Source organism: Melospiza georgiana, chromosome 3 (assembly GCF_028018845.1).
Source record: "Melospiza georgiana isolate bMelGeo1 chromosome 3, bMelGeo1.pri, whole genome shotgun sequence".
In the NCBI taxonomy this organism is placed as follows: domain Eukaryota; kingdom Metazoa; phylum Chordata; class Aves; order Passeriformes; family Passerellidae; genus Melospiza; species Melospiza georgiana.
This window is the reverse complement of record NC_080432.1, coordinates 81,605,886-81,843,580: the sequence shown is the minus strand read 5'-3', so window position 1 is coordinate 81,843,580 and position 237,695 is coordinate 81,605,886. Positions and strand designations below refer to the sequence as shown.

General features: G+C 39.2%; 4 protein-coding genes across 10 annotated transcripts; 1 reads left to right on the top strand and 3 right to left on the bottom strand.

Annotated features, from left to right (window-relative positions):
* Nucleotides 1–73,064: 73,064 nt before the first annotated feature.
* CD164 (CD164 molecule) lies at nucleotides 73,065–81,305 on the bottom strand. The gene is made up of 4 exons (XM_058021406.1): nucleotides 81,100–81,305; nucleotides 78,405–78,596; nucleotides 77,217–77,297; nucleotides 73,065–76,176 (listed from the first exon to the last, which is right to left on the bottom strand). Exons 1-4 carry the CDS (start codon nucleotides 81,194–81,196, stop codon nucleotides 76,007–76,009), a joined length of 540 nt encoding a protein of 179 aa, XP_057877389.1. The 5' UTR covers nucleotides 81,197–81,305; the 3' UTR covers nucleotides 73,065–76,006.
* Nucleotides 81,306–97,816: 16,511 nt separating this feature from the next.
* ZBTB24 (zinc finger and BTB domain containing 24) lies at nucleotides 97,817–111,888 on the bottom strand. Of its 2 annotated transcripts, XM_058021398.1 has the most exons (7): nucleotides 111,840–111,888; nucleotides 108,024–109,020; nucleotides 107,448–107,615; nucleotides 106,170–106,253; nucleotides 105,356–105,439; nucleotides 103,017–103,098; nucleotides 97,817–102,134 (listed from the first exon to the last, which is right to left on the bottom strand). In XM_058021398.1, the coding sequence occupies exons 2-7, from the start codon at nucleotides 108,991–108,993 to the stop codon at nucleotides 101,321–101,323; spliced, it is 2,202 nt and encodes a 733-aa protein (XP_057877381.1). In that variant the 5' UTR covers nucleotides 108,994–109,020; nucleotides 111,840–111,888; the 3' UTR covers nucleotides 97,817–101,320. The 2 variants fall into 2 exon arrangements, with proteins under 2 accessions (XP_057877381.1, XP_057877382.1); XM_058021399.1 differs by lacking the exons at nucleotides 97,817–102,134; nucleotides 103,017–103,098 and having other exon boundaries at nucleotides 105,367–105,518.
* A 436-nt stretch (nucleotides 111,889–112,324) lies between these two features.
* Nucleotides 112,325–171,448, bottom strand: AK9 (adenylate kinase 9). 6 transcript variants are annotated; one of them, XM_058021387.1, is made up of 36 exons: nucleotides 171,396–171,445; nucleotides 169,966–170,089; nucleotides 167,504–167,567; nucleotides 165,109–165,161; nucleotides 164,928–165,024; nucleotides 162,142–162,254; nucleotides 160,259–160,477; nucleotides 159,449–159,574; nucleotides 157,273–157,347; nucleotides 155,389–155,490; nucleotides 153,322–153,461; nucleotides 153,061–153,241; nucleotides 152,504–152,645; nucleotides 150,402–150,532; nucleotides 149,525–149,681; nucleotides 146,909–147,017; nucleotides 146,433–146,497; nucleotides 136,275–136,481; nucleotides 135,164–135,315; nucleotides 133,981–134,193; nucleotides 133,138–133,398; nucleotides 129,664–129,782; nucleotides 128,220–128,439; nucleotides 126,976–127,038; nucleotides 125,977–126,180; nucleotides 124,864–125,085; nucleotides 121,970–122,183; nucleotides 120,975–121,176; nucleotides 119,660–119,806; nucleotides 118,169–118,389; nucleotides 116,808–117,004; nucleotides 116,126–116,295; nucleotides 115,303–115,401; nucleotides 115,115–115,221; nucleotides 114,449–114,559; nucleotides 112,325–112,749 (listed from the first exon to the last, which is right to left on the bottom strand). In XM_058021387.1, exons 2-36 carry the CDS (start codon nucleotides 170,080–170,082, stop codon nucleotides 112,547–112,549), a joined length of 5,223 nt encoding a protein of 1,740 aa, XP_057877370.1. In that variant the 5' UTR covers nucleotides 170,083–170,089; nucleotides 171,396–171,445; the 3' UTR covers nucleotides 112,325–112,546. The 6 variants fall into 6 exon arrangements, with proteins under 6 accessions (XP_057877370.1, XP_057877374.1, XP_057877373.1 ...); XM_058021391.1 differs by lacking the exon at nucleotides 171,396–171,445 and adding an exon at nucleotides 170,298–171,205 and having other exon boundaries at nucleotides 169,966–170,095; XM_058021390.1 differs by lacking the exon at nucleotides 119,660–119,806.
* A 188-nt stretch (nucleotides 171,449–171,636) lies between these two features.
* Nucleotides 171,637–222,317, top strand: FIG4 (FIG4 phosphoinositide 5-phosphatase). Its single transcript, XM_058021394.1, has 23 exons — nucleotides 171,637–171,802; nucleotides 181,950–182,048; nucleotides 182,261–182,384; nucleotides 185,414–185,570; nucleotides 186,829–186,879; nucleotides 188,008–188,156; nucleotides 190,063–190,191; nucleotides 191,693–191,793; nucleotides 192,291–192,453; nucleotides 193,007–193,104; nucleotides 194,012–194,145; nucleotides 194,598–194,714; nucleotides 195,106–195,151; nucleotides 195,988–196,136; nucleotides 198,653–198,819; nucleotides 201,599–201,737; nucleotides 204,439–204,497; nucleotides 205,057–205,204; nucleotides 206,015–206,098; nucleotides 208,834–209,029; nucleotides 211,529–211,611; nucleotides 214,611–214,700; nucleotides 220,288–222,317. The coding sequence occupies exons 1-23, from the start codon at nucleotides 171,734–171,736 to the stop codon at nucleotides 220,463–220,465; spliced, it is 2,730 nt and encodes a 909-aa protein (XP_057877377.1). The 5' UTR covers nucleotides 171,637–171,733; the 3' UTR covers nucleotides 220,466–222,317.
* The last annotated feature ends 15,378 nt before the right edge of the window (nucleotides 222,318–237,695 follow it).

Here is a 237,695-nt window from a genome sequence, read left to right as displayed (position 1 = left end):
ATGCTTGAATTCATAAAGATGCATTATAAGGTGCTATAGAGATATTTTCCCCCCTCTTTTCCAGTTCAGGAGTTTCAAAATGCAGCTCAAATACTTGCATAAATATTCAAAAACTCTGAAGTTCACCCAAGTCAAGTCAAAATCAGCCCTGGAATTTGTGTCAAAGGGATTGCTCAGAACAGCTCTTTTTGTTATGTGACCAAGGTTCAGACCTGTGCTCAAAAGACAAGGAGAGATGCTTTAATAATAAGGTAAAAATTGGTGGGGCACAATGTGTCCCAGGGAGTGGCTACTGAGTGTCTCTATTTTAGTTCTGGCTTCCCAGGTTCTCTTGACTATGTGATACAATGCCATTTTGGGACATTGGAGGATGTGCTACCTGCCACCCAGCCTCCTTGGAAAAATGGCAATGTGTCTTCAGAGATCAGGTGTCTTTTGCATCTGCAGGGAGCAGGAGGCACATCTAACACCTCTTATTCATTTGTCCTAATTGCATTTTATTCACTGTGTGTACCCTTCAATCTGACCTGCACCTGCCCAGCAAGAGCTGCTCATTCACCCTGCTGCAGATGCTTGAACGAGATGTGGGGTATGACAGCTGGTCAAGTGTGCTGGGGTTTTGCCACATTATCTCAGTGAAATTGGAGCAGGTCTGGTATCCTCATCTGTAAAACTGGTAAAACAGGCATGTTCTGCCTCCAAAACAAGAGGAAAACTAATGCAGTTAAGATGGTGAACTGCTACAATAGACCTGGATCTGTATCAATATCTCATCCAGTGACACTGATATGGTGTCAGAACATGAGGTTACTGCCTCTCATCCCCTGGGTGAGCCTGAAGCACTGTGAAAGCATGAGCACCTTGTAGCTCTTCTCCCAGTTCTACATAAAATAGATACCTTCTCTGAAGCTATGGAGTTGTGCCTCTATGTGCCCTTTTCTATCAATAATCACATTCCTGACAAATGGAAAGTCCTTGGTATGCTCTTTCTTCTTTTATCACTTGTGTGGTGATATGGTGATATTCTTCTTTTATCACTTCTGTCTCCAGCTCATGTGAGGCTGTTTCAACCCAGAAATGTTGCTGGGCTCCTAAGTTTTCTATTCCCAAAGAATAGAAAACTGCATTCTATCCAAATACTTCTGTGCTCAGGGTTGAAGATCCCTGCTGTCTAGAAAGGGGGTAGTGGGCTTGTCAAAGAGCAGCAGATGATGCTGTGGATGTGTTCGAGTTGTGGGCAAGCTTTCCTTTGGGACCCTTGTTGGCTGCTAACTGTTTGGTAGAGAAGCAGTAAAGGATCAGAAATTGTTGACTCCCAACCAGTAAGAAAGTGAATAAAGTAAATAGTTGGGAAAGTAATGGAAATGTAATTTCCATAGAGTTTGATATCTAATTTGCATTTTTATTAAAGGCTTCTAGGTCCTCTGCCCCCTCCTTTTTATTTTTTTTTCTCCTGTGTTAAGCAAGGTTCCATTTGTTCAAAACAGATGACAAAGAGTCTTATAAAACTCCTGTTCTTAATATCCCTGCAATTCCTATAATGCTTTGCTAGAAGTTGTATCAAGAAAATTTTATGGATACTATAACTGCTAAAACATGACTATGTTCTTCATATTATACTTCTGATAGAAGAGGCAATTAAAAAGACTCCTGCAAGGTGAGACGTGTGTTTTTAAAATTACATTTGTACTATCATTAATTTTATTTAACCTAGGGTTTGGCAGTACTCTGTATATGAATATTCTCACTGGTTCCTATTTAACATTCATTATTCCTTTTGTGGGTCTCACAAAGTATTTGAGACAGGACTTGTCTTAAATTGCAGAACTCAGAAACTGCATACGCAGGCTTTACAGCAGAATTTTAACTAATGTAACAGGATGATTTTGATTATACTCTTAGAAAGATTGTATGTTTATAGCCTTAAAAAAATAGGACAGAAATAAGTTTTCTTTTATGATCCCTCTTTTCAGACCTTTTCCCCATGCCAGACACTTCACAAAGAAACCATTCTTTCAAATCTCACTACAGCAGGTAGTTTTTCTGGAAAGCTTGGGTACAAGCCATCATCACTAACAGAAGTAAAACTGGCTTTGCTGCTCACTGAGACAGTGAAAAAAAATCTTTCTCCTTGTTTTGTCTGTAGTGATTTGCTCTCCAAATACGGTATGTTTGATTTTGATCATCACTCCTTAAGGATGAGGGGTAACAGGAAATGAGATAGGTAATCCCTCCCCTCTACAAATCTTAGGAATAAAACACTTTCACATTCCTTCCCATCTGGTGTACTTCCTCCATATGCTATAACAGGCAAATCCATTTTACATTTTCACCTTGGAGAGGGGGCAGCAGAGAACTTTCTCAAATAAAGGAGAAGCAGTCAGGAGCAGTGCTGCAGAGGCCAGATGCTCTAAATTGATCTTGACTCACTGCGGGATGGGGTCTGGTGTGCTGACTCACTGGCCTTGTGAATCTTTTGTCTGTATTTGGTGTGAGAGTGATGGAGGATCCCCAGCAACATGCAGCAGCAGTGTTTGAAACACATCCTGTGTGGTCAAATTCTACCACTTCTTTTAGCACCACTGAACAGCAGAGCTACGGTCATGTCTGGGAGAAAGCTCCACCAGATACTTAGAAGGGTAGAAATTACGGATAATGGACAATTAACACACCCAGCAGGCATTTGTCAGCTTTGAGAGAGGGCTTCTGTTACAGATTTCTGCTTGGACACCAGCTTTCCCCTTTTTCAAAATTCAGTCCCTGCTACTGCTGCTAATCAGGAGCTGCCCAGCTGCAGTGTATGGTGGTGTGCCAAGGTGTCCTCTGCTCCTTGTGCTCACCAGCTCCAGTGCAGCACAAGCAGTGTGAAACTGCACCTCTGTAAAAACAACATGGGCATGTGCCTGCAGCAGGGCTCAGGAGTGGATTTGGCCATGAGAAGTGTGCCCTGGTATTTACTGAAGGGTAATGGTCTTAGGGAATGGGTTAGATGTGTGTATGGGGGGAGGAAGGACTGCGGCATGACCTGGTTGCAAGGAGCCATCCAGCAGCTGAGCGAGCACCTGGGGACCTGAGAGCAAATGCCTGCTCTCTGCAGGGCAGGTGTGGTAGCAAGTTCCTCCTCTGAAGGAGGAAGTGGCATCTGTGGACATTGCCTCAGAGAGGCTCAGAAGCTGCAAGAAATCCCCACGTTTTGTAGAGGGGGAGAAAAAGCCCAAATGGCCTCACTGTGGGGGTGGTGAATGAAAAGTAGGACCTACTTCTCTGGTATCTGGGGAAGTTACAGTATCTGTGTGGCAAGTTCTATGACTAATCCTCTGAATGTGAAGCTATCCCTTTGATGCTTTTATTCCATGTTTCTTTACTGTTCTTTGGACTCAGAAGCCCTTCACAGCTGCTGCATTTTGCACAGAAGGGTTACATCTCAGAATTTTTTGTATCTACAGCCCAATCTTCAATTTTGGCTTACTCTACCCATGCCTGCACCAGTGGGCCCCGGTAGCAAGGTAGAAAAAACTGAAAAATCTCCTTACTTTGCTGATTTTTTTTGAAGAGGAAGGGTCTCAGCCACTGGAGCTGAGGCAGCCCTAATATTCACGAGAAGATCTTGAGCCCATGCGCTTGGCCAGCATCAAGCATGGCAGTCATACAGGAGTAAGGGAAAGGGAACAGAAAAAGAGAGAGAGCATTTAGTCTCATTCCTTTTTCCCTGCTGATTAATCTGTCCCAAGCTTGATACCAACTCTGGGTTAAAAAATACAACCACATTTTTTGTCAGGAAATTTCCCACCTGCAAAAAATACTGCAGGTCTTCCTACCTCAGGCTGACCTAGACCAGGAAATATTCAATTCCTAAATGAAAACTTCAGAAAAAAACTTCCAAACCTCAATTGAGTTGACTCAGCAAGCACCATGAAAATTAATGATGAAAAGAAAGGAAAAAAAAGGAAAGAAAACAGGCTTGTCCAGTGCATCTTTTGTCAAGTGCACTAAATCCACAATTGGGAAAGAGTAGCTGATTGAGGGCAATGCAAGGAACGTGACTGATTTAAATTTTAAAATAGTCTAGTCATCAAGATTACTGAAGAACTAGAATTATATCCTCCACAAAGAAAAAAAAAGTGCTGTCCAGGTTTCTCTCTTTTAAAATAAAACTTTAGCTGCTAGCCAAAAATGTGCCATCATTTTTTTCCACATGTCACTCACGTGTTTCTGACAGCACTGTCTGTTGTTTTGGATTGAAAATTTTAAATGGAAATGCTTCATCCCATGCTTAGTCCATATACTTACCCTGACACTTAACAGACATGCACAATTAATGCTATTGATTCAGGAAAACATATTTTAACACTATTTGACCTCATGCTGTTTTATGTAATAGAGATGGCAGGACCTAGAGTTTCTCAGATTTAAGAAATTAGACCTTTAGAGTCAATGAGAACAGGATGAGTGAGGATGATCATACTAAGACAGAGAAATTGGTTCACAGATAATCTGTAATTGCAAGGATTATGTAATGAATTAATTGCTTGACAATTTGTCATCCAGATTTGCTTGGCTTGAAGGAATTCTTGGAGACAATACACTCATGATTTCTACTTGCAAATTTACAGAACTGCCAACGTAGTCCTAAGTTTATCTGTGCCACTTGTATTAGAAGCTTTGTTAGAATGTGTCATGTTGAGCAGGATAAATTTGACAAGCACCCATTTGTAAAGATACATTAACAGGATTTTCTGGAATCAGAAAAAACCAAGGCCAAGATTAATGCTTAACCTTTAGCACACTGAAAAGAATTCCAATTTACTGCATTCAAATAATTTTGGCTAGAGAAGATATAAGAATTTTTCTTATATACTTGATTTTCTGAGACAATGAAACAGATAATGCCAAGTAAATCACTGTCCATAATGTCCCACAATTAATAAATACTGCATGGCTCACAGTGATCTTCTCACATACACTGGTACTAATGCCAGTTTAATTCCACTGATAGTGGTGGAGTAACTCCTCATGTTTGTGAGAAAGCCTTGGAATTGATACCAAGGCAGGTGTAGCTGTTTTCTTGCTTGCTGTTCTTCTGCTATTCTTCTACTATAGTGTTGGGTGTGTTCAAAAGCAGTGAGGAAAAAATCTCAAATCAAGTATTTAATTTCATTTTACAGAATGTTTGATAGAGCATTTAATATAAGCTTGTTTTGGGATTGTTGTGTGTATGTCACAGTAAAACTTTCCTACAGTGTAGTTCGATGTTATTTCTTTGTTCCACACTATGATTTTACCCCATGCTGCTCCTGTGATCTGCTGGAGCCCAGAAATTAGTTTTGCTTTTATGTCTGGAGGAATGAGGATGAACTAGGAGGTCAGACATGTCACTAGGCATAGCTGTGCTGAGGTTTTAGTGAAACAGATGTTCTGAATTTCTCTGGAAAATTCCCTTGTTCTGTCCCTTGCCACAGTCTTGTCTTTGAAACAGGGACAGTGCTTTCATATGGCCCAAGGACAAACCACAAAGGACTGAAAAGGAATAAAATATTGTAAAGTTATATGCTGTGATAATTTCACTGCCAGATAGATCATGAATTTTGTCCAGTATGGAACTTCCTTCCCTTTTCTTTTTATTATTATAAAATCTATGCAGAAAACTGGTTTTGTATATATAGTTAATAAAGCCCAAAAGAAGGAAAAGCAATTATATCAACATATTAATAGAAGCAGTAGTGCCATCCTTTTTCACTATTCCATACTGCAGATTTCCATGACTGTCAGTCCTGTAGGCAGCACCAGTCTTCTTTTAGACAACAGACACAGCCAAACTATTTGCTTTGCAGAGGTTCAGAAATCTTCTTGAATAGTAAAAAATGTAATTACATTTCTCCTGTCAGGAAAAAGGTATAGCTATAGAGGCAGCTTGGAGCTGCTTGGGCTAGAAGGTGACACAGCTCCTGCCCACAGGGAGCACGTGGTGAGGAGAAGAGCCTACTTGTCCCATCTTTTCTTATGTGCCCTGAGGAGTCTGTGAGCTAATGCTTAAAAAAATTGACATAAAATCTGCAGAGATCAGACTCATTTTTTTAAGAGGGCCATCCAACTGAAAATGCACCTGCTCACTTGTTCAATCAAGTGTGCCTGAGGATCCTTAAGTGTTTTAGGTCCGTGGAGACAAGCCTGACCATCAGTGCTGCTGGGCACTCCTTAAAGGCTGGTTGCCTGAATGCCAGCACAGAAGATGCTGCCAAAGGAGGCACTGGGGTTTTGGGTGACCTGAGTTCCTGGCCACATGTTCAGTACACACCAAGGTGAGTTACCACCCAAGTCTTCCAAAGCATGTTCTTCCCCAGCAGTACCCTATCCAGCGCTCTGGATCTCTCCATGCCAGCTGTGTTCTGATCAATTGCTGGATGATCTGAGGGATTCAGGGTAACCCATTCCTCAGAACCTATGTCTTGCCCTTACCAACAAAAACTTGTATTTACCAGTGGTCTGTAACAAACCTGAGAAACTTCAGGCATGTAGAAGAACAATGTCAATAATGACTGCCAGATAAACATTCACTTAGATAGGTGCTGCTGGCTGTGCTTAAACTACAACCTTTTTAAGTGTGGGACTATCATACTACATAGATATTCCCAAAAATCTGAGGCATTCTCCAATTTATGGAAACATTTGTTTAAGTAACTCCTAATGACTTCTAAAATCTATTATTAGATTTAGGTAGACCTTAGGACTTACTGGCTTTTAATCTTGAATGAGGGCATGTGGCCAAAGTGAGATAATTTGTACATTTACTTCACAGATTTGAAAAAATAACTCCAAACATAATTCCGAAGGCTTATCAAACAAGTTTCCAATTTTTTTTTGTGGGATACCCCAAACAATTGATATCTCATCCAGATATTAGGGGTTTGATGTGAGATATATAGTATTTTATCTTTTGAGCTGTAGATCTTGTGCCACTTAACACTCATCCCAAAGTTCTCATGTAGAAAGCCTGAAGAAGCATGATAGGATTCTAAAAGGAGTTTTTTCAGCATTTTGAACTCATATTTATTTCTTATTTACTGGAAACTTGTTTGTGTGTTTTTCTCCATAGAAACATAGAAGTAAAGACCAATGCAGAAGAACTGTGGCTATAACCAAAAAGGAAGTAGGCTTCCAGCCCCCACTTTTGGCTTGTGTAAGACTTCAAACATTCCATCCACCCCTCCCAGAAAATAACAAAACAAAACAACCCCCCAAACCCCCCCAAAAACAGCAAAAAATCCCAACAAAACAAACAAACCAAACAAACCAAGCAAACCCTCAAATAAACAACAACAACAAAAAAATCAAATAACCAAACACAAAAAACCCCACACCCTCATCCGGAAACATGAAAAATCCTAAACTTCTTTGAAAATAAACAAAGTGTGGGGGACAGACATGGAATTGGTGATATTTTATGTTTATTTTTATTTCTAATATGATCACATTTATCCTTTAAAAATATAATCAGTAAAATTCCTAAATGAAAGCTACTTGGCACTAGAAAAAGGCATTCTTCCACTAAAGAAATGTTGAACAGAGTGCTCCATCTTCAGATTTTCAAGTCAGAAAAAGTAATTTGAAAACTTTTTCTTTCCAATGGGAGGTGTCAGCTTTCCAGGGAGCAGGCACTGCGACAAATCTCCTGAATTCTAGATAATATACATTTGTTTTCATTCCTCTTTTCTTCAGTGGCATAAGAAATGATGCAAAGATCAGTTCTGACCTTCCATGTAGGCAATCTCTGTACTGGAGATTAGATGTGAAATACTTCAGAGAGCCCTCGCAATGAGAGAGACATTATTGCACAGGGGCCTGTCTTTCCCCTGGACTAATACATGGATATGGATATATACTCTTGAACTTTAACTGAAGCCTAGATAAATATTTACTAAGCTGATTACAGTTTATTTGGCAGTGAATTTAGAAGCAGAGGCAGCAGTATTTCCTTAACAACAGTCTCTAATATGTTTTGTTTGTTTTGGGTGTTTTTAATATACTGCACAGACTGTCCTTCAAGAACTAGAACAACAAGAAAGTCAATTTACTGGCAACCTACTTGAGACCTACCTAACATGTAGGTAGCATTTGCCATAAACACAAAATGTATGGCATGGTTTCTTAACTATATTATCATTTAATCAATGCTCATAATTGGAGTACCTGTGTTACGAATCCCTCCACCCTGTAAGCTGTGAGCCAGTGTGACAATTCAGGACATATTCTATCTGAAACTGAGACTGAGTCAGCATTGCACCCTCCCTAGAATGCTGGGATGATCAGAGGTGTGGGATACACTGACAGAAGGCCCTGCAAACCAGTGAATTACATTAAAACCATTTTTTATTCCACTCTCAGATTCAGCTTGTAAGAAAGTAGATAAGACATACGTTGGTGTGTAAGTGTTGCTTTATAACCCAAAAAGAATTTATTAGGGCCCAGTAAGCCTGAGCAGAATGAGAGGAGAAAATCCAAAACCTGCAGCAAAAAACCATCACACAAATATCCAGTTACTTGCTTTGCTGCTAAGATACATAACTGGGCATTAACATTTTGTATAGGCATAAATAGTACTTAAAGGGCTTGGGTAGTTTATTTAAAATATGACTCTCAAAACAAGAACAACAGAGAGAAGATTTCATTTCTTCTTCTGTTTTGTTTTGGGTTTTTAGTAAAATGTCTCTAGTTTTGTTTTGTTTTGGGTTTTTAGTAAAATGTCTCTAGTTTTGTAGTCACGTACCCCTTTTCCAAAGTGCAGTAGTCTTGACTGAGATGTTTAGGACTAAGAGCAGGAATTGCCAGAAAAAAAGAGTCAAGATCTTGAAAATGGAGATATTTCAATGAATGTTCTCCATAAGGTGGTTTAAAAACACAATCAAAAACCTCTTCTATCTGCTATAGTAAAGTCAGCCCAGAATTTGCTCAGTTATTTACCTCAATCAAGTGCATTTAATTCTTCTATTAAGGGCTTTGATGTAACCTTTAGCAAACTCTGCGCACCATCATTGAGAGCAGTGAAACAGATAGTGTGTTCAGAAGAACAAGGGAAGAACAGAGTGCCGAGAATTGTCTGAGAAAAAGGAAGGGAATCTGACCAGGCTGATCCAACATGATGTTCAAATAAGGTGAATATTTTTCATAAACTTTATAGTAAATAATGAATTCAGCATAGGCCTGTGAAGCTGGCAAGCTGTTCTTCCCAGCACGTTTAAATTTGACTAAGATTTCAATGACTAAGGCAAATAACTTTTCCTTTTCTCCATCCTTTCTTTGAATGGAATTGGAGACACCTGGGAAGCAGTGGAGATCCTGTCAAGGCAGATGTTAGGAGAGACAGTGGAAAGAGGCAGTCTGCATTGCACAACAGGAAATAGCAAAACCAGGACCTTGCATTTGCTTGCTAGATTCTTACATGGAGAACCATTAAAAAAATTTCCATGGTGATACACTTATACCAAGTGCTTGTTTATACTGGAAGATTAACTTCAGGAATTATACACCAGTGATGTATGTGTGTAATTCTCTTTGTGGCATTCCTGGTAAAGAAACATAATCTTTTGAAAATGAACACCACTTCTGCTGACTGCAGTACTGGATTCTTGCCTGGGGTGTTACCAGCCTAACTAATGACTCACTGCCAAGGTAGACAATTCTCTCTTGAACATGCTGATGCGTTTTTTTTTAAAAAATGTCATTGTTAAACTAATCTACTGAACAAGTTCTGATGTCACAGCAATTTGGGACACCAGTCAAGGAGTGTTCCTTTTAATTAGGGCTAAAGTTCTTTTGTTGTATGAGCTTATCTTCAAATCTTGCAAGAGGAACTTAGCCAGGTTGACTTAAAAAATATGTTGACATTGAATATCAGAATTTAAGACTTTTTCCAAACTTTAGCTAAATTAGATAAAAGAAGAAAAGTTCTACCTTAGTTCAAGAGCTAATATTTCGCTTTTTAATGCCTTCTCAGTGCTTTTTGTGAATTTATATGACCGAAGGAAAAACTAGGCACAATAAAAAATTTTTATAGTATGTCTTACTCTGTGACAATATAAATGAAGCCACAGTGTAAAGAAGTAGTATTTTGGTGGTATTTTATTTAGTTGTTTTCTGCTAGTGACAAAACACCATGTTCTGAGGCCAGATCCACTCTTAGTTTGAATATACAGGATTGAAATCTGTGCAGAGCTGGCTGCTGTTTCCTGGGTGTCTCTTTTTCACAGCAGAGGTCCACAGCACTCAGTTCATGGAGTTTGCAGAGGTGGAAAACCATGACAACTCTCACACTAGTGAGGATGGATATATTCACACACAGGACCAGTGAGGGTTTTACATAATATATGATGTGAATATAGAGGACTGAAAGGAGATTGGGAACAGCTGCTGCTTGTGACCAGCCAGTATATCAAAAAAGATAAACATAAGGTACCCACAGGTCCAAAAGACCTATGTTAGGTTTGCTCTTCTCAAGGTAGGCCAAGTTCAGGACTTGAATTGTTGCTGTACTTCTGCAAGACTATGTGCTGACTCTATTTCTGGGACCTTTCTTTATCCTTCTAGTTAGTTAGGTGATGAATGTTCCACAAAGACCTGACTGAACATGAGGAATTGGTTGTCACATATTGTTAATGTCACAGTTTTGTACTTTTTCAGGGTCAGAGACAACAAAGTCACCCTGGAAGGAATAATAACAGAGAAGGGGCACTTACTGATGTAGTTCAGTAATATAATGAGCAAGCACATCTTTTAGCACAGAGAGTTGTAAAAGAAAAATGTTAATTTTTTTTCTGAATATCTTTAATTAATGTACTGAATTTCTTTTTCCACAGAACTATATTTAACTTCCTACCATTTTAAATTTTTCTCAGTTGTAAATTAAAATCCACAAATTATTTCATGTTCCAGACTTTGTTTTTTTTAAACAGTAAGATCTGAGTAAAGTCAGACTATTACAGATTTCTAAATAAGGCCAGCTCTACTTCTAGAAGGGTGAGGAGGAAGAAGCTTGGAAACCCCATGGCTGATTTTTAACTCTGCAGCTCTAAACTTTTCAGACTCACTCTACTTGATTTATAATTTATTGTCCAAAATAGCTCTAATTTAGATAGCAATACAACCAAGAAAACAAAAGCATCTGTTCTTTAAGGATTTCTCATGGACTGATAGCATTGAAACATTTGCAGTGTTGCTTTTTCCTCCTTTCACAGTAATTTTTAAATTATGAAGACTGACTATTTTGATACTAAACTACCTGAAAAGAAAGTCTACCCCCTTGATCCATTCTCTCTCCCTATACTTCTTATTAAAATTTATTTTTGAGCAGTCTGTGCTGCTTTTCATTGATCTGAGTGAGAAGTGAAAGGATGAAGATGATACCAACAGGATTTGGTATGTAAACAAGCTTTTCTTCATTTTCCACTCCTAGTTTTCTTGTGTTTTCACTAGCTTTATGTTTCTTGATGTGTGTCTTTTGAAGCTGAACCTCACAAAGAATATTTGTTAAATGATGATGGAAGAGATATGTTTACACCAAATGGCTGCTGAGCTTGCTCCATTTCTTGTAGAATACTCTGGGGTGCACCAAAGCTTATGGAACTTGAAATAATTTCCTGGCCTGGGGTTCCCTGCAAACAAAAACCACAACCCTGTGCTATAAATAAACCAAATTACCACAAGCCCTGGGACCGTAGGCATGTGGAAATCCCTGTGATACTGACATCTGCTTGTTTTCTCCATTTTTGGTTTGTCTTAGGCAACGTAACTTGTGAGCAATTCAGTGGCAGTAAGCCAATCCTTGGCTGGGTACACGCCTCTGTGTATCAATGTGCTATGCTGCATGACCTCTGGAACTGTGAAACTGCTCTCTTGGAAAAAAAAATCAGGTACAGATGATTTTTGGTCTGAAAACAGTGATTTGCAATCAGTTTGCTTTGGGTTGCATAAGACTCCCTTTCAACGTTTCCTGTTGTGCATACACATGTATGCTAGAGCCATCAGCTACATATATTCTATAAATATCACTCTATATTTACTATATATTTATTTTCTTCATTGGTATTTAATCTGAGAAAACATGCCACACTTTATTAAATAGTTATGAAAAACAATGAACAAACCAACACTAAAACGTGTATTAAGCAATGTGCAGCCCTGTTATTCACTAGGGCTGCTGCATATCCTGGGGGCTCTCCCCTTCCTCTCTAGAAATCCAGAGATGGGGCTGTATTTTACCATGGCCCAGGGAAGCATAAAGGGTTTCTGCCCAGAGACTTCAGTGTTGAAAGGTGAAGACTGGAGAAATTGATTGGAATGGACCCAGGGCAGCTTGGAAGGGGATTTCTGCCCAGGGGACTCAGCAGTCTCAAGGACAATGATGTGAGTGTCAGGACGTGGAAAGGGGCAGATAAACCACTTCAGAAGCAGGGAGAAATGGCACTAATTGAGGTCATCTTCACACACTTGAATTGTTTTGTTCTCAGTCCTGGAACAACACAGGGCAGCTCTCAAAATAGGAATAGCAGAGGGTGTTATGGAATCTCCTGGGTACCCTTGAGGAGGCTCTAAATAGAAAACCTTTTAAAACTAAAAGTATGTAGTTTAGGAAATCTCCTAAGGCCACTCTCCTGTTTACATGGGTGTCACAGAGCTATGTAAAAGACTGTCTAATTGCCTAGTTCACTAAGCTTCCGCCTTCATCTCAACAGACTTCACTTTCCAGGGCTGTATAATCATCCTACCTCTGTGAATCTACCTTTCATTTTAATCATGGCTCTTCTATACAAGGAAACTTGATTTATTTTAAAAAGAAAAAACTCCAGCTAGAGAAAAATGAAATCTCAACAGCAACAATACAGTAATTCTCTTCCAAAACCATTAAAGGGTATATTCTGGAATTGCTCCCACAACCCAGCTATCTAGGCAGGATTAAATGTACAGATGTGCTGTAGCTGGAGGTCTCACTTTTAGCTGAAATTTTAGCTAGCTTTCTTTCCATCTGGGACAGAGTTCATGCAGAAGAATTAGGAAACAAAAGCACTTTGTCCAGCAGCTTAGCTTAGCCAATACAAAACTTGCCATCGGTATATTGCTCAAGCACTCTCCTAGCTTCCTCAAAACAGTTCAGGTCAGGCAGGTCTAAGCCAGAGAAACTGAGTGCTGAAATCTGCATTCTCAGCAACCAGGTCACCCTAAGCCTTTCTGCATCTTCCTTTTCCAGAATCCTTTGGTTTCAGTATGGAAAGTAACACGAATGCTTTTCTGCATAAGTGTAATGCAAAAGAGTCAGATCTAGATCATTGCATAGAGGCATTACTGGTATGTCCAGAAGGAAGAGCACTAGTTCATCTTTTCAATCTCCTAATTAACATTTGACCAAAAAGTATTACAATACTTTAAAAAAAACTCTTAAGAGTTCACACATGCCATTGTTTTTGGAACATTTATTTTTCTGACTTAGGCTGTGGGCATTTGTAATTAAAATTTTTATTTAAAAAGAACTTAACAGCTATGCTTGATAGAGGAACCTAAAAATGACTTGAGTCTTTGTGCATCTTTAATTACACCTTCATTTAAATTGGAGTTTCTCCAAAACTATAAAGCAACAGTGACAGTCTTTGTCAAATGTGGTAATGGGAAGTCTTGGAAGAGTCAACAAGTTTCAGGCTAAGGGAAATGGAGCTCTTCAGATATATGAAAATAGATTAGTTGTCAAAAGAAGCAGGTGTTTTTAAACCAGTTGTCAAAAGAAGCAGGTGTTTTTAAAGCAGTACACCGCCTGTAACTTTTTAAAAAGAAAAATGTGTATCATAAAAATCTTCCTGTTTCAGTAGAAAAAAACCAAAAGTTAACTTTGCAAGATTTGGAAGAAATTTCTCCCATGATGGATTTATTCTATGTTCTGTTCTTGAGCCTTCTGATGAAACATTCAATAATATCCTGTACCATAAATGTGATGCTACACCAGGTTACTGGTGGTTTGATACAAGCAGCAACCTCCATGTTCAGAAATCTCTCCCCCCCCAAAAAAGAATATTTGGGCAAATAAACATTTCAAAATGTGCTTCTGACTATCTCTTCAGCTTTTTAAAGTTTACTTTGAGGTTTATCAGAATGCTTTGGACCCAGAGGAAAGATTCACTTTGGCCTGAGCAATGATTGACATCATGCATGAACATCCAGGGCTTGACCTTGAGCTTCAGTGTATGTGAATGCCTACAAAGATGAACATATGTGTTTGCAACTTCATCCCACTGCTGAGGGAAATAGCAAACCAACAGGTAGGTTGAATTTACAAAGTAGCCATCTTGGGCAAGTAGATGAAATCCATAATGGGAAATTTTGATTAAAGCCTGCATGGATTTACAGTGTTAAGATGAGTCAGTACTAATCTAAAAATGAAGTCATGGATGTTTTGCAAATAAAAGGCCTGAAGCTCAAGAGCGGTGAGATATCATTTCCTTATCATAAAAAAAACCATTGGAAAGATTGCTGAGCTTCTTATGTCATGTAAAACCCCCATCTGCTACTGTTTGAGACAACCAGAAATAGTATTTGAGAGGCGTGGAAGGTAAATAAAATTAGAATCTAATATTTTCCTGTAATGCAGTGGATAAGGAACTAGTCATATTTAGAGTAAGAGAGAAGAGATTTTAAAGAGAATATAAACAAAGCTTGTACTTTGTAATGCACTTTGAAAAATTTCAGATAGCTGGGAATTCCTATACTAATAATTAAAGCACAGCATTTCAAATCCTTACATTTTTCTTTAGGTTTAAAAATCTGCTTCAGCTTTCTGCTGTATCCTGTCACAGGGTATTTCCTTTCTCTGGGCTTTGATTTCTGCAGGTTGGGAAGCTTGATTAGCTAACTTTTGTAACATGGCTTTTAGTCCACAGACAGAAGTTGGGAGTTTGGTACAAGAGGCACCTGTTGTGCTGCTGTTGCCACCAGCGCTTCCACATTACTAGCAATAAAAATGAAATGTTGCCAGCATGAATGGAATGGATCTCAAATTTTGTTCTGAAACAATATGAAAGACTCAAAATAATTTTAGTATGAATGATTCATCTAGAGTGGGTACATAGATAACTGACATGAAAACTTGTATATACATATATATATATATATATATATAATTTTATAACTTCCATTAAATAAAGAATAGTTGATTTTTTCCTTGATTTCTAGATATATGTGAATTTTGTTGGCCAACATCACTGTGTTTATTAGTAAGTTTTATGTAGAGGCCCAGAGGGAATATATCCACATGACTTTTTTGCTTCTAGAAGCTTCCTCCACATCTGACAGAGTCAATGTCAAGCAGCTCCAAGATGGACCCACTGCTGGTCAGTGCTGAGTCCCTCAGTTACAGTAGTAGTGCATCTGGAATAACAGATTTAGGGAGGCAGGGAAAAACCTGTGCAACAGCAATTACAGCCAGAGTGAGAAGCAAGAAAGAACAGCCCTGCAGACACCAAGGTCAGTGCAGAAGGAGGAGCTGCTCCAGGTGCCAGAGCAGAGATTCCCCCAGAGCCCCTGGTGCAGACCATGGGGAGGCAGCTGTGCCCCTGCAGCCCATGGAGGTCCATGGTGGAGCACAGATCCACCTGCAGCCCCTGGAGGAACCCACACCAGAGCAGGCTGATGCCTGAAAGAGGCTGGAAGCCTGTGCTGGAGCAGGCTCCTGGCAGGACCTATGGCCTCATGGAGAGAGGGGCCCCCACTGACATGGGTTTGCTGGCAGGACTTGTGATCCTGTGGGGGGACCCATGCTGGAGCAATTTGAGAAGAACTGCAGCCTGGGGAAAGGACTTGGCTTGGAGAAGTTTGTGGAGGACTGTCTCCTGTGGGAGGGACCCCATGCAGGGGAAGAGCATGAGGAGTGCTGCCACTGAAGAGGAAGGCGCGCCAAAGATCTGTGATGAACTCATTGCAGCTCCCAGTCCCTGTTCCCTTGCTGCTTGTAGGGGGAGTTAGAGATAATCAGGAGTGGAGTAGAGCCTAGGAAGAAGGAAGGGGTGGGAGGAAGCAGTTTTAAGATTTGGTGGTTTTTTCATTACCCTACTCTGATTTTTAATGTCAATGCATTAATGTTCCCCAAGTCAGGTCTGTTTTGCCCATGACAGTAACTGGTGAGATCTTTCCTGGTTCCTATCTCTCCCTATGAGAATGTTATTATATCATCTCTCTCCTGCCCTGCTGAGGAATGGAGTGATAGAGCAGCTTCATGGGCACCACATTGACTGTAAAAAATTTAGGACCCAACACCCAAAAGTAAGACTGTTTGAAAAAATTGCAGTGAATTGAAATGGTGAATCAAGCAATAGATAAAAAGTCTCATGCTGTTTAGATGACCAGAAAAAAAAAGGAGAAAAAGTGACTCCTCCCCTGCCAGCTTTACACTGTCCTTTCATGACAATGGATTTGGTAATTGCATCTTGCAGTGCACTGGGGCATTACTACTCCTATGGGTACAGAATATTAAACAGTAATGATGGAATTACTGAGGTTAGCCTGGCCTCAGGGTCACTGCATCGGCATTTTGACCGGGTGGTACAACTTTCCCTGCCCTTTGGCCCCAGCCCCTTACCCCTCTGAGTTCAGCTGCCCAACTGGATGTGTGTGCACTGTGATTTCACATCTGGAACCCACCCATCAGCTGCAGGACAGGCCTGCACCTCGCTCCCCATCCCGCAGCTGTGCAACGCTGTGGGCCATACAGAGCAGCCCCAGAGCAGCTGATACACAGCCAGAAGCCAAGAGCTCCTCGCCTCAGGTCCCTTCTGGATTCCTGCCCCTCTCTTGAGCCCCATGCCATATTCCTCTGCCCACAGACCCTGTGATTTTGTGTTGGTTATCTGAGGGTTTATTTCCCAGTGCAGTCAGTTTTAATGGGCAGGCATAATCACAGTATATGTGACAATGTGGCTAATAAACCACGTCAGCTAACAAAAAAGAATTTTAAACATTTTCTGTTTTTATTAGCAAATGAGACTGCTTAGATGTCTTCCAATATAATTATGTTTATTATGGCTTCAGTTCTATTTTCATATTTGATGTTTGATATCTGATGTGCACTAAAGCATTGCAGTTTATTCTTGCAAATGAACCCATTGTAAGGTTTCTTATGTAGAAAATTAATAAAATTTTGAACCTATTTGTTCTTTCTTTGCTTTTGTTGGTTTTAAGTTCTACTTTGAGGAACATTTCTTTAGCTGGAGTTTCATCCTTCTCTTAGTTTGCACTAAACTGCACTCAATCCCCAAAATTCTTGAGTGTGTCTACCAGGAATTTCACAGCATCTACAGACCAAAAACAGACAACAAATTAGGTAATCTAGAAAAATAAGTACTGCAGCAAATAGTTGATAAGTGGCTAACTATGGAAAACCCAGAAACTTTCTAGAGTTCTTGGACTCCAAAGGACATAAGTTCCATTTTGCTTATGTTAGTATTAACTCTTTCAAGTCAAATGCCCCAGTGTGATATTGCTAGTTCAATTACAATTCCTGGTTAAATTCTAGCTATGTGATCCTTAATTTATTTATCTGTTGCTTAAGATTGGTGAACATACATTCTATCCACCCTTAAAACAAGATTTTTTTCCTGCAAATGACCACAGAGAGGTAGAACTTTTGACCTCATAGTGGCAGGAAGTAGAAAAAATCAGCTTAATGAGAAGGGAAAAACACATGTTTAATACTGATGTGAGGTCATGATAAGACTCCACATGTTTTGCTTGTGTGTGTGGGTACAGTCTGCAAAGAAAAAAAAAAGACTTGATATTAAAGCAAATATTGTTATAGTTGAAGCAAATTATTACTATAATATCTACCATTTCCTGGTGTAGGACTCCAAATGTGGTTGGGTATAATTTTGATAAATGCTAATTATTGTGAATGAAATTACTGACGTTGGATGTCTCTAGCAGGTCGGGGGTTTTTTAATTAGTCAGCTTAGTTGTTTCTTGCTACTTCTGTCCTCACTGGAAACAGGAAAGATGCTGTTCTCCTTGTAGCAGCTCTGTGAAGAAGGGTGTAAAGATGAGCTTCCTGTCCCACCCATCCAGAGTCACAGAGCTACAAAAGCACATTGTAGAGGGGACAGAATAAAGATGAACAGCTTCTGACACCGAACTTTGGGCTGCTGTCTTTCCAAACTCTTTTTTTTCAGTATAGCCGTGAAGGTCTGGGGAATGGCTGGTGTTGAAATCAAAACATTTATTACGAATAACTGCATGGCCATGTTCACATTTTCCTATGATCTGTGACTCATTGGTCACAAGTGGCAAAGTGTGAAGCCACTCAGCCATATCAGTGGCCACATCTGCTGTGATCCAGGTGGCCCAGTTGTACAGGCTGGGATGGGCAGAGAGAAGGAGCATCTTTCTGTGCACAGAGGCAGGATTCCTGGCACCACTTCCACAGCACAACACATCATGGACTGTTGTCTTTTCGGCTTCCACATGACCAATCTGCAGATTTTGAAATTTTTTTGTTTTCTGGGGTTTCTGTTCTTTTGGAGGCTTCCATCATCAGTAAAAAAGGGCTCCAGCTCTGCAGACCATAGGTGTTTGCTGTCCCCATTTTGGGAGCACCATAGGTACACTGGTGCATGTGCTGGGATCTGCACGGTCTTTGGAGGAGGAATGGCCTCAACTGGTAATAAGGGAACCAGGTTACAGAGGTATTTATACTTTAGACAGGTATATAGAGAGGAAAGCCTACTGAATTTTGATTCAAAAGGTAAATATCTTGCATTAGATATAAAAAATAGATAAAATAACATTTGTTATGGATAAAATAAGCTTTGAGCAAAGCCAGGTTTATAGATTCAATGTCTTTTACCTTCAAAGCAAAAGACAAAATGTCAACATATTTTTAGGGGCCAGAATAGGTCAGAGTGGGCACAATTCTGGCCTTGCATGACTGGCAAGTCAGAAACAAATCCAGTCACAATTTAGGATTTATTTTTGAATGATTCTCTAAAGTATTTAAAGGCCTTTGTTATCTGTACATAAATTATTTCTCTGTTTCCTTTTTTATTATCCCTTTGTTAGCACTGATTTGGTGGGTATTGAGAGAAGACCTGTGTTGGTGCAAGAAGTTGCTTTGTCACTACTAGAGATGGAAGCAGAGGAAGAGAAAAAGTCAGGCAAAGGAAAACACTTCTTTATCCTGGATTCCTTCTCCACTCTCCTGGACCTTGTCTGACTCTGCCATTGGCTGATGAAGGTGGTAACAGAGAAGGCATGGTTAGCTAGGTTAGTGCTGGTTTAGCTGAGGTGATTTCAGAGAGGTGCAGTTTGTAAGGGAAAAAAAAATGACTTCTTTTAAATAGGCCACCTACTATAGTCGGAAAAAAATGCAGAGAGAAGGAGAGTGCCTGCATTTTTGTTGTGGGAGCTGTTTGCCTGCATGTGGAGATGGGGAAATAGGTTTAGTTCCAAAAGTTAAGGCCATGATGCTCCTCAAAAAGGAGCTCCTTGGCAGTAGAAACTTTCTCCCAGTGAAAATACCAAAATTCTGTCAAAAGGAGCAGGCAGAATTCACTAATCAAAAAACCACAAAGATGCACCTTTCTGCTGGGTTTTACGCACTTAAATATTTTAACAGCCTTTTAATGAGAGGTAGTGCAATATAAGAAGAGGGACACAGAAAGTGCAAGTTTTGTTCACCACCAGAGGTAGGAAAATATCAAAATTGCTATAGCTCAGCTGATCTTCACAGTGATAATGAAATAAGATAGGCAAGGGAAGTCAGTGTCATTTATGGAGTTATCAGCTGGAGGAGATGACAATTTGTACAGGAAGACAAAGAAGATAAGGACTGAAGTAATGGGGAGACTACAAAGGGAAATGTTGAACTGCTGTCTTGGAGGCAGGTTATTGGTGAAAATTCTTCTTGCTCAGCTCCATGCTGCTTGACACTTTTATTAATGATGTCAGTAGAAAACATAAGGAAGTGTTATTAAATCCAGGACATTGCAGTGCTGGCAGATAAAACTGATATGGAAAATAAATGGAATAACTTGCAGGAAGAACTCACAGTTCTAAGGATTAGAGCAGTAGAGAGGAGATAAGCATCAATAACACAAATCTTAAAGTTATGAATAATAATAGAAAATTCTTCTGTGGGCTTTGAGCTTATTACTTGGAAAAAACAGAGGAGAAGAAAGAACTGGGTGTAGAGCTAACCATGTAAACTGCTGACATATCACAACTGTGATGGGCAGGAAAGCCATTATTCCTTACTGTGAGTCAGGCAATGAGTTTATAGATAGAGGGAAATTGATGCCTGTATGTGGTTCTGGTAAGGTCTTACCTGCATTACTATGTATAATTTGGAGATTTGTGTTCAGGTAAGATCAATTCAGCCTGGAATGGGGGCAAAGATGATATACGGGCATGCTGGGGGCAAAATACAGGACACATTTTACAAAAGCAAATTAAATTGATTGGCTTGTTTATCCTAGCAAAAATGAAGGCTGAGAGAAGATAAGATTTTTCTCCATAAATACACCAGAAAGATAAGCACTGAGAATGGAAGGAAGCTATTAAACTAAAGGCCAATTTTGGCAGCAGAACAAATGGATCTAATCACTGTGAATAAATTTAATCTTGAAATTAATAGGGGATTTCTAAGAAACAGACAACTAAATTCTGGAAGGGAAAGAGCAAACAGTAGAAAACTAACAGTTTTAAAGTGGGGTTTGATTCATTTATGGAAAGGATTTGTGGGATGTGATTGCTTGCAATAGCAAAGTTGGGTGTGTAGGATAGATATTATTTCAGTCACAATTTTTTTTTCTTAACATTTTCTCTAACTTTCCTCTTAAAAATTCAAAGTCTGTATCAAAAAGTCAGCAGCATTTATTTTCAGCAGTTGAAAACCTAGACATCTTTAAGATTTGTGAGCCATGACCACTCAACTTTGTTTGATGGAAAATCTAATTTTCTGTCACAACTCTTTTTCACTGAAAGAAGAACTTCTTGAACTATAATCTGACATATGGAATTTTCTTGACCAAACTAACAAACAGGTTAATATACTTCAGCAAAAAAATTCCATGAAGCAAGGAGGTCTCTTTTCTTGGGTGTTTTTGTTTCTTGTTTGGATACTCAGCTTTCTAATAAAACAGAAATTCTAGTTAAGCTGCTGCTGATTGAGCTTTTCCTTCAATTATACACATGCATATGTACAAACACAAATATTTTCTGGTAATTAATAGGGAGTAAGCTTGCATTGAAACTTTTCACTTGCCTTTTTTTCATGAAACTTATAGGAACTTAGTATCATGAAAATTTTGTCTCTGTATATCAGATTTCATTAATACTCACCATTTTCTATAAAAGTCATCTGGAGCAGACAGATGGGCAGTCCAGATCACTGCCTGGCTGCATTTCTTTTGGAAGAGGACTAAGAGGACATATCTGAGGGGCTTACTTACAAATCCCTGAGAAATAGCAGTAAATTGTCATTTTCCAGTATGAGAATGGAGTGGAAAGTTATGACAGAAAGTAAGATCTCAGATGCATATGTAAGACCAGTAAGCATAGCATTATCTTCATTTCAGAGAAGATAGTTAAGCCTGTCTAAATATTAATATAAACCTATACAGCTTATTTAATGTGGTACTTGGAGGTGATGTTTTTACATCTTCTTTTGATGTTATGAAATTCACAGTTCATTACAGTATGAACTGGTAGAGGCTAGATTCAGACTGAAACATCAGAAAGGTTAGTGATCTCTTTTCCTGTTATGCAGTGTTAAATGTAGCTAATTTATGAATTCCTCTACCTCATAAAATAGCTTTTGTCAGACCTGTCAGAATTACTGCCATTACTTGATTGTCTCTCCACTCCTGGAAGGGAAGGTCATTTCCAGTTAAACGTATACATGTATATTTTATGTATTGTTCCTTCCAGCCCCCATAGCTCCTATTTGTTCCTCAGTGTTTCCCCAGTTCTCAGTTTCTCAGTATTTCTTTTCTACTATTTGATGACAAGGGACATCCTTTGGCAGAATAATAGAGCTAGACAGTGCAGCTTTAGTCGAATTTTGCTTCTTTTTGGTTTTGCTTGACACAGTCACCTTTTAAATATATTTTATTATTTTCTATTTTTCCCCTTTACATGATAACAACAAGCTGACGTGTGTGCTGATGGCTGTCCTGTACAGGTTCTTTATATGTCTATACTGGTTAATTGTGAGCAATATTTATAATAATAACACTGAGCTCTTTGTTTTAAGATCCTAGACTTCATTTTGGCTGTGCCCCATATGATTCTTTATTCACGCACATGGTGCCTTTCATGTATTATTTTGTCTCCTCTCCTTTTCTTTCCTTTACTTCGTAGGCAGGGAATGACACCTGATTTTAAAAGATTAAGAGCTATGTTTTCTAGGTCCTGTTTGTGTTTTTATCACATTCTCACAACATAGATTCTCTGTGACCAGATTGTTTGACTGATAAAACACCCTATGTGATGTTAGGAGGAAGCAAGGGAGTATTTTACTCCTTTGCACTCTGTACCGAAAAGTCAAAGCCTTTTCTTCTGACATCTTCTTACACTATATGAGATGAAGCATCACAGACCAGATCAATATTTCTGTGGTCTTGCATCTGAAGGAGTGCAGTGATGGATCTCTAGGGAGGGAATACTAAAAGCAGAACAGTGCCCAGCTCCTGGCGCTTGGTGCTTTAGAAGTTTCCTGAGCTAGTGGTTGCATCCAGACCATGTGTTTACCATCTGCTGATGCACTGCCCTCATAATTCATTAGATGGGGGAGGTTGTGTTAGGGTTATGTCATACTGCAACTATCTAGAATAAATGTTTCTTAAGTTGTGAAATCTCTATTTTAATGGTAATAATGTGTATGAGCTCTACTTGTCTGTTTAGGTTTCCTCTCTGGCAATCAGTCCTCTGCCCAGTTTTTAGTCTAAAATAATGTTATTAATCTCTGCCAAAGGCTATCCCTTCTAAATAAAACAGTTAGCCTATTTCCCTTTGTTTTCCCTTACAGGCTTTCAAGTAGCTGCCCTTTGGGAGTGCTGTCTGTGTCAACTGAATGGGCAATCCTGAGCCACCATCAGCTATCTGGGTACAACACGTGTTTGCTTTGTATCCATCACACCATTTCAGATGCCCAGAAATATTTTAAGCTCAATGCAGGGGTCTCACTGAAGTGAATGTGATGGAGGCAGATTTCTAGACGTGGATTGTTTACAGCTGAAGGAAAGTTAATTTTTCAAATGCATCCATGTGGTTTTGGTTTTAGCTTATATAAGGCACTTGCAGTGGAAGAAGGTTTGGGGGAGTTCCATTTGTCCATTAATGAATCATTCTAAAGTCAGCCATGAAACATCATGAGAACATATTCTTTTTCTTACAAAACTCCTTTGAAAACAAAAGCACCATCCTAATATCACTAAATTAAGGACTAGAGTGATCAATTCCATTATTGTTGTTAATCTAAAGGGGGAAAGAAATAAAAAGTGTTTCTGAATTTGTTACAATTTTCCTTTTATTCTCAGTTTGGCTTCTTTCTGTCATACTCCATGTTGATAAATATTTTTGCTTTTATTGCAGATATTTTCCATACAGCTTACCAATAAGCATTCAAGAAAATGACAGTCATATTGGAAAGTTTTGTGTCTGTACAAATGATCATAAGGCAGGAGAATTATTTATTTTGCAGAATAAGCAAAAATATGTGTATTAAATTATGAAAGGAGATTACTTTAGTCTTCAATGTTGGGGTATTTTTGCATACTTAATCCTTTCCTCTTTGCACAGGTGTATATAAAACAGTATCACAGACTGCCAGGCCATGGACATTTCTTCTTTAAAGCTTTCCACAAGGCCTCTTTCTTGCCATCAATTCAGTCATGACTTGTACTTAGCAGCATGGTGGCATGCAATTAAAAATTTACCAAGGAAAAGGAAATAGGTTTAATTTGGTATCTATTCCTTTCCCAGCCTGTTTGCACTTGGCTGCAGTCTCTAGCGCTCTGCTCTACCGAGTAGAACTGAGCATACAACTCACTAAACACAAATGAATTAAATGTTTCCTTGGTCTCTACAGTTAGTCATGTTTCAATGATAACAATGCATACAAATATAACAGAATGCCCTCCCTTATTCCTCCTTTCTTTAGTTAAACTGCTGAAGTACTACAAAACAGAGAGCAGTTTATGTAAAGTGAGCAGCAGAGGAAATGCCCAACACATTGTTTTCCCTTTCCTTAGCTCTTGTGTCTATCTGGAATAAAGAAGATGTAATTTATCCTGGCCTGTCAGGTCATTCAGAAAAATGCTTTTTGGCAGACATTCAGCAAGCCTCCTTGTGTAACTGAATCCAGCCTCCCCATATCCTGGACAGAAAGGATGGCAGCATTTTCTTCCTCACGCTGCCCTAGGAATAATGGGGTTTGTCAGACTTGGCCCACAGAGTGCATCTGTTAATTTTGTTTATAATCAGTTGGGTGGCAGTACTGCACAATACTTGGAACAGCATCACTGATGACTGCAGAACAGCATCACTGATGACTGGGTGTGTATTAGCAGATGACATAAAAATAAATGGTGTCACATCAGTGATTTATTCAAAGTCTATGAGTTAGGTTAGCAATGAAGCATAGCTAAAAATACACAAGAGAGGACTGATGGAGGTTGGAGATGATTTGTGTTCAAAAGGCACCATGAAATCTTAAAGCCTGTGGTATGCAAAAGGCTAGCAATCACAATCTGACCTTGAAATATGCATTCTTCCGGCATGGTGAAACCATGAATTCCCACTACTTTCATTTGTCCTGTCTTCCAAAAAGAAAAGTATGATCAATGCTATTTGCAATGGGAAATCTCCATGTCAGTTTGATTCCATAATGTTGGTTCAAAAGCGACCTTCTAGGGTTATAGGGTTACCAACATTACTCTTCCGCATATATGGTTTTCCTTTGTTTTTTTTTTAACATCCCGTATTTAATGCATGGTGTCCAGGAGCTGCCCTTGCTTTATACATGCCAAGTTTTTGTAGGGCTCTATGCAGCATTATCTTGCACAGCTGCTGTGTCTCTTCCAGAGACAGCTGCCTTACAGTGGTGAGCTAAGTGATCTCATGTGCAATATAGAATTCATAAGCAAAGAGCGATTCTCTGGGGCTTGCTGTGCCTCCTCTGTGCTTATACTGACATCCCTTTCTATGATCCTTTGTACACTTCTTCTATCTCCCCTCAGCTCCCTCTTGCATCCCTGATGCACTCTGTGCTCAATCCCTCACCACCAGGGAGTATCCTCAGCCCATTCCTGAGTGTAGGAAGTGCCCATGGTTTGCTCTCTAGTCAGGCAAGAAACACACTGTGTTTTGCAGCAGGTCTGTAGCTGTGCATGTGCTGACTGCCTGGCTGCGTTGCTGGGAACCCAGCTGGCTGCTGCCTCCTGAGAGCTGAGCAAGCCAAACAAAACAGCCAGGGATCAAACCCTCCTTGCCTTTTCCATGAGCAGGGAGTTCTCCTCACTAGCTGAATGCTGATTTTGCAAAACTGGAAGGAACGTTTTACCCCTGAGACCTCTGTTCTTATGTCAAATGTATTTAAAATTAGTCAGCGGGTTCAAAAGTTGTTGGAGACGAACCAGCTAAGGGAATGAGGCTAAACCATTTCCTCTGTGACACACCACTAGTATTTTTCTGAGTTTAAAAATGAAAAATAGATGTTATCATGACACTCCATTGTCTCATTTTGGGTCACTCAAAGCTGTAATGTAAAGAGAGGAGGGAAAGATGCCACATGCCCTGCAGCTGTGACTGGAAAGCTTCAGAGCATGAATTGCTGTTTCTAGAGCAGTGTCCTACACGCTGTCTTTCCTTAAATTAGAGATGATTGTAAAGGAAATTCTAGGGTCATTACTGCCCCCAGACACTGTCAACTGCAACAGAACAGACTTGTTCCACTACTACATGGCTTGCATCCTGTCCCAGGACAGTGATTCTGCACTATATGGATGAGTTCCACTGGCCCATAGAAACTGATACCCTGACAATTCCCCAGAAAAAAAGCCTGGTGCTGTGTAGTCAGAGCTGCCTGCTCACTGCTGAGCAGGAACCTTCGCAGCACTGAAATGCAACTTTTGGCAGCACATAGCCCATGTCCCTGGAGGATGCTGCACTCTGCAGCTACTCGGTGGGCACCCAGGCATTGAGACCAGCTGTGCAGCCTCCTTGGGCCAGCCAGGGTCTGCTTCATCCAACAGACTGCTTTCCATTCCCTCTTACAGACATGTCTCCATTTCTACTCAGATCCTGCAGCACTGAAGTCTTCAAGGGGAACTGAGCAACTGGTTGAAAAGAACTGATCTTCCAAACATTTGGAACTTGCTACCGTCTAAATGTGGAATAGTTTATTTGCCACAGAATGGCAGCAACTGTCTTTTTCATTCTCAGATGTCTCCTCACCTCTGTAAATTATTTAGTGGCTGCTGCATCCATTCTAAATCAGTTTTTGCTGATTTACTGTCAGTGGACATTAGCTAACTTATCAAACTCACATACAGGAGAGAATCAATACAACCAACAGAGGCAGTGATAAGGTGGTCATGCATCTGTTATTCGAGTAATATGTAAAACTGGAACAAATCTCATTAAACCTCCTTACACAGGAAAAGGAGATGGATACAGGATGTCACATGCTGTGTCTGCACTGAGGCACCTGCTGGTGCCATGAGTGGTGTGGTTGCCCACCCAAAATAGGGCAAGGTTTGTGGTGATTCCCTGCAGCCTGTGTGAAGGAAAGCTGTTTGTGTGATGCCAAGGGAGCTGTGTGCTCTGCAGCACTTGCCAGGGCCTGGCTGGTTGATAGCCAAGACACGTGGGCTGTGCCATGAAGGGCACAGGCTTAACCAGGCCAGACTCAGTAAGTCCAGTGCAATGAGTCCTCATGCAGACCTGTTTGTTTGATGGTGGCCTAGGAGCTTCAGAATGATGAAATTCCCTATATTTGAAACCTCAGTGCTTTACTATATAGCTTTAGCTATAGTAGTTACAGCTTTACTATATTGCCTTTGTTCGTAGGCTGAACTATTTCTCAGGAAGACACTGCTCATGTCTGCCCATTTACTCCTCAGGCAATTGCTGACTCTTGATTTTTAATACGTTTTATATTCCTTATGCTCAGAAGAATTGTTCTCTGGGCAATAAATCAATTTTCCTCAACAGAGCCAAAGGTAGACCTATCTGCAAGCTGCCACTAACCCAAGTCAAGTTAGTACTTAAGAGAAGGAAGTCAATCCTCAAAAACATGGCTTTTTTTCCTTCTTTGATCTTTCCCTTTCCTGCTATACATGCAAAAATAGTTCTCCTTGATCCACAGTGGAATTAGTGTGCCTTTTTAGCATTCCTGGACTTCAGAGTGCCTGTGACACTTTTGAAATATGACTTACACTGTTTGGAAAACTACCATTTGTTCCTATTTGAAAATTAGGACTATTTTTATATAAATATGCAAAACTTTCTGAAGCTCCTTCATACCAAGATCCAATGGGACTTACATAGGAGTTGTGAGGGGATGAGTGTAGTTTTTTGCATTTGTGGGCAGGCAAACTGATATTCCAGACAAGTAATCTAGAAAAACAATTATTTGTACATATTTGAAAAATGTGACTACCTGTAAATATTCACATTTTATTTGTGGCTGATTGAATGTTGAGAATGTAGTTTGATTTATAAATAGGGTGCTGCCTCTAAGTTGGCTGCTGCTACAGTTTCATTATGCCTGTCCTCAATGAGAAATGTTTTTCTTTGGTGACTTTCAGTAATCCCAGTGAATTATTATAGCATAAAACCAGAGTAAACAAAAACACACAGAATTTCAAATCTGCAATAGTTTAGTAGGAAGAGCTACCAGTCTTTATGACAGCAAGCACACAATTGATGTTCATGATATTTTAGGAATGACATGTTAAGCTTAACAAGTCAGAGCAGTTCAGCAGATGAAAGAAATTTAAAAATTCTGGGAGTGAAATAGAGGATTGGCTGCTTTTATGGCATTCAAGACCAGGTTTATGGGCTTTGGGCAACCTTGTTTAGTGGACAATGTTCCTGCCCATGGCAGGGCTGTGTAATCTCTAAGGGCCCTTCCAACCAAAGCCATTCTATGGTTCTATATGACTCTGGTTTCACATTAAAACCCACGGAGAAAACCTTTTGTTAACTAAAGGAGAAAATCCAGATACCTTTCAGGAGCTTCTAAGCATCACCAAGTTTACAATTGAAAACACTGTAAAATTTTGACAAATAATAAGTGAGCCAGAATAAGGCCACTAAATATGATTTTTCTCCTCCTGTAGAACAGAGCTTGGTCTCAATAGTTTTATGCCTACTTACTACCTCCTGGCTTTTACATGGGGTACTGTGTACTAACAAGGTACTGGCAAGACAAAGATATATTTTTTAATATTATTCAGTGCTGATTAGCTGGAAACTGATCACAGAACTCTGTGTGCTAATTGAACCACCTGGTTTGAAGATACAAATAAAAGGGCATTCAATGTGTCTAGTTTGGCCCAGGCAGACTCGTGGTTCCTATTACTACCTTAATGTCAGTATGAAGAGGTTTTTTGGGGTTTTTTGGTTTGTCGTTATTTCTTTCACCACATATTATGCTTGCACTGAAATTAAAAACACATAAACTATGTGACTTTCTCCAGAACTCATCTAATCTCTGACAGCTGATCCACAAGGCCCTGTGTATTTATACCTGTGCTATATAAAGAATCAGTAAAATGGATGATGTTGGAGAAGTTACCTAAAGAAGTTGAGTGGTTCAGTAGTAGATTATCAGCTCACCTTTCAAAAGGTGACTTCTCAGCTCCCATGCTTTTCTTCCCTCTTTAGCCTTCCAGAGGCTTTCATTTACCTTCAGACCCCAAGACAGGATGCTGAATGCTTTCACTGGAAAGAGAGGAGCACTGGGCAGCAGGCTGCAAAGCCCTCTGAGTACATCAGTACACCCCCAAGTGATTTTGAGAGGGACTTTTGGGTTTTGGCACATGGGTGAAGTGGCAGCTTTGAGTTAGCATTTGTGCTTTCTCAGTGGTTACTTTAAGGGGAAGGGTAAGCCAGTGGCAGGTGTGGAAATTCCAGCAGAGAGGAGGCGGCTGGGATGTGGCCAGGTGACTAGACAGTGGCCTGGCTCCTTCCTCTGCTGCACAGTCTCCCCGTGGTCCCCCATGGGAATTCCTGCAAGGCTCATGATGGATGGAGAGGGGCATGGAAAACAGCAGCAGTCCACAGGCACAGGGCTGATAAAGGCTGTGAATGCCAATGAACCTTGCTCTTAAATTATTTCCAGCCTGGGTGTGGACATCAATTCTGGCTGTAGCTCTGCTGATGGGGGCATAACTGCTCTGGGCTTTTGCATACGAAGTGTCCAACAGTGGTTCTAGCTAGAGAGGGACACTTTGTGACAAAGACTCCTCTAATAAATATTTCTATAAATATTTTAATTTTAGAAGAAGATGTGATAGTTATTAAAAAAATAACAAATGTAAATATACATTTGTTATGGCTATAGATTATGTCTTTTGCAAATTCTTATTTATCCAGTGTCTAAAGGTGAGAACATAAAACCTCTATTAAACTGCTTGTGATTCTGAATCTCGTCCTGTGTTACAGGTTAGGCACAACCTTTAAGAATTTACCAGGTAGTGGAATCAAACTTCTTTTACACAACTCCCTAATGCTTATTCTGTTTTGAAAATAAATTATTAAGCATAAATTATTAAGCTTAATGTACTCCTAAAGTTCTTGCCATCTCAGTAAGCTTTGTGAGTGCACAAGGAAATATCTGCAAGCCACAGGCTCTTTTGGGGAAATACTACAGAATTTGTGAACAAAACTGTATGAACTAGACTTCAGTAAAAAAATTTTAGCTGTCTACAGGGCCTGGCATACTGGTTGAAATGGTTTTTAATGTTTAACCTCCTTAAGGTTTTGGAGTTTCATAGTTTGTAATACTGTACATAATCTAGAGGGGTTTTTTAAATTATATTAATAGAAAATGTTGCAAGTGTTTTGGTTTTGCTAGATTCAGAATGCATGTAAGTCCTACATGTTGGTAAGAAGAAAATATTGTCTCTTTATAGGGTAAAGTTCTGAAACTCAAAAGAAGAATTATTGTTGAATATTAAGTATATTCATAAGTAAGTATATCTGATATAGATGTTTGCTGTACGTCTAATAAATGTTTAATATAGGCCTAGTACAGCCATTTCCATACAAATGTATCACAATTTAAACCTAACTCTTGTTCTGAGGTCACATTTTCATGTGCACAGTATGAACTTACAGACTCTTTATTCAGAATATTATGAATACACCTGTAAGCTATTTTGCAAGGTGAGGAAAAGAACATTTTCAGTGGTTTAGTGGGATAACATACAGGTAGTACAAGCCATGCTGAAGAGTAGGAAATATGCCCCTTGGTTTCTTTATGAGAAGAAAGGATTGATGGTGGGATGCTAAGCAACAACACCAACACTTTTTTGGTACTTCAGCGAAATACCAGATAAACATCATTGATATGAGTGATAAATTGTAGTGGAAATAATGTGCAGTAGACCAGAGAATGAATGAGTGGGATGTGCTATCCCATGAATTCAATATAGCTTGTAAAACAATTTGTGAGAAAACATAAGTTCAAACAGAGTTGGACTTGATTTTATTTTTTTAATTCTGTGTTCATTTGTAAATGTTCAGTATTTATTGGTTTTATTCCCAGATAATTTTATGTTTCTGAGACCTTTCTCTTGCACACAGTATCTTGATATTGAGCACAAATGGCAATAAAGAAGAAATTAAAACCAGAAATGGGCTTTTTCTAGTCTATTTTCACTGAGAAACAGACAACACTTGGCATAACCCCACAGCCTAGTTTATGTATGCCCTTTCTACTGGGTGTGCAGCCTGTGGTGAAGCCACCCAGAAGTCCAAGTTCCACTCTGTCTAAAGGCAGGGCAAGAACACGGCATGTGGGCAGCATCCAGGTGCCATTTCACATGCCCAGGTATGGAAAGGTGCATCTGAAAGGTGTAGCCTTGGGAAACACCTCGGCAAGGAGAGTGCTGCTGCAGGAAGCTGTTTTGCAAACAGTGTGGGTCTGTGTCACGCTGCAGGTACAGACTGCCTGCATCCCAGGTAACAGTGGGGGGGTAAGGTCACACTGAGGGGACCCCAGGAAGTTTGCAGCCTGGGGTTGGAGTAGAGTTTCAGCTGATGATGCAGTGAAATCTGACTCAGGGTCACACTGCCGAATCCCCAGTTCTGCAATTAACTCATCATCTCACTCAGCTCCTTCCTGCTTCTGCTGCTTTATTGTAACTTGAGTATCAGCAGCTACCACTAAGTGGCTACTGTGTTAATCTGTGGATTTTTTTAAAGCACTGTAAAGACACATGTAAGATGAAAAGCATTAAATCTAAAATTAAATCTAAATCTTAGTTCTTAAATGCCACCTTCACAATTTTTATCATGCTGGTCATCACAATACAGAGGAAGCATAGCTTGTAAATTTGGCTGTAGAAGATGCCAAGAATGTCCATACAGAAAGAAGTTAAAAAAAGGTAGAGTTTATCTGGGCTTATCTGGCGCTCTGCACAAAATTACATATACATACTTTTCTTAGGCTGTGTCATTGTATGTCCCAGCATGCCCTGAGAGGTCAGATCGTTGGGCACCACTATAGCCTAAGAAGCCTCTTAGATGACGTCCCTGTCATCAGAGAAAAATCCTGCAGCTAATGCCAGGTTTGCATTACGTTTGCAAAAGTGTTCCTGGCGGGGGCAGAGTCCTCAGCCAGTGCATGTTGCTAAGTAAAGGTAAACACATGTCTGTAAAGGGAGTGATAGTCTGAAAGTGCCTTGAGCTGTGTGTTCTGCCAGTCTTCAGGTAATTTTTGGTGGATGGAGAATGTGCACAGTCTCCTGCAAAAGCCAGCACATAGAGAAAGAAAATGTTCAAAATATTCTTGCTTCTAATCCCAGCACAATGTGTATGGGAAAAGCAAACAGATAATCTCATTTTCAGGATGTAAATCCACTTCTTTAATGATTAAGCTTAGGTAGTTAGGGTGTTTACTCTTTAAATTTTATTTATTTAAGATTTAAATGAAACCTGTTAAGAAGCTGCAGATATGTGACTTGTTGGAAGTTAAGAAAGGAGAGAAAGAGCACACAGCAGCTTAGGAGATGACCCTGTATCAACAGCTCCTTTGAGAAAGCACAATTTTTTGTGACTTTGACCATGTCACAAGGATCTCCTTCCTCAAAACTTGTGTCCAGCAAGGCGTGCCCTCCTGCTGACTCCTGTGTGACTGTTAGCACCAGCAGACAGATGGGTTTAGAAACAGCCCCACAGCACACTGGTTTTGCTTTTGGTCATCTTGTTCCCCAGCAATAGAGAGGCTCAGCAGGAAACACAGGAAAGCACGTGTTAAGGTTCAGGCAGAAGTTTGTGTTGAGACTGGAAGCTGTAGTTACAAGCCCAGCAAACTATGAAAGTTGAGAAGGTGCTTGTCAGCCCTCCCCTGCTGTTTAACTGCACACCAGCTGCAGACATGTGAAGCTACACCAGTTTGGGGTAGCTATTATCTGGCTGGTAGTGCTGGAAAGTAGCCCCATTACAGGCTTATTGTACAAGGCTTTGTTTTCCTTCCTTTATCTGCCTAGTTTTGTTGGGTGCTGTCTAAGCAGCTGTATTTTTGTCTCAGACTGTCCTGATAAGCTTTTAAGATTCATAGTATTTTATCTATTATCATAAAAAGTTGCATGCAGGCCATTCATAGCACATTTACTCTTAGATTTAGAAAGAGTTTTCTCTGGAAATAAGAGAAAAGATAATAGCAATAGGAGAAGAGATAATAGTAATCCTAGAGCAGATTATTTTAGTATACTTAAGTTTCAAGGTCCTGCTGCCTTCACCTCAGATTGTTTCAGTCTGTGGCTTCGGGAGTCTCAGTGTCTTCCTACCCTGAACTCATTTGGGAGTTAGGACCAAGAGTGTGGTGGCTTGCCAAAGTAACTCTTGATAGTCATCCTAGTTTATCAGCAAGGACTGAATCAAACATGCTTTACTTATACCAAGGAGCTGAGTTCAGCTGCAGAACCTATCCACCTGCAGCTCATGACATGCACTTCCTGATACTCTTGGACTCACAAGGATGTTGAGTAAAGAATAAAGCCATGGTGCATTTCAGGAGCATTCATCTTGTGGCAGAGAAGGCATTCCAGACCACTGACTCTGCTAGGATGATCAAGGTAGAGATCTGCAAGTCCTAATGCTGTGCACCCTTATCAGATACTGGTTTGTGCCTCTTGAACCTGTAACTTGGCAGCAAGAAAATATTTCAGTACCCTATAATATTTTGTAGATTTCTACTATTACACTTCTTCAAGGAAGTTAATGTTTAACTTATAGATGTTACACATTGTCCTTTTACACTTTAAAATGAAACATCCAAGAAACAGACACATCCTAGAAAAAGTGTGTATACATATGAATGCCCTTTTATTTCTTTAATAGCACTGATTTTTTTAAAGTTGCTATTCTTCTCCTGTGCATTGACACTTGCTTGTGTCTCTCCATCAGCTTGTGGCCCAGCCACACTCACTTTCCTATCACTTGATATGCTGCTTTTCTGTGCTTCAGATGCAAAGGATGCTGAGATCAAAACCTCACTTACTGAAGGGAGGCAGATGCAAGGGTGTCCAGAGAGCAGTGAACGTGGGGACAGCTGCAGCATGGCAGCTGGGGATGGCTTCAGTATGGGTTTCAGGGACCTCTGCAGCCTGGGGACCACAGCAGCACACCTTTTGCACCTGTGTCAACCTGCCCTGCACAGGCTGCCACAGAAACTGGCACTGGCGCCAGAAAGGCAGCTGCAATTTTCTGGAGAAAAGGTTTTAATTAAGAACTGCTCCTGCCCTTTCCACTCCTCTGGTCTTTTTTTCACCCCTGCTTTATCAGTTATTACCAGTTAATGTTTCATTATCTGTTTTTTTTAACCAAAGCCAAGAAGCACCTTGTAGACAACAACTGCCAATTAGTTATAATGAAAGCAGAAATTTAACTTCCAGCTTGCCTGCATTTGGAGGGCTATAACAGGAGTTAATTCAATTGCTTTCTTATCTTCTGAACTCTTCTTGCTACATGCATTTCTGATTGCCAGGTGCTTCTGGGGTGAGCAAGCCCTGTCTTTCCTGTCTCTCTCTCCCTTCTTCCCTCTGATAAGGAGCTGCAGCTAGGTGGATGGATGGATGGATGGATGGATGGATGGATGGATGGATGGATGGATGGATGGATGGATGGATGGATGGATGGAACAAATGAGTGAATGAATGAACAAATGAGCTACCAACTACTGACTCTAGGGGAGAAGCAGAAGACAGTTATAATGTAGATCTTTCTGGGAATATAAATATGCATTTCCATAAGACTAAAATTAATTCATGTTAATAGGAACTGTTTGAGAATAGCCCATCTCACTCTAGTCACCTGTACCTGAGAAGATTGCCCTGATCATCAAGAGGTGCTTCAAAGGGACTTGTTTTGTGTCCTGGAAGACCCTCTTTTTCTCCCCAGGGATTCAGGGGAGATGCTGACATTGCCAAAATCTGCGTTTGGTCAAGTGAATCCTCTTACTTTCCTGATTTTGCCGTCTTCACGTTATGTAGAGTTGAGCTGCAGCAGGACGAAGGAAAGACTGTGGATAGTAGTCTGCACTCACCCTTACTGGCTTACCTAGGCCCTGAGTGTCTCTGAGTGAAAGGCAGAAGCACTGGGTGCAGCAGAAATGTTACCTTACAGAAGACAGGAAAGGAGTCCCACAGCAACTGCTCTCTTAAAAGTAGATGTTGGAAGCAGGATGAAAGAGGACAATGTAGAACTGTGGATTTAGTGCAGTGGTGTTCTTGACTTTTTTTTTGTTCCAAGATTTGGCATATGAAACTATGCCAAAGCTCTTTTGCTGTACATGTTTTAGAAGTACTAGTCACTCTGTGAGCATGACAAAGCATGTTGGAGGAGGGGCTAGGGTCTGGGGTTTTTTCTTCATATAATATGGAAAATCCATTTTATTTGGGATTAAACTGTGTTTAGCTGTTTCTTGGGAAATGGTACTGCAAGTCTTTCTCCTGTTTCTGGGCTGATTTAGATGCAGTGAGATGTTCTTTTCTCTCTGAGGAAGTCAGGTGCCACATCATAGGAAAGTGACAAGGTGTTGGGAATCCTCTGCAAACATGGCTACGGCAAAGCCACCCTTACTGTCCTGCAGTGAGGTGAAGAAGAACAGCATTTGTGACAGGCAGCTCACAGTCCCTGACCACCAAAATCAGTGAAGCTGACACACATCTGGACACTGTATGTGCCTCTGCCCTGGGAGGAAACCCTGCTTGCCCTGCCTGCTCTCACTCTGCTGGTATCATTTACGGGTTGTGATGTAAAGCAGAGGAAATGGGGAGTGTGAATACCAACCTCACCCCGAAAAGGATCTGGTTTCCTCAGGTACGGTTTGAGCTTATCATGCTTATCATTCTTGTGCAAAAGTTCGTAGGTCACAGCTGGTTAAACAAACCCTGCCTAATCATAATTTCTGTGCTTACAACACAGAGTACTTAACCTTTCATTACTCCTTTCCACCCAAATCAAAGGTCTAATTTTATGCATTCAGATTTACTTTGTTCTTTTTTCAGCGTATAAAGGAAAAAGGAAGACATTAAAACCCTGGGAAACTCACTTCAAAAAAACCTGAACTTAATCTCTAAGGTTAACTGCTGTCTCCTATTTCATTTAGTACGTTATTAGAATGTACTAACTGCATATTGTACGTCACCTACATGTATATGAAGATGAGAAATGGCATATTGTATATAAAAACAGGATAATGCATTTTTCATGTAATAAATTATTCTCTTCACATCTTCTAGCAAAAAAGTGGGCTGCCTACTTGCACATCACATTTTAAAATAATGATGCAGATTTCTAATTGCATTGTGTTTCAATTGCATTGTCCTGCCTGTGTTCTGTCCCAGCCAGCAAAAGCACATTCCTGGAGGAAGAGATCCTGAATGCCCTCAGTGCAGCAGCTCACATACTTGCTTTATAAATTAGATGCTTTAAGAAAGTTTCTTCCAAATGTCATTCAAGTTCAGCAGTTTTGAAGATCTAACCCTTACCTTGTACTCTACACATCATAGCTAAATCATGTTATATCTAAAATACACTTGCTTCAAATCTGAGAGACAAATCTTATGTTCAAGTAAAAGTTTAACTAAAATAGAACCAAAAAACAAGATTTCTGGGAAGTGACAGGCACAAAGAAGCCTCAAAACACTATATACATCTAACTCCATGCAGTAACTGCTTCTAATCTCAAACATGCTCCACTAAGTATGGGCACACATTCCTGAACTTGTGGATAATGACTCACACTAACAAAGTGCTGGTCATGTACAAAACACTTCAAGAGAAGGTCAGTATGAATGCTAGCAGAGAATTTGTTTTAGACACTAAGTCATCCACGGCTTTTCACAGGCATTACAATATGGCTTGCAACTGGACACGGGGGAAACAATTACAGTGACAATGTGAATGCAGTCAGTGTGAGCCACAGACGAAGGGTTTTGATGCAGCTACGAAAGGCATGCCAAAGGAAGCACAGCACTGCTCTAACACAGCTCCCTCCACACCTTTCTCCTTAGCACCAGCCAGGTCATGGCCACCTCAACCTGAAACAAAGGCTGCATTTACTGCTCTGCTTAGGGTTAGGGTTAAGAAACCCACAAAGCCTAGAGCTCCAGGGACACTGGAACTTCAAAATGCATGCCAAGTGCAGCACGGCACTGCCCCAACATTCCTCCGTCCACACCTTTCTCCTTGGCATCAGCCATGGGCTGGCCACCTCAGCGTCAGCTCATGCTCCTTTTACTTCTCCACTTAGGGTTAGTGTTATGCTTAGGTTTGGTCTTAGGGATTGATTTATGCTTTAAGAAAACAACAAAGACTAGAGCTCCAGGAAATACTGAAATTTTAAAAGCAGTAGTCTCTACAGATTTTCATCATGCTCAAAGGCGAGTGCAAGGTAAGGCAGGGTCATGGAGCTCACTTCTCCTTTCAGGAGGCAATAACCGCTATACTGAATCTCAGGAATCACCACAAGAAATCTCTTGTGTGTAGGACTGGGACATACTGAGGCCAGGGCTCTCCCAAAACTGTCCAGTTCCAGGATGAACAGCACAAGCTGTTGTTCATTCCATACAGAGAAACTGCATCCCTGACATCCAGCCCTCCTGCAACCCAGCCCTGCTCTGTCCTGGAGATGTTCCCTCAAAAGAGTTCATAAATTAGTTAGAAGCAAAGACCATGGGCTCCCAGGATTGTATTGAGTGTCCTCCACTCTGGTAGTAATGCATGGGAGACAGCACTGGGATACAGCTACCTGGAGACCAGAATGGAGCAAATCTGATACGAGCTCTTTACGCAAACACACAAATTTTCTGTGATGGATTCAGACTTGGCAATATAAAATGCCTTGTCCCGATAGGGACATATCCACTGACCATTGTTTCTTCCCTGACCCATTGCATGACAACAGTGTTTTTCAGTGCCTACGTGCACAGATTTCACCCTCACTGTGTCATCTTGCACTTTCATTTCCTTTCTCATGGTTTCTGGGGACAAGGCTTTTTAAAAGGCAATGTTTCATTTTCTGCTTTCAGAAGAACCTCTCTGATGGCAATCTTTCAAATTTCTATTCTTGACTGCTCAAAGTTGAGCCAAGTGGGAGGGTTAAGAAGAATTCTGCTACAATTCATCTAATGGGCTTCCCAATTTTCTATTTATTAAAGTACTGTATTTAACATTGTTTATAGAACCTGAATTACAGGGGTGGTTCACATGACTGAGAAGAATGTACGTAGAATACAGCATCAGCAAACAGGCTGAACTGATATTGAAAGGAGGGAAAAACAACTGTATTGAAGCAGAAGGTAACCCTTGAGCCTTTAGAGAAAAGCAAAACTACTTAGCTAATAATAAGCAAAAATAAAGAAAGGCAGAAATTTTAAAAAAAAAAGGAAAGTAAAATAAAGAAAGGCAGAAATTAAAAAAAAAAGGAAAGTAAAAGAGGAGGACAGGAGGAAAATGCATGGACAAGGCAGAGACTTTTCTTATTTTTCATCTTTTCAGTCACTCTGGAATATTCTTGCATCCTCATGGCTCACAAAATTCTTTGTAGAGAAGAATTGTATTGATATTCTCAGTCCTCAGCTTCAGTGGGCCCCATTCTGCCTTTAATGTTGCTTCCACAGTGTCAGAAAAGGTGTCAGCAATTTAAGTGATACAACCAGATCATGAACCCTCAGCAAATGTCTGCATGCCTTTTAGCCATCCTGCAACCAGCTAGTACTTGAGTCAAGCATTTCTGCCACATTCTACTGGAAATCACAAGGAAATGAGTTCTTTGCTTGAAATCATCTCATGAGATGTGCAATGAGACAAGACATGCGACAGGTTATTGTGCAATTGCAGCCTTACACCAGGATTTTTCAGAGCATGGCACAGGGAAAAAGGGCCTATTTTTTGACTGCAGTGGGAACTCAAAACACAGCAGAGATAGGGATAAAATAAAGAAGCTAAATCCTTTGTTTTATTGCTGCTTTCCTTGAGGGGATTCCATCAACACCATCTCTGCTTGGTCGCTGTGAAAAGTGCCGTTACAGAAATCTGCCACTCATTTTACTTTAAAGATTGATCTTAGCATTTGTTTTCCATCACAAACAGTTTGAATCTCTCCCCATTCCTTGAACCAAATCTTTATGTAGTTTCTGGTTGACTTAGGTGCCCCTAGGAGCCATTCCTCACAAACACATCCAGAATAGAAGGATTTGGTGAAGCACAGCCTGGAAGGACCTTTCCTCTCCTTCACTTGGTTTTAGACAGTGACCAGCCTGTTCTTCTTCCCTTAGTGCTGAGTAGCTCTTGACAAGAAAGAGCTGGTCTTTTGGTGGAGCATGGGGTCTCTGCTTTCTCCACAAGTCTGCAGACACCAGCAGCTTTTCAAAGGGCATCTGCCACTAGGGCTTCTCTTGAGACTACTCAGGGTTTATGAGACAACAATGATCCCTTTGCTTCTTAGCAGCTGGCCAGGAGTAGGTGAGGGCACAATTCAGATCTAGATCACTTATGTTCACAGAGATTTGGTTGCAAATATTAAGAGGAGTCCTACACAGAATTTGTACAGACCCAAATAAACTGAGCTGTCAGAGACACCAGCTTGCTCTGAGCTAACAAGGCCTGACAGACAGCGTGCCCCTTCACAGCATGGCCATGGCTGCAGGACACCCTCCAGGACAAAGTACATCACCACCAGCTCTGCATGAGCAACTCTTCAGGCTGCACGGGCACAGCTGGGGAGGAAGGCAAGGTCTCTGAAGGTCTGCTGTCAGAGCGTCACCAGCAATAGCAAATCTCATACTGTCAGCTCAGGGGTCTTTGTGTTACAAACTCAAATGGGTTTCAAGTTCTTAGCACCATGGTTCTAAAACACATATGCCCATACATAAAAATTGTCTAGCTCCAGCACACTAGAATAATGCTAGGTGTAAGTTACCTATCAATAAAAATGCTCTTTTCTTCCTGAAGAAATATCAGATGTGATGCAAATGGTAAAAAGGGCTTTGGACAGAAAGGGGGGAGATTTTTTCACTTCTGTCCTTTAAACAAAGACAGGAAAAAAGATAGTCCTAGTTTACTTTCCTCCTGTGTCATAGAATCATCTTGTCTTTTTGTCTTTGGACATAAGTACAAGGCTACTGTCTCACTGTACTTGTATGTTGTAATTTAAATTAATTGCACTGTTGATAGTGACTGGAAAAAGCCTCCATCCACTAGGAATATCCTCCAGAGAAATGTATGTGTGCCTAAAAAAATAAAGATTACTTTTGTAAATAAGAACAACATTCAATTAGTTATGGGAGTCCCATCTAATATGATGAGGAAAAGGCAACTCAGAGGCCACACTGATATTTGATACGTGGTACACTGTGCTCTGACTCTGAAGGTAGGCCAGGTACAAGAAAAGAAAGAAGCATCTGTTATCAATCCTTGTGAAAAAAACCCAATAAAATTAATTCCAGAATATGTGTCCTACCAAGATGCTGGACTACTCCTTCCATGGAATAGCTCTCATGTCTTCACCGAGCCACTGTCAATCATTTATTGCTGGTCCAACCTCAGAGGCATCAGGACATCTTATTCATCAAAGCTGTCCAGATTTTGTATGCCAGTATAAATTCTGTTTCTCAATTATGCTAAAGTAGGTACTACTTAGCATAATTGGACCTAAATCAAGGCAGAAAATTGTATTCCTATAAATCATTGTTTGGGAAAGGTATAATTAGAGGTGAAATCATAGTATCTGAATGGCACTAAAATGAAGAAAGATGAAGTGAGAATGGTTACTTAAAGCTGCCTATTAGCTTGGAACATATTAGTATTGCCAGCAAGACTCATCTTTACTTTCCCTAACAAGACACCAGGCTTTTTTGCCAGTGTCATTCAAGGTGCCCTTGAGCACATAGGTGTGTATTTTGGCATTATGTAACTCCATTTGATGCTATATCTGAGAAAACCACTCCACCTAAATATGTGGTACACCACCATGACAGACATGTTGATCAATCAAAACTGCTGCCAGGCAGGAGAGCTCAGAAGGGTAATTAACCAAAACTGAAAGTTAGTAGAAACACCAACATCTGTCATGCAGGTAATAATAATTCCATTTTGGTGACATCAGTATGATTACATTCTGTCTCAGATTCTTATTATTCTCTATATAACCTTTTGTAGAGAATGCTTTCTAGATCTCCTGATGGAGAATCAAGTTAATAAGCTGTGATCATGGGAAATTTTTGAACTAGCTGTTAATGGTTAGGTTCTTTGGCCCACCTTAGGGAAGGAGTAAGCAGTGCAGAGGGCCTTGTTCTCCAAGGAGCTCCAGGCAAATGGAGGAAGGAAGAGTGCCTCTGAGGATAGGCTTTACTCACCCTTCAGCTTTGAGCATCCAGGAGCTGTGGGAGTCATAGCTGTGAAGCAAATGTTCTCTGAATCACAGTTACTCAAGAGAGGCAGTTCATGGTGCACCCTGTCTGGTAGGCTGAAACATACCCTGGGGACTAAAATGTCTCTCGGAAAAGAAATCAAAATGTTTGTAATAAAAAAGGAAGTAAGGTGACTTCAAAATTCTCCAAATGCTCTGTAACAAAATTACTTGCACTTCATTTTGACCCAACATGGTGGCAACTAAGAGGGATAGTGGCAGACTTGATAAAAACAAGTAGACACAAATATTAGTGACCTAGATGCATATTTGGAAGTGACTCTGACTGGGGACACTTACAGCAAAACATATGTCTGAGAGGAACGTGCACAGAGAGGAATGTTACTGTAGCAATTGACTAGATAATAATTCAGGAGCTCTACTGCCTCCTATTTCTGGTATTAAGATTATTTCCTATACAGAACAGGAGAGCTACTAAAGCTATCCAAAGTTTTAACAAGTGCCTGTGAAACCTTGGAAACTAAATGACAGGACTCTTGGAGTTGGAAGTCCAGAGCCAGGTTTAGCAGGAGCACTCTGCACTGATTTTCATGAGACCTGGACTCACACAGAAATGGAGGGGGCATCAGCTAAATCATTTAAGTCCTCTTCCAATACAGTTGTACAAGCACTTCCAAGACCCAGCTGACTCATGCTTGGGTTGCACTGTGCTGTGCAATGCCACACATAAAGCTTTTATTGAACTCCATATGCATCTTGAAAATACACTACTCAACCACGCTTAGACATGATTTTGTCATTTCATTGCAGCCTCTTTGTCACTCTCAATTCTTCTGTACTTCATTCTCATGCTTTTTTAAAAAAGAGTCTGTTTGACCAGTTTTTGCAATATAAAAAGCAATCTATGCTGCAACTTTTTCTGTAGCTGCACATCCTACTTTGAAAGGCAATTCTGAGGCAAGGATCTTGTTCTTCGTTTTTGTCAAAGACACACAAGTGCTTTTTAAAGTGACCTGGAGGTTATATCAGTTGCAGTACTAGCAAGAAAATTACAGGGGCAAATAACAGCTTCTGGGATTGAACTTGGCAGAGAAGTCCAAATGGGGTTAAATGTGATTTAGTGTCACACTAAGCCCTGGTGTGAAGAAAATGGAAACTGCACCAGCAACAAGGAACAAGAAAGATGAGTTATCTGATATTTGCATTTTTTCTTACTTCCTATTAACACACAACTCCTTATTTGAGGTAAACATTTCCCTCACGAATTGCCTTTGTAGTAGTTTCAGCAGAGAAAAATAGAAATAAAAGCACGATGTAGTTTTATCTCCATGCAAATCTGCAGAAAAGTCCTCACTCTACAATTACACGCAACTCTACTGGATAGCACAAGCATGATCATACTGGGTCAGAGCAAAGGTCCATCAGCTCAGAGTCCTGCCTCCCACAGTGATCAAAAGCAGACTCGTGAGAAGATTACAAAAATCTCCAGAACAAGCATATGATGGTATTTCCCACTGATGTTCTCACGGCCTCCTCAGGCATTTCCTCAGCCAGACATGACTGCTGAATGTTTAATCTTGGTAATTTTTTTTCCATGAGCCTGTGCAGGCTCCCTCTGAGTCCTATAAACTTTTACCACCTGCTGCACAATGCAGGAAGAAATCCCACAGCCTAATTACAGGCTATGTGCAAGAAACACCTTGTTGTTGTTGTTGTTGAGAGCTGGATACCTGCTGCTCACCTTCGCACCTTAGACTGGAAAAGACTGTGAGCAAACACTCCTTGTTTATCCCCTCACCTTGACTGACAATTTTACAAGGCTCCCAGTTGTACCTCTTGTTCCACCCAGCAACCTTTCACCATCCATGTGGTTCCTTTGGGAACCTTCCAGAGTTCTCTCTCCTTCCTCAGGTGGGGACCAGAACTGTGTGGGCTTGTCAGCACAGATTTATCCAGTGGTGGTGTTCTTATGATTTTGTTTTTACTGAAAGGGAATAAATTTTATTTTCTTTTTATCGCCACGGAGATGAAATTTTGACAGAATTATCTGTTGTAATTTTGAGATTTTGGTATTGCATGATGAATGCACTGACGTGTAATGATCAAGTCAGAGGCTGTAATTTTATATATTGAGATTGGTTTCTTTCCCCCAGGGGCATCATTTTACCAACACACTGAGCTCTCCCTTTGAAAGGAAGTTCAACTTTTTGAAGTATGCCTTCTTGTTTTAATAAACTGTTAATCCTGCTGTTAAGCAATGCCAGCATCCTCTCAACCCTTCTTAGGGCTTTCTTCACATGTGGTATGCATTTCTTGAATGCTTCCAATATGTCCCCAAAAGGTCCCCATGCCATCTGCCAGGACTGAATTCCCCCAGCTAAACCTTCTGATTTTTTTTTGAGCAAGTATTCTCCTTTTTATGTAGCCTCTTATTTTGAAGTTGCCATAAGTGGGTAAGTTCTTTACCTTAATAAGTACTCTTATTAGCATACTTCAATAAAAGAGATTATAAGATTAGACATAGATCCTACAAAAAAATAAAAATATTACTCATAAGTCAACCTCTGTGACAGCCACCAACCTACCTGATGTAATGAAGTATGAATCAGAACATAAAGGTGATATAATGCTCAGGTAATAGGACAGCTGTACCAACATGATGTGTAGATTTCCCTCAGTGAGGCATGTAAGGATCTTCAGCACTTTTAGTTAAATAAAATTAATGCTTTTAAGTGAAAGCACATTAGAAGGCACACTTATAAGGCACATATCATGATCTTGGAACAGACACCGTGGACAAAATTTAAATTCATCTTTCCTACATTTTTTTTCTTTGTGAACAACTAAAAAAAGCATCTATTTATCAAAAAGGTGCCAGTCCCATCCCCAACAAGTTGTAATTCCTACCATAATTGATGCCTGATTGCTGCATCAAACTGCAGAAACACCACTCCTCTGTAAATGGCTAACAGCTGGGATACTCTGCTGAGATCCAGTAAACTCTGGAAGCTGTAAGAGTTTCCTGTGTGTCTTGAAGTTCAGTCCCTGCAATCCCAAGAAGAGTAAATTTATCAGGTAAGGTGTCATAAACTGCACATAAAAATATGTCAGTTTTGTAAACTCATTTTCCCTCCAGAGGTTTTGTATTCAGGACTACCTCAATTTTTCATCCTCCCCTGTGATGCAGAAGAATCTGTTTAGAACCCCCTCAGCATTACAAAACCAAGCTTTAAGAATAGAGATTGTGGCAGGTGGAGAATTATGTGGATGCAGTAAAGTCAGGGAGGAAAAGGCATAGTAATAGAAAGTTGCAGGCAACTCAAAAGAATGGTTCTTTCACTGGCCTTTCCCATTAAAAAGTTAACTTATAAAATCCAAGCAAGGATGGTGGTAAATTCTCCTAACTATCATGTTAAGATTAGGTTTGTCAGACACAATTAGAATCATGTTCAGAGATGGCATTTTGCTTACTCCAAAGACCTAAAGTAGATACTACTTGATTAGGGATGAGAAGGACAACATTTCCAACAGTTTCTTAATGAAATACTTTTTCAGCTCAATCATGCAAGCTGCAGAATATTTTCCTTCTGAGGCTCCAAAGTTTTTTATTCCCTCTAAGCGTAGGGAAAACTTCTCAAAGCAATGGTTCTGTGCAAGTCATTATCCTTGCAAGAGCACCTGCTCTTTCTTGGTGCTTGCAGGAAGTGTGCACACAGGGCTTGACGGGCTCCCAAGACAGCCCTGGCAGAAGTGATTTAACTCAGAACTACCTGTTATAGAAACCCAATGTTCTCTCTGTCAGACTGGAGGGCCTGCCATCATTCAGGGAAGTTAAATGATCTGATTTGGAGGAGAGGGAAATTATTCCTCAGCAGCAGCCACCAGAAAGATCTCTTGGTTATGAGCAATGGAGTAAAACTCTGCGCAAAATTGTTACAAAAAGTGTTACAGAGAAGCAGAGCATTGCCCATATTTTCTGTTTTAAAAGTGTAGTAGCTAGGCACATGTTAGATCTATTCCTCCTACATCTGGTTATGTGGTTTCTCGCTGATCATTGAGCTCAGCCTTTTTGATTGTTTCAAAGCTCATTATGCATGCTAATTTACGTGAGCTTTCTCAGTCATATACAAATGAAGTTACTGATATGCACTTGATTGCACAATGAGTGTACACCACAGAACAGGAAGGGCTTTTTGTCAGAGAAAATAAACCCACTTCAAACATCAAACATTCATAAGCACAGTAGTAAAATAAAAGCTGTAACAAGTATTTATGATTCACTGACTCCTTTCTTCCTTCCAAAATGAAAATTCAGGAAGATAAATTCCGAACTGATAAAAAAAATCTTACTCACATAAGAAGAAAAATACATAAAGGATAAAATCTGGAGATATTAAAAGACCAAGCTGGTCTTTTATATATTTTAAGTAATTATTGAAGAATTTATTGTTTTTATTAAACTGTTGTGATAAATTTTTCATTTTGTTACAGATGCCAGGATAAAAGGAAAGCTGTGCAGAGAAACTTTTTACTCCTGTGAGCAGCACCAAATGTACAGATAATGCAAAGAGGGGCATTTCCTAGTGACAGGAAAACAGCCCAGACACAGCACTCACACCCACAGAGAAGATGGTACACATAAAATGCCATGGTTTGAAATTCCAGCTCCTTATACTTTGAGAATACTCCAGGGGCTGAAAAGCAGAATGCCAAAAGAGTACTTCAGTACTTGGGATGGGATTATCTGACTGACCTTGGCTGCCTAATTATCATACATCAAGTTTAATTGGGCTCCTGCAATCTCAGGCACCTCCAAAGGGACTTTCATCTCACTCACAATGAACACATTTTGGCTGAAGGTGTCTTACTTTGTTAGAGTGTCCTGCAGAGATGTCCAGTGACAGCAGAGGTACCAAACCTGTGGTGAGATGTCACACACCCCCTTGCTGTTACCTGCTAAAGGAAAGGCAGGCAAATCCCAGGCCTGCAGTCGTTTGACTTGAATAACAAGCCAAAGCTCTTAGGGAAACCAGGCCTATCTGTCTCCTTGAAGGATGACACACACCTCAGCTGTTTCACCCTTTGGAAAGGAGAGGAAATGACACATTCACTATAGCAACCTCAGCCTGCCATTTCAAATCTTCTGGTGAAGAGAAACTCATCATAGGCTGATCAGATGGTTTAACAGGTGCTTGCTAAAGGTGGAAGAACAATTTTTGGACCATGTTTTCTATTCCCTGCAGGAGCAGACCTCCCAGGCCTGGTGGGTGCATTGCTTTTCTGTGAGATCATGATAGATCTGTGATGCTGTGGAAACACAACAGCCTTCCTCAAGTAAAATGCAAAAGGAAAAAGAAAATAAAAAGGATAAAATTTCATCTTGACTTTATTCTTCACTTGACATCAATTTCCTCCTTTTTCCCCCCTTTCTCACTATCAGCATTTTACACTCTTTAGCACCTGGAACCATCTGCTTAAGCACTCAGTATGGGTCACTTTTGAATCCTTTTGGTCACTTTCCAGTCTGGGGTCAGGATTTAAGACACAAAAGCAATTTGGGGAATTTTCTAACTGAGCAAAGGCCAGGATATATGAAACCACACGGTAAAACGCATCCACCATTTCTATGCTTAGGTGAGGAACTCTGAGAGCAGCCTGCAGACAAGACAAAGGCACAAATAAAATCTTTCAGATGACTGTCCCCAAGTAAACCCACCAAAGTAGCAAATATTTTTGCTTCTTGGGTCACAGCTGCTCCTAGAGACCAAATAAGACCTTGCTGGGATGGCATTGGGGATCCCAGAGCAAGTTCAGCCACTGGGTTTTGTTGAGGTTCTGGGTATCACTCCCAGCTGTCACCATTCCATCTAATGAAACAGCTTCTGATTAAGAAACTGCTTCCCCAGCGTCTCTTACAACTGCTTTCCTCAGTGTTCACATTTACTCAAACAGACACAGCCAGCCTTCCCTCACAGTCCTTTCTCCCAGCTCCCACATGCCAGGGCCCACCAGGTGCCACATCCCTCCTGTTCCCTGCCTTACATATTTCTGCAGAAATAAGTCAAGAGGTCAAAAAGGGCCTAGCCGAAAATTTCAGTGTGCACAGGGGCAGGGAAAATACTACACAAACTGGTGGGCTGGAAAAAAATTAGAAACTTGGAAAATTTGGCTTGGTTTTGGTTAACTTACATGTGACATTTAACCTAAAGGACCCTTCATTTCCATTTACTTTCATTTCTACCTAAAAATCAAGAGGACCAAGGAGGACTCCCTTTGTTCCCTCTGCCTGGCAGCCCGACCCCAGCATTGCCTTTTCCCCAATCTGTAAATGAAACTCAAAATGCTTTTAGAAAGGAGGCAATGTAAGAGCAGATCTTTATGTCTTTAGGGGCAGTTATGGAGAGATGCCCACAAAAGCCCATCCCGCAGGGATGAGTATATTTTTACAGGTTGTAGGAAATTAACATAATAGATCAAAAGCATCAATTAGGAGGACAAGTGCTGATGCAATTTCCCCCCATGTCAAGCCCCTTCTCTGGAGTCCCCCCTTTGGCATAGCTGTACTTTACCCATGAAGTGTGTCTTGAAGAGTTGTTCTCAGCCTTGGCTCCCAGGAAGAACCAAGACAGCACTGGGGCCTTGTACCCCATGAGGCTTGGAGCTCTGGGATGTGTTTTGTCTTTCTGCCTAGGGAAAGGCCATGGACAATTACTAGGAAAACAAGTCGCTAATACAGTAGACTACAGAGCTACAAATGCATGTGCAAAGAATACAGAGGAAATACAAAAGGAAAAAAAGCAAAAAACCCAAGCAGCATCACCAGGACCAACCATTGTTGTCATCATACTGCAGAAGTCCCATACCTTCTCGGTGATTTCTCATGGACAGCTCCTTGCAGCACTGACTCTTTCTTCCTCACAGCACAAGCAACAAACTCCAACTCTCTCCTCACCCAGCTGACCCACCCTTTTGTGGGACTCGGCTTCTTACTGGACACAGCTGTGGCCTATTAAGGGCAGGCCTGTTCCTAATCTTTGGTGATTAGTACAGCTGCAACTCCTCAGGCGTGAGACTACCTTCTGCACTATTTTCTTACATTCTATCCATCCACAAACCATCATGGTGAGCTGTGAAAAGTAGCAATCCCTTGCCCAGCACTGCTGTTCTCTGACATTGCTTTGGGGTTTTTGCTACACTTTAGCCTGATGCCCTGTGTCTGCTAGGGCCCCCAGCTACTTCTGCTTCTGCCACTGATTTGGGGTCAGGGCTACAATTCAATTCACAGCCCCAGGGGTCTGCTCAGCTCTGCTGTTCCAGCTGCCACTCTGAGCTTCCTGCTGCAGTCTCTTTAACCACTGGGAGTGGCACTGAAGCCAGCTGCACCCCATGAGTTTGCAAAGGGAGCCACGCTCTCTTTCTCCCTCATGACTGAGCCGTCATTACTGCCTGGTGTGAGGCGGCCGCGCTCGGCCCGCAGCGCCCCCTGCCGGCACAGGGGAGTCACCACAGCCGCCGTGCCCGGCCAGGAGCCAGCAGCGCCCCCGCTGGCCGGGACCGGAACTGCACCGAAGGGGGAGCGTCTGCCGCAGGCGGAGCGCTGGGACCGGGTTTGTGGCTCTGTTTGTGCCGCTGCTGTAGTTGCTGGTTTTTTGCCTTGTTATACACTATAAACTAGTAAAAAGCAGTTATTCCTTTTCCTATATGTTTAGCTGAAAGCCCCATAAATTCGTAATTGTAATAATTTGGAGGAAAGGGGGTCATATGGTCCGTTTCAGGATGGTTCCCACTTTCCTTGGCAGACACCTGTCTTTTAAACCAAGACAGGAGAGAGAAATGTTGGGGTAGCGCTACCCTTGGTGTGCCTTTTATAGTTCCAGTCTCCCTGAAGGTCTAGGATTTATAGGTTTTTAAACCCTAACCCTACGTGGAGCCCTTTGCTAAGGCTGAGGTGCTCAGCAGCTGGGTGGTTCCACAGAGCAAGGTATGAAGAGAGCAACACTGGGGCAGTGCCGTGCTGACCTTGGCATGCTTTCTGTAGTTCCAGCGTTCCTGGAGCTCTGGGCTTTGTGTTTCTTTCAACTCTTACCCTAAGTGTAACCCTAACCCTAAGTGAAGCAGTAAAAGCAGCCTTTTGCTGAAGCTGAGGTGGTCATTACATGGCTGGTGCCAAGGAGTAGCAGCACAAGGTGTGGAGGCAACAATGTTGGGGCAGTGCTATGCTCTTTCACAGCAGGCAATCTGCTAAATGTACTGGATCCAAAAATCCTGCTGTTTCCCTCCTCCAGATCCCCATCCATCTCCTTTCACAGATAAGAGCTCTCTAATTCCCTCTCTGTGCTCTGTGCTGACCTTTGTGTCATGCCACCAAGTGTTTAAAATGCTGCTTGATTAAAGCCATAAACTGCAGCGAGGGATGTGGCTTGCTAATGCCTCCCGTTTCCAAGAGCACAACGATTGTCTGCCTTGGCTCTCAGGAGCACTTAGCAAAGCCATCATCAGATACCAGGGAGAGCAGAGATAGGAGCTGGACAGAGCTTCTTGGTGTATTTGATAGACATGTTCTTACCAGTGACCAAATTTCCCTGTTTTATGTGCTTGACTCCCCTTTGTTTTTTCCCCTCACTTTTAGTTTTGTGTTATTATTAACTTGGAGAGACTGAACCTAAGGCAGGACCAGCAAAGAAGAGACAGACAATCCTGACCCACTTGTAGGTCGGGTGGGGCTGAGGCAGTGAGCTGAGACTTAACCACATTCTGCATGGACTGGGGACAGGGGCAGGGGAAGACACAGGAAAGTCAAGGTCCAAGGTCAGGAAATGCAAACACAGTAATTTTGAGAGAGAATGTGTGAAATATCCACATCTCAGTGATTCTAGTGCAGGTGTACTGTGCCCAGCCATGAAAGCCACAGCCAGACAGGCATGAAAAGGAAGTTTTGATAAGTGAAGTTCAGCAGGGGCCCTGGGCTCTCTCAGGAGGGGAGCTCTGGCAGATATGAGTGACCCTGGAGGCTCTGCAATGTCACCTCTGCCATGTGGCACCAGGTGTGGGTCCTGCGAGAGCCCAAAGCAGCAGTAAAACCTGGCCCTGTCCAGAGTGTTTGTGGCACAGCCCTAGGCATACAGTCACCCACAAATCATATTAACCTTGTTATTCTATAGGAAAATTCTGTATTCTGAAATTCTGTAGCAAGAAAATTACTTTGGTTTAGTCTGCTACTTTTTGCTAGCAAGTTGCTGTATTAACTGCATAAAGTAAAAGCTAAGTATTAAACTTGATTCTAGCTTCAAAAAGCTTCTGGAAAGCCCCAAAACCCACATGATCCATGATGTGCAGAAGAAAATAAATCAGAAGATGACTCTAGTGACATCTGAAAGAGTCAGGCAAGAGTAGCTCTCCTCTCTTGTCAGGAAAATTAAGATTCCCTCTGGAATATGGGAGCTTAATAAATTTCCTTGGGAAAAGGAGCCTTGCTGCATAAAGGCAGCAAAGCCTTGTCCTTTGTGTCAATGCATTTGCTCTCAGCTCCCCACTGGAGTTTGCAGGCAGGCTGAATTGGACTGATAGGAAATGACTTCTCTACTCCTTTGTGTTGGAGTGCTAATATATTAGGCCTAGCAGAGCAATTTAAAGGTCAGAATTTTTAGCATTTTAGGTATGTCATGTTAGTAAAACTACTGCACAGATATGGGCAGTTTGAGTATTCACGGACACAGATAGTAAAACAAAGAAAAAGAGGAAATAAAAGGTATGAAAAATGTGACCTGCTGTGACTCCTTGTGGTTGTAATTAGTGAACATAAATGCTCAGTTCCAAAGAAAAGCCATATTTTTTTCTCAATATTTACAGAGAACTCCAATATACAACTGTGGGCCAGGTCATTATTGACAGAACTGGTCTGTAATGAAATTGCATTTTGGCTTTGATACCAGAATGAATTTGATATTGCTGCTCAACAGAGGCTTTGCAATCTGTTTGCAATGACATTTACTTTTTGCTGTAAACATTTTAGGAAAGCTGAGAAGCACTAAGCTATAAAGCATACCCAGTGTCAAATCCCAGGGATTACTGAAGGATTGATATTTTGTGACAGTGATACCCTCTGATGTGTGGTTTTATTCTGGATTTTTTGTTTGTTTGTTTGTTTGTTTTGTTTTCTCCCTCTGTCCCTGCAGAGCTCTGGAAACACAGGGCAAAGCAAGAAAATGTCTCAGTTGTACACCCCCAGATAGTTGAAACAGTTGTTCAAAGGTTGATGGATAACCACCAAGAATCAGATACAGAGGTAAATACTCTGCATTTCTAGCTAAGCAACAGCTAAATCATGTTTACAGCTTTATTTCTTAAAGCTCTTGTCAATCAGTGACCTAAAAGAGAAACACATTTCTTAAGATTATGAGCTTAGATGCAGATTATGTTGGTTTGTAATAGCAGCATTGGCAGCAAACTTATGCAGTGCCCAGCTGCCTTCTGACAGGTTTATTTCAGCTTTCAGGACTGTAATAATGTGAAGATGAGTTAGGGCTGGAGGCTTATATGCAACTGCAATGCAGGACTGCAGGACTTTATTCAGAGAGTCAGTAGTGGGAACTCTTCTTCCTGAGTCATTGCTAAATCAGGGGTCAGTCATGATGTTAGGAAGCAGAATCAGTCTCTTTCAGGGAAATCTGAAAAAGAAAATATGACCACTTCTGGTAAAAAACACAAACCACATTTTTCAGTGAGGGAAGGGATGTTGGAGCCCTGCTACAATCCAGTCAGTTTCTATGCTGGGGATTTAATTTCTTTACTGAAAACTCTCTTTTAGCTTTAATTGGAAAAAACAACATTATACAGTTGCAGCTAGAAGCAGTCAAAAAATGACAAATCTGTTTTCCATTAGTTCGTTGAAATTGTAGGTTGGGCACAAACTTTTACATTGAATTATTTGATTTTGCTTCATTTTGGTATTGCAGAAGCACTTTATTTACAATAAAGTGACCATATTTCATTTTGATGCATGTTGTACATATCAACTCTTGTGACTCAGGCCACCCACAGGGTTTCTTATTTTGTTTGCCTGGGTTATTTTTAAAAAAGTCATTTACAGCAGTGTTTCACTGTACTGGGCTGTGGCATCACAGCCAGAGAGTGCAGCAACTTAGAGCCCCATTCCATGATTTGTGAAATCATTTAGCATCATTTACTTTACCAAAACTAAGAAGTATGTTGAGAGCCTTGATTTGAGAGCATGAGAAGGTGGTTTCTCTGGGGGGGAGGCAGTTGCTAAGTAAAAATTGGAGCCAAGCTGTCTGGCTGGGAAGTTGTTGAAGGGGAGCTGGGCTGCACAAGCACAGTCACTGTGCATGTCCGTGCTTTGCACACAGTGGAAGGAGGTGGCAGCCCAGGTGACACAGCTCTGACACAAATTGGTGATGGCGTTCCATTGAGTTGCAGCACTCAGTAGTCCCAGCTGGGACAGAGTCCCACTGCACGGACACATGCAGTGTCCTTTTGTAGTTCCAGTTTTCCTCCTTTCCTTTGAGAAGGAAGGCACAGAGGCTCTGGGGCTGTTGCTTAGTCATGCCAGAAGGACAGGCTGAAACTATCACCAGCTGTCTTTGGTGAAACAAAGATAACCTGAAGGCAGAGACAGTGGCCTGCTGCTCCATAGTTATGTGCACAATGGATTTCACACTGGTAACCTTCTAACTTGAACTTCTACTCCTGGGTCTCCTCTTTTCACAAGGCATTGTACCAGAGCAGTTCAGTCCTGTGCACTGACTGAGACAGAAAACAGAAAAACAGAAATGGGTCAGGCACTGCAGGGTCAGTACGAGATATTCTGCAGGTATGGTTGCAGAACCAGCTACTCTGGAGCTCTAAGCCGTGCAGCTTCAGTTGTGTGTTTTAGGATAGCTACTATGTGTGGGTGGAATTTTGAAAAGAAGTAAACCCAGCCAATAAATCAGAAATGCTGTCTTGTGGAATCGTGACATCCATGTCATCTGCTAGCTGACTTGGAGGCAGGGCTCCATTAACAGAAACTCCACTGCTGCAGGCATGTCAGCTTCTACAGAAACCTGCAGTAGGGACAAGACTGCTTGGGTTTCAAGGATGTTTGCACAGCAGAGTTAGAACATCTGCACTTTTAATTTCGTTCCTGGGTTCCTACTCTAATCTGGCCTCATTACTGACTACATGATTTCAGTTCTTCTCTCAGATTCTTATCAGGGTTTTTTTGCTGCATTTTCTCACGCTTTTCCTTTTTTTTTTTCTCCTACATCCTTTTCTGTAGACTGTCTGTTTGGCAACATTCCTTCTTGCCTTACTTACTGTCCTGTTCCATATGTTTGAAAAGGCTCAAGTTAGAGAGAAATGAGAAATGCATGTGAGGTTTCAGCTGGATGGAAAGATACAGGAGGAGTCCAGTTTGGACCTCCTTGTAGCCTATGGGCAGTGGAGTTTCCTCCGACTCCTTCCACTTTGCCAGCCCACCACCACCAAATCCCTGTGTCACCTGTGTTGTACTCAAAGGAAGTGGCCCATGGTCACCAGCTGCCTAATGTCACTGCACTCTGCTTCAACCTCAGAAGAGACATCCCCCTCCCAGTTCCACTTCTCACTATCCTAAAGCAATCAACAGAGGCCACTGCAGGTCTGAAGAACAAACTCAGATGCTCCAAGAAGCTTTCAGAAGCCACAAGAAATGTTCAGGCATGATCAGCTAAAATGGGATGGCAGAAAGTTGAAAAACAAAGTATCTAAAGAACATGTATGAACCCCATGGGTTGTTCTGTTATCTCCAGTAGAATCTTAGGATTCAACAAGCTTTTTGCTGATTTTGAAAAAAAGACCCAAATCAGAGGAAAGCTAGTGCTGCTCTGAATAAAGATCTCCAGAATTTTTAAGCAGGGCTAAATCTCTTAGTAATGTTCATTATAATACAAAACAACAACGAGCAACCAAACAAAAACTAACAAAAAACCCAAAGAAAATCAAACAAAAAAACCTCCAACCAACCAAACAAAAAAATCTGCAGAAAATTTCAGCAAGAACCCAGCGTAGTTATTAGCATTTACTGCTTAGGTCTGGCATGCTGAGGTGCCAGGCAACCTTGAAAGCAGACTGTGCTGTTGGCTGAGCCCACAGTCTGCAGTTGTGCCTCTTTCTTATCTGAGGTGCATAATATGCTAGGAATGACTTCTAGCTTCCCTGCATCGTGTTTATCTCCTTGAGAGTGCTGTTCAGTGGTATGAGAATGGCCAAACATTTATACCTAGCAATGACCTACCTATGTGAACTTTTAATACTGCCATTTAAATCTGTTTAAGTTCTATCACACACCTTCCTACTTGTGCTAATCTGTGTGCCCTTTCTGAGGGCAGCTTGATTTCAAAATATCAACAAATGGAACACACAATTGTTTTTATCATATATTAAATGGTCTGTATGTACAAGCTTATCAGAAAGAGCATATTTGTTCTGGTAAATGCATTACCTCACAGCTTGCTGAAGGAAGCTTGGTCACAGTTGTTCCAACTTTGTCTCTGGAGGCAGGGGAGGTCACTGATGCAGCAGAACCAGGTACAGGATCTTCTCCAAAAATTGGATTCCCTAATCCAGCTCCCCAGTCCTTCTGTCCTTCTACTCCTCTGTTTTCAGGACACACTTCATTCTGTCAACTCTCAAACCTACCAGTGAGGAGATCTTTCCTTCCTGATGACTAGAAACAGACATTTTAAGATAATGTATGAAATTTACACATTTCACAGAATCACAGAATTACAGAATGGGTAAGGCTGGAAAGAACCACAGTGGGTCATCTGGTCCAACCTCCCAGCTCAAGCAAAAGTCACCTTCAAATATTGGTCATGAATTTCCTGCTGCTTCCAGGGTGTCAATGTTTCTATTCAACAAACAGAGAAAAAGAAAATGGATTATTTCATATCATCAAAGGATTATTTTAACCAAGCCACTCATTTGGGAAAATATTCTTGCTCTAATTAAATAGGTATCACAGAGCATATTCTGATCTCTGGGCTGTTTACTCCTAAGCTGTGGTATTTGCTCATCTCTAGCTTTGCTCATTCACTTTCCCTGCTGTGATAGATTGTGGGGCTGTGCCATGGGATGATTATGGAAATAACTGCTCTCAGAGCCCAGCTCAATGACTGAGAGGAAGAAAATCTTGATCTCAAAAAACAGTACTTTACCTTAGTAAAGTAAGGGATGAATATGAATCTCTAGTGCAGAACCTTTTTGTGACTTGTGTCCATCTAAAAGTACAAAATAAGAGGGGGCACTCAATCAGTGTTTCTGTTCTGCTGTATAACTCACCACAAATGTAGCACTCAAAGGAATAAATTGCTGCAGCGTACCAGGTGGATGAATGTGTGAATCATTTGTCTCCTGCTGCTAGAAGCATCTTGTAAAAATGTCTGGTGGAAAAATAATGTACCTTCTCCGAGAGAGATGTATTCTCGATGGAACAGGTACCACATTACAGAGAGTGATGGAAGCTCTTTTTAGTTATAGCAGCAGGGAATACTTTGGATAGACCTCAGCTTGTAATATTCTGCATTATTTTTCTTGGAAACTTTATGTCTGCTGCATAATTGTATTGCTCACTCATAACAATGCCCTTGTTTTCAAGTAGTGCACTGATTTCTTTGTGGCTGCATATGTTATTACTTTGCAAAAATAAGACACCCCAATGTAGTCTATAAAAGCTGGCCTGACTGGGACCACAGAGCAACTGCCTGCATCAGATCCTCAAAGTTTTGATTTGATGGTACATGAGCCCATTAATGTCAATAGTGACTCTAGGAATATTGTGATTACTTTTGCACTTCTAAGAGGGAATCCAGTTTTCACCAGGGCCTGATTTTTAACCATGCTGCTGATACTTCCATTAAATACATACATCCCAGGACTGCCAACAGATTGCCTGCAAATGACACAATTAAAATTCCACTTTTTTAGTGCCTGGAGGCAAGAAGAATATTGCTCTGTCTTCCTGATACATTGATTCTAGGAAAATTGTAAAGAAGAAAGACCATCTGGTTGTAGTTGAGAGACTTTTGAAATCTTCTGAGCGTCGCTTTCCCATATGTGCACACTCCATCTCTTACAGGTTTGTAATTGCAGGGAAAGTTGGATGTCTATTGGCTTAGCACTGAGCAACCAGTGCTTGAAATCAGCAGTGAAGTGAGAAGGGACGAGTCAACAGCATGATTGACCTGAAGGCAAAGGTTGGCTCCACTGAAAATAATGGTGACCATTACCAGACTCTGTTCATTCATTACTTCCTGTCATGAATCTTTGCGTGTTTATGCTCCAAGTGCAAAAATGTTGGGCCCTTAGAACCTGAATAACTACATGTATTTGAATTGGATTGGGTCCTCACTTGAAAACTCTGCTTTCAAACTGTTCTGAATGAAACCACCACCATGCTTTCTACACAGGTGAACATCAGAGGGGTTGAACTTGGATCTGAGGAAGTATAAATGTAAACACACACTCAGTCATAATGTCAATGTTTTCATGTACTGCCATTGTCCCTTTTCTGGGCAGGGGAAAGAGACTGTGGTGTTTCAGTGACACTGATAAATGTGTTGATAGGAGTTTTATCTTCTTCTTGTGCAGGCTGGTCACATAAAAGAATGGGGACAGAATCCTTTTTCACACTAGTGGTTATTTAGAATAAAAAATATATTCAGCTTTTTGTTTTGAAAAAGAGCCCCCCAAACTGATCTTCTGGGAATTATCAACTAAAGCCTGGAAAGTTATTTCCAAGCTGCAACTTCCAGATCAATTTCTTTTATAGTCAAACATATTCCTCCTCAGCAAAGTTCAATTTGTGCTGAAATTATGGTAGTAAGCCAGTGAATACAAATGAGATCGAATGGATAATGGCCATATACTTCTGTCTAAAGCAAATATGTCTGCAGCTCAAGCAGAGAAGCTTGCAAAGCAGGGTATAACTGCAGTGCCATCAGGGTGAGAAGGGCTTTCAGCAGCCCAAATGTACCTGGGAGGTGAGCATAGCCAGAAGTAAAGAAGGAATCAGTGGAAATGGAAGAGAAGGGTGCAGGAGACCGTGGTGTCCCCACTGGGAAGGGACAGTGTGCAGATGCAGTGGACACAAAGAGTGGAGAGCTCCCGTGCAGCACAGGCTGTGTTTGAGCAGAGCCATGGGAACTCGGTGAGCTGCTGCCCACCACGGCCAGGGCTGCTTGCAGGGTGCTTAGGAAGGATCAGCAGGGAAGAAGAGGAGTGGGGATTGTGTTGTGTGTAAGGGGCTCATTCCCTGCACAAATCTCGTGAGGGAGTGTGCAGAGGCACTGCTGACAGCCTAGGAGTCAAGGTCAGAGGAGGGAGGAACGTCAGAGAAGATTAATGACTGTGGCGGGCAACCTGTGACAGTCTCCCTGGTCAAGAGGAGTAAATTAGATGGATTTGTCTACAGAGGGACAGGGAAAAGTGGTTTTGATTTGATGTCTTGGAGTTCATCTGGAAATGTACTGGAAAGGGAAAACAGCACTGTGAAAGCTGAGGCAGTTCCTGGGTAGCACTAGTGATAATACCTTAAGAGCAAATGTTAGAGGAGCCAGCTCTGGTAAATCCCTACTTCTGCTGCTCACAAACAAGGAAAACCATGTGAGGCTGCATTGACTGTGAAATTACTTCAGGATCAGGAGAAAGGTTGCAAAATTATGCTGCAGACTTAGGACTTGGGACTTCAGGAGAGTGGACTGTGACTTATTTAGGGAATTGATTGGCAGAATCCCTGAAAGACTGCCAAGAGAGGAAAAGTGCAGAGGAAAACTGGTTGATTCTTAAATAAAACTGAGATTTCATAACCAGCTACCCTGTTATGCAAGAAGACCAGGGAGTTTAGCAGAAATTTGGCCTTGCTTGCCTTAGCAAGGAGGTTCTTGAGGAACTGAAATATGAAAAGGGAGATTGCAAAGAGTAGAAATGTGGGAAGGCCACAGAGCTGGAGTATTGAAGTTCAGACCCAAAGTGATGAAATGAGGAAGGCCAAAGCCCAGCTGCAGATTAAATTAATATGGGGCACAAAGGCTAAGAAGGTAAGTGGGCACTGAATGGTAGACCTTCTCTGCAGAGACACCTCTGCCAGGAGGGCCAGAACCTCCAGCAGTCCTCCAGAATTTCTGTAAGAGTTTTCAGCAGGAAGACACAGAATCATAGAATGTGAAGGGGTTGGAAGGGACCGTAAACACCATTCAGTCCCAATCCCCCTGCCATGGGCAGGGACACCTCCCCTTAGATCAGGTTGCTCAAGGCCTTATCCAACCTGGCCTTGGGCACTGCCAGGGTTGGGGCACCCACAGCTTCCCTGGGCAAGTCTGTTTGGAACAAAGAAGAGGAAAACCTGGTGACTATCCCTTTCACGAATCCACTAATTTTGTTTTCAGTGAGGACACTGTAATTAGGGTCAACCAAGTATATGAATATAGTGTGAACCTGAATCCCCATTTGGCATAATAGTATTCATTACCATTAAGAGGGCTTCATTTTGGAGGGGTTCACTGCTTGCATTCTGGGATTAAATTTCTTCAATTTTTTCCCATTCACATTTCCTGTTTCCCCAGAGATGCAGCAATAGAAATTTATTGCCAAAGGCTGCACTGGTTCATACTGCAAATTTTGAGCATTTGAAAGTTAAAAAGTGATCTAAAGAGTTGCATGCTTTTGCAATTGTGTTTACTTCCAAACCATGTTACTTCCTGGGGAAATAATCCTTTTAGGTCTACTCTTAACAATGTTTTCTTTAGCAGGAACAGCTGCAGTTCATGCAGGATGAAAATACCAGGCTTAGCAAGCTGGTGTGTAAGCTAAAGGCTCTGAACTGCTGAAAGCAAAACCCTCAGAATGCACAGCTCTCTGCTAAGCTCAGAGATGCTGCAAAGATACTTCCTTACCATTTCATTTTTTACCACGTCTAATTTTTTGCAAAACTTATGTTCAGGCTGGAGGGACCCATGGAATAATGGTGAACCTGTAGAAGATCTTGGTAACTGCAGATTTTAGGTAGAAATTCTAATTTTTTTCCCCCACTGTCTTACGGGTATAATGGTAGTCAGTCTTCAAATGGAAAAAAATGTGGACCAAATATCTGACACTTGCTTGAAGCAAGAGTTTAGGAAGTATGTGTAAGCTATAGTATTCCTAATTCTATCATTGACTCATAAGATGAATTATGACACTGCATCAAAATTTACTATTTCATAACTGACCAGAATGTATGGAAGGGAAGACAGGCAGACATGAAGTGAAAAAGAACTAGATTGTTGTTTGGGAAGTGGTAGCATTTGTTTTCTTGTTTTAATTGGTATCTGCTTAAATGAAGCAGAACACAGCATGAGGTTTATAAATTTAATTAAAGAAATACAAGATTAAGGACAAAAATTACTAAATTAAACTGAAGATGGATGGAAAGAAAAGCACATCACTGCTGTAAATGAAGATTATTAGGATTGGACAAACAGGCTATTGATTGTTATTGTGGCTAATTAGCTGCACATGTCAAACTAAGGAAAGCAGAATGCATCATATTCGTTAACTTTAAAAGGGTGAAAAAAATGGGCTTTGTGTTCTTGTAATTTTAAACCCTAATAAAATGGATAGACTTAGTTCAGCTGTACCAGGGAGATGCTAAATCATCAGAATATTTTACTAAATAGCTCAGTCAAACATTGATTGAATTATTGCAAATTGGTGGATTTAAATAAGAAATGAGAGCCATATTCACAGGATTTAAAAGGGAAGTCTGAAACTGAGAAAAAATTATTGGGAGAATTTGGCTTTTTTAAGATTAGAAGCAAGCTCACCTCACTGTGGCAGAGCTTTCTTGACTTTGGAATGGTCAAAAAGATCTAAGAATTTATATTTCACTGTCCCCCACTTCAAGTGCAGAGGATCCTGGACCCTGTTTTTCCCAGTTCAAATGGCTGGGAAAGGAGAGAGGGCTGCTGAATCTTGCCTGACATAGTAAGATGTATATATACCCACATTTATGTTTGTATTTAAAAGAAATAAAATACCTTGCCTGGAAGGAAAACAAGCTTCATCACACATATTTTTGCTTTAGAGACAGTGAAGGGATAAACAGATTAGTAGGTGGACAAGTCCTTCTAATGCATGGGAGATCAAGTTTTGCATTTCTCTGAGCTTATTTGCACACAAGAATTTGAATTGCTGAAGTGTAAATATAATTACAGATGTGCAGTTGTACCCATAGGAAACATCATCCTACACTTTCCCCTTTAGGGGACCCCTCTTGTCCATCCTCTTCCCATCCCTGCTTTATAAAAGGTCCAGCTTTTGTTAGAAGGTAGGAACAATTTAATCCCACTTTACTCAAAACTCTCTGAGAGATTTACCTTTCCAGAAACTCACTTCTCTACAAAAGACAGAAAATGAGTGCTCTCATATTGTTTCTGTTATGTGCTTTCTGTTTACAGGAAGCTCTTCAAAACAAAAGAGTGTCTGAATGCTGCTTTGTTTGAGAGGCAGCTCATGTCTGTGAGGAAAGCTCTTGCAAAATCTCAAGCAGACACAGTCAAGCTAAAGAAATGGCAATGTAAACTGGTATCTGAATTCTCCTCTCCATCTCACTTGCTTTAATGAGCAATTTGCCTGCTGTTATTCTGTGACAGAAATGGATTAAAGACTAACTACACAGTACAATTACTGGAGCTGGATGTGAATTTTATGGCATTGAAAAAATGTATTTTTCTGGGAGTTCTCACCATCCCAGGCAGAGAAAACAAAGGAAAAAACTGCAGCATCTTGGAAGAAGTTCGAGTTACTTACCAAAATGACACCTACATTTACGTCTGTCATCAACAGTGCTGGATGTATGTTTTAGTAGTGCAAAACACACTACTAAAATTTTATTCCATAGATTTAAAAAAAAAAAATTAAATTACAGATCTTGAGGTTTATTAGTCTTCTACCCAATCATTAAATTTCAAGGGAACATTCAGGATGTTCCCATTAAAACCAGAATAAATTAATTACCTGTTTTTTTGGTTGGGTTTTTTTCAATCTGAACACCTTCATGGATATATCACTATGCCAGCAAGCTGCCTTTCACTTCTACACACGGCTGCACATGCTGAAATGCCCCATTCCTCAAAGTCAGACTGAAAAGCACATCCTTCACTTGCAATATACTTAATGCCAGGCAACATTACTGTATGGAAAATAAGTCTTGTCAAACCAACCTCATTTCATTCCTCTGATAAAATTACCAGTTAGATAGATAAACATTATGCTAGAGATGTAATATATATTTGGAAGGGCTGTGTGGGTTAGCTGCACATAAATTTTGTATTTTAAATTTCAGTATTTCACCATATCAATAAAAATGCTAAATGGATTGAGAGCTAGATTTTTTGACATATAAAAATGCAGCATTTTCATTAAATTTAGTTGGTTTCCGATGGGTTTCTACAAGGGTTGGTAGCAGAGCTATCAGTATACATTTTTGTCAGCAGCTTGGAAGTCAATATAAAATTATAGATGATAAAAATAACCAATGACATATTTGGGGAGGAATGTTAGTGAATTTGATAAGGCACATACAGTGAATAATGATGGGCAGGTGGGCAGAGCAGGAGGACAGAATCACACAGGTAACTCAGTAACTTGGTTCTCCCTCTGAGAGATATTTCAGAGCCTGCTTAGATGAAGAATGAGAAGAAAGCAGGGCTAGTGCAGAGATGGATGACTGCATCCCTGGACAGGACAGGGAGTTTAACAGACAGATGAGTGGCTGTGTAGCGTGGTACTGGAAAAAAAGGATGCTGCAACCTCTTAGTTTATAAAAAGGAGAGAAGTGCAGATATAGTGAAAAAGAGTTTGTAGCTCTCTGTACAACACAAAAATACTGCTGTCAGCTCCAGAGTGTACCACGTAAAACAGATGAGAAAAAGAATGAGTTCCAAAAATTATTTGAGGGCTGCAGGAAATGCTTTCTAGCAGAGGGCTCAATCTGTTTAGCTTATCTGAAAGAAGAGTAACATGCCTACAATCTACAGATAATAATGTTGAGAGAGAAGATCAGACATTAAAAAGTACTTAGGGGAAGGTGAAGCTTCAAAGTTGAGGCCAGAAAAACTGAAAAAGGGGAAATTAGAAACATTATTTTCAAAATGTTTAGATTAAGCAATGGCAATATGGAGTATCATCAAAAACAAATGCCTTTTTGGGGAACATGGATTAGCCAAACCAACTTACTCATTCCAGTACAAGGGTAATGAAGGTAAAGGTGATGTTAAAAATTCACATCTGGCAGATTGATTGTGCCATTCTGAGCTTATCTATGAAACTCCAACCTTAGTAAGGCTGAGAGAGCTCCCCAGTGAAAAATGCTTGGGCTGTGACTGCTTTAAATTCTACATGCTCAGATTTCTCTAAGCAGCAGAGTGGAATTAATAAATTGGTTTTCTTCACTGACAAGCTGTCAATTTACTTCCAGAAGACCCACTTCATCCATGATCTTTCTAGCAGCAGTTTTTGTTGGTTTTGTTTTCTTTTGGTTTCTTAACATCAGCTTCTGGTTCTTTCCTTTCTTTCTAATTCCTTTCTTACCATTATGATGATGGAATTTTCCAACAGCAAGCTTCCAGCCTTGCCTGTATAGGAGGGTTTGTCCTGATATGGGTGGCTTGTGATACCATTGCATTTGCTTGAAGTGCAGATTCTAACATGTAGCCATACTGTCTGTCTACAAACTGTGTACAAACACCAACGTCTGAAAAAGCTGTGCTCATTTCCCCCTTTCCTTTTTTATACATTGTTTTAAAAACAAGTTTCTCATGCAGAGCTGAGGCTGGTTGCAAAAAGCAAATTACAACAGAATGAGGAAACTGGAAGCAAATGAACTTTTTATTTCCAATTGAATGAATTCTCCACGTGAATGTTGTTTTGAGGCTTCTCTCTCTAACAAGCGATGATATAAATACAGCATTCTGTTTCTAACTCGCCCTACCCTTCCCTGGTGCTCCCCATTTTCACAACCCAGATTTTATGTTGGGTTTAGGTCTGAGTGGGTTTTTTAGATATTAGGATAATTCAGATTTGTTTACCAATAATTCATTATCTTCAGTACCAATGAAGACAATGCCTTTCTTCAATCAGCTCAGCTGGGCATGACATCTGAGGATTGATCATTGGGGTTTAAAAAGAAATCAAAAAGATGGGTGTGGGAACTGGGATAAAGTAATTAACTCTGAAGTGTTTATAATTGCATGTTTTAGAAACAAAAGCTGTTGGAAGTAGTATAGAGGAAGTGAAAAACAGCCAAGAACTTCCAAGAGACAAGTAATGTGTGCAGTGAAAGCTAAAAACATATAGAAGCTGTTTGAAGAGAAGAAAGAAAAAGAGCAGAGAGTGAAATGCCTCTTTGAGACAAGCTGAAAAAACTCCTAAAACATACTATATTCAACAAAAAAGGGGACAAGAAAGAAATGCAGCAGATACACTCTTAATGCTAGTTGAAAAAGGAAATACTAGCATTTATGAAGAGATGTCTCAAGTTTTAACACTGACCTCATATCTGAGCGTGTCCCTTCAAGTGTCTGAACTTCAGAGCCATCTAAGTGTGCTGGATATGTCTTGCAGAAAGAGCCTTGGGACTGGGCTAGCCCCTGCCTGCTGGGCCCTTTAGGGTCATGGTCCACTTCTGGTGGCATCTGGGGCATCAGGCTCAGCAGGGCCAGCCGAGCAAGGGAGGGGATTGTCCCGCTCTGCTCTGCACTGGGGCGGCCTCACCTCCAGTGCTGGGGGCAGCTTTGGGTGCCACAATATAAGAAAGATGTTGAGCTGTTAGAGAGTGTCCAAAGGAAGCTACAAAGATGAAGGAGGAGCAGCTGAGGTCACTTGGTCTGTTCAGCCTGGAGAAGAAGAGACTGCAGGGAGACCTCATTGCAGTCTACAGCTTCCTCATGGGGGGCAGAGGAGCAGCAGGAACGGATCTCTTCTCTCTGGTGACCAGTGACAGGTCATGAAGGAATGGCCTGAAGTTGTGTCAGAGGAGGTTCAGGTTGGATATCAGGAAAAGGTTTTTCACCCAGAGGATGCCTGGGCACTGGCACAGGCTGCCCAGGGAAGTGGCCACAGCACTCAGCCTGACAGAGCTCAAGAAAAGCATTTGCAATGCTCTGGGTGTGACTCTCGGGGATGGTGCTGTGCAGAGACAGAAGTTGGGCTCAAGGAAATTGATGGGTCCCTTCCAACTCTGCTAATCAATATTTGAGGATTCTATTTAGTCTTTCTGCTACTTCTGAGGGCCATCCTGTTGACCCTGGGTCAGTATCCTTGCTCTAGAAAATGAGCAGTATTCTCCATATTTAAGAGGTAAACTGCCTAGGAATTTGTGTGAGATGCTGGTGCAGAGGGAATGGGTGTGCAGTGTCAGACAGAACATGCTGGCAGCCCTGGGGAGACTGAGGGTGGGGAAGCTGAAGCAGAGCTGGCTGGGTTTGGTGGATCTGGGGGATTTGGATGTGCCCCAGCCCTCTGCCATAATGGTCTCTGTCATCACCAGGCTAAACAAGGAACTTTGGAGCCTCACTTGGACACTGCCTCCCTGCTGGGGCCATGTTCCTGGGTCTGCAGTGCCTGTGACATTTTCCAGGCAGGGCTTTGACACCAGTGCTGCAGAGCTGACAAACTGCTGTCCTTTGGCTTTATCTACTCTGCACTGGACATGAACTCTCTGTCCTAACCTCGGTTTCACATTGTCTCACATTACACTGTTCCCCAAACTCTGGACTACCAAATGAAAGTACTGGGAAGGGAACTGCTTTAATCTAACCAGACCTCAAAAATGGCATTAGTTTTCATTAAACTGATGCCATTGTACTGAACTGATATATTGAGTCTAAATCTTAGTGCATATTTGCTAATAATTGATTTTGTGTAATTGAAATCAGATCCACTCTTAAGATTGTCTCCATGTGAAAGGTGCTGTAGAGCTTTGACTGCTTCAATCTAAAAACTGTTTTGGCCAAGTAAATACAATCTCTGTGTTTAGCACAGTTGGTAGAGTAGGCTCTTGGCAGTGAAATGTGGAGTGCTTCTTTTGTAGTACAGCCTGCAGAAAAAAACTACTGTTTGGAAACTACTTGATTACACTTTAACTAGATGAATCCATCTACGACAATTTTGTTGCCTCAAAAGCCTCCTTACCCTCGCTTTCTTGGTCTATTGAGAAAAAAGCTTTCTAAGTGTGTCTGAATGTCTCTCCCCTAAACCGAGCAAAATACATTCTGTCTTCAATCTTTTCCAGCATCAAGGTGAAAGCATGAATTGTTTGTTTTCCAGAGTCAGGATGACAAATGTCATTCTGCTGGAAATAATTTCTCAGGCTTCTGGCATGTTTTCTAAACAAAATCATACGAGAGACTTTTACACAGCCACAGCAGTTGGTGCAGACACGTGAGGCCACTGATTTTGTAGGCGTCTACCTTTGATGGGGCCCTGAACTGTTTTGCTTTGTTTAAATTATAACCCTTCAAGAGATCAGAGATGTCAACAGCTACAGCTCCTCAAAGGAGGAGAGCAGAATAGAAAAGGGTAACTGCAGTGTTCGTGCTTTTATCATCACACAAGAGTCCTAGCATCTATGTGGTCATTAACACTAACAAACCTCAAATATAAATTTAGTTAGCAAATTACAGGCTGTGTGAGAGGTGAGGGAAGAGGTGCTGTTTTTTTCCACACACCTTTGCCCTGCAAATGGATGTAGGGCCTTGTCTAATTAAGGTTATCTGCAGAGTACAGTGAGAAAAAGGCCTCTTTATTGTTTTTATCTTCCTCCAGCAATGCCTGAAACCCAGATGTCCTCTTAAACAATGAGAATGTCAATTTGCACTATTCATGCTGTACCTTGCATTCAGAGGGATTATAGGTATGTTTAGCAAAGCTGTAATTATGGATTATTTCAACCAGAGAAAACTCATTCACTTGAGTGCACAAGGCAACATCTTTCCCTTTCAGTCTAGGCCCCTGCTTTGAGGCAGAGCTAGCAGATTATGAACTTTTGTTGCTGCCATTAATCCTTTTACCACCTTTAAGATACAAAGTCAGTTAACCCAAGAGTGCAGTTTAAAACAGGAGATAGGCTGATGATCTGCAATGCCAAGTTGATGATCTGGAAGCTGCAGTTTCCCAGAGGAATGTGACTGCAGGTAAAGACAGGTTGTGAGTTATGTGTCCATGTCTCTGAATGCCTCTTTAACCTTTGAAGGAATAGGAACTTAAGCCAAACATAAAAGTGGAGACAACCTGCTCTGTAATGAAAGCATTTAGGTAGAGGAGAAAGACCAAAACCAACCTTCAGGAAAAGTCAGATAACTCAAAGGCCATATCTATGCTTTCTGACACCACAGCTGCTGGAGCAGCACAGCACACCCAGTTAATAATTTTAAACCATAATTTGTGTTGTCTTTTGCTTTGCAGGGATATAATGGGAAATAAAAGGAGAACTGCATTTAGTGGGGGAGGCAACTGGGAGACAAAGGATCCCAAGTGGTAGGAAATCAGGCTTCAGTAGTAGTGCTGGTCTTGGAAGAGCTTACTTAGGAACCATGTGGGGTAGTCAAACAAGACTGCATCCTTGTAATTCAGTTAGAAATATGCCTGTGACTGCAGAAGTTTTTTAGAGGCTTTCAAGACAGCAGTGAGAGCATTCTAGCTTTTAATTGAATTAACCTGGAATTTATACCTTTTAACAAAAATCTTTCTTCTGTTTATCTCAGCTGTACATTGTGTATCTTTTAAATGTAATGCTTATGTAATTCATGTAGTTTTTAAAGCTTGTTTAAGGATTTCTACCCCTGCCTGTCTGAAGTTTCTGCTTTTTTTCTGTGTTATTAAAATCCTACTGTCAGTCTGACAAATGCAGGCAGAAAAATTGATGGGCAATACCAAAATCCTAGTAAGTTAAGTACACAGAAAAAAAACTCCAATGATCTTTCAAGGTCCATTTCTATGCTATAGAGTATAAAGTACAACAAATTTAATTACAGCTTCCTCCTGCAGGAAAATGTTAGCTGTTCCTGCTGCAGGAATCTGAGAAATGCTCATTAGCACACTGCTGAAGACAAGACACAAAGCAAATCTGGGAAATCAAGAAATGGGAGATATCTTTACTTAATGCACAAATATACTTCACTTCTCTGGCTTTAAGCCAGTCAAGCTCAGGGGAAAAGTTGGTGCAAAACTTGTAAGTCACATTGATGTCACTGAGCACAAGAAGAGCAGCTGTGATAGATTTTTTTCTCCTGCAGTAAATTACTATTGTTAAAGATGCAGAGCTGAAAAATTGTCTGAGGATCTTGGAGCTCTGTGCTCAACACAAGGCTGCCATCAAACTCTAGACACAGAGCCTAAAATGCATTAAAACCCTGCAACGTATTGTAGCTATCTTTTCACCTGTGATATTTTTATTCCTATGTCTCACATTTAACTGATACTGTGAAGTTCTGATTTATTTCCATTTCAAAAAGGTAGAGGGAAGCTTGCCTAGCTGTTGTCCCACAGTAAAAACAGTGTAAGAAGTAATTTTCCAGATAATGAGTCAATATTGAATGGCTAATTTTTTTAAGCATTAATACTTCTGATAAGGCTTGCATCATGCAAAGGTTTGTCTTTACTGTTAAATTGATTGCACTGTGCTACTGACCTGACTTCAGAGCTATAGTACTTGGCCAGATCTGTGTATTTAGGGGTGGCAACTCTTATGTGCAATAGTTGTGTTGTGACTGTAAAGGCAAAGGTGTTTTTGAAACAGATCATGTCAACTTCAGGAATTGCCCAGGTGGACTACGACTTCAGCCAGTTTGTAAGAATAATCTACAGATTAGATTCTGACCTGTGTCCTCTAGGTATTTTCTCCAGTCCTCTTCCTTTCCCTTTCACATCTTCCTCTTGTTGTCTTCTTGTGTTGCTGCTCTTCTTCCTGGTTCATGTGATGTTTGTGTAGGCAGCCCTCTCAAGCCCCTGCTACAGAATGTGAGGACACCTGATGCATCTGGCCAGCCTGGGTCATTGTGCACTCTGCCCAGCTGCCCTCCTGCTGCTTCAGCAGAAGGACAGAGTCCCTTGGGTCTGCACCCTGAAATAATGCCAGAAACAGCTAACCACAGCTAACATAGATCAGATCTGAGAAGTGTCTCAATAAGCATATTAAGTGCAGGATTACAGATACACTGCAAAAACACCCCCATCTTTTTAGCTAAAGTTAGTGGGAGATGCTAACACAGGGTGAGGAGCAGTACAATCACATCACATTGCACACAGGTATTAATCAGGGCTAAATCACATCCAAGCTGACAGTAAGCAAAGCCTTTGAGTCAGTGGGGATTTTTCTTGGTAGCTGAAGGGTTGGTACTGAGGGGCTGCATCTCTGTTTTTCAGAAACTAAATTAGAAGACTGGAATTCACTAGGGAATTTGGTGACACTGAGAACAGATCTCCACCTTTTAACTCGTCTCCATACATTTTAGTCTTGGCTTTCAACAAGACCAGAAAACACACAGTTGTAGGGGAAATAGTCTCAGATAATAAAGTAGATTTGTGACAGCAGGAATCTTCTGCTCCATGGAGATGTCTCTTGCTGCAGCAATGAATGCTGATACATTCATTACTATGAATTGAAAGGGCATGTGGTGAGCTGTAAAAATTGCAGAAAATTTCAGGTTTTGTGAGTAGTTGCAACTATTTGCAATTTTTTTTTACCTTCTGTCAAGATCATCCATAAATTGTTTTTTGCAGACTAAGCAATATGTTATTCAAATACACTATGCTGAATGTTCACAGCTTTGGGTTTGTTCTTTGGTTTTTTCCCCTCTACCCTAACACTTTTCTTAGAGGTCAGAAACAACAGCTTTTGCATTTACTTGAGCTCTGCTTTAACTCTGTATCAGTAACTCTTCAGGTTTTGCAGCTCAGGAACAAGATGTCAGCATTACCAGCAACATCCTTTTAATTTTGACCCAAGGAGCAGCAATAACAAAAGAGGAAACACTGAGACCAAAGACAGAAAGTAATGATGGCATTGATAATCAGTTGATATGGTTGCAGAATGAGCAGATTTTTTGCTAGTCTGCAAGCTGTGATTTGTATACAGACTCAGGCAGGTTTCATGTGGACAATAAGTCAAAGGCCTTTGAAGATTTATCTTCAAGAGCAAGGTGACAATATGAATCATTAGTAAATGGGGAAAAGAAGTTCCAAAACCTGACTAAGGAAAGGGAGCAGGAAGGAGGTATTTAGTTAGCAATGGTCTAAAAGGTAATTTTTTTTGAGTACTGTACCATGATTAATGGAAGCTTTTATATGTTACTTATGCTTCCAGGTGCCTACCAGATGGAAGGAGAGAACAGCCCATAGGATATTACTACACCTAAATGAAAAGTTTCTTCCTACTATCATCACGTAGCTACAGCAACAAAGGCTGGTCCAGAAGTAAACCTAAATGAGTCTTATAATCATTCCAGGTCATTTTAGAAAACACCACTGAACTGACAACATTGAATTAAGAGAAGAAAAACTCACACACAAATCAAAGAGAGGCAGTAACACTCCAGTGCTGTGCACGTCCTTCAATGCATCTGGATGCAGCGTTCAATGCCAGCTCCAGTCATTCAATCTGCTAATCCATTTAGGTACTGGGGGATACAGAACTCCCTCCTGAGCAGGAGCAGCACTTCATGTCCTCCCTTCACAGACAGTGCAGCACAGTACAGAAAGGCAAGGGCATCAGTTACAGCTAAAAGGCTTCCTTTGATTGTGGCAACCTTGGAACATAGTGGTACAAAACACAGCTAGGTGCTTACAGAAAAACATTGATGTCTGTTTTTTTTTTTTTTTGTAATTGCTATCCTATTGCAACCCTTGCCTACCACATCCTGCCCAATGCAGTGCTCTCACCCCCAGAGGCTGCTGCCTGCACACTAAACCTTTCATGTCTGTTTAAAGATGACTCATCAAAAGTGCTGTCTTGACCTGCCCCAGCACCTTCTCTGCTCTCCACCTAGAAAGGGGAAGAAGTGCAGCTCCTTCCACAATGCTACACTACCTAAAAGAAAACAGAAAATGTTCATATCTGCAATTACCTTGCATTGAAAAAAGCTTGGTTTTATAGCCTAGCCAATTAAGGTCTCAGAGTTATCTTCAGAGATGCATCAAATTGTATTGCAGCTTTTGATCAGTGACAATACTAATCTATGTGTCTTTTGGCATCATCCACATGCCTGGATGCTTGTGAACACAATCAATCAAACACTTAAGCACTATTTTTATAAGTAACTAAGATCTAAAATTAAATTCAGGCAAAATTTAACAGCGTTGCATTGGTTAAACACTGATTAAAAGAGCTCAAAGTTGCATTAGAAGTGCTGCAGTATGTAGAGACACAGGATTCCTAGAATAGGGCTGACATCCTTCACCATTACTGAAGCAAGTTTTAATTCATGCAGGCTTGCTGCTACATTGAAACAAGTAACTTTATTCCCAGAATGCTGTGGAATCAGGTATCAAATAACATCAGTTCTTTTTAAGGTATGCAATAAATGAAGGACAAGGTGAGTGATAACTATCCAAGGTCAGTTGTCACTAGAGAAGTCATCAAATGTGATTTTAGCACACTCCAGAAACCAAATGCCAGTTTGGAAGTAGAGCAATAGCATCAGTATGAAGCACCTAGGTGCCACTGCAGTAGCAAAAAGGGAAGGGCTGTCTCCAGTAATCACAGCTTCTTGTTAAAACACCTGAAGTATTACTCAATATAGCAAAATTCAAAAACTATTTTAGGAAGAATATTATACCTACAGGAGATAGTCTTCAAAGAGCAGCAGCAACACAGACTGGTACTACAGGGATAAACCACTGTACACAGACTTTCAGTGGTGCATTGTAACAAAAACTGAATTCAGTCCTTAACTGCATGCAGCAGATGGATGATTTTCTGGAAGGCATAGAAATTTTAATAACATCAGGAAGCTCTAGGTTTCCTTCATTGCCATACAGCCTTTCCAGAACTACAGCTATATTTTTTGCAATTTCTCATCATATACAACTGAGTCATGTCAATACACATTCCTACCTGATACACTACCCACATAAGCATCAAGGTCATGATGTGAAACTGAGGTTTCTTCCCCCAGAGCTGGTTATCATTTCAGTCAGTCAGCAACCACAGAACTGCACACCCTCTGTTTTCTTGCTCAAGCATACTGATAAATTCCCTGGCATGTGGGGACTGAGGGAACTGGCAGATGAAGCTGATGTCCATCATGTTTGAGAAGTCATGGTAGTCAGGTTTAGCTCCCACTGACTGGAAAAGGGCAAATGTAACCCCATTTTTAATAACAAAAAGAAAAAAAATGAAGGCCCAAGGAACTACAGGCTGGTCAGTGCCACCTTGGTGCCTGGCAAGAAGATGGAGCAAACCTTCCTGGAATCTGTGCTAAGGCACATGGAAAATAAAGAGGCAATTTGTGACAGCCAACACAGCCTCATAAAGGGCAAATCATGCCAGACCAATCAGGTGGCTTTCCACAATGAGCTTTACAGCATTGGTGGGTGAAGGAAAAGTAGCAGACATCACTTACCTTGACCTGTGCAAAGTATTTGACATTGTCCCCCATGATATCCTTGTCTCTGAACAGGACAGACATGGATTTGACAGACAGACCACTGGGTGGACAAGGAATTGGCTGGATGGCCACACTCAGAGCTGCAGTCAATGGCTCCATGTCCAAGGGGAGAGCAGTGACAAGAGGTGTCCTCAGGGCTGGGTATTGGGACCAGCACCTTGTTTAACATCCTTGTTGGTGACAGACATTGGGATCAACAATGGGATTGGGATCAAGGGCACCCTCAGCAGGTTTGCCAATGGCACCAGGCTGTGTGGTGCAGTGGACACACTGGAGGGAAGGGATGTCATCTGAGGGACCTTGGCAGGCTTGAGAGGTGGGACTGTGCAAACCTTGTCATGCTCAACAAGGCCAAGTACAAGGTCCTGTGTCTGGGTCAGTACAATCACAAAAATTCAGGCTGGGCAGTGAATGGACTGAGAGCAGCCCTGAGCAGAAGGACTTGGATGTTTTGGTCAACGAGAAGCCCAATCTGAGCTGGCAATGTGCACTCACATCCCTGAACAACAACTGTGTCCTGGGGTGCATCAAGGCAAGTGTGATCAGCAGGTCATGGAAGGTGATTCTTGCTCTCCACCCTGCTCCTGTGAGAACCCACCTCAAGTACTGCATCCATCAGACCTGCAGAGGTGACTCTAGAGGTTGTCCAGAGCAGCTGTAGATACCCCATCCCTGGAAATGTTAAAGCTTTATCCAACCTGGCCTTGGAGCAACCTGATCTAACAGAAGGCGCTTCTGCCCAGGGCAGGGGAATTGAAATGAGATGATCCCCAAATTCCCTGCCAATAGCAACCACTCCATAGTTCTGTGAAATCAGAAAAGAAATAAGGCTCAGAGCAGTAGCTTTTTCATGAAAGTTCTAACAGCCTCAGTGCAAACACGGCAGTCCCTCTTCCACCTGACATCCATTATCACAAACTTTGCTTAGAAAGAGGAGTATAAGGCCTCACAGGCTGTTAAAAGTGTAACACTTAATGCATACATTGCTCCTCTTAGGCTTTAAGCAGAAAACAAGAATTAAGCTAACATGGAAAAACATGACCTGAATGAAAATTCTTTTTGAGATAATTCCAAATCTGAATCAGTACAGTTAAATACAATGTTAATACTGTTTTTAGGGGAACTAACTCTTCAAACCTTGCATTCTTCCTCTTTCCCTTAGTATTTCTCAATTCCCATGGCAAACAGCTCATCTCCCAGTCACCAAGCAGACATTCCTCTTGGGGATTGCTCACATTAAAGAAAGTTCACAGGTAAAATTCCATTCAACAGATTTTATTTATCAATTTGGTTTTGTGATTACAACTGCTTCAGTTTTCTTCCACTGAAGACAAGATACAAACTTTTACAGCAACACTTGCAGAGAACATTCTTAAGGTAACAGCTTGGTATTTGCACAAGTTGGCTTCAAGAAAAAGCCAGATAACTTGAAGAGTCACTACAATTCAGTGCCTAAAACTGATTTAGGGGCAAGTACAACTACAGATCTATGAGCTACCTTCCACTTCAAAACACAAGGCCAAGAAAAACTGCAAGTTGTTACTTCAGGTTTTTTGCTAGTACACAGCACACATCAGCTGATACTGCATTTCACAGAGGAGTCATTACTTTCAACAGTGAGGCAGCCAAGCACATGGTGAAGATGTATAACCCAGCCTCCCCTCCCCCCAAACAACTAAAAGGGAAACAATTCAAGCCACAACTCTGAACTGTGGAATTACACCTTGCAGGCAAGGCTAATGAGCAAGAGGTGTGTAGTGCAGGTCTTCCAGAATGTGACTAAATTGATAGAGCAAAACTTGAGTTTTTCAGATAAGCATTTGTACATGCCAGAGATCCTGGGTTTCCTAAAGTCTTGGAAAATAGCAATTGTTGGCACCACAACAAATTCAGTAACTAAGGCAAGGTATCCCTTCTACCCTTTAAAACAAAATTTGAGGCAAACAAGTAAGCAATTTTAAGGCACTTTAAACATTATTTTTAGTTTGCTTTACCAGCATACTTTATCAGCAACCTAAATCAGGATTAGCAAAGCTCATGAATAAGCATTTCAGCAACATTTCACAGAGCAACCTCTTTGTGGTCATGTTTTCCATGCTCTGAAGTGTTCAGTAGGACTTTTCTGCAAGTTTCCCAAAAGAGCCCTTTGAGGCCAAAAGTTGTATACTAGGTGTAATTTGCTTTGCTGAGCTGAAGGCAAACTGCCATATTTCAAAAGAGTATTTTGTTCACTTCAAAGCATGGAATACAAGCTCATGGATTTTTTTTTTTAACAAATAAATGTAGTAAAATAGCTCTTATAATAGGGAAAGGACAGATCTAAGTGATTTCACAATAAGGCCAAGGATATACCATCTAGCTCACATACATACTGTTGCTGAAAACTGGCTGCTCACTGCTGTTTTCATAAACCTGAGCTGATTGTCTTATTTTTGTTTAGAAAACCAAAAGCTAATGAACTCAAAGATACAGTACTGGTGAGTAACCTCTGCACTTTGTAGCAATTTGAGTTTTCTATGCAGCACAATAGAAACAATGCCATTCAAACTAGAAGAACACAAGAAAGCAACGCTGTACACCTTAAGTTTCCAACTGAAATGCACTTAATTTGCTTCATAATTCAAGTCCCACTGCCATGACTATTATCTGCTATCAAAGCTATTTTTGTATTGGGTGCCAAATTCCAGTCAAGTCAGAGCTAGTAAAACAGTACTACAGATTATCCCAGAACTGAGGATCAGGGGATATAATCAGAAGCTACACATTAAGTGCTACCCCCACTACTCGATTTTATCTCTACTTCCATTTTTCCTGTGGGTTTATTTTCACAGGTGCTCAAGTCAGTCTGCATTGGAGATGACGTACCTTTGATACTCAGATCACATGGCTGACCCAGCCAAGAGAGGAAAAAAACCCCAAAAACCTGAACTGTTTGGCTGAATAGATTTCCTTAACCAGTTCACTGCAAGGTGACATGAACCTGAAGCCAGGAAGGGGAGAAGGGACAGAGAAAAGCTGTAGCCTGTGGTCCCAGGATTACAGCAATCCTGATTAGGATCAAATCAGCAGATCCTCTGAAGGACCCTTAACTGCTCCTTCAGCAAGCAGACATACAGGAGGGTAATAAAGGAAAACAACAACAACCCAAGCTCCTGAAATTAATTGCAACGAGTTTTAAGAACTGTTTGAATAACAAAAACATCAGGATTTCCCAAATATCAGTATTTCAAGTATAAATGTGAGCTGCTGCCTTTTTCTACAGGGAGTGAACTGAATTATATCACTGGTTTTATGGTTGGTCTTTGCAGGCCAGAACAAAAGCCAAAGCTTCGGTCTGTGGCTGAACATTGCTGTACCGTACTCCTCACTCTAAAACAAAATCACTAAGGGACAGTTTTTCTAGGGAAAGCTTTTTTTAAACTGGAATGATCAAGTCACATGTATTCTATATTCCTATGTAAAGTAAATACTTAGAAGTTTTATTTATCTGTCATATAGCTGGGACATGCTTACAGTCTACTGAAATTTAGTCTTTTAAGGCACTAATATTTATTTCCCCATTAGAGGGATTATTCCTACATCCACCCTCAACATTAATTGGAAATGGCATAGGAATTCTGTTTGGAATGAAGTATTTTATGAGGCAACTTATATTCTTGTGTAAAAAAAAAAAAAAGGGGGGTTATGCTATTCTGTTAAGACATTATTTAATTCTACATTTTTGTCCATCTTTCTAGCAACACACTGTAAGAGCCATAAGCTACTACAAATGCTATTTCACTCCCTGAAATCAGTCACCAACAATTCACATCTTGATAAAACTGAAGGGATACTGTATCAGATGTTGTTTATACTAGCCTTCAGAATAAGTAATTTTAAGATTGTCTACTGGACAGTGTTGCCACTGAATAAGAATCTCTGAACATTCTACATTTGGCGTATCAAGAAAAGTCCCACATCAGCAGCCACTAAAGGAAAATAAAACAGCCATTAGAACCCATGCAGCATATTGCAAGTAATCCTGTTGAAGAGATTCATATCACTTCTTGCCAAGTATAATGTTGCAAAAATATTCATTTGAAGTCTTCTTTTAGAGATTTAAAGGATACTATGAACTGCTGTCTTCCACGAGCAACAGAAAATATTTTGGTTCAGTGAACTACAGGTGTTGGGCTACTAGTCCATTACCAAGGGGCAGGTCCTAAAGCGTGTGGTAATTTCGGTCTTTAGATCTGCAGAATTTGTACAGAAAGAAAATAACAGCCTGCAGACCCAGAACAAGGACAATCCCACCTATGAAACTCGCAGCATCAAACGTAGATTTGCGTGCAACGGGAACAGGAGCCACAGTAGTAACAGTAGTATTCGAACCTGTTAAACACCAAATTAGAAACTGTAAGTGCACAATGCTCACAACTGTTCTACAGATTTTAGTGCTGGATACCTTGTATTAGATTAGGATTACTCAAAATATCCAAACACCAATAAGAAAACAAAAAATAATCAAAAATGAAGCCATGCCAGCATCTGAATTTAGATTACTGGTACTGAAATTCTGATTAAATGCTGTTTGTAGAGGGCTAGAGCTATTTATAGACAAACTGCTCTGGATCTCAAAACTGAGCAATACCCAGCTGGACTTTATTTGTACTTCAAAAAGCCAAAGCCTTCCTCCTCTGCATAGAATATATTATTGATATGCCCACATTCAAGACAGTTTCCAGTCTGGAAAACTGAAGCTCCTTTTCTTTGGTTTTTTTTGTGTTTTTTTTTCTTTTTTTTTTTTTTTTTTGTTTGTTTGTTTTTGTTTGTTTGTGTTTTTTTGCTTAAATTTAACATAAATTGTTATCTTCCAGCTACTGTAGTTTACCCCAAGAATTAGGCTTAAAAACCAGCCGAAGTCACAAAAACAGAGCTGGAAATAACAGCCATCTGCTGATGGGTAGTTTCAAAGAGCTTTGCTTTGTGAGACTTCTTCATGAAATGGCATACTTAGGACTGACTTGGAAATAAAATACTTCAGCTTATTCCCATCACTGTAGCAAAATTTCATTTAACAAAAACAAAAAAACCCCAACCATCCCATTATTATGCTGCAAAAACAAAGACAGGGGAGTTAACAAGGGACTTTCAACCACAATATTAAAATCATCCAGCTGATCTCCTTTGACACACGTGTTTCTGACTTTTTATATCGCACCAATTAGCTCTATTTCTCAGGCTTTGTAACCTTGCTACTTGCATAAATCACCTTAACAAAATTAGACTTGCCCTTAAGTTAGAAGTGACAACACCAGACACACCAGTGCTACTTTAATGGTGTCACTTGGTGAGTCTTTCAAGATAACACTCTGAAAGCGCCACTGATTTCTGAGCAATTAACACTTTAATTATGGCAGCTGTAGCATTACCTGCAGCAGTGCTTGTCGTGGTGGCTGAAGTCACGGTAGTTTTAGGAGGAGGAGCATGAGTAGTTGCATTGGTGACGTTGGCTGTTTGAGAGAAGACAGTACATACACACCATGAACTCCAAAGCAAAGTTTGCAAGCACTGACATTCCTATACAAATGATTTTTCCTGTTCTGCTTTAACAAGGATAACCTTTGCCCTCAGTCTGTATCCCACACGATTTAGGTGGTGAACTGCACGGCATTAAGCCAAGGTTCTGCAACAAGGATTATTTTCAAACTTGCATACTACTGTTACTCAAATACTTCAAGGTTCTCCACAGATCAGTGATTCTTTGTTCAGACAAAATGACTTTTTTTTCAAGCACTCATAAATGCTGGTATTTCAACAATAATCAAGAGAACTGCTTCAAGACAACTGAGAATCTGTAACAAGGCAAATGACTTTCATTAAACTTTCATTAGAATCAGTTAGCATTAATTGTACTAAAAAAGTACCTAATCTAATACCTCTAGACAGGAGATACACACTCTTTCTTCTCCTGTCCTCAAAACACCAAGTGTGAATTCCATCACGGAATAAAACCACTCACCTAAAAGGAAATTGTCTCCTAAAAACTTCATGATCAAGCCAGGTAAGCTGGGTCTCTGACCTCTCCCCCTCCCCTAAAGATCAGTATTACTAAAAATTAATCACTATTCCACTAGGTGTCTGGGACAAGTGTCAACATCTGTGGGTTTGCTCAAAGCTAATCACCCTACTATACATTAGGCTGTTTGTTCTGAGCCTAATCAAGTACCAACTTGTTACCTCCCAGCTCCCTTGATCAGCAAGTTTTTAAAGATTAGGTGACTTTTTAAAAAAGAATTCCACTGTAGAGATGGCAGAGAAATTTCTGGGGAAAAAAAAGAAACAAAAAAAACCCAAACTCCTAAGAATTCATAATTAGTGGCAATTACTAATTCAACTGCCACTGAGCCAATTTTTAACACAGAAGATGCTTCCTGCCAACATAACTAAGATTTTTCTAAAATCCACTTCTTCCAAACCTTGTAACCTTTTATGCATTCTGCACATCAGATTTTTAGTAGCCAAGCTACTACAATGACCTTTGGAAGAAGCCCCTGTCTTTCCTGTTATCCACCAGTTGCTAGTTTCCTGCCATTCTGAGTTCAGTGCTCCTGTATTACCTATAGGAGTATGAGGTGTGGTGGCAGAACTGGTTGTGGTAGCATTGGAAGACGCCGTGGTCACGTTGGAAGATGCTGTGGTGGCATTGGAAGACGCCGTGGTGGCATTGGTGGGTGTTACAGTGACATTGGCAGTAGGTGCTACAGTGGCATTGGCCGTGGTGACATTGGTAGGAGGAGAAACTGTGGGATCTACGAAAAAATAAAGTTACATTAGAGACGGTATTGAACTGAAAAACAAGCCAACAAAAACGTCAGCAGGCATAGCTTTAGGAATTTCATCCAGCACTGAGTTCTGCTGCAGTTTGAGTTTGAAATGACAAAGCTTTTGAGTCCACCATACTAACATCAAAATTTGCATGAAAAATCTTGTCATAGGCAGCCCAATCAAGCCAGCGTTCAACTGGCAACTCAAGAGTCCTCAAAGCCAACCAGAGTGAGAAGAACCCTGCTGTCCAAGCAGAAACTGTGCAGGCTTTACACAGGGAGCACCAGGAACAGAGCACTGCTTCCCAGCCTCACTGAGACTGAACCTGAGCTTTAGGTAAAGCAGCCAGCTATAAACGCAGTAGAAAGCAATCAAAGTATGGGAAATAAAGACAAGAACCTGGAGAAATGCATGTACACATGCAAAAAAAGAGAGCAGAAAAAAAGTCAATCTATTTGTATTTTGATCGCAGCAGAAGCCAGCAATCTAACCAGTCCAGCTGCTTTTTTACGTCAATCTCAGGTCAAACATTGTTACCTTCAAAACACAACACCACATCCACTAACTGGATCAAGTAAGATCTTCTCATAATCTACAGCTTTACCACATTAGTTTTAATTGAGACTTACTCATACAGCCATCATACTCAGCAAACCCACATACAACCCACAACTCCTTCTGTTGCACGCTCTCCAGCACATTTCACATCATATCCACCCACTCCAGGCACCTAGGGGTGACCTTTCACTTTTCTCCGTGAAAGGAACGCTGCTATCCACAGATCTTTGGCAGGCAGAACGCTCATTTACCTCTCAAATAACAGCTACAAGTACATTAACTAACTTCAGTATTCTGACAACCTGAAGTAAGGCCGTGTGGATTCAGGCTTTCTCTTGGTTATGGCTCTACTATCAGGGCAGAAAGGCTGGCACATTTCCTTTCACACAAGAAGATATAAAAAGACCTTTGTGGGTTTGCATCAGTGAGGTGTGCAAGAGCTGCCCCATTCCCTTCAGGAAGGCAGCACTCAAAGCACTTCAAGAGCTTTATGGCTGTTTCTCGATAATAGATTTCAGGGAGAAAAAAAAAAAATATCAGTCAATTATGATGGATGTGCATCTGAGGAATGATCACAGCACACACAACGGCCTCTGACAAGGGAATAACCTTCACTTTTGTAAATTCCTACTAGTATGGGGAATATTTAGCACAGCACATCTGTTAAGACAGGAAGACAGTTGGTAGAGCCAACTTACACCAGGTACACCAGGACTTCTAATTTAGTTTCAAGAACAGCCCTCGCAGACTAACACCGCGAAGGATCAGATTTGCAAGAATAAAGGATGAGACGCTTCTATCAATGAGCTGTTAACTTCAGAATCTGTGGCAAGGTCTCAGACATTGCCTCAATGACACCTCCTGCTGTGAAAGGCTCTGTGGGGTCTTTTACATGGGATAACAGCAAGTTCCCCAACTCTGCCCATCAGCAGACACCTGCTTTTCACCGAAGGAAAAAAACAAAAAAAACAAAAAAAAGCCTCTGATACCACGAACTCAACTTTTCAGCCTAGCCAAGATGACGTTTGCTCCCAAGATAAACCCGCCGTACTGGCTCTCGCACAGGGCAAATTCGGATCCTCCCCTTACACTGGAGGAGGAAAGCAGGAGCCCCGGGAGGGGTCTGTCCTGCCGGCCCAACAGTGCCCTCTCCCGTCGCAGCGGAGCGATTTTGTTACAGCAACGTTGTGCTACCCCGGCGAAGCAGTCCCGAGCAGCCGATCCCGCAGCGTGTCCCGCATCCCGCCGGCGGAGCAGGGCTGCGGGAGATCCATCCGGGCTGCGGGAGCGGTGACCGGGCACCCTGGGCTGCAGCCACGGAACGGGGCCAGGGAACACTGAAGCGCCTCCAGACAACTTTTTGTTTTGTCTTTTTTGTTGCCGTCCCCGCGTTTTGGGGCTCGCGTCACATTTCGCGGCTCTCGGCCCCGCAGACACTTCGGCAAGCAGCCCACAGGGCCCGAGCTGCGGGCACACCCGCGGGACGAGTAACGGGCTCGCACCGGGATGAGGAACACGCGGCAGCGGGGCCAGAACCACACGGCTGCACCAAGGCACCCCCGCTCCCTGACCCGTTCCGAGGGTGCGCGAAAAAGCCGCGCACGGCTCCCCGGCACCGGCTCCCTCCTCCAAGGGGGGATAACGCAGGATAACGGGTCCCAGACCGGCTCAAAAGCTCGGCGGGCTGCGGCCGCGGCGCCCAGGAAGCGGCGGCGGCGGCCGAGCGAGCGCCGGGCGGCTCCCGGCGCGTCCCGGAGCTCCGCGGCACTCCCGCCTTCAGAAGGTCCGGCAGCAGGCGCGGACCGGCGGACAGCCCCGCCGGGCTCGGTGCGCGGAGCCCGCCTCGCTGCCCACAGCGCCGGGCGCGGGGCGGGGCTGCCCCGTCAGCAGCTCCCGAGCAAAGGAGGGGGGAGGGCGCGGATCACTCACCCTCGGTCGCCGCTGCGATCGCGGCCAGCCCGCAGAGGCAGTACGCCACGGAAAGGACGGCGAGCGGGAACGCAAATGTCCGAAGTGTCCGGCCCATGGTGGCGATGCGGTGAAACGAGGGGGCTGCGGCTCCGGCTCCTGCTCGCACTTCCCTTCCCTTCTCTTCCCCGCTCCGCTCCCGCTGCCGCCGCGCGCCGCCGCCCCGCGCCGCCTCACGTCACGGGAGCGCCCCGAGCTGGCCCCGCCCCCCGCGGCTCTGTGGTTCTGCCCGGCTTCCTCCTGCCCCCCCCCATCCGGCGGATAATGGAACGGTCCGCGACGCGGCAGCGCGGCGCTGCTCCCCCACGTGACCCCGCCGCGCCCCCGGGAGGGAGCTTTTCCCGCGCGTCACGTGCCTTTACGTCACCACGGAGATCCCGCCCCCTTCCCGCTGGGCCCGCTCATTGGCTGGGGGCGAGGCGGGGGCGGGGCAGAGGCGCGCGGGTTGGCGTTTCCCGCGCGCGGGCGGCGGGGCCGTGCCGCTCCCGGGGAGCCGCGCCGGGCCCGCGGTGTCGCTTGTGGGGGTCGCGGTGGGGAGAGAGATGATCCCACGGGCCCCCACGGGCCCCCGCCGGCTGCCGCCCCCTTCCCACGCCGCTCCCCATTTCTACCGTGACAAAACAGCGAATTGTACTTAAATGGCAGTAAAAATGAATCGTACGCGAACCGTAGCAGTGTGCGTGCAGCACGTGCAAAGTGTTGTCCAGCTGCGCTCCCAGCTGCACTGGTGCCATCTCACTTGGAAGCTGCAAAGTGGGAGTTTGTGTAGGTCCACGATGAAATGGCTGCAATATTAGAAGGGAAGTGTGGCACAAATTGTAACCCATAGCTTTACAGCTGCGCTGTAGAGAGCACCCGGAGAAGGCTCCTTGGTCATCCCACCACTTCTTTTTGTGAACTTGGCAGTGCCAGGTCTGCAGGTGGACTTGAAGGATGTATCCAACCTAAGTGATTTTAAGAATCAGTGATTCCCCCCAAAACACAGGGTAGAGTTCCCTCTATCACATTTTCTCCTCCCTTTTGTTTCTTCCTAAGGCAGCTTGAGTCGACATAAATCATCATCAGTGGACCCTCTGCAAATAAAAGTTTATTTGTGTAAATCTGCCTCAGCATTTTGTGCAGTGCCAACACAGGTGAATGTTGGGAAACCAAGGCAAACATTCATGTGTGCTTCTATTCAAGGAGAGCTAAGCTAGAGCTATAAAGCAAATTTTATTATGGTCTAGGTCAAAGGACAAACGGAATAGTTATAATCAGGACAATTTTCCTTGGTTCTCTTAAGTGTGAGCTGGACTTTGGCAGTAAAGAGGAAATTGCCAAATAAATTCCTAGCTTAATCTTCCCATTTTACTTTTCTGAAGGTGTTATATTGCCAAGAGACTGATACAAATGGAGAAGTTTTAAGCCAAGCTACCTATCATGGTTACTGTGTTAGCTATGGAGAGGCCTGTAGGGCTGCTGGTAATACATCATTTGGGTACAGAGCTTTCTGACAAGGTTCTGTGCTGTCATCCATTGTGGTGCTTTCTGCTAGCAGGCAGGATGGCTAATGCTTTGCCTTCCTGCAAAGAAGCCTCAGGGAGAAAACATAAAAAAAAAAAGTCTGCAAAGAAATAAAAGAGAATCAGTTTTGTGATACGAACTGGAACCTTGTAACAGCCGCATTAAAATGACCAAACATGTTCTGTTGTATGTAAATGTCAGTAACATCAGAATTTAGTTCTGAAAAGTGATAAGGAAACAGAAGTCACATGCTGACTTTAGTTATCTCTCATTCTCCATTTTTACTGGAGTGGTATTGTACAAATAATTTAGTTATTTCTACAGTATGATGAAAGTTTCTGGCCTTTTAATAAAAAATACTTTTCACACAGATTATCAAAATATGATATTTCTGTTCTACTTTGAATAAACAGCATAAGATGAGGAGCAGCATAAGTAAAAATTGCAATGTAACCAAAATTGCAGGGAGCATGGACTAAGGGAGTTTTGTATGGATTCCACTCATCCTGGCCATACCTGCAGAGATTCTTATGTCCTTCTGGGACAAGGGTCTTCTGCTCGGATCAGGGCTTGATTCAGAGGGTCTACTGAGATTTCACTAGACACGTGGTATTATTTGAACTGAGGTTTTCTTTTTTGCATGTCTTGTGGGTTATAATGTTAAATATATCTGCAGTAGTTATCAGTGTTTTATGAGGGATTGCAGTGGCAGTTCTGTTGATGTGCTGGACACGTGAAGTGTAATGGTTGCTGCAATCTACATTTCATCAGGAGTGCATACTAAAAATCTCTTCTTTTGTGAAAGTAATAGGACAATTAAGTTAAATAAGATAAAAAACAAGACTCTAATCAGTGTTTATGTGTATGGAAAAAGTGGGAGAAAATGAAGTACATTAAAAAATAGAACTAAGACTACTAGCAAGGGCAAGAATATCTCCACAAACAAGTGAAAACATGTTTATCATTCTGAGGGCTAGTGGGAATCCAGGGAAAAGATAAATGTGGTTTGTCTGTTTTTTTCTTATAGTCAGCATCTTGGGACTTTGTTGCAGCATATAGTCAGCAGGATCATGGCAGTCTGGGTTGTTGTTGTTGGATTTAAAACACCACATTCATCACTGGATTCAGTTCTCATGGCACTGTTATATACTTAGTGGTTAGTAAGGCATTTACCTCTGTTTTGAATCTATAAGGAATTCCAAGCACTGCATTACTGGAAAATTATGTAAAATCCTTGACAAAATGGGCAAAACCTAAGAGTCTGCAGATGCCCATTTTAGGGAAGCACATTTGAAACATAGCAAATGCCCAGGATTTGGAGCAGATTGTGTTGTATCAATTGGTGCTTGGCAAGATGTGATAATGGATTGAAGAGATTCCACAGGAGTATACAGCAGTTTGGGATGACAGCAGTAAATGAAAACCAAAATTTAGTAGATAAACTGAAGGGAATATATATTTCCTTCATTTTGTAAACATTGGTTCTCATTTCCATACTGTCATTTCAAGTGCATGGAAAGAGAAGTGCATGTGAAATGTAAATACATGGTGGGTGTTTTAGCAGGGGAAACAGCATCCAAGGAGGTTTTGAGGTCTTTGTTACCATTACATAATGATGCATGATTGTGTCCTGGTGACGTTCACCAGAATGGTGAATTGTTCAGAAATAATGCATTGATTCCTGTGCCCAGAGCTTTGTAACCTTTGTTTGTCCTTGCATCCCGAGGCAGGTATGGCAGTAAATCCCGCTTAGGGCGTGTCCAGCCATGGCTGGATACAGCCCCAGGCACATCTAGGGTGGTGCATGCCATGCTGCATGACATCAGGGGTGTATTTAAGATGTCTGAGTGTCTGTCCCCAGCAGGAACTCTGGGTGAGGACAGTGGCACCTGCACTGTACCAGCTGCTTGCCTGAGGCAGGCAAGGTGGAGCTGTGTTTGGTACACAAGAATTCTCTGTTACAGGCGCTCACTCAGTCCCACCAGGTGGGGTGGAAAGGCTGTTTTCAACATAAGGAACAAATAAAATAATAGAGTGGTTAGTGGTAACAAAATAATGTTAAAAACATTTTCTTAACTCTTTTAGAGATAGAGATACAGGCTGATGTTTTTGGCCTAAGGCAAACCAGAGACATATCATGAGAAGAAGAATATAAGACAACAGGTAGGGGTAAGATGGAGTGGAAAGAATAAACCTTTCACCTGTGCAGCTGCAGCCAACCAGAGAATGAGGACAGGCTGATTTAGGTGACCAAAAGAAAATAATGCTAATGTTTAGATGGAGTTCTTGCAACAGTACATCCATTTTTACTGAATTTTTAATGTGCATTTTTTAGTTGGTGATAGTGTAATACAGTGGTGGGCTTTGGCCTGTGTCAGGGCAGGAGCATATTCCCTAGGAGTTTAGCTGTGTCCTCAAGGCTGGCTGATAAAAATTCCTTGGTCAACCTGGGAGTTTTTCAAGTGAAAAAACTTCAGGGGAGTCTCCACAACTTTTTCTCGGTAGATGTTTTTGTTCTGAGGCTCTTGCATCTGGCCCCTGCCTGAGATGTAACACCTGTGGGCTGCCTGTGCTCTTGCTGTGCCCTGATGGCCTGGACCAGTGCTTCTTCCCACACAGCAACTGAGGTACAGGCACAATTGAGCTCTGTTGGTCTGGCCACCCATTACTGCCTCTTAACATCCTAAATCTTTTCAGAATTACAGTATCAAGATGTTTTCTATGAAGATTGTAAAGTCGTTCCACTTACGCATTTTCTTTGTGCAATAGCTGTACCACATCATTCTGATCCATTTGATGTGCTGCATAGTTGATATTATCAGTAAAGTTTTTTCAAAACCAGTCCCTCTGAGCACCTTTTTTTTCCTCCCTGGAACTGGTAGTCAGAAAAATCCCCAGAATTTTTTGTCTGACTTATACATGGGGATCACTGATCCACTTCACAGTGAATTAGTGAGGGGTATCCCAAGCAAAAAAGTATATGAAGGGCAGTAGCAGAGAGCTGTAGCTGTGATAGTCTAAAGAGGAAGGTGAGGCTGGTCTGTAGGAAGGTGAAATATGTTGTCAGAGGTCTGTCTGATAGCATGAAAATGAACATATACTTCACAGATCTCAGGGCTTCCCCAGATCCGTGTGGAGTACCCCCACAGCTGAGGAGCCACACTAACAATTTCTGCTGGCTTTAGCAGCCCTCCTGGATCAGATTCAGAAACCCTCTGGCTTCAGATTAAGTAAACTACCTTGTAGATAATGACTTTGGCCTCCAACTTTTGTCTCATCAGTGCTTGAATAAGCAGGGGGAATGATTGGAGCCGACTGTCTGTGCTGTATTAACACAATGTCCTTGTGCTTTTAACACATACACCTGTGTAAAGAAAACTGGTGTGTAGTCTGAGGGCTTCTTTCATCACTTTTCATTTAAAGCAGTGTCTAAGAGAGTGTTTTGCAGGAGTAAGAAGCTCATAAACTTAAAACCCAGTAAAGCACAACTTGAAAGATACCAGTTTTTCTTACAGCGGTGACACATTACATAAATGAAACACTGTGTAATCTGGTAAGATAATAGTTTCCTCAGAATGTGTGTTGCTGCCAGCTGTTCGTTGTAGAAGGGAGTTTTTTAATATGGTTGCTGGGAAGAGAACTTCTCCAAACCCAGCAGCTGACAATGAAAGTCTTTACCTCCCCATTTGCCAACTGCCTCTGAATTTCCTGACTTTGTGGAGGCCCTATGGCTTGCCTCTGGCCTTGCATGTCCTCTGGATGCTTGTGTGTGCTATTCCTCTGAGATGCAGCACTGTATTCCTAGTGACTTGACCAGAGATGTAAGTTGTAGCAGAAAATATGTCATGAAACATCATTTTGGATTAAGATGAATATTTCATTTCTGCTTCATTGTTCATAGCCTTGGACTCCAACTTGCTGCACTGGGGAACCAGGCTTGAAAGACACACTTGTTTCTTTAGATGACCTCTTAATACTGGATGAAAGATTTTACCATGTTTTTTCTGGCAGAGTGTCCTGCCACGACCAATGCAAATACATTGTAATTATGGCTTGCCTGAAGAATTGTTATGCCTGAAACTCAAGATATTTCCTGGTTGTACCCTTCTCTTCTCGTTATAACTTTTTTTCATGTGGTGTAACTTCAGCCAGTTGTCCCCTGCCCAGTTCCCATGCATTGTTGTCCTAGATCCTGTCTGTATGGCATCCAGCTGGACATCCAGCCATCATCCTTGTCACCAGGTCTGTGACTTTTGGCATAGCATCAGCTTTCTGGTACTTGATGTGATGAGGCATTTGCCTGCCCTCAGAGTCCTTGAACGTTGCCCACTGTCAGAGAATGAGTTTCTGGGCTCTGACATCTGCTCAGATGAGGTCATTTGGACACAAATCACATGCTGTGTTCTGCTTTGATCTCTTGTGGAACACTGAGACATTGGGGTGGCAGCCACAGAGCAGACCTGCCATGGGTGACCAAACCAACAGCAAATAAAAAATCAATTAACTGGCCTCCTAACATTGAACTTGATAGTCTTCAGAACTAAAATTGCTTTCCTGACTTTAAACATCTGAGTATAATTTAAAATCCTTGCAAGAAATAAGAGCCACTAACCTCTTTCTCAATACTGAGTATGCAAAACCTTTTTATATATTTTCATAGCCACAGTCTCTGTTACTTACAAAAAGTAACTTGTCAGGAAATGTGAGTTTTATGAAGAAAATATCACAGTCTATTTTAATATTTAACCCAGAACTATGAAGTGAAAAAAATTACTCTCAAGGCAGATTGGTTTGAAATGTTCCTACAGAAGATTTAATTCCTATATAATAGTCTGTGTATAGATTGCAGAATGCTTTAGAAAATGGAAGGATAAAATGTGTTACAGGCTTCTTAGTTAGCTGCAGATATACAAAAGTATTTTAGTTTAAATAATCTTCTTGTTTTGCATCATCGCTAAAGAAAAACATTAATTCCCTTGCTAAAATTAACACAATCTTCATCCTCAGAGCCTCTAGAGATCACTCTGGGTCTGTGCCCTCTTCAGGCATTCAGTTAAACATTTGCTGATTTTATAAATTTGTTCCCTTTTATCAAGTAAACTTAAACTTAAACTTTTCATGAAATCTGTGGACTTAAGCTTGGACAAAATCAGGTCTCTCCAAATGCTTCCCTAATTCAGCCTTCCTCATCTTACCCTGGTGCTGTTCTGTGAGATTTAGCAGCTCATGCAGTGAGCCCATGAGCAAAGGTCACTCACTCAGCACAGCCCTCCTGGCAGAGCAGGGAGTGGGGTGGGAGAGCTGCACTCTGATGGTTGCCCTGGCACAGCAGGGCTGGTTTAGCCTTGTGCTTGCATCCCAGCTCTTTCCTTTGAACCTCCAGTGCACTCGCTTAGGGCCTCTCCTTCCAGCCTGCATTCTGATCTTTGACACACCTTCTCCCCTGGAGCCATCCATGCACCAGCTCTGCCCTGTGTGTCAGAGCGATCTTGCATACAAGAAATCACTGACACTGGCAGTCATTTTGGATTCTGTATTTACATCCAAACATAACCTTAACAGTATTGCAATAACTTTATAAACAATATTTTCCTCTGTTTCAGTAACAGTCACTTTCTTTTTAATTGAGAGCATCTGCTATAAAAAATTACTTAAGTCTTCTGCCTGCTTTAGCATTTCCTGGTTTTAGCCTCATGCAGCCAACCTGATTTCAAGAACTTTACTTTTAGTTTATAGTAATCACAGCAGGATCAAATGTTTGGCCTTCACTGAGGCCACAGTCCTACAAATGTATTTTTCTTCTTTTTTTTTGTCTGAGATGTCATTATATCGTATCAGTGCTTGTAACTATATAATGATCATAACATTATTTCCCATAAATTGTAGGTGCACTATGTTCATAGGTCCTTTTCTCTTCTCCTGTAAAAATACTTAACACCTTGTGAACATTTATTTTTAAGCCAAAAAAAAAATGTTTCCAAGCCATTCACATGAGCAAGATGACATGGTTTTATTTTTGCTGTAAATGAAAGTCATCATGATCTGTGAAAAGCTGAGTAGGAAAATAATGCTCTGCCTTACTGCAGTCAAGAAAACCATCTGGGAATCATGAATTGAAGGTCTCACAGTTAATTATCTTGCAGGCTACTGTAGGCCTTTTGTTATATGTAGGTACAGCCTCCAGTGTTTGGAAGATCTCCATGTCCTTGATCACTTGCCTACAGGATGGAGAGAGTGCCCATGGGATCCATCTCCATCCAAAGCCAAGCTCTGCAGCCTCTGTTTTGTGTGGGGCCATTGAAACCCAGGCACCTGTTTCCTATGGACAGGCTACACTCACTACAGTCTTTAGAAAGTTCTTCTTCACAATGAGTGCTGTCAATTTTTGATTAAGTAGCCTCCAGTTGTCATTTTAGGAGAGGTGAAAATACTATAGCTTTATACAGCTACATTTATTTAAAGAAGCAAGTGCTGTTCCATGTGCCTCAACTACAAATGGCCAGTACTTTTGAGATATAGTCAGGAGACACAGTGAGAAGTGACAGTATTAGAAATGATTCTCTGTGAAATATCCTTCATTTCCTTCCTTCACAGCACTAATCTGAATCCTGAAAGCAGTTCAGCATTTTGCCATCTCTGTGATTTTCAGGCTGTCCTTCTCTCACGCTGTGGGAGGACAAGCTGTGCCTCCTGCAGGTGCTGTCACGGCGATGGATGCCAGCAGAGCTCCAGAAAGCATTGTACTGTATCCCATCCTACCCCACCCCATCCAGAAGAGTGGTACCAAGCAAGGAGGATGCTGCAGGCATCCCTTGTCCAAGTGGGGACATCAGAAAATCTGAACAGAGCAGAGCCTGGAAAGTCCCTGGCTGTCCTTGTTGTACCTTGTCTGTGTCCTTGTTGTACACTGTGGGTTCTTTTTGCTTCCTCAGGATTAAATTCCCCCTCAGATTTAGGAGGGCCTGGCTATAAAATCATGGATCCTACACCTTTCAGATTGCACAGAGCTGGTGGCAAGGCAGCAACTTGAAGTAAATGTTGCTGGTTATGAATATATCCAGCTTTTGGTTGTTCTCTGTAGGTTTGAAAGTTAAGCTATTTTGCTACTGTTAAAAATGCTGTCTTTTTGCATGGTGTGGTAACATGGAAACTACACTCTGAATTGTTCTCTCTGTGGTAATACTTAAATATTTTGTTCTCTTCCATCAAGCAAACTGCTCAAAGCAATATTCTTTGTTATTACATTCCTGAAAATCTAAAAATTTTAACAGGCTAGTCCTTTTATGTTAACCTACTGAGAACAAACTTCTAGTATGCATTTGCTAAAACAATGTTTTTCAGCTTGTGAGGGCAGAGCAGAGCCTGGAGGTTTTGTGAAACACCTTCCTGTCTGTCAGGGCCTACCTTGAGCTGACACTGAGCTCTGCAGCCACAAGTTTGTAACCTTTGGTCCTGGAGATGTCCTGGCAGCTTCCTTGGTTTTGCCAAGGAAGGGTTTTCTAGCTTGAGTAAGATATTTCTTGTCCAGGTGGAGCGCTGGCTGGAAGGTGATGTGGAACTGTGAGCTGTTCCTGTGGTGACTCTTGTTGGCCATCCTGGGGATTCCTCTTCCTTTGTGATGAATGGAGAAACTTTCATCCAGGGAAAGAGTTGGGGGATGAAGGGCTGCAGTTGTGGTGCTCCCTTTGCTGCTATTCACTGTACAAGTCCCTTTTACCAGCTCCCTCAAGCTCCCTTTCCTTCCTTCGCTCTCATCTTTTTCCTTTCCCTCAGAGGTTTCACTGAGTCTTATGCCAGCAAAGTCTGGTTTAAATCCATCTTTTAGCCAGTAAAGAAGCTAATGAAAATGTCCCCATAAAAAAGCACTCTGGATCCCTGTTGTTGGTCTGTAATGACTCTCACCAGAGTAGCTCAAGATACTGATCATGGCAATTCCCTATGGCTGCTGGTGATTATTGCCACTGTACAGGTGGGAAGGTAGGAGGCAGAGGGGGTGCTCCAAGCACAGGCTCAGCTCTGCCTCCCCTCATGCCACTGCCAGAGGAACAAGGCTCCTGAGAGCACAGTCAGGACCCCCACGGCTGGCTGGGCTAGGATACACAGCTGCTCCCAGCCCTTGGCAACTTGCACAGGAGGGCTAGCAGGATACTTCCTTATCTAAATATGATGACAGAACTGAATAAATGGAGAGCAGGTACTTAGTTAAGGAGGCCAGGGTGCTCCTAGAGTAGATTTTTTCCAGGGTGAGGAGAGGAGGTAGGCAATGGGAGTGAGAGCTGTGAGGAGGTGAAGATGATCCTCCACTCTGGCTGGGAAAGGATTTGTGAGAGAGAAAAAATGACTTTAAAGAGTGATGACTGGGGAGAAGCAAGCATTAGGTTGCTTGGGTTTGGGGGATTATGGCAAGGACTTGATTTCCTTTTCTGTGGAGAGGAGCCAGCTTTGAGGTGGGGAACAGAGGGTCCAGTGATCTTGTCATCCTCCATTACCACGATCTTGTCATCCTCCATTACCATCTGACCTGATCACACTGAGCAGTCAAGAGCCCCATTGAGCTCTCAACAAGCTTTAAGGAAAGTGAAGAAATATTTAGATTTTATTTTTCTCTGATTTTTTTTTATTCTTGTTACTTTGTTTGAGATCCTTTCTCAGAAACTGATTAATAAAAATGGCAGTTAAATTTTAACTGAACAGTTACTCTGCCTTATGGCTTGCAAAATTACTTCAGCAGACTAATTTTGGAGTGGGATGTTTTGTCCTTTGACACAGTGCTCCCGTATGAGCGATTCTGTGTAATTGCCTCAGTCCTCTCATCCCATTACAGTAAAAGGAGGTTGTGTCCCATTAATTCCAGCAGGGGCTGGTTGCAGTGCCCAGACACGTGCCAAGCACGGAGTCTCCCAGAACATTACCAGCTCACAGAGGCATCGCTCACCCTTTCCAGATATCAAAGTTATTTGTCCTCTGCCCTCAGGGTAAAGTAGGTTTGCGGGAAGTATGGGGACAGCAATCTAAAAAAATAGAAAGGCATCCCCAAGGGAACACCTTTCTTAAGGGTGGAAAGCAATTTTTAATTAAAGAGGGGGAGAACAAGAAGTAGCAATCTCCTCCTTTAAGGCATCAACACATGTGTGCAACATGGGTAACAAAACTCTTGCAGGGACATATTCAAGGCTGACCAATTCCAAATGGAATCCACCTTAAACTTACTGAAGCAGTTTTCGGTGTATTGTCCCTTCCCACATGACATGGCAGCTTCTTTCCTGAGTAGCACAGGGAAAACACAAGCTCTGCCTGGGGGAGGATGATGGAGCTGGAGTCAAACATGAGAGCTGCCACAGCTTCCCTGTGTGCAGAGGTGCCTGGGTACATGCAAAATTGTTTCTACCTGATGTGTAAATCAGGAAAATCTACGGGTCATAAAAAAATGACAAGTTCTACCCAAACAGAAAGTGCAAAAGGTGCAAGATGGGCTCTAGCACAAATAGATTGGATAACACTGCTGGAAAAGAGGATTTGTAAAATTTTAAGTCCTTGGTGCCATCCACCTTGGAAACAATTCAACAGCCAGTCCTTTTTTTTTTTCCAATACCAGCTTATGTTATGTTCTCAGAGATAGGTATGCCCTGGGAGCCTGGGCTTGCTCCTGTTCCAGGAGCTCCAGCATCAAATTGACTTTTGCCTTTTTCTTTCCACTCCAGGAAGCTCATAGCATTTAGTGCTTTAAATCCCACACACCAGCAGCTTTCCACCTCCAGCAGCTTTCCTGCTTGCCAGTGCTACTACATTTTGCTCCATCCAACCTGGGACCTTGAGGTGAGAGCAGATTCTCCTCACAGGCAGACTCTTCAGCATCTTGGGAAAGAAACTTTTCAGCTGCACTTAGCATTTCTGATCTCAGTGTTGGCTGCTGCCCAACCTGCTCAAATGGTTTGCACCATTGCCAGTGGGAAAGCTTTTATATAAGGGAACATAAATAATTTTCAAAAGTGCTTTAACTGTCATAAAGTGTCTTAATGGGTAGCATTTAATCTAAACAGAAAATCCCAGTGTCAATGATATGAGTTGTTTTTCTTAAATATCAGAAGTTAAAAGTTAGAATGTTCTTTTTTTTTCTTACATTTTATTACCTTATGCCAGTATGAGGGAACATTTTCTGTTAAATTTAGGTCATGTTTGTAATTTCTCAACTTTCAGGGTTTTATATGAGATTCAGAATTCCCCTTCTACAGAGTTGAGGCTGCTGGCAGCAATGCCTAATGCTTGCCCAAGCCTCAGAAGCTGCCTGAGGTCCAGGAAATTGCTAGAGGTAAGCTCAGTTCCTTTAAAGGCATTTAAACAGGTGGTAGGTGTGCCTGGAGATCTGTAGTTAATCTACCTCTGCATTTCTAGGGTCCTGTCCACAAAGGTATTTGAAGTTTGAAGTAGGCAGTGGGTGACCATCAGCTGTCATTTAGGCAAGGACAAGGTACTGAGCCTCAGGCAGGGAACATAAGAGGACATAAGGTTATAGACCAAAGTGTTTTCACTAAAGCAGTTTTGCTAGTACAAGCAGATTATAATTCTGACTGAAAACCAAACCGTTTTGCTGGGAGATGAAAAGCAATTCCCTGGTTGTTATGTGAATAAGATCAGATCAACAACTTGATTTTTGTGGAAATTCATAATTTGCACTGTCAGATAGCTGGGGAGACATACCTTCAAAACTAGGACCATAAACTGACTCTCCTTCACTTCCCTTTCCAGGTATCTGCAGGGTAGAAAAAAGTAATCATCAGAGACCATGGTTATCACAGGCATTTGTCACAGGGTTGTCAGTGAGCAGCTCAGTTGATGTCAGAGACATGGGTTGCCCATCAGCCTGGGGAAACAACCTCTTCCATCTCTGTTTCACTACTGAAATTTTGACAGACCTTTGGGCAGAGCCCTGCTTCCATTCGAGAAGACAGTTTCTCTATGAATTATTTCCTGCAGTATGTTTAATTGCTGCTGCTCTGAGAAGGTCCAGTGTCTCCTGGTGGGAGAGCTATGGCACTGGCAGCGCTGAGCCATGGAAGCAGTGCCCCAAAGGATATCTGTCAGAGGGAGTAAGGTTAGAAGAAAGAAGGATGAAAATGCACCTGTGATTTTATGGTAAGTTAAGGCCTCTAACTTGTCTAAGAAAGGAGAATTGATAAGAGTGAAATTCCTGTTCAGCTGAATGAGACACTAAGGACAACTGATCTTTTTTTTTGATTTTTAAATAAGTCTGGTTTTGCTACATTGTTTAGACATTGCCCAGTTATCATTAGTCGTCTACAGTAGCAAATGTAATAATATATTGCTTTTATGGACTACATGGATATTATTGATTTGCTTCAAGCCCACACACTCCCTGCGGCTTCCAAACTTGTGCTGGGGCTGAAGCCCAAGGGGTCACCTCTGCCATAAACTTGGTCACATGGAAAACCAGGTGCTGGAGCAGCCCCACCACCCTCACTGCCACAGGCATCCATCATGGGCCCGTGGCAGTCCGGCCACCATGAGTCTGAGTCTGTCAACAGGGCCCAGTTCCACAGCAACACCAGACACCAGCCCACACCCCACCCTGCACTTCTAAGCACTTCCAAAGCCTAATGTAAGCAGATTTCAGCTCTGTGGGAGGTTAGAAAATGCGCAAATTTCTGTTTTCCCCTGAAGGAAGGAAAACCAAGTTACACAGAAAGCATGTGGCAGAGCAGAGGACTGAAGTCAGCTCTTTCCACAGCTCTTGATGGATACTGTCAGTAATATTTAAAGGATGAAGAGACTCTTGATAATAGCAATTGCCCAGCAAAAAGGGTTAAGTAAAAGCAAACATGAGAGAACTGCTTCCCCACTCCACTCCCAGCCTCCAGTGAGCCTCTGCTCAAAGATTTCCTGGTATCTCTGTGCTTAATTCCCCCTGGCAGCTCTTTTCCACTTAAATTTCCTTGCTTTTCAGGGAAATGTGAAAGTCTGGCATCCACAAATTCCTGTGGCAATGAGATTTACAGCTTAATTACACCCTGTGTAAAGTGTGTGCCTCCTTTTGGCGCAGAAATTCCTACCCAGAGCTGCGTGTGCTGGGCACTGCTGAGCCATCATTCCCGCCGGCAGCGCGCACGGAGCCGTTCCAGAGGGGTCGCGCAGCAAAGCTTTGTGCCAGCGCGGCAGCTTTGCTCTCTCCTGCCTCATGCAGCATGTGCAAAAGCTGCTTTGTGGGACAGCTGCAGGTTCAGCTCGGGCTTCTGGCAGCACAGCGGGGTCAGGTCACTTCTCATCTCTGAGCACCGTGAACTTTCACATGTCAGAGTCCTGTTGCAGAGGAGACAGTTGTGATTTTCATGCAGACAAACCTATGTAAAATTGAAAAAACCCGAACCAACTGATTTCTCATTTTAATAACAAGGTGCACTTTTCCCCCAACTGTATATCCCACTGGCTTTAGAAAGTGATACATTTTTACATAACCACAGAGTGAGAACCAAAAAGCCTCTGAACTAAATGTTGCTAAATTACAGTGTCTATAAAAAACCCAGACTGAGAAAGAAATCACAGGTTGCAGATGGGCCTCCTCCAGGTAGCCCTGAAGTCTCTCTGGTCTGGCTCAGTTTCCTACAGTGATTCATTAGGGCAATGCTTTTTTAGGAGTTTTGTTGGGATTTGTAGCAGTGCTGAATTTGAAGAGCTCTATCCTCACAATATCAGAGACTGTGAAGAAGATCAGATTCTCAGTGTTTAGCTACCACAGCTGTTCCCTTGCTTGAAAGATCCATGCAAAAAGTATTATAATTTCATGTGATGATGTTCTCCTGCTGAAAAAGTGCAGAAAAAGGAGGCAGGCAAAACAGTTTGGACAAGGAGACATGTTAAAATGGAAACACAAGACAGTTTTAGTTCACAGCCAGGTCCTGGGTGTCAGCACATGAGCTGAGGTGTGACAGTAGGTAACTGCAACCAGCTCATGCAAATACAGGGATGTTTTGTGGGCTGTGACTGAGTGATGCAAAGGAAAGCCCTTTCCTTCCTCCTCTCAAAGGTCGGCAGCACAGCTGCTGGAGCCTCTGTAGGCTGTAAGCTAAGCAGAATCTAATTTTGGTAGCCAGACCATATGGCTTTTGCTATAGCCAAAAATGTCTACAGCAGCCTTATGTAAAGTCCAGAGCAGAAGCAGTGTACCCAGAGTCAAATATAAAATCAGCTTCAGAAAATACTGTCTTGGCTATCTATTTTTCCCTACATCCATATTTTTAGGTTGATACAGATTAATACAACTGAAGTTTATTGGGCTTTTTGAAACATCCCTTTTCTCCTTTTTGCACCATAACATTTAAGGATTAAACCCAGAGCAATCCACTACATATAATTTTTTTTAAAATCCTGAGATTGATGTCTTCATTTTGTCAATGTGCTTGAACTTACACATAAGAAGTTCTGTTATTGAAATTTAATTCTGCACATACATAGGACTGGCTCCCATTAATCCTTTTTCGTTGAAAAAAAACCTTTCTTTTTTTTTTTAACTGATAATTTCTATACATTCTCACTGTCATTGTGGGCAAGAAAGGGAATTAACTATAAACATAATAGTCACCTGACAGTCAAAGTCAAAAAGAAAAGCAATGATTAGCCTAAGAAGCGTTACAGGACTATTTTTCTGAAAATTTATGTTGGGTTTCTTTTATAAGAAAAGCATGCCAAGAACCACCACTTGTCTCAATCTACTCTGCTTATTATTTCTCCACTTCTTTTCTCATCACTTGGTGATTCAGGTGCATTAAATTCTATTCAACAGGTTGCCAATTATGAAAATGACATATATTAAAATCCTGAACAGGGTGACTAATATTAATTTTAGACTCTATTACCTCTTTATGACAACATGATATTGTTCTGCAGGCCTGTTTGTAGTACTCAGGTGAGGATAAATGTTCTGTGGGTGGCAATAGTTAGATGTGAATTAGCTGGTGCTGTTCTGCTTGCCAGCTGTGGCATATGTGCTGTGCTGCATACAGTTCAGAGAGGAAAGCAATTACCACAAAGAAAAACATGGAAAGCACATGAGACTGTGCAGTACCTTTAAACAATGATCCTGAAAGCCTTTCAAAGGATGTGCAGCAGTGCTCTTGGAAACCTGAAGTCCTTTGAAGAATGCACACATACCCTGACACAAGACCCAAGAGTTTTGCTTCCGTGTGATTCTTAGAGGGTTTTCTTGGTCCAAACTTCTCCACCTGGTGCAGCTGCAGCTGTTTCAGTTCCTTCCAGTCCAAAATAGCATCTGAAAAAAACTAAGAAACAGAAGAGAAAGCAGACAAAATTAATTAAAAAAAAGTTATACATATGCACACAACACATGTATTTGAGAGAGACCCCTACATGATGATACTAAAGCAGAGCTGCTAGGGGTCACTGAGAGACATCTTGGTGAAGGGCAAGTAAAATCACCAAATCACAGAATGGGTCAGGGTTGGAAGGGGCCACAGTGGTCATCTGGTCCAACCTCCCTGCTCAAGCAGGGTCAACCCAGAGCACAGGGGCACAGGATTGTGTCCAGGCAGTTCTCCCTCCAGTGAGGGAGACTCCACAATTTCTCTGGGCAATGTGTTGCAGTACATACAGTTAGTCACACAGGGAAATTCTTCCTCATGTCAGAAAAATTTGCAGGACAGGGTAGGAAGGTTGCTAAGTAAAGCAAAGTCTGCTTCCTGCTATTCCAAAGATACTTTCAATTAGGTAGGATTAAAATATTAGCCAGAAATGACCAGTAAGCGTCCTACACTGAGATGCTGAGAATATGCCTGGATGGGTTTTTCCATTTGGAAGAATTGCTTGGGACAGATATGATCAGTAGTCCCTCTGTTGTGGAAAACCATTTATTGTTCACCGTGTTTTATAGATGATCTGAAAAGGGCTACAACACAGAGAACTGCTTTAGCTCATGGGACTGCGACTCCGCAAGAAGCAGACTCTTTAATTAGTCTCTAATGACTAAGTAAAAGCGGTCCTGACATCATAGCTCTGCAGAGTAGGCATTACTTCTTCCTTCTCTGCTCTTAGCAAGAACCTGCAGTGCAGGAGGACTGGGAAAAAGGCCTGCTCAGATGGACTTCTGCCCATGTGAAGATAAGCATGGCCAGGAAGGAGCCTTGGCTGCTCCCGCACGCTGGGGCACGCCTGCTGTGCAAACTGGCCCCCTCCCAGGCACTCCCAGCTCAGACTCAGCTTCTCTGGGATAACCATACTCACACAGGATACTGGCAGGGACACAGTCTGCTGCAGGCTTGGAAAACATGGAGAGACAGGAAACATACCCAGCTGCTGTGCTCACACAGGCACAGGGTTGGTGATTAGGAATGAATCCCATACTAGCTTCCACAGTTAAGGTGAAGTGGGAAAAGACTGAAAAACCCCACATCCAAGCACACCAGGACAGGCATTAGCAAACACCAACCATGACCTTCACCACGATGACTAACCAGCTACAACACTGAAATGAGTCTTTCACAAACAAAGAAATGCAAGCAAAACTCTTTCCTCGACAACTGGCAAGATCAATGCCAGGCTCAATATCCTTAATTTTAACCTGTGAATAGGCATTGAGTTGGAAGAATTTGTGATGAGGTAGACTCCTCTCCTTTTCCTCTTAGATGCTAAGAAAAAATTGCTGTACAATCCCTAGTAGCACTTTCTTTTCCTATTGGCAGGGTAATTTACTTTTACAGCCTATATGAAATAAATACTCTGATATTAATTTATCAAAACCCAAGATGCTGGACTGGAAAGCCAAGCAGGGGAATTACACACACAACAGACAAATGCAGGCTTCAGAGTGTGTTTGCTTTCCCTCTCGGGGATTTGTTTCAACTTGCACCTGGAGAACCAACCAAAATCTTCAGAAAAAGCCAAAATCTAACAAACTTGCATTTGGAAAAAAAAAAAAAGCGAGATCCTATCAGAGTTCAACCACACTGGGTAACTTACAAATTGAGCAGAGATAACACACAAGGGTGTTAAATGCTTACAAACCCAGATCTTTCTGTAGTCCTCTTACTGCCCTGCATTTACGTCTAAAACCTTAATCTCATTTTAACGTAGAAAGCAGCGAGACGGATTTGTTAGGATTAGTCTATGTGAGAAAAAGCGAAGTTAAGGTGTTTACTGGCTAAGGAGTAAAGATATTTAGAGAGCTGTTCTGAAACATAGTTTCTAAGGGATGCTTTTTTTTCCTAAATCATTATTAGTGGCAGCTGGACTGAAAAACAAGGCTGAAGTGGTTTCCTTTCTAATTCAAAGCAATCCTAGACTTCAGCTGAAGCCTTTTAAAAATGCACACACAGAAAAAGGATTAATTTTCATCTTTTAAGAGAAAGGCATTCACTAGAAAGAAAGCAAATGGTGTTCAAAAAGCAACATTTGTTGATATGAGAAGTCACGCCAGCTTCTTGAGTGCAAGCTACAATATGTGCTGACAGTTTAAGCAATGCAGGGTGCAAGATTAGTCATTGCCCTGCTATTCACAGCAGCTTGTTTCTTCACTGGTTATCTGCAGAAAAGCAAAACAGAATTCCAAAGACCAAACTTCAGGTTTTTTAGTGGCAGGGAAAGCACTGAGAAATCAGTATATGGAAGTGTCCCGTGTTTTCAAACAGCAGCATGGAACTGAACCCTGCAAGGATAACTGCATAACGAACATAACAAAGTTCAAAGAAGAAAAGTATTGAACAGTTCCTTGATTGGTAGCCTCAGAATTTAGCTTGTAACCTGGTTTTAAGCATTTCAGGACTCGTAAATATATGGCTGACAATGAATTCTGTGCAGGTTCCTGAAAACTTATGACCACACAGTAGTCTGGCTGCACTGTACAATGTTTTAGATAAAAGCAGAAGTTTAGGATTAAACTGCCAGAATATTTACTGTAAGCTTATACAATTAATCAGCAGCATTGTCATAAGTGTTGTAACAGGCTTTACTGTATTTATTTATCTGCTCTTACAACATCTGGACTTCAGGCTTCTCAGGCAGAACTGCAGAATATGCTGGTTCACTTTGGTGGCAGAATGGATGCCAATTTTATTTCTCCATTCTGAGAGGAAAGGTGAAAAGCCTAAACACCTTTGCATTGATTTATTCCCACTGTCTACCCTTATCATGATCCATTCATATAAAAGTGATCCAGTACTTTGACCACATGGAGATACTTAGCCAAACTTCTGCAGCATGCAGTCAGGAGCAGGCCAAGTAGTCTGGACTTGGAACAAAAAAAAATATAAAATTGTGGGTAATTTTGCTTTTAAATTCACCATGTTTTTTAGAATTTTTTGTTTGTTGTAACATAAACATTCATATAAATCACAAATATGACATTTTAAAGCTGAAGTGACAATTGAGTATGTTCTTTTAAGTAACAGTGGCATTTTATCTGGATTTTAACACTCCAGTGCAAAGGTGTTACCAGTAGTCAAACCTGAAAACAGAAAGCATGTATTTTGGCAAGGCATTTTATTACCATGTTAAATCTTTTTTGTTAGCAGTCAGTCATTGAAAACAATCTGTACACATCTAATTTAGTCAACAAAAATAGCTGCACAACTTTAAGTGATGTGCCCCATTTATGTAACTTGTTAAGATCTGAAGTGATGCTCTTCATTGTTTGAATCCTCACATAAACAATTACCAGTCTTAACATATATTAAAGTAAGATTATGTTCTTCTTTCAAAAGTACAAAAAATAACACTTTAAATATACAGTGGTTCCTAAGCTTAGACAGAATCCTGTCAGGAAGAGGGTTTTGCACTTCAAGAGACAGTGCTTTCAACATCAAGAGCTCTTCAAAGTGCTTGGCAGAGTGTGTGAACACTATCCCCCACTTACTAGATGATGAAATAAGGCACAGAGGTCAACTCCCTTGCCCACAGTCACACAGAGAGTGAGTGGCAGAACTAACAGAGCAGAATCTGTGGGGTTTCAGTTCTCCAGTGTAACCATTGCATCTCATTGCCACTATTCAAGTGCAATGGCTTAAATGTTTCTGAGGAGAAAGATGTGTACAGCACATGGTAAATAGGAGGGAAGATTCAGGGCTAGTTAAAGGCTGCAAACAGTTTCAACTCAAACCAAATGAATCTGGTAGTCAGTAACTCATAATGCACTTCAGGGAATGATTACATAGAGAATTATACATTAACCTGCAGAGAGAAAGCTCATTAAACAGAAGAAATATGGTGTTTGCTTTGCAAAAAGTACTGGTTGTCTTAAGCTTGACAATAGCTCAGGTATAACGTTAAGTTTGACAGGGAAGTGGTACTTTGTGATCCACAGATGTCCTAAACATTGTTCTCCTACCAGCCAGGTGAACTTCTCTGAAGAGTCACTCAGAAATGCAAATAAGGGCTAAATATCTCCTCAGGAGGCAGAGATGTGAATGAGGCACAAAACCCCACATTAATTGCTTGTGAGATACTTGTGAGGACTAAGTATGGTAAAGAAATACCAATCCAGAAAAACAAAGCAGTCTAAAATAAATATGGTTAAGGAAATTGAGTCACTCATCCAAAATCACCAAGAAATGCTTATGCTTGGATAGCTTATGTTGCAAAAAAACACACGTGACACACGTAATCCCTGCTGGGATGAGAAGCATTCTCTAGCCCAGCCGTCTGCTGACAAACAAGCATTTCAGAAAGCCTGTCCCTGGATAGGATGCTCAGGAGATGACTCATTCACTGACAGAGGCTGCTGATGGGATTCAGAAACAAGTACACTTTGATTCTGTTCCTCACTGACTTGATGGGAAGGAACCGTGTCGTGGTTAGAGGGGGACTGCTGACTTGATTCCTGAGCCAGCTGCACGTGCTGAGCTGGATGTGAAGATCCCGGCAAGTGGATTTGTTCATTTTGTCCTTGATGAGCATGGAGATGTTCCAGTGCTTCCTTGGAAAGAGTGATGACATGCATTTGTTCAGGCTGGGCAGCCTCTATTTGGTTTGCAATCATATTGATACTTTGAATTTGTTCTGCTTGCTCCTGCTGAGCTGAAAGCAACAAGTTTTGCAGCTGCTGCGGCGGCTGCGCAAGGAGCGCGAGGTTGGCAGCCTGCTCTGTGGTCATGCTGGGGGCACTTTCCGTGGTCACAATGCTGATGCCTTGATTGTGGCTGGGCATGAAGTTGATGTTGTGTACTGCATCCGTAACCAGCAGCTGAATTTCCTGCCCTCCCGAGGTGGCAAGTTGGTACTGCTGCAGCTGGAGAATGTTTCGCACTTCTTCCGGATGAGCGTTGGCGCTCAGGGCAGCGCTGCCTTCCTGAAACTGCTTTTCCTTGCTGTGAATTTTCAAATGAGACTTCAGGTTGTCCAGACGAGCAAACTGCAAACTACATTCTGGGCAGGCAAAAGGCTTTTTGCCTGTGTGTAAGATACAATGTCTTCTCTTAGCACTGGAATCAGAGAAGGATTTTCCACATATATCACAAGAATATGGCTTTTCTCCTCTGCAAAAGGAAAGAACTTGATCTCATTAAAATATTCACTTTGACAATGCTGCTTTCTGAAACTTATTCTGTAATAAAATACTTAAATGATTACATTGTTTTTCTAAATTGTAAGTACTTAAAGGGTAGTGTTAAAAACATCCTCTATTTGATCTCCTGATTATCTCTATTTGACATCACAAACTGTTATACACTCCAGAGCTACAGCGATAACTGCCTTACTCTGATAAAAACAGAGGTACAAGTTCTATGCTGCTAGACCTTGACAAGAATGCAACAACATTGTGCAATTCTAAGCACTGACCATTTTAAGAACATTCATTAACAGTGTGGACTTCAAACCAAAAAGAAGTTTCCAAATCCTAACTTGCTGCCTGTGTCAAAAGGACAAGAAATTTTACTGGAAATGTTTTCTTAGACAACAGTTCTCCAGTGATTTAAAATCTAACATGTCTTTATGCAATGCACTGCACTGACAGGGGTAAAAGACAACTAATGCTGTTAAAGAGACAGGATAGCTCACGGGACAACAGGACAATGCTCCAACAACCTTGATACACCACAGCTACTGTTCTGCTCTTAAACAAAATGTACAGTAAAATTTTCACAAAAATAGTATAGCAGTAAGTACACTGTCAGTGAACAGACACAAAACACCAAAGAAGACTCTAACAATATCTTGGTGCATGAGCATTTAGGACTTCAGTACTTTCCACTACCAATTTTTTCCTTACATAGATTAAGCAAAAATGTTAAATTTTTAACAATCATTCAAAATGCAAACAAGTCCTGACCGTTCTACAGTTAAATAAGCACTACTTCTAGTTATAAGACTACAAGTTGCATTTTAAAAGAATGTAATGAAAATAAGACATACTTTACCTGTGAATTCTAATGTGAGTCTGAAGTGAACTTTTAGCTGTAAATGATTTGCCACAAATCTCACAAGTGAAGGGCTTCTCACCTATCAAAAAGAAATGCGACTTTCCTTTTGAAATAGCACTTTTCATCAATTCATTAAAAACATTTTGTGTTTTACCATATACAGTATCAAGCGTGCACTGATGGCTCCTCACACTTCTGCCATGGTTCGGCAGATATCCAAAACTGAATGAACTCACTAGTCAAAATGAGGGTATAACACTTTAAATGTACAGCTCTAGCATTTCTCCCCTTTGAAGAAGAATTAGGTGATCCAAGCCCCCAAAGCAACAAAAAGCTGTACCTATGGCACAGATGTGTGTGTTCTACATGGAACAGAAACACTCTGAAAAAGGCTGTCCCTGAACCCTGGCATTAATGCCACGTTCACGTGCAGCACCATCCACATGAGTAAGCCCAAACTTCCAAAGCTGGAAAATTAGGCCACTATCTTAACAACTTGCCCGGCTTTCTATAAGGCTCCATCACACTAGGCCTATGATAGTCTGGAAACACCAGTTAGAAAAAAATTAAATTATCATGAGTTAAATAAAATGTGAGTTTGTTTGGGGATTTTTTGTTTATTTGTTGGGGTTTTTTTCAGTGCATTTGGAATTTTGATGATAATTGAGTAGAAGCAGAGAGGCCAAATTAAATTATAAGAAAGTTCATAAGAAACAGATACTACCCAACCAAAGCAAATCCTAATTCACACCATAACAAATCCATGTAGCAGTGAGGCTCTTTAAGACACCAGACACGAGAATCCAGATCACCACTGTGGTAATTCACACCATCAAAGCACACCAAACCCAGGGATTGGGCAGCAGCCAGTTTCCAAGGAAGCTTCCCATTTAGCATAGAACTGCAATGCTTACCAGCTTTCATGTGGCTTTGGAGGGCATGGATAAAGGATGAGAGAACAAGAAACATTGGTCAGAAGGGACCTTGGTCACCCAGTCCCAGCTTGCTACTGAAAACAGGAGTAACTTCCCAAGTAGACAGTATTGTTACAACAGTGTTACCAAACTCCTGCCAGAGTAGAACAGTTCTATCTATGTGAACCCCTGTCCCCCAAATGCCTTGGAATTGTACTTTGCTTTTGGGATGGGACAGGTGAATTATTATTTCTATATAGTTAATACTGGCTGTATCTTGCCTGTCTTTTCTAGTAGCAAAATATATTGCAAGCCAGTTTATGCTAAAAATCAGCTTAGCTCATATATTTTTGCAACTTTCCTTGCTAGTAAGCTTCCTCTTCTCATTTCCCACCCCAAACTCATTTCCCACTACATTTAGAGAGCTGTATCAGCTTCAGATACAAAACTCTTGCGTGTGTCAACACTGAGTTCTCCATACAAAATTATGTAAGTATCATATGCTAGCACTATTCTGGATAACCAAAAGCTCCCAGAAGGACAAGTTTTGGCCTTAGCATATCCCAGAAAATTTAAATCTTTTTCACTTAGAAAAGAGAAGGAAATGAATGAGATAAAGTATGCTTGAGAATGAGTTATGTATTACAACTGCAAGCAACACACTTAAGAATAATTTGATTTTGTGAGGAAACAATTGCCACTGTTTCTAGTTACTTTAAAAGACAAAATTATTCACATGTCACCTTATGAACTTATTCTTCAAAGAGAAGTATTTTATGAAGTTTATGCCTTGCTATTATGAGAGGATAGATCAACATTTTTATCTCTGTTATCCAGTGATTCATTACCAGCCTGCCCTCTAAATCTCTTAAAACACCCTCTGACGCACTTGCATTAAATCATCCCTCCCAGCCCATCTCCTCTCAACATCTGGTTTATTACGGCACAGTAAAAGCTAAATGGAAATAATTATTTTCCTGGTCACAGCACGTTTCATAAGCACCCATCCCTCACAGACAGAGGTGTCCAACTCATTAAGGACACACACCTTCTGTTGCTTGTCAGCTCACTGCAAGCCTGATACATGCTGGATACTACTCTCCCAACAAACTGAATTCTCAGTCCAGGATTCTATCATGTGAAAGCTAACTGGCATTTTCTGCAGCAGGTTTTATAAAACTGGGGAAAAAAGCCCTCTTCCTGTAATAGGCACTGCTTCTGTGCTGCTGTAACACAAGCTTTTTTGTGCTCCTGCATTCTTGATGTCAAATCTCTTCATTAGCAACACAGGCATCATTATGCACAAGTAGAGCAGAAGTTCATGCCACAGAGACAAATGTAATTTGCTTAACATATTTTTGTCCCTGTAACTTCAAGAAAAAAACAATCACAAACCCCACAAAACTCAAGGTACAACATTACCTGTGTGTGTTCTTAGATGTTTCTTTAGCTGAGCTGCATCCATGAATTTGCGACGACACTGGTTGCATTCCGGCAGTGAACGGCCTTGTCGCAATAACAAAAAAAGTGTCAGTGCATAAGTGATCCCCTGTATCTCTTCAGTGATCTTTGTTAAAGCACTTTCCTGTAAAATAACCACTTTGCTATAATATAGGGATAAAACAGAAGGTGATTCACTGCCTCCTCCCTATCTTAACTGTCACACTCCTATTTCTCAATTTAGTATTACCACAGGAAAAGAGGGGACTGACACCTGCTCCTACCCAAAAACACCTTCACTTGAAGCTTTTTAAATTCTGAAGCTTTGTAAATTCTGATTTTCTCCACCACTTCCTCTTTTTGTAGCTCCATCCCATTCCAGAAGTGAGAAGAACACTTCCTAAAGCCTGTATGTCTTTACTAGTCCAAATAGTGGGCAACTACAATGCAATTTGCATACCAGGCAGCAGACATAATTGTTTATACAATTCACAGCTTCTATACAGCATGGACAGCAGGGCTAAAATAATCAAGTTGTATGTCAAATACAGTGTAACTAATTTTTAATCATCATAAGAGCCCTTCTCAACTAAACACTTTCCTACACGTTGCATTTACTACACGCCATCATGTCTTTTTCACCCTATTCACTGTTTTATACCTGTCCAACACAGGACACACCAAGGTAGCAGAGACTGAATACATCACCGAGAAAGAACTTTCAGCCTAAGTCAATCTTTAGGAGGACAAATCAGCATGGACTGTAAGCCAGGTCCTCAACCCAAACTTGTTATACCTGAGTGTAGTCGATAGTGGCTCTTGAGCTGTCTCTTTTGGCTGAAGTATTTCCCACACTGATCGCAGGTAAAAGCCTTCTGCCCTGTAGAGAAAATCACTTATTAAAAGGTAAGCCACATCCAAAGTAAGTGTAAGGAAATAAATAAAATACAAAAGTCAGCTGTGAGGAGCCAATTCAGTTTTGATTTGCCTCAACAATGGCTGTCAGAGGCACATGGGAGAGGGGTTGCACATGAGCCACGCCCAGGAGGCACCTGGGGAAAGATGGAGGAAAGCCTTGTCTCTGGGGAGACCTTTCCTGGCAACCAGTTCATGTCTGGCATGGGACAGGCAGTCAGGAGGGGAACACTGAAGACACTGTACCCCATAGACACTCTCCAGTCAGATGGCAAAAGGTCTCTGCCAATGGACTGCACTGGGACATTGGACTGGGCCAATGGTCTCCTGTCAGCAGGTGGACTTTCGGAGGAGCCGGAGCATGAAATGTAACTGTGTCACAAGTCCCAGGGCTTTTCAAACTTGCTTTTTGAGTTGGGCTTTTGTTTTGGGGCTTTTGTCAGACTGTGCTTTTGCTTCTGAGGCTTGGTGATTCGAGGGGCTTTTTGCAACTTGGTTTTGATTTGGCGCTTTTAGAGTCTTATGCTTTTTGCCCTGGCCCCAGTGTGCCTTTTGGCTCTCTTGCCCTCGCTGGCTCTTGCTCACCCTTGTGTCTGTCCTGCCTCCCTGTGTCCCTGACCACTCCCTGTCTGCTTTGTCCCAATGTCCCTGCGTCCAACCCCGCCCACCTCCCAGCCAGCCCACTGCTGTGATCCTTGCCACAGCTGTGTCCAGGGCTCTGGACCTCCTGCCTGAGCAGCCCTCACCTTGTGTCCAGCTGCCCGTCACTGCAGGAGCCGTGCCCAGGCTGGCAGCATCCACATCCCCCACCTTGACGGCACTCCCCGACCTCTGGTGGTAAAGCCTTCTTTCCTCTATGTCTCCCCTCTCTCCTCCCATTCCTCTCCCATATTTCTTCCTCTTGTTCTATCTTCTCTAACTCTCTTTAGCAGGATAACTTATTTTCATTTTGTTTTTTTCATTACCAATAAAAGATTCTCAGATACAAAGTTTGTCTCGTTTGACATTATTTTGTTCCTGACTATCCATTTTTAAAAGAACTCCTCACAGTTTCCCTTAGTGGAATGTGACACCAGTATACACAAGATGAATCAGAAGTACCTTGTTTTCAGAAAGGCAAATTCTTGCAGCAGAGATACATTTGCCTTGAAGTATTTACCTGAATGTAGGCTCATGTGCTCCAGAAGAGAATGCTTTGTGGTCAGAGCCTTACTGCAAATGGTGCACGTGTACGGCCGTTCCCCGGTATGCATCCGCTCATGCACTTGAAGAGAATGCTTCTGGGAAAAGCCTTTGCCACACTCACTGCATTTAAAAGGGCATTCCCCTGAAAGCAAAAGACAACATTTTTAGGCATAGATGCATCATTTCTCACTAGAAAGTCTAAGCTGATAGTGAGATGCATTGCAATGTTGTAGCTACTGAAAAAATTAGTCTCGATTAGTGGTAAAGAGGCAAGCTTCACACAGGAATAAAATAATTCTTTAGCTATTGCCATATAATTCAGTGCTTAAACAATGAAATTATTAATTACTCTGAAATCTAGGTGAGACATAAAGGTTCTGAGATCTGCTGACAAGAATAAAACAGCAGACACAGAACAAACCGTAATTTGGACCAGCATGCTATTTTGGATATTCTTGCTGTAGTCAACAACCAACACCTCAAGAGTCACTTGCCTTTGGCAGCATTCCTTAATCTAACCCAAAAGCAGTAGCAGTCTGTCAAGGCCTACCTGTATGGCTTCGCTGGTGAATAGCCAAGAAATGACTGTACTTAAATACTTTGCCACAGTCTTTACAGCGAGCTTCAGAACCCATACGCTTTCTTTTTCCATCAGCTCTCTTTGCCAGTCCTTTCTCATCCTCATCCCCAAGAAGTTTGTAATCTTTTAGTTTGATTGATCTCCTTATTCTACGTTTGCTGTAACGGCTCTGAGTGCTCTGTATTCCTTCAGATTTGGGATCGTAGTTTTCATCCTTCTCAGCTGATAGATCAACAGCAGCCTCTGAGCTACAAGCAGGTTCACTTTCTTCTCCATCTTTCCCCACTGAAGCCTGTTCATTGGCAACTGTTTCTTCTACTTCAGTGTCTTTTTTCATATAATTTTGCTCATTTTGCACAGAGTTGTTCTCTCTCAGCTGCCCATCTTTGGCAGAATTTGCTCCTGATTCTTCTTCTTCTTCCTCTTGGACAATCTTGATTTTCCTTGGCCGCCCCCGTTTTCGCTTTGGTGGATCATCATTTTTCCTGTCACTTGCAACAACAGAGGCTACACTTTCAGCTGGAGCTGGCAATGCACTGCCTGGGCTGCGGCTTTCCAGGTAGTCTGTACAGGCCCAGACCAAGTCAGTTACTTTCAGCAGCTGTGCAGTAGCCAGGATTTGTTCTGTGCTTTTCTCACTGGCACAGAGGCAACCAGTGTAAATAAATTCTAGCAGAACTCCAAAGGTGTCTGCCACCATTCCCTCCAACATATAAACTGACTGCCCTATTTCATCCTCATTTACAAACATCATTGAGAAGTATTCACTGCTGGCAGCCAGCAAAGCTTTATGGGCTCTAAATTGCACATTCTCCACTATCAGAGTAATGTCACAAAGAAAATCCTTTTTTCTTTGTTCCTCAAAATTAGCTAGAATGGTATCTTTGTGAGCTTTGGAGTGGATGATCAGTTTCTCAGAAGGATCAATTGTTTTTGCCATTTTAATTATGAATATTACAGGAGGTGCCTAGAAAAACAGAATAGCTTTAGTAAAAAATTATTTTAACAGTCGGCATTATAAGACCCAAGTATCATTTGTTATACCAGTAACAAAGTTCAAGAGTTTCTGAAGCAATTCTGAATCCTCTGAGCTTTTGAAAAATCAACACTACTGCTGATATGGAATTTCTTCAAAAAGTATTTTAAAATCCTATGAAAAGGCTACAGATAGTTTTTTAGAATTACTGCCTATTTTTTTAATCTCTGATGTACTGTGAACCCTGTATTATCTAAAAGAATTTGCTACCCTAGCTTCTGAAACTAAAACAATCAGACAGAAACAATTCCTTGGTCATAGCTCCTTAGTACAGCACTGGCTTTGCACGGCAAGGCTTTGATAGTGGGGCAGTTACAGGGGTGGCTTCTGTGAGAAGCTATCAGAAGCTTCCCCAATGTCTTACAGAGCTAACACCAGCTGGCTCCAAGATGGACCCACTGCTGGCCAAGGCTAAGCCCATCAGTGGATGGTAGTATCACCTCTGGGACAACAGATTTAATAGGGGGGAAAGAAATGTGCACAACTGCAGCTGGAGAGAGGAGCGAGAATCAGTGGGAACAGCAGCCCTGCAGACACCAAGGTCAGCGCAGATGGAGGAGCTGCTCCAGGTGCCAGAGCAGAGATTCCCAGATTCCCCCACAGGCCCTGGTGCAGACCATGGGGAGGCAGCTGTGCCCCTGCAGCCCATGGAGGTCCATGGTGGAGCACAGATCCACCTGCAGCCCCTGGAGGAACCCACACCAGAGCAGGCTGATGCCTGAAAGAGGCTGGAAGCCTGTGCTGGAGCAGGCTCCTGGCAGGACCTATGGCCTCATGGAGAGAGGGGCCCCCACTGACATGGGTTTGCTGGCAGGACTTGTGAGCCCATGGAGAACCCAGGCTGGAGCAGGCTGTTCCTGAAGGAATGTACCTATGGAAGGGATCCAAGCTGGAGCATTTTGTGAAGAACTGCAGCCCATGGGAAGGACTCAGGCTAAAGTAGTTCATGGAAGGACTGTCTCCTGTGGGAGACCCCACGCTGGAGCAGGTGAGGAGTGTGAGGAGTCAAAGGAGAAACAAAGGCAGTGTGCAATTAACTGACTGCAGCCCCCATTCTCCATCCCCCTGCACTGCTGGTGGGAGGAGGTAGAGAAAACTGGGACTAAAGCTGAGCCTGGAAAGAAGGGAAAGGTGGGGTGAGCGGTTTGAAGATTTGGGTTTATTTCTCATTACCTGACAGTGATCTCACTGACAATAAAGTAATTTCCTCAAGTCAAGTCTGTTTTGCCTGTGCTGGAAACTGGTGAGTGATCTCTCTCTGCTCTTATCTCAACCCATGAGCTTCTATTATATCCTTTGTTCCCAGTTCCCCTGAGGAGGGGAGTGATGGAGCAGCTCTGATGGGCACTGGTGACCAGCCAGCACCAATCCACCACACTGGAAACAAAAAGGTCAACTGCAGTTTGATCAGTGCAGTTTACTCAGGAACAAGCTAGGAAATCCTGTAATAAATGACGCCATGGTTTATTTGAGGTGTTAGGACATGGGTTGGACTAGATGATCTTAAAGGTCTCCTCCAACCTAGTGATTCTGTGATAAAACTTCACTGGTATCAATGTGGCAGGACTTCATAACCTCTTTTACCTCCCATCTATCGTTCTGAAAATGTCTCTTTTTTAACACTTTCACTTTTTTAACACTTCCAACACTTTTAACTTTACTAAGATTCAGCCTAAGAAGGTAGGTAATACAAACACAGAAACAGCAGTGTTTTGAAGGGTTCTGTCTAATACAGGGCTCATTAAGGTTATCTGTTAACGATCAATTTGTCTTGCTAGGCTTCTTCAACAGTAAATTTGCAAAAATTATTAATAAACAAAAAAATCCATCAATTTCAAAAGAATCCACCAAATATTATGGGAGAGATATGCCCGAAATGTCCTACTTATAAAACTCAGCTAACTAAACTAAAGATAATACAAGTGTCACATTAAACACACATAAATGTACATATTTGTATTCAGTTAGTGCAACAGTTTCAATGACCTGAACAAATGCTCCACCAAACAGCAGACACTACCTACAGATGATACCTAAATGCTACTGAGATGGTGGAAAAGGGATTCTTTAGCCCTAATCAGCTACCAAATAGTTCACGGCAGAGTCAAATTGCGTTATCTGGGAGCTTTCATTTCCAAAGCATGTGAGCCCGATGTTTGTTGCTGGAGCACCTTAAAGCACAGCTGCAGGTGTGACCCAACCTGCCTTATCGTGCAATATAAGAATTCCTGGACGGCTGCAGCCAACTCTGCCTGCAGGCATCCCCTAACCTCCACACGCGTTCCAGACAAGGTAGTGGGTGTTTTGTGAGTTCTGATCGCATGAAGGACGTCGATGTTTATCCAGGAGGTGACAGCATTAGTATTTTGACTGCAAAATCCAAATCATGCAACTTCCCTAAAACCCCCCCACCATCACAGAGTGAGGCTGTACTCCGCAGAAGGCCGCACGCTGCCGGCAGTGCGTGCGGATTCACGCTCCGCTCCAGCCATGGAAGGACTCAGGAGCTCCCGGGAGGCGACCCCGGGGGGCAGCGCACGGCCCGGGGCTGGGCCTCGCCACGGCTACGGCCAAGGGCACCGTGCGGGTCGCCGTCCCCGCGCACCGTGTGAGCCCTTCGGGCCGCTCCCCAAGGGAAGGCCGCGCATCTCTCGTGGGACGGGAGCAGGGAGCGGGCGCTGCCCCGCGAGAGCCGCGGGCCCGGAGCACCCGCCCGGTGCCGCCCGCCCGGCCCGGCACTCGGCACTCACCGCTCGCCGCCGCCGCCGCTGCACTTCCGGGCCGGGGCTGGCACCGCGCCTGCGCTGCCGCAGGGAGCGCAGCACGGGCGGGACTAGAGCACGGAATCACAGAGCAGCCCGAGTGGGAAGGGGCCCAAACGGATCATCCGGTTCCAGCCCCCGGCCCTGCCCAGGGCAGTCCCCAAAAACACACCGTGTACCAGAGAGCGCTGCCAAATGCTTTCCTTGAACTCTGTCAGGCTTGGTGTTGTGACTACTTCCACGGGGAGCCTGTTCACTGCTCAACCACCCTCTGGGTGAAAAACCTTTTCCTAATATTTAAACTAACCCTCCCCTGGCACAACTTCAGGCCATTCCCTCGCGTCCTGTCACTGGGCACCACAGGGAAGAGCTCAGTGTCTACCCCTCCTCTCCCACTCCCAAGGGCATTGTGGACTGCAATGAGGTGTGCCCTCAGTCTCCTCCAGGCTGAACAGAACAAGTGACCTCAGCTGCTCATCATATGGCTTCCCTCAAGGGCCTTCACTATGGTCATAGCTTTCCTTTGGACGCTCTCTAGTAGCCTGATATCTCTCAATTTCAAACAAAAGATTTTATTTCTAAGATTTCATGGTTAAAAAACTGGCCTGAGAACGTGTGACATTCGCAGGCCATGTTGCAGCCATGCTGGTACCTCATGGCAACACTCCATGTGTTAATCAGTGGAAATACAGGGTTCACACAAAAGTAGGGCGAGTGCCTTTCAGGGAAAAAAACGTCTGCAGTCTGTCATCAAAGCCACGGGGCCGATCTCTTGGCTCCTGGTACGGGCCCCTCATGACAGTCCCCAGGTAGGGGAGGAGTTGGCAGTGCTCCACAAACTGCAGCAGCTTCTTCCTGTACATCTGCCGCACCGGCTCTGAGCTCCGGGGGTTGTGTGCTGCAAGAATTTAAGCAGCATGTTAGTGTCTCCTATAAACTTTATGGAATTACATTAGAGAAATTTTCAAAGGGACCAAGTCTACTTCTGTTGGCATCACCTGTGGTACAGATAAACACCTTGAGTATTGGTGCCAAGCCAAAAAGATCAAGCCTGGTATTTCAGAAAGTTCCTGATTCCAAATAGCTATGACAATCAAAAGGATCAGGCTTTTCTTAAAGAAGACACAACAAACATGCCCAGTTGCTGTCAACTTCTCATTTCTCAGACTGTTAGATACTGGTGAAACTCCAGGCAGTGACAAATTAGGGTAGTGTGGCACACAACCCAAAGTGGCACATCCTGGGGATAGCCCAGGTCTGGTATGGCTGAAGGAGCTTTAGTTCCTTAGCAGGAACTAAACTCCTGCTTCTTGTCCCCTATTTAAATGTGAGATTAGGGAATGATGTTAATTGAAGATGAGAAGGTCTAACTTCACATAGAAATAAGATGAAATTTCCAGGGGACCACAATTTAAGGTGCTTTGATCAATTTTTTAAATCAAGAATGGCATGACTACTCTGAAGAGATGCACAATAATAAATAATTCTGTATTTGCAACTAATCACCAAATCACAGGATGGGTCAGGCTGGAAAGGGACCACATTGGGTCATTTGGGACAACCTCCCTGCTCAAGCAGGGTCATCCCAGAGCACATGGCACAGGATTGTGTTCAGATGACTCTTGAATATTTCCAATGATAAAGACTCCACAACTTTCCTGGGAAATCTGTTCCAGTGTTTGGTCCCTGGCACATGAAAGAAGTTCTTCCTCACTTTCGAGTGATTTGTCAGTGTACAGGAATGCTGTGTCTTAAAGCTGGAAGCAGTCCTACCCAGTGCTAGAAGAAGATAACTCGTTTTCCTGGATTCCTATGGTCAAACTGTTTGGCACTGCATGAAAAAAAGAGATTTCTGCACTTGCATAACCCTTCTGGTTTATCATCCATTACTAATAATGATTTAATGTTGCAATTTTTGAGCAAAACATTCCTAGCATGGGCATCCTTATGTTAGCAAAGCCATGCTAACAATAGAATGAAAACAGCCTTTTTAAATGAAGCAAACTACAGTATAAAAGCAGTTTGGTGGCTTAGGAATTGTACATTTATGCAGGGGCTTAATCATGTGCCTGTCCTGTTCAATGGTCTTCCTTCAAAAAGCTGTGCTAGCAAAAAAAAAAATCTATGACAGTTCAAGAAAATTCTGGAGGGCTCTGGAAACTACATGAGGAAACACAGGATGTGAAGAGCTTTGAAAAAATAATTAAGATTGGTATTATCTAAAAGAATAAGTAAAAATGTCAAATACGAAAGGCCAGGCAAAGTTCACCCAGTGAACAGGTTGGCTTATAAATGACAAAAGTGGTGGGTTGAAAGAAATGTCAGTCTGGTCCAGAAATATCCAGCAGTACTAGAAACCAGCCCAAAGCTATGGCAGAGCTGCAGACAAGGACACTGAAATTGAGAAAGCTGGCAATAGTTAAGCTGACTGCAAACTATTAAAGATTATTACGTGCAACTGATATCTCTGGCTGAAAAAAACCCAAACAGAAATTCTAAAGCAAATATGAACACTAATTGGCTATCTATATTGTATCAGAGGACATATGTCATTTATACAATTAGTTATTTTTATAGCATGCTATTTTATACACTACCTTTTAGATGGAAGGAGACAAAAAGCAGAGCAGTTTCTTTCACACTTAGGAATGGAAACTTTGGCTTAAGGCTGCCAACTTCATGCAGAGCTTTTATTAGAGAAGTTGCAACTCCCTAAAGAAAGAAAATAGGTTTAACAAACCATTACAGAAATCTTGAGCAATGCCTTATCCTGTTGTAATGCAGATCTAACCATACAGGATGATATCCTAAGTTGGTGAATAGTAGAAGATAACAAATTAGCATAAAATAGGGAGGGCTGTGACCATGAATCATTTTTCTTTATTTATTCATGTGTCAAAGTGTATCAAACTACTCTTAAATTTTTCCAAGTAAGTTTGTGTCAATGTTGGTGTTAAAAGTCAAACCAAAATGTGTTCCTACAAGATATGATAAACAACTAAGTCAGAAAATCTATCATATAATACTACAGCTTATTATCCCTCTCTGACGGCCTTGTATTTTTTCCATTAAAGCTACAAACATCTGTCATTTTAAAGCTTTAAAAAATTACTCTCAATTATAACTAAAACATTTTCAATTTAATATAATCTCATTAATAAATATGACTCAAATGCATTAAAAATACAAATTTAAAAAAACAACAACTGAGTGGGATATGCTATATATCACAAAATCGTGTTTTAAAATAGAAAAACAAAAACTGGCCTGTTCAAGGTATCCAGGCAAAGGAAGTGTAGTTAATAGCATTGGCTCTTTTTTTGGAGGGAGTTTATGGGGAAGCTTCAGATTCCCGTACTTCTCTGGTAACCTAACCAGATATAAAGTAAGCACTTTTAAGATGTATGAACAGTGACATGATTGAAGATTAAAATGCAGTTAGTGTATTTACCTCATAAACGTCTGAAGTTTTTCATCACTTTCAAAAATATATACCTTGTCTTGGTATTTTGCTGCATACTCGATGCTGCCAGGCACCAAAGCTTCATACCTGAAGAGATGGAACAAGAATAATTCATTCACAGAAAACATAATCTGTGTAGAGTAAACTCATAAGCTACTGGTAGCCTTCTGGTAATTCAGCAAGTGTAGCAACTACAAAAAATACCAGCAATTGGATCATCCAAGTTTCCACTACATGATGGACAGTTACAAGGTTAAAAATCTCATGGAGTCTCTGCCTCAAAATCTGCTTATTAAGGAACTTTTATAGTGCTTCTTTAGAGCTCCTTCATTTAAAATGTCAATCATATTTGTTCAGGAGATTAAAAAGGGATAACATAGAATTGGCTATTATGGTTCTCCTCTGATGATAAATTCTTGCACATTGAGGAAATCTGTGTCACTTTATAGTAGAGCTTTATGGATCTCTACAAAAATCATAATAGGTAGTTTTGCATCTACTAGGGATTTATGAGATTTCTTTTAACCTTTGAAGGCTTATGATAGAGAGAATTCAAACTATATCTGTCCATCTTCATAATGAAAGACACCAAGCCAACGCAGATTCTTGTAGAACCTGTAGCCATGTAACTTTTAAAAGGTGATTTTATCTTGATTTCCAAAGCCACAGGTGCAATGTAGAGAATTGTAATTGCTTTTCCTGTCCAAACCCTGAACAACATTAAAAAGTACTTTGAAAAGATTTCCTCATTAATGCATTAATATAGGACACATATTCTGTAATTCAGATTATGAAAATTCTAGTGACAGACCTCTGTTTTCCATCTAGGTAAGTGACTGGACAGTATCCCTGCATTTCAGGCTTTACAGGGAATAAGGCCTTCACTTCTGCTTCAGTCAATTTCTTTGGTAGCATTTGCGGGGGTGGCAGAGGGTGAGATGCCAGTGATGATACATAAGCCTCAGGTCTGCACAAGAATTTCTGTAGGAAAAAAAAAAGGTTTTATAATAATGAAAGACGCACTGTAGGACTGTTAAACTCCAGAGGACTGGCTCACACTTTAGATACCTATTTTTTCTACAATGCAACAGTGTGTTGGCATTGCTGTTGCTCTTAGGTAATTTCTTTTCCAACCTCCTCTCAGCTGAAGTAGTCACTATTCACCCACCATCCATGACTATCTACTGCTGTCATAAGCCACTTTCTAACTCAGTCTCTCCACAACAGATAAAGAAAGGAGAAAGTTATTGTTTTCAAATGAATGTTTGATCTGTGACAATTTGTAAGATGAGCTTTAGTTTAATGGTGTTTGTGCTGTATTTTGTCGGCCTAAACATGTGATAGCAGAAGTATGCAGAACAAAAGCTTGAATGCTAACAGTGGTCTAATTCAAGTTGCATATTACCTATTTCTGTATGGAATCAAAGAATCTAAGCAACAATGTTCCCTCTTCCCATAATCCCGTCATTTTGAGCTGCTTTTTTGATACGCACTTTCAGTTCTTCCTGTGAAGCCATTCTGTAGTAGCGCCCCTGAAATTCTGCAGCAAACTCCAGTGAGGGGCTTACAGAGCAGTCAACCAGTTCACCTTTGTCTGCAAGGCTGACAGGACAGTACTGTCCACACTCCCCCAGCTGCCCCTGCAGTTCCTGGGGAGTGATACATAAACCAGCAATGCTGGCTGCTTTTCCTGTAATGAAAGCAATTAATGATAATGTTTAATTTATGAGAGACATAGAAACATCAAACAATTTTACACTACAGTGTAGAAAGCAATAATTTGAAATTTATATGAGATAATGAGAACTAAAACATCAATTTGATAATAAAATGAAGTTGTAACTCATTTTACCAATTAATTTTAATAACATTTTTTAGCATGTAAGAAATATAATAATTATTAATGGTGCGGGATACTCTGCATGCTCAGCTTATTAGTCTGTTCTTCTTTTTTATGATTTATTGTTTCACTCCTTTGTGTTACTAAGGGACATTTCAACCATTATTTTATGTCTTTATATTGATGAAAATGAGTACAAGGTGTGATGAAAGCCTCCCCTTTATTCATCCATATCTTGCAAATGCTACAGTCTATCAGGAGGAAATACATTCAAAATCTTTAATAAAATGTCATCTCAAAACCAAATTACTTAAAAATCATGCTTTTTCAAGCTTTATGTGTAAAAGTTAAGTGTCTTTTAATATTTTTTTATTATGATTCCAGTTTTTAAGATGGGTGCAGCCACAGAGCTGTAAAAATTAAACCCAAAAGGTGGATAAAGATAAGGAAGTATATTTGCCCTTCAGAGGAATTCTAGTTAAATAGTACAGACATGTTTAAAAGGCATATTTAATCCTAACCAGTGCTGACAGACAAAAAGTCAAGTGGGAACTGTGCCATTTTAGAATAAAGTGATCTTCTTCCCAAAGCACAGAAATTAACTCAGATTGAAGCTTATTTCTAGATTTTAAATTAACATCTTCTCTATCCCTTCCTCTTCCTTCATTAATAGTAAAGGGAAGGTGTGAGTTCCCCTTGTACCTTTGGGGTACTCTTTGTGATTTACCACCCAGTGATGCCAGATCTACCATGGACCAAGGACTCTGACTTCCTTTAGCAGACTTGTGTTACCCTGTTCTTGGGAAGATGGCCTCAGACTGCCCTGTAGTTGGCTTTGCCTTCACTCTTCAAGAGATCTCTTCAAGATCTCTGCAGATGAGATTGAAGAATTTAAGGGTATGTATGTGGCCAAGAATTAGCCTCATCCACAGAAAGGTGAAGTTTTCAATGTACAAAGTAAATTGCAGATTTTAAAAGAAATAAATATTCTGGGAAACTTTGTTTTTCTTTTACCTTCTTTTCTTCTTTCCAGGTATATCTGGATTTGTTTAACAACTGACTGAACTTTCTGCAGAACGGTCTTCCAGACCCTCCATTTGCTATGACTGGCATCAATCACACACCAGTTCTGATGTTCCTTCATATAGTAAGTTCTAATATCATCAATGTGCTGTTTATAGCAGGAATTTTTAATAGCTAGAATCTGTGGGCTGTCATGTTCAGGATAAGGAGGTCTAAAGACAATGAAAAATAACAGTGATTTAAATCTGAGGCTTAGATATTTTCATTGAATTTCAGGTGTAAATTCTAGAATTCACTATAAGTTCGTTTTACCAAATTTTGCTTATTTGACATTGTAGAACATATTTGAGAAATACAAATTTCTTTTTAAGAATACCACCAGCTACATTGAAAAGCAGTGTACTTTGATCAGACAGTCCTGTTCAAAAACCAAAGAACAAAACTTCTCCTATTTATGCCCCAAATACAACTCAAGAATTATTTTGCAAAGGATTTGGAATGTATCAACACATATTACCTGACATACACTACAAATACACCATTAAATGGTACCCTGAAATTGCACACTTGATTTGTACTTAAGCCAATGAAATATAATTAGTTTGGTATTTAAGATTAAGTTTAAAGTAAATACTTTCAAAAACACATCTTTGATTTAATTTTTTTGCAATGCAAATTGTCTTTAGTCTTTTAGTAAACAATTTAACATTGTACTGATTACTTGATAAACAGAAAGAGACAAAAAGAAAAGGACAAAATGAAAGAGGCATGCAATAATGCTCCAAGCTATCTGGAACTTCTTAGAAACACTTCCTCTAATGAGAAACAGGTTCTTACACAATTTAATTTTAAGGTGAATGTTCTGTTCTTTTTCATTCTCTGTCTGTTTATAAACTACTTACTGTTCTTCCTCAAAAACAACCAATGACTCTTTAAACAGATTATTTATCTTCTCAGAAGAACAAATAAGGGAATGAACTGAATTGAAAGGCTTAGAAGTCCTGAATTCTACACACTACTAAATATGCATACGTTTCATATTTTTAAAAGAACTCTGATTAAGTTTTTAAAAGAGAGCTTATTAGATGAAGTATCAATATATTTTATAATAATAATTGATGAAAAATAAATTTCAGCACCAGAGAGAAGTGGTAACATTTTTGATGTACAGTTGCATTAAACCACTTAAACTAAGCAGTGGGTGCACAGCATTGCACATTTGTAATCTCAGTCCTGCAATTGAAGGGTCTGGCCAGAGCATGCCCCAAACACCTTACATCCTTACTATTTCTGCTCTATGGAAATCAAAGCATTAGAAAGGAGAGGGACTGGTTCCCATGTTTTTCATATGTGGAGTTCAGAGACAGCTGAGTTATGCTCCAGGTTAGACAGAACCTCTGGGTATAGCACTGAGGCACATAAATAGAGATATTACAATATTGTGTAGAAAATAAAAAAAATTCTATCAGGGAGTATCACTACCGGTTTGATCTTTCCTTATCCAGCAGTGCTCTTCTGAACACTTCCTTTGTATCCATATCTAATTCAAAGATTTTCACTGGAATTATCCTAGTTGATTCCAAGAGATTTACGTGTGCTCTTGTTAGAGGATATCCATCCAGTACAACTCTGCACGCAAACAGAAACAGAAAAATAGTTTTGAAGAAACTCACTAAGAAGTGAGTTTCCAATCAACCAGTGAGTCTATGTATATTTCTAGTACATTTTCCATGGAGACAAAAGTCTACACCCATGCCATGAAGTTATCACTGCTCTCACTTGACAGGCACATTCTTCACTCCTAAGAATTTACAACCAAATTTAAAAAATCAACTAGGCAGAAGAAGAAATAGTAATGAGAAAAGGAAATGTACAAAGGGCAAAAGGCAAGTGGATGGCTGGGAGTTTTAAAAATGGTGTACTTTAATATTCTGACACATTAATCATTCTGAAACATAATTTGAACTATGAGAAGTCTCCATATGGATTGGGAGGAGCAGTTTTTAAAGTGGTAAGTACAATTATTTACTACAGTGTTTGAAGAGTTTTTATAATCATACTGAAGAAGAATAGTTTTTACATATTAGGAAATACTGGAACAAAATATACTGAAACAATATTCCAGGATTTAACATCAAAGAGAAGCTGAAAGAATTCTGATCTCAAGCACAAATAATTTTCAGAGATTATTGCAGAATTGCCTTTCTCTGTAACAGTTCTCTTTTTTGAGGAGAGAAGTTGGATTTCATGAAATACTGATGATAAAGCTTTTTAAGTCTGCCCAGTTTCAAAGATGTTTCAGTGGGGGAGAAAAAGCCTAGGATTACCTATGAATGAAGTGATAAGACTCACTGGTTTCAGTTCCTCCTTAATAACTTGAGTTGTTAAGAAAACAAAAAAAACCCCTGAGTACTGAAACAGCCTGCTTGATCAAAGAGAATCAGGTGTGTCCAAGTTGGTTCTGGAGCTGGTATAAGAGAGACCAAATGGTAGTTCTCAAAGGATAGTAGAAGATTCTGGCCTATTGGCTGAAAAAAAAGTAACTGTCATAAAGTATATTACGTCGATGTACTGAAATAAAGTTACTTGGAAATTGCAGAAAATTCTGCTTCAGTCTCATTTCCCAGGGATATTGTAAAATAAAAAAAAAATCTCCTTTTGAACAGATTTTTTTTTAATGCAGAAACCACTGATGTGTTTTAGTGAAATTGTTCTACAGCAGTAACATGGGAATCCATGCCTATGAAGAGACTGACATGTCTTGGAGAAACCCCCAAAACCCCAAAAAAACTCTTACCCAGTGGGATTATCCATGTGATTTAGCAGAGCCACATGCAGAGCCTGGATGGCCAGTTCATCAGGCACGGTGAGTCCCTGGAGAAGGTGGGACTGTATCTTTAGTGCCAGCTCGCTCTCTGGCCGGCTGTTGAGCACAAAGCGGATGGCATCTCCTAGGGACAGGCGCAGGAACCCATAAACACTCGCGAGTCTCTGGGCAACTGCAAAACATTCCCATTTCAAGTCACAACTTTGAAGGTAAGTAACATCACAATCTGGCTTATGCACAGAGCATGCTAACACTATTCAATTTAGAACAAATCTCAGCAGATATAGTCAATATTATTAGTGTGTGTTAGAAAATATGCCTCCATTGCTGTTCCTCTTACAGAACAGCCCATCAGCTACCTCATTTATCCAGGAAAGGGGAAATATGCTAAAATTTCATCCTAAATATGAGATAATTTGAACCTGTCTCTTTTCTTCCCAACATTCTATTCTAATCAATAACTATAGTTTAATGTGCTCCTCCAGTAAAAAGCAGAAATGTGTGGATTGACAGAGTCATGGAGGAGGAAAGGGAGGGGAGAGGGATGGAAATCTTGGGTGCTTTTTAATCTACAAATTTCAAAACAGACTGAGGAATGGGGAGTTTGGGGTCTTCATCCTTGATCCTAGAACTATTTCTTCATTTTACATTAGCTTATATTGACTCAAAAAAGTAAGAAACAATTATAAAATAATACAACAAAGGGTATAAATAGCATAAGTCCAGTTAAGTACAAGTCCAGGTCACTAACATCTTAAGGATCTGGGATAAAATTCAGATGAACAATGCATAACTATCAGACTGTCAAATGAGACACCACAGAATGTTACTAACAGAATCTGTGCCCAGCAAGAAAAGCAGGAAGACCAACCATATTAATGGTTTATGTTTTTTTAATAGCAGTAAGGACAGATACAGCTTCAGTCATTAAAAAATGATTTTTTAAAATAGATAACTGCTCATACCTGTAGTTTTTCCAGACTTTGGAAGTCCCACAATTGCAATCTTTACTGGCACAGATTGCTTAGGTTTTGGCTGACAAATATATTTGATGGGATTTGTCATAAATGTTTCTTTATTTTCTTTACTTGAAAAGAAATAAATATATTGTCGATGGATTACTGGAAAGACTGTGCTTTCATCCCTTTGCTGTGGCTTGATCACATCTCCTTGGCTTAACTGTGTAATATACAAAATGAGAATCAGTTAATTAGATTTGACAAAGCCTTTTCTTCCTCCATCCCAGAGAAGTGGCTTTATAGGCTGATAGAGGAGTACCAACCATATGACACAGACCATCAAAGCATTCTAAAATTCATATATATGGACATAATATTTTGCTCAAATCTGAGAAACTTCTGTACCTACACTTCTTGTTCAAAAAGATGAAAGAAACATTGAAGACAGAAAGAATACTTGCTATTTCCAGTAGGTGGTACCGTAACACTTTATGTCTGTCAAGTTAGTGTAGTCAAAGATTAACATAATAGTTTTTTTTAATTTTCAGAGAACAAAGAGAATAATTTTATTCCTCAGTGAATTAAACTCACCTGCCTGCCAATAGAAAATATATTGAGAATATTGTATTCACCAGAAGTCATATACAAATGAAGAAAATGTAAAAAGATATCAATAATTACATTACAATTACATTACATTACAAAAGATATCAATAATTACATATGGTCAAGCGAGAAACCACAAGATAAGTTGAAAAAGTTATGGGAAAAATACATGCACTGCTGATGAAATCTTTTCAAACACATCAGACAGCCACTAAAAAGTCTGCAGTGCTGATGGATCATTGACATGTAAGAGATGAAACTGGCAGAAATAGTCATTGAAGTAATATCAAATTAATTCCTTGCACTACTCTTCTCTATGGAAAAACTTACTCATGTCCCTGTTGCAGCCCTTCTTAGAAGAACTGTCTTAAAGTGTCAATAAAAGATGCTTTAAAACAAAATATAGAAAAGCAGTATGTAGAAAAATTGCCCAGACAGCATTCACCTTACTCTTCTAAGGGGACTCAGAAATGTAATTCTGAGTAATGTGTAACATTGACCTTTCTTCAACAAAAGAAGGAAGATGGGAAAAATTAGTATTTAAAAAAAAAGTGTTTTCCTCCAGCATACAACCTGACAAAAATCGTCCAGTAAATCTGACTCTGTATTGAGCAAACCGAAATACACTAAAGAAAAAAACCACAGAAGTTACATGCATACACATCAAATAATGGGGAAGAGCCAACTCTGCTTCTTGTCAAGGAAAATCATACATCACAAATCCATTACTATTCTTTGAAGGAGTCAGTAAGGTTGGTCTGGTTATTACTGCTAGAGCTGGGGCTGTTCTACTGTGTAGCATTGTCCTGCCAGACTCTTCTCATACCCTTAGGTTCCTATTCCTGGATCGTCATTTCAGGGTGCTTGCTCTCAATTTAGGGGTTTTCATGAGTCTGTTCTACTGCATATCTGCTTCCATTCCTCACTCAGCTCATAATGTTTATTCTCTGCTTATCTAATCAGTTGCATAACTACTTCCCCTCCCCCCCAAATTTAATCTCAAAGTAACTGCAATATACTCAATCTGCCTTTCTATTCAAAAACTTCCAGTCTGTAATCAATTTTAAAATTTCTATTATTATCCCAAAATGCCCTCAAAGTGATCCTATTTCCCTTTCATTTTTATCAGTTTGTACAATTTCACTGTCAGCACACCACTCATATTTTACCCAATAACTTCCTATGACCTCTTCCTTCTAACTGAATTGTACTTTTTGGTTGGTAAAAACACTGTATAGAACAAAGGAATGAAGTGAAGGAATGGAATACAAAAATCTGGTGAAACCTGGCAGAACGAAGTGCAAGGAATAGGCTGTAGAGATTGATTACAATTAAACACATAAACTGTGGTTCAGTAGTGGGAGATGATGTAAATGTAGACATATCTACTTCTATTAGTATGTACCTAGATTATTAGATGCAGCCATGAAAAAGAATGAAGATTCTAAGGTTAAAGAGAGACAAATGTGATCTGGAACAGGTGAAAACTCAATATGACACTATACAAAAGGGAATAAAATGGTTTGATTAATTGGCATAGTAAAATGAAGGCCAAAGTATGTTTCCTTCAGGGGCTTTGTGCTTTCTGTATGTTGTTCACTGGACTTTTTTTCAACTAATCTTCCTTTTAAATTTTTATTTACTCACAATCCAATCAGGTTTTATTTCTACCATTAAACCAAAAGAATTACCTGAGAACATTTCATTTCCTACCTTGGGGATAGTGATAAGTACTTTCTGACCTCAATTTTCCAGATCTCTAGTAAAATACCATGGAAATAGATTTGTTGCTCTTCAAAAATTTTAAATTTTGACAAGAAAGAATTATTGCTAATGAATTAAGTACATCTAACATTTTTTGCCACTACTAGGTTTGGTGGTCAGTTGTGTGTGTGGCTTCTTACAAATTCTAAATCCTTTCTGTTTGTTCTCACTACTATTTTAAGGTTTTAAGACCTTCTATGTTGGCTTGTGTTTTGTGTATCGTTAAGTTAGGCATTTCTTTCTGATTCAATGCCACCTTTAATCATGTCACCAATGACAGTGTAACAAATTTTACTAAATGCTTTTCAGCCTTAAATTAGCTGCAACACTGAAAAGACCAACACATTTTGTTATTACTGCTTGCTGTATTTTCTGTATATTCAGTCATGTAATTTTGATTCAGTAATGTAATTTTCATTAAATATTTCTGGTATTAGTTGCTACTGTCTGATAACATCTTGTTTATGTGAAATGTATTTTTAAAGAGTGACAACTCTTGAAAACATTCTTCAGGCATTTAAGAACATTACCTTGACTGGATCCCATTGACCAAAAGAACTTCGGAATTTATATGAGTAAACTAGCATCTTCTGAGCAAGTGGCAAACTTATTGGGTAACATTTCTCAAAAATGCTCCTGCGGTTTTCCACCAGGGGTTTCAGCTTTTTGAATATTTGGTAGCACACAACACGAGGCTTCCGTCTTCCATTGACCTCAACTGGCAGCATTTGTAACTTTTCAACCAGCTCTTCCTGGTTAAGAAAACAAAATGAAATATTAGAATCATAAATGCAATCATTTATGATTCTAATACTAATAAAGACTGATGGCAAGATTTTCTGTGAACTACAAGGATTTCCTAAGCACGTTCTCAGTCAACATAAATCAGCAAAGTTTGGTGGGAATTGGTCTTCCTGCCCATTTCTATATTAGGTGTCACACTGCTACGATATTGTATTATTGTCTGGTTTTGAAAACCTTCTCTCTGGTCAGTGAATAGAGCTTCTTTTAAATCGTGATTAGTTTATTTCTGAAGTGAAGTACTTTGTAGATAATAAACAAATGTTACTGATCTACCTACTGCCTTAGATGTGGCATTAGCGTTGCAGATATCTGGTGTTAGATCAGGTTGCCTTGCCATAGGCAATTGCACTGATTTCAAGAAAATTATGTCACTAGGTGTGGGAATGGTGCCAAACACCTGGTATCTTAACTGAGATTAGATTTGGATTTTTTCTTTACATTTGGTTTCATCACCAACAACTAGGATCTGCATTAAAAAACAGAAGTGTCTAATAAGAGTTTTGCCTCAAAACTTATTTTGAAATACTGCTCATACATTCACAACTCTCTAGGTTGGTTGCCTGTGTCAACTGACCTATCAAAAATGCAATGACACCAAGACTGAATAGGCCTACCCAAAAGCTTCCTTTTTTTTTTCTCTACTATATCAGTAGTATAAATTATATACTCTTTCAAGTTTATACCTTCTCAGTACAGTCTTCATCTTGTTCACATACTCAGATCATGAGTACAGCAGCACAGTTATTTAGGCACTATAATTTTTAAATGTGAAAAATAAATATGGAAATTCTTCTTCATGTGATCATATATTTTAACAAAATAAGCAGTGGTATCAGTACCTGCACACTTTGTAATCCGTCTAAATCTGATTCAAACCTCTCTAAAATCTCATTTTGCATGCGTTCAACAGCCTCTTCTTCATTTTCTTCTTCTTCTGGTTCTTCGTCTTCTTCTTCTTCTAAAAACTCTTCTGCAAGTATAGCTTCAATATCTTCATCCTCCTCCTCTGTAGTAGCTTCATCATTATCCTTATCTGCTAAAGCCTATAAAGATAAAATATTTTGTTGTTTCATGTCTATGATACAGATATTTTGAAGGAACATATGATATTCTTGTCTCTTTTTAAATTAAAAAAAGCCATTGATTAAACTAAACCTCATTTTGGAATATCCTTTACCATATGCAAAAAATCTAGTAAATTCTAGAATCTTAGTTCAGAAGAAAATACAGCAGTATTGCATTGTGCATACCGTGAAGCATCATACCAGTTCCAAGAGTACTTTAAAAACCTGAAGAGCTACACTGCAGTTTTGATGAGTGTTTTTTCATACATGGCATTGTAGTTTGACAGGACTTTGTTACAAACAAGCATATTTGATGAAAGTGTAGCTGACAGAATATCATGAGCATCCAAGTAGTACATTAATGCATTTATAAATATATTATGTAATTGACTTTGGGCAGAAATCCTGGTACAGTCCTATTCTGGATTAACCATGGATTTGAGAGTGTACTAAAAGGCACATGCCTAATTTCAATTAGTGGTGCTACTCTTACGCTTATAAATGAGATACTCTAAACACATTCATAAGTATTTTCCTGAATTGAAGCATATATGGAGAAATCTTTTAAAATAGTGTTTAGTCTTGACGAATCCTTAGTTTCTAAAGCAATTCAAACATAATATAAAATTATTTTTGAAAGTTGAAGTTTCTGGCAGTCTATCGTAATTTTACTTTTCTATATTGTCCTGAACTCTGTGACTAAAAGCTCTAGAAAATTCTACGGTATGAATGCACATGCTTCTATTTAAAAACTGTCTTACTAGGTTTACTTACCTCCTGCTTCTTTTTCTGTTGCTCTGCTAAAAGTTCTTCCCTTCTTCTGGCAATCTTCTCATTCTGTTAGTGAAAAAAAGATGTAAAAAGACTGATGATACTTCCTAATAAAACTTCCCTCTGAAAATTGGTAATGTAACCTATAATTAACACTTTTCTTTTCACCTGAAATGCTGTTCCAGTTGGTTCTAATGTTAAAAAGTACTACCTAGAGTTTGAAATGTTGCAGACCAGATATAACTCTCTACTAGGCGAACATATAAGCATATTTTTTAAAAAACTAACATGGCAATTTCTGAGATTGATATTAGAGAAATAAAAAAGACTGTGATTCTTATCCCACTGAAAATATAGTAATAGGTTTATTGGTAAACTACAGAGTTTCTACATTTATTGGTGGTTTCCATAGGTGGTTTTCACCCATTTGGCAAATGGGTGACTGAGTATGGTGGTAAATGCGTGGTGTTCCCCTTTGACTGTCTAGAGATATTAATGGTATTGTATAAGTCTTGTCCCAAATTCTGTTGTCCTAACTTACTGTGTGTCAGCTGCTCTGCAGTAATTATGCTCTGACTTTCTCTGATATTATATGTGAAGTATTTCTCACTTTTACACAAAGGGAGGAACCTTGAAAATATTACATGTGCTAGTTGTAAACGTCTGCATAGAGGCTTCAGGTTACCTCAACCAATCTGTAACCTGTTCAACAGTAGGCACAGCTTCATTAGAATGGGACACAGAGCAGCTGCAACAGCACTGAGAATGTGGCTTAGGGTTACTGCATTCCTGTGCAGAGCATCAGAGTTGGGAACACAGACACACTCCCCTCATGGTAGTGAAGTCAGCCTGTGGGAGATGCTGAGGGATCTCAGCATCAGGGAGATGGGATGCAGCAATACCACAGTGCATGAACTGTCTGATTTTTTTATTGCCAAATTCACTCCCTCCATCGACTTGCCTTTTTTCATGGACATTCCAGGACTGCCATGTTTCTGGCACAACAGCTACGTTTTTGGGCTTCGAGATGCCCAAACTCTGCATGCATTAATTGCATAGAAGAAGAAAGGAGCCCTAAATTATTTTTGGTTCCTACAGTAAGCCTAGGAATGCTGTGAATGTGTAGCACTTTTTCTCCTGGCTCCAATACCTGTGTGCTCTTCACAGCTTTGGGAGATTCATAATCTGTGTTCAGACCTCTCCTGTAGAAACAACAACAAAAAAATAACATAGGGCTGAAAACTTACCCTTATTTTTGCTTTTAGTTCCTTCAGCTTCTTGTTATATTCCTTTTTTCTAAGCTGTTTTTCTTTCCATTTTTTCAGACGTGGGGGAAAAAGACGCTTAAGAATGTCACCTTCTTCTACTTGAATATAAATTGCAATATCAGGACAGAGTCCTCGTTCGGACATATAGCTGGCTTCATCTAAAGTACGGGGGAAGCCATCCAGTATAAAGCCTGTGGACCTAATTGGAAAATAAGATATTTATTATTACACACTGTAGTTCAAAGTGCAACACAATGAACATGTAATTATTTTGGAAAAACCCACAAACCCTCCCATATTAAATGCATTATATTAGGAGCAAAATTTTAAAAATACTTTCAGCTAGTTTATTTTGACAATGTAAAATTGATATTTTGTTGTGTATTTTAATTAGTGTACTTACAAATTAATTTCTTCTGAGGTTTTAATGTGCAACACTTCAATATTTTTAAAGAACTTAAAAACCCAAAACTAATTGTGTCCTCAGACTTGCTTGTGTGACTCCAAAAACAATACATCTTAGGCACTGGTCTCAAAAAAGAAAAGGTGCCCCAAACACTTTTCTGGTAACAACTCTCAAGGAAAGCTTGTACCTGAAAATTTATGTTTCTTCTGTAGTATAAGATGAGAAACTGGCCATTGAGCATTATTTATATTTATCTTCCTGTATATGTTAAATACAAGTCAGTTATGCCTGGAAAGCTCTATTGGAGCTGGCTTATTGGAGCTCTTACAATTTTGAATTAGACAAGTAGTTAGGTAAGGATGAATGTTGTATTGAAAAGAAGCTAATATTCACATCTTTTACTTTAGGCTTTAACAGGATACATTGTAAAATCACTAGAAGAAGTGGAAGTGGAGGAAAGAAAAGATAGCCCTGGATGCTGTGGGGAATAAGAATACAACACAGTATAGTTTAGTGGTGTAATATATTGTGATGTGATAAAATACACTATAATTTAATACAATATAATAATACAACATTATGCATAGTGCTGGGTAATTTTTTGTCTAGATGCATTCCTTTTTTCCTAGAACTGATCTCCCTGTTTTTACACTGTGTAGAGAACCATTGTCCCCTATATGTAGTCAGGACAAAAATTACAGAAAAATATAAACGGTTTGTTTTTGTATCTATCCTGTAAGACCATGAAAACTACCCAGCTATTTAGGAGATTTAATCCAATTCAGGTGTGCCCAATACCTTCATCCAATCTTGTGTGCAGCATATGAAACATGATATTGCTGTCAAAATATCAGTTAAAATAATACAACAAAATCAAGACTGACAGGTAGGCCATTACTCATAAAAAGTACAAAAGCATTGAAATAATCTCTGTGATAGCTATTTACAATTGTGGACACAATGGATGATATACTTCCTAAAATTAATTAAAGAAAGAGAGAATTTAATTACAGTTACCGGAATGGCTCTTTCTTCCACCAGTCAGGAACAATCTTGTCAAGGACTTCTGGAGGCAGCTCTGTATTACCCTTTAGATTTGCTTTGATTGCCCGTTCCTCATCAGTTAATTCCACTTCCTTTATGTAAAGAAAATCCACCAAAAATGGATGAAATGAATAAAAAACCAAAAACCAAAATCAACCAACCAACCAAAACCAGAAAAAGTACCTACTGGACACATTGTTTTTTGCTAAGTAGGGTACTGTCTTCATTTGACTTAAACTAGCAGAAACAAACTCATTGAATCATACTACATTATACATTTTAGGTAATCCCCTAAAATTAGGGCAATTGCTGCTGTATGAATTTTAATGAAACCTAAAATCAAACACAACTGTTAAGTACTTAATTATACACATGCTCATTTCAGAGGAATAGAAACTGAAATAAGCATAGTTTCTCCTAATTGCCTACAAGCAGTTTTCCACTTGGCTATGCATGTTCCCATGCTGGAAGACTACCTGCACTACTTCAGAGTGTTTTTTCACTTTTTGAAAGAAACTATTATATTTGGATGGATTAAAGAAAAATATGTTGAAGAAGGATATATAAGGTTATTGAGTATAGGCAGAAGAACAGATAGCAGACAGACAGCATTGTTCTATACAACAGTAGTAGTATTAATGACTAGTCAAATGCAGAGTATTCAAATGCCAAATCAAACTACTAAATTATTGTGGAAAATCATTAGGCTTTTTTCCCAGAATATATAACTCTGTGAGATTAATATGGTTGAGGATGCATTTCTCATAGAATGGCTTCTTGACACAAGCTGTGGTAAAAAATACTGAAAAGATGGTATAGTTAGTTTTCATAATTAGTTTATACAATTAATATATCAAGAATCAAAATGTGTCTGATATCAAAAGGCCATAGCTGAATAAGAATTCCTATGCCTGACATCTGTTCTGATAATGTAGCCAAAAGAATTTGAGAATATGCTGGAAGTCACAGCTCTAATGTAGTGTGTATGAATAAGATCTTCTCTAGTGCCTGACAGAGTATATATATTTAAAGATGTTTGTATGACAGAAGATGCCTAAGTAGACAAAGTGGTAGCCAGATTTGCAACACAGAGGCATCTTGAAGGAAATGTGTGAAGTGGGAGGAAACAGTTAAACATATAAAAATGTATCACTGACATTACCACTGCTAGAGAGAGGTAGGAATGGCGTTTGTATGAGATAAAAGAGAAGAAGCACGAGATGTATATTGCAGGTAGAAAAAAGAGAACACCCCACAGATTTGAAGGACAAGGTTTCCCTCCAGACCTGTCAATGATGTGGCACTAAAACAAGGATGATATCTTTTTGCTGAACTTCCCAGACTGCATGGTGTATTTTTGTTTGCCTTTAGTGGTTTTGCTTTGAACATTGTAGCTGACCTTAAGCTTTGACAGATAAAATTGTACTGTCTTGTGCCAAGAGAATGATACAATGGAATTTAATGAAATTCTGCAGAATTGGAAAAATAAGATAGTCAGACAGTCCAGTGGCATTCATATTCAGATTAAGCACTTTAAAAGAAGTATGAGGAAAAAAAATACTAAGTTGAAGATTGCTTCCCAGCAGATATAAAGATGACAAGGAAAAAAATAATAACAGAAATGCCTTTGTGTAAGATATGTATTTATGCAAAAAAAATAAAATGGAGTGAGAGTCAGCTATAACCATCAGTGCCAGGAACACTTGCCATATTTTGGGCTGTGATGACCAAGTTGTAAAAGAAACTGACTTTTTGAAAGAACCCCCTCTTTGATTTTAATGAAAACCTGGATTTTTGTTCTGACAAACCATGATTTTGATCTGTACTCTATCTGTGCTGAAGCATTTGCTTCCAATATTACCTGCTCTTGTATTATTTCATCAGAACACTACCTTCCAAGTTATCAGGGACCTGTTCCACTTCTCAAGATAGTAGAGTGGCCTTTAATGTACCTTTGGCAGCTCTTTCAGCACCTGCATTGACCCACTGACCTGTATATGTCCAGTTTACATAAATGATCCCAAATTTGATCCTATTCTGGTTTTGAGCCATTTTTTACCCAGGCTTTCCTGTTAGACACAGAACCCTCTAGGCCACAGATTAAACTGTACTTGCAAAGACCACATTTCAGCGTCAGACTCATATTTTCTGGATTTTTTACTGCTGTAAAAGAGCACAAATAAAATTAAATTCAGAGCCCTGATTATTTTCCACTTCCACTGGGTGCTCATCTTCTTAATACCATGCCTGAGGGTTTCTGTGTGCCTCCTCCTCTGTAGCTGCCTCTCCTGCCTCCTTCCTTAAATCCTGTAGTAGGAAGTGTTTGAAGATCTTTCATGCCTAGTAACTTGAGGGAACTTTGCAGATATCAGGAGCACACACTAAAAAAAGGCTCTTAAAATGCAATGCAGAAACACATTTCTTCCTAAATCTTTGGGTGTTGGATAAATCCTTATTTCTGTTGGGTGAGAGCTAGATTACACTTTTGTGAAAGATTCATGTGCTGTGTACCTGTGGTGAGACTTCTCCACATAATAAATGGCTTTTATTATATCCATTGCTTTCTATAGAATTCATTTACATTAAAACCTTGTGGATTTTTTTTCTCCCAACAGATCACTGCCTAATAAAAGAAAATACTCCCCCCAATAAACAGTTATGTAAAAATTTCTCCTTCAGAGAAATTGTATCCTGTAAGAGACAGAGTTTAGAATTTGCATTGAGAAGGATCTTAAGCCAGTAGTCAATCTGATTAAGAAAAAGTACTAATTTTCTGAAAATTATAATTCATTAATTATTGTACCAGTATCATGAACATGTAGCTATTTGAAACAGTTTGTCAGCTAAGCTACAAAGCATATTTAATGCTACCCAAGAGTTGCTTTTTTTTTCTGGTTTGAAACTGCTGCCAAGAGGCAATGAAACACTAAAATCCCAGTTAAAAAACCTATTGCATTAAAAAAATATTAGCTTACCCTGTTACTAATGATGAATATTTCTGATTTTTTTATGAGGGATGATCAGACCAAAGGGTGGTAGAGTCATTATATTCTTTTGCTCCAAGAGAATGCAAAGAACACAAGTGGGGAACATTTTTCAAGTCCTGTGCAGTTGGAACACATGCACTTGAGTGAATCTGCATATTATAAACACTTAAAGGAAATCATGCCTTCCCGTTATCCTTCTGATCTTGACCTTTTTATTCCCCTCAGTTGGTCTTCCATTAGGGATTTAGCATCTATCTCTAATATTGAGAAAAAAACTGTATATAACTCTTGAAAATGTTTTGAGGAATGCTTGTGATATTTATAAAATGTCTTCATGAAATATTATTTCCAAATTTCATTGAGTATTTAATTTAACATAATTTTTAAATTTTATAGGAAATTCCTATTCTGACCAGAAAATGGTTATTTTGTGTATGGATGTATAAAATATTATTAATACCTGTTCGGTTTTTTCTTTTTCTGTTTCTTTTTCAGTTAGAGTCTGAGAGAAGTCTTCCAGTTCTTCTAGTATTTTATTGTCCTCTTCATGATCTTCATCAAAAAAGGGCCCAACTTTCCTTTTAGTTTTGGGTAAAATCAATTCCTGTAGATATTCTTCAAACTGAATATGGAAAATGCCTAATTTATCTGTTATCTCTCGTGCACAAGTAGTTTTACCAGCTCCATGAACCCCAAGTAAACACACCCGTAATGGAGGAGCCTATAGAAAAAAAAACCAGAATATTCATTAACATTTTGGAGTTTACACTGCACCCACCCCCTACTGTTTTTCACTTCAAAAATATCATAATTAAAGAATCCATCAAAAACAGTTACATACTTTTGTATTTTAATGTTCCCAGATTTTCTGTTGCTGTTCTAACTAAGCTACCTGCTCTCTGGAAACACCAAACAAATCTACTGCCCTACTATCAGCAGTTAGAAATGAAAGTTCATTAGACAAGTCTGGTAAATCTTCTTTCTTTTACCCTTTTTCAAGTTACAAAAAACCCACAAAATCACCAATATGTGTCATTTTTTAAACCCATTTTAAGATTATTGCAAGCCTTTAAGCCTTTTTAATCTTCTTTTCTGCTATATTTGCATCATTAATTCAATGTGTTAATTCAAATTTACATTAAAAATCACTAGGGAAGTCATGGGTCTTATTTGCTTCAAGGACTTGCCTAATATATTGTTGCTTAGAAAAAAAATCAGCCATAATAAACAAATCTAAAAGGGAATGTAAAGTAGTTATTTTAATCTGCTATTATCTGCTTTAAATAATTTTTAAGATTCTCACTTGTAGTGGTTCGTTGTGAGCCACATACTCCTCAGGGTTCTTCAAAAATTCATCCTTGTACTCGGAAGTTGAAAAGTAATAAATCTTTTCTTTGTATTTAGCTGCATATTCCTGGAGTCCAGGGTAGAGGACAAAGTTCTCTTTCAGACTGACTGGACAAAAGTGGTTTGTGTCTCCCATATGCCTTCTCTTTTGCCTAATTTTTTCTTCATCCTGAAAAGATGAAATTTTTAAAGAACTCTTAGAATTCAGGAGTTTACTTAGATTAAATAGATCAGATTAAATAATGCCAAATATATTAAGTGACTATTGAATTAGGATGGTATTCTCAAAACAGTTTGCATGCTGAAAATAAGTCTATGAAAATGCACACTTTTTTGATTCTGAGTCAGAAAACAAATTGTCTAAGAGAATTATTGAGAAAAGAATTAAATTAAAAATATAATGAATATCACAGTTAGCCATTGAGGACCAAAATTAGGGTAGAAGTATCTATGATAAAATCTTTTCCTACTGTGTTCTTGAAACTGATTTGTTTAAATGTAGACCTCTTCAGAAAATACAGTGAGAGCTGGTGTTATGATTTATGTCAGATTATTTATCCAGTAAAGTTAATTTCTAAAAAATATATCAATACTGCTCTCTCAGTCTGCAGATATCCTGTACTGTTAAATTTGGGGATGGGAATCTTCCAATACAGGATGAAAATAGAAAGGCAAAGCTAGACCTCTAATTTCATTAAAGTGGGTGTGTGAAAATTACCAATAGCTGAAATGGAACGGGACACTGTATCTTCTGATGTTTACATGATGGCTCATGGAATCATTGTTAGCTGACAGAAATCAAAGTTCATATTTGTTTCTTTAATAAAAACCCCTCCTTGCCCTCTGGCAAGACTAGGTACAGTCATTCTCTCTATTAGCATGGTGGTATTTGAGCTTCTTGCTGTAATAAAACTACTATTGGCCACAACACAGAAATGTAGGGAAAGTGTTCTTGAACCACATACTTTTTATCCAGTTGAAGCCTACTTACAGAATAAATATTTATTCTGTAAGAAGGCTACAACTGGATAAAAAAAAAATCAGGATCAAGCAAAGTCTGTCTTCTCGGAGCTTATTTTCAAACTCAAAATAAAGGAGTTATAATAAAAGCATAAATAGATAAAAACTGGCATGCTTACTACTTCCTCTTCTTCCCCTTGTTCCCCTTCTTCCTCTTCCTCTTCTCCACCTTCCTCTTCTACTTCCTCATTTTCCTCTTCAGCAGCTAGATCTTGTTCCTCCTCCCCTAAGTCTTCATCAGATAATTCCCAGCCATAATATTTAAAAGGTTCTGAAAAGATTAGGGTTTTTATTCTGTTTCAATTGTTATCCTTTGGCTATACCAGAATATATTCTCTTTGTCCTTGAAAGTAAGTGCATACATGGAAGAAAATATTGCCAACTGTATCTTGCACTTCTTCTACTCACAGAATAAAATGTTCTCCCCAGATGTGGAAATTAGTATATTGCCTCCTCCAAAAATGGAAATTCTAAAGGTTGTTTTTGGTTACAGTAAATGGTATTTTCAATGGTAACTTGTATTGCAAAATAATTATACAAACACATGCAGATAGTACCATTACTCTTTGCAACAGTTTTTTTTCCCTGTTACTTGTTGGGAAGAATCATCACTCAAATTTCAGTTTATTATAGAGCCATAGATGTTTTGGTTAATAAAACACTTGATTTGTAGTGATAATAGGAAAAATGTAGTATTATATATCCAGTGCTCAATATTCTGCAAGACCACACAAATGAAGAAATGTAATTTGACAAAGAAATATTGAATTTAAAATAATTAATGTAAAATTCAGTTTTGAAATATAGTCTACAGGTGGTTAGGTTAGATTATTACACACCCTGATAGTCTCACTAACCCAATGTATACTACACATTAGTGAACCTTCACTATCTGGCCATTTCTCAAACCAGTATCCTGGCATACACAGATAGAATACATAGATAGGTACATAGGTAACGGTGGAAATGTGCTTTCAGAATGTTTAGCAGCTATTATGCACCTATTTGCATAGCCATATTATAGTTATATTTCAAATATATACATTTCCCCCACTCAGATGTCTGAAAGGCTGCTATTATGCTTTTCAACTGATTCAGAGAACACACTATGGTACTCTTCATATTAGCAAGATCAAACTGAGTACAACCTACACCCTAATTTGCTTGAGCTATCCAAAAATCCTTCTTAACAGTTGAAGTGATAATAATCACATAAACAGTATTACTTACTTTCCATATCCTGCACAATTTGATTAAGCAGACTTTCTGGTGTTTGCTCAGCAATCTCTAAAACAACCACCTGAACTTGAGATGACATCCTGATTTCTGATTCCATATTTTCCCAATCATTCATGAAAAGGTCAATCTTCATTTTAACTGTTTTCATTTCTTCCGTATCTGGAAAACCATCCTCTGCAAACTCAGGTTGCATGATTTCTAAAAATCCAATCACATAAAATAGGTAATGCTTCTCTAAAATTTTTTACATTTAAAAACCATCATTCTTCTTTAGGACTGTTTTTATATTGCTCAAATATGGTGATATACTTTTAAATGCTTCTTCCTCCCCATAATTATGAATTATTATATTAGTAGTTTACAAAGACACTTTGTAAAGTCATAGTTTAGTTATGTTGATACTCTATACACTGAGGCTTCTCCAGGAAAATAAATGAGGTCAAATTACTGAACTATATTTGCATATGGTTATTTAAATCAGCACTCAAAATAAATATGGCTCTTTCTGCAAAGAAATACAATGCAGAATACATTAATCTAAAAATTATGATTCAATGATGAACAGCTTTTGACAGACTCTCCCATATAGTCATGCCTCATGGCAGCATGGGAAAAATTTGAATGAACAAATAAATGAAAATAAAGTAAAAAAATATTATCATGACTTCCCTCTGTTAATAATGGAACTGGGAAACTCACAGGAAATTCTGGCTTTAATGCACCCATGTTTGCATACAATCACTTGTTTAGTAATTAAGAGAGGGAGAGAGAATACTTTAATCTCTTAAGGAACACGCAGAAATTTGTAGTGTCTGTTGTTTAAGATCAGTCCAAGCATGTTTTCTAACACTGTCTCACAGAAAGTTGACAGAAGTTAAAGACTGAAAGGATGCATTAATATAAATAAGAAAGTTTTTGTTTTTTTTTTACTACACATTGTAAACACGACAAAACCACACCAAATGTGTTGTCATACTCCGTGAACAAATAAAGAAGAGGTTAATTCCTTCCTCCACAACTTCTTGATCAAGAAGACAGATGGGATTAAGAACTTGATATTGACAGCTGATATGGAATTTAAAACTTGATAATGACAACAGATATGGAATTAAAAACTTGATATTGACATATTAGAAAAGGTTCCAATTAGGAGCTAGATAGGGCTGCAATTACTATCTATTCATACACTGTTAGACACTGAAAGTCCTGAGATAAAGTCCTATCTCAGCTAGATGATACCCAAGTGCCTATCTGACACCATAAAGAATTTGTCACTGGCAGCAGCAATGTAGTATTGTTGCTGCTGTTCCCATTCTCTGCACTCATATAATTTTCAACTCTGATTGTCTTTTTTTCTTGTAATTTTTCTTTGTGTTCTGTTAATAAGTGATGTCAGCTAACAGACAGAAAAGCAGTTGAGAGCAGTGAGTTAAATTATCTGATATTACTCTAAGTTTGCTGGGACTTACAGCATATGCTGTGTTTTTGTCTGGCCAGAAATGAAGATACAAGAAAAAATTTTATCAGTGAATGGAATGATTTTCTATTTTGCCAAAATTTTCCCCCTTCTCTTGTTGTTCCTGTCTTGTTTTTAGTTTGAAAGGGCATTAACAGATTTGACACAAGTAACAACATTATCAGCCTATTCCAATGAATTTCAACTCATTTTTTACATTAAAAGGACCATTACTACTGTTCTTCCTTATGTAACTTCCTACATGAACAAAGCAGAGGTATTACTAAAATGAAAGTCTTTTGTAACGCCTTGTATGTAAAAAGCTTTGACTACTTTCTCAAAAATACAAAACCTCAAAACATTAAAACCCCAATGCTTTATGGTCATTCTCAGGCATTAAGCAGGCCACTGCTCACTCTGTCAAATTGCAGCACTGTAACATTCATTTTGAATTTGTCCCAGTCTGAAAAATCCAATCAATTTTTGTGGCTTATGAAGGGTTAGACTGCCCTGTTACAATTTTTTCATTAAGAAAATATATTTCCTCCCAGAACCAAGTATCTCTCATTTCCTCTTGTCGACTGTTGAAGAAATTTGCAAATGACACATTTATTTTCCAAATAAGAGCCAAAAGGCAAAAAGTGTATAATGTAGCTGGGCTTCAGTGTTTAGGTACCAGCAAGATTTGGCAGGAAACAGATTGAAACGTAATGGTCAGAGTAAAGATGCTGCCTAATTTCTGTGTAATATTCTACCAACTAAAGCATCACCTCAGAGTGCCAATAGCAGCTGGGATATGCAAGTGCCTTCAGAACAAGGACCATATCTCAAACCCCTTATTTTGAAATTCCTTCATGGCCCACTAAGTTTGGTCCCTTGCTAGTTTGCTACCTGTGCTTATTTCTTTTGTCCCTACCTGAAATCAGGCATTTTAGAGTTAGTGTGGGAGTTTTGGGCACTGCAATGTCTACATCTTATTAAAGAACTGTGTCACAATGTGTAGCTCTAGAAATACATTAAATTTCTAAATACTGGAATGCTTTTTATAATTAGAATCTTCTACATTTGACATTGAAACTTTTATTCTCTCAATACCACCATTTACTTATGTGCTTTTAATAATTATATTCTTCTACTTTTGAGGTTGAAACTTTTATTCTCTCAATACCACCATTGACCTGAACTATATCCTTGATTAACTGAGGTTTGAAGCAAGTTGGGCTCTCTATAGCAATTCATGTGCTGGCTCAGGGACCTGAGGACACCCCCGGGCCTGGCTGTCCCTGCCCAGCCCTATCAGCCCTCAGGGCTGCCAGCCCCTGCTCCAGCAATACCATTGCACAGCCAAGGTAAACTGCAAAAATATTAACAAAGAAGCATTTTGACAAGTATTTTTATGATATTTTATAACAACCGTTATTTAATACATCTCCCCCCATTTTTTTTTAGTTTTGAACAACACAACTATTAGACTGACACCTTAGTAGCTAACCTTCTTCTTATTTGGTTATTAGTTTAAACATAAATCAAAGTGCAAAAACATTAATCAAAGTGCAAAAGGGCATATCAGCAAGGAGAAACACCTTGCAGATTTCAAATAGTTTGATTGAATTAGAAATAATATTTTCTCTTAAACAGGCTTGCAAACATTTGCATTTTACTAAACTAGATATTAATTTTATATATGTCATTATATATACCATGCAATGACATTTTTGCCTCTTACCATGATTCTAAATAGGAACTTAAACATACCTTTTTATGTACATTAAAAGATGTGCAAATGGTGCATTAATTATATTGCATTCTGCAGTGATATATTCCAAATGAGAAACAGATTCAGCTAGGTAAAACCTGCTCACATTTGGGCAGCTCTAATGCAGTATGTAATGATGACTCCCTTAGGAACACAGATTTCAGGAAAAGAAGGAAATGATACATTAATAACTGGGTTACACTAACTGTGGCTTGCACATGTTATCCCTGGCACAGTCACACTGCAGAAATCACATGTGCTGCCTTGTGAACCACAGCCCTATCCACAGCAGTAACACATGGAAGATGGGATGAGGGCTGGCTGGATCTGGCTTTCAAAAATCATCTTATAGTCCAGCCCTTTAAAAACACCTCAGTTCTCAGCAGGTCATAACACTTTGGAAGTATACAAGCAGAACAAGAGATGGAAATGAACATTTGGCATCATCTGAGACAGAATATTGAACATGGCAATGAATTCACTTAATAGAGTAGTTCCCATGACCTTTATCTCAGATGCATTTATAATTCATGTTACCTCTCCTGACAGGCCATATATCAGCAAAGGATGGGCCAGCATGGGTTCCAGCTTTGTTTTGCTACTTTAGACACATAATTCCAACAGAATACCTGTATGCAGAAAGTTTTGTTGCTTAAAAAAACATAACCAGCAGCTATTATTGCATACTTTCAAACTCTTAAATAGATTATCCAGGTCTACGTGAACTGGAGAAACTTTCCCCTGGAAAGAGGGGAGAAGTAACAAAAGAAAAAAGGTTTACCTCCCCAGTGAAAACAGACAGACCAAAAATCAGACAACCCTCATTTGGTTTTGGTTCAGGTATTTGAACCTTATTATGACAAAAATAAGGTGTTATGACAAAAATTATGACAAAAATAATGTCTCCCTGACATTTAGTTTGTCTCACCAGCGACCAAGTAAGGCAGCTGTACCTTTGCCATTAGATATAAATATAATAATTCTGCTTGGCAAGGTTATTTATGGAGAGAAGATATTTTTTGAAAAATGAAAAACATAGTCGAGAAAAATATCTGAAAAGACAGAAGTGGTTTGAAAATAAATGATATAAAAATGCAAACAACTTTCTCTCTAAGGAGGTGGCCTTCTACCTAACAGTACTGTTCTTAATTTAATTTTCTTATCACAATGGTGATGGGAAACAATCTTCCCCAGCCTCAAATCTTGGGCTTTTGTAGGGAATGCCTATATGCCAATTTCTCATATTCTTTTGCTCTGCATGTTCTGTGCTTGTACTGAGCATCGTTACCATAGAGACAAACAATCCTTGAAGGGTTTCTGCCCCCACATTCTCTAAGTGAATTGTTGGGGAAAGAGAGCCTTTAATATCTTAGTATCTATGACTTTTTCTTCCCTTGGTCCATATGCAACATCAAAAAATATAAAAAAGTTCCTCTTTTCTCCTCATTGAAACACTGCCAAAGCTGACACAGACACATGAGAAGCCAGCATGTCTTCTTCATTAGGGCTTAACTAGCAAAATAAACAATAAGGCAAAATATACCATAACAGTGACACTTTTCATTTCTTGGAACTGATCTGTATTTCATTATGAATGTAGTTTCAGTTGTCTTTTTGAAACAGACTGTAGTTTGTTTATACAGACTTTTACCACAGTGAAATGTGCTCAATAGACAAACTTATATTGTATGTACTGATTTTTTTAATTGGAAAGACAACTGTGGTTTACAGATAAAGTTGATCCTTTCTAATGCATAAAAATATGTTTATTTAACAACTTTCTATTAAAATAAAATGGTTTCTATTTCTGGTTTGTTGTTTAAAATATTCTAAAAATTCTAGCAGATAAAAGCTAAAATGTATATTTTAAAAACTAAAGCTGACCATCTCCACTAAAGATGAGTTGCCTTCAAAGTGTTGAGAGAAAGCTGTTACAAGATTTCATTTATCTTTTCATTAGCTTATGGTTCTATTTAATTTACAAGACTGGTACGGGATAGGGTCAAGGAGGACAAATGGACAGACATTAAGTGAAGTAAATTAAGAGGATGTCTTTTCTCTTTTTATGTTCAGAAAGTGACAAGAGCTTCCAGAAAGACGGATAGCTCTAATCATAGGGTTTTGTTCTCTTTTTTTCTTCAAAACATTGCATAGCTGTTCTCCACCAATATTCCTTAGTCTTTATTTATCTGAATGAGAGACTAAAAAAATTTAAGAACTGAAGGTATTTGGGATTTAATTGAGGAAGTTGTTCTTAACCTTTCTGGTTTTCAAATTTTGAAATTTCTCTGCCTAAAATGCTGGGATTACAGGTATTAAAATGCAATTATCACATCTGATTTATAAATGACAGCAGAAAGTGGCTTTGAAGATCATGCAGCTTTGCTCAGACACTGAACAAACTGTGAAGGTAATATCACTAGAGCTTGCTTTGAAGTTTGCAGTATAAGTAATTTGCAATCTCTCATCTCCAGTTTAATAAACTGTCCTTGTCCAATCTCTCTCTCTGAAAAACCTCCAGGTAAAGGTAGGGGAAATCACAAATCAGGATGCAAGTTGTCAAGAAAAACAATATAAATATATTTAGAGGCTGTAGGACTGAGCACACATCATCTGCCTGGTGAATGTTATAATTACAATTGATTCCAAGAAGTATTTCTCTTCAAAGACTAAACAGAAAATGCACTAACATGAACAGGTTTAATTATTTTTTGCTCTTGTTGTTTCAAATATCTTACTGAATTTAACATGAAGATAAAAATAAAAAAAGCAAGAAAATAGAACAAAAGCCCAAGAGAAGGGTATTGATTCAACCCTCCACCATTTGTAATGAGAAAGGAGATCAATATTAAAGAGCTGGAACTCAATATTAAAGAGTATATAACTAAGAATGATCTTAAAAGCTGTGAAAGCACAAGCATGAGAGGTGACATCTGGAATTATGAGCCCAGCTGCCAATTTATTTTTGCCAAGAACTACTGCCCAAATAGCAAGAGCAGCAGAAGAGACATTAGTGAAAATGTGGTTGTACAAACACACCAGCCTGAGCTACTGAGGCATAAGCATGTGTGCTCCAGTTGAGTTTGCTATAGGAAGGAAGTAATCTCTGGCAGAAATGTGGCAGGAAAAGAATATGCCAAGTATTACTTCAGGAAGATTGGAGCGAACACACAGATCTGCCTGAAGTTGAGAACTCCTCCACAACAGGTGAAATATAATAGTCTCATGAATTGATATAGCTGTCTCGTAGTATAAATACAGTCATACTCATGCAAAGCTTCTGCAAAAATGCTTAAATAAAGAAATTTCTGAAAAAAACCTCTCAGAATAATTGTGTCAAAGGACGTGAAAAAAATATGAGGCTATAATGTTCAGTGAGACATTACAAGCAAGAGATACCACATAAATTGATTTCTATATCTTTAGCAGACATTTCAGCATTGAACTTAGCTTCTTAACTCACTTAAACACATTTGTTAGATTTGCATGAAGTCTCCTTCTCCAGTTACTTTTACTCTCATTAAGACATGTGGAAGGACCTTGTTCATCACTGGAATGATTTTATCCTTTTAAACACAGTCTTATAAACTTGAATATGTTCAGTGCTGAAACAATCCCAGATTCCACTGACATTACAAAAACAGTGGTTATTAAAATGTGCATCTCCTTGAATGGAAGGAAATGGAATGGAATGGAATGGAATGGAATGGAATAGAATAGAATAGAATAGAATAGAACAGAATAGAATAGAATAGAATAGAATAGAATAGAATAGAATAGAATAGAATAGAATAGAATAGAATAGAACAGAACAGAACAGAATAGAACTATTCCAGTTGGAAGGGACCTACAACAATCATCTACTGCTCATCAACTGAGCAATTCAGGGCTGACCAAAAGCTTAAATATGTTATTAGTGGCATTTCCTAAATGTTTCTTAAATGGTTTGGGGCATCAGTCACATCTCTAGGAATCCTGTTCTGGTGTTTGACTACCTTCTCAGTAAAGAAACACTTCCTGATGCCCAATCTAAGCCTCTCCTGGTGCAGCTTTGAGCCATACCCATAGGATGCCATATATGAGAGACTAAAAGAGTATGATTTGGGCTCTGAAGTATTTTTTCTGAGCTATCTTTTTTATATTCTAACTGCTATATATTATAAAAACCCAACAAACTGGGAACATGTGAACTGTGAACATTTGTCTATATTGCTGTAAAGATATGTCACATGGGAGAAAAGCTGCAGTCAATGTGCTGATGGCACTACATGTGAAATAAAACGATGTCAGGCTAGGAGCAGCATGACTGAATTGTTGCATGACATTGAATTGTCAATGACTGGTGAGTCACTGTTTGATTATTGAAATAAAATGTAGGTGTAGGAAAACATGATTTTCTCTGAACAAGGACTTATAACATGTCTTAAGACCACATGACATTATTATGTTGTTTTGAGGCACTCAGATCAACATTATTTAGACATTGCAAACTCCCATGAAGTTTGTTATTTGAGATGAGAATGACGAAGTATCTTTGTAGAAGCCTTTATGTTTAATACTATAGGATTTATTCACTTTGGAGAAAAGCTATGTGTTTTATTAGAAACTATAAAAGGTATAATGTGGATTTTTTAAAAAAGCTTACATTCAAAGAATTTAAAGAACCCTAGAAAGCTACAGTATTTTTTTTCACAGAGTAGGTGAAATGTTACCTCATTAAAATTTAAAAGCATGCTATCTTACTCAGTCTCTTTTATACTACCTTTACAACTTAGGCCTTGTAAATATGTATGATAAATGCATCCTAAAAAAATATGTAAAATAAATGCCAGACTAGGTCAGGAAAGAGAACATATGTGAGACATACTGGTAATACAGAACTTAAGCTTGGCCATAGTAATTTTGTATAGAAACCAGTATGTTGGGTTGGAAAGAAAAATGGCAATAGCAGTCTAGATTCTTGATGAGAAAAAATGAAAGTGGGAATTCCGCTCCAGGCCTTGGGTGATAATTCATATGAATGGGAAATCTTTAGACTGTATAGTAGAGAAAGAAAATACTCCAAAGTCCCCAGTCTAGTTCTTAATATAGAGACAGATATTTATGCACGGTAGTTCATTGTGACAGCTGATCCAAATCAGACAGAAACATTCTTCTAAGAAGCTAGGCAGTGATTAAAGAAGGCTAAGAGGAAAGTAAAACTGCAGCTTTTTGGACTATTGAGGTTCAAATCATTGAAACTGTGTAGGAATATGCCCTTTGTTGATGTAGTGACTAAATTATCTTTTGTCTCTTTAAAAAGAAAAAAAGCCTAAAAGTTCTCTTCTCAATTAGGTAAAAAGACACCTCATAGGAAATTGGGGACTTTACTTCAAACTTAAGGATAGCTAATTGGATAGAAGCTAGAAAGTCCTGCCTAAGTAATTTACTAGAAAAAGAAGAGAACAAAGGAATTGTTTTTGTTAGGTGTACCTCTAACTCAGGTTTTCTCTGTAAAGAGCTTTGTTATTTTGCCTTTTATTAAAACTTTTCTGTTTCCAACACTGCCACAGAAGCCATCCTGCTAATTTTATGCCATCAGAGGCAGCTGAGCCATCTCAAGTGTTATATAGGTTTCCAAGAGCTTATAAAACCTAACTCAAGGAGATCATAATATCACAACTAATTGGAACAAAGTCTCAATCCAACTGACACAATCTGAGGTGCAAAAATCCAGCCTATTTGTGACAACTGGTCTGATGCCAAAATCTCACTCCTTACAGATTATTCACTTCTGCCCAGGACAATTATATTTTCTCTGCTGCAAACTAAGTAAAACACCATTCTGATATAAAGTAGGATCTTTACAGGAAACAAACAAAAAAAGGTGGTTCTGTCAACATAGAAAGCAATAAAGTAAGAACATCTTTATCTAAAATGTTCTATTTATGTTGTAACCAGATGGGAAGCCTCATGTAATACACAGAATTCCATTAGTTTTTATGGTGTTATGTTGTTAAAGACTAATGTCCATAAGCACAAAGGAGGGGAGAAACAATGACAGATAAGTGAACCCTCAAAAGTTCATCACAGCAAATACAACCGTGACTTGACACCCCTCAGGGTCATTAGAAGGTGATGATGAAGGCATTGTCTGGGTGTGAAATCTACTGAGATGGGTCACCCCGAGAAGCTCTCTGGCTGAAGTGCATTACTGCCTACAGGGCATGAGATTCATTAGGGGATGCCTAGGGAAAAGCAGTTTGGGATTGTCGGAGATTTATAATATCAGGAAGCTTTTCTGAGAAGGCAAGGAGAAGGAAGGATCAAAGTGGATTGGATCCACTAGCATGGATAATAGAGTAAGAAGAGGATGACAGGGAAATGGGAATATGTGCTTAGACTCATTGCATGGTCCTGGGGACACAGAGCTGCTACAGCCTCACCTCTGCTTCTGGATTCAGCAATTCATAATGTGTGTTGCTATCAGATTGAGCAATTCCCAATGCATATTAAGAAAGACAGTGATGAACTGATATTCATTCCCTTTTAATTACTTCAGGTTGAGCTTACTGAAGGAAGACCAGAAAATCAGACAATGCTGTGATTTTCTCATTAACTATTGACTAAGTTCCAGCAATGCTTTGTAACTTTTAAAGAGCTACAGATGAGTAGTTTCAAGACAGTTAATAACCCACTTAGAAAAGTTACTGAAGAATCCCATCCTTTGGATTTATTGAAAACTACAACAGTGCTGGCTGATTTAATGGAAACCATCTCTATTCTGTAACATCCATGAGGAATGACACAAAGAAATATGTGAAGAGAGTACCAATGAAGAGAGTAACAAAAAGTTATTTTTCTAGAGGCTGAATGTAAAAAAGGAAATCAAAACTGGAAAATCAAACCACTAAGTGATTGAAACACTTAATTCGATCAGAAGTCAAATGATACACACCTTTCTCCTCAGTAGCAGCTGGAGACTGATCTTCCTCTGATGCCAGTGTTTCTTCCATTTCTTCACTGTAAATAAAAGTTTCTTTATCTTAAGACCATTACAAATATTACTAAAGCAAGTTGCAGATACATTAAATGTAAAGATGTGGAAATATAATTTTGCTTGTAAAAAATAAAAATCAGATGTATTTTATCATCTAAATTAATTTTCGTGTCTCATTGCATTAAAATGTTGGACTAATGAAAGGCTAATGGAAAAGCATTTAGAAAGAGATTTTACTGCCACCATATGTACTGATATAAATTAAATATTCCTCAAAGACAACAGATATTGGATTATTTCCTGTATATGATAACTAGTCTTAGTGTACTGCTTTACTTAATTTGTATGATAAATGCACTGATACCTTTAACACAGAGTGAGGCTAGAATTTTCTTGTGAGCATTTTATACATTCAGATATTTGGAATATTTTACCTTTCATCATCTTCTTTTGTTTCTAATGCTTCATGTGTTGGTGTTTCCAAACTCTTAGAATTATCTTCATTCCTACTGGCTAGGTATGCTCTGCGCAGCATACAGGCTCCTGCAGCATAATTGCATGACAGTAATGACTTTAATGCATCTGTATAAAACTAAAGTCATTGTGTTAGGAATATCAATTAATAAATTGTTGACAGATTTATTTTACAGTCAACAAAAAGTATATATACCACTGAAATGTTATGACGCTGTTGATTTATACAATTTTAGAGCTTTTTTCAATTTAAAGCACCCAAAAACTGAATCTGGAATATTGGAAGGTTATGAAGGCTATAAAAGGAGACAAAACTGAAATGATTTATCTTAAACTTTCATATATCATGTGTTACTCTGCCATTTATTATATTTGCAAGTGTACAAAGAATGCTGTGAAGAAACAAATGAAAAACATTCAAATAAAAATATAAATAATGTGCATACCTCTACTACTGCAGCTGTTTAGCAGAAATTAAGAGTATGCTGTTCCTACTAGGAACTCTACTGACTTACTTACTTTGAAAAACAGATTTATTTATGGCTGTGTGCTGAAACCTGTTTTCATCAGTGGACTTATGAGAGTTTAGACTAGGTCAGGGAACAGACTACAAAGTAATGACTCAAATCTGTGAAAATGTAAACTTCACAACTACATAATTATTTAAATGACAGAAACAAGTGGGAATCAAGTAAAGAGTCAACATAATTGTGCAAATAAAAAGAATAAAATGAAACAAAATAGCTAAATTCAAGGAAATGTATCCATAAGCAAAAAGCTACATTTTCAGCCAAATTTTTATACTACCAAGAGTATAAAACAGGTTATTCATATTATAGCAAGTAATTCAGAGGAGGTTTTGAGAATAAGTGGAAATGGCAGAGGTCTATACTGCAGGAAGGAAGCACATAATAGGCAAGCTCTAGAGAGGCCTTAATTTGAAAGCCTCTGCTATGAATTCCCAAATTCTTCCCTTCAGAAAACAAAAAATAAAAAAGAAAATATATTTTTTAAAAAAGGAGTAGTTACTGACCAGAAAAGAGCCAACCTTTTCTTCTATCCAACTAATTCACTAATTTGTTAAATTCTGAGAAGTGAAGAGAAATTTAATATAATTCTGAAAGCGTCTCTCCCACCGCACTGCTCTCCCTGCAGTTCAGGCTAGAGGCAGACTCCTGATGTTTATTATTTAGCACACAGTATTGACATTTCCTTACCATATGCCAACTACAGCAAGGAGATGCTTTTTGTGGTTGTAAGAAAGGACAATGCACTACGTTCCAGAAACAAGGTTCATGAACATCTCAATAAGCTTGGAATGGCTGGGAAGCAAAGATGAGGCATGGAAAACAATTTGCCTCTAGGTTCTTTCCAAAAGTGTCCGAGATGAAGTCTTGAATGATTGCTTCTGCAAAAACAGTTTTCTGACAAACACTGGACCTAGAAACTTCTCACAGAAATGTTCAGCCAGTATTTAGTCTCTGTATGAGCTCTGGCCACACTGAAACACTTTTGGTTACAAAATTTCACAAAGCTATGTGACTAAATTGTTTAGCTACTATTCCTGAGTTGTGAGGATGATTTGCTGATCAGTTGACATTCTTCTAAATTTGGGGTTTTTTAAATAAGAAATCTGTTCTGAGTAAACTGTGTAACCTTGCTTTTCTCAGGTTGATTTTTATATTCAGGGACAAGGGTTTGAAGATCTCTGGACCGATTCCAGCGCTGGGCATCTAATGAGTTGTCTTGAACTCTGTGTGAATAGACCCATCATGCCTTTCTTCAATGGAAGTTTCTGCCACTGAAAGATTTTTTGATAATGGACTGGGTTGAGCAGGTAATGATCAAACAATGCCAATGATCAATTAAACTTGTGGTGTGGTATGAATCAAGCAAATATGATCCATGAAGACACAATTTTACAAACTTTTAACAGTACATGAATATGTTCAGTTATTGATTCTTGGTGCCAATCTTCCTTTTGGCTGGAAAGAATAAAATAAAAATCCCTTACTCTGAATTCATAGATATGAAGACACTGTATCCATCTGGGTAGGAAGTTACTGGGGTTTATTTTTGATCCCAGAATGGAGAACAGGGTACCCCTGCATACAAGTATTTCCCCCCCTTGCCTCTTCTCTCAAGCTGAGAAATTTCATACCTCTAACCTAATTTTGCAAATGGGCAAACCAAGTCAGAGAAATTTGACCAAGAGCCACATTGCAAGGTGGTGGCCAGCCAGCCAAGAATAAAAAAATCTGATGCTACAAGAGTCTACTGGTATTTCCTGCTGGCTGTAAATAGGAGAAAAATGAAAACTGATTTAAAACGGGAGAAATCTTCTTTGCTGTTATAGCAAAGTATTCCTGGTTTAAATTCTGTGTAATTCCCTAACTCCAAATTGTAAGAAATTGTGGTTCTCTTGTTGATTCACTGGATGATTCATTCTCCAGACCCCAAAGCTTTATAAATGGGACATAACTACTAGTTTTTCTCAGAAGTATGTTTTATATACAGCTATCAACACAGAAAAAAAGAAAGAAAGTATAAAGTTGCATTAGGGTGCATTTACTAACCATCTTTTTCTGTATCCTTCAGACAGACAATAGTGTCAGGTAGAAGTCCTTTCTCTAATAAGGCTGACCAGTGGTCTTCTGACAGAGGGTAGTTATCCACTACCCACCCTCCTCTTTCTGGAGCATCAGGAAACCTGTCTTTGTTAGTCTTCATAAGCTGTTAGAAAATGTCACATTCAGGAATATAAAAAGACTTAAATGAGCTGTACAAAGAAGACAGCACAATACAAAATTACTTTCTAAATGCTATGATTTTTCCTTATTATTATTTCAGGTCAATAAAAAGTAAGACATTTATAACTTTGTATGTCTGAATGAAATGAGAAACATTTTAAACAAGAAGAGACTAATGTAATAGTGATTTTTTTAAGCTTGCCTATAAAGAATTTACATTCCAGTTTCAATAGTTACATACCATTGAACAAATTCAAAACATTTAAAGATTCTTGTATAGATCTTCATAAACAATTCTTTTCAAACTCTTACATCTGGTGTTCAGTTCTTTAACAGTGACTACAAATATAAGAATAGAGCAAGCAGACAATGATCTGTCAGATAATTCTCCAGCCGTTAACAATTTGTAGCTCAGGTAATTTAAAAGACAGAAATAACTTCTCTATAAGTGTGTGAATACATATACACATGCACACACATATTTTTATTATGTATAAAGGACAATAAAATAGTCCTCATTAGATTTGTCTTTCATTGTCTTCCTCAGTGTCTCCTCAATCCTATGTAAGCTTTTGGGCTATGTGATATAAATGAAACTGATGTCTCAAATGGGAAAACTAAGAACATATATGGATAATGCATAAACTGTTAGAAGCTCCTCTTAGGAAAAAAGTATTTTGCTACATACTACTTGTAGTCTCACCTCTGCAACTGCTTCCTCCAGTGCTTCAGCGTACATTTGAGATAACATTATATCTTCAGAGAATGACACACTTTTGGCTCCTTCTAGCATGGCTTGAACTTCTGGGTGGTCAGCAGTTATCTCTGGTATTTCTAACACCATAGATTTTTTAAATTAACTTCACAGAGAACTTTGAAATCAGGACTTAAATAAAGCATTATATCATAACTTCAGCACAGCATACATTTTAAACAATACACAATGTCTCTGAGAAAGAAACAAACACCAGTTCCAAATGCAGATGTAGAGTGTGTCTCATAAACTAAGATCTTGGTTTGCTCTCTCAGTATCAAAACCACAACATTTTTAACTGTACAGTATTTTCCACCTCTAAGCTAAATATTCTTTCAATATAAACAGAATGACATTTCTGTACCAGAATAATCAGGCATTTAGAGCATGCTAGAATTTCCATTTATTTGATTTCCCTTTGGTTCCTAAATCAAAAGGTTTACCAAACTAGTTTCTCAATCAATACAAATTTTAGATCAAAGCAGTGTATTTTAAACAATAAAGTAGCCTGTATTCCCTATGATGCACAAAACATTAATATTTTTCCACATTTTCTTATTAATTGCTGGCACAACAAGTATAATTATTTTAAAGCTTTATAAGAAATACTCACAGTTAACTCACAATTAACTTGAAAAATTCGGTGAAGAACTGTTTTAGCCAACTGCAGTACCTACCATGAGTGTAATTTGGAAAAAATGCCTTATTTAGTTTCTGTATTTATGTCAAGATTTTTCAATGATTGTATTGATACTTTTTACATGCACAAATGTACACATTTATCAGCTTATTTTTGCCAAGTTACAAGGTGCCTACAAAAGGAGCAGCATCTTAATAACTTCCTTTTGGTGCAATACAACAATTTCCCTTCTGCAAAAAAACTCAATGCAGCCCAAACCCAAACATCTCCTTATCTCTTAAAAAAATCTGAAACAATCTTATGCTACAAAAAGATATGTAAAGGAAAATACATCCTCTGTTTGTACTTCAGTTTTGCAATAAAATTTTTAATTAGGATTAATTTCTAATTAATTCTAATAGGATTAACATCCCTGTCCTCAAAAGTATTTACATAGTCAGGAATAACATTCCTGTCCTCAAAAGTATTTACATAGTCAGGAATCTAGAATGCAACACTGTTTAACTGTTTCAATTTTAGTGTCATAGCTCATCATTATTCTTACAGCAATGCCAATGATTTTTTATCACTGTCAGCACCAGTTTTGCAGCACTAGAGGAATATACTGCCATCTTGTTAGCTGTATCTACCAATGTAAAAGTCAAACACAATTCCTTGCTTAGATGAATAAGGCAAAATGGCCCCATTGTCCATTGGAACCCTAACTAGAGCTAACCATAAAAAGGCAATTCTAATTCAATGGAGTATTTTCATTTCAAAAGAAATAATTTTGAAAAGCATCCACTGAACTTCCTTGGAAAAAATACAAACTTTGCTTAAAAGATACTAAAATAACATATTATTTTCACCTTTGCAATATATTTATTGAATTTGTCAAACTGCAGAAAACTAGGCAGCTTAAGAAGCCTAAATGTGACCAGAGCTGGAGCAACTCATGAATGTGCCATCTGTGACAGCATAACTGGAAGGCTGCTCCAAAGTGAAAAATCTGTATATTGTGGATTCACATTAGTTCAGCTGATAAGCTGCTTTCTGGATGAGAATTTCATTTTTGCAGAGATTTAATTTGTCAGAAAGTCATTAAAATTGAATGTTTTCAAACAGTGTCAGTGAGACACAATTTCTTTCAGCTCAGAGTTCAGAAAACTCTTTTTGACATGGCCCTCAAATTCAAAAGATTTTTTTTTAATATGTATATTTATATATTTATATATATTTATATGTAAAAGCTATTCCCTAATAGCTATTACTAAGCTATTCCCTTCACTGCATGTTCTTTTAGTTCATATTTAATGCCCAGCAATCATAACAACTTCTGCAACTTTTTCAAGTCAAAGTGACAGCAACTGCTTCAGTTAAATGATGTAAAGCAAATAAGACAGCTTCAAAGACCACAGAACAGCTTATTCACCTGATTCTTCTGATTGTTCTTCTGATTCCAATCTATTTTTCACTGCTTCTATAGCCTTTTCTACTGCATCCTTTCGCAATTCCTCAGCTTGTTTCTCTCTTGATTCTTTATATTGTTGAAAGAGTATGTCCATATCAAGAACCTAGTGAAATTATTTGAATAAATACAAATATCACAGAAGACAAATATAGCATCTGGTCCAATATTTATAAAATAAAATGATTTTAGAAAAGCTCTGCAGATTTCAGAAAAATTTACATGTAATTCAAGTGCAGGGTTGGGGTTTTTTTGAAAAAGAAATTATTTTCCACTTGCATTTATATTTAATTATCTTAGATACAAAGTTATTTATAGTTTTCTAATACTAAGATAACTGCAATATAAGAGGATATATAAAAGTATTCTTGATCTGTAGCTACTTTTATAAAAAAAAAATTCACTAAAATACTATGTTTCCTCTGTAATTCCTATATTTGTAACTTGAATGTTAATAACATGACAAGAAAGTGCTTAACTGATTGCCAAGGCCCAGCTACCTAAGACATTTATGCACCTACCTTTCCATTATAATTGCGTGCAATTTCATTACAAATAGTTGTTCTTCCAGAGAAGGGAGGACCAAATACGAACACTTTACAAGGAGGAACTGGCATTGGAGGTAAGAGGTAAGGCCGTGGATTCAACACAAATTTGTTCAATGCCTCTTGGCAGGACAGCACGTACATTCTACCTAGAAAACTTAAAGCAGAAGAGAAGCTAGCAGATATAGACATCTCATAAAATAGATATGAAAATTAAGAGTGTCAAATTCCACTAACCTGACAGCAAACTCTGGGTTCCCCATTACAATGTCCCCTTCCTTTAGAGCCACGGGACACACTTGTCCCCACCTGCTCCTACGCCATCGGTATCTGGGTGCTATCAGCTTGTAAGATGACAGAGTCCGGAGAAGTTCATCCTGTTCATTAAAATAGTAATAATTGCAAGTGTCATTTTTGTCTGTAGCTACATATGCCTTTTTTATTAGACTTTTTTGAAACCTTTGGATGGAAAATAAGCTAACTTAAAAAGAAAAACACATAGTTTTTTGAACATTTAAATAAAAATTATTTCAGAATTGTAGAACTGTTTTAAAGAGAAATTACTTCATTTTTCAGGTCTGTTTAAAAGACCTGAAGGAAGGAATAGTAATTAAAGGAATAGTACTTAAAATAGTTCCTGTAGGCTTTATTTATTATTTTTAAAAGTTTGAAATGGTAAAGAGCCATTTATTGAAGACACAAGAAAATGCCTAAAATTTCTTCTAAAGGGTTTGAAAAAAGGACCATTATCTGTGTCAGGAAATAGCAATATTAAAGTATCTATTTTAGACATGCAAAAATATAATACGATAGGAATAAGTTTAATAGCCTTTTTTTAGAATGTGAATAGTGAGTGAATCCTAAAGTCATGGTGACTCTAAATTCAGAACAGTACAGACAAATGCTGGCTGTGAGGAGCTGCAGAAGAACTTTAAGAACCAATAAAGGCAGGCATTAAAACAGCACTTTTACACAGAAGCTATGAATTTTCACCGACTGTCACTACTCAGAAACAGATCCCTCTGTGAAAGCATTTTTTCAATGCCCAAGAGCAGTCAGAAAACCAACTTGAATGTTAGGAATGTTGAGCACAGAGAGAATAGATGATGAAGGTTTGTGTTTAAATTGTTTAAATATTGCCCTTGTCTTTACTGTAATGTGCCTCCTACTGCTCTAATCTCAGAAAGGACACAGCAAAATTGGATAACTTTCAGAAAAAGCTAAAAATAACTGATCAATCCCACAACAAGTTTGTTGTGCAAGGAGGAATAAAATTATACAGACTGGAATTCTTCAGTAAAGCCACATAAGATCAGGACAGAAATCTGAACTCATGAGTTATTAGAGGGCAGATGTAGAAAACTAAATTATTCAGTGACTTCTGCATACTGGAGGAAAGGCTGCAGGTTCAACACAAGGGGAAGCAATTCTGTGCATAATGCTCAGTCACAATGCAGAACTTTTTGCCCTGAATACTGTGGTTACTCAAAGCTTACACACAAGCTAAAACACACAAATTAACTAAATAATAACACACAAGCTAAAACACACAAATTAACTAAATAATAAATACAGATGACCTCTGACACAGAAAGTCTTTCACTTGTGAATTTGTTAAGAACTGAGAAAACAAAAGGGAAGGGAGGGGTATTTCTGAAAATGTGGGGTCTCCCCATTACACTTCCATTCATGTATTCAGAGTTTTGTTTCAGAAATAGGAAAGATGATCGGAACTAAATATAGGTGATGACATTCATGCAAAACTTCTGGCTTTCAGGTTTTTTGGAAGGGACATAAATTATAATTGCCACGATTCAGCAGAATTCAGCAGTAACTTGCCATGTTTCTAATTAATTACAGGAAAATAGAACAAATGTAATCTCAGTCAGGCAGAATGTTGCTATATTTGGATTAGCATGTTGATTCTTATTCAGGAAGAGTAGACTGAGCTAAGACACAGTTGCTGAGATTGTTATCCTTTGGCTAAAGTTTATTTCCTTGGAAGGAATTATTTTTTCCTCTATTACTAAAACAAACATTCTGTTCCAAGTTTTATTATAAATATTATGTAGTTTTTTTGGGAATCACAGGTTTTTTTTTATTTTCATACTTTTTAAGTGGACTTGAGTCCCAGAAAGACCTTATATTCTCATTTTTGAAAGGTCAATGCTTACAAAATGCTCTTCCTGTATGGTAAAACAACCTGTTTCACTATTGTGAAACAAAGATGCTATAATATAAGCTTACAGCAGAAAAGTAATTCTAGTTATTACAGTCAGTCACACTTCAGAAAAGAACACCTACGCCCTGCTTTCCATCCACTGTTTCTTCTTCTAGTTCACTTTGGAGTCTGATTACAGGAGCTGCATTTTGAACTTCCATAGACTCAAGTCGGCTTACCACTGTCTGGAAATAAAATAAGTCTTGATTTAGTACCAATCAGTGTGGGAATCAGAAAAACAGAAACTTCCACAGACACTGAAGGATTTGATCTGCAGCCTTAGAAGAAGCTAAGATTGATGTAAAAATACAATACACAGACATTAAGCAGAAAAATCGTAAACTTAAATTTCTATAGTTGTAGGTGAGAATATGCCTTAAGTAAGGGAGAAATTGTACTGAAAAGATGGTGAAGGGTTTATAATGTAAGGGTGTGGTTGTACAGAGTAAGCTAAGAGTTTAGAAGTTATAATAGAAGCACACATATATAATATGTGTGCCTGTGAGTTAGAAGTCCATTGGATACAAGTATCCACAGTGCAGTAGAAGTAAGTGAAGGTGATAGGTTAAAAAAGCAACATAAATCCTGTGGCAACTGTCTATTGGTTCAAAAATTATATATTGCCTTGTAACAAAGAAACTTGTGACTACTCTTGGGCTATGGCCGAATGCTTGCTCCTCTAAAATCGATGTTTATCTGAGCAATAAATTGTTCTTAGCTTGAAAATAGTCCCATCCCTTCATTTCTAGCAGCAACAATGATAAATCAGAACTGCTTTTGTCTTCAGAAGGGCCCAAAAAATCTATTTAAAATTGTAACTTATTATTTATATAACGGCTATGTAAAAACCAAGGCCCGGTTATTAACTCAGACTCATGCTAGTTATTGAGCTGAATTTTAAGAAGCTATTTGGTAGATACAGGCAGTGCAAAAGGCCAAATCACAGCTTTTCTGTCTCCTCATTACACTGTGAATCCCAAGCCTACTAAAGGACAAGACTGTGAAGGTTCCCCCAAGGCAGGGCAAGCACTCAGAGCAGCTCCAATTGGAAAAAGAGGCAAATCTCTTTGGGAAATCAGACTAGGCACATTCAGAAGCAATACAACTCTGGGTAGTTTATTTTGAAATGTATGTATACCACTGTCTACCAATGAGACTGAGATGATATTTATTTGAATAGTTTCCTGAATGTAATATTGATTGAATGCAAATATTCCTGAAATGAAAAAGCAAATTCTGTCATGTTTGGGCTAGTTTTATTATAGGCCTTTGCCTTACTTGTAGGTAAAATGGTTGGAATCATAACATAACTTGACTGCATTTAATATAAGTTTTGTGTTGCAACATTCACAAACAGATCATAAATGAGGAAATTGTATGTTCCAATGTTGCAAAATGACTGCTTATTTTTCCCATAAGGCCATTCATGTTAGAGTTAAACATACACTGAAATAATTAACTTAGAGAATTATAATAATACAATTTATTTCAAACTGGAGAAAATGCAGGAGAAGTTGACTTCCTACCTTGTCAAAAATAATCTCCTACTTAATTTTCAACCCCATACTCTCGGTTCTGATTTGAAGCAACTTTTAGTTATGAGGCAGAGGATAAGATTATTTATCTTCAAAATTTATCATTGCAGGTTTTTTAATAGGAAGAACGAGTAATCTGTATTAATTTACATTAATACAGATCAGAAAAAGCACTGAAATCAGATGGACATAATAGAAAAGTTTGTAGCCTGCCTGAAAATATTCTCATGTAACATGTATGTAAGTCTGGGAGCAGAGCAGTGAATCTTACAATAGAGGAAGGAAAGCAAGTATTTCAAAAGTCATGTTTTCTAAGAGTAAATGAATAGGTTTTAAACACAACTTAAAATTTTGCCCTCAGGAAAACAATCCACAGAATTGAGAAATTATTTTCTAGTGAAGGTTAACTTAGCTGGTGCATAGTTTACTTACCTCCAAGACAAGATCTAGTTCCTGACTTCCATCCACTTCAATAAGATATCGACAATCCTGGTAAGCCAACAATCCCTGATAAAGAACATGCCAATCAGTTGAGTATAGTTAACTAGATAATGACACTGAGGCTCATTCTCTTCCTGTTACAGATCAAAGGTTGGACTCCTGGGCACTTCAGCAAAATCAGGATTCATAGTATTAATGGTTTATAAAATCTTCTGGAGATTAACTTTTATGTGATGACAGATAAATACAGAGCTAATTCCAAAACTGGAGTTACAATGGCTTCAAAAGATAGCTTAGAAATTTTAGCTCAAATGCAAGAGAGCTAAAGAATATCAAGATACAGTAATATTTTGTGTATGAATTCAACTTTTGATTGTCTCACTACCTTAATTCTTTGCTGGAAAATGAAGACAATATCAATTAAAACATTTCTCAGAAATGCCAGCCAACAGTCCAATGTTTTAACTCCCAATTCCTTTAAAATTTGGACCATATATTTTACTTTTCCTGCTTGAAATTTTCACACTATTAATAATGTCTTAGACTAAAAAACTAGCCCATGTTGGCTGTTAATGCCTCTCTCTGAGGACTGAGAACACTCACTCCATTCCTGAAAAATGATGGTCTAACCTCAAGCCTAAGAGGTCCTATTGAAGGTGACTTTACACCTTTGCAGGTAATCTGTTCCAGTTCTTCACTATATTTATGGTCAGAGCTCATTTCCTGGCTCATTTCATCTAGTCTGTCTTCTATACTGTAAATTAAATCATCTGCTCTATCTTTGGTCCAAATAGATAATAACTAATTAATTCTTTCTAATACTCCTCTAAAGGGAGGATAATAGTTTGTATTTCTCTTATACACAATGGTCTTACAGTCTTACTAGTACATTCATATTATTTGAGTTTAAACAATAGCATTTCATTTATTGACTTTGTTTTGACTAACTAAACCCCCAAAGATGGCAGATTGTCTGAAGTACTGAGGTCTAGCCAATTATTTCACATGTTGTAGTTGTTCATTAGGTTTCTCCTCACTGCAGTATTCACATTTATTTCAGGTAATTTTAATCTCAACAATTTATCAAGACATCCAAGCGTGTTCTGCAAATTTCATTCTACCTATCTTCCTATCAGTGAAAACTGCACACCTTATAAACTTTTTGTTTCAGTTTCAACTTAATCATCTCAAACTCTGCCTGGGCCAATTGATAAAACCCTGTGTTCTTTTAATGTATTAGTGGACCACTAAGCATCTTCACCAATATATTCATTGCCAGTGAACCCTAAGTGAACCCTACCAACTAGAGGAATGTGTTGAAACTGTTGAAGTGTGGTATACATCCTAAAGTAATTTAAGAAATCCACATGAGATTAATGTGTAATGATTAAATGTTTTCCCCTTCACAGCAGCAAGAAGTTTGTTACTCTAGCAAAGACCATTACACCACTTTTACACAATTTTATCTATAGGTTTAACTAATCCATAGGGAAATTCAAAGGTATAAACTGTAATTGTCAAGTGGGCATCAAACATGAAGATTTTGCAGTTGCTTGTACTAAGAGATTAAAAACAACAACAACAACAACAACAACAACAACAAAAAACCCCCAAAACCAAAACAAAAAACTCCAACAAAACAAAATAAAAAACATACAGTAATTCCACTTTCCTGAACACAACAGGGAAAGAAACTGTCATAGCTTCAGAAATTAAATAAGTGGTAAAAAAAACTAATGGGCTAATTACTGTGTATATAAATCTGCAGGCAATGAAGCAGGTGAGAAAGGGAACCTATTGGAGTGAAGACAATGGATGCAGATTATTTATGGGATTGCATTCTGGAATGGACTCTGGTAATGATGATGAAATAATGGAGTCTTCAAATATTTCACTTACTAGATTTAGAAAGCATTTGTGGTGGCAGGTATGGGGTCACTTTTAGAAGTCAAAGCTGATTACTTTATCTTGACTGCAGAGTAGAAACAACACCTACAGATGACAACTTTGCATCACTGATTTCAGAATAAATTTCAGAATTTGGGGAAACATTGTAGCATGACCACCTCAATACAACAAATCTCAAACTAAAAAAACAATGAAAACAGTGCAAGATATTTTAAAAATCTTTTGTCATGCATAATCATATTACTTTGCTTTTTCTTACTTCTAAATGAGGACGTATCAGATCCTTGTATATTCCAATTCTTTTCTCTGCATTTTCAAGAAAATCTTCAGGCCTGTGCACTAGTTCATAAAAAGGATCTTTTTTTTTACGTGGACCTTTTCCAGTCTGCAAAACAAAATTTCAAGACACAGAAATAATGTATTAAAATAATTTTTGTCTTCACTGAAATTTTTTAAAAGTAGCTTTGGAGAGTATTGCAAAGACTATTAGTCCAGTGACTGCTGACCATGATCCTATTCTGAAGTGTTATTTCTATGAATGGAGAGCAGTGTACTTAGAACTTGGGTTGGTAAGTCTCTGCTCCCTATTATAAAAATTTAACCTGAATTAAAATCTAATACCTTCCTGAAAAAAGAGAAAATCCATTTGTAGTAGCGTAACATCAAAACCAGAAAACAAGTTAGTGGTCTGCAAATATTAATAAAAAAGTTGCTACAAAAAATTAAGAATTCTTTTAATTTGTCTAGATCAAGAAAAAGGCAGTGTAGAGCCATCCTTCTCCTCCTGATACACTTCTAACTTATGGCAGGAAACAAGATCAGTGAATTTTGAGTCAAAGACTGAGCCCAGGTTAAGCTATACAATGATCAATATTTGCTGTCACTAAAACCTACTATTTAAGTGTTACTCCACATCTCTTAAAGCAGGACAGAAATGGAATTAAGATTAATTTTGAGCAAAATAAATTCATAAGATAGTACAGTGATATTTTAGAAAATCAGAATTTTTTCTGCTTTGTCTAAAGTACACTGTAATATTTTGCACTGTTTAGAAATTAGCAATATTTACCTCATCTTCTTCTTCTTCTTCATCCTGCTCTTCTTCTTCTTCTTCTTCTTCTTCCTCTTCTTCTTCCTCTTCTTCTTCCTCTTCTTCTTCATCCCGATCTTTCTTTTTCTTACGCTTGTCAGCAACTTTAGGATCCCACTGATTCCTCTGATATATCACCCCTGAATCAGGGTTTTGCCTTTGTCCTGATATTCTTTGGAGTAACTCATGATCTGGACACTAGCAAGGAAAAATTAAAAGGAAATTGTGTTTATTGTACTGCTGTAACATCTTTTTCTTGGAGAGACAAAATTTCTATTAACTGGTCTACGAGTAACAGTATTTCATTATTGCCACAGTTAGCTAGAATCTCCCTTCTTCCTTTGTTTTTGATCTAATGAAAATAGTTACAATTCTGACATATCTGTGAAAACAGCTTAAATCCCCTGAAATCAAAAGCAAAGTTATTTCTTTGACTTTGGGGCAAGGATTTTTAATGTGTATTTAGTTTCAGTCCTTTTCCCAGAGGACATAGTGTTACTACATGAAGTCAAGAATTTAATTTTTCTTTCTGGTTTAGTTAGTATCACTCTTCTATTTGTATTGTTGCACGTGAATCTATACAACACATATTCTCAACAAGAGGGATTTCTCACTACATAGCATTAAAACAAAGACTGACTTTCTGAAAAAATCACATCTGCCCCAAAAGCAGGACAAGAATACGTCTTGTTGATGTTTTAGGATCTTTCTGAGACTACAGAAAAAAGGTCTGAAGTAGGCATTCACCAACTTTCATTATGCATGTTCAAGCAAATTAAGTCTTAAGAGTATGGGATTAAAACAAACACTGAGTTAAATCTGCAAAGTGATAGAGTTGGTCCATACCCAGAGGCTTAGCATCTGGAAAAACACATAGATGTGCCAACTAGAATCAAAATCCCAGGAAGAATGGAGCACATCACCAGAGGCTGACTATTCAGAACCCATTCATTCTGCACATTCAAAGTAGAAGACAAAACCAATCTAGTTGATTATAAATAAAACACTGCTAGAGGAAGGGCCTGAAAGTGTGTTCATGACTATACATATGGTTATTTTTTTCAGATGGAGTCTGGCACAGTTCAGTGTGGGCCATCTAGAACCCTCCCCAGTGAACAGCTGGGCACAATCTGGAGAGTGGCACAGGCCTTGGGCCTTTCCCTGGGGGCAGTTTGGGCACTGCCATGCCATTCTGACTAACAGCTTAGCAGTGTTTGGCCAAAGCAGCTGGCCCGAGGTCTGAAGAGACCCTCTTGCCTTGTTTTGCTTACTAATGTGGACATAGCAAGCAACTCCATTCTTTTAAGTTACACTGAGAAAGTCCTCTAAATCCCACACTAACTATGGCTTATGTTTCTCTGGTTATATCAGAGTAATTTCATAAAATATCTAGTATGTCACATCACTGCTCATGAAGAAATTGCGATTTGTAAACAAGATGAATTAATAATTAAGCAGTTTCACAATTAGTGACTGAAAAATATAACTATTTTCTAACTACTTTCTAACTTCCATATGTGAGAAGTTTCTTCCTGCATTACACAAGTGGCAAATTACATGTGTCCAAAATTCCATCATAATAATGTAATTCAAAGATTCTCTTTCTTAAAAACCTCTATCTTCTAATTGGTGGAGGTGCAAAACCTGTAACTGCTACTAAAGTTCTAGGACATGTTCATTACCTCATCAATGCTTATAATGGAACAAACCAGCAAACCTCTATTCCAATATAAAGAGAAGAATTTATCATTCCTCAATAAATTCTGTACTCAAGTATACAGAGGAAAATATTATATTTGGCATGCATATGAGTCTACTAATAATTAGGAAAAATACCAGGAAGTTATTGAAGATGACATTACCTTAATGGTAATCAGGAAATCCGGTTTTAATTTTAGATTCCTTATTTTCTCTATTTGTTGTGGAATAGTCATGTATTCCTCCGAGAGAGAAGGAAATCCAGTGAGAACATAACCTGCCAAATACATGTAATTGAACATATTTTAATAGGGTTTGTCAATTACAGAGCTATTTATACTCATCTCCTTTAAACAATGCATGTAGTGGTACAATTTTAAACCACATACATGACACAACACTATTAAAAAACCTGTGCACTCATGTCTGCTTCAGATGAAATACAGACACAAAAAGTGTATTGTTTTCAGCTTTATGGAGTACTCTCAACATATGTTAATTCAATTAAAAACATGTAGACATTAAAGACTATACTCAGACCACTTGCTTTATGCACCCAGCACAGACATTTTAGTGCCTAAAAAGTGACAAGCTTTCAGTGACCCATTTTGCTACTAAAAGGCTTTATAAGTGTGGGATTCACATTTTCTGAACAGAGAAAGAGAGATAATTCTCTCTCTCAGGCTTTTTCCTGGAGAAGCACAGAAGGAAAACGATTTTTATCTCTGCTTGCTGCTCCTGGTGTTTTGCACATGTGGAATGTGTGGGAAGATTGTTTACCTGAAGGAATTTTGTAACTGGATTCTGGTGAAGATTGCTTATGTTAATTAGCCTATCAGGTCCAAGCTGTGTGGACTATTGGTCTGCAAACAGTCATGAGTTTTTTCAGTTAGTAGTAAGTATGATTAGTATAGTATAGTATTTCTCTTTAATATAGTTGTAATGTACTATAGTATAGTTTTAATAACGTGAGTGTTCAGCATTCCGAAAAAAAAACCCCAAAAAACCCAAACTAGATATAAAAGGCACTGCAAAGAGTAGCCAGTCTATGATTTAAAGCAATTAAACTAGGAGTCTAAGCTTTTTACACAACCTTTACATGTTTTGCCATCTAATGAAGGGAGTCTGAACCACTCTCCTGCCTCTCAGAGGCACTATGCACATGGTATGCACATGGATCATTTGGCAAGCACCGGTTCACTCAGGATTCCCAGTGCTGAGTCCTATTTGGCAAACAGACATTGGCTCGACATGACAAGCAGAGTGGTAATAATATGTTTTTCTAGTTTTACAGTGCTCAGCCCCACAGATGAGCTTGTGGTTTCAAGTTCCTAGGAAAGTACTGTAACTGCTGATGGCTGTATGCATGCAGTAAGAACTACTGAATTGCAACAAAATCAATATTTTGGCCAGGATGAGAGACTAAACAAAAATCAGGTGGATGTTTTTAGCCCAATAATGAGAATATTCCCTTAGAGAAACGGTGCACGCTTAGAATTTTATGTGATAACATTTAAGTGCAAGTCTGGGCAGCACAAAAATGTGGCAGCAGTCTTGCAAGAGGTGTTAGAAGGGAAGACTCCTACTTCTATGGAAGCTACTATCCATAGATGCAAGGGAAGAAGAAGATAAGCAAGGGATAGCAAAGGTAAAAAACCCAACCTTTCATAGAACAGTTTCTAAAATCTTGAATGAATAATTTAAAGTGAATTGACTGAAAAAGTTACTAGAAATACTAAAACAAAAACTGGTTTTGGAGGTCAGTTCTAGTTGATAGGAAAAATAGTGAGGATGTTGGTTATTCTATTCCTTGCTACTTTGGGGCATGTGTAATGCAGAAAGTGTCATGGCTACAGGAACCAAACTTTATTCAACTTCACAGTCATCTTTACAGTCTCCAGGACCTCTGCGCTCCTCTGTGATACAAACATCTTCAGACTGATTCAAGGAGGGGAACTCCAATAACACAGAAGCCTCTTCATGCCTTTACCAAAGTCCTCACATACATATTAAGAGACTGGCATTTCTGCTGCTACCTCTTCCAGCAGTTTTTTGTGTTCTTTTTTAAAAAATTTCTTCCCTATTTCTCTTTTTTATACTGTTTTAAAAGCCTGGCTTCACCAGGTAAGACTGTATATTTTGCAAAACTGTTGAGTCATGTACTAGAAAAGAAATTAAACCCATTGCAACTGAAAGCTTAAAAAGCAGGCTAGTTTTTAGAGCAGTAGAAACTAACATTGGCACTACACTTGTCTCTCTCCTATAATGGAAATTTCAAATGAAAGTCAAAACAAGAAAAAGAAACTACATTTCCTTTTTACCTCCTTTCTTCTTGGCAGTACATCTGTTTCCTCATCAGGGAAGCAGATTCAGACACTAGCAAGATCTGCAGCACTTGTCCTGACACCCTCAATTAACAAAATCTTTCCTCAAATAGTAGAATTATAGCCACTACCATTACTATTCTCATCCATCCTACTTTGTGTGACAAAATGCAAAGGGAATAAACAATTCTGCAAGAGGAAAAAAAGCCATAATACTTTGAATTTTCAGTAGACTGTTTTCCTTCTTTTACATTGTTTAAAATGCTTAAAATGTTTTTGCTGATGGATTTTTGTTATGTTGTTGTTATAGAAGTATTGAAGAATAATATATCTGTATTTTAAATCCTATCCTGAACAGGTAATATTGTCAAATAAGAGTCATATCAACACTTACAATTTTGGGAGAATTATTTTCTCAAAATCAACATAACACAGGATCAGTATGACACTTTCTGATCTCCCATACTGGTAAATTAATCCCTAAACACACTTTCAGTTTATTGATATTCCACAGCCTGAAGAGCATGAGAAAAAGCTAGAATTATATTTGAGCACCAATAGATGTAAAATGGATGTAAAAATATAAGTAGCACATTCTAAGAAGTTTAGGCTATAAATATACTTACCATAATGAGCAACTTCTGGTGACTCAGTCATTTGCAGAATCATTTCTGTCACCAGTTCCTCAGGAATACTTTGTCCTTCACAAAGCAATTTTTGACACTAGGGTAAAATGCAAAACATAGTCTTTTATACTAAGTGTTTGTTAAAAATGTGACAAAACTTACTAGAAGATTAGACCTTTACCTGAAGTCCATTTTCTGATCCTTGTTGAATATTCGTTTTAATTACTTCTGAGGCTAAGGAAGCATATCAAAGATAAGAAAAATAATTAATACCAAATATTTTCTAAACAGACTTGTACCTGCAGATTTATACGTACATACACATACACAGGAGGATGCCTGTGTGCTCCAAGTACCCAGACTATTTTGAATGAGAAGCCATTACACTCAGGGCCATTATTATACTTTGCCCATCCAGAACCTGGTGCCTTATGGTAAGGACTGGGTAAGTGTTTCTTCCTACAATTTAACCTGTATATACTACACAAAAATGCACAACAGCAGTTTTGCAGGATTATCTGAACTACTTATTTAAATTCAATCAGTCTTACTGTCTTTTACTCCAGAGATGAATATTTGAGTTCAATCACTCTTTAAATTTAAAAACCAAGATTTAGAAGAACTCTTTAGACACACAAAATCACCTTCTTTAAGAAAAGTGACATCCATCAAATTCAAAGACTGCCCTATGTCTCTGTGGATAGTGACATCATATTAGAATGACCCTAGAAGTCTTTCACAATTCTGTATGAATTAAATAATCAGACATTTTATAGAAGTTTTCAAGAATGACTCTTATAGCTACGTTTAAATTACTAATAAACCAGGCCAGGGAAAGGTCCTGAAGCCAGGTGACCCATGACTATATAGCCCTAATCTTTCTTCTCAAAACACAGTGGCTGTTTTCCAACTGCTCCTACTAGGTTGCACATCCTACCTTTCATACTATGGGTAGACGTTCAGGAGTACAATATTTGCCGTGGGCCAAAACTGAGACAGGGAGTGTACTAATTAACAATACAGGCAACTGAAAATCAGCAATCTGTGTGCACCCTGGCCCTGTTTTATTTATGAGTATTGACCAATTCACTGGATAAATGACTAGAAAGTATTGTATCATTAATAAGATTGCAAACACCTTTCCTATCCAATAATTTTCTGTCGGTTTATTTTTAACTCAGCACAGGACAGATGTTGATACTACGGAGTAAATTCGGTGAAGGACACCAAAGCCATCAGAAGAATGAACAGCCTAGGAGGGGCCAAAAGAACTGACCTTGTCCAGCCTGGAGGAAACCATACAGCTCTTACTGCTATCTAAAACTACTTATTGGGAGGTCACAAAGACACACCCATGGTCACCACAGAGCACAGTTAGGACAGGAGGAAACAGACACCAATAGGAACATGATAAGTTCAAATAGGGTAAATAGGAAGCAACTTTTCATCAAGAAGGCCGTCAAACATTGCAAAGTGTTTCTCTGGGAGGAGGTGGAGTCTCCATCCTTGGAGATAGTCCAGATTGAACTGAGCTGCCCTTTCTAGCTCACCCCGCTTTGAGAGGAATGTTTGACTCAGTCACCTCTGGAGGTCCTTTCTGAATGAAATTATTCATGTTTATGTATGCTGAATTTATTTGTTTCTTCCTTTTTTGATGTAGAAAATGAAAAAAATTTACTAGCATAAGTAACAGTAAGTGTGTACACATGTGTGCGTTCACTAGCTAAAAGAAGATTAAAAGAAATATCATGAACAATATAAGAGAAGAGTAATTCCCTGAATCAGAAATAAGGCTTAAAAGCACAGTAACTGAGATTTAGATTGGTTGCTAAGAAAAACTTTCTAATGGCAAAGAGAGTGTTACAGAGATAGACTGTCTAGAAATCTTTTAAAACAAATTTGATGAACATTTGTCAGTACTGATTTAAATACATTCAAACAGAGTGGACTGGCTTAAGTACATTCCTTAAGAAGTACATTCCTTAAGAAGAAGTGCCTTCTGATTTTGGCCTGATCTATGTTTTGGACCAGGTATTAATTTTTTTTTCTTGCTATACAATACTATGACATAAAAATTCTATATATACCTCAGTCAAAAAAGCACTTCATTAAAAGTGATTTTTACCATGTTACAATTCTTAATCTTCAAAAGTAAAGGCACTTCATTTGATAAATAACTGTTTCCTGGAGTCTATCCCCTTGTATTGGACACTGCACAAAAAGAAAGGAAAGAGCCTCCTATTTTTTCATGGTCTGCTCCTGGAAAATGTCTGTACTCTATGGAGTTGAATAAGTTGCCTCCATGTGAACAAAAGGGGTCACAGGAACCCCCTTACAGGACTGGGAATAGAATTTATGATTAAAAAAAACAAAACACAGTGATTTTTCTAAGCCTTTCAATAACTGAAAGACTGTGAACAGTAATTTTATTTCTGGTAAAATGATTACTTGGTCTTATCAGAAGTGTTTGCTGCAATCAGAAACATGTCCTTTGAATTACAGGGAACAGTGAGGGTATTCTAACCCAAAAGCTATTGTGGAGCCAAAGCAATGTTCCAAATATAGCACGTGTTTACCTTCTATGAAAATGCAGTTCCATCTCTGTGCTAGTTTGCTAGCCAATGTTTTCTTTCCAGAACCCTTAAAATGAAAAATACACTTTTAAAAGAAGGAACAAAACCAAACATATAAGACAATGAAGAATATATTTTCACATGATAAAAGCAATGAAAATCTACCATTGCGATTAGGGCCTCTGAGTTATGCATTGGGCAAACACAAAACACTCTTTTTAATATCATCCTCTACTTCATATTGCCTAGCATTGCTAATATGCTGCTACTTGTAGCTTATTATCTCCAAAGTCATTATACTGAGTTTGTTTCTGAGTACTCTGTCTAAAACTCAGCTATGATTTGACCACAAATTCCTATGAGGAATTCCTTAGGACTAAGATGTATTATCTTCAGCCTCAATGCAAATTATGATGGAAAGCTACTCAACCCTTTCTGAGAAGGATACAATGGGATAATATTTTTTTACTAAAACAACAAATGCTTAAAAATTGCCCTTGTTAGTCCACAAATCTGGTTAGATACTGACAAAATTTTTATTATTTACATGAATACAGAGGAAAACCGACATAACTGAGAGCTACAAGGCTTCCAAGAGTGATTAACTGAATGGGATTTTGCAAAACCCATCATCTTCAACCCTTTGGATTGTGCCCTTTTTTTAGAAGAGCACATAAGAAGACCTGTTTTGACAGTTTATTTGTCCTTGATAAATTTTGTGATAAAAAATAGCAAAACCCAACAAATAAATTACATTCTCAGTTAAGAGTGTATCAACGAACACTCCAGCCTACTCATACCTTACGCCTTACAGGTGTGATGAGAATATATGTATTTGGCTTTGCTTTAATGGCACTGTGGTTTTAATTTTAAAGATATATCTCAAGTAGGATAGGTACTCTGCACATCAGTCAGATATATAAAAAATATTATCATAAAAATAAACTATTTCATTCCCTGCTTTCCTGGTAAGGTCTATACAATTTTAATACCTTGTTATATTGATGTCAAGCATCTAATGAAGGCACTGGTTGAGAATATGTGAAATTTTTGTACTGTCCTTCAATGAGCATTTTATGGTATTTTGGTCTATGAAACATAAAGTTACCTCTGTCATGCAAGGTTAAAATTTTGATGTTCATTCAAAACCAGATGAGTTAGTTCACTGTAGTTTTCTGTTGAGCTGAGTGCACTCTTACAAGTGCATAAGACACATTATAAGGCAAACTTGTAACAAAAAAAAGAACTCTCTTCAGCAAACTGAGGCAATAATATAAACTCACATTTGGGAAAAAAAAAGAAATCTGAAATGTTTAGGCTTACAAAACGCCAAATGTTTCTAAGTTAAGGAGGCCACAAATTAGTTGAGAAAAAGACAGACCTTGAATTATAGTTAAAAGGTAGTACAGATCCTTTTATCAGGACACCTTGGTGGATTTTGAATGTTTCCAAATATATAGGATAGAATTTGGTCAAAGTTTTAATATTAAGATCTGTAATATCTCATTGCATGCCTGTAAGTCAGTACATTACCCTGAAGGCTACTTTACACCAATTTATGTCTCTAATATATCAAGTTTATTAAAAAAATAAAACATTTTAATAGCATTGTTCTGGTTTTGGCTGGGGTAGAGTTAACTTTCTTCACAGTAGCTAGTGTTTTGGATTTGTGCTGAAAGGAAGTGTTGCTAATACAGAGGTGTTTCTGTTAGTGCTGAGCAGGGCTTAAACAGAGCCATGGCCTTTCCTGCTTTCCATCCTGCTCTGCTGGTGAGGAAAATGAGGGTGGATGGAAGCTGGGAGGGAACACAGCTGGGACAGATGACACTGTCTGACTGACACTCAAGGATATTCCAAAGCACATGGTGTCATGCTCAGCATATAAAGCTGGGAAAGAGAAGGAAAGGGAAGTACTTTTGGAGTGATATCATTTGTCTTCCCAAGTCACCACAAAACATGATGCAGCCCTTGTTCCTGGGGATGGCTGAACATCTGCCTGCCCCTAGGAAATGGTGAATTAATTCCTTATTTTGATTTGCTCATGTGCATGGCTTTTGCCAACCCATGTATTTTATCCCTTTTACCTTTCTGATTCTCTGTCCCACCCCACCAGGGTGAGTGAGCGAGCAAAAGGCTGTGTGGGGTTTACTTGCTGGCTGGGGTTAAACCACCACAAAAATAAAACCAATCCATTTTACCAATGTCAAAAGAGAAGAAACGTTTTGAGCAATGAGTAACTTTTAAGTACAGTAATAACATTTTTAATCACAATTGACTGAAGGCAAAAACTGGTCTCATTTAATAAGACCTAAATTTTTACCATCCTCTGCGGGATTTGAAGAGTGGCAAAATCCAAAAAGCAGGTATTTGACTCTTTTGGTAGTACTGGTAAACTAATGTTTTGAAGGGAAAAGTAAAATTGTGAGCAGAATATCTGACAAAAACACATCTATCAGATATCTTACTGGCTTTCCAAAGACAATAAAGCAAGTGGGCTTGGACAACAGAAAACATCTTTCAGCTTCATCTTCATCAAAGATGTCTGTCAAGGGCTGAGCTTGTTTTTCCTCTTGTGAAGCCATGTGTTTTCTAAGGCTAGAAGGAAAAAAAAGAATTTGTAATAAAGTACAGTAGTTACATGTGCGTACAATGGCCTTAAAATGGAAGTGAATTACAAGTTAAATGGATTTGTAAAAGAGAAAGCTTTTATAAGAAAAAGCATTTATAGAACACACACAATGCACCCATCAAATGAGAGAAAATCCATTTATGAAAAAGAAAGCACTGTTGGAACAACCTGTTGATGACTTCTTCATGAGTCTCATATTGGCTGTTGCTCTTTTTTAGGTTTTTGTTGATTTTAATTTCCTGCTCCAATTACCACACAATTGTGACTTCTCTCTAGTCCCTGAAAGGGGCCATGGGCCTGCCAAGACCTTTGGGTTTGTGCATCAGACACAGAAGGGCCCTCCCATGGTCAGTGGAACTGCTCTCTGTGTTCACACAGGCAGGTACACAAATAAGGCTCTGCAGAATTAAATCACAGCTCTTGATCTCTTCCACCATCCTCTTCACAAATCCCAGCTCTTCCAGGAATGCAGGCAGTAGCAAGTCCAGTGCTGCCCAACAAATTAAAACCTAAACAAATTACTAATTAAGATAAGCTGGAGGAAAATTTGCATGGACCTTTCAAACAAAAATGGAGGCCAAAACCTGAGGAGCTTGCTGAAGTTTGTTTGAAAGAGTCACAACTAACCCCGCAGTCATTAGAGGGCCACTTCAGAGTCATAGCCCCAGCAAAACCCACATGCAACCACCCACCCAACCCCGCACAGCCCAACACAACTCCTGTCAGTTTTAAACTAAATTTAAAAATTCAACTAAAAAACTCTACTTCAGCATGAGAATCTGAAAAAGTTTGTCTTGAAACATCAAACACAAATGTTCAGATGCTCTTGCACTAAACATTTTAATATTAAAAAAAGGAAAAAGCCACACATGCGAACCAGCTCCCCATTGCCCCCACAGAAACTCACTGGACGAGCTTTACCTGCCGTGCCCAGCAGCCTCGCTCCCTCCCAAACCTTCACAAGGGCCAATTTCCTAATTCACAAAATCCACCACAACCAAAGCAAAGAATTAAACCAGACACACACACACCCACACCCCCACACCCACACCCTTCTACGCACACCCAGGACCATGTCCCGGTAGGAGCCCCCTTCCCGGTGGGAGCCCCGTCGTGCGCGCCCCCGCTGCCGCCACCGCCCTGCGCGCCCCCGTTGCCCGGGCAACGGTCGCGCCCCGCCCCCTGCGGGAGGGAGCGGCAGAGGCCCCGCCCCACACGGGGCGTGGGCGGGGCTGCGGAGCTGTTCCTGGTGCTGACCGTGCTCACCCCGCGGGGAGCGGTTCCCGGCGGGAGCAGCGAGTGCGGATGCAGTACCGCCGCTGCCGCCTCGCCTGCCCCGGTGCCCCGCCGCTGCCGCCGCAGCCGCCGCGCCCGGAGCCGGCGTTGCCGAGAGGCTCCGCGTGACGCGGCTCCGCGTGACGCGGCTCCGCGACGCAGGCGCGCTCTCGCGGCCCCCTGTGGGCGCGCCTGCGCATTGGCGTGCCGGCACTTCCGGGTTCGCTCGGTGCCGGCGGTGGTTCCCCGCTCAGCCCGGAGCGTTCCTCCCCCGGCTCCGGCTGTTCCCGGCGTGTTCCCGGGCGGCCCCCGCCGCTCTCGCCCCCACCATGCCGGTGGCGGCCGCCGCCCCCCTGATCAGCTCCGTGCAGAAGCTGGTGCTGTACGAGACCAGGGCTGTAAGTAGCGTCCCCCCTGCCGCCGCCGCAGGTCCCGGGGCTGCGGCCGCCGCACAGCGCGGGGGGATGTCCCGCCCCCCCAGCGTGTTAGCTCGGCCCTGCTCGGAGCTGCTGCCTCGGCTGGGTTGCAGCTTGTCAAAAACTACCCCTTACCTTTCTCTTCGTGTGTTGGGATCTGGTTCTTTTTGGTCACACACTCAAAGCATCCCAAGAACTGAGAAGAATAAGGTTTTAAAGTTCTTGTTTTCGCTGTGTCTCCGCCTCGTGCCTGTAGCGGAGCAGTGGCCTCTGAGGGGCCGGACAGCGCAGGGCCCTGCGGTGCGAGCGCTGCCGAGGGGGAACGAGGGTTGGGCCCCTGCTTGTTGTGTCCTGGGGCTGCTGTCACACTGCCAGGGGAACACGGCTCCCCCCAGTTAGAACTGGACAGCTGAAGGTGTCCGGAATTAATATTTTAATTAAGAATTGGTTACTACCTGCACTGACCTGTTTGCTGTATATTACCCGCTTCAGTGCTCATTGTCCGAATGACTGGTGAAACAGTTTCCACAGTGTTCAGTCTGACCTCTGGAAGTAAGCTCTTGAAGATTTTCAGCATTCCTTATGTCCTGTTGCAGAAACTATAGGCATGTGTTGTTCACAGTATTTTTGTCACGGGCAAAGTGGATTGGAGGTTGAAGTGGTAATTGCTGCTTTAGCCATGTGATGAGCACAGTGTGAGTCAGAAGCCAATTCTTGGTGTAAATACCACGTGTATTTACCATTCCTTAGCTCCCAATCAAATTTCTTTGTGTTTCGTAGTATGTTGGTTTCTTCACTTAAGGTAGTTTTTAAAAGGTTTATGTACCATGGCTCTACATGCAAGTTAGGCCTAGTTTCAAATTCAGATGTTACCTGTACTGATAAAAGAAAGATAATTTATACACTGAAGCCCCTTGGAAACTTTCCAAAATGTCACAGATGCAAGAATGATCTTAGTATGAACAGTGATCTGACTTCCAGCTTTGCTTCTGTCAGAAGCAGATTTGTGCTTTTGTTGTAATTCCCCACTGAACAGCCTATGAAACAGAGACAGATCAAAGTATGCAGAGTTATTTTTACAAGTAAATTTTAAAAATAAAGGTTGCACTCCAGAAAGTCATTCCAAAGTGTTACTTTTTACATAGGCCTAAATGAATTTTGAAAGCTACCTGATTTATCTTTCTCAATGTGGCTGGTAAAGGCTATTTTTTCTTCTATTTTCAGCTAAATTATTGTTATGTGTGAGTAGGGCACAGGGCAAATGTGATTTCTGAATCAAGTCCTGTATTACTCACTTTAGTTTTTCTTGGCTCACAACTCATGCTACATCTCAGTTAGCTGAGATTTGGCTTCCAGTGACTGGCATGTGTGGGTACCTGGCCTGCTTCTCTCTGCTGCTGAGAGACAACGTGCTGTGAGCAGGGCAGATATTGTGCTTTGGATTCTGTCAGCTATCTGCTGTTCTCTGGGCCTCTCCAGCTGATGCTGTTATTTCAGGATCACAGGCTTTTACATCTGGCCGGGGTAGCTCTGCCCGAATGGATGGGTTTGTTGTCCATGATGTGCTTTGTTCAGATTCAGTGAGGGGCAGGTCCAGCAGTCCTGATCACTCCAGGAGGCAAGATGGTTTTCATCAGCTGTGAAAGGCAATGGTTTGTGGATGAGCACGTGCTGTTTGAAATATCTCAGCTGAGCAAGGGCATTTCAAGCTGATATTTCATTAACTTCTTATGAGTAATGAAAATGGAACTTTTTCCCTGTGTAAGGTCTTGTTCTTGCTTTTAAAAAGTACAAATTGAAGCATTTTGTGGTTTGATATTCAAATTCTAGTGATTTTTTCAGAAGAAAAAATGCAGTAGGAGTCATTTTGGTATGATTATTTGAAAATACTTACTGCACTTAAAAAATGCCTGGACTAAGGGGTGTTAGAAGGGACTTCCAGAGAATACCAAGTTGAGCCCCCTCCTCAAAGCAGCTTCAACAAGCATATTGCTCAGGATTGTGTGCAGCTAAGTTTTGAATACCTTCAAATATATTGATTTTACAGCCTCTGCAGACCTTTGGCAAGAGTTTGTATCTCTTACCTACACTTTCCTGTTACATGGTTTTGGACAGCAGCAGGATGCTGCCAAAGCTTTCTGAAGGCCGAACAAACCTAAACCCAGTTCTCTCAGCACACCCTGTGCTCTGTCATGTGGATCATCTAGAGAGCTCTCTGCTGGAATCACTCTGCTGTATCAATGTCTGTCTTGTACTGGGGAGGCCAAAATTGGGCTTGTGGTTTGATCAGTCGCTGTTACAGCTCATCCAGTGTCATGTTGTGCTGCTGACAAACTTCTCCCCAAGGTGTCCCTCATGCCATCTCCTTTGCATAAGATCTCACAATCATGGAGTTGCCAGCTGTGACAGTCACTTGTACAGCATAAGCATCATCCAAAAATAAGAATGAACAGCTTTCTCCTGTTTCAGGTGCTTTTCTGGTTTCCCTAAGGCCATAGACTTGCTAGATCCAGCATGTGGGATTTGGAGTTGTGTCAGATACAGGCTAACCTGAGACTATATCCTAAGATTTCTGCTGCAAAGAAGGAATTATTTAAGTTGTCAGCAGTGGGAGAAACAATGATTTTTATTCTGGTCATTGAGCTTATTCCTGTAAAATCCCTGTGTTAAAGGAAGAGATGAAATGGATTAGGAAGTGGAAAAAGTGGAAATGGTTTACAGAGGTTTTCTTTATTTGGGTTTCTTTTTAGATAAAATACAATAGTATTAGTAAAGTCAAAGAAGATAGGCTCTGCTCTGGTGGTGTTGTTGGAGTAAATGAGAGACTGCAAGAGGTGAGGAGAACTGAATTCATGGCATCAATTGAATTAACAGAGAACAAAATTCTATATTTTCTATTAATGTTTATATTTAGGGTAGTTGCTGAAACCTACCTTTCCAGCTGATGCTTTGGGTCAATAAATGCCATGAAGGTGTTAACTGGAGCTCCTGCTTGTCCTAGGAAGTTGAAAGCTTGTTTAGAAGTAGTCAGAAAGATGAACTGAAGGTTTTATTCAGATCAATGCCAATTATCTTTCCTTTTATACAAATATTGATCACTGAAATGCACACCAGAGGGCACTAAAGATATTTGAGCTCTATGACTAATAAAAAACAAAAGACATTTTCCTCTCCTCTTCAGGAGAAAATGGAACTTTTGTGTTTTCCCCAGATGAAGCCCACCTGAAAGCTGTAGGTTAGTTCAATGAAATTATCCTTCCCCTGAGGCAATGTGACATTGAACAAGACAATTTGTGTTGTCTCTATAAAGTCATATCACTTGCCTATCTTTCAGGGTATTATGAGGCTTAATTAATAGTATTTTATTCTAGTCAGGTTTTTTACAGTCTTCATCTCCACAATATCCAAATGACTTGCACAAGCTTATTAAGTAAAGTGACTGGCATAATTACCTGTAGGTATTTCTGCCCTTTATTCACCAGAGAAAACTATGGGCATTTGTTTAATTTTAGATGTTTTTTATTCTAATAGTAACAGTATAAAGATTTTTGTATTAAAAACTCCAGGAGTTGCATATTTAATGTTGAAGTTGACTGTGGTCAATTTGGAGAAACTTCAATATGGAATATGATTTCACAGAAAAACCTATAGAATTTTTACTGAATTATGAAGTGCACTGATTTATATAGATGGGTATCTGACACATTCAAAAAATGTTGAAAGTAGCAAACAACCTTCTGGGCAGCCATTAGCTATCATAATTTTCTATCTGGAGGTGGCTGTGAAATGTGCTCTCTCTGGAACAGTTTCACTAGCAGAAGACAGCTCCTTTCAGCTGACTCTCCTATTCCCCTGTATTGGCGTTCCAGGAGTGGTGGTGATGTGGCAGAGCAGAGCATGGAATTGGGATGAGAGGAGGAATTTTGGGCAACTCAAGAAGTTTCTTTCTATCTTGACACTTAACTGTCTTGCCATACTGCTGGATTTATGGCTATAAAATAGGGAAACTTGATCTACAGATGTATGTGGGCTCTGAGAGCATTTATGAACAGGGCAGATAGCTGGTGGCATAGCAGTGATGAGAGCACCACAGGTTTTTAAGGGTATTTTGAAGGATATGTTTTCAGGCAGAGCAAAACTAAAGTTCAAAAGTGAATGCATCCCACTTGTTGTGAACGATGTACCTACAAATGGCTGCCTAAGTTCTGGCAACATGGATTTTATTTCTTTTGTTCTGTGTTGTTCTGGGTGTCATATGATAACTAGAGCAACAGGAGAGAGATACACATACAGATTTGGTTTTGGTATGAATCCACCTTTCTGGATGGTAGGCTTGTGAATAAATGATCACAAATTGGTGTATTTAAAGGTAATGATTTTATGGGAAAATAAAGGTATTTATTTTAATGTAAGAAAGGATGAATAAAAATAGGCACATTCTGTTACAGATTTTTATTTCTAAAACTGAGCTTGTTATGGCCCTAAAAACTAAATAAATATTATCCTCTGTTTAAAGTAGAAATTTACTTTGAGTATGAATGTACTGGACAAGGGGTGAAGAGAAAGTGAGTAACAAGAATAAGCTTATGAAGAAGGGATCAATCAGTGTTGAGGTAAAAATAAATATACTAACCGGTGAAATTACTCTGAATATTTTCAAGTTGCTCATGTCAAGGATAGTGCTGTGACTGGAATATGACAAATGGAATATTTAATCCATTCTGAAGTCCTGCATATAGGAAAGTAATTGCAAATTCAGGCAAATGACACAAAACACAGCCTAGACTTAGGAAGATGCTGTCAGATTAACCTGGTTGTATTGCACATTTTAATCTAAAAATTAGATAACCTTATGTATTTAAATCAAATCCTCTATTGAGATGCAGTGCCACAAGGAAAATCTCTGCTATGGAAGGAAGAAGCTTAGAAGAGAAATTAGTAGATAAATTAGTGTGGAGTGAATGAGGAATCATCTGATAGAGATGATTTTTTTTCAAGTAATGTTTTTAGGACTGATGTACTTAAGCATTTTCATTAATGTTATTAGCTCAAAACAGGGACCAGATCAGATTAGTCTTTTAAGGTATTGTAAATAATTAGGATAATCAGAGCACAATAAAGCAAGAAATTATGGTGATGATCCTCAGGAGCAGATAAAAGGAATAATTTGAAGTATAATGGTCTGCTATAAAAGTTCATGCACCTTACAGTAGATTACACACCAATGAAAGTTTACTGAGAGTTTATCAATTCAGAAGCAGTAGAGGAGAAGGAGGATCTGGGTGTTTTATCTGAAGGAGCGAGAGGGTTGAGCTGCTGCTGAACTACAGCTCTGAAAAAGAGAGATGTGGTTATTTGTGATATGGTCATTAATGAAAAATACTAATGTATCTCTAGAATAAAATCTTGTATGGTATATTGTACAGATTTACAGTCCATTTTCATCTAAGAAACAAGAATTCACGCAGGTATAGGTCCATTGATGGTCCAGTGAGGTGACATTCATGCTAGCAATGTCTTGAGAGGAGTAAAGGGACAGCAAGACTTCTTTAGTCTATTGAAGTGTGTGCTGGAAAGGCATCCAGTTACTTATTTTCCTGAAAGCATTCCAGCAGAAGAGATGCTAAAGAGCAAATAGGTATTTGGCTAAAGAAAAATGTTTAGATAGATAATTAATAGATTTAATTTAGAATTAGAAGGGAGAATCTGGAGGAATCCTTCAATGGAGTAGCAAGAGAAAAGTCACGTTTGGAAGCAAAAAGCTTTGGTTGCCTTGGCACAAAAGGGATTAATGGAGTTCTGTGGCTTATACAATGCAGAATGGGCACTCATTCCTACATGACCAGGGAGTGGTGCTTGGCAACATGTGTTCTTAAAATTTCTCCTGTTGAAGGATCTTCTTTTGAAGAGTTTCAACAGATTAAGGGAAGCAGATGGCTTTGCTTTTCCAGGTACCACTCTTTGTGCCTTATCATGTCTTCCTTTCTTCGTGTCATTCTGCCAGTTTCTATGAGAGATGAAAGACAGACACTTCCAGAATTACTCTAGGTCCTGTAGAAAGAAGGAGCAGAGTGGAGTTTTTACATTGAGGTGTAATTATACTATGATTCTATTTTAACTGTCAGTAAATTACGTACCTTTTCCCCAGGTCAAGTTTGTTTTGCCTGTAATGGTAAATGTTAGGGGCCATCTTTCTGTCCTGACCCATCACCTTTTCCATCTTATCTTCTGTGCCTGTCCTGTTGAGGAGGGGGAGTGAGAGAGCAGCTGTGTAGGGATCTGGAAGATGGCATGGTGAACCTGCTTCTCTCTGGGCTTTGTGTTTTTGGACACATCCATGGTCTCAACAGCTATCATTTGCAAGCTTTTTGTCTAAAATCATAACTGTTTTCTTAATGCTTTATGAAGATTTGAAAATTAACTGTATTAGTGCACTGCCTATTTTTCAACTTGTAGTGTATTTTTGCACTTTTTCCCTCTGTGGATTAAGGTCTTTGTAGCTTTTTAACTGAGGATTGAAAAAGTTTTTTGCTGTGCTAGCATTTCTTAGTCATAATTAGTCTATACAAAGAAGTAAATCATAGTTATAGACTCAGATTTCAAAGAAGTAATCTTACAGAAAAAAAAATAAGCAGAATGTTTGATTTCAGAACTATTACCCTGCCATTAAAAACCAACAAATTTCAGTAAGTGTTTTTATTTTGTTTCGACTCCTTTTAGAAGAAGCTGTTTTGCTTGCTTTGGCTGAATCAAAAGATTGATAAAAGATGGTGTAAAGCCTTTCAATTAGATTGCTTTGGTTAAAACTCAGTCCCAGGTGGAAATGACTAATGCTGTTCTATCTTGTGGTTGCTTAGTGATAATTGTGCAATAAATTAAGCTGCAGTCCAGCTCTTGTAGCTGCCTGGTGCGTTGCCATAGTTGGTAAAGTGTGCTTGTTAACAAATTTCAGCAAAGGCCAGGGGCACAGTAAACCTGGAAGCAGCATGGGTCACCTCAGGTGTGGTTGGAGGGATCTGGCCAGAGCAGGGTGAGGGAGCTGGCAGTTTCTGCTGCACTTCTGTTCTCTGGAAAAAGTACTTTGTTGGTCAAGGTTGCCTGTTTATCTAAATGCACTGGCTGTGCTGTGGAGTGGAATTGTTTGAGACACTTGGGAAATGCTTCAAATTATTCAGTTCAACTTAGTAATAAACAGAATGAAGTAATGAGGATAAATACTCCAGAAAGGTTTCCATAGCTTTTGCTCTTTTTTTATTGTAACAATTTCTGTTAATCAAAAGAGTTGTAAACACTTCAGCACATTTTAGCTTTGAATCATTTTACAATTATATTACAGCCATAGAAATTTATTTGTTGTTACATGCTCAGTGTTGTGTTGATTTGGTATTTTTCTTTATGATTTCCTAGTATTCATGTGATAGGAAATATAATTGCAGCACATATCACTGATACTGTTTTATTTGAGCTCTGTGTCATGCAGTAAGATAGACTGATTTATTCATTAGATGCATAAATTAGGTAGCAGAAACAGCTAATGCTGAGATGTCTTTTTTGTGTATTTTTTGCATCATTAGTTTTCATACGATCTTTGTTTTTCTTTCAGATCTTGAAGGTTGAGTATGAGTGGGCATATCAGGCTGTTTTTCAAGTAATTCTGGGGTTGTTAGCCAGTTCTGAAAACTTCCCAAGCAGAGATCTAATTTTGGGTTCCTAGTTTTAAACACTAACCCATATTCAAAGTTTTTGCAGATGTTTCCTTTATTACTTCCACAAGAATATCCTCTGACATGGCAGTGGGTAACATGCCCATTTGCCAAAGATAAGTAAGGCAGGCAATGAGAAATCTAAGTCCATTGATGCTCAGGTTTGATGCTGCTCTCAAGTGACCTTCTTTAATACATTACACAGTCTGGCTCTCCAGCTTAAACCCCTTAAATTAGTCTTTAAATGACTTCAGAGAGCCTGTTAAGTACCATTCATTATGGTGGTTACTTCCATGATCTGCAGGTACAATTACTCCTCATGTAATCTAAGATTTTCTAAGCAGCAGCAGCAGCAGCAGCACCTATGCTGGCCCTGTAGCTGTGCACAGCCCTCTATTGCAGCTGCCAAGGTGATGTGAGTAATGCATTCCTCATAGCACTTCTTTGTTTTATTAGTTAATTAAAATGATAATGGAGAAGTATCCAGCTGAATTTGCTTAGAAATAGCATTTGCAACTCTATATCCATCTCTCTCTCTCTCCCCCTCCCCGTGGGTCATGTGTGTCTCAATTTTAAATGTGCTCTATGGTCCAAACTGCCATTAGGCCAGCATCTTAGAGTTTTGCTCTTCTGTTTATATTCAGTATTACTTGTTGGTAACCACAGGTGTCACTTTGGGAAGAAATTGCACTCATTTAGTGAGCTGGACATAGTGGGACATCACTGTGCTGTACTGCAGTATTATGGAATACTTAAAATTGTTTACCTTTAATTAACTAACAGTTTTCTGCAAATAAAGAAGCTGCACTCCTGAAATGCATACTAACTTCTCATCTGAGTATTACAAATGAATATATTTCCCTCTGCCCATTCACCTTTGCTCCATATGAAAAAGATGGTATAATGGCATGGTCAAAGCAAGTGTGTGTCTTGGTGGTTTGGTGTTTCTTGCTAATGGTGGGTGATAGCAGCAGAAGAGCTGTACCATTTGGTGCCATGCACTGTCCTTGTCATTTCTCTGCTGGGAAGCAAGAGCTTGGCCCGAAGGGATCCCCTGCAGAGACTGGGGAGACTGGGCTGTGCACTGCAGGACATCAGTCCTGAAAAAATCCCTATAGGAAACGCTTTCCTGTGCCAAAGTGCTGCCTCGAAGGCTTCAGTGAGGGAGTATTGTGATGGTATATGAATTTGGGGGGCCTCCTTACTGTCATTCAGGAGTAAACAGCAAAATTTACCACTCAGTTACCACAGTAATGGCAGTGTACAAGGTGCAGCTAGAAGCTGGTGGTGTTTCCTTTTATGACTTTTAAAGTTAAGTAATTTTTTTCCTGTTTAGAGCTTACTGTATGTCTATATCCTTTCGTGAATTCAAGGAAACTGAAGAGGTCTATAAGTTCTTTTTTCAACTTAAATATTTTGAGAGTAAAGATGTTTCTTAATGTCTAATTGGTATAAATTATGAAATGGTGAGATTTATATGAATATGATTATTGATTTCTTTTCCCACATCTTAAGTCCATGTGACTGTTAAAGGCTGACTGCATAGATGCACATGAATTTGCCATGCTTTCCTACTAGGTTGAGCATTATTAATGAGTTCCACCTTGCTGTGATAGCACCACACTGATTAAATGAATTAGAAAAAATGAGAGCTTCTTTTAGCAAGTCAGTCCTGCAACCTGTGCTTATTGTTAATTCCTCTAAATGTAGAAATTAATTTATAGTTTAAATTCCTTACAAAAAAATGGACATACTATATGTTTATCTGTGTTTATTCTTTCATATTTTAAATGTGAATTGAAGCTATTTTTTTTAAACAGTAGAATTATCAACCAGAAAAATCTATTTTTGTGGAATAACATTGTGGAGAAGAATATAATAGCAAATATAAATATAGAAGAAAACTTGCATTACTGAAGTACTTACAATTTGGCAGTGTTTAGTATGGATCAGGAAAGACTAGTTGATAGAAATAGCAAAGGAGTACAATATTGCAACAGAAGTTTTAGATCATGAAAATTGAAAAACTCATGTATAAGCTTCTGCTAAATGTTACAGAGCAAGTGAAAACACAGTAATGGCTGGGGGAGGGTGGGGTTGGACAGTACCTGGTGTAAGTTACAGTTTATCTTCTCTAAACAGGGTTTAACCTTTGATTTTAATTTTTTTTCCTGTTTGTAAAAAGGAGAGAAAGAGGTCTTTTAAGTTGTAGAGGTTGCTTGTATACAAATATACCTCCTAAGATACTGGTGTCTAAAACAGTTTATTAATAGTCCATATGGAATATTGCATATTTGATGTTAGTAGTAGTGGATTTAGTCTAGGCAGAATGTAAACGGCAGTGCTGATGTCTTAAGTTACACTGGGTTTTGTTGCTTTATCTTGTATGATATTCTGATTTGTCTTCTTGGTTTTCTTTTGTGTAGAGGTATTTTCTGGTTGGAAGTAATCCTGCAGAAACCAAATACCGCGTTTTGAAAATAGATCGCACTGAACCAAAGGATTTGGTTGTGATTGATGATAAGGTAAGTGCCTCTGTATTTTGTTGCTTGGCTTTTGTCCCATTGTTTCAAATAATACTGGTTGCTTGTTGGAAGCCCTGAAATAGGAAACAAAGAACGTAGAGCAGGCCTTTGGTTTATTGTATATTTCACCGATTAAGCAAATTTTTTTGTTCTCTGACATGAAATAACATTTAGCTACAAAACAGTAACTTCTGTGACTTTTTCTTTTAAAGCATGTTTATACACAACAAGAGGTGAGGGAACTTCTGGGTCGTTTAGACCTGGGGAACAGAACCAAGATGGGGCAGAAGGGCTCTTCTGGGTTATCTCGAGCTGTGTCTGCTTTTGGTATAGTAGGTGAGTGTTTTAATTGATTTTATAAAAGCTTTTGTTTTCCTGGGAGGTGAGGCTTATTGCGTCATGTTGTATATCTTTCTATCTCCCCTGATTTTATTTATTTATGAAACTAAAGAGGATTTAGAAATCTGTTGTGCTCAAAGATAAGTACGTTTCTGTGTATTTTTTGAAAACAGGTGGTCAGTACAGGACTGAAAGTTGTGCTGTAATTACTCTTTTCTTTGTCACTAAGGGACAGATCTAGGAAATAGCCAAACTCTAGAAACTTGGTTGAAGATCTTACCAAACTCAGCTGATCTTAGAATACAAGTCATGTGGAACCTGGCTCCTGAATTCCAGATCTCACAGAATGCTTTTTAAAAAGAAAATGAAAGTCAACATTCTTTATTAGGCTATATTACTTTATCACACACTATTCAGAAAGATAACATTTCAGTTTGGTTAACTTTTTGCAGTGACATATTTAAAGATTTCTTTTTCATGTTTAAACAAGTATAACTGACTGGTATGTCAGCTGAATTTTAAAATGCTGCTCAGCTGTCCATAATCCTCAAGCATTGCTTCAAGGATTTAATAACTTCTAACTTCATCTGAAAGTCACTACTTTCCTGCCTAATGTCTGATACTGTGGTCAGTACATTGATGGCTGATGTTTCTAAAATAAATGTTAATATGTGCTGTGACAGCCCTCAAGAATACTTTATGGTTTATTAGAGTCAATATATACCTGGATATCTAAAGCCAAAGCTGCAGAGAAAGTGGAGAATGCAATTACTTTAAAGGATGCTTCCAAATTTTGCAATCAAAACATAATAAAATACTATTCTAATCCAAAGTGGATTAGATAATAAATAATAAAATACTATTCTAATCAAAGTGGCAAATTAAGCAAACTTTATTCTTCATTCCTTTTGCCTTTGAAGCATTTTGGAACTCATCAGTGCATCCAGCTTTTCAGAAATTCCTCAGATGATGTTTATGTTTCTTACTGATTTAAGAGTATTCATAATATGGATAAACCTAAAGGAGCTTGTAACAGCATTGCAGCACTGGGTTTTTTGCACAAGCTGTCAGTGCTTACTGTCTAAATATTTGATAAATATTTGGTTGAAAAGTGGTTGCAGTCAGTTAAAATTTTGCATCCCAATTGTATGCCTGTTTATACGTACTGCTCATAACAGGAGAGTGTCTGTTCTGTAGCTGCACAAATGTATTGGCTAACAGATATGGTATATCTATTTCTAGATGACTCTTTAGAAGTAACAGACTCTCTTATCAGAATTATATACTTCCAAATTACATGATTCAGACCATATCCGTATAAACATGTAATTTGAAGGAATGCAACTGGTTATTTCTGCCTCCTGGCTCAGGTCAGAAGAACAGGGCTATTTTTCCTAAAATTGTAAAGACCAGCTTTGTTCTGTCCTCTAGTTATTTCATTAACCAGATGCAGTACATTCAGTGCACTCAGAATGGGGGTGCTGATAGACTGAGTTCTGGTTTCCTGTGTAGTGTTTAAAAGTGGAAATTGCTTTTTAAGGGAGGGAACCAGGCCAGGGAGAAAGGCTCAGTTCCTTGTCAGACTTTTCTATAATGTCTAGTGAAATTCAAAGGACAGAGACTGTTCACATAAGTGATTTTAGTACCTGGAGGATACAGGAAGAACTGTGACTACTATTTAACAACTGCAATTCAATAGTCTGCTTCAAATGGAAGGTTTGTTTCTTATTGTCAGCAGGGCCTCCTGTCTTTGTGCAGGTGAGAGCATTTTTCCAAGGGGGGCTAATAAGGAGGAAGAAAAGATTGCAGTTCATTCGATCACGTTGCAGCCTCCAGCAGTGACAGGGAAGAAAATGTGTGCTCTCCTCATCCTTCTTCTTTACTTTGTACTGCAAAGCTAAAAGAACTGAGTGTAAATACAAGTAAAACTATGAATTGTGAGGGTCCATTTGTATCATGTCATCATCATCATCTTCTTCATCATCATCATCATCACCTCCCTCCCCAATTTAATATATTGGTTTATAGTACCAGTAAATAGTAGTAAGTTTCAAGCTCTCAGCAATTTATCAGAGCAGCTACATCCAATAATGTAATTTACTACTTATTAAAGCATATTACTGCTATATTATACTGTATTTGTACCACATTTGAGTTCAGAGGTTTTTATGTCTTTCTATTTTTTATTTGAATTTCTACATTTGTGTTATATTTAAAGGCTTGTTACATTTTTTCCCAATCATATATAATAGAAGTATGCAAAGGAGGCACTCCATGAAGAAGCATGGCTATGCTCTGCAGGGAATGAGGGTGGAGGCTTCAGAAGCCATCTTTTTATAGGCAATAAAACCAGACACTACCTGTTCTAACTTCTTAGCCTTCTGTGTTTCACCAGGGTCAAGTGCTGATGTCTGAGAGAGGAATCAGGAAAAAAAGGACTACCCCAGCCACTCTGAATGGCTCTGATTTGGGGGAACTGCTGCTCTAGTCAAGGAATTCAGTTCCAGGAATTCAGTTAAGGAGAGAGAGCACAAAGATGTTTTACCCACAACTCCTTTTGCTGTTCTGTGTCCCTCCCCAGCAGAGAGTACATAAACCTGAAAAGAAAATAGGAGTCTGGGATTCTTCCTTACCCTAGAACATTTACCTTTAGTATCTGAAGTAAATAGAGTGTGTCTCACTCTGAACAATGAGAGTCCTGTCAAAAGTAAATACAAGTACGTTAAGTAGATAGAAACGTAGTCCAAATTTTCAGTGTCCTAACTCTGCTACCAAGTACTAAAAATACCCACAGTGGGAAGGGAAATAAGAAAAAACTATGTATTTTATTGATTAATGGGAGTGAATTTTAAGAGTCTGTATATGTGTATATATATATATGTGTGTGTGTGTGTGTGCATATAACATTCAGGAACAAATAAAAATTCTTTGAAATCTTGAGACAATCCTGATACTGTTTTGCTAAATATATTTTATCAAATAAACACAAATATGCCACTAAAAGCATTGTAATACTGTTCTAACAGGTTTTGTCAGGTTTTTAGAAGGCTATTACATTGTGTTAATAACAAAAAGAAGAAAAATGGCAGATATTGGAGGTCATGCAATATATAAAATAGAAGATACAAATATGATCTACATTCCAAATGACTCTGTAAGAATCAGTCATCCTGATGAGGCCAGGTAAATAATGCTGGTAATTAGTGTGTACTTCTTGAATATTTTCTAAACAATGTTGAATTGCAACTGGGAACTTCGGTCATGGGTTTTTTGTATTAGTATGTCATTCAAGCCATTTTATCTTGTTGTTTGGAAAATAGACTGCAAGTTCCATGGCGTCTAGCCTGGAGAGTAAATACAGCTGTCATAACCTAGAGTTTATTATCCACATCTCCATGTCACAGCTAAGTTTAGCAAATCTGCACCCGGAAGTGTCACATGTAAGCATTATTCCTGCAAGGGCAATGTAATGCTAATATTGGTTTGTACGATTTGGGGCACAGTTCTTTATTTAGTAGCTTTTGCATGATGTTAATCTCACCTGAAGAGATCTTTTGTGCCCTTCAAGAGGTGCTGAATAGATTATTAAATGATTCTGTGCTGTCAGCATCTTGTGAATGTTGCAGTTGTAAAGGGTGGTGAAAAGATTCACTGGTAAGTTGAACAGCTTCTTTCTTTTCAGGGACTTTTTTATGAAGAGAGAAGTTTAAGCCTTTGTTTTTATCAGGGTAGGGTGACTTTGCTTCTATGTAATAGCAGGCAACTGGTATCAGTAAACTGTAATGAGTCTGTACGAAGTATGAATAATCAAAAAGTGATGATTTATGATAAATTGATGTCAGGTAAAGAACCAAGCCAGTTTTAAATATTAAAAAAGCTTCCACTTAAAGGTGGGACTGATCCCAGACCTCAGTCTCTCCTCTTAGGGTGCAGCAGACCATGTTATCTAACCTACATATTTATGGTGCCTGACATTGTATTATTCATAGACAATGTCATAGTTTCTTCTGGGAATTTTCAAGGCTATGACAGATTTTTATAGATATTTCTTTTCTTGTTCATTTATTTGAGAGTAATGGAAAAATTTTATGTCTTGTGTAGTATTTTTGAGAGTTTTCTTTTTTAAGTCCTGAAAAATGTAATGTGCATAAGTGGAAAATAGAACCGCAACTTTACAACTGTGTAAAGAAACAGAGTATGTGTATGAGTAGATATTAGTTTTGTTTTCTTTTAAAAAAGGGTATTTTATTTATTTAATCCATATTCTGACATTCTAGTTTAACTACCTGTCAAAACAATTACAGTAAGATAGGATGGGAACATAGGGAAAAAAAATATCTATATTTACGTGTAATTTCTTTTCTGTGATCCTCTGAATGACATCTTATAGTCTGTCTTGTTAAAATAATAATTTTTCCTCCAACTTGAATTATTTTACTAGGTATCTGAGAATCTTTCAAAATGTGGACCTTTCTAGCAACTTCTATTTTAGGTAGGTATAAGTTATTATTCCTTTAAAAAAATGTGCACTTACACTTGCTAGAAGATTATAGGTTTTGTTTTTGACACCCAAGACTCTTAGGTTGATATTCTGGAGAAATAAGACACATGATCATGCTGCTTGTACATTTGCATCCGTGTATTTTGAACCTGCTTTCTCCTTTAATCAATTGGCTAGGAATTTAGTCTCCATTAGCTGAAGAAATATAGAACTATTAATGGCATGGAAAAAAGTAGACACTGAAACTACTGTTTCCACTGACTGTTCAGCCTTGCCAGATTTTGCAGAAGTTCTTTCTTTGGAAAAGTATTAGGTTTCAGGGAAGGTTGCTTGTCTTGTTATTTATTCTTTTTTGATCCCATTTTCCATAAATAAAGCTTTGCCTTGACTCAGGAGCAAAGGCAGAGAAATAGATCCTCATTTAAGATACACCCTACGTGGGGTATGTCTTTCATAGGGTTTTTTAGTCATTGCATTTCTCTTGTTTGTTGTTTCATGAATGCCATACCTAAGACAAGTTTCTGTGTCCCAGCTACTATTAAGTGAGATTTTTGGGACAGCACAAAAATGGGAGAAATGTGGTGGTAAACCTGGCAGTAGTGGAAGAAGACTTGAAGACTTAAAGAAAAAAAAAAAAAAAAAAAAAAAAAAAAAAACAAAAACAAAAAAAAACCCCAAAAGCAACCCTCTTGCAGTCACCAAAAGGTGTGTCAGTCAAAGATGCTTCCTCTTGGAAAATGAAGGCTTTCACAGCTGGATCTGTGAAGATAAAACCTACCTAAGTTTTATGTGTGTTTCATGCTTTGGCATGTGAAAGATTTTTTTCAGTGTAAAGTGTGAGTTTTTCTTCCATGCAAATATATGTTTAGTACTCAGTTAAAAGAAGAATATAAACACTTTTTCAGTTTTTGTAAACTGTAAATAGTTTCTGTGTTTGTAAAGCTTCTTTTGGAAATCGTTTGTATCATTTGCCATTATAGAATCAGGATCTGTGTTTCTTGTTCAGAAGTCTTTTCTATAAAATAGTACTGTGTTAAATATAAGTATGGGTGGAAAGTAAGGGCTTTCAGAAAATTCTTCTGCATCTACAATTATTAATAAATGTTAAATATCTATCAGTTACAGCTACGATCTGTCTCACTCCCTTCAGTATAATCTTACTGTCCTGAGAATGCCACTTGAGATATTAAAAACTGAAACTACCCAGACCCGACAAGAGAGTTTTGATATATTTGAAGATGAAGGACTTTCAACACAGGGCGGAAGTGGTAAGAAAACTCATCTAATTAAACTGATGTTGTTGGACATGAGTGCATTTAAACTATGTTCCACTTTTGAGAAACATTCATGTCTTCTGTTGTTGGTCAGTAGTGTTAACAATTGTGAGTTAATAAAAGATTTTGTGAAGTGCCAAATACATTTCAATGTGAACACTGATTTCTAGAGGTCTGTAGTCATTGTTTTAAGTTATGTTGCAATTGGGGAAGATGACTGAGCATGCTGACATTTTCCAGCAATTGATTACTCAACTGACTTCTGAGTCTCCCAACAGGAATGAGTTACAAAGAGAGTGGGAAGCAATAACCGATTAAGTACCATTTTTTGGTTTTATATTGGAGAATACTGACAACAGAGGAACTGTATGAAGTTAGCATTCTCTTACTGTAGTAACCCCTGTCAAGAAATGTAAGGAAAATGACTCATTTTGGTTGGAAAGTTCAGCCTTCAGTTCGGATCTAACGTATTCATAAGAGTATAAAGATGAACAGCTAGAGAGAAAAACTATTTTCTCTCCCTTTTTCTTCATGAACACACACACAGAGTAATTTTCTCCTGAAATTCTTAATATTGGATTTTATTCTGTTGAATGAAACCCTCATGCCCCCAGGAAAAAGATATTAGTAACATGTTCATGTATATCAAGATACTAGCAACTGGTTATCAAATACTACAATATCAGAAAGGACCATAAGGAATGAAGAGAGCAATAATTCCTCTTCTGCAAAGACTCTAATCTGGAGGATCCCTCAGGACTCATTACAAAAGCACTATCTCTTCTATGTCATTGTCATTGTAAAAACAATCAGAAATTAAGATACCCTAACCTTGACGCCATCAGCACTGTGTGCTGCTCACCTATATAATCATAGAATATGTGTAACATATAGCCACCTTGTCATTTAAAAATAAATTCTCACCAAAGTAATGCCACTAGTAGTAAGAAAAAGGAAAAATTGCTGGCTAAGTGCTTGTGACCAGCTTCTGCTGACTGTCTAAACTCCATCATGAAAATATTTTGTTTACATCAGTTTTCCCTGGGCTTACAGTAGGTTGGGTCTAGGTGGCAATAGTTTGTTCAACAGCTGCATTTTCACCTGCAATCTGTGAGAAGAACTCCATTTTCCTACAGCAGAACATTTGACTGCTGTAGTTTTCTGCTATAGTTGGCATTCATACTGCTACAATATAATTCGTCCGGTCAGAAACTTCATTTGAAAAAAGTGTGGAAAACAATATAGGCAATAGAATTCTTGTCCTCTTTCTGCTAAGTTTCAGATTTATTCAATTCCCTCTACTACCTTTCAATGACAGTTGTCACATCTTGGTCCTGATATTTGAAAGAGAAGAAGATTTTGATTCCAGATATATCAGAAACAGAATTGTAATTTGTAGGTCTACAATAGCTGTGTTTCTTCGTGTTAGTGCAAATTAGGAAAACTGTGTTGTATTGTGTGAAAAAGGATTGATGTTCATGATCTTGCAGAACCTTGTAGGTGATTAGAGGTGAACTAGAATTGAGAAGCTTATAAAGTCCTTCTGTATGGAGGAATTGAACTGGAATTCACAACTTTATTTCCCTTGTTATCAAATCCCTTGATGCTGCTCTATAGAGATCTCTTTTTAATACTGAAGTATATCAGTAACTTCTGCATGAAGGCACTCAATCACAGCAGTGACTGGCAACTCTAGATAAACTGCAAATCCTCATAAAAGCTGTATAAAACTTCATGTGCCTGGAATTATCTGTGTTTGGCAAACCTCAAGGATGCAATTAAGTGCTACACTCAGTTGCAGTCAAGGGAAAATCCAAACAAAGATCCAGTGTCCTGGATTTTAAAGCAGGTATGTTTGTTTCTTAATTGCTAATGCATTTTCACTGCAACAACTTCCTAGGTGTATTTGGGATTTGCAGTAAGCCTTACGAGAAGTACGTGTGGAACGCCAAGCTTCTGGAAGCAGTCAGAAGTGCTGTTCATCGTGACTGGCTGCTGTATATTATTCATGGATTCTGTGGGCAATCAAGTATCCTTCTACTGTTGTAATGAATTTTGGTTTATCAATTTTGAAAAAACCCAGTTTGAACATTGAATTATTTCTTTGTCCTATAAATACCATTCAATTTTATACTTATTGTTTAGCTTTTATTTTCATGATTTTCTAAGTAAGAATTATAGTTATTGTAAGAGATCCTATCACAGGTAGACTGCATTTTCAGTGAGTCTCTGTTAATAAGTGTGGGGCTTAGTAGTAAAGAACTTGAGAGGATTTTTTGGCTCAGCTGTATTTTTTCACAGATGTTTCAGGAAAGGAAGAAAAGCTAAGCAGAGCTGAATTGCTGACTGATCTGGTTTCAGCTGTGTTTAAACCATGACATTGCCATAGAAATTCTCTCCTACTAATCTTCTCTAAAACATTTTTTAGTTACTGAGATTTGCAGAAATTCTTGTATTTACTGTCTTTCTGTTGAACACAATGATGGAACTTCAGCCCTGCTGTGTGAAGAGCACTAGGACGTGTGAAAGTCTCTTTTCTTGACTATATACTATTTTAAATGGTTAAAAGGGTCTATGTACATTGTAGCAGAAGAAGCAAAAGTCCAAATGCATATCAGAGTCCAAAGAAATGTCAGGTTATGTGTTAAGAATTTAGTATATTACAAAGACACTGTTTTTTATTCACCAACACTATCATGTTAGCTTAAAATTTCTGGGGAAGCAAAAACAATTATGATGTTAACATTAGTGGTATCTGCAAAATTTGATTTTGCTTTTTTATGTTTGTAGGACTGTTGGTCATTGGCTTACTCCTCAGAAAAACAGCTAGATCTGCTTTTATATACCACTATTTCATTTGTGGTCTTACTTAATCGAAGCTGGATCTGACCACCAACATTATGCCTGCAGCTGCAGGAGTGAGCAAATATCTTCTTAACTCTTTCTTGTGCCTCTCTAATGCTGAGGAAGCAGTGGTAGTCACACTAGGCTCTGATTATGTTTGGTTTTAGTAAAATGGAAAAAGACTGTAAAAAAGCCATCACTGCATCAATAGCGTGTTTGCCTCTGGGTTTCAGTTATTTTACTCAAGTGATTGCAAATTTGTATATTTTTCCAAAGAAATAATTAGAGGGTAACCAACACACTTCATCTGGAAATGAAGCTCCCAAGTTTTAATCCCAGTATTCACAAAAGCAGCATTTGCAGTGCTAGGTGTCTCTTGTATCCATTTCACCTCCATTGTCATTTCATGAAATAGAAATGCTGCTTCTCTTCTGTAGGCTCTGAAAAGTGGGTGATGTATTGCAATGTATTTGCTTTTCAAAGTTCTTAAAACAGATTGTTGGAAAGGGCAATGTTCTCTTCCAGTTGCAAAATAAGTCTGGAAGTGATACTCACCACTGTTAAGGTGATTTTAGTAAATCACATCTATCAGTTTCATACACTTTTGTTAGACCTTATTTTTGCATGAACAAAGTAAGTGAACAAAACATTGCATGTGACAGGTAAACCTTAACTTCTCTTTCAAGAACTGTTAATATATGGCCGCCCTGTATATGTCACTCTGATAGCCAGAAGATCAAGCAAATTTGCTGGAACACGTTTTCTGAAACGAGGAGCAAACTGTGAGGTAAATCAAATATGATTTTAGGGGTTGTTTCCTCCTGTCCCTCCTCAGTATGAAAGCTTGAACTTGACTGACTGAAGAGTGAAATAGTTTGGAGGGTTGTTAAGGGTTTGGCTGTAAATTAAGGGTTTGGCTGTAAATTATTATTAGATGATATTATCACAGCTATCATTGCATTTTTCGTTGGCATAATAAAATTGTTCCTAAAATAATAAATATAATACTTCTAAATTGTTTAGATTTTTTACCACTTGTTTTTTTGGCACTTGTTTTGGTTTTTTACACGTAGAGATAATGTTATTTCCAAACTGAGGGAAGAAATAAAAAATTGGTAATATTCATTAGGGACAAATGGGAATTTAACCTTCAGTGTTGCTCTCACTACTGTGGTTCAGTGTCTCACAGTTTAACTGTGCTCTGTTTGTAATGATCAATTCTCTGTACTGCATGCAGCTTTGAATGTCATGTCTACATCATTTGTGTATTTCTGTTTGGTTTAGGGAGATGTTGCTAATGAAGTGGAAACTGAACAAATACTTTATGATGCTTCAGTTATGTCATTTTCTGCGGGGAGTTATTCTTCCTATGTTCAGGTTCGAGGGTCTGTCCCTCTGTACTGGTCTCAAGATATTTCAACTATGATGCCTAAACCACCTATAACACGTGTGTACAAATTATTCTTTGCGATAGATTATGGTTAGTGCTGTGTCCTAAAGGAACATCTGAGAGAATAAGTGAAAACCGAATTTGCAAAAATGAGCAAATTGTCTGTTCACTTGTGCTTTGTGAAGCCATAATTCAAAGTAAAAAATTATGGAAAAAATCTCCATCTTAGACTTCACATTCGGAAATTAAATAGGAAATGTTTCTGTTTGAAGATGTGAGCTTTCTTTGTATTACTTTGTGTGTGAAGTTAGTTACATTTTTCTTAGTATTGTGGATAAAATATTAAACCTGTTGAAAATGGTGAAAAATGTCTGGGCTGAGATTAATGGGGCCAGAATAATTGTTCTGTATAAGTATTTAATGAAAATTTAAGAAGCTGCCTGCAATTCAACAAAGGGAATATTTTTTTAACAGCGTTTACATGAAAAGAGGGGAAAGTAGTTAAATGTGTCATTACTACCGGAGAATTAATTCATCTTTTGTGTAGAGTACTATTAAGGGGAAATTCTACAGCTCACTTATTATCATCTTCAATTTATGCTTGTTTCAGTGGACCAAGCAGATCCTTATGCACACGTTGCTGCTCTTCACTTTGACCAAATGCTTCAGAGATTTGGCTCTCCCATTATTATATTGAATCTTGTGAAGGTACAATATTTTGAATAAGTTGTATGTGTTTGATTTTTAATATTCAGCTTCTTTCTGTAGAGTCACTGCATAATTTTGGCTATGTTCTAAAACTAATATTAGCTTACAAGTGAAATATTTTTTTCATAAATCTCATCCTACAGGATATAGTACATAACTTTGCTTCCACTACAGCCTTCAAAAACGAAATTTCCCATGTTTAGAGATTTCTTACAGTAATCTTTCACTGTTCTTTTCAGGTTTTTTCTGTTACCCGTTAGATCTAAGTCCAAATAAATTTATAATTAAATTTAAATTAATACTGATAACTACTGAAATAGTATGGTTCCATTCAAAGCAAGATTGGAACTAGGTGATCTTAAGGTCTGTTCTAACCCAGACCATTCTGTGGTTCTGTGAAAATAAATGTTATATTCAGGCAATGGCAACACAGTTCTGACTTTCAAAAATAATTGCAAGACTGGGAGATGGGAGCTGTTGTTTGCCATCTCCTGCCAGTAATGGAGAAGAATTTCCCTTTGTCCTCCTGTATTCCACAAGAGAATGGAATGCTTCCCTTTTGCCCTGTGTTTTTTCTTCTCTTTTGTGGTTGTCCATTTCATCTACATAGCCACTTTTATTTCTGTGTTTTCTTCTTTACACTTACAGCATACCATTTTTCAGCCAATGATTATGCACAGTTGAAACAGGTGACTTTTACTACTAATAACAAAAGATTGTTAAAAACCTAGAATGTTCAGATTTTTCTATCTTTTCTGTTCTTATTTTAATTATACTATTTATGGAGAACTGCCTGCTGTTGCTACAGCTTCCACTGTTGATTTCCATTATATATGCATACGTGTATGGGTTATATGCAGTTGTTAATGAAAATTTTGATGTTAAATTCCTTTTCTTTTTGCTAAAGGAACGTGAAAAAAGAAAGCATGAAAGGATTCTCAGTGAAGAACTTGTTGCTGCTGTGACATATCTCAACCAGTTCTTACCCCCAGAGCATGCAATTATATATATACCCTGGGATATGGCCAAATACACTAAAAGGTAGAAGTAGTATTTTCTATACTAGTGCTTGTAACTGAAATGCACATATGGAAGCAAATGTTACTGAACAAAACAGCAGCTTCCAAACAAAACAAGGAAATGTGATTTAGGATGATCATACATCCTTTTCTGCCTCATTCATATTTTGAATCACAGAAAGTTTGGTAGAAAAAAATCTCTATGATGTAAAAATAAAGGAGTTTTAGGTTTTTTATGTCTTCTGCTTCTAGTTTATATAATGTTTTTATCAAAAAGAAGCAAGATTGCTTAGACATAGTCTTTCTGTCCTGTAGAATCTAAGAGAACTATAAGCATAATTACAGTTGAATGAATCAATCTGTGATATGGGCCTGTTTTTAAATAATTTTTGTTATGGAAAAAGCTTATATGTGGTGAGACTTTTTTTAGTATTAATATATTTTGACTATCTCTTTTTTTTCCTCTCTCCTCAGCAAACTTTGCAATGTCCTTGACAGACTGAATGTGATTGCAGAAAGTGTAGTGAAGAAGACTGGATTTTTTGTAAATCGACCAGATTCCTACTGCAGTATCTTGCGTCCAGATGAAAAGTACCTATAATTTATTTAATGCATAATGAATAGCACCTATTCCTTTGAAAGCTGTTTGGAATTTATATGTTTAATAAATTATTTGTTATTTTAAGACTGACTAATTTAGAAATTACCAAGTGACTTCTTTTGAGGATTACTAATAAGATAATTGTCATCTAAATGTTACTGAATCTGTTGTTAACCAGTGGATTTTATGGTTTATAAATACAAAATATAAAACTTTGTTTTTTTAAATAGAAACTGTATTTGCTTAGACTGCTGCAGATGAAGTCTCTGAAGTTGCTGAAAATTCAGAAGTAACGATTTGTCACTGAGCAGATCAATACCTGATAGGATCTGTTATTTTATGAAATCATTTGAAAGTCATTTTGTTTTGTTTCTTTTTCAGGTGGAATGAACTGGGAGGTTGTGTTGTTTCCACTGGTCGCTTGCAGGTACTAAAATATACTTCTTTAGTTCATAGTGATGTAGGTCAGCACTTCCAAAGAACAGTGAATCATTTCACTTGAATGCCTGATTGGTGACTCACAGACTGCTCTTAAATTGATATTTATAGTACATATTATTATGGCTGTCATTCCTAGAAATCTAATTGGGAATTAGGGCCTTAAGTTCTTGCATGGTACCCCCAAACCTTGTGGTGTTGGAATTGTATCTTTGCTGGACTTAGTCTGAGAAATGCTTATATTTTAAACTGGTTTCCATTACTGTTCAGTCTGTAGTGTTATCAGTGCTGTGAAAGTTAAATCAGCAGCATTTTAGCACTGTGTCATAAAATGTTCTACAGAAACAGTGAGGAATAAGCACATACTTAACCCTGGTAACATATTCGTAGACATGAACATGGGCTACTGACATTTGCACCAGTGCTGAATATTCGGTACATTGTTACAGTTTCCAGCACTAAAAGAAAATAAAACTCGAAACATGTCTTCCTTTAAGGTCAGAAAAGTACTGACTAAACTTGAAACCATACAATATCAAATTTACACCTGAATGTTAGGGTTACATACTCTGAACACAGGGCATATTCTTAAGATTTGACTTGCCACTCATAATTTTGTGTTTCTTGTAAGTTAGAGAGCATGTGACCATTCCTGTACTAGCTGATAACTGGGATATGTTTGTTGAGGGCAGATAAACAGCAGAGCAGATACAATTTGACATAATTTGAGATTTGATAAGACTTAGCTAGTAGCAAAAAAGTAATAATCATGACTGTAGTAATTTGTTGGTTAAGATAAATCTTTTATTTGGGTTGCTTCACCAGACTGGAGTCCTTCGAACCAACTGTGTGGACTGTTTAGATCGCACTAACACAGCCCAGTTTATGGTGGGGAAATGTGCTTTGGCCTACCAGTTGTATTCATTGGGACTGATTGATAAACCAAATTTACAATTTGATACAGATGCTGTAAGGTAAGATAGATTAAAAGAGTGTGTCATGGTTTTAATTGTTAATTTTGAGTCAAGAGATTATGGAGAATTATGTCCATGTAGAAGAAGCGTACAGTTATGTCTGCTGGAATGATTTCATGTTTATTTGTCCATGTTTAAAACATCTTTGGTATTTGAAATCATGAGAAAATCCTGCCATGCTGAAAGTTCGATCTTCTGGAAAAGAATATTAATCAGTCTTATGATATAAATGCTTGACTTCATTCTTTTTATATGCCTGAACTTAAAGAGATGTGTTTTCCCTTGAAATAATTTAAGAAAACCTCTGCCCCAGTCTTTTACACTTGTTTCAATTGCTTGAAGCAAAATGCTGACTGAGAGTGAGAACTGAAGTAAATACATACTTTCATGGAGAAGGCCAAACTGGTAATTGTACATAAGTACATCTTACCTTGCTATTTCCTACTTTTTCTTTGGGAAGATTTCATAGTTTTTGATTTATTGAAGAAAAGTTTTTCAGCAAAATTGTTCTTTCAGATCAGGTGTCAATGATATTTATACAAGCATCCTCAAACTCTTTATGAAAACCCAGCATTTGTATTGAAATGCTTTGGGGTTAAGGGTAAACTAAGCTGCTTAACTTGTACACATGCTTCAGAAATTAATGTAGGGGTCTTTAGGGGCTGTGCTTTTATTCTTTTAAGCTGTTGTTGTGATTATGAAACTTATGGCTTCATTGCTGATTTTAACTAGTGGTTTGATAGTTTTAGAGCATGGAGACCTAACTTGTATTCAGAAACCACAAGTAGTTGTGCTTCAGTCCCCTTCACCTGAGATATACCTTCAGCTCCTCCTCTTTTTTCCCATTAGTTTCCAGCACTTGCCTGGTGCCTGGAGCTGGTATGTGCTGCACAAACCACCTCACCTGCAGCATGTTGGTTCACTCTGCAGGTGGGTGCCTCCTGGCCTCTGCCTGGTGGCAGGGAGAGCACCCACTAGTGGCTGTGCCTCTGATCCAGCATGTCCCAGGTGCTGGGAGCTGCACGTTTACCTCTGGGAATAAATAATTCCTGCTGCCAATACCAGTTGCTGTGCAGCCTCTTGGGGCTACTGGTCAAACAAAACCAAACCAACCCACCAAACCCAAAGAAACAAATGAGATGCTCATACATCATATTGTGCTCTCTGAACAATGTCTGTGGAGGCAAGTGGGCTTGGGATTATTTCTTTGGGGTTTTTTTTGTCTGTTGTTTTGGGGTTTTTCTTTCGTTTTTTTTTTAAGTTACTTAGCAGATGTTTCCTTCTAATTGATCTTTTTGTACTTGACCTTGGACAGAAGATTTGCTGGACAGCTATTTAGTTTTTGCAGAAATGGATTTGCTGCTCAGATAAGTGTTCTTCATCCAGCTCCTTTCCAGGAGGACTTCAGTCAGATGGTTGCTAGGTTACATATGCAATACTGTCCCTTTTGTTGGAAACTTTATTAGGGGAATGCTTTTGTTGTCTTGTTCTGGTGTTTTTTAAAAAAATAAAATATTTTCTTGTTTGTTTCTATCTTCCTTTTCACTCCCCAAGGACTTTTTTGCTCTGCAGTTATTACATGTAGATGCCTGAGTTACTTTGTCTTACTTTGTACTGATGTGAAACACATTCCAACAGGTTTAATGATTGGGTTTGCTTTTCTGTTTTGGGGACGGGTCAGGGCTTATTTTGTTCTGGTTTGGGGGTTTTATGCCTCTTAACTAACCTGCCAGTCTTTTTTACCAAAATATCATCCTTGTTGTTGTTTGGTTCAAGCAAAGCCATAGTCTCCATTTCTGAGAAGTACTTTCCAGTCTCTTATGTTTTAGACTGAGCACCATCTCCTTAAGATAGCCTCTTTTTGTCTTGTTTTTGTCATTGATAGGAAACTTGTTTAATTTTTGCTATTTGAACTAGTCCCAGTTTGGATAGTGTCAACTTCTTGATGCCAGAGGACTTTTTAGCCAGCTCTCCTTGTTCAAGTCAATTCTTAGCCAATTCTTTTTGCTTTCTGCTTACATCAAGATTTTCCAGCTCCAGCAAATGTTACCTGACAGCCTCCATTTTCCTTGCAAGTCGTGTTTATTCATTTTGTACCTTTGAGTCATCTGTAACTGCAGAGATTTTTGGAAGGTTATGCTAACTTCATTCCTGATGTACTTAACAGAAGATGTAGCCTTGAGACACTGATATGTTCTGTCCCTTTTAGTGTATTAAACATGTCTTGCTTAGTGAAGATATATTGTTTATTTTCTCCCCATTATGTAGCAGGACATGTTAGTCTTCCTGAATCTACAGAACTGCATACTCTGTGTAAACCTCTTATATTAAGAAGTAATGAAAATCTCAAAGTCTAAACCTTCTTAGTAATTATTATGTCTGAATACAATTTTCGCATATTTATCTGAATAAAGGCAAAGAAATTGTATTGCACTTGCAGAAAGACTTTATTATATTTTCTCTTTTAAAATTCTGTTTAGAAGTTTCATAAATTACACCTTTTGCTTTTCCTTCAGATTATTTGAAGAATTATATGAAGATCATGGGGACACACTTTCTCTGCAGTATGGAGGCTCTCAGCTTGTCCACAGAGTAAAAACCTACAGAAAGATTGCTCCATGGACTCAGCATTCCAAAGATATTATGCAAACACTCTCAAGATACTACAGTAATGCTTTCTCAGGTAAATTTAAGTGCTTTCTTTCAGGCCATTGTTTGCAAAACATCTTACTCATGATGTTTCAGTAATCTACACTATGACCTTATGGCAGAGTTCCTCTATACTATAATTTCCAAATAATTTTATAACATCTCAAATAGGTATTCTGTTTTGATGATATATTTATTTATCCTGTGTTGTAGCATGCAGCCCTTTATTTAGAAAATGCACAGATGTTGCACTGCATCTGTCAGTGACATTTGTAGATCAGTAGAGGAGCAGGTAGGTGTTGCAGAGTTTTAAAAAGGTGGACACAATGACTTCAGCAAATATAAGGAAACTGGTAAATCTAACACAAGTAGAAGGCTTCATGTGGAGTATTTCTTGTGTTGTTTCTGAGAGCTCAAAACAAAGAAAGCTGTAATGTGTGTAATTGTTTTGTGTAAATAGGAGCTACAAACTGTTAAATCTGTGGTAGAAAAGACAAAATTAAATTAAAAAACCAAGTAAAAATCTAGTTTTTTTATTCAAGTAAGCTGTAAAATATTAACTTACTCCTTTATTAGCTCATGTTACTCATTAGTTGAACACTGAATGTTCTACTTTCTTCTGGGCAACATTACTAAGGGAAAACTTCTTTGAAAAATGCTGAGCCTTATTTTATGAAAAATTTAAAAAAACCCAAACCTGTGGTGTGTTTAGAAGTCTTGCAAAAGATCTAAAAGAATGATCAAAGGGCGGTCTAAGACATGTCAGAAGTGCAAACACTGAATGCTACTGTGTTATAAATATTCTGTCAGTCCTCTATTACTCTTTCTCACAAAAGTTGCATAGCCAGGGGTGGAAGTACGTTTTTTTTCTTTGTCTTAGCACACTGCAATTATTTAGAGATTGTGAATTTTAAAACAGTGAGTTGGACAATGGCTAGAAATACTTCAGTAATCTGTTTTCTTTGGCTGAAATTATTGCTTTTGTATATATAGCAATGTTGAGAGCATACCATTCAGAGTAACTTTTATGAACGTAAACCATGTAATTTGTGTATCATTTGTCCAAACTAAATGGGAAATAGAGAACTTGTTTATTTCAGTGATGTGATCTCTTATTATTTGCATTGGCAATAAAGTCTGGCTTCATCAATTCTTTTGAGCCAAAGGTAGCACACTTACAGTGTCACCTGTACTGTGACATAGAAGATGGAACAAATCTCTGAGCTGTTTATGCTAGCCACTGAAATGGTTAGGTAGAAGCCTGAGCAAAGTTCTAGGTCCACATCTGGGCTGTGGTCTGCTTGCAGGTATAGTCATGATATGCATGTCTTCTAGTAATAAAAAAAATTGTTCTAAAAAAGATGTTACAAAAAGAAGAAAAAATTGAGAAATAAATAAAGTCCATCTCGTAATCTCAATGAACTTGTAGGAAACTTCACAAATAAACATTAGTCTTTACTAAAGTCAATACTGTCTTTGAGTGAAATTTTCTTAAAAGTGCTGCATACTTTCCCCGATTTACTTAGGATTTTGGTGTTTGATCCCATCTGAGGCAAATATTTTTGGTGCTGTATGCATTCCTTGTGTTTGAAGATGACATTGTTGAAATGTAGCATTCAATGTCATATTTACTTTGTTGCATTTTTAGTATGGAGTTTTAAAATATTTGTTTCAATGAAATTTAAAGGTTCACTGTCCTACACTGCCTGTTCAGAGGTCAACAGCTAGCTTGTTAATGTGGCACATAAGAGAGATCATTTTATTTTTTAAGTTTTCTAAGAAAGCAGAGAAAAAGGAAACAGTTTTAGAACAAGGTGCTGATTTGCTGTACTGCATTTGTTATTGTTGCTATTAGTCATATATGCTTTAAAATGCAAATAAAAATCTGAGGGCTAGCTAGTTCATAAATCAGCATTTCCTTGTGTTTCTGATCCAAGAAACATTTTTTTAATACTTGTGTATTTTATGTGCCTGAATTAAACAGACTCAGAAAATGTTAGTGATTTGCTTGGGGTCATACAGTATATAAGATTCAGAGCAGGGTTGAAAAAGGCCTGCTATCACTGCTTCCTAAATAAATCTCTCAGCCACACCTTACTGCTTGTCTACCGTTGAAAATACATGAATCTAAAAATAATCTAGTCTTATAAAAAAGTGTTTTCATCTGTTGACCTCAACGCTCTGAGGATATTTACTACTAATTAAGCTGTAAGGATGAGAAAAAGTAAGACACATATTGAGTGATAATTTGGTGGAGCTTAGACTATGACAAGCTAAATTAATGGTTTAAACCAACAGGGAACAAGTCCAAATTACTAAAAGGTGTTTATGAAATTTAATCATTTTACTATGTATTGGCAAGAAAATCCCAAAGAATTCATAATTTGTATGTTTTGTTGGAAACTTGTGTTGTATGGATATTGTTTAATTTCATCACTTTTCAGTTATTTAGGCTGCAGTAAATTTACTAAGGTATGTCAGATTTCTTGAAACATGCCTTAATCCATGCATGTGCTTTATGCACACATGTGGGAGACAGAGTTGCAGTGTGAGGTCTGACTTCTGCCAAGGCTGGGCTGCTGAGGGAGAAGCCAAGGAAAGGGGCAGCGTTGGTACCAGCCCCACGTGCCCTGCAGTGTAGCAGCTCTGCTGTCAATGAAGTTCCATGGTGCTGCTTGAAGCCCAGAGGGCCCTGCAGCAGTCATAGGAGACACACTCAGTCTCTCAGGAGCAAAGAGAAGCACTGAATGTGTGTTTGAATGGGCCTGAGCTGTGCAGTGCTCCTGGTGTGAAGTGTGCCTCTTGTCTTACAGATGCAGACAGGCAGGATTCTATCAATCTCTTTCTGGGAGTGTTCAAACCTGCAGAAGGAAAGCCACATCTCTGGGAACTTCCCACTGATTTTTATTTGCATCACAAGAACTCCCTCAATCTGTCACAGACCAGGCAAAGGTATTTTGCTGTTTTATTTTTTGTTTTATTTGGTATTGCTCTAATACATTATAAAAAACACACATTGCTAATCAAATAATTAGGTCAACCTGTCAAAAACTTGCTTACTGTTTTTTAAGTTTATACAAAATCTTAAAAACACCTTCAAGAGATTACCATAAAATGCTGAATGTTGGTGTTTCAAAGGATTTGTTCAGTATGTTAATTTCCTGTGGTACTTAAAAATACCACAGGAATACCACAGGAAGTTTAATTTTATATGAAACTCGATCCTTCAGTGTGAAATGCTTCAGTGTTGTACTGAAGTACAGTTACTACAGTTTCATTAATATATGGGTGCATTCTTAATTTTCAGATTTATTAATGGTTGAATTTGAGATTATATGAAAAGGATAACATTTCTTTTTCTGTGTAGTTCACTTAGTCTGCAGCTGTCCATACAAAAAACCCATGATTTTTTGCCTTCCTTTTAGCCTATGTCTAGCCTGTTTTAAGACTATTTGTCTTCATTTGCATCCCACTGTAGTTTTTTGGCAATAAGCAGAAATAATAAAGTATAAAATTTTAAAGTAATTCAATTGCTTCACAGAGGGAAATGATATTTTGAAGACTATGAATACTGTGCTTTTAAAAAAATCCATTTTAACAAAACAGACAGTACTCAACTTGTCAACTAAACAATCTCTTAGGATTTTGGCTGGTTTTATCTTTATTCATTTTGTGAGCTGTAAAGCCCTTTAGTACAAATGGCAGATCTGAATACCTGCATTTAGATTTTTGTCTGGGCAAAACTGCAAGTGTTTAACCAGTGTGATCAGCCCCTGTTGGCTGCTTATTCTGTTAACCTGTCTCAGCAGCTGGCACATGATATGGCTCTTTGTGAATTTCTGTCCTCTTGTATTGTCTCCTGAGGCTTCTCTTAAAGGTAGCTTATATGAGCCATGAAACCAAGTGCTATTTCAGGCACACATTAAACATGCAATATTAATTTTCTCAACTACTCATTCTGAACATTATTGTATGTCTAAAATTAATTCAGCTGATATATAGCAAATATGCAAATGTTCTTGTCTCCCTTTCATCTGTTACTGTGTTAAAACAGTCCACCTCTTATTTGTCACACATACTGTTCTCAAATGAGGTGGAATATTAAAAAGAAATATTGGTACTCTTCATTTGCTTGTTAATTATTTTTTACCTTTCATTCAAACCAGAATTTCTTCTGAGCAGTTATAATGTACAATCAAGATGTTTCATTATGTGAATAAAATGACACCTTCCTGTAATAACTAGGTGAAATAAATCTGTGAAAAAATTCTCTAAGTAATTTTTTGTTTCTACCAACATTTTGACAAGTTCTTTGTGTAACTTCTCCCTGCCTGTGTAGTGGCTCTTTTAGATTCCTTGGGCACAGCAGCAAAAGAAATAACAACACTTGTAATGAAATCAAGGGTACAGGAGAAGGAAGATGTTTCCTGTCATTGAAACTTCTTTGACTGTCTGTGCTTTTCCTATATTGTAATTGCCTCCTTATCAGGAGGAAGATATTTAATAAGGTTCATATCTTACTTCTATATAACTAATGATTCATGTGGAAGGAATATGGAAAAGGAGACTTTGTGTTGCCATGTTACTTATCATTTATGCTGGCAACAAAACTGGGTGTATCTGCATCATTTCTGAAGGCATTGGAGAAAATTGCTTACTAGCATGGTACTTTGAGAAGAGGCAGGGCCATCAGGCATAACTCATTCCTTATTGTCTAGGATATACACAGTTCTTGGAACTGAAGTGTGTTTTCCTGCCTGTCCTGTACCATCTCCTAAATCCCACTAACAAGCCTATCCCTGGCCATGGGAATATGCCCATTGTGTCTAATGCAGATGGCTACATTGACAGGAGTAGGAGATAACCACATTAATACTGATTACAGCCCTCACAGTATTGTGAATACACAAGTATTTGAAATAAAAATCAATGAAGACAATTGTGTTTTCATTCCATGTAATGAAGTAGAAGAAACTATCAGAATAAATCAAAGAAATTAAAGTATATTTGAGAAGAGACAATAAAAATGTGTAAACATGAATGAAAGCTAAAACGTGCTTTGTTTTATGAATGTTGTTTCACTTCCTTTGTTGTTTTACAGAAGTCCTGAATAAGCTTCCAGCAGGGCTTGAATTTTGCTGTTAGATATGCCAACAGCTCTCAGACTTATGACAGCTGTTACATCAAATATTTCTTTCTATAGAAGTCAGCTGCTTTGACAGTCATCCAATCTTAATACCATTGACCTTCACCTCTTCACAGGTTTTTCCTAAATTTTGGGATCTGAATAATATCTGTGAGGGGATGCCTTCCCCTCACTCCTCCCATCCTCCAATGACCAGAAGAAGAGAAATACATAAATACTTTTGATATGTACAAAGACATTAATACATTAATTTTCAGTGCTGTAGAGGTAGGCACCTGAAATGTATTTGTTAATGAAACAAAACCACTCTTCTGTCCATATCTGTATTGAGTTTTGTGTGTTTAAATTTCTTGATTTAAGAGCAAAGTAGTTGGACAGGGGCCTGTTGAAATCCTCCCTCCAATTCAGCAATGTTTGCTGAAGTGACACTGTATGGATGGGTGATGGATAGGTTAGGTACAAGATCCAATCTCCTGTATCAGTTGTGTTTCTGGTTTTCCTGTACAGCTACACTTACTGGTGGACTACAGGTGTGCTAAAGCATTTACCTCTTCCTTTTGATGAAGGTAGGACCTATATTTGCTCCTTGCCTTGCAGAGTATCTTGAAAAAGAAGTTTTAGTCACAAATGTTTTTTAATTTATATCCCAAATCTGGAAAAAAGAATGTTTCCATAATGGTTTCTTAAATATTTCTCCACGCCCCCCCCCCCTCCAAGGAGATATGATTTTTCAATTGCAGGTTGCAAGAGCTACCTGAGTGACTAAAACTTGACCTTCATGTTTATGACCCAGGGCACACTTAATTTTTTTTTCTAGTCTATTAGCATATATTTATAGTCTGTGCTGGTGGTCCTGTTCCTGTCACAGTTGACACAATATAGCCTTATTTCTCTGGGGTGCTGTGGAGCATATTTTATTAAGAACTGTCATCATGAAATGAAATCAAATTACAGTGGCTGTTAATGCATATTTATTAAAGATGTGCAATGCATCTTCTTCATGTCATATTTCCTTGTCTCAGAGAGGATATGACTGGGATGGTGGCTTGGTGAGCAGGCTACTGTTTGATTAGATTTTTGCAAGAGTCAGTAATTGCTAGTAAAAAGATTTTTTTTCCCCCTCAGTGACATGTGCTGAAAACAGACGCAAGTTGACCGTGAAGAAATTCCACAAATATGATGAGGAAATTGATATACACAATGAGTTCTTTAGGCCATATGAGTTGAGCAGTTTTGATGAGACCTTCTGCTTGGCAATGACCAATTCTACAAGGTATATTGGGATGGTTTGTGACTCTAAATCCTTGAATGGAAGTTGATGTGGTGTGAATTAAATATGCATTTGATTTATTTGGTTAAATACGTGTCATTTCAAATTTAGCAAAGTTCTTGAAACTAAATCACAATGCTACATGGAAATGTTACTCTTTGAAAAAATCCATAAAAATAGCAATTAGATATCCAATTATTTTTTATTATGGAGTGCCTAGTGTCTGGGCAGTTGATGCATGAGACATGAACTTGTCTCTGTTGATTCAGATCACAGAAGCTACTTTCAAAACAATTGTTTTCTCATTGTTCTGCTCTTGTTTTGCAGTTGTTTTCTTCAGTTCAACTGCTTCTCACAGCTGGTCAGATATTTTGGGGGTTTTTTTTGTTGGCAGCAGTCAGCTGGCTATTCAGAGCATAACCTGAATCATGGTTTGGCTAAAGATTTCCAGGCAGATTATTTTTCATGTAGCTGTTTGACCCAGTTTGTGTGTTGGCAGCATTTTGAAAGCAATCTATGTAGCCCTGAGTTATCAGGCCTCTTCAGCACAGGAATGGAGCAAGGTGCTGTAGCATCTTTGGCAAGTGGTGATACTTGCAGATGTTTTATGGAACTAAATAATGCAACTGAAAGCTTTTTAAATAACTAGGTTATATGTACATCAACTTGAAATGATAAAGTTAGAACTTGATATCTCTTTATGATGATTCTTTTTCTTTAGTTCCCAGGTAGATGTTAGAGGTGGCTCTTCCAGAAAATTAAAAAAACTTATGTGTTGCACTTTGTTCATAAACACTTCTTCTATTTTGGCAGAGATTTTATGCCTAAGAATGTGGGCATTGATCCAAGTCCATTCACTGTTCGTAAACCTGATGAAACTGGAAAATCTGTGTTGGGGTAAGTCTGAAATCAGAAATTTTGTTCTGGTTTAATAGTAGTGAAATTGTAATGAAAATATATAAACTCTTATGTGTGAGTCTGTGAAGAATATTCAATGTTACACGGGAAATAAAAAATTCATTGATGTTATACTGCAGAATTGTACACTTTGAAAATCACATCTAATTTGAGATTTTTATTTGACACTAGGAATTCTTAATTTGACTTGTTTAATATTTTCTGTTTTCTCTGATTCCTCAAAGTGAAATTCATGAGAAGATTTTATCAATAATATACAGAAGTTATTAAAATTTGATCATCTCTTCATCGTAGTGTCAACTCTGTTCTCTATTGGAGTTGACAGCGGTGCATATTTTCTTGTTGTCTTTAAAAAAATGATTAATTTTTCATAAATAGTGCATATTCTGAAACAGCAATAAATGCCAATTTCAGCATAGTCTTTGATAAAATATGTTATTAAAATATTTATGGATAAAACTATATAAAACAATCCAGCAACATTTGCAGGGACAAATGAATGCTTCATTTAGCTGCTTTTGCATCCTGGACCTGCTCTGTTACTCTCTTTGTTCCACTGCTGTGTCCCACAAGGGCTGTGCAGAATTTTCCTGAATTAATTCTCTCTTTGGTAGCTCATATTAAGGAAACCTTTTGTCAGTAGTTCCTGTGCTGTCACAGCATTATAAGTTCCTCTGAAAACTTGCTGTTTTGTTAAACACTAGAACATTGGACTCTTGTGTGCTCTTGTCCTGAGAGTCTCATTGTAAATAAATGTTGAGAGTAGACTATGCTTATCACCAGTAGAACCTCATTTTGTGCTACTGATTCCCTGGGAAAAAACAGGAAGAATGTTCAGTGTTACACAGTTTGTCTCTGCTAAGAACTTGAGTTTATGAGTATTTTGAGGATAAGCTTTATACTTCCGATTTGATAAAATATCAGATTTTGGACTAATTTGTCTCCAGGTACTCCATTAAATAGTTGACCATGATATAATTTTCTCAGGCACTTCTATTCAAGGTCTTTGCTGTGATTTTTAGGGGTTGATGTGGGACAGAGAATCAGCTCCATCAAAGCCACATTCCACGACTCTCTGTGTATCACTTATAAGGCTTCCCCTTCACTGACTGTGTTGTAGGGTAAAACATGGCTTCACTCTTGCACCTCACCCATATTTAGCCTTGCAAAAGGCAGTACCTTTGCCTTGCTCATTTGTCATCATCTTCTGATCTAAGACATTTCTGAATGAAATTTGGTCATCTCTTTTTGTCTGTAGGCATTCAGGTCCCAAGGAGACTTAGATCTTGGCTGGGTACATGTTGGGAGTGGGGTGAGGATAACACTCTTACCAGTTTGGCTACTTGCTCCATTCTTCAGCTTTCAGAAAGGACTGCTTTTCTTGTGACCTTCACCTCATCTAGAACAGTAGGGAAAAATCCCTTTATTTTCCCTAAAAAGAATGCTTATGTCTTTATAACTTTCTGTACATTTCAGTCCAAGGAAATGTCAGGTTCTGCTGAGTCAGAAATCAAATGCCCCATGGTGTTATTTTCCCCAAGGCATTTGTTCCAGCTCTAAGATTATTTCTGATACAATAATGTCTTTGGGGGTGGGATATGCTCTCAGATCAGAACCTTTGAAGGACTCTCCTACGTGTTTATACATGTTCCTTGAGCATATGAAGTGTAGCTAATTTAGTACAGGGATAAACTGCTGTGTGAGTTTCACTTCAAGAGGCAGCCTCTGTAACTGTCATAGTGTGCTCCACTAGGGCTCAAGTGGTGCTGATGAGAGCACTAGACCTGCATCTCCAAATAGCATTTGCATCAATCTAGGAGCTCTTTTCCCAGCCTTTAGCATACTGCTGTCCTCCTTTAGAATGAGACACACTGTCTGTCAGTGATACATGGAACAGTCACTGCAGCAAGGAAGAGATGTTCCTTCCCTATTTCCAGGGATTTGTCTATAAACTGTCTATTCCATCATTAATGTCTATTCATTAACTGCCTTCCCTGAAAGATTGTGACAGTGTCTGAGAGGAAGTTGCAACTGAGTGCTCTTCTGTGGCCAGTAGGAGAGATGCAGAGTACATAAGTTTGATATGATATCTGATGGGCAAAGTAATGTGTAACTTTCAGAGTGCATACAGTTAAATAAATCCAGTGTTAGCCTGCTTACATAGGGATGCTGTATCTTGAAGGGTTCTTATAAATAAGGCCTTTATATTGACTAGAATTTATTGAGTGAGAAACACATACTGCACCAAGAAATGTTGCTGATTAAAGAATTAAATTGAGGAGAGAGATATGGAAAATAAAGGAAAAAAAGTGACATTACCATTAAGATTTGGAACCAAGATTAAGGAAGATATTGGAGTGGATATTGTTATTAATCAGAAAGTGTAACTTTTTCCAAGATCAAAACCAAAGATGTGATATCTCAATTAATTTTTATTCTTTTTTATTTATTCAGTTGTGGGGAGGGATTTAAGTAAAGAATCAGAGAATTAGTGGAGAAAAGCTGACAGAATCCTTTGGGCTTTCTTTAAATGCTCTGGAATTAGAAGAGATGGAAGAAGATAAATCAATCAGAGATTTTAAAGATGAGTAAAAAAGTTGCCTCAGAAGTTAAAACTTATTTCCCTGGAAAGATTGTAACCAAGATTAGGAATTTTAAATATTCATTGCTAATATCTTGCTGATTTCATAAATACACACTGCCTTTCCTAACAGGAACAAAAATAATAGAGAAGAAACTGTGCTGCAGCGCAAAACAGCTGCTAGTGCTCCTCCACCCCCAAGTGAGGAAGCAGTGTCAAGTAGTTCTGAAGATGATTCTGGGACAGATAAAGAAGATGAAGGTGCAGTTTCTCAACGTTCAACTCCTGTAAAGGTGACTGATACAGGAGACAATACAAAAATCACAGAGGTAAGAAATTACTGTGTTAGGCAAGAAAGCTTAAAATTCACATTCCCTTTAAAAAGCATTATAGAACAGTCAGAAGTAAAGCACTGAGAACTTTAGTGACAAAGGTCTCCAGTGTAATTTTTTTGTGTAGATATTAGTACAACTGTTTCTTAACCTTTTCTGTTCTTCTTGTCATGTAATAGTGAAACACAAAGGAAAATAACATTAAAAAAAAGAAAACTACTGTCAGAAACCTATGGCATTTGAAAGGTATTCAGGTCATTACATAGCTTAAAATGCATCTGTATTAGTGTGTTAATTCAGAGCAGTAGTGCATGTCTTATTATTGTCTGTTACTGTGCTCTGGCACACATCATTAGGTGCCCTCGGAGCATGCAAATGATTCCTTTTCTCCAGGAATGTACTTGATCTACCTACTTAATCAATATTTAGTCCATGGGAGTTTATCTGGAGCAAACCCCCTGAAGGACACATAGTATGAACCTGAGGTCCTGAGAACCACCTCTTGGAATGACAAGGCAATTCATTTTGGACAATGCCACTTGCTTAGGTCAATGAACTGTAAATTAATGTTCATTTCGTCTAAATTTCAACCTGATTTATGTGAACACTTTTAAATTGCTGTCCCATAATTATGTGGTCTGGCATTAAAAAAAAAAAGAATTAACTAACTTCAAAAATGTGCATGATAATGTTACCGCACAGGTCCTATGCTATTACTGCTACTTAGGTTGCAGATAATGGCAGAGAATAAAATAGTGAAATAAATTGCATTTGCCCAGTCAGGTGGAAAGAATGTACATTTGCAGCTGTGGGCTATTAATCTTTTTTTCCTAGCATAACTCCCATTTTGTTGGAATCCCTTGGGTGCTAATTTAATGAAAATACTGAGTTGTATAAAAATTATGGAAGTATCTATTTTATTAGTTCATGTAATAGTTCTTCAAATTCTTTCTTGTAGATATCCGTCTTGGATACCATTGAAAGTATCGTAGCAAAAGATTATGCTAATGTATACTATAGAAATTTGGAAAATATTTATGTTGTCCAGCAGGGTTGGTTTTTTTAAAGCCACAGCTAATTTAAATGGTTATAGGATTGTGCATGTTATCACTTCTGAAGAAAATTGAGTATTTACGACCTTAGCATAAATCTAGTGCCTGATAGGCAACAGACAATTACACTGCCTTTTTTTTTTTTGCCTCGATTCAAATTTTGATTCTATTCAGTCTTTACCCTTGGGTTGTGTGTTCTCAGATAATGGATTTTTCAGCCTTCAATAGTGCAGTAGTGTCTTCTTCCTGAGCCAGTACAAGCACATTTATTTATTTGTATTTATACAAGGTATTTTATCTAAAAGTTTTCCATTATCTCTGAATAGCAGAGTACCTGTTCTCCAGTAAATCAGATTGTATATAGGTTTTTTAAACAAAAATCCAAGTTGAAATGTTATTCTTGATTCCTACTATTGCATAATTTATGTCACATCCGTTTTTCCCTCTGTTTTGAACACACTTCAGCACTCAGACCTAAGATATCTTTTTTAGATTTTTAAGATGCTTAAATGAAAGGTGTAAACACAACACTTTGTGTTGTGTTTGTGTTGTGTGTAAACACTTTGTGTAAACACAAAGTGTGATTTGAAACATTGAATTTCAATGGCTTTAAAATTGGCTGAGGTATTCTGACTTTTTAGTAATGATAAGAAGAAATATATTCCAATTTATTAGCACCTTTTCATGCATTGAATTTTAGTCATAATTTACATTGTTAATTCATGCCATTCCTTATTATCTGGGGAACTCAAAAAACTGGTTCCTTTCTGTTCACATCTCTGAGACGTTAATAAAAATGCATTTATTCTTCTGGTCAGGACATAGCTTCTGAAGTTCTTTGACTTTGAATCATTTTGAACTAAGAGAAAATTGTCTTTATATTTGACTCACGTGTCTTGTCAGAAAACTCCCCTCAGTTTAGCACTGAATCAGTAGACACAGTTAGTGAGCTATTGCATATGCACTGATGCCTTGTTATAGTTGACTGACATGATTGCATAATGTATGAAATAAAAATAGTTCTATTCAACCTGATGTTTCTAATTATTGCAGAATTGACAGCAGGAAATGTGAAAGCAAATGTGGGAGCATGCTCTGAACAAATATGTTTTATTCTATATTAAGTTTCAATACAGAACAGAATTTAATAACTACACCATTATATTCTATTAATATAATTTAGTCTCCTAGTATGTTGCTTTAGCTGATAATATCTTTCAAGAATTCTTCACTTGTTGAATAAATGTGTTGATTAATATTTTTAATAAATAATTTTCTTTAAAAAATATGTATAAACTATGATTGCTGTGGATGTGAGAAACCTATTTGTTTTTGTCTGCACTTCTGAAATTATATTTTGGCTTGTAAGGAAGTTCTTTCTTAAGGTAATCTTTCTTTGGATGTTGTTACAGTATTCTTCATCTGAATATTTCTTATGTTCCAGAATGTAGTACAAGCAACAAAAGACGTGTATGGAGTCAATCTTTCAGATATCCCTACAGAAGATGATCTTGCAATATATGAAAGGTGAGATAAATTTCCAGTGGTAATTGGTAAAGGATAATTTGAGCTAGTTAAATGCAGTTTGTCAAAGTGCTGCCTTTGATTAAACTTACTTAAATGAGAAATTTGCCTATATATGCTCTTCAAAATCAAACTGTTTCCATCTGTCTGTGTCAATTCTGATTTCAGTGGAAGCTCTGCAGATGTCTCTGAAAGCAAAATTTGGAGCTTAAATCAAATGAAAGATACTTCAGAAGAAATACCTGTCACTTAATATAACCCTTGAAATTCATAAGTAAATTCATAGGAATTCCATATTCCTCTGATAAGTAAATTCCACAGAATTTACTTCTCAGTGGAACCAAGAATGGTTCCATGGTTGTAAGCTTTGTAATCTGTGGGGTTTGCATTTCTCAAGTGTTGAATTACTCCAATTCAAATCAGTCATAATTAAATAGCTTATTCTGTAAAAATGCATGTAAAATAATAAAAGTTGTCTTTTTATTTAACACAATATCATATAAGAAATCTACACTTCATCTCAGGAAAGCACTGTGTATATATTGAAATGAATACTTGTGAGACTTGGATTGACACAGCCTTGTGTGCATTTGTTTTTATTCTCTAATGTGTAATAGCAGTAGCTACCCTGTTATATTTGAAACCTTTTCAATTTTTAAGGGAAATTTTAATTCATTGTGATATCTAATTCGGTGATATATGGTATTTCATCCTGACTTAGTTCCGTAATCCACTCAAAGCAATTTTTCTTTACATTTAAAATTATATTCACCTGCTTTTTCTTTAGGTGTAGCTATTTCTCTTGCACTCTTTTGTTCTTTAAAATTCCCACTTCTACCTATTTCCTACAAGCAGAGTCATTTGAAGATCCTACACTTGAATAGGGTTAAGGAGGATGTTTCTCATTATAGCTGAATTTTTTACCTTCATCTATGCCTCTACCTCTGTTTCTTTTTTATTTTAACCCTAGAAGATGGATGCAAATTTGACAACTATCATTTGATACAGCAGGTCGTTTTTGTGGTTCAGAAAATGGCCCAGTGTGAGCTGCTGTCTACTGTGAGTCTCTCTGAGCAGATGAACAATTCTGTGTTAACATCCAGAATTGCAGCTACTTCCAATTTTATAATTTCTTCAGGCTGGACTAATGTTCAGTCTATTGCTAATGTAAAACTATAAACCCCTTGGAGGCTTTGAAGCTCCCTATTTATATCCTTTTTAAGAAAAAAACAAAACAAACCTTGCATTTATTTAATTTCCTTTGAGCAATGCAGGTTTTAAAAATAGAAAAAATTACAAATTCTTTATCTCTTTCAGCTAACAAGGCATGGTGCTATTTCTGGTCTGGTGTGCTGATTTATATAATCAAGGATGTCAGTAAAATCTATACTTTGCAAAATGTACATCGCTTGAGAATAGCAGCAATTTCTTTCACAGTATGATGACAGTTCTCACATCAAGCCTTTTTCTGTTACTGTAATAAGGGAACTGGGGATGTAAGATCCTGACTTCACTTGACATCACTGGACATGTTACATATTATTTTCATTATGAGGATGAGGGTGTCGCACATTCAAAGTACTTCAGGTTAAGTTGCTTTATGTCAAGTGATCTGTATTAAGCTTATTTGTAAATGCAAATTGAAAGTAATTCAGATCTATTCAGCCTGTTATCACTGATGGCTGAGATAATTCTTATCAAAACAGAAATCACAGAAGCCCAGATTGGTTGAATTTGGAAGGGACAGGAAGTCCCTCCAATAAATTGAGGTTGTATGCTCCAGATCAGGAGTGGTATCTTCCTGACCTCGGGAAACTTGCTTGTGTGCATTTAGATCTTGTAACTTTCAAAATATTGAATAATTTGAAGCAATTAATTAAAATATTTATGCAATTGATTTACCTCTGTTTTTTTTTAAGTTGGTTTCAATAGCAGGCTTCTGCAGCAGAAGATCTTAATTATCTTGATTTCCACTTAAAATTCTCTTATTTAGCAATGTAAGTATTTATTTCCTTAACAGTCAAAGTGATGTTGCTTTTCTCTGAGGCATTTGTTTCAGTATAGAAACTGAATGGAGCAGAAAAAAAGCTGCAATGAGTTGTTTAGGAACATGTTGTTTGTTTGACTTCTGTACACTCTTTCATGCTATTGGTTTTGCACTGGTAATAGTTGCTTGTTAAAATGTAGTAAATATTCCTGAAGTAGACCAGTAAGACTTCTTAAGCTAAATGGAAGCTCACTGTTAAGAAAAACTCTCTGCCTCAGAAAATTAAACTAGTAAATCACAACTGACATTTACTTGTCTTTTCAGTGGCACAGCTGTGTTGGAGAGTGAACAAATTGAGTGCAAGATAGCTACATATATTTACATTTGAAAGCGTCTGACTTTTCCTCCTATTCTGAATGACTAAGATTAGTGATAAACTACTTTTCAGAAGATTTTGTTCCACTTCATTGCCAAGAAAAAAAAAAAGACAGTATTTTCCATTGACAATGTCTTCCAGCAAATATTTGGAGATGAAGAAATTGTCCCAAAAGGTTGTAGTTGTAAATAAGGGATCTGGACTAACAGCATTTCAGATGAATAAATTAGATTGACTTCAGCAGAGGACTGACTTAAACCTGAAACTTGAGAGACTTTGTGTCTTTGGCTGATTTTTCCATAGGCTGTTCCTCTGACTGATTGCTTTGAGAAAGATAGAGGAAGTTGACTGTAAAGGGCTGTCTTTCTCTTAGGGTAGGCCTGTTTCTTCCCGTGACATACTAGGTGACACCAATTGATAAGCAAATCTTATTTCAAAGGAGGTTCTGAGTTCATGCCTGCACCCTCTATGAACTTTTAAAAATCTCTCTTGCTCACCAGAGAAGTACATCATGATCAGTGACTTACATAGTATGACTCAAAATCTCATTTCTTAGTGTCATTTTCTTCTGTTTCATGATTTTTGAGGAATGGTTCTTTTATTTCTTTGATTTATTCTTCAATCTACTGCTTTTCACAGGTTTGTTCAGCTGGGACAGGGTCAGCATAAACAAGACAAGGCCAGCCAGCAATTTTGTTCAAAACACCCCTTGGATAAGGTCATAAATTTGTAAGTATTCCTTTTCTTTTTCCATCTAGCCTGATTTAGCTTTTGTCATTAGATATGAAAAGTGATCAGGTAAATTTGATGTTAAATTGCTTCAGAGTCACACTTTCATTATCTTTACTGCATAAGGGCTTCAATGCATAGCATGAAGAACTGAGTTTTTGGTTTTTTGATGGTTTGGGGTTTTTGGGTGTTTAGTTTTTGTTTGTATTGTTTTGGGGAGTCTTGTTTTTTGTTTTCTTATTTAGTTTTTATAGTATCAAGGAGTTTCTGTTTAAAATCTTAGCAAGCCTGAATTAACAGATAGTGCTGAATCTACTGAATTTAGGGAGCAATTTCTTCTTGCTTACTCCACTAGAAAACAAGTTACACTTGAATCTTCTTAGTACTAGTGTATAAAAAAGGGTCATGGTATTATCCAAATGTCTTACTAATATTGAACCAGGTCTTACAATTTAGATGATCAAATACTACTCTCCCAATTGACATCTTCCTGTAGTGTAGGCAGCTTAAAGTTTCACCAAGGCAAGGCAGAATTTTATTTACTTCTGTCCCTGGGGTACATGATCCTTTATCCAACAGCATGGCCACTTCTTAGAACTGCAAGAACTTTTCTGCAATCCTTTGGTTTACAGAAGCCTCAGTTTTGTTTCCTGCACTGCCTCTTGTCCACCCCTCTGTGCTGGTGAAGTGAGGAAACCTTAAACACAGCATTTATACCTAAGCAGGGAGAGAGACTGGGTGAGTCTCAGTTGGGCTGAAAAAGAATGACATGAAACTGATGTAATGCTGTGTATGAGACAATACTGTGTAATAACAGTGTTTAGTCACTTGGTGTTACCTACATTTAAAGGGATATCACATTTGTAGATAAATGAGCCTGTAGTTTTATAATAAAACATGCATAATGGGTATTAAAGTAGTAAATTAGATTGGCAAACTGTAAAACTGTTTTTCAATATGAGGGAGCAAGCCTGAATGTTTTAAATGGACATGTTTATTAAGAAAATATTTTGTAAGAGGAAGAATAATTTTGCTGTGAATGAAGGCAATTTCTTTTTTGTAATTGCAAAATCTCCCAGCGTGTAAGACAGTGTAGGAGATAATAATTCCTTTCTTACGCCTTTAAATGTAAATTTTTTTTTCCCAATGCTGAGCTGCTGTAAAATGAACACATTAAAGAGAGTCTCTACACAGAATTCTGATGGCTTTGGGATAGTCAGATGTTAATTTTTCTCTTTTCCCAAACGTAATTTCCACTTGTTTCTGAATAGTAGAAGTGTAAAAGTCATAGGGCACACAAATCCATGCCTCCTGTCACTCCTTCTCTTGAAGTCATGTAGATCTTCTCTCCTTGCCAGTTCTACCAAACATATTCCTCTGTGCAGATGAGAGAGGAAATAGAATATCTTAGAGTTGGTGATTTCTTTTTTATTACAGTATATCCCTAGACTGCTTAAAAATTTTCTTTGGGTTTTGTTCTGTAACTTTTTAAAAATGTTTAAATACTATTAGAATGGTGACAGATTGTTCTTTTAGTTAAAGTCACAAATGTAGCCATTCTTAAAAGGCATGTTGTTCAACTCTGAAACAAGGAAGCTTTCTCTTACTGAGTTTGAATTGCTGCTCTGAATCATGAATTTCCTTGGAGAATATTAACTTTTGAGAAATATAATAGAATGAACATAAGTGTACTCAAGATTAGGGAGAGAGGGAGGGGTTTTTTGTGCCTCAGTAAGAGCAGCTGAGGCACAGCTTGCACTTGTTTCTCAAGGAGCTCTTGAAGAAATTAAAAAATTATACTAACTTTTATTATTTGATGTTAGATACCTTTTAAATTGAAAAAATATCTTTAACAAATTTAATTCTCAAGTGGTTGCTTCATATATGATACAAATGCAATCAAACCCTAGTTCTTTTCATAGTAAAATTAGGTACTCAGTCTAAAACTTTGGGTTCATATCAGCAGTGAGATAAAATCTAGGTTTAGGTCAGTTGTCTTTTTCACACTTCTCAAGAAAATACTTTTTTAATCTTTTTTATCTTTTTAAAATTTTTTTTAATCTTTTTTAAAATCTTTTTTAATAACCCAACACTTCACAATTTTAAACACTTGACCATTTTGATTAAATACATGAAGCCATTACAAAAGAAGAATTACTTCTTATTTTTATAATGTCGATGCAGTGATATTTCTGAATTCAAATATGAATTGTATAAATACTGAAGAGAAGGTTCTGTCTTGAATTTAGAAACTGTTAAGTATAGACTAGAAATAAAAAACGGGGCTTTGAACAGGGACCAAAGTGATGCAGTGAAATAATGCTGAAGTTGAGTGGAGGATGTGGAAGGATTTTGAAGTTCTTCTTTTTGTTCTTAGAAATTCCATGAAAGAAAAAATGATGGAATTTTACTTGGAGCTAAATAGAGCTAAACAGAGCTGGACTACTTTTAGCACAATCTATTATAATGTGTATGAAGACAGACTCTAAGTACTGTAGTGTAATTACTGTTGGCTGACACACTGCACCTGTTCCTAATTCCCTACTATTCATTCTGGTATGATATAAATAATACTGTTGTAAAAATACACTCTCAAAACCTTTTTAAAGGTACTTCATACATTTATCTAGTAGTACAAGAAACTTTATTCCCTCCTGAAAAGGGAATTGAGTGTTTTGATTCCCTGCAGCACAAAAGAAGAGTGTGGGCATGCTTAAACATCCTCCCACCAAGAGTGGCTGGTGCATACATCAGGGTCCAAGCTGTGCTTCAGGTCAGGTCATAGAGTGCATTGGGTTAGAAGGATTCTTAAAGACCATCCAGTTCTCCAACCCCCTGCCATGGGCAGGGACACTTCCCACTAGACCAGGTTGCTCAGAGACACATTCCAGCCTGGCCTTGAACACTGCCAAAGATGGGGCAAGCACAACTTCCCTGGGTGACTTGTTCCAGTGCCTCCCTGCCCTCACAGTCAAGGATTTCCTCCTACTGCCTAAGCTAAACCTGTCTTCTTTCAGTTTAAAGCCGTTCCCCCTTGGCCCATCACTTCATGCCCTTTAAAAAAGTCCCTCCACAGCTCTCTTGCAGCCCCCTTTAGGCGCTGGAGGGTGAGACAAGGTCTCCCTGGAGCCTCCTCATCTCTGTGCTGAACAACCCCGACTCTGTCAGCTGTCTTTGTGGGAGAGGTACTCTAGCCCTCTGATTATCTTCATGGATGTTTGCTTAGGATTCAAACAAGGTGAAAAAGTAGATTTTGTTTACTTTTTAGGTATACAGAGACTTGAGGAGAACTAATTAATGTTGAAACAAATGCAGTGGCTTTCTGGTGACTGCTATATGTCTGAGAGCTAATCTACGTCACCATGAACTTTTCCTTGGAAGTATGAAACTTCCTCATTATAACTGAAGGTTTTAACTGTATCTTTTACTGTAGACACAATGATACTCTTGGTGACACCATAACGCCAGGAAGCCTACTCATAAGTGGGATTAAAATAATTGAAAGTTACGTGTCAAGGATGCTGTCCTTCATGACATAAAGCTTATGTTCCTGTCTACAGAATTTTCACTGGGAGGCCATAAACGTACAGGTCTCTAGGGAAACCTGATAGCCAAGTCATAAATAATGTGCTCTCCTTCATGACTACTGTAAGATATTAAACTTATTAAGTAAAATAGATTTTTACATGAATATGTTAGAGAAATAACTTTTAATTAAATGACTGGATAATACAAGCACTCTACAAATAGTTACAGCTTAATACAAGGTTATTAATCAAAGTTGGCACTCATGAACATGTGGTTCTTTCAATATATTTTTATCATATTGATGCAAGTAGGAGGAAAATTGAGATTTGGTTATTAAATGCTCAAAATTAAATGCACTTTGCTGCCCAGCTTCCATTGTACCTAAGGAAAGGATTTTTGTATCATTAGTGCTTCAGAAATGTCATATCTTTAGAAACCAATCAATAAATAGAGAAGGCATCAATTTAGTGTAATGGTTCTGTTTTGCCTTTTACTTAATTGCCCACTTGCTAGTGGACAGACTAGTTATATTTATTAAGTGACACCTTTGTTGTTAGACAGTGACATTGATAAGTTAGTGCAGTGTGCTGGTGTCAAATGCCATTGCTACAGTCTCAGCTTGGATGCTTTACACTGGTTGAGTAAGTGCTGCAGAAACTATGGATGCCTTGAAAAACAGTCTACTTTTAAAGCATCTAGTCTGAGGGTTTTTTACCAGTTCTGAAAACACCCACTTTAAATAAATTAGAAGTGATAATGAGAAGAAACTATCACATTGTTGAGAAAAAAAAATGTTTTAGAGTATGCAGCCAAACTCTATGGGGGACCAGTGATTTTATTGTCTCAAGTTCAATAGTATACTTGTATAAGTAATTCTATCTTTGCAATCAAAGAGTAATCAAATGAATGTATGGCTATGCAAAGTTGAAATATAAAATTGAAAAGGATTACTTTAATCTGGAAGCCTTTTTGCTTTATATATAGTATTCCAGTTATACTGGAATATAGGCACAATATGTCCTACATGACACACTGCAGTAATTTTTTAAAACTAATGAACTGTCACATGATGAAACATCCAAAATACAATATATTTTACTAAAATAAAAATGAAAAATGAGGGAGAAAGAGTTTTTTGACAGTTTTAATGGAGATCCTCATTTAGAAACAGTGTCAAACATTAGTTTGTGCCCATAATGCAAGTAGGAGTTTATTAGGGCATTTTATTTATAGAAGGGCTTTCCCTTTGCTTAAGTGTTCTAGTTCTTACTTGTTTTTTCACCTTCAAAAGAAGAGATTCTATGCATAAAAATAACTTTCTTGTCTCCTGAAAAAGCACACAGGTAGTGAGTCATGACTGTGGCTTCTGTAGAATATGGCAATGATGCTAATATCTGAATGTTCATTGCATTTGGGCTGGTTGATGTTTGCTTTATGAAATAGTGAGCTTTGACAGTAAGTTGCCACTTTACTTTCTTCCCTGAGGAGCTCTGAGCCCAAAAATATGTGTCTATTAGAAGTCAAATATGTTATTTGTTGGATGAAGAAGATTTTAAAAATATTTTCATAAAATATCTGAATGCTGCTGCTTATAATAAATTGTCTGCTTCCTGATAATTAGATAGAAATTTCTTACCTAATTAATCCTTTCTCTGTGTTGGCTCAGAGTATAATCTCTTGTTATAATTGCTACTAAGTGGAAGCTCAATGAAGTCTTTCTTTTATCTGCTGTCATGCATGGCACAGATCTACTTTAGCTGGGGTACTTACTGACCGTAGCAGATCTGAGGAAGGATGAAGAAATGAGGGCAGGGCAAAGGGAAGTGAGAAGGTATTCTGTAATGGGATTAATGACAACTTACCTAATTACCCTACTTGGAAAGCTGGGTCTTACCAGGTCTGCAGTAGTGATAAAAATCTAGGTAAATGAATTATCTACTGGGAACTTGCCCTCTCATTGACTCTTCTGTATATTTCAAGGAAAACAAATACTCCTCTCTCTCTGTGGAAAATTTTTACCTAAAGCTCCAAATATTCTGCATGTTTGTTTTTTTTCCAGAAAACCCATCTCCTCCTTTTCTCAAGACAATATTTATGAAGTCCAGCCTCCAAGAACTGATAGGAAATCAATAGAGATTTTCCACGCACACATTCAGGCTGGAAGAGGAAACATGCAGCCCCTGGGAAGAGATGACCTCCTCATGTACAGAGAGTACATTCGAAACAGATACATGTAAATCCAAGCTGGATTCTCCTGCCAAATCCACTGGACTGATAAGTCACAAAAATAATTTTAGAAAGGAAATCTAGTTTTGTTCTTTTGCAGTAATGAATTTGTTACTAACTTTTCTATTTATTGTTGTTTACTGTTATCCATTTATTGTATTGTGCTTTAGGGAGAAAGGTGGGTTAATGTCTGATTTAAAAGGTTATTTAATATATTTTTAGCTGAAAGTGTGTCCTAAGACACTAAGTGAATAATCAGAGGACTCAGAGTCACTAGAGAGTATGTAGCAATTTGTGGCAAAGAAAATATGGCATCTTTAACTTTTTTATATTAATTTCTTACATTGTTATGTTTGCTAATAAAACTGAAGTGAATTGTACACAAGAGCAGAAGAGAAGTTTTCTTCCTCTTTCTTGCCTGACACAAAACAGTCTTCTTTTACAGCAGAATATTTTCTGATATTTCTTGAGGTTTTTAGCAAACTAAGTGCTAGAATGACTGCTTGCAATTTTCTGCTTTCTTAAGCAAAAGTGAAAAATATGTGACTTATGTCAAAATCAAAACTTGCACCAACACCAATAAACTTTGTAACCCTAATATGTGTCAAACTCAATGTCACTGATGCTGGTAGCTACAGAATCTGTGCCACATGCTGCAGGGTGAGGATGGCTTGTGACTAATTATCACAGGTTTCTAGTACAAGTCTGAGGAGAACCCCATAATGACTGCATCAGCAAATGAGGGAATGCTCTTCACATCACTGGGTTTGGACACCTGGAGAGTGCCAAACTCTCCTGTCATTTTTCTGTATGACATGCATTATCCTTTTGAAGCACACCCTTCCCACCCCTGTGTTTGTGCTCCTGTGAGATGCCTTCAGATTCAAGCCTGGAGCCTCCAGCGAAAGTGGCTGGATCAGCTGGGGAGATCATGCAAGAGGAAGCAGAAGTTGGTTTAGGCAAGACTGAACATCATGTCCTGTGCTGGGTAAGAGGTAAAGAGGCAGCAAATGTCTAAATAGGTTCTTTTGGGCTTGTGAGCAAAACATTTTTCAAGTTAAAATAAAAAGGAAGGGAGGAAGCCTGCTATTTGTAATTGCAAGCTAAAATTCCCAACACTTTGTGGCCCTTTGCCTTGAAGACTCAAGCAGCATTCTTAACAGAACATTTTGTTCCACAGGCTTGTGCAGACCATGTTTCAGAATTTTCTGGAATAGCAGAATAACTACTTTAGGGATGCAGCCAACTGCATGTAACAGATGTAGAGAACATGTTTGTGTTCACAGTAAATTGCCTTTCAGGCAACTACTGTAGAATTGTGGCTGCTCACTGCAAGCATGTTTGCATATCTTTGAATATTTTATGCAGTGAGTTGCACCTCTGTCAGTAACTCAATACAAGAAAAGATGCAGTGGGTAAAGGGAAAAAAGGTTTCTTGTGATACAAGTTTGTGTGTCTCAGGGAAGGACTTGTCAATGAGAGCATGGTACCTTGAGTTACCAAAGCATTTTAGTGTCCATTCTGTTTTGTTAATTGTTTTGAGCCAAATAGTTGTATTTTAGGAGATGCAAGAATGAATTGTCACTTTAGATAATACTTCATTACAATTGTCAATGTTTTTTCCTCTGGAAAAATAAAATATACTGAATTCTTTTGCCCAGTATGAAAATAATTAGAAGCAATAAATGCTTGCTTTGAAAAAAAGTACAGCTGGAGTTCATGTCTTAGTGAGACAAGCACACACTTTCCTTACTGCACTTAAACTGTTGCAAAGAATGGTTTCTAGACTATCACAGACCTTACTTTTGTTGTTGATAGATACTGGTAATGCATAAAAGTTACCCTTGAAAGTGCACCACTTACCCACAGATAACTCCGAAGATGAAACTCCCTTTTCAGCAACCAATGATGTTGTTGCAAAATTTAGGGATAGTAATGATTCTGCAGCTCCAGGAGAAAATATGTTCAGCCCTCAGCAATTCAGACACTCCTCAAAGAAGAGGATTAAAGGAGATTGCTTTACAATTCTGAGAGCTGAAGGACACCTCAGTGATGGCTTGTGTGATCTACCATCAGTGTACTCTTAGCAGCTGCTCAGAATGCTTCCAAGTGCCAATGTCAATTTTCAATAGGATTGTTTAAAGAAAAAAAGAGTCCAATGCACAAAGCAAGACTCCCAGCTTAACCCTGAGGAAACTCAACAGTCTGAGTGAACCTGCTGCCTAATGCACATAAATGATTATTTAAAATAGAAACACACTCAGTCACCCATCTAACAAATTCAGCTGGATAAAGGACTCCCAAGGTGCTGCCTCTGCATCCACCTACTTTATCCCATTCTTGTGATAATAAGGTTCAGTTCTCAAGAGTGTTAGAAGTTCTCAATAGATTTGAGATATTTTCCCTTTCAGAAGCAGAAGAAAAAGTGTATAAAATAAGAATAAACATGAAAAGAGTGGGCTGTGTTGGCTCTGAAGAGTAACATGGTGTTCTTCTTCACTCTTTAAACCATATGGACAAAGAAATATTTGAGAAATATGTTGATTTTTCCTCCATAATATGTTTAGGTTTTTTCAGTGTGTTTAAAGGTTACATTGCAATACTATCCCAAAATGTACACCTGGAAAATAATGATTTTGGGTTCTTTTCCTGTGGAATCAGGAAGCACAGATATCAAATTAGGACTGATTTGGTCATTTCTGTGCCACTTCTGTGCCAGTGGATTTTGATGCCAGTCCAACAGCTTAAGCTTTGTGCTGTGACTGCAGGAGCAGTTCTTTTCCACAATTTCCATTGGTAGTTTCATTTCCTTGTGAGTCCTGTGTTCACTTGCAAAACCCACTGACTTTTTGTTGTCTTCCTCTCATTTTCCAGAGGGACTCATCTGTGGTCCTGGAACAGGACCTTTCAATGTTCATACAGCTGCCAGGAGGAAGAAGCAAAAGAGCTGTGTATAATTCTGGGGCAACACTTGTGGCAGCTCTTTGTTTTGTTACTGACTTTGAGATTTTTCTGCATCATCCAGGAAGGTTCTCTTGGCTTTCACAGGCTTCACTTGTATAAACTCCAAAGCATGTGTCCTGTCAAATAGTCGTGTTTTACAGTCAGAGGAAATACCAGCTTCACTCAGGAGATCATTTCATTCTCCATGGTGGTTTCACCCTATCAGTAATTACATGAACAAGTCCAGTTCACTGAGGGTAAAACTGAGGTATGTACTCAGGAGTGTTCCATTTGCTGGTGTAGATTCAATCCAAGTGATTGCCTAGAGGCTGATAGTGAGAAATACAATGTGCTTGGCTTCCAGATACCTCCCTCAGTCTTGTATATATTTAAAAACCTAATTAAAGTTGTCACTTTTGGTGGTGATTCAGAAGTAATGTGAAACTAGTGCGTAAAGTTACAAAATATTAATAATAAAACATCACATCATACATTGAAATTACAACCCTTGCAAATATTGATAATCAGCAGTCCCCTCTGGAGTTCTTAAATCTACCTGCTACAAAAAAAACATTGCAGCTGCTGATCTGTCCACTGGAACCAAGCAAGAGAGTGCTGAGAAAGGCATGAAAAACAATGTTTAGCATAATATATTAAATAGTGTTTAGTTACATAATAACTTATGTATTGCTTCTCCAGAAAGACATGCTCTTTGCATGACCCATGGTTTGACTAGAACATTTCTATTCCTTTTTTTAAAATACATTCATCTTTGTAGCATAGAGATAATGCTACAAGGTAGTCAAGGTCAAGGTAGGACAGCCAACAGCATGGTATGAACCATCTCTGAGGCTCCATTTGCATTCCCCCATTCTAGGTCAGTTGTGCTGCCAGCACTAAAGCCCAGTGTGATTTTCAGTCATTGTAATAGCCACCTCTCATTTCCAGAGAGATTCAGGTGTGGCCCTAAAATAGGTCTGTTAATTTTGTTTTCCCTCACAGCTCAGGTACTCTTTCTTTTTTTTTTTTTTTTCTTTTTTTCATAGGGGTTATCTTCTGTTTATTTCCTTTCTTTTTCTTCTGAATTTTTGGTAGTGTGTTTGATTTTTTCAGCATCTGTGGTTCAGAATCCTTTTTCTCACATGTAACTGTGCCACAAGTTGTAGTTTTCCCACTATATCCATCTTCTCCTTTTGGAGTTTTCACTTCTTGAAGCAAAACTCTGTAGTTGTAATACACTGTCTGGCTTGTTTTATTACTGATCTATTATTCCGAATTGCCATCAATGAGACAATGTAACTTTTCTTAACTTGTTTGATTTTCTACCTACTTCCCTGGAAATACAATGTGAATTATGTAAAGAGGAGAAAATAAAAGGAGAAACTAAAGAAAGTGGTTGGATTTTGACTCTCAATCAAACTTAAACCTTGTATGGAGACATTCTCTGCAGGCCAGAACTTCTGTAATAACTTCTCCCATAATAAAATTAAATACCCTGTGCCACCCTCTTCCTGGGTTTTCCCCAGATCAGACTATTGGATAATTGACTCAGATGCTCACAAGTCTAAGCTATAAAACCTGATGCTGGATTTGAGGTTCTACACTGTATTTTGAGGGATTTTTTTTATTTTTCTCCTCCACAGCTTGCAAGGGTATTTTGTAGGCTCATGAACTCCCTTCTTAGCAAGAGAGGGATCACTTAGTAAAACCTTTCCTAAGAGAGGCAGGATTTTAATAACCTTTCTGCAGTAAGTCCTACGGGAGGTGTTTAGGTATGTGTCCTTCTAGTCTCCCTTCTTTCCACATAAATCACAGTCCTTTACAGTGGCCTTGATACCAGGAGTGAGCAAGAGCTGAAATGTATCTCAGTGAGGCAAGGGGAAAGGGAAAGGGCAAATTAGGGAAGAGCTGGAGCGGTCTGGGTGAAAGAGAGGGTTGGACGCCAGTGAGGTCTGTTTGAGTAAGCAAGCTGATGCACAAAGAGGAGTGGATTGGCAGGGAGGCTGCAGTTTAGTTGCTGGGAAGTGCAGAAGAGCTGTGTCTGCACCTGGGCACAGGCACAGCACTCTCTCACGTTGCTGGCCGGGTGGGCAGGTTGAGGGTGCAGAGCTGGAGCTCCCGGGGTCACAGAGCCCAGCTCAGTGTGTGAGCACAGCCCAACATGCCCAGGGACACGTGGAGCAGGGGCCTTGTGCTGCTGTGGCAGGGAGGAGGCTGGGGCACAGCACGTGGAAAACAAGCAGCGAGCCTGCCATTGAGACATAGCCCATATCCACATGAGCCCTGACTGGAGTCACAGCAGTCATTTGGAAGACACATGTGCTGAGCCTGATTTGAATTTCCAAAGGTCACATTTCTCATTCTCTGTGCACCAGGATTCTCATTAACAAGTGTCCCCAGCTGGCCCTGTGCAATGTCCTCAGGACATGCTGTTGTAACCAAGTCGTGCACACAGGGCTTCCCCCAAGGCTTCAGTCCCATCTCACTGCTTTCCACTTTGGGGTGTCATAGGAGAGGGGGCTGTGTCCTGGGCACACTACATAGGGGATCAGATTTTGACCTAGCAGGCACATCCTGCTAAGTGTTGTACAAAACCTATGGAGCAGCTTTCTGGAGGTGTAGGCTGGTTTGTAGCACCATCTGATTGAATTCCCCTTTACCTGGTGACAGTGGCATCAAAGCCAGGTGGGCTGTAAACAGAGAGGAGGGCTTCCAGTCAGATCACCTCTCCTGGGAGACAAGAAGTTACCCCTCTGCAGGAGTTAATTCCTCCCCATTGTGCCTCCTTGGAGGTACAGACACAAATGGCTTAGCCAAAACACCTGCACTTAAAAAACTAAAATTAGACGAGTCCCTCGGTAGCCTTTATAAAACCTGGCAGAGCTGTGAGATAAGTAAACAGCTACATTATAGGGTCCCTTACAAAAGGATTTTATGGCTTTAGCCTCTGTCTCATCTACTCCAGACACAGCTAGGTACTCCTCTGGTACAGTGCTTCTCTAAAATAAGGGGGTGTGCCACCTCAGGGCTACCCTGTGTTGTCAGGGGTAGACAGGACTTCTAGACTGACTCACCAGCCAGGCTAGAGAGCAGGCTGCTCAGGGTTAGAGAACCTTGTCAGTCATCACTGGCTTTGAACAAAAGGGGATTTTGTCTGTCTCCATTGCTGATGGGTCATGGTGACCTCTCTGGCTATGTCAGGAGCCTCATGCAGGGACCAGCTCTCCTCAACTCCCCTGGGACTCACAAAGCTTAGCTCTGCTTCTGCTCTGCCTGCTGACAGCATGTTCTCCATCTGCTGCCTTGGCTTGAATCTCTGACGAACATTATGTTAGGGAATGTCTTCTCCAGTAACATTTATACCATTAGGGACTCCACAGAATTATCCACTTCCCACTCAATAAATGCTCTCCTTTCAAATGCTGGTTTTGGATAGTGTTTGCACTGCAGCCTGCTGAGCAAAAGCCATATGGGGAAGTTTCTGAGAGAGCTTCACTCTGCCTGAAGCTTGGGAAAGTGTCATTCACCTGAAGATGAATTACCTGCCTTTTTGGTCAGAAGTAATTGGTCACAATCTGGAATCTTCACTCATCTGCCACATGAATACTACCTGACCCTCATCTACCTCATGTATTCTGCTTTTGGATGTTCAGTATTAAGTCTTTGGATGTTCAGGACTAAGACCCCAGATCACTGAATCTGTTGGTCTGTTTTAATCAGCACCACTGATCTCCTCCATTAATTAGATGTTGGTGAATTATTATACTCCCATCTATTAAATGCAGAGTATACAATGGTAGCACAAATACTGCATTGGTTAGTTGTTTTGCAGTACTGCATTGGTTAGTTGTTTTTGCAGATGTCCCCTTTAGATTTCTTTTCTCATAACTTAGATACACAGGGTTGGGCCTGTTTTCACTTTGCATATCGTTGCCATTGTTGATTTTATCGATCCTTCTGCACATCTTCAGTAGCACGGGTCTGAGCACAGGGTCACGATTCCTGCTCTGAGCAATCACAAAACATCTCTTCACTTTCCAGGTCTATAGTTGCAAATGTGAAGCTGAAAAGTTTAGTCAAGGATGTGTTTCTTGCTAATTCTTTTCTTGGCGTTAGTTTGTTCCTTCATTATTTTTTCTGGACTGCACATTTGGGCTGATTTGGAATTAGATGTCTCTGATTATATCCCCTGATATTTTCCTTCTTTTAATTTTTTTTCTTTTTCAGTGATTTGGCTATTAGCTGTGCTCATAGAAATAGAGATTGTAGCTCATAAAGGCAGCTAAAATCCTTTCCATGCTTTCAGCATTTTGTCACTGACTGAAATTGCAGCAAGGTCCAAGTGCTGAGGGTGTGGTCCCAAAATACCCTTCTAGGGCCACTTCATCACTTCCTCATAAGAGGAGAGGCTATTCAGAAAAACCCTGAGGAGACATAAGCACAAAGTGTCTCTTCCCCCCCTTTATCAGAGGCTTGCCTCTCACAATTGTCTCGGTTCTCTCCTGTTGTCCCCTGAAATCTCCAACAGCTCTTCACCACCGTGCTCACGCAGGGAGCTGCAGACAGGAAAACATTCCCAGAGCCCGCCTGGATTCTCTGTGACAGGAGCATGTTCCAGGCTGAGCATCTCTGCACAGCTGTGGGGCAGCACACAGGGACAGGCAACAGAGATGGGCCAGCTTGTGTTTGGTCACAGCAGGAAGGGGGAGGCATTTTGAAAGAGCATCACTTTTCCCACAGAATTCCCCAAAGCTGAACTGTTTTATTTTCTGTTACAGCATAAGTTTTCCAGGGCAAAATAGAAATTTCATTAAAGCACTGTCAGTATTACAAAGTGTTTGGTACAGTAGGAATTTTTTCAAAGGAACTGCTTACGTTGAGCTGATTATTAGCCTAGTCTGTAAATCCCCTGAATAATATTTGTCCTCAGTGTAAGTGCTGCAGCTCAGGGAAGGATACAGTTGCACTCCTCATAAGCAAAACATGTTTTTCAGTTTCTAATTATGGACCGATCACTGCACCCCTATAAGGAAATTAATTGCTTTGATATTTGAATGTAATTAATATTTCTCTATTTCTCAGTTCCTTTTTTGTTACTGACTAAAAAAAAAAAATTGCCAATGCCTTTCAGTGCTGTTTTAGAACATTCATTTGCACTCAGCTTAGGGTCATTTTGCACATTGTCCTGTTTGTAACTCAACAACTGCATGAGCAGGAGCGCAAGCAGGAAGTTTCCAGTTCTCATCTATGCTGAGAGCTGCTCCTGGTGTTCTGGATTCTCAGCCTTACCCTACCTCAGGGGGCTGTAGTGCAGACTCATGCCAGCCACTTGCTCTTTGAATCCTGACTCCGAGACTGTAAACATCCCCTTTGCTGACAGTCTGCTTCTTGCCAACATGATTGTTAAGTTTCCTCACACTCACGCTCCCTTCTTCACTCTCCCATTCCCTTTTCCCTCCTCTGCTTTGTAGTTTGTTCATGCTGGCATGCCACACTCCATGGTCTCCCTTTCAGACAGTCTTCCAGTATCCAGGGGGGTTTGGAGACTTGCTACTTCTTTAACGTGCCTAAAAACTGTTGCTCTCTCTTCAGGCTGGGCAGAACCTTCTTCTTTTCAAATGACACCAGCACAAAGGGAGGTTGCAGCTACAGAGGCTGTGTTTTAACTCTGGAAACCCGATAGCAGAAGGAAAGTGCACACATTGCTTGGTCTCTGTCTCATCAGGAAAAATTCACCTGTAAGGACCCCGATATCTAGTAGCAAGTCTCTCTCACGTGGAGCTTTGTGGGAATACTGCTTTGAGTTCAGTGGGAATAGCATCAGGCTTAAAATGTAAAAACATTTCTACAACTTAAGCATAAAAACTTTCTAAAACCTGTGATACATGGGTGGAATTAGGCCATTCTGTATATGCACAGTATTTTCCTCACACTGTACAGCAGCACCATGTTTAACAGCAGTGAGGTTACAGTTTAACCAGGGGCATCATTCCAGTGACACCCTGAAGATTCTGCAGACTATAGATGCCTTTTGCTGGCAGTAAAAGTAGTTTTCAACCTATATTAGACAAGAATATCTGAAAGACTACATTACAAAGCCTATCTTTCAATTACTTAGTTTCCTAGGAAATGCAAGCAATAAAATCAATTTCCATCAGAAAGGTATTTTTAGAAGTGGCCTCTTCCGTGGCCAGACTCAGAGCTCTCCAGTCATTGCTTTCTGTGCACTTTGCTTTCCCACTTTGTTCTTCTTCTCTTCCTACCTTGCCATCTGAAAATTATTTCTGTGCTCATCTGGGCAGAGCACAGTGGCTAGATACCAAAGCCCCCATTCCTAGGTGGGGATGTAGGCAGGGAAGAAAGTCCATGTGAGAACCAGAAGGAAGCAAAAGCAATGACCCAGAGTCCTGGTACTGTGTCTGTGGGCACTGCCTTTCATGGCAGGGAAAGAAAGCCTCATCTTCTCCCTCAATTGACAATTTGTTGACTTTCAGACTGTAATTTTGAGAATCTGTTCAGATGGTCCACAGCCAGCACTAAGTCAGTGGGTCCATGGCCCTGGTCTTTATTGCTTCAGACCACACAGCAACCAACAGTTCTGCAAGGTGTGACTTTCTGCACCAACTAAACACAAGGTGAGTGTGAAATACACATTTCCTTGACATTCTCTGACACAGGGGCCCCGAGTCAGGGATTTTTTTGTTTTTCAGATTCCAATGTGAGTGTGGTATAGTTGTTCTCCCCTTCCTTTTTTCACCATGGCTTCTTCTCATCTGCCTGGTGTTAACAACTCACTTGCTTTCACTCACATATTTACACTCTTTTGTCCTAACATCTCCCTGCTGTTCTCTATCTCCCTGTCAAGCAGCGCTGGCCTCGTGTCCCTGGGATGTGCTGCTGGGGAAGGCAGATTCTGGGGCACACTGAAGTGTCCCTGTCCTTAACTCATGAGCTCTTTGCTATGTTCTCTCTCCCCTGCCCACCTGAGGAGGGGGTGATGGAGTGGCCTTTAGTGGGCAACTGGTGTCTGGCAGGCAACCCACCACTGTGGGAAATGTCAGTAGAACCCAGGAGAAACAGCCCAGGTTAAGGATGAATCATCAAAAGTTAATGACAGAAATTGCATCTATTTTTAAGATTGCACAATAGGAAAAGACTGACCTGCATTTGGTTTGAATTTGAAGTGGTTTGGCTTACTTGTCACTTATTTTGAGCTGAAAATGTGCTTATTTTAGAGTATTTATCCTGGAGAATCTGTGATACTTTATCCATCATCCATTGTACACAGTGCACATGGGCATTAAATTACCAGAGCATACAACCTGTCACAGTCCCTGTGCATCTTCCTCTGAAATGTATCCCAGGATTGTGCAGATTTATGAAACACTCAGAGGCACATGCATCTGAGGCTGTGGTTGTGTTTCCAGCTGTCTTCTCAGCAGCAGTGTAGGTGACAGTGACATCCATTATTCTTCCCTGACCATTTCCAGAATCCTGATTTTGGTTGTTATGCCTTTGCTGAATTTCACTCTTTGGGCTGAAATTTTTTATGGCAGGACAGCAAGAAATTCAAGAGCTGTTGTTGTTTTCATGTTGCTGCTTCAACACATGTTACTGTCTGCTACGAAGAAGACAAAGTCCACCCTTTATATATATATTAGATATATAATATCATACACATATTAGATATTGTATTTATGCTGTACTACAATACACTATCCTGCACTATGCTGTAATACAATAAGTTTTTTAACATGTTTATATAATTATAATCCAAACTAGATAAAGCCTTGTTTGCCCTAGCACTTTAGGAGAGGAGCCAGATGGGCAGCCTTTCAATGGGAGAGTTCTGTTTGTTCATTTGGGCGAGTCCTGCATCATTGCTGGAAAAGGAAAGAAAAGCCATTTTAAGATCTCCCTCGTGTTATGTAGCCTTGATTTGGATCCTGTGGGCTCTGTACTATGGGTATTTCTGTCAATGGTGCTGCCTAAATGCCTACAAACAAGCATGCCCTTAAGTGCTCTGCTGATGGGAGGCCAGGGCACTTGGCAGCCTCCTGGGCTGAGCCCTCTCCCTCTCCTGCTGCAGGGCACAGAAAGAACTCAGCTGTGTCCTTCAGTCATAAGTATTTTAAAATATTCAAGAGAGGGGAGAGAATGAAACCAAACCAGCAATGGGAACACCTTAAAGGGGAACTCCTGTCTCCTTTATCCTCCTCTGACCACCTTTATGTCCCAGCAATTATTCTGATTTCAGTATAATAGGCTGCTCTTTGACCCAAATCCAGCAGACTGGGGCCATGACTGAAATCAGTGTACATGCTCACAAACTGATTGAAAGTAACTTGAAGATGACTACAGAGAAGGCCAAAATCCATCTGAGCTCCAAAGATCCACACCATGGTCCCGATGGCAGACCAGTGAGTAGATATTATTCCTCATACCCTGCTTCGAATCCTGTTCAAATGGAAGAAGGGATTTTGACTATTTTGGCCATTAGAAGAAATGTCCAGGCCACACAGCAGCTGCATTTGGCATGGGTTGGGTTCCCTGAACACCATGCATGTATTTCTGGGGGTGATTTTCCACATAAAGAGGCAGGAGCACTGCCAGGTGCAGACCTCAAAGGCACTTAATGCAATGTACAGTGTGCACTGAGAGCTTCAAAGGATGGAAGCATCAAAGAGAACCTCTGCAGCTGCTGCTGACTGCAGCAAATAGATCAAAGGACAATATCATGAGGATTCTCCTTATTTTTTATTTCTCAACAGGGATCAAAATCAAACAACTGATCAAAATTTCACCTGCATTGAAGTGATGGACTAGACCACAAAAGACTTATATTTTCCCAGGCTGACTGTGTGAATTGTTTTTGAAACCTGGTTCTTAAAGCACTGCCCTGGCACTGTAAGTGAAGGGGGTGCACTGGCATCCCTGGAAATGAGGCAGGGTTACCCCTGACGGGCTGTTGAGGGAGATGCTGTCACCACTGTTACAGCAGGGAAGGACTAACAGGCTTGCACCTATCCAATAGAAGGGAAAAGATGACCAGGATCAGCATTTAATAAGTTTATTCAGCATCTTTTGAACTCAGCTGCCCTATTGATGCTTTTTTTTAAATATCATAGACTTGGAAATAATAGCCTTTATTTAAGTGCTTATATTGAGCTGTATCAGCACTGCATGTTCCAGCATTAAGGCCTTGAAAGGGATATTTGATATGAGATGATTATTTGCTAAGCCATCAGGTTCAAAACTAGATTTTTTGGAAATAGGCATGACCAGAGCTGTTTTTAAAAAGTGACCTGCAAACAGCTTTTTAGAACTCAGCAGCTTTGCCTTTTCACAGTATGCCGCCTCATATTCACCAAGAACTGAGTTTATTTTTGAGTACTGATGTCTTCAATTCTTGATGTTCAGCAACTTAATTTTCTGGGTTTTTCAGGTGCCCTGCCTGTGACTTTGTGAGACTTAAAAATGTTTAGGAATTGATAATATCATAAACTATATCATGTTGGTTGTAGTTAAGTCTTCCTTTTGAATTTTGTATATGCTAGCTGTCAAGTACTCCAAAAGAGTATTTTGTGTGTTTTGGTGCTAAAAATAAATGGCTGTGTAATGAAAGGCATTGTATTTAGCATTAAATTAATGCTAACAGTAATTAAAATGCATTCCTTAATTCTTTAGCTTGGGTTTTTGGTGACTCACCCAGTGCCTTTCACTCTGTATCTGGATATTTTTGGAGCATGGATAAATTCCAAGTATGAAATCTCAATTTAGGCAGGACAAAAAGCATAACAGCAGGTGGGGGAAGTGACCAAAATAAAGGTAAATTTATATCCACGGTTTTGATGAAGAGGTTTCTTTCTTTTCTGCCTCAGTGTCTTGACTCCCTGCCCTCAGGAGATGAGGGTGTTGCAGCCATAGCTGGGACAGGCAGGTTTTCCACGTGTGCTCTTGAGTGAGGATTTGCAGCTCCCCTCCTGGTGCAGCCAGTGCTGCACTACTCAGTGACCAGGTCATGCAGCAGGACTAAAACCCACTGAAAAACCTGCCCTGGCATAGCCATGGCCCAAAATCTCTGATCCACCTCTGTACCTCTGTGTAGCTGCTGGGATGGGGGACATCCATGGCGCTGACCCGCAAAACTGATGAGCCTGTGTCTGCTTCTGTGTTTAAAAATTCCATAAGGCCATTATTTCCACTCACCCAGAACAAGCAAATATTTTATTAACCCTTCTGAGTCTGCAGTCTGGGGCTTGAAGTTTTAAAACCATAAGTGGTTTACAAGTTTGGAGTCCACACCTTCACAGTGTGATTGAGGTAGTGGTCCCTGTGTGGGGCCTACTGGTACAGCAGTTATTTTATTAAGTTCCTTCAGTGTCCAAACAAATTCCACATCTCTGCTTCCTTCCCCACAATATGATCTGAAATGACTTTGATTTCTTAAGCAGCAAAACTTTCATATCTTGGTTTTCTGCAGAGCTTTGCAAATGGCTGAGGTGTGATCTGTGGGAACTTGGTGGCACAAAGGAGCCAGGGGAGGTCTGGGAGCAGGCAACGGGAGAGCATGGATGGAGGTTTGCTGTCTCTTGACACCTACTGCCCAGGTGGAAATCAAGTTATCCCCATGCCAGAATTTCAGGCAACACCTTGAAAGTGCAAGGGCAGCAGAGCACAGGCTCCCCTGTCACCACAGTGAGGGTGGTGGGGGAGATAAATGTGCCTCCTGTCACTCTTTCACTCCTCTGATAAGAACAAGGGCAATGAGGGTCATGAGGGAAGGACTAAATCCCTGCACAGGGGTGCACTGGTTGTCCATCTGCAACAGGCTGGGGAGAAGCAGCTCCTGCCTTTGGAGGGGTCCCAATGAGGTAAAAAGCCATGTGCCTTCTGTGCAAACAGAAGGTTTTCTGTGCCAGTCAATTTGCATCACATTCCTCCCCTTGCTCATCAACTATCCTCTACAGTCACTCAGCTGTTCACTTCCAGCAGTTTTTAAAATCCATGGTGCTGCCCAGGAAAGGAATAAAAATGAAGTTGTGTGTTAGAAATGGAGGCATCTAATGCAACCCAGGAGAGCAGCATTGGACTGGCAACTCTGATAATGTCATACTAGAGGCAGGTATCCTCACAATTACAGATTAAATCAATTAGATCACTTACTGGTTAGAGTAACAAAATTGTGGCTTAACAGGGAGTATTGTTAGAGGAAGGTGAGATATAACCAACAAAGAAAACACCATTAGACAGTTATCAGTGCACAAAAAAAGGCTTGTGCTTACTTTTGACACTGCACATGAACTCAAAACCAGCAAAAAGGATGTCATTATAAATCCACTAAGTGAGGCCTCCCTGGAAGTCAGCTTCCTTTCTTTTTCAACCCAGACCTGGAATCTTCCCCCACTCACAGAGCAGGGCAGCAACTGGTCATGCCATGGGGATGTGTATGAACACAGAACTGGCTCCTCTCTAAAGTTACATTGGATACTTTCAGATAAATTAACTAAGATTAATTCTTTTTCACCTTGAGAATCCAAATTTATTTAGAGTGTTGTCTGATCTTGATGATCTACAAAATATCATTAACTAGAGATAACTCTAACCCTTTGGGCATTTGACAATAAATATTTCTACGCCTTTAGATAATAAACACAAGCAAAAGCCATATTAGCATTTTAAATGTCAAAAAGATAGCAAGCATCATTTTTTGAGAGCTCTTACAAAGTAACTGGGTTTTTACATCTTTTGACTCCCACGAGGAATTAACAACAAGGTTTTCTGAACTTAGTTTAAATACCAAAGTTACTAAACATCTGAGAATGGTATCTGAGCAAAAATGGTGTTGTCCTTTCCCTCAATTAATAGATTTTTGTGAGATACCTTAATGTAAGGTGCCAGTATTTTGAAATGCAAAGAGGAGTGATGCTGGCTCTGAAGTTTATTTGGCTAATGTGTAACTGCAAATAGCAGAAGGTCAATAAACAAGAAGAGCTTCAGGGCTTACGGAAATCACTGACTCATGTTTGATGATACAGAGGTTGCCCAAAAGCCCCTGGGTCTGGGATGAAGCAGGCAAAACACAGTGAAGTTCAGTGTGCAGCATCCTCCCACAATGCAAAGGAAACGGGGATGGGACAGAAACGTTGCCACAAATCCGCTCCTGTGCAGGGAGCACACAGGGAGAGGGGCTCTGCCTCCCTTCTGGTACCACCTGCCTGGTGAGAGGTGGCTCTGAGGGGTGGACAACAAAAGGGGGGTCTTCCAGCCTCCCCTGGTGGCATCCCCACTCCCAGCTGCGTCACTGTTATGAGGTTGGACCCCATTGTTGTGGGGCTGTGCTGCTGAAATTTTTTTGGCTGGTCAGTCAGCTTTTGGGTTTGTGTCTGTAAAGTGAAAAATCAGGATCTTGCAATCACTCTGGACCTCGCATGCTGGACTGGCTTCTCATGGGGATCTTCCTGAAGAGAAGGACTCTCTCATTCTCTTTCTCTCTGTATGCATGGCATGCAGGTGTATGTGTGCATGCATGTAAATAAGGCCTTATAATGTCATTAAATTAATTCCTACTGTTGCTATGGGAACACACATTATTGACTGAAGAGGGTGCAGCAGAAGTAGGTGCTATGGCTAATATCAGAGCAGACCTTTGGATTTATCCTCTAAAACTTTGGGGTTTTTTTCCCAAAGCAGACTGCGAAAAAATTTGTCCGGAGCTCCAGAGCCTGGGAACTGCAAATTAGGAACTGTCGATCTTTCCCAGCTCGCAAATGAGCCAATCTTCACACCTAATATTAGCAAGCCCCACCTGGCACATCAGCTGTGCCTGGGGCTGGTTCCCAAGGAGATGAGCAGTGGGCTGCCAGGGTGGCAGGAGCAGGCAGTGCTGAGCATTGGATCCTTCAACACCTCCCAGTGATCCACTGGCCCCAGGGAGAAAAATCTGACCCACCCGAGGAGCAAAGGCTTGCAGGGCAGCTAAGGATCCCAAAATCACACTCCTCCATGACAGGCAGGGTTTTCTCCTGACAGGGCTGTGCTTTCAGATCAGAGTCCCCTCACTGCATGGCAAAGGGACACCAAGCCAATGGGCAGGAGTTTGAAGGTGCCATGGTACCAAAGGCCTGGTGGTGAGGAATCCTCTGCTTTGACCACACCACACTGCCAGGTTATTAGAAAACAGCAACAACAACAGTAATAATAGTTAGGAGATGCCAGTGGAGGCACAAGATCTGATTCCCCCCTTCAGCCACTTGCTGCAATCTGACAGGCAAAGCACAGTCAGTTTTTGCCCCATACACCTTGTTAGTGCCACGTCACAAAAGTCCCTAGTGTCACACAGTACCAAATCACACACTTTGGAGAAATCCAAGTGTATTTTTCTGCACAGAGGTGTTGGTTCCATCCCATAGACGTGTCTGATCCCATAACAGAGGGAAAGAAAAATTATCTAGAGTGGTGTGTCTTCTGAGAAGCCATGCTAACAACATTACTTAGGTTTCCAGTGTATGATTCTTTGCTGCTAAAGCTGTCTGTACATCTTTTTTTAACCAGAATGGCTTCTACACAACAAAAGATGCTGTGGAGGGGTTTTTTGGGGTGTTGGTTTTTTAGTTTAGTTGTTTGTTGGTTTGTTTTGTTTTTTTTTTTTTTTAGTTTTACCAACGTTTCTGAAACTGCATCTGCAGGAGCTGCCATAGAATGATCTGAATGATATCCAGTTGGCACCAACATTTCCACCATTAAACTCACAGTCCCAAGCACCACATCACACTTTGGAAAACTGGGCACTTTTAAAGCCCTGAATATACATCTGAGTGCTTGGTACTGCATTCTGTTTGCACAACATAAATGTCAACACAGCCTGACCAGGGGTACCTAGGCAACAGCTAATTTTGAGGTCAGTGATTAACTCTTCTTTGTCAGAGTGTAATTTACCATCAAATTATCTCCAGCTAATATAGCATTTCTGGATTAAAAAAGGTCTTCTTGCTATTTTAAGACACTGAGAGCCTTTATTAATGGTGGCAAGTAATGTTTGCTGCATTTTCCTCTTTTCCAAATACAGATGTTCATGAGAGGAGCAGTCTCCTAGGGACAGTGAGCCCTACTCCAGTATTCCCAAGAAGAGGGACTGAAGGCGGAGCTCAGCCACTGCACACCATACTGTAGTGTTTGTGGCCATAGGAGTGAGCAATACATTTTTATTTTCCATGACACATATACACACTTTCTTGATTAGTTAAAAAGTGGATGTTACCAATTACCACATATATCAACAGTGAAATATTGGGCTTT

Excerpts from the sequence above, each read along its gene's own strand:
- CD164 (XM_058021406.1), bottom strand. The coding sequence starts at position 81,196 with ATGGGCCGGACACTTCGGACATTTGCGTTCCCGCTCGCCGTCCTTTCC. Across the intron at positions 78,597-81,099 it reads GATCGCAGCGGCGACCGAGG|ATCCCACAGTTTCTCCTCCT; the intron begins GTGAGTGATCCG and ends ATTTTTTCGTAG. Across the intron at positions 76,177-77,216 it reads CACGACAAGCACTGCTGCAG|GTTCGAATACTACTGTTACT; the intron begins GTAATGCTACAG and ends GGTGTTTAACAG.
- FIG4 (XM_058021394.1), top strand. The coding sequence starts at position 171,734 with ATGCCGGTGGCGGCCGCCGCCCCCCTGATCAGCTCCGTGCAGAAGCTG. Across the intron at positions 190,192-191,692 it reads TGGATTCTGTGGGCAATCAA|AACTGTTAATATATGGCCGC; the intron begins GTATCCTTCTAC and ends TTCTCTTTCAAG. Across the intron at positions 214,701-220,287 it reads TTGGATAAGGTCATAAATTT|AAAACCCATCTCCTCCTTTT; the intron begins GTAAGTATTCCT and ends TTTTTTTTCCAG.
- ZBTB24 (XM_058021398.1), bottom strand. The coding sequence starts at position 108,993 with ATGGCAAAAACAATTGATCCTTCTGAGAAACTGATCATCCACTCCAAA. Across the intron at positions 107,616-108,023 it reads TCACCAGCGAAGCCATACAG|GGGAATGCCCTTTTAAATGC; the intron begins GTAGGCCTTGAC and ends TTTTGCTTTCAG. Across the intron at positions 102,135-103,016 it reads ACTCACATTAGAATTCACAG|AGGAGAAAAGCCATATTCTT; the intron begins GTAAAGTATGTC and ends TTCCTTTTGCAG.
- AK9 (XM_058021387.1), bottom strand. The coding sequence starts at position 170,082 with ATGGCTTCACAAGAGGAAAAACAAGCTCAGCCCTTGACAGACATCTTT. Across the intron at positions 162,255-164,927 it reads ACCAGAAGTTGCTCATTATG|GTTATGTTCTCACTGGATTT; the intron begins GTAAGTATATTT and ends TGTATTTGGCAG. Across the intron at positions 115,402-116,125 it reads TACCTAGATGGAAAACAGAG|GTATGAAGCTTTGGTGCCTG; the intron begins GTCTGTCACTAG and ends CCATCTCTTCAG.